The 288358-nt window shown below is 38.2% G+C and overlaps 5 protein-coding genes across 8 annotated transcripts; 4 read left to right on the forward strand and 1 right to left on the reverse strand.

Moving 5' to 3' along the window:
• Nucleotides 1–28584: 28584 nt before the first annotated feature.
• Nucleotides 28585–81935, forward strand: KIF2A (kinesin family member 2A). 2 transcript variants are annotated; one of them, XM_082782661.1, is made up of 20 exons: nt 28585–28838; nt 50262–50356; nt 51658–51777; nt 52195–52249; nt 53719–53784; nt 54418–54518; nt 56785–56880; nt 57529–57583; nt 61517–61679; nt 64990–65080; nt 65220–65283; nt 65692–65783; nt 66029–66171; nt 66913–67117; nt 69826–69936; nt 71458–71525; nt 74278–74428; nt 76003–76104; nt 78283–78418; nt 80110–81935. In XM_082782661.1, the coding sequence occupies exons 1-20, from the start codon at nt 28775–28777 to the stop codon at nt 80193–80195; spliced, it is 2064 nt and encodes a 687-aa protein (XP_082638787.1). In that variant the 5' UTR covers nt 28585–28774; the 3' UTR covers nt 80196–81935. The 2 variants fall into 2 exon arrangements, with proteins under 2 accessions (XP_082638787.1, XP_082638786.1); XM_082782660.1 differs by having other exon boundaries at nt 28588–28838; nt 53719–53841.
• Nucleotides 81936–83834: 1899 nt separating this feature from the next.
• On the reverse strand, nt 83835–91035 carry DIMT1 (DIM1 rRNA methyltransferase and ribosome maturation factor). The gene is made up of 12 exons (XM_082782450.1): nt 90906–91035; nt 90702–90775; nt 90329–90415; nt 89891–89952; nt 89689–89782; nt 89555–89604; nt 88584–88707; nt 88387–88479; nt 85977–86041; nt 85632–85695; nt 85037–85143; nt 83835–84319 (listed from the first exon to the last, which is right to left on the reverse strand). Exons 1-12 carry the CDS (start codon nt 90964–90966, stop codon nt 84277–84279), a joined length of 924 nt encoding a protein of 307 aa, XP_082638576.1. The 5' UTR covers nt 90967–91035; the 3' UTR covers nt 83835–84276.
• Nucleotides 91036–92190: 1155 nt separating this feature from the next.
• On the forward strand, nt 92191–190306 carry IPO11 (importin 11). 3 transcript variants are annotated; one of them, XM_082782870.1, is made up of 32 exons: nt 92191–92262; nt 92690–92767; nt 100669–100751; nt 101030–101173; nt 104584–104684; nt 111048–111120; nt 114549–114752; nt 120799–120931; nt 121229–121287; nt 122151–122199; nt 125261–125331; nt 127024–127216; nt 128014–128166; nt 128398–128441; nt 129263–129353; nt 130797–130844; nt 131391–131496; nt 133399–133525; nt 135272–135305; nt 135479–135519; nt 136722–136838; nt 139584–139697; nt 142568–142683; nt 144219–144295; nt 151753–151832; nt 152532–152612; nt 157657–157752; nt 159124–159237; nt 160033–160154; nt 177186–177281; nt 178320–178404; nt 185364–190306. In XM_082782870.1, exons 4-32 carry the CDS (start codon nt 101036–101038, stop codon nt 185526–185528), a joined length of 2928 nt encoding a protein of 975 aa, XP_082638996.1. In that variant the 5' UTR covers nt 92191–92262; nt 92690–92767; nt 100669–100751; nt 101030–101035; the 3' UTR covers nt 185529–190306. The 3 variants fall into 3 exon arrangements, with proteins under 3 accessions (XP_082638996.1, XP_082638995.1, XP_082638997.1); XM_082782869.1 differs by having other exon boundaries at nt 92252–92370; XM_082782871.1 differs by having other exon boundaries at nt 92252–92370; nt 92690–92752.
• LRRC70 (leucine rich repeat containing 70) lies at nt 167495–170874 on the forward strand. Its single transcript, XM_082782783.1, has 2 exons — nt 167495–167825; nt 168293–170874. The coding sequence occupies exon 2, from the start codon at nt 168304–168306 to the stop codon at nt 170224–170226; it is 1923 nt and encodes a 640-aa protein (XP_082638909.1). The 5' UTR covers nt 167495–167825; nt 168293–168303; the 3' UTR covers nt 170227–170874.
• A 9409-nt stretch (nt 190307–199715) lies between the features above and the next one.
• LOC309889788 (large ribosomal subunit protein eL33-like) lies at nt 199716–233190 on the forward strand (the record flags this gene model as incomplete). The annotated part of the gene is given in 4 exon segments (XM_082782816.1): nt 199716–199721; nt 232824–232886; nt 232888–232911; nt 232915–233190. Coding segments are annotated over 4 exon segments (369 nt in total).
• Nucleotides 233191–288358: the final 55168 nt, after the last annotated feature.

Raw genomic sequence — 288358 nt, forward strand, 5'->3', positions numbered from 1 at the left:
TGCTGCGCCTGTTTTCCAAATTGAGTATTATAGCACGTTATTTTCCGTATGTGCTCTCTGTCATGTTGTTTATCCTCTCTGGGCCCTGGTTTCAGACCATTATGGTACTGTGTGTTGTATCAGTGGCTTATGAGATGATGAAATATCTGGCCATGACTCTAACCTGGTATTTGTACTCAGTAACATCTTCGATTCTATACTTTGGAAACTGTATTTTGGAAACTATTAGCAATTGTATCTGTTGCCTTTTTTCATTAGGGAGTCAATCTGTGGAGGGGAAAGGGGAAGATAATTTTTCTTACTTGATCACTCTCCCTTTCTCCTTCACCACCCCTGTACCCTCCTTGATCACTCCTAGCTTTAAAAACGCCTTCCCCCGAAGGCCCCGAGGCCCCTCAGCGCGTCCCGCCGGGCCTCAGCGCCCCACGCGGCCCCACCGCGTCCTCCCCTAATTTTATATTAAAGTGTATGGCTTGGATAAATCATATTCTAGGAGGTGCTTTTATTTGACTTTTTGTCTCATACAGAATGAAAATATCTTGGAAACATCCAAAGTTCCCACAAAATACAGAAATTCCAGGGTCAGGCTCTCTGGTCCCGGAGTTGCTGCAGTCTCTACTCACCATGAGATCGGAGTAGAGAGTCCCTGTTACAGAATCAGTCTTGGAGTCTAGTGGACTGAATGCTTAAATATAAACAATCATAGAATCACAGAATCAAGGAATGGCTCAGATTGGAAGGAACCTTAAAGATAATCTAACTCCAAACCCCTGCCATGGGCAGGGACACCTACCACCACACCAGGATGGCCAAGGCCCCATCCAGCCTGGTCTTGAGCACTTCCAGGGATGGGGTATCCACAGCTTCTCTGGGCAGCCTGTGCCAGTGCCTCACCAGTCTCAGAGTGAAGAATTTCCTCCTAATGTCTAACCTGATCTCCCCTCTTTTAGTTTAAGACCATTCCCCCTTGTCCTATCATTATCTGTCTGAGTAAAGTGTCACTCTCATTCTTTTTCATAAGACCTCTTTAAGTATTGAAAGGTTGCAGTGAGGTCACCCCAGAGCCTTCTCTTCGCAAGGCAGAACAGCCCCAGCTCTCTCAGCCTTTCTTCATAGGTGAAGTGCTCCAGCCCTCTGATCATCTCTGTGGCCCTCCTCTGGACCCACTCTAACAGCTCCATGTCCTTGTGCTGGGGGCCCCAGGCCAGGACGCAGCACTCCAGGTGGGGCTTCACAAGGGCAGAGCAGAGGGGCACAATCCCCTCCCTCCACCTGCTGGCCTTCACCTCTATTGATGCAGCCCAGGATGCAGTTGGACTTCTGGGCTGCAAGTACACACTGCTGGCTCATGGAGAGCTTTTTGGCCACCAGAATCCCCAAGTCTTTCTCTGCATGGCTGCTCCCAATGAGTTCTTCTCCCAGTCTGTGCTCATGTTTTGAGATTACCCCAACCCAGGTGCAGCACCTTGTACTTGGACTTGTTGAACCTCATTAGGTTCACATGGGCCCACTTCTCCAGCCTGTCCAGGTCCATTTGGATGGCATCCCTTCCTTAAATACTTGTTCTAAATCCCTTTCTGTTCTCTCTCTAATGAGTATGAGCAATAGGTGCTCTAGCTTGCCCTTTACAGACTTACAGGTGTGGTTTTTTGTTTGTTTGTTTGTTTGTTTGTTTGTTTGTTTTTGATGTTGAATAATGAACATGTCCTAGGAATGTCTGCTTCTTTGTACTTTAGTTGAGCAAATTTCCACTAAATCAGTTCAGTTGACAACTGCAGAAGGATAAGCCTAATTTTGCGACACTCAGATCAAACTTTTTGTTTTAATCACCAGCTCTTACGAATTAATACATTTTAAAGTGTTTCTCTGCTGGAGAGATCATAATTTGTTTACTTTAAAATGCTTGCTTGTATCAAAACACAAATTAACCCAGAATTTTTAACACAGCAGCAGTTACCCTTACAAGTCCCATCAAAATATATTAAAAAGCAAGGCACAAGTACAACAGCAATGCTAACTGTATTAACAGTTCAGTGACATAATATTTCCTTGTGAGAAGGAATACAAATCTAGTGATAGAGCTGTTTATTCCTTTAAAGTAGGATTGTTCAAAACCTGTCAGCCTGAATGCATCTTTGCAAACAGACACTAATGCAGGAATGGTGGTCTCCTTCTCAAGCTATTTTTACGGTAGTGTTGATGAGTTTAAGCCAACCAAGCTACCTACACATGGACCCAAGAAGAGCAGAAAGTCTTAGGTTCTAGATTTTGGCATTTTTAAACCCTCCAGATCAGTGATTTCCAGACTCTCCCAAGCTATGGAACAAGGGCAACATTCAAAACTTCTCAGAGAGCTTGAAGATAGTCACAGGGACCTGCTGAATCTGAAAACCAAACTTTTTAGCATGATTACAAGGGCCAGTTGTAGACAATTTTATATGATCTCCTGCCTGTCACCCAACAGCCATCATTCTGAACTCTGTTGTAAAAAAACCTGTGTTTTGTCAAGCTAGCCAAGACAACATCTGTCTCCATAAGGGTTCACAAATTAACAAAGCATGACGTTAAGCAATACAAAGGCATTCTCATGGATGTATGAAAGGGTCATATATGCTGGCTGAGGCTGAACTCTTTATAAGCTGAGGTAATATTTTCTGAAAAATGATCTTACTCCTGTTATCCATACACATCTGAGACTCAATTCAGTGAGATGTAACAGAATATTTAATTCATTTAAAAATGAGTTTAATAATTAAAAAAAATATGGATCTATATTTGCCCCAGTAAGTGCCTCAGAAGAATGATGGGCAGGTTTAAAAGCAGCAAGGGGAAACTGAGCTTGCAGGATTTCCCTGTTAGTCATGCGTCTGTTCCAATGAATCCCATGATGATTCCAGGTGTTTGGCTGAGTTGTTTGCCTGGCCATGTGGATGCCTACCACATGTCAAGCGACCTGATATTGTTTATTTAAAGAATCCTGTCTGCAGAGACATGGCTGCATCTCCTCATGCCCTGCTGTTACAGACAGCTCTTTATTGCCCATGACTCATGACATGATGGGCTAATTACTCTAACACAGCCAGTGCATTGTGCAGTCTCATCTCAACACTCCTTTGTTCCATGCTGGCTGACAGGGCTGTTGGCCCATCTCTTGGGTGGTCAGCATCACAAACAAATACCTTGCCTTTTGCCACAAACTCTGCAGCTGAATTGCTAAATGTAAGTGTTGAAATCCTGGTTCGCTACAAGTCAATAGGGGTTTTGTTACTGACTTCAGTGGGGTCAGGTGTCTGTGCACTGCTTGATTTTTGATCCCTGTTAGGCAATAGTAGATTAATAAATGTTGCTATTCGCCAGCTGTCATTTTCTGGAAATATCAGTATTTGTATTTACGACTGTTATCTTAAAATTAATTTTTCTATTTTGGAGTTTTCAGAGCATTTGAGAGCATAGGAATGGATTTCTACCAGCAGCAGAACATCTGCAGGGCTCAGAAAAGGAAACACAACTGGATAGAAAAGGAACAGACTTAATTTATTAACAGGTAATATGCTTTATCTTTCTCTACCTGGTGGCCTGTAACAGGTGCCCTGCAGTCACAGACAGTCCCTGCAGTGAGTTATGCTTTCAGTAGAGCTGCAAAAATAGCTTCTCCACTGCTTCTGGGGCCTTCTATTCCAGTGACAGTAGTGATAATCTTCAATATGGGCAGACAAGCAGAGCACTAAAGAGCATTTTTAGGCTTCTGCTCTGGTTTAACCCAGCAGGCAGCTTAGCACCACACAGCTGCTCACTCACTCTTCTCTTCTCCCTGGTGGGATGCAGGAAAGAAATTGGGGAAAAAAAAAAAAAAAGGAAAAAAAAAAAAAAAAAACGAAAAAAAAAGAGAGAGAGAGAGAGAGAGCGCAAAAACTCATGGGTTGAATTAAAGACAGTTTAATAGGACAGAAAATTAAAGGATAATAATAATCATCATCATCATCATCATATACAAAACAAGTGATATACAATGCTGACTGATGCCCATCAGCAGCCGAGTCTTGCTGTCCCTCACCCCCTACCCCAGTTTATTTTTCATCATGACACTATGTGGTATGGGACATCCCTTTGGCCATCCTGGACCAGCTGTCCTGGCTGTGTCCCCTCCCAGCTCCTGGTGCACCCCCAGCCGCCTCACTGGCAGGGCAGCACGAGGAGCTGAAACATCCTGGGCTCTGTGCTAGCACTGCTCTGCAAGAGCTGAAGCATCGGTGTGTTATCACCACTATTCTCATCCTAAATCCAAAGCATGGCACCATATCAGCTACTAGGAAGAAAATTAACTCTATCCCAGACAAAACCAGGACAGTTCCTTTTTAATAAATTATTATATGTCCATATTAAAAGCAAGATGTTACTTTCAAATCAAATGCATGCTTTTTGTATAAAGCTGCTGCCTCCTCATCTCCAGCCCCACACTGATTAGGAGATGTGCTAGACCACATATGTGTTTGTCCAGCCTCTTCTCAAAGGAGCTCTCCCAGTGTCCAGGGACAGCCTGTTTCAACATTTCACTGCAGTGCCAGACGGCATTTCCTGATGAATTAAGAAAATTATGGGTAAGTGTAAACCAGCTTGTTCATCTCTTGTTTTTCTCCTTACTTATCTTAGAAAATAAGTAAAGGGAAAATAATTACTCTTGGTCCTTCACTATCACCTGAGCAGAGTCTTTTGCAAAGGATTCAGATGACACCCACACATCATACAAATGTAGGACAGTCAAAAATATTGCTCATTTTAGCTTCACATCTTTTTTACCTTGTTTTAAATGGGGGTAGCTCTCTGCCAAAGCTTTTGTGAATACTATAAAAAATAGACTTATTAGAGACAGGGAAATAAAATATTCAACATTTTTTTCTCTTTACTAACAAATCGCAACAAGAATGAAAAAGTGAGCATTTCACTGAATTAAATTCTCAAAACTTAGACAGAAATAAACCTCCCTGAGAATATCTCAGAAAACTTCAAAAAGATTCTACTTGGGATGTCAAAAACTTTGTCATAACCTCCTAGGGAGTCACAGGGCACATTTTGATTTTGTGCTTCTGAAGAATACCTGTTTAAGTATTAATCAAGGGAATAAATCCCTCTCAAGGGCATAGGCAATCTGTGAATTAGTGTGACGCAGCTCACCAGGAGGGCTGGGGTCTGACGTCAGTAGAGAGGAGTAAAAGGAGACTGGTGTCAGCTGCCACCTCCTGAAGGCTTACTTCTTACAGCTTAGCTTACTCACCTGGCTTTTCTCCACTGATGATTGTTCAGGGAGACCGCATGGTATCTCCTGCACAGCTGATGAACTCCATTGGTGACCAGTAGTGGTGAGGTATGTCCCTGCTCTCACATCTTTCTTCTCTAGGAAGTAGGTAGGAGTGCTACTGGACAATGCTGTCCTGCTGTTTCATACAGCTGTTTCAGAACCTTGCAAGGGGCCATGGCCAGATAGGTAGAGCTGTCCTGCCCAGACCTCCCTGGTCCGAAGACTGATTCAGATAAGGAAGAAATTTAAAATGACTGCAGTGAGTGTTGAATCACAGGCAGGTGTAATTAAACCCTAGAAATTTGTATATTCTTTCTCTACAAAACCATCAATGAATAATACAATTCAATTTCTCTTATACAGCACTTTTTATATGGAATTTCTTTATGTGTTTTCCCAATATGCAAAATGTCTATTCTATTCTGTAGTTCAAAGCCACCTTCATCCACAATATTTGAATACCTTCCAGAACATGACTGAGTAATATCTGTCATTTGTATTTCCTCCTATTTCAGAAAGAGAATTAGGTGACTAATTAAGTGCTTTTATTGACGTACTTTTTGTTAGTGTTGTATGTAGTGTTTAATGTTGTCACTCTTGAGTATAGGTGAAAGTTAATATATAAGTACACAAGGGAAGGAAGGGTGCAGAAGGCAGACCTTGCTCTTGCCATTGAATATGGTAAGGATGTGGTGGTTTTACTTGGGTGGGCAGCAGAGTTCCACCATGGCTGCTCTCTCACTCCCCCTCCTCACAGCGGAAGGGGGAGAAAATACGATACAAAGGGCTCAAGGGTTGAGATAAGGACAGGGAGATCACTCAACTATTATCATCATGGGCAAAACAGACTATGAGTAGGGAAATAGTAAGATTTATTGCCTATAACTAACAAGCTAGAGAAGTGAGAAGCAAAGGAAAGAAACAAAAAATGCCTTCCCCATATCCACCCTCTTCCACCTCTTCCCCCCAGGTGGTGCAGGGGAACAGGGGAATGGGGACTGTGGTCAGTCTATACACTCTCACAGAGGCACAAACACCAGTGCTTATTGGATTGGCTCTGATCAGCAGCAGGGCCCTTATGTAACATGGGGCTGCTTCTAGATTCTTCTCACAGAAGCCAGCCCTATGCCCCCCTGCTACCAAAACCTTGCCACATAAACCCGCTACAAAGGACTGTGATGGTCCTATGTCCTGAGGAATTCATTTCAGCGTCAGATAGGACCAGAATAACTCTCTCTTCCACAGAGGTCATCTTCAGCTCAATGGTAAATGAGCATGCTAGAAACTGAGTTACTAACATAACCAGGTATTTAAACAGCCTACAAAACATACTGGAAACAGTACATTAAAGTCTTTAAGCACTGTGATGGTGACCTAGAATATATCAACTAGCTAAGCAATTGCCAGATCTAGGAAACTCAGAAAAGATGGATTAGGGAAAGACATTTCATCTAGATTTGTTTTAAATCTAGAGAATTAAAATGCTTCATTTTATAAGAATCTCTTGAAACATGCATGAGGACGAATGCACAGGCATTTTGCTATTTTTGTATTACAAAATGTATGTGACAACATAAATCCTGTACTTCAAGGCTCAAAATCCTTCAATGCCTGCAGTGTTGTAGAAGCACCTCTCCTCTGAAGATCTCACAGAAGCCTCTACATGATGCCCACTGTGAGGTGGTTACAAATGTGAAATAGTGCTGGTCTGTAAATTATGAACTAGCTCAGGCTGAGTGCAAGGGATGGATCATGTAAAGGTAATCTGGGCATCAGCCTTTCTTAATGGTTGGTTTATAGAATAACCTAGCAGCCCTACACTATTCCTGTCAATACAAGGAATATAGCAACAAAATGGAAAGGAATTAATCAAACCTTTTTCTACATAGGCTTAAATGGCCAAGGGGTGAACTCTGTTTAATCCTCTTTCTACTACAAAAGCAATTAAAAAAAAATAAAACAAACAAAACTTTAACAAAAAAGTTAAAATAGTCGATCAGCTACTGTTTTAGAATCCTTTAACATTTGTGATAAAATTGTAGGGTTTTTTTGGCATTTAACAAAAAAGACATTGCTACCTTCTATCCCCTCTTCAGAAATCAAGTCTTTATTCTATTCTAATCAAGCAGAGCTTTCAGAACCATTCTATTCTGATATGCAGCAAAAAAGACTCTGACTGTGCTTGTGGTAATGAACAAGGTTTTCTGCTTCATGGATGTCTCCTTCTAATGGAGGACCTAAGCACTAAGAAACAACTCACCTAGTAATGATTTTGGAGTTTTTCGGTATTAATCACTAATCTTTATATATTTTACTTTGAACTTCATTAGACAAAAAAAAAAAAAAAAAAAAAAAAAAAAAAGGACAGCACATCAGAAAAAGAGAATAAAAGGCATAAGCAAATAATCAGCTTTATTAAAAATAAAAAGAGAACTGAGGCAAGCTGGAAATGAAACTGTGTGCTGGACCATGTTATTTAAAAAGTCCTAGGAGAGCAAAAACTGTTAATTTGGCAGCAAATCTCAGTGAATCTGAATAGTAAATAAGCTTTAGATAACGCTAATTATGAAGATGCTTCAAATGGTACTGCTGCAGCTGCCAAAACACCTTCTATAGCTCTATTCTGTAACAACATTTTTATCAAGCATTTGAACTGAATAACATCTTTTCAACAGGCTGACTTCAACATTCATATGGCTATATTTAAACAGATTTTGTTAAGCTTCTTTCTCACAGAAAGTCAAGAATACTACTGACTTCTGAGTGGAAAAAATGGAATATATAAAATGGAGATCTTATTATTAAAAGATACTTGATCAACAAAGACCCACTGAGATATGAGGTGTATTTTTATATTTCTTGGCCTGAGGAATATCTGGCAGGTTAAAATATTCTAAGTACACATAAAACGGAAAGGTCATTCCAAAAATCTGTCTGGGCAACCAAAGGTCTTTCTATACTTCATCCATCCAGAAGTTAAATCACCTCTTTAAACAGATGTTTAGCAGAAAAGCAATGCTTGCAAACCTCTACTTACAATTTAATGCCCATTCTCAACATAGTGTACTAATATTTGTGGTTTCTTCTAGTGTTCTTTTTCTTACCAGGAACCAGGTAATTCAGAAATCACATGTATTAGGAAACATAGAAGGGAGTTTCAAGTTGTTCCTGTCTCAGTAGGATTTCAGCAGCTGGAGAGAGGTCCCACTTCCTCTGTGCATAAGTTTTGAAGCTTTTAATTATTCTTAAATAATAAAATAACTGTTCCAAATTTTAAAGTGACAGAGTAGCACTTAAAATATATATATTTAGCAAAAGGTATATATTACTGACACTTATCTGTCACTTTAATTATTTTACTAAGCGGTTGCTTGCATCAAAACATATTGGGCAAACTCAGAGGGTTCTACCATATTCTACATGGACTTTTGTCATGGTGTAAAATGAACGCTATCACCCCAAAGGCCCCTGAACAATGGCAGCAAGTCCACAAGAGTCTTTCTCCAGCCACTTCTTGGATATACCAAAGTCTGTGGACTGTCATTCTGTAACCCTTAATTAGCTTTGGCAAAGGTAAATATTACATTTTTTCATGCCCTGTGATTGTGTTTTGTCTAACATTAGGTCTGTTGTAACACAGAAAAAAAAAAAATCAAAATGATCAGGTACAGTGACCTTTTTATTAGGATGATACTTGGTTTAGGTATTTTTTTCATTTACTATGGAGCTGCTTTGTCCACTAAGCTGTAGTCTATGGAAATTTGGGGGGGGGGGGGGGGGGGGGGGGGAATTATATGATGGAGAAGCTCTCAAAGTGTTTTTCTTCCTCTTTTAAAGGATTCTTGTTCATTTTTCTCTGCATTCCAGGGAGTAACTGGAATGGATTGAGCTCTGCCCAGGGGTCGATGAAGAGCTAAGAGGTTATCAGTAAGGATTAAAGCCCTGTCTTCCCCAGCTGACACTGTTGTGGGTGCTTGCTATGGGCCACCTGCTCAGGAAGAGGAAGCAGATGAAACCTTCCACAGCCAGCCAGAAGCAGCCTCACAATCACAAGCCCTGTTTCTTATGGGGGACTTCAAACACTGGGTTATGTGCTGGAGAGACCACACAACTAGGATAAGCAGTACAGAAGGATCCTGCAGAGCATTGGTGATAGATTTTTGATACAGGTTGTCAAGGAGCCAACAAGGAGAGGTGTGCTGCTCAACCCTGTATTAAAAAAAATAAATAAATAAAAAAGAAAAAAAGAAAAAAAAGAAAAAAATTAAAAAAAAAAAAGAAAGAAAAAGATGGAGATGTGAAGGCTGGAGACAGCCTTGGCTGCAGTGACCATGAGATGGTGGAGTTCAGGATCTTGCAAGGAAGAAGCAGGGCTTCTTTGCTTCAGGCTCCACTGTGAAGACCAGCCCTCAAGAATCGCAGACCCCAGAGACCACAGAGGAAGTCTGGAGAAAGGAGGACTTTCCTTTGGTCGAAGAGGATCAAATCAGAGATCTCTTAAGCAAAATCAGCACCCACAAATCCATGCACCTCAATGGGAGGCAACCACGAGTGCTCAGGGAGCTGGTGGATGTGAAGTTCATGAAGTTCAGCAAGGGCAAGTGCTGGGTTCTGCACCTAGGGAGGAACAACCCCAAGCACCAGCACAGGCTGGGGGCTGACCTGCTGGAGAGCAGCTCTGCAGAGAGGGACCTGGGAGTCCTGGTGGACAGCAGGCTGACCATGAGCCAGCACTGTGACCTTAGGTCCAAGAAGGCCAATGGTATCCTGGGCTGCATTCAGAAAAGTGTTGCCAGCAGGTCAAGGGAGGTGATCCTCCCCCTCTACTCAGCCCTGGTGCAGCCACACCTGGAGTGCTGTGTCCAGCTCTGGGCTGCCCAGCACAAGAGGGACATGGAGCTACTGGAGTGAGTCCAAAGAAGGACCATGAAGATGGCGAGGGAACTGGAGCACCTTTCATACGAAGAGAGGCTGAGAGAACTGGGCCTGTTCAGCTTGAAGAAGAGAAGACAAAGGGGGGATCTCATTAGTGTGTATAAATATCTGAAGGCAAAGTGTCAAGAGGATGGGGACGGACACTTTTCAGTTGTGCCCAGCATCAGGATGAGAGGCGATGGGCACAAACTGAAGCGCAGGAGGTTCTGGCTGAATATGAGAAAATATTTATTTACTGTGAGGGTGACAGAGCACTGGCACAGGTTGCCCAGGGAGCCTGTGGAGTCTCCTTCTCTGGAGATATGCAAAACCTACCTGGATGCCATCCTGCACAATGTGCTCTAAGTGATCCTGCTCAGCAAGGGGTTTGGACTAGATGATCTCCAGAGGTCCCTTCCAACCTCAACCGTTCTGTGTGATTCTATGTCTGTGTGAATATACTTAAATAAAACATAATTTATGGAATGTAAATTTGTGGTATATTTTGGAGCTAGTAATTTAACTGAAAGGTTTTATTTAAGTATTATAAGGCAGTTAACCAGTGACAGCAAGCAGAAAATGGAATTTTCCAAGCTCCACTTTGAAGATTTTTCTCCCGATATTATACAAAACAAATTAGGTTCTTTCTAATAGAAACATAAATAGACTCTCGAATGTAGCAACCTCATTGTGTTGTGCTTTCAGGGAGCTTGTCAGCAGCTGTCTGATCAACTCTGATCTTGCTTCGCACTGTAAACTTCAAAGATGTTTTTTGTGGCTTGCAATAAAAATAAGTGTCAGACTCCAGCATTGACTGTTTCTGGTTGATGTCTTCTGGGAACAACATACTGCAGAAACACTGCCTGTGGAAGCACTTGGTAAGACCCAAACAGTTTTGTTTCATGCTGTTCCAACAATTCCTATTTGTCCCTCTTGTTAGTTTTATCATTTAGTATTTTAAATACGTAATTTTCTCTCCAAACATGTATAGTGGCTTGAATGCCAAATTTGAAAAGTTTAACATTAGACATACCAACATCAGTCCACATTTGTTTTTAAATACTATAGCCCATATCTTCAACAGATCCCAACGTTGCAATGACTCTACTTCTTCTGTGTCATATTGTGTACTCATTTACACGGGTGATGTTCATCTGCCACCATTACAGAGTAGGGTTGGGGCTGATGAGAAAAGAACGCTTCCCACAGCAAAACACCAACTTTAGATTTTTTGAAAGCTGCACAGCTTTCTCAAGTTTTTCTTTGGCAAATAATAATTTTACTCCTATTCTTGATTTAAGCAGCAATCCCAATCCTCACAGCTGGCATTTGAGTCAACTCCCAGAGACATCAATTAGAAACCTACTTTAGCTAGAGTCATATCTTGGTTGAAAGCTCTCTCTGCAAATAATTGACTGGGATGTGACTTGCCCTCTCTGCAGACACCATGAAGACATGAGTGTCCATTATCTATGTACAGAACCTTTAGAACAATACATAATTAAATATCATTAGGTTGTTCATAAGTAATAGAAAAGTTGTCAGCATCACAGAACATCAAAAGCTTTTTAAGAACATTAACAGCATGTGTATAATGGTATATGTGCTCCAAAGATGTGCTCCAAACATGTTAAAGGGCGGTAAAAAGGAATTTAAGAAATTATTATTATTTTTTTATGTGCACTTATGTGCAATTCATTTATTGTTGCAGTATGATTGTCCCATGGAATATATATTCATGTTCTATGTTAACCAAATGAGATATTATATATTATGTATTTTTATGCTAATTTGTTGTAAAAATAATGACTGGTGAGTTGTTACAGTGACATAAAATATGAGCACATTTCACACACAGTATGAGTTTGCCAAGGTCACTTGTATTCTTGTAAAGCATTTTAAAATAAAGATCCATATGTAAATGGTATTCATTTTAGGTACTAGTGAGCACAAAGATATTTAAAATAGACAGAATTCCCGTGTAATGTGGAAAGTTTAGTCAGTGCTGGTTTCACCGGATTAAAAATCAATACATCTTTTTGGTGCTGTGACCAATTTAGATAAAGTGATCCAGATACTAGTTATGGATACTCAAGATACTCAAAATGGAGATTGACTGAGCAATCCTATGAGCAGTTGTTTTTGTTGGGCCAAGTTCTGGAAAGACCGATATGGCAACAAATGATTTCCAGGCACAAAATAGCCTTGCACATGCATACCATGTCTCTGAGGATGTAAACAAAACAAAGCCTGTGCAACTAAAATGATGAGGTGAAATGCAGAGAGAGGAAAGGAATCTTTCCCTATGCCATTCTTGGTATTTTCTCCCATGGTTTTTAATATTTTTGATGTTTGGGGTTCTGAAGTAGTGCTGAAACAAGCGTAATTACACTGTATGAAGCTACTGCAGTTACATTCATTGTTTCTTCTTATTAAAAAGAAAACTTTAATCTCAGAACATGTACAGAATGTTCAAAAAAAAATCTAGGCCATAAGAATATTCAGGATAAATTTAAGCTACAAGGCAATGACAGTTTCTTCTTAATCTATGAAAGACGATTTCTTTTCATGTATCCAAAATGATCTGTACTGTTCAGTTTTAAAATTCAAAAGCTTTTTCTTCTCAAAAAGGAGTAAAACTCCCAAATTCTTTTCCAGAATATTAACTAGTAAGTGGACTATCTTAAGGTGGTCTCAGTCATCTCTTGGGAGATACTGTCTTTCTCAGCTATACTGCTTCCAGATATGTTTGCCAAATGAAAAGGGAGTTGGTACCCACTCTCAGAATTTTATCAAAACTTATCACAATAGGGTAAATATTATTATCTTGGTCAAGACAGTTTATTGCAATTTAAGCATTTAAAAATCTTAAAATATACAAAAATATTATTTGAATATGCTGGATTTGTATTTCTTTGAACTGTTCTTAGAAATGCATTCTATAATCTTTTCTTGTATATCTCTTATACATTTATGCCTCTTTCTTTTAAGTCATCTTCGCTAAACAAAATTATTCTTGCCATAGATTGAATAATGACCCTAATTCATCCATAGTCCTAGAATCTATTTTTATTTCTTTTCTACTCATTGCCATCTTCCAGTCATGTCTGTTAATGACAACAGAAATGGTGTGCAACACAGATAAATTGTCCTCAATGACTGTAACTACAGATTATACTATTCAGCAGTAAAATCTAAAAACTTATTTTCAGTATAGAAATGATACTTAAGAAATGCTGATTATGAATATAATATTGTTTCTAACTGGGTATGTGTTATTTTTTGTGTTATTTCCTGTTATTTTTATATTAAGGAATGAGTTTTCCTTTTCTAATTTAGACTTATTCAGACATTTATTTTTTTTCCATTAATAGTGCTTAGACTTAGCCTTGCAAGCACTATCAAATTCTTTAAAAGACAGAATTAGTACACTTCAAGGATTAAGTTTGAATTTAAATATTATATTTAGCACTTCACATAAAGGCAACCCAGTTCCAAAAATATTATCAGTAAAATTCCATATATGGTCACAAAATATCACTTTATTTGAAGGATTCCTTGTATCATGAGCATTCTCAGATCTAATTCAGATCTAATTCTACACAACCCGGAAGGAAATCTAGAAACCCATTTTCCACTTAAAGCACTGAGGAAATTTGAGAAATATGTAATTATATAGGAAACCTGCCCTTAAAAAGCTTCTGAATTCTGATTGATCCTGCAGACTGGTCATCTCTATCTTACTGTAAACTCCATTTGAACATAGTTTCTGACTGTCTTTCAAGGACTTAAATCTCAAATGATAGTGATAACTGACTGATCACTGTCAACACTGTGTATCACTAATTTACTTGGTGTTTAAACAAGAAGACACCCATTTTTCTTGAGGTCTCTTCCAACCTAGAAATTCTGTGATTCTGTGATTTTGAAAATGCATCTTTGATGCTGGCCTGGCTGAAGCTAATAAAAACAATTTTCATTTTGAGCAGCTAGGTTTGAGTTTGAAAAATTCTCAGACAACAGAAAATAGAAATCATTGCTAATGACTTTAAAACTAAAGATACTGAAGAACATTACAAAACTGGAATTTTAGGAAAGTATGTTACATTTACAATGGATTTTGAGAAACACTACTTCCAGAGCCTGCTGAGGAGCTTGTCTGGAAAGTAGCTGGAACTGCATCATGTAATATAAGGAAACATGAAATATTTGTAGAAGATAAAGAGGGTAAAATGAATATGCAAACAATTTCTCCTGCTGGGTCTCACAGAAAAGGATTGGGATGACTTCTTGACGGAGCACCATCAGGATGCTTGGGAACGAGGGAGAACCTGCCACACTTCACAGTGCAGATGACTTGTAATCTGAAAGAAGTGGAGTCAAGATCCACATCTCTGTTTACTTTCATCAGTGAGAAACATATCATTAATCTCTATATTTTCCAGTTTTATTACTGGTGTATGATAGATCTGTTGTTCTTCTGTCCAATGCCAACGGTTTTTTAAGGGCGGATAAATGTTTGTCCTGTACTTTGGATACTCATAGTCCTATAAAAATGCTAAGCACAACTATCAATATAAAACCTGAGGAGTAGCATGTCTTATTTTTATTTTTTTTTCTTTAACTACATAACTTCAGGAAATGAGCTTATAGGGAAAATCGTACATCCAATGGCAGTCATAATAAAAATAAAATAAAATAAAATAAAATAAAATAAAATAAAATAAAATAAAATAAAATAAAATAAAATAAAATAAAATAAAATAAAATAAAATAAAATAAAATAAAATAAAAAGTTGACAGCCCTGAAGTTATTAATTTATTTTTGAGACTGTTTCAACAGAAAACAGAGAGAAAGATCTGAGGAGAAAGAACTCCTTTAAAACTGTTTCAGAACATATCATTGGAAAGGATACAGTTCTTTTTAGTAATAAACCGCGACTGAGTAGTGGGAAATATAATACCATTTTGATAAGCACCTTCTTCTTCCATGGAAACAAAAATCAAGCTCATGATTTTTTATTCTTCACATGACAAGAGTTTCTTTTCTTATCTTCCCTGTAGCCTTCTTGTGTACTTCACAATTTCCTCATTGATTTTTATAAATCTGTTTCTGAGACAGTTGAACAGGTAAGTTCCTGTTCCCCTCATGCCTCCTGTTGTGTTAGTAACTGAGATATGGGCTAAAGGAGAGTCTTGTAGAGAAGGACCAGAAAGCTTTTTTCAATTCATTTTTTTTTCTATATTTTTTCTTGTTGTTGAAATCTAAATTTTCTAGAGAAAAGTGCTGTCATTTGTGTATGCATTCCTGCTGATGCACTGTAGCAACAGTGAGAATAACGAAGGCCACACAGATAAAGCTCAAATGAGGATCAAGCTGAAGGTTTATATCCACAGAGACTGAGAAACAATGTCAGAAAATGCAATTTGTCTGACAGAAATACTTTTTTTCTGATAAATCTTTGAAATGTTGATAGAATTTCACCTAGAGGGAAGCTTCCCATCTTAATTAAGTGATATAATACTGGCAATGCTCAGTATGAACTGCTGAGCTTTGAAAGCAGAACCTCTCAATAAAGAAAAAACAGAAAATGTGTAAAAGCTCTTAGGTAATGAATCACAGCCTTGAATTAACAGAGGTACTATGTTCATCAGCAGGGGTTGGTGAGATTCCTTAGTAAAACACAAGGCTATGATGTGTGAATATTTACCTCAGTAAACAGTGCTGCACTGTGTTATTTATATTGCTGATTGCAACCAGAGCAGGTTATATCGACAGTAGGATGACTGCAGTCTTGAACATACAACTTTGTATGCAACAATTCCACTCACAATGATATGTATACCAACTGGTCATTGAAATTCTATGGACTCTCAATACCAGGTACAAACTTGTGCAGCATAAGGAGGATGTGAAATGCTCATCTTCTGCCAGTACTTGTATTTCCTTCTCAATCACTGTATGTAGGTTGGAGGCCTACTCATACCTCAGTTTTCCTGGGGTACAAGAAACAAACATGGGCCATAGAGTCAAAATTGGTAATTGGTTTCATTTTCCAGGTGCCAGTTTATATCTGAAAGGCAAATTTAACCCCATCAGAAAGAAGGCAGCAGAGATGACACTAGGGTTAGTGGAGTTGTGTTGCTTGGATCTGCGGAGGTCCACTGACTTTCCAATTGGGGTCCATAACTCTGTACGGTGCTGAAGTCCTCACATCAGTTAAGATCACCAGTTTAAGGGTCATTAGTCTAAGTAAAAATCAGCTTCTAGAGGATGTCTTAGTTTTGTTTATACAGGCCTAGTGGACACTCTGCTTCCCTGATGCACCAATGGTTTCTGTTTAGATAAATTTATCTACCAACCAGTTTCCCATACCCGGTGGTGCTGAGTCATCCCTTTGGTACAACTTGCTTCAACCTGCCATTTTTTCACTCATTTTAAATAAGCTTTTCTCATAATGCTGCATTATCTACTATGATCACAGGCTTCTGGCGTGGCAGGTATCTTGCAGTGACACAAGTTTTCTTTACAAACTAGTCTGATACAAGCAGTTTGTGCTCATATCTGCAATGACAGATCAATAAAATGAATTATTATTACAAATAATAAACAAACAGAATTGTGTGAATACACTGGAACTCCACTTTCAAAAAAAAAAAAAAAAAAAAAAAAAAAAAAAAAGCAATACACTGATCATGGATCTACTATGGATCTGCTAACTGGCATCATCATCCAGGGGTGTTCTGTTTGCCCCTTGTTTTGTGGACACTGGGACATAGTGGAAAGACTGCTTAACTAAAATCCCCTCTTCCCCAGGAAGCTGAGTTCCCATAGTTGCCTTTGTTATTAGATTGTGAAGAATTAGTTACTTCAAAGATATTTTTTTCACTTTTTTTTTCTTCTTGGTAGGCTTTTTTTTTTTTTTAATAGTTAATCACATCTACAAACAAAAGGCTACAGCCATATAACATAACACGTGGAAACTAAACATTCTCTAACATATGTGACAACTTCTTGGGTTGCAACTGGGGTGAGGGGGGGGGAAGGGAGCGGGGGAGACAGGGGAAGCCCATCTATCTCCATTTCCTCATTTCTCAGTATATTAGTTTTTGTTCAGCAATTCTTTCTTCTCTGTGGATAAGCAATGTGCAAAAACACTTTAACTTTTTGTGTAACCCTTTTTTACTTGGGAGTTAATATAAAGAATTTGTAAATTATGAATGGAAGAAAGTTGCAGCATCGAATTTTGTTTTCTTCATAACTGAGATCTGTTATTTTGCTATTTGTTTCGTATCAATGGCTATTGTCCTGTGACCAACAGAAAGGAGCTAATGGGAAAGCTTCTCACTTAGCTGTACAAGTACTGCACATCATGGAATTGCTTGCTTTTGTCGGGTTTTGTCTGCTGTTTCTTGTTTTCTTAGCTGAGATTATAACCTCAGAATTAGAAATGAAATATGATAGTAACTGTAACAACCTCAGTAATTACTAACTAACTTCATTTTAATGCCCCTGAAGGGCACTTCAGTGGTTTTGTACATAATTATTTTGAAAAAAAAAAAAAGGCCTCCACCTCTTCTGCTAACATATTGAAAGGCAGGGATTCTTTCCTCAGATGTCTTAGTACAGGCACGCCCAAGTTATCAGGTAAATCATAAGGGTGTTGGTTGAATACACAATATGAAATGTATTGCTAAGATAAGAACGGCCATGAAGTTCAAATGTAGTCTGTTAACCTAGGTGGGGGAAAGGCTTTAGACTGGAGGAAAAGGATTTGACATGAGTGTAATAGAAACATAAGGCTGCAAGGATGTGAAAGAGGTCATCTAGTCTACCCACCTGCTCATAGGCAAGGTATATACCATCTCTAAGAGGTATTTAATCTGTTCTTGAATCACCTTCACCAGAGAATTATGGCAAACTCCTGTATAATCTGATTCAGTGCTTAACTATGCTTAAAGCATGCTTAGATACTAAGGTGTTGTTGTTTTGTTTTATTTATTTTTTTTTTCCTAAACCATATCCTAATCCTAGAAATCATTTCCAGGCACATGAAGGAAAACAAAATCACCAGAAGTAGTCAGCATGAATTCACCAAGGGGAATTCATGTCTGACCAACGTGATAAGCATCTATAACAAAATGACAAGCCTGAGGGATGAGGGGGAGGGGCACTGAATGTTGTCTTTGTGGATGTCAGAAAGGCCTTTGACATGGTGCCCTGTAAGATCCTCATAGAGAAGCAGCTGAAGCATGGACCGGATGTGTAGACAGTGAGATGGATCAAAAGCTGGCTGAATGGCTGGACACAGAAGGTAATGGTTAGTTGTGCAAGTCTAGTTAGAAGCCAGTAACGAGCGGAGTACCCTGGGGGCCAATACTGGGTCCAGTCCCATTTAATTTCTTCATTAGTGATCTGGACAATGGAATAGAGTGCATTCTCTGCTAGTTTGCAGATCACACAAAACTGGGAGGAGTGGCTGACTAACCAGAGGCCTGTGAAGCCATTTGGAGGGACCTTGACAGGCTGGAGAGAGAAACTGGCAAAAATTGCGTGAAGTTCAACAAGAAGAGCAGAGTCCTGCACCTGGGGAGGAACAACCCCAGCACCAGGACAGGCTGGAGGCCACCCAGCTGGAAAGCAGCTCTGCAGGAAGGGACCTGGGGGTTCTGGTAGATGCCAAGCTGAACAGGAGTCAGCAAGGTGCCCTTGCTGCTAGGAAGGCTGATGACATTCTTGGCTGCATTAGGCAAACTATCACCAGCAGGTCAAGAGAAGTGATCCATCCCACTCAGCATCAGTGAGGCCACACCTGGAGTATTGTGTCAAGTTCTGGGCCCCCTAGCAAAAGGCAGACATGGACATAGTGGAAAGAGTCAGTAAAGGGCCACCAAGATGATGCAGGGACTGAAGCATCTCTCCCATGAGGAGGGCCTGAGAGAGCTGGGACTGCTCAGCCCGGAGAGCAGGGGGATCAGGGGTTCTCACCAAGGTCTATAAATGCATGAATGGAGGGTGTGAACAGGACAGAACCAGGCTCTTTTCAGTGGTGCGCAGTGCCAGGACAAGAGGCGATGTGCACAAACTGGAACACAGGAGGTTCCCTCTGAACATCAAGAAGTACTTCTTAACTATATGGGTGATGGAGCACTGGCACAGGTTTCCCAGAGAGGTTGTGGAGTCTCCTTCTCTGGATATCTAAAAAGTGCACCTGGATATAGCTCTGATCAACCTGTTCTCAGCGTCCTTGCTTGAGGAGTGGGGGTGGATCAGATGAGCTCCACAGGTCCCTTCCAACCTCAGCCATTCTGTGATTCTGTGATTACTTACCCAGATCTTTGTGGACACAGCAATTGGTTGCCATCACCTCAGCGCCTTCACATACAGGAAGAGGCTATCCAGTCTTTCTGAATGAAAGAAGAGTCCAGCTTTTCCAGCCTCTTCTCAGAAACCATCAGGTGATGGTTTCAAATAACTGATTATATCATGTGCCCTTCCTATGAACCCTCTTTCATTTGCTTTGATCTTTTCTTAATTCCTGCTGTCTACAACTGGAAGTGAGGCCTCAATACTGCTGTGAAAAGCAAAACAGATACCTTTCTGGTTTTTCCCATGTTATGAATTCATCTGACCTGCACAGAGCTGCTTTTGAAAGAGCATGACACTGGGTTGTATTCATCTTGCTCACAGGATAAACCAGGGGAATTTTCAAAGAATTAGTATTGCATTATGGAGTAGAACATTTGAATATTCAGTTTCTGATTTGTGAGTCTAATATTGTTGTTATCATGTTTAATCTTGTTGATGTATTAATTCTTGGAAATTGTGATTTTTTTCCACATGCCCAGTATAGCAACTGGCTGCTTGTGTTGGATGCTCTTTTCAGCTGCTGTGAGAAGCAGTATGGGGCAAAGTTCCTTAGGTTCAGACAAAGTTTCTCTTTGAGGTTAAATTCTGGAGGTAATCACAATAGTGTCTACAGTTCTCTGCCTCTTTGGACTGCTCCTTCTTTTCAAACATCAGGATACAAAGAAAGAAAGAATGTAACTTTTGAAAAGAATCAGGCTTGAAAAAGAATATACATGTATCTTTTGGATGGGCTATGGAAGGCACTCCATAGGTTATTGTTATGAGCAAGTCCGAAGGGGCTAAAATTAAATTCATGCATCTTTCACAATTTGCCTGAATTTTCCTCAATGCTGTATTAATAAATAAATAAATAAAATTGAAATTTATTTCTACCTTTTCCAGAAGGAATAAGAAAAGTAAGAAATAACCTTCCTTATGGAAGTCTCTGGATAACTAGAAATGTATATGAATTCATTTATTTAAGCTGAAGGAAGAGAACAGCCTTAAAACACTGTCTATCCACATTCAGAACTACACATAAAAAGCATTTACCTCTTCAATATATTTTCCCTATACACGTACTACTTAGTTCAAGCACAAAATAATATGTGTATATATATATTTAAATATATTCTATTAGCTGAATCAAAAATATTTCAGTCACATTTCTTTCTGCATGCACTTGGTCTGGTCAGCTTGGAAACATCTGAATGCCTTTGTCTAGGTGAAATAACTTTGCACCAGACTCACAGTGTATCGAGGTGTGTTGATATTTCCAAAGGATTCCTATCCTTTGACATCAGTATCTGAGCATAACCACATCATGCCTTTTGTTGAGGCAAAGCATTTTCCTCAGACCGCCCCTACCCACAGCCCAGGATGCTGCCATTGTGATGCCAGTTCTAGCAAGACCCAGACCTGCTGTCTCTTCTTCTGGGTGGAGAAGAACTTGCCAAAGCATTGACTCCTGCTGGAGCCCTTCTATGCTGTAGTTAAATCTCACCGTAATATATTTTGATCCTGACTGGTGTCCTTTGCCTTGGAATCCATTCCACTGGAGTTTATTTCTCAGGAATTGGTGATATTTCTGTTAATCCATGCCACCTATTACAAAGAGCCAGGGTGAGTTGGGCTGCATCAGAAGCATGACCAGCAGGGCGATTCTCCCCCTCTACTCTGCTCTTGTGAGATCCCACTGGATTACTGCATTCAACTCTGGGATCCCCAGCACAAGAAGGACATGGAGCTCTCAGAGTGAGTCCAGAGGAGGGCCATGAGGATGATCAAGAGGCTAGAGCACCTCTCCTACAAAGACAGGCTGAGAGAGCTGGGGTTGTTCAACATGGAGAAGAGAAGCCCCAGGGAGACCTTCTAGAGGCCTTCCAGTAACTAAAGGGGGCCTATAGGAAAGCTGGGGAGGGACTCTGTCAGGGAGTGAAGGGAAAGAACAAGGGGGAATGGCTTTAAGAAAAAAGAGGGTAGATTAAATATTAGGAAAAAATTCTTTTCTCAGAGTGTGGTGAGGCAGTTGCACAGGTTGTCCAGAGAAGCTGTGGATGCCCCATCCCTGAAAGTGCTCAAGGCCAGGCTGGATGGGGCTTTGGGCAACCTGGGCTGGTGGGAGGTGTCCCTGCCCATGGCAGGGGATTGGAACTGGGTGATCTTTAAGGTCTCTTCCAATCCAAATCATTCTGTGATTCTACGAATCTCTGATTCATTAAATGTAAAGGAATCCTCAATTTCAGTATCATCTCACCTGTAACTGTATTGGGGTTAATATCTACTTTGTCAGGGAAGATACTGCAGTAATTTTTTCAAGTCCTAGTATTTTCATCTCATTGCTTTGTCAAAGTAAGAAGTAGTAAGACAGTTGCCTGAAAAACTGTTGGTTTATTCTGTCTTCTAAGTTTCATCATTTCTGAAACCTAGGGGGAAAAAAAGTCTGCAAATACTTCTTTAATTAATATATAGAAAAATTATATATGGGTTGGCTAGCAACAGAAGACAGGACATTAGTAACTTTTAGCTTTTGTAATTATTACCTTAAGTAATTACAAGGTCAGGGATTTTTTATTTTATTTTATTTTATTTTATTTTATTTTATTTTATTTTATTTTATTTTATTTATTTTTTTATTATTTTTTACTTCAAGGACAAAACTGTAGGTTTACTATGATCATAACACATAAGATTTCTCTAAAGATAAGTAGCTTTTGTTATGATATTTTGAACACATCTTTATTATGATAAATGCAAGCAACTTAAATTGTCAAGAGCAGTATTGAACCAATAATCTGCATATATTATTCCCATCTTGTCTAAGGTGAAGTGATAGCATATGCAGTCAAATTTGCAAGGATATAAAAACTAATAAATCATTTAAACTTCTTTTTTTATATATATATTTCTTTGACATTATTGAAGTTAAAAACATGCATGCATACATTTGCAAGCAAACTTCTTAAATTTTCCAAGAAAAGCAAGAGTAAACATATATTTTAATTCAATTATCAGATGATTTCATTTTAAGAAAATAATTTTGTAGTGATGATTTTTTTTACAATCTTCTTTTGTTGTAGAAGATTTTATTCAAGCTTGTTATATGGCATAATACAAGTCTGCTTGACTCAAAATATGCCTGACTGCACCAAATTCTCTGTTGCAGAAGGATAGGGATAAAGAGTGCTGTTCTAATGACTTTGATTAAAAAAAAAAAAAGTCTATTTTTAATTTGTAAAATTATGCATCATTATAATTAGAAAGCATGCCTCTCTGTGCTTGATTTCCACAGCCAAGGTGCTAGCAGAAGGATCTGTAATGTCAGAGGTCTGTACAAGTGTTTAGAAGAAAGCTTAGGATGGCTGTTTTATCGTACTTATTTCATATGTTTACTATCTTCCAGGATATGTGGAATCAAACCCACTGACCTCCTGCAAACTGTCTGCCTTTAAAATATCCTTTTAGTTTGAATTTAGGTCCAGATTGCCTCATGATTGAGAATAAAACAAAACAAAACAAAACTACTTCAAATAGCACTCCTTTTTTTTTTTTTTTTTTTGGTCTCCCTTCTGCAAGTTGTGGAACAGGCATGCTCTACACTGATTTTCTCGTTCTCTGTGTGCATCACCATGCCCAGCACTTGTTTGGGTGTTGCCCAAGAATTACACAAGTACTTCTATTTAATTACACAAATGTTACACTACATTTATGGAAGGGCATTAGAAGGGAATAAAATCATAAACAAGCATGTAAACAATTTACATGAAATAAAATTCTACAATAAAAACGTGCTTAAATATGTTGTGCTAGAACAAAAATACCTTAGGTGCCTGCTATTGTTAATGCTGTGTGCTAATGATGCAGAAATATATAAAAAACTCCAGGATAACTTTAAAGAGCAAGTAAAAAAGCCACCCTGTTTTTATGAGGTCTAAATGACTTGCTGCAGAAGCCTTACTAGTGAGGCAAAGATGGGATCTAATCATTAGATTAAGCTACAAGGCAGATGCTTTCATGCTAAAACTATTTTCACCAGTAATACAACACAGGATATTTCCTCCTTTTTCATTCAGCTGAATAAGTCCAACTGGAACACTGTTTTACTAAAGACCCTTTGAGATTTCCCTTAACGTTTTCGTGGAGTGAAAAGATAGGAGGAAAGAAAAGAAGAGCAGGATGAAGAGCAAATATCCATAGCATAGTTGTTCTGGTCTTATCTGTTGGCAGCAGGAGGCTTGGACGGATATACGGTTCATCTGCTTTTGCTCATGATTTTTCTGAAGTAGTTTGTTGTCTTTCAGGAATTCTGCCTGTGTTTCATACAACCAATAGAAAAGCATAATGAAATATGACCACAGTACTTAACTGCCTTGGGCCAGACACTCAGCAACAGCATTTGGAAGGAGTAAGAGAAAACATCACATGAGCCTCTTGTCTGTAGGTTCGTGCCCTGCTCTTTGGGACTACAAGCCAGGCAACAGTGACCATTAACACTGCCTACTGCAATAAGTGTGTCCAGTTTTGTAATTTTTCAGCACTTCTATCAATTTGTGACATTTGAACCAGCAATTTTTTTTCCAGATTGCCATTTTCAGATTAGTTACATGTTACGATTAATTCATCCAATGTCCACAAACAGTTATGAACATAGACAAGAGCAAAAGATCTTGTCATTGCAGTTGCAGATATAGAGCAGGAATGAAGGTTGTGGTAAGAGAGGGAAGAGTGCTTTTCCCAGATGTACGTTGTTTCTCTTACATCTTCTGCTTTGAGGAGTCAGCATGCATTCACACACTTCTTCACTTTTTGGTTCTTTATCTAGTATCCAGCAATGCTCTACCTTTCTGCATGTAGATGTTTCTTATGAATGCAGCTCATACTGGAATAATAAAGCCATAAGTGAGGTTTCAATTTTATCTTTGTATGTGCATTTGTTTTAGGGGCACATTTGTGTAACAATTTCTTTTCTCTATATTTTTGGCTGACCTTCCAAACTCATCAAAGTGTACCAAAGCATCTGTATGCAGAGTGATGTTTTTGATAACATTGGAGGTTCATGAGCCCCTCATTTTCTTAGCGTCTTTGGTCTGATCACGTACCCATATACCAGCCTTATGGATGCTGCTAGAAGGATTCTTCTGAGACTAGTCCTACAAGTATCTTAGGAAGCCACATGGAAATAAACTAGTAAAAGGAGAATATAATCATGAAAACATGTAAGCAGACCTCTGCATACCCATTCATGCAAACGAGTGGCTTTTGGAAAATCCTTCAATTTGTCCTTAGAGAGCATATTGAAATGCAACTAGAAAAGGCAAATAAGAAGGTATCAAAGTGGTAAGGGATAACACTGGTGACCAAAAGAGAAAATACAAGCTTTCGCTTGAATTTGTTCTGTTAGCAAAATAGTGCTGAAGAACACCTTCTGATGTTGGCATGAATATCTCTATCCCATCAACAGCTCTTTTTAAGTTGTGCAACTGATATATGGCAAGTGTGTTTGAGTTTTGTTACAACAATTTCAGCACCTGTATTCTGTATTACACACATACTACTGTAATGCTCAGCCATATTTGTTCAAACCAGAAGGGCGAACCATCTATGTTGTTTCTAATATATAATTAGTTAAGTATAATCCCAAAATAATTGTTATTTAAATGAGTCATCGGTTTCATTTCTGAAGATAACCAGCAGAATCTTACAGTAGGCATTTAATGCAGTGGAATTTAGAGTGGATTTGTGGAAGACATAAGTTTAGTTGTGAAGATTTTGAGTGACATATTTAGAACATTTGAACTCTCAGGTAAGGTAGCTATACAAAGTTCGACTACTGCAACAATTTATCATTTAAATGTAGTTATATGAAAACCAGATTTTTATACTCCATAAAGCAGTGGCAAATACATTAAAATATTTCTTCCCTACAAGTAAGGTGGTTCTCCTCTTTTTATCATTTTCCGATAGCATTGTATAGTGCTATTACTCAAAAAGTGCTGTGGCCAGCAGAGGGTAGTTTTCAATAACAATGCAATACAGATGAAAAGATGCATAAAAGGAAAAAGAAGAACGATAAATAAATAAATAAATAAATGCAGGAAGGGAACTGTGAGACAGCTCATCTGTTACTGCTTTCACAAAGGTACCAAACTGGACAAAAAGGGTGTCAGCCTAACAGGGCAACTGGATTTTCAGACAGCTTCAGGCACCGCTTGCGCATTTACTGATTCTCAAGTAGAAAAAAATAATCTATTATTAATGTTGTACTTTCTTTATGTACTGAAACAGGAAACAGGTTATCATGATGACCAGAGAAGTTACAGTGCTACAGTGGCTTGTTTTTAACTTTGTTTCCATGTATATTAATATGTAGCTGATTTTTTCACATGCTTCTTTTACCTAACTGTTGACTGCCCTGCATACATGTTTAATACCTGTTGAAGTTATGCAACTAGAAGTCATAATTTCCAAGTAGAGTATGAAAAAGGAAACATTTCATGTATATATGATTACAAACTTGTGATATCATTAATTGTAATAATTCACTAATAGTGTGAAATAGTTCAAATATTTACTAATCAATCACTTTTAAGGCATCAAAGAGGGAGACTGGTATTCATAACTTGATTTGGACATCAAAATGCAATAAAGAATTTTAATTACTGCTGTTGTAATCGTGAAATACAGGCAGACGCTAGTGTCTGCTGAAAACTCAAGCATTCCTGCTACCAGATGAAACATACCTGGTAAATGATCATTTTCCATTACTTTTGGTGTCTTTCTAATCCAAAAGCAGTCAAAGTTTTGAACTGAAGGCCAAAGCTTCAGTAATTGTGTTATTTGTATGTGTTGTCCAAGAACACCAGGTACCGAGGCATCTTCTATTTAATACTGGATTGAGTATGTGTTTTTAATTGAATGTGTAAAAAGAGATATATATTTAGAATATTATGTAAGAAAAATGGTACTCAGGAGCACAGTTTTGGATGTAAACTTGATTTAAAACAAATCAAAACAATTAGAGATCTTTATTTGCATTAGAAAACTTTCTTTAATGCTTTGCCATTATTTAAAAATACTCAGACGTATTTATGACTACTGTTGTTCCTTCTCCAGATGAACACAAGCATTTTCTCATCACTGCTGACTTGCTCTATGAAAGCCTCCATGTGTGTTTTATGGCAATAGCAAATGTCTCAGTTGTCACAGAGTGTACAACAAAATAATAATTTAGGGCCTTTAAAGTGTCAGCTTTAAATTTTTATTTAAAGTTTGAAATATTCTAAAACAATTTTCTGGACTAAGGCCAAAGCACATCACAGATTTCAGGATCAACTCTAGATTTGATATGTACTTAAGTTTTTTCATGTAAGACTGCAATTTTATAAATACTTATGATTGTGTATATGTTTCTAAGACTGAATTTGTTTTTCTTAGTGAGATGGCCTGTATGCAAAATTAACCTTCCATTTATGCAGAGACAGGACTTAAATAATTGTCCAGAAAACTATAGTTACATATCAAAGCTTTCAGTTTAACCTTTATGAAAGACAGAGCAAATAGTATGAAAAATTACTTGTTATTTCTTATTCAAACATTTCAAATGAGGTGCTTTCCAATTACTCTGCACCTAATATAAGAATCTGAATATTTTTGTCTTTACTTTACAGAAAAATATCAGAAAAGGTTCAATTATATTGATCATAAATTTAACAGCCATACAGAGACAAAGCAAGTGGCTATCCAAATCTGACAAGGGTACTTATGCAAGACAAAGTTGGAATTTAAGTCTGTGTAGTAGAAATTGTGCAAAAAGAACATTACAAAATGTCAGTGCACATCACTGAAGTGCCATGGCTTGCAGTGAGCAGAAAAAAAATAATTTTTAATTCAACATTAACTTCTGCCTAATTTTTACATAACTAAAACATTTGTTGCATTTTGGTTTTATTTCAAAAATACCTATGGGTTAAAAAGAGCATGCATATCATTAACTCTATTATAATTAGAACAGGCCTTCTTAAAGGCATCATATTACTTGCATCAGATCTTTTTCAAAGTGATATTTCTTTGTGTTTGTCAATAGCCTCAATTAAACGGATAGTGACCAAACTAGAAAAGCAATGTAGTTTTGTCGGACCTTTCTTGCTGCCTTTAGTATCATACTTCCAGCACAAGTGCAATAAGGAATGAAGAACGTGATTCAGATTTGGACCTAAATTTCTCATGTGAACAATGAAGCTGGGCAAGGCAAGGATAAGAGTACGACATGGTTTTTAAGACTAAAACCAAACAAACAACAACAAAAACCACAGTGTCAAACTTTCACTCATCATTTATTTTTTTTTCCCTAGCAGTTCACCGAGAGGGTGGTTTGCATCATTCAGGGCCAACATAAATAGCAACCAAGTTGTGCAAGACAGTTGTTGCTGTTTAACTTTTTTTTTTTTTTTTTTTTTTTTTTGCCAGTTCCTCTTCTGTGTAGGTGTGTTATTTATGTACAAGCGTACAGAAAGCCTGCAGGAACCGGGAGCCACGAGCTGCGGACTCCGACTCCCTCTGGTCTCAGCAGGGATCAGGCGGAGGAGAGGGGGCGGTGGGCTGTGGGGGCTGCACCCCTTGCTGAGCCTCGCTGAGGCATTACCGGCTGCGGGCGGATTTTGGGGGGGGGATTATTTCTAATCGCCGGGCTCTGCCGTGCCACGGCGACGGGGCTGCGAGCTCAGCGGGGCTGCCCAAGGTGACAGGAGGAGAGCCCTGAAGGGAAGGGCGGCTTCAGCGTCGCACGGGGCTCGGCACCGCCCTCGGGGGGGACACCGAGGAGCCGGCGCCCCCTTCCCCTGAGGCGAGGAGGAGGAGGAGGAGGAGGAGGAGGAGGAGCAGACCGTGACGCGAAGCGGCGCAGGCGCAGCGCCCGTTGTATCCGGCCGGCGCCTTTTCTCTCTTCCTTCTCCTGCCTCTCTCCCTCCCTCCCCCTCTCCCTCCCTCTCCCCGTCCCTCCTCCTCCTTCCCCCCCGTCCCTCCCGCTCCCTCCATCCCCTCCCACAGCCGCCGCCGCGGTCGGTGCCGCCGCCGCCTGTGCGCGCCCTGCCCTGTGCCCGCCCGCCCCCCACCACCACCACCACCACCACCTCCACCACCACCACCACCACCACCACCCTCCTCCTCCTCCTCCTCGTCGTCGTCGTCGTCTCTCCCCGCGGCTGCCCCATGAGGCGATGGCAGCGGCCAACTTCGGCAAGATCCAGATAGGGATCTACGTGGAGATCAAGCGCAGCGATGGTCAGCGGCGGGCAGGGGAAGAAGGGGAGGGGAAGGGGCCGAGCCGAGCCGAGCCGCGCCGCGGGGACCGTGCGGGTGCCGCCGCCTGAGGCGCGGCGCGGGGCCCATTGTGTGCGCGGGGCCGGGGAGGGGCCGGGCCGGGCCGCGCTGCGGTTGCCAGGGGGAGCGCGGGCGGAGGGGCGGGGGCGCGGGGCCGGTGGGGACGGGGCGGCTGCGGCAGCGCCGGGAGGGGAGGGGAGGGGAGGGAAGGGAGAGGATGGGGGGGGAAGGCCCCGGCCTTCCTCAGGGCTCCGCAACCTGCTGAGCCAGGGTGGGGTTCTGCGGGCGCCTTCTGGAAGGGCTTCTGTGCCCCCCCCCCCTACTCCTCCTCCTCCCCTTCATCATCTCGCCGTACAATGACCGAACGCTGCTCGGGGGAGCGGGAGCTGGAGGTCAAAGGCTGGAGGCGGCGTGGTGTGGTCGTGAGGCAGGAAATGAGCAGCGAGGCTTTCTGCAGCCCGGCTGCCGCACGGCCCATCGTGCAGCGCTACCCTGCAATAAAAATCAGATGCTCGGTGTGCGCTGGACGCCGTGCTCAGCCCTTACCCCTCAATTTGTGCCTAATGGCTTGAGTGTCACGTGAAGGATCTGATAGGTCTGGCGCTTATTTGCATAGCTCCTGCAGATCTGTCTGAGGTTTCAGAAAACCTCACCAGAGCGACTCGAAAAACTGTTTTCCTGAGGCCTGCACCCATTTCTAATACACGTTACTGCCTGTTTTGGATGTTCTTTGGACAATAAGACGTGACAATGCTTTGGTGTTTTTTTTTTTTTTTCCACTCTGCAGGGTTCTGCTCACTTCTGAAGTTAGAATTGAGGGCAGTAACTCTTCAACATAACAATACTTACTCTCATTGCTGTTAACAATTCACATATTTTGCTGTATCACATATGTGAAGTAGCGCGTTAAATATCTTACACATCAGCAATATACCAGGGGTTGTCTTCCCAGCAGTCATGCAGACGGTAGGGGCTTGAGCATTTACGTTGCCGTGGTCCTCATGTGAGCATCCACACGGCAGTGTTGTACCAGGGTTGGTGGGTCCTGGTTATTGCGGTGTTTTCTTGTTTTCCATCAGGGCTGCTGGATCACCAGATATGCAGAAGGGAGCATTTTGAGACAAATACCAAAGGCCAGCCCGCACTACATTGTATGTAGATTGCTTTGCCTTTCAGAAGGTAGGCTACCAACGTGGGCTGTGGTTGCACAAGCAATCAAGGTTGATCTGGCTGCTTCTAACAAGATGCCTTTGCCAGTTGCGTTGTTCTTAGGAGCTCCATCTCGCATCCATTGTGGCCACTATTTTTATTCTGACGATTTAATTCACGATTTTATTCTGACGATTTAATTGCATGGAATTTGCAGACTTTTGGATATGGTAGTTTTCTGCAGGATTAGGGAGTTCAGATGATTCTCAGAGGGTCTGTGACCCCAAAAGGATCTGTGTGTAGGAAATATGTGGCTGGGAGAAAGTAGAGGTGTGAAGTATGACCTTCTCTGTCAGGAAGAGTGCACCACCTGCGTGTGCCCAACTTGGAACCTGTATCCCGGGTAGAACCAGGGCCATCTATCATACCAGCTACCTGAGGTAGAAAGCTTAGATGGTTTTAACCATCTAAGAAGCTTCTAGAGAAGGTGGTGCGTTGATTGGTCTGTTGTTCCGCACTTGTCTTGTTTTTAGGAATTCCTTTTTTAAAACTAAATTTATGCTTTGAGAGGTGAGTACAATAATTCTTTAAAATCTCCTTATTTATGTGTTCATTTGCTGAATAAAATAAAGTCCTGTTTTGTTAATGGGGTCATTTGAACAAGTATGCATTTTTTTCCCATCTGTCCACCAGTTATGCTAAAGGCTTTTTTGAATACAAAGCTTTATTAATTCCAGATAACTCTATTTTTCTTTAAATAAAAAGTAGAATGAAGAGAATAGCTTTTTTTTTTTTTTTCAATAAAACATTGCTGTTAAAAGTCATCCATCTTCGCTACAAAAAAATTTCAAAGACATGTAAAACACAAGAAGTGTGAGAATGAGACCAGAACGTTCTGGAAAGAAATGTTACATATTCTGTCATTTTGAAAAGTTCTAATTAGGCTTAAGTGTTTAAGTGAGAGATTTCTTACAGGACTGTATAGAATATAGATGTTCTACAAATGAAAAGCATTATTAGAGCTCATGGCCAACAACGTATGAAAACCAGCATTTGGATAAAACCCAACATTTTCTAGGATTGACGATGCATTGACGATGCAGAGCTGCTTGCTGTGTATCTGTTTTTTCTCAGTGGGTAAACATTGGTATAAATGTTGTCTAGAGTAACAGATAATATTTCCAATTATAATTACATGGGATAACTCATTATGTTCATGTAAGAGCGTATCAAGTGGTCACCTCATTTGGATTTTAATAATCATTTCTGATACTGAAATTTACTATTTATCTAAGTACAGTTTATTTATGTTACTTGAAATAAGCCTTGGTAATTTGTCTTGGAAACAGGGAAGAACTCGTTTGTTTTAGATTGTGAATTTCTAACAATGGACTGTGTTTCTAGTCATGAAAAATGTGCCTTATCACACAGAAGAGTGAGCCAGAACGTAGCTGCGAGATCAGCTGTGAGGGTGGTTCCTCCTGTCCAGAAGATGCGCCGTTCCCAGGTCTAGACATGGGTATTTGTCTGGTGATGAATTCTCCTTACCCAAATAATAATAGCCCACTGCTTTGCAAGTGAACTTATCCCCACATCTTGTGTGTTATCCAATTAATGATGACAAAGACCTGTATAATTACTTGGAGAAAAAATGTCTTTTTTTTTTCTTTTTTTCCCCATAAATTCAGTCTTTTGCTGAAATAGGATAAATCTGTCTTATGCCCTGCAGACCTCCGGTAGGCTAATTGGTATTTCCCCTTTACTTTTCCAGTCCAGTTGTGTTCTGCCCATTTCCTCCTCAGGCTGTTCCTATCCTCTCCATCTTGGCAAATCTGAAATACTACCTAGAAGAACAGAGAAATTAATTACATATTTGCTCATTTGGAGAGGAGTGGAATACAGTGGTGGTGTCGCTGTCGGAAGTAAAGCGGCAGATGAGGAGAAAGGACCTTCTGGTAATTGGGGAAAGTGAAGATTTGACAAAAACTCCAGGAAAAGAAAAAGGGTGACTTCTTTTCATTTTTACAGATTTGATGGTTAATCACATGAAAAAGAAAGATTGTGAGCTTTTGTTCATTTTTATTTATTTATTTATTTTCATGATAGAATAACAGTAGAAGTGTTTGAAGTAGCCAGTGTTTGAAGGAGAAAACTTAAAACTTAAAAAAGGAAAATAAACTTGGAACTGTTTTCACATGGAGTTTATTACCACAGGACGTGGATGCTGGAAGCCCAGCAGAATTTTAGGGAGGGTGTTGGTATGGGTGATAGGAATATCCAGCTTTGTAACAAAGCTTAAACAAAATACACCACCCATTGTAAAAGGTAGTTTCTGTTCTACCCGAGCCTGTAGTTTAAATAACCTGTAACTGATGGGAGGCAGGAGAAAATCTTGCCTGTGGCTGTGTTATTTTGTAATTGCCTACTTAGGAATTTTTTTTTTTCAACTTGTCTCTGAAGCAGCTGAAACTGGTCATGGTCAAAGATAATCCATCTAGTTCAAAACCCTGCTAGAGCTTCTCTCTCCTTATGCATGCCAAAACATCATGGTAACCATCAAATACAAAGGAGACTATATTTTTGTAACGATAAGGGCTATGATTTTTGTTTTATTTTGTTTCTTCAAAGCCCAACTTGCATGAAACTGATGTTTGTTAGTGTTGAGTGTCTACACCATCCTCTGTGTTTTGGGTGATCCCCTATGACGATCTTGACATTTATGTGCAGCTCCCAATAGCAGTAATGATTTTATAGCAAGATAGAAGGTATAATGATGCTATAAAAATTCAGTTCAGGTTTGGGTAGTCACCCTATTTAACAAGCTCTTGAGGGTAGATTTAAATGGTAATGTGCTTTACTCTTTCCTTTGGTGACATATATCTGTTCTTTCCCTGTGACTAAGACTTTTTTGTTACCCTATTTAAATCATTTGACTCAATTACCTAATCCCTATGTAAGCCACACTTGACACAATGTGTCTTTGTCCTTCCCTAGTGGCCAGATCACAAACGGGACTTCAAGTCCGGCATTGTTGGTGGAGCTAATGTGTCCAGCATTTAGACTTACTTATCCAGTGCAGGTGTTCATCTTGTTGCATCCAATTTCTGGGGATTGTTCCTGCAGAAATGTTGACTAGGAAGACGTGTTAAGTTTGCTGTGTCCTTTTTAAAATCACTTTTTAAGCATTCTGTTCTTGATACTCAGTAAGTAGATTTTCAGTGTAACTTGCAGATTTTCAGATATTTATGTCGGCCTTCTATATTTTGCATAAATAGCTCTTGAATGACAAGAGTTGAAATGCTAATCTTCAGAGAGTCTTCTCATCTTTTTGTTCTGTGTTCAGTACAGAATCACATACTGGTAATAATGTCTTTTAGAGCTGTGTATAGCCATTGGATCATACAGCTTGTGTTACGTGGTCGGTGTTTTTTTTCATTTTTCTTTTTTTTTTTTTCCCTCCATCTCATTGTGTTGTGGGGAAATACACCCTTCATTTCTTTTTGGTAGGTAAACTTATTGCTCTTTCTACCCACTCCTTTTATGTGGTTTGTTGCCGGCATCCAGTTTTACTCCTGTTTTCTTCTTATGGATTTACGAACTGAAGACTTTATCATGCTGCTTCTTGACAGCATGGCATCAAGCCTGGCTTCACCCCTTGTCGAGGTGGGAAAAGATGACGAATTGATGGAAAGAGGTCATGTCTGAGTGAAAAGCAGTGCCACTGAAAAGGTATCTCTATTTGCTCCAGAGCATGAATTAGCCTTTTGAGTTCTTTGCATATATGTACTTACTCAAAGGCTGTAAAAGTTGAGAGAACAGTATGGAGTATTTATCAGATGAGCTCATTTCCTAGAGCACAAAATCCGTGGTATTTTGAATGGATCGACCTGTGGAATTGTGATTTTTTTTGTGCTTGGGAAATAAGTAACAGAACGGAGCGAATTCTCTTCGTTTCTGTATTCTCATTTAAGTTCTACCTTTTAAATCACTTACTGCTTACATCATAGAGTGTGATCTTTCTTTTTTGACTTTTCTCCCATCTTACTATTTATTGGTTTTTCTTGTCATCCTCACTATATTGAGATCAGGAAGAGAATATGTGATCAACCCATTGCAAATGCTAAAATGCAGTGTTAGCTATGAATGTACACAACAGAGGAAAAAAGAATGCAGTTGCATATGGTAAGTTAGCTCTTCAGAGTTAAGTTTAATTTCCAGTGTAATGTAAGACTGAGGTATGAAAGTCCACAGCAAGGACACCCAAGCCATCTGAAATTTGTACAGTAATGGGAATGTGCAGTAAACAAAATGAATGGGCAGTCAGGATGGGTTTGCAATTTAAAAATAAATAGTTTTTAAGAAGACATTTACTTTTAATAGTTAATTTCTTGTAATGTCTCTGTAGCATAGTTAGAGTAGTCTGGATGCATAAATGCTTTCAGTATGTATTTTCAGATCTAGGGTGAAAAGTTTTGATGGAGCTGTAATATGCTTTTGTTATTATCTCTTTTTTATTTCAAAAGCATGAACAAGCTTTCAGGTATATGACCGATTCTTTTTGCTGGCGTGAAAGCTTATCTTTGTTTTCCAGTTTTACCACTTGTCTCTTCTTAAGTATATGCTTTTTTGCATTTCTTGTTAGTATTTTGGAGGGAAAAATTATAGTAAGAAAAAAAAATGCCTGCTATTGTATATTCTAAACCTTTAGTTTTTATTGTGACTTCATATTTGGGATTTTATTTAAATTATTTTCAGTTCTGAACTGAACATAGAGACTAAAATGTATTTTTCTAGCAGTATTGTTTGGACTATTTTTTTTTCTGTTATTTTTGGTAGAGATTTTTATACTTAAGACTTTTAGACACTTAGCACAATTAAGTTAGTTTTAGTAATTTTGACTACTGGTGTGATTCCATATCTGTTTAAGATGGTTAAATCTGGGCTGCTTTTGTCTGCCCACTGCATCAGTGTTAATTTTCAGTTGAAAGTGTTGCAGGGAGGGAGGCTGGGAAACTAAAACTATGGTAATCCAGATGTAGGTTGTCATAAACTGCTATGAGTTACATCCATGAGACTGTTCTTACTCTGTGTTCAAATGCATTCCATTTCGTTTTCTGTCCTTGTTACTTTCCTTAAAATATTCATGGTTGTTATACTCTTGTTTCAGTACTATTTTTTATTTTCATTCAAAGAATTAAAAAGCCAAGAGCTCTCTATAATGTTCCCAATATAGAGATAGACAGATGGTTGACATGATTTTCCTACAACTTTGACCCCTGTAATGGACGCTTTGAATACTGTAGTATCTGTTTAGCTATGAAACAGTAATGACTGTGTCTGATATCCTGGAAATGCATTTTGTTCCTATCCCCAGAAGTATCATGATAAACAGGACAATTGTTGGCTTAGAAAATCCATAAATTGTTGCTTTGGTAGAAGTGGGTGAAGAACATTTATCTCGGTGAATAATTTTCTGAAGTAGAACCACTGTTGGAGGCAGAATGTGGGGCTAGATGTTCCTGTATTTTGCCACTGTTCTCTGTGCCTTGTTAATCTCTTGCGGAGGGAAAAAGCAGCCGTAGATAGGGAGGGTATTAGGACAATCGTATTACCATTTCTCTGGTGAAGAGTGTTCTGTAGAGTTAATTTTGATGTCTTTGAATTTAGTTATTGCTGAATATTTAAAACTAGATTTTACATCTGTTAGACAAAAAGTGGTAACGCTTTGTGAAAAAATTGCATGAGAATTACCTTCCCTGGGAAAAGGAATTATATTTTCAGACTTATGCTTAGTTTTTATTTTTGAATGTCTGTGGTGACCTGAATCATTTACACAAATAGAGAATACCTAGAAGACTGTTGGTAACTCTACTATTACAGTCTAAATTCAGTTCTTCTTTTATGTTGCTAGGAACCCAAGATAATTTTAGAATTGCTTAGTGTAAACGAGTCAGTAGAGGTTCTTGGAAATAACTGTATAACTATGCTTTTAACGAGAACTTCAAATGGCCTTTTACAACAGGTGAGTATCAGCTAGATTTAGTAATTAAGCTACTTTGTAAGGTGTTTTTTCTTTTTTTTTTCCTGGTTTTCTTTATTAGAGCAGGCTCTCGTTCAGCAACGGAGTCTGGTCTTACATTTGACTCTTGAAAGCGAAGAATGAGGGATTTTGCTACCTAAAGGCTTGAATGTGACAATGGAACTTTTTGTTCTTTATTCAAATAGCACTGCTTTCAGTGTAGCTTATTGTTTTTACATAGTAGCAGTTCTGGCTGCGTGTGGCATAAGCAGCATTAAGGTTTCCCATACTCATAGAGGGAAAAATCTGCTTGTTCCTTGCCACTGCTGCATTATCTGCAACACTGATAATTCCAGGACTTTGTAAAATGCAATTGTGCAATATCAGGTAGAAATAAAATGAGTAAGGTAACTTGCTTATAACAATGAATCTTTGGCTTTGGTGGCATTGTTGACAACAGTGGGTGGTCATGCTTTCCCCCATAGAAGAATGCTATTTCGCGTTCAAGTTATCATTAATTCAATTGAAGCTTTGTAGTCAGGTGCAAGTTTGAGTTTACCATGGCTCTCATTTGACACTGAAAGCTCTACATAATCCCATGTATGAGTATTTTAAGCATATTTTTTTCCTGTTGGGCTAGTAAGTGAAGAATTGTCTTCAAATTGCCCACCAGATATGTATATAAGTGGAGGGGAGTAGAGAGAGAGATCTGTGTAAAGGTTTCTCCTTAGAAACAAAGTCCACAGTATATCTGTACTCTATTTATGACTCTAGAAAGAAGGCAGTAGAAGTGAATTCACTTTGAAAAGCACAAGCACGCTTAGATTTTGCAATTCTCCAATTTACTGATTAAATTCTGGGTTATATTTACATGTTTTGTTTGTAGTTTTGCTTTAGTATTTATGAATTGAACTTTCCAGTTTATCTTGACAGTTTAATAGAATAGAAACTCAAGTGGTGATCAGTGGGGTGAATATAAGTCACCATCTGAAAATTTTTAAGTTACATCGAGCTTTTATCAAACCACAGAGAAGAATTAAAATGTTATTCCAAGTTTACTTAATGGTTTGATCTTGAACTTCTGGAACCTTGTTAAGATAAGGCTAAAATACAGTCTTTAAACATGTATAAAATGAAAAATGCCTTTTAACGAAGATCAACATTTGACAACTCTGTAGTAAGTTATGATAAATATTCTTTCTGAATGTAGTACTGTAAAATAAGGGGAGAAAAAAATATTGACAGGTATGTCAGAAAAGGCAGATGGTACCAGTTGAAATCATCTGTATAAGGTGCTACTAGAAGACTTCTGTGTGATGCAAGAATCTATTGTTTCTGGGCAGCTACTGTTAGCTTCAGAGAAAGCAGAGAACGTCCTGAGAAAGAGGTCTCTGCTATTTATTTAAGCAACAAACAAAATGAGGAAGGGGGAAGGGAGGGAGAACACTGGCCAAGTCATCTCAGTATTTTGGCAGAGGGTATCCACCACGCTATTTGAGTCCACCACAATCTTAAATCCTGTTGTAGTAAAGTGAAAAAAAATCTACAACCTCTAAACCACAGTGCTGTTTGAAAGAGAGACATGGTATGTAGGAGTAAAGGTAGATTCAGTCACAACCGTATTGAAATTAGTACTGAACACAGAGGACTTCTAAAAATAGAGGATCTGTAAAAATATACAATGAAAGATTCTGGACAGGTATTTTCATGAGCAATTTTAAAAGATTTTAAGGAAGCTGCCTGCAAAATTGTTTTAAAGGACTTAAAGGAACTGCTGAATAAATGTGCAAGAAGATGTCAGATTATGTTCTGTCTTCCAAAATTAAAAAAAAAATATATAGACATAAGAAGATGTTGAACTATTCTTACAACTTGTTTACAAGTGTGAGAAACACTCCACAGCCAATAACTGAAGCTCAGGCGAGGATCTCAGTGAAGCAGTAATTTATTTGTGATTGCAATGGCGGGCTTGACTTGACTTGACACTGTGATTTTCACCTAATTGTCTTAAGAAGTCTGGTTGTCTGCATTTTACATGGTCGCCTACTAAGTTTTCTTATCACTGTAAGCGTATCTCAATACCACCTTCCTTTTCTCTAAACAACGTAACTCTACAAAAACAACATTTCTACTCCCACACAAGTTGTCAAGTGGCAGAAAAGATGTGAATGTCATTACCATTAATTGAATGAAAACCTTCACTTACGCAGCCATAGTAAAAGAAAAATATGATACAGGACAGGAAATACTGTAATGTCATAAGCTAATGTCTTGTTCTCTTTTGAATGAAATTTACAACTCTAATTACTTAATTTTCCTCAAATCTGAGAATTTAAGGGAGCTCAAGTAGGCCAGTGGGAGTTGGAAAACCTTGTGTGCATACTGAAAATGGGTCTTTTTTTGTTGCTTCGGGGTGGACTTTTTCTACAGATTGGAATGGAGATTTCATTGTGATTGTGGAACAAAACGAATAGGATTGCTTTATGAAAAGCAAAGGAAAACTTGTTTTTCTTTCTATTCAAGACTTCTACTGAAATTGGAGAGAGTGGATTTTTTTTTTTTTTTTTTTTTTTTTAAAGTTTGTGAAGTATTTCTGTCTTTTTGGGGTTCATTCATCACCTTAAAGTATGCGAACCACTGCTGTAACCTGCCCCAGTGGATCACACCGATAGCTCGTCTAGCCTACTGCAGTAGGAGAGGCAATTCAGGGAAAGCAGACCCGCCTTGCCACCTGTAGTCTGATTGATGCCTTTGTCTTTCCCCAGTATCCAGAATTACATTTGAGATGCTAGGAGTGCAACTCCGCATAGTCCTGCTAAATATCCATTTATAGACCTATGGTTTGTGAATTTATTGAATACCTTTCTGAAGCAGATTACCCTGTCTGCCTCATGAATCTCTTGTGAAAGCAAGATCTGGAAATTCACTGTTTGCTACATAGCCAAATGCATTATTACTTTTATCTGCCTGAAACTTGAAGAGTGTGCTCCTAGTTCTAGCCTTGCAGGATTTGTGTGAATAGCGATTTCTACTCATTTTGTCCTTTCTGACCATGAAGCTCAAACAAATCCACTTGTGGCCTTTTCCTTGTAGGCGAGCATTCTCAGGTGCATTGATCTTTGCTTGTTTCATTCTCTTCATCCTTTTAGTTGTCCTTCTCTAATTCCTCTACATCATTTTTGAGGTGTGATGGCAAGTGCAAACAGTAGATAAGATGTGGGTACAGCAAGGTTTTATTTAGTGTTTCACAGTGACACTTTGTTTTATTCTTTAGCTTCCTGATGACGGTCAATCTTTTATTGACTTTTTTTTTCTTTTTTTCTGGAGCTGCATTTTGAATCAATGATTTTACAGAACGGTGAATGATATCTTAAGGGATCTCTTATCTGAGTTGTAACTTCTAGCTGCAGTCTCAGCATTGTGTATCCATAAATTAGGTTATTTTTCTCTGAGTGCTTTTTCTTTCTTTTGTCTGTGTCAAAGCTCATCTGCCACCTTTTTGTGCACTCTCTTTTTTTCCTCATAATTATCATGGCATCTAACTACTCTAAAACCTGTTTTGCCAAAGGATGAGACCCCGAGCTTGGTGTACTTTGGCATGTAACTGAACATCAGGCTGGAAGATGACATGTAAGTTTCTGGCTAATGTTTTGAATAGCCTGTCACATTAAAACAAACAGACAAAACAAAACCAAGCCTACAACACATGGCTTCACTTTCCAGTCCCCTCCTTCGTTCTCACTTGTTTACATGTAATCTTCTTGGTGAGAGGATTAAAGTCTTTCACAGCTCTGAGTGTCCTGGTTGTGTATGTATTGAGAATTTATCTTGCACTTTATTTTAGTCTAGGATTTTGGTACCATGACCATTGTCATTGCACACATACTAGTTTACTTCCAGGCTCCCATTGGAAGGGAACCAGATGACCCACCTCCTGTCGGAAACCTGAACTTTCTTGGCTGGTTGCTGAGAAGAGACCTGAACTGCATCATTTTGCCTATCACTGCCTGGGCAGCCCTTCTGTAGGTATTTCAGTAGGTATTGCACTTGCATATTCTCTTGCACATCCCAGGACAGCCAGCATACGCTCATGTTCATGCTCTAAAGGCATCATAGTGGGAGGCTACAATGCAGTTTTCTGTTTCTGTATAGGTCAAAGTGAGTTAGCATAAAAAATTAAGGTCTGTTGCTTGGACCGCTGGGATATGCCTATACAAGCATTTCAGTTCAGATCCTGAACTAACTTTGAATATACATCTTCTGATCATCCCTTACGTCCTTGTACTATGATTTAGTTCACTTTGAAACTAGCCTTGGAGCGTGCTACATTCCTTTTGGATGCACCCTTTCTGGAACGCTCCTTCCAGTTAAACGTACACAGTGCTCTCCAACACATGGTGTTTGGTCTGTGGCACTACTTCCCCCAGTCCCTTTGGAACATACGGTGTGAATGTGGGATCCTCAGCACCACCTGCTTTGCTTTGCGGATCTGCTCCTGTTGCCATACACCGCTTGTTAATGTAGGCACAGCCGAGGGACCCGCGCAGAACACCAACTGCTGCAGGTGTGGGTAGTCTGTCTTGAAACACGCTGTCCTGGGGTGTCACGGACACAAGCCAGCCCATACTGATTCGCAGAATGGCTGAGGTTGGAAGGGGCCTCTGGAGGAGACAGGGACACCTAGAGCAGGTTGTCCAGGACCATGTCTAGCTAGATTTTGAAGATCTCCGAGGAGGGAGATTGCACAGCCTCTCTAAAAAAGAATTTTGGGTGATGGAGGAATCAGCCATTACATTAACATCAGTTTCAGGAGTCGTTTTAGCTCACCTTGCTTGATTTGGAACTAAAACGGGGGGTAAATACAAATTTAACCGAATCAGTCTTGTAACTTGGAGTGCCTCAACAGAAAGTAGTAGCAAGCAATGGAGGACAGATGCTGATAGGCTTCTGGTCTCTTGTGTCCCAGACAAGTGTCCTAGAAGTGACCGGGATGGATGCAGAGGCTTTGCATAGCGTTGCTAGTATTGAAGGTTGTTACATTATTGAAGGTAATCCATACGCTTCTCTGAATTTCAGTAAAATGCTTTTGTAAAGCAAGATAAACGATTCAGGTTTAATACAAGAATTGTCATATGTTTAAGAAAGGTGGTGGTGGCGTACCTACTAATTTCTGCTAACTCTTTCTGTGGTCTGTGTTGGGACTGGCTGGCTGTTAGTGGTTCCTGGCCTTAACACAAAGAGTAACATTGTTCTTGGGAAACTTAATTGCTATGCTAGAGTGGGAGTATCAACTCTGTGGAGATTTATATCATGCAGAACGAGTATGAGCTATGGAATAAACTGGGGTAAAACATAATAACACAAAATAAAAATGCTTTTGCTACAAATTGGGAGTTCATAAACTGTAAATGACAGGAGAAAAATCTTGGTATTCTAGTTAATCACCAAACAATTGTGGACCACCAGTGTGAATTGGCAAGGGGAAAAGTGAGTGCAATTTCATTATTACTGTAATTTGGCAGTGAGTGTTGCAGTCTGAGTTGTATGTTGAATATCACACTTCATCCTGGTTGGCAGCGTTGAAGAAGGGCTGAGTGTTTGGGCTGAGACAGATACAGATAGGTTCACCATTCCTGTACAGGTGTCCTTGTACAAGCTATAAAAGAAAGTACAGAGTACTAAGTGGCTGTGAACACGTGTAATCTAGAAAATGTTTGTATATGTTGACAGTGAGGTGCTAGTGCCACTTGCCACCAGGATGAACAGCAGAGGTGCTCAGCCTAGTAACATGAAGGGGAAATAAATTCAGCTTATTAAAGCATTTTATTTTTTTTTGTGTTGTTGTTGTTTTTTTTATTTATTTTATTTTATTTTTTATTTAATAGGACTTACAGTAGTATGCTTTAGATGATTGGACAGATGCTTCCTTCCAAATGTCTTTCTCTGTGGTTGTTGCATGTGGAGGATTTGGTGTCTTTTAAAAATGATAGGATGACTGGCGTGGTGCAGCTGAGGTAACTGGCTGATAAATATCTAGATATCAGTGCATCTGTTACCCATTGTGATATGATACTTCCTGCACTGAGCTGCTTGATGAACAAGTCTTCTATCTCATTCTGACGCTGACACCTATGGAAGCAATACAGAGCTGTAGCTTCTGAATGCTGCAGTGGTGAGTTCTTCCTCATTCTTTTTGTGAAGCCAGAGGGGTGACTGCCATTGATTTCATGGGCAGTTGTAGCTTCTGAAAGCGAATAAAGTCAAGGCTGCTACCAGAGGAGCTAGGTAATGTGAAGTGATGTGCATTGAATACAGTTACAAGAGTGTTAGCTCCACATCCCCAAAGAAACTGGATTGGTGAAGAGAAGTGAAAAGCAGTGTTCCTCTAACTGGGGAAGCCACAAGAAGCTTGCTTTGAATGTAAGGGGAAATATTACACAATGGCTTGGAAAATGAAAGGTCAGCAGCAAAAAAAATAAAATAAAATTAAATTAAAAGGCAATTAATGTAGTTTAAAAAGACTAGAGATTTAACAAGTTTTAGAGAAACACAAAACTGAGACAGCAGCAGGGGGATGCAGCTCTAGAAAATGTCTTTAGAGGAGGTGCACCCATTTAGGCAGTTCACAAATTCAGCTAGACTAAGCAAGTAAAGTTACAATATAGTGGTTGGGGTGGAAGGGGTCACTGATGTTAAATGCAAGGGGGACCAAAAAGTTGCTCATGTCCTGTTTGCTGTTTGAGAGACGTGAAATACGCTCTTTGTATTTTGAAGCTAAGTGCTACACACACTTCACTGGCATGTGAGCTTTGGTTGTTTTTGTTTTCCTCTTTCCCTCATTTGTTAGTGGATTGTCAGTAAGATTTGTGAACTTTGTTTTTCAAAAAAAAAAAAAAAAAAAAAAAAAGAAACTTTGTTTTTCTTTTTCTAAAGCATTGTGTTTGATTTGATTTTTTTTTTTTCTTTCCATACAAATCAGATACATATCTTGGATGGGGATTTTCTTCTGAGTTCTGTAGCTTTCTGGGTGGGGCTGAGAGCAGACTAGGTTGGATTTTAATTCAAAACTGGAATATACAGACAGATACAGGAAACATGGTTTGGTTTATGTTAGTTTTTGTTCTCAAAATCCTGTTATGTTGTAGAGGCTTACAGAGGTCAAAACGTGCAGTTATGACAAGCTTGTTTTTTGAAGGACTCAGGTATTGTGATAAAAAAATAAAACAAATTGGTAGCTAGGGATCATTCACCAAAAATAATATTGAAATATATTTGTAATGAAAAATTATGTGGCTTCTTTTAGTGCTTAAAGTCTTGCTTTAGAGACAAGGTAGATACTGCATACGATAGTGACAGTGTGCTAACATAACTGAAGTAACAGCCAAGATAACAAGGAAGTGTAGCATGGCAAAAAATAAAGCATTTGTATGATGAAATTAAACAAAACTAAAACATAGGTCGTGATAGAAACAAAGAGAATAAAAGTAGATTGTGATAGCTGAAAAGGCTCAGACATTTCATTATACCAGGGCTGCTTGTATGTGGATAAATGAGACTTTGAAACAAAATAAAATCAAGCATGCTTAGTGATGTGGAGAAAGAAACATCTGTCAATTACTGCCGGTTTTTCCCTGGGGAATTAACAGAAGAACTGTCCATCCAGTGCAGGGAGAGAAGTTGTAAGCGCTGATGAAGTGAATGGGAACATAGTCACAGTTAACATCGCTGTGGACATCTACACTGGGATTGTCTTCTTCCTTGGGATTTTTCCTTGGATGTTTGCTATAGATGTTGTTTGGTGGATAAAGCATTAGTTTTTTTTTTGCTCTTGGAGCTCTGTAAGAGCACCAAGATTCTTCCATCAAAACCCTGTGTATTGCAGCCCATAGCATGGGTAAAATGTTTCGGACCACTTTCATTCTGGTATGCACTGCTTCCTGATTCACAACTTCATGTCTAAACGTACATAAACATTTTTTTTAATATAAAACTTATCATTTGTATTCTTTCCAAAAGAATATCAATTGGCAGAGGGTGAAGGTGAAATATGTCTCTGTTCTATGCCTATGTCCAGGTGTCTGTAGGTGAGGTAACATTATGTGTTGAATCTCCATGTGTGAGGTTTTAACTATTAGGTCTCGAAGGTTTCTAAGACTTCACAAAACCTTTGCATAAGAAGTACAAACGCAATGTCATTTTAGGCCATTTTAGTACACCCTAATTATTTGGAAGGGTGGGGAAGGCTGTGGTCTTTCACCAGCCTTATTTCTTGAGTCACTTGAGAGAATGGAGTGGTTTGGGTCACATGTCAGCCAACGCTTTAGCCAAGGCTGTAATTCCAGAAACACAAACTCATATTTACATCTGGTAACTTAAATTTCTGAAAAGTAACAGAAATATGAAAAGGCTATGGATTTAGTATTGAAATCAGTCACTACTTCAGAGTTGTAGGATTTTCAAGTTTTGCAGGTAGAAAACATTGATTTTTCTCATAGGTAAAGATGTAAGTACCTCTTGGGATTTTCTACCAGCTGGCACTGCTAACTAGGGTGAGGATAGATTAACATGTTTGATTTACCCTGCTTATTTGCTTTTGCTGCTTCTTCCTAAATGTTTTTTCTGCATCAGTAGTTCTTACATTACAGGCGTTTTATCTGCTTTTTCTGCAGAAATTTGTGCTCATTTGCTTTATTTCTTCTGTTTTTAAAATTTTCATAAGATGACTAGGAGTTGTAAGAGTTGATGTTGTTCACTTGTATTAATAAAGGGGAGCATATTATAACATAAGTGTATTTCAGGTGGCTTCACGTACATTTGCATTGTCGTTTACTTGCAGCATTGTTTTCTGCATGCTCTAGTTTGTAGAAGATAAACTCTGCACTATCTGACAGAATTCATTCACAGAAATAATGCCACGTTCAAATAACTCTTTAATCAGCTTTTAGTTCTAAAGCAATGTAACTACTTCACATAAAAACAAAAACAACAACAAAAAATGTTTTTCCTGTGATGTAAATTCTAATAATGTAAGGAGAGGAACTGTAAATGTGAAGAGTCAGTGCATCACCTTTATGGCTGGACTTCCTTCTTTTGTTTTTGAAATGTGTGTGAAGATAGTCATTTTGTAATCACTTGCTCTTTTTAGTTTCATGCACATCCGTGTTTACGTGAACACGTTTACATTTCAGATTTTCATATAAGCTCCAGAAAACACACCAGAAATGAAGGATGTTGCCTTCAGCCACTGCAGATTGATTTGGCTCTTATGCTTTTAGCATTTGCAGCTTGGTCTTGCTTTATATGCTAGACGAGGTTTATGCCAGCCTAATTGGTTGCTGGCATTCCTGAGTTTCACAGCTGCTGTATTCAGCTGTGTACTAGAAAAATATAATGGAATACTGTTTGCGAGAGCAAGAGGCAATTGTAAAGATGTAAATGTGCTTTCTGGCAGTTCAACAACATGTAAACTTTTAATAACATATTAAGAATTTTGAGGAACAAATTGCATGGGTACGTTGCCAGTTTAAACATAGTATGTATGTTTTCTATTTAAGCTGAGAATATTTGGAGGTTGGACATAAAGTTTGTTAATGTTTTTTTAATTTTTTTTTTTTTTTAATTCAATCCTGACTTTCTTGGCCAGGGAGCAGATGAAGTCTGGCATAGAGATGGAAGACTTATTGTGATTCTTTTGTTATGGCATGCTGGCTTACTGTGTTTGTGAGAGGATTCAGTATTTTCTATTCATTCACCAGCCTGCTTTGATCTCCTTTCACTTGTTATGACAAAGTTTAAACCTTTTTTTAATTATTATTTATTCTGTGGCAAAAACAGTAGAACAAAGGAACAGGTAGTGTGACTTAGGATGGCTTGGTGACTCATATAGTGTCATGAGTTTCAGATGTGAACAGCGGTTTTCTTCAAAATTTATAGAATTTGGTGACATGTTAACAGTTATTATAACGTTCTATAGATTATTTTTCTCTGAAGTTACATTTTTAATATATAAGTTTTCCTTTGATTCCACATTGACAGCCGGGCCAGGCCTTAAGACTGTAGCAGAAAATTTTATCACCGTACGCTTGATGAGTCTGCCAGTTCCTGTAGTGCCGAAGAGGTTTTTTTGTGTCCTTGCAGTCCCAGCATGTTGTTTGTAGCAATGGATGAAGTGGCACCGCTACAGGAAAAAAAGTGGGCTGTATTCCTAGTTTGCTAACAAATCAGAGAACTAATTAAAACAGTTCCACAATGGAGGAACTTTTTCTTGCACAAAATTAAGTCACTGTAGGTTATTAGCAGCGGAAGAAGTAATGGAGAGGTGTACTGAGCACCACACACAAAGAAAATTTGCACAAAAATGTTTATCCAAAGAAGTGAAGTGCAGGAATGCCCTGCTGAGTGAGCCAGCTTCATAATCACCAGCAGAATTAGGGCATAGTCCCAAGGGCAGGACATGCTTGTGCAACATTGTTTGGGTGCAGAGGAAAAGAGGAAGGTCTGCACGTGGTGAGAAGGGTATGGCTGTGTTTTCTACCCCTGCATCTCCTTCATTTTTCCAAATCCAGGTTGATGCCCACGGAGAAAGATGACAACTATGCTCTTCATGCATGTCGGGTGTGAGTGAGCGCAGTGGTAACATTAGCAGTGTTCGTCACCTTTTTCTTGCCCTCTGTGAGCAGCTCAGCATCAACACTGTTGCTGTGGGTACCAAAAGTGAGGATCCAGACCTCGCCTTCAGTGGTGTGTGGGAGCAATGGAAAATGCAAGAGAGTGCTGCTGAAGAAGCACTAATGGCAGCATATACAGAGGAAAAAATACGGCTCAGAGAAATAAAAACTAGCAAATGCTAGAGGAAAGGAACTAAAGAAAGGGGAAAGTTTCTTGTTTGTTTGTGTTTAAATAAGTAAAATACTACTCAACTTTTTTTAGTAGATAATTGAATCTTATGATTATGCTTGGAGCAAGGACGAGTGCAGAGTTTAGAAATGGTTTTGTAATGTAATGTCCATTGCGAGGTAAGTGCTGCAGATGTGAAAGCACCACTGCCTGGGGCGCCAGCTGCTACATGAGTCCCTGCATTTGCTTTGATTTTGGCTGAGTTTTAGTTAGTTTGCCCCTCTGAATGCTACATTAGACTGCAAAGATTTGCTGGTACCTTCCTGGACACTTGTTCCCTGCCTTTTGTCTTAGATTTAACTCGGTGTGAAAGATTAGGCAGCCTGTACGGTAAAAGAATTGCTAAAAATACCCATCTATTACTTGTGCTGTTAGGTGAGAAAAATTGGATACGAGTTAAGCTTTATCTTCCTTTCTCTCTCTCAGCAGGCCCTAAGAGGCTTGGAGTATATAAAAACATTAACTTTGGAAAACTACCAAATTGTGACTGAAGTGGTTAAAAGAGAAGTTTGAAACAATGGGTGGAGGAGAAACTGGGTGGATTCTCTGAGTTGTAGGAAAGGAGAAACAAATCACAGAATCATAGAATCATCACAGTTGGAAAAGACCTTGAAAATCATCAAATCCAATGATCAACTTGTCCTATTGAGTCCCGCTGCTAAAGCACACCCCTTACTGCCTTGTCTACATGTCTCTGAAATAAAGTAAGGCTCACCCGAAAGGCAGGCCCGTGGGTGGGCATAGCTGGATGGGGAAGGAAGCAGAGGGCTCAGTGGGCCCACTTGTCTCTGTGCCCAGGTGTCTCAGAGAGCTCCATGGAGTGCCGTTGTGATAACTGAAAGGGTTCCATTTGTGCTTGGATGGCTGACGCCTGCATCACTAAAAGAGCCACAGCGGCCAGTGCTCCAGCTCAGCTGAAGCCCAGGTGGAAGGAGGTACGTGGCTGTCGGGGAAAGTATTAGCTCGTGGGGAGAGGTTGATGAAATGTCTGACTTTATATGAAATGATTGTGATCAACACTGGTACCTGCTTTCAGAAGTCAGAGGTAGTTTTGTTGGTGTGTTGGAACATAAAATAACGAAAAAGCCACAGAATGGTTGAGGTTGGAAGGGTCCTCTGGAGGTCTTGTTGTCCCACTCTCCTGCTCAAGCAGGCTGACCCAGAACAGGTGTCCCAGGACCGTACTGAGATGGCTTTGGAGTATCTGCAAACACGGAGACTGTGCAGCTGCTTGGCAGTGCAGTTCTGCTTGTCGTTCCAGGGGGTGGTTCTTGTGGAGAGCTGCTGAGGGATGAGCCTGGCTATGGGAAGGAGAGGAACTTCCTCTGGGCCAGTGCTGCTGCTGGGCCAGATGAAATTTGGGTATGGAGGCAGCGGGGGGGAGCCTGCAAGGCCAGGGCTCTCCTGGCAGAAGGAGCAGCAGGCCTTGAGGACCCTCGGCCTGCCTGTTGGTGGATGGGTTTGGAGGCTGCCGCCCTGGTGCTTGTCAGGCCCCTGCTGTTCAGTGGCCACTCCTGTCAGGGAGCTGGATGCGCAGAGTCCAACCTAACACTGCCAAGTCAACCACAAAGCCATGTCACGAAGTGCCACATCCTACATATCTCAAGTGCTTCCAGGGATGGTGACTCCCTGGGCGATGCCACTGTTCTCCAAACCTGTACAACTGCAAGGGGTTGTTGTGCCCCTAGTGTTGTACCCAGCATTTGGCCCTGTTGAATGCCATACAGCTTTACACGGCCCATCGATCTGGCCTATCGAGATCCCTCTGCAGGTCCTTCCTAGCCTCAACCAGATCAACAGTCCTGCCCAAGCTGGTGTCATGGGCAAACTCAGTGAGGGTGCACTTGACCCTCTTATCAAGAAGGCTGATCAACAGTATTGTCCCCAGTCCTGACCCCAGAGGAACACAACTTATGTCTGGTCACCAATCAGATTTAACTCCATTCACAACAACTTTTTGTGGCCGGCGTTCTAGACACTTTTTACCCAGTAAACAGCACATCTGTTCATCGGACATCAATAGTCAGTGTCTCTAAAAGATGCAATGTGGAGGAGACCTATGAAATGACATACAGAGAAGGATCAAGGCATTTTCATAGTTAAACTGTTGACCAATGGAATCAATTTATGCATGAACTGTCTGTTCCAGTATGGTCAGGTTATGTTTTGGGAGCAGTACGTGGTTCTTGGTTATGTGGAGGTTGGCTCGTGGATGGATACAAACATGAGGTCAATTAAAACAGTATTCTGGTGTGACAGGCAGGCAGGATGGTGGAAGAGGAGTTGCATATGAGTTGGTTCTGTGGGAGAAGGTTTCTGCCGTGTATATATATACTTGGGGAGTAACTTTTTGTATGATAAGGTTCTTACTGTATCATCTATGTTTGCCGCTCATACACAACAGAGTTAGGGATTGCTTGTTTGTGCTATGGCTCATTAAAGAGTATCTGAAGAGCAATTACATTGGACTTGTATTGCTTAGAAAGCTGAGTTCTTGGTGTACTTAGGGCAAAGCATGGGTGTGAAATCAATGTGACACATGGATCTTGATCCTTTTGTGTCAGTGCATGGCTGCTCTGCTCTTCCAACCACTCCTTGCTACCATACATAGGAAATATGATAAAGTGTGATAGGGGATATAAAGAAAAGTGCAATATATTATTTAAAAGGAAAATCTGTATTCCTACTAGAAGTTTACTGGTTTTATTTGTCTTTATAGGGGCTTATTGGCTTGAGATCTTTCACGTGAAAAATCATAGCATGGCACTGTAGCAGTTGTTTATAAAATGAGGATTTGTATTGTTCTTACAGACAGCTTAATTTTAGCTGAAATACAAACTGATTGAATGTCCATAAGGAATGGATATCAGAATACTATGTCAGGGTGCTTTACTTCAGTCTTGGGACACTTAATGTTGTATCAGCCTAGAAAGAATACAAAAAAGCCTGTGTGGAGCATACCACATATACCACAGTAAACTTTCCCACCCATGGGGTGGGAAACATTTCCATTATATTGAAATGTTACTGAAACTTTTTACAGGAAAAAGATTTTAAGTGGTGTGGCCTTCACATGGTATTTTGCTTACTTACCACTGTTTTATATTTCTTGAATTTTTTCACTGGGTCCCAGTAGAACCTCTGCTAGTGGTTCACATCTAAGCCAGTTTATAGAATGTGGCCAAGAACCTTCTTTTATTTATTTTCCTTTCTTTTTTAACCATCTTCTTCCTGCCGTCCTCTGCACACATGTATTCAAATAGCTTCTGAGATTTTTTTTTTCACCTGTTAATAAATGATTGTTTGTGTTTCCTTTCCAGGACGAATTCATCAAGCTATGGTGACATCCCTAAATGAAGATAATGAAAGCGTAACTGTTGAATGGATTGAAAATGGAGACACTAAAGGCAAAGAGGTAAACTTAACTATTTTAGAACCTTTCTCTTTTTAAATAATGTATAGACTACATGAGTGTTACTTAGAAATTTGCACTGTATAAATGAAAAGAAGATATAAATATTAATTTACTTAATGATTCTTTGGTTACAGACTGTTTCGAATGGGAGCTGTTGTGAAAATCTTGTTATCTGTTGTGTCAGATTTCGCTTCCTGAGCTCTGTGTCATAGCTTTTAAATAGTGCTTTTCATCTGTTGATTTTGAACTGGATTACAAAGGCTGAGCTTTCTATCCCCTCTTTACAAGTAGAAAAATCAAATTTTTGAGAGGGAGAAAGACTTGCAACTCAGGCAGGAAACCGGTGGGAGAGCTAGATTAGAAATTCTTTTGTGCCTGTCTTAATGAGGAATTGGACTCTAGTTTGTTTATTTACCTTTTTTTTTTTGGCATTAATTTTCTAGGCTTGCTTGCTTTAACTATCTTTCTGTGTGTCTCAGTTATGTTTTGCTATCCCTTTTTACTCAGATTTTTGGACCAAGCTAGCCTATTCAAGCTGAGATTTTGAGAAACATCTCAGCATTACACCTAACGAGTTATATTAAAACATAGGAAAAAGAAAAAAAAATATGAACATGTCCTGGTGATCTCATCCATGGAGCTCAACCCTCTAGACATAAAGAATCCATACACTAATGATATCTTTGAAAGGTCCAGCCAAGGGAGGTGGCAGTTTAGAAACCAAACTATTTAAGATCTTTAAGAAGCCAAGTTTCAATAGATCTGAACCTTCCTAGTTTTTAGATCTCATCGCCTCCTCAGATAATGGCATTTTGAAAGAGAACTTAGAAGAAAAAAACAGGGTAATATATTTAATATAGATTCAATTTTGTTTTTACTTTTTTGCTCACTGTAATTTGTCTGTTCCTTTTGCACTGTCTGGTAAATTTCAGATAACTGAGATCTCCTTTTTATGTTATGGAATGTCTTTCATTATCTGCAGTAATTTTTTTATTTTTATTTTTTTTGCATTAATACTAGCTATTTCTGTTTTGATTTAATCACTCTACAGAATTACCAATATCTGTTGGTCATTTGTAATTCATCTATTTTCTGAAGGGTGTGTGTTTCAAGTAAGACAATAACAAATGCTTAAGATGTTTTAGTGAACACAGAATGAGATAGCTCAGGTTACAGAATTAAATAGTTGTCTGGTAAAAACAATAAATTTATTTATTGTTTATTCTCAAGTGTAACAACAGAAATTGAGAGGTTGAATTTGTTCTTAGACTCACAAATTTGCTTTATATTCTTTTAAACAGATTGACTTGGAGAGCATATTTTCACTTAATCCAGATCTTGCACCTGATGAAGATATTGAACCTAGCCCAGAGACACCACCACCACCTACTCCATCAGCCAAAGTAAACAAAATTGTGAAGGTTGGTAACACCTGTGCAGTATGTTCATAATAAACTTACAGAACTTCTATACATATTGTCATGCTTGAATTTTTAATTCTTACTTTTGTCTGTGGAACTACTTGTTGAATACGTTCCTTTTATTCCTGTGGTGAATGGGGGGGTTTCTGAAAATTTTCTAAGAAAAGGTTTGGCAGGGAGGTAGATGACTAGACTAATGTTTATATAGCTAGGTATAGCTCAAGTAAAAACATAGAAAAGGAGGTAGTTTTGAATCAGTACGTATAGTTCAAGTAGTCTTCGCCCTAGGCTCTTCGGGGTGGGATTTTGTAATTACCACCTCTCTGTGTTACTGATGTTATGTCAGAGGAAGTGGTGAGGCTGTAATTTATGTTTTCAATAGACAGGTGATCAAATAACAGATTTCTTTCTTCGTAGAGTCGACGAACTGTGGCACCTATTAAGAATGATACTCCTACCAGAGATAATAGAGGTAATTGTTACATCTGACCATTTCAAGGAAGGAAAAAATATGGAAACATTTTGACTTCCTGCTCATCTAAAATTCTTTAATAGTTCGGCTTTTCTAATTCAGTATGTATACATGTGACATGTAGAAGACATGGCACATCATTCCTAGAATTACTTGTATGTGTATTTAGGAATGGGTATGTATGAATAATATTTATGTGCAAGTTTAAGCAGTATAACACCAGGAAAGTTAAGCTGAATGAACTGAAGGTGCAACAATTTGAAGTTAATTAATTATGCTATTATAAATCATTATAAATTATGTGTGGACTTTTACAAATTAAAACATCCTCAATTTACTTCAGCCTAATGGAGTGTTTCGATATATTATATGTATTGCACATAAAATTCTTACACTTTCAATTTTTTGGCTTAGTTTTCTAACAGTCTGTGTGTAAACATTAATTCTAAGAATTCTAAGAACACTTTAAACCTACAAGTTATTTCTTTACAGTTAATAGTGAAAAATCTATAAAAACCATAAAAATGACACTGAATAGTAGGTGAAATGAAGTAAGTATTAGATGACTGCAGATGTAATGCATCTGTAATATGGAAAGGAATAGTTACTGCTTGTTGTTTTAACTTTCTAACCTGTGTTGAACATAACTAACTTTGGAATGTCATCTCTATGTTATTAATCAAAGCTGTTACCTTCACTTTCATGCTTTTCTGGCAGAGCTTATTAGTAGAACTTGCAAGAAACTGGCCAGCTGAAGCAGAGGTGCTTGAAGCAACTCTTTGAATAACAACTTATGATATTCAGCTCTGCCAGAGAGGCTTGCATGCTTACTACATTCACTGGGAACAGATATCTGCATCTTTAGAAATTGGCATCTCTATCACATATGGAATAAGTGCATAAATGTAGGCAGACATGTTGATTGCATCCATATCACTTTCAATGTGGTCTCAAAAAGGTTTGTTTCTTCCACTTGTAGTTTGAGCTGCACTTGGCTGCATTTCATTTGTTTCCCTCTAGTCCTCCCAGATATTGTTTGATGGGGTGGAACTATTTTTTAATTTGTAGAGAATGTGAAACAGCAGGGCCATTTTCTTGCTTGGTTTTTGGTATAATCACAATATAAATAAAATTACAGCATTGAAGGACTGTGTATCTACAAATACATTCTTCATTCTGTGTACATAATAAGCTATACTAATTGTGTAGTAGAGTATTTAAAAGTATGCACAGGCAGCATTAGTACTTCATAATTATCTTGCGTTGATATATAACATTAGGATAAAAAAGGCTGCATACCAAATGTCTTTAATAATAGATTTTCCATACATATGACTATCCTCTGCACTCACTAAATTAATGCGTCTCAAAAGAGGCCTTGTTTTATCTTGTCATACTAAAACATTTCAGAAGTTGGTAGAAATGTTATTCTTTCACATCTAGATCAACTTTGTGCTTTTCTTCTGCAGTGGTTGGTTCTGCACGTGCACGGCCCACTCAGCTTCCTGAGCAGTCTTCCTCCTCGCAACAGAACGGTAGTGTTTCAGATATATCTCCAGTTCAAGCTGCAAAAAAGGAATTTGGACCCCCTTGTATGTAAACAGTGTATCAAGGATTCTTTCATTCTGGGCATTACATGTACATTCTCTTGGATTATGTTGTTGTCCATAAATGACAAGGGATCTATATATGCAGTTGTCTGTAGGCTTCCTTACAAAGTTTCTTCAGAGCCCTGTGGCTAAACAAATGTTCATTTTTGTCATAGTTGTGCTAGTGCTTGGAATTTGATTTTTCTTTATCTATTTTTCAATCATGAATGTGTGATTTTTTATTTTTTTTTTTAATGTGCCTGGACTTGCTTTTAATATGAACCAAGAGATCACATGTACCTGTCCAAATGTATCTATCCAAATGTTTTTTGAGGGTCATTGTCCTTGTATTTTTGGTTGTGTAGTTATTGTCCCATTCCCATATTTTTAATTTATTTATTCAATGAATTTTAGAAATTAAATTTTTATACTTATTTTGTAGTAACCCTGATTTCCTTGAAAAGACAGTTGATATAAATAAATGCATTCTAAATATTGATTAATTAATATAATTGTAGTGTAAATACTAAATCCATGCAACACACTGAAAATATTTTAAATTATATCGTTTTCTCTAAGCACGTAGAAAATCTAATTGTGTAAAAGAGGTTGAAAAATTGCAAGAGAAACGTGAAAAAAGAAGGTTACAACAACAGGAACTTAGAGAAAAAAGAGCGCAGGTTAGTATTTTTAGTTTAGATGGTGCTTTTTTTCATTTTTCAGTAATTTTTATGAACTGTAATAGTGTTGAAATTAAAATGTTTTCATCCTGCATAAAAGTTTGATAAGTCATTTTGTTGCATAGCTGCATTGGTCTCATAGCTATATATACAGTTTTCCCCCTCTTTTTCTTCCTACACAAACAATTGCTTACAATTACTTATCTTTCCATATGTTATTTCAAAATCAAGTGCTGATGATAGCTGTTTTTTAGGGAAAATATGTTGATAAAAATAATCAAGGCTTTGGCTTTTAGATAAGGCTTTTATTCTATGGAAGATATTTCAATATTATGGTAAATTGTTCCTTATGATCTTTGATGCTTTGTAGGAGATGTGTTTAAGGCTCAGATTTGAACAGTGTTTGTTTATTTATTTTTCTTTAAACCTGTCTAGGGATTTATAGTTTAGCTTTGTATTGTGCAGGCAGGTTGGCAGTGAGCTGTTAGAAATTTGTGTGAAAGTTGCTAATCCTGTGAGAAAAATCTCTAAATATTAAATGACTTTCTGTCACAGTAGTGTAAAAGCTTTAGCAAAACTAGTAGTGTAATCTTGTTGGCAGGCTTATGCTTATGGGTTAATCTCTCTAAAGAGATGCTACCAATCTGCTACTGGCATGAGAAGTACCACCACTTAGTAAATAATTCAGACAGTTTAAATTTACTTCATGCTTTAATGATGTTTCTAAGCTGACCTAGAATGACCTATATTGAATTCACATTCTCTAATTTTCATCCACTTAAACAAATGAAAAATACTGCTATGTCTTTATGTGTGAGGAACAATTAATTTTTGGTTTATATCATAAAACTCTTTGACATGGTGCTACACCTAAAATATTCATTTTATCTCACTTTTGTGAATACTGCCTTTGCACCTAAGTCTTAAACTTCTGTATGAGAAAGTTGTGGTTGCCTTGATGACCTCTCTGTATCTGTGCTTTCTGGTGCTTTGCGTGTTCTGTTGTGAAATACAGCACTGTTTGCTAGTGGGCAAAAAATCACTGTCTTCTAGTGGGCAAGACCTTTAAATAGAATTTGAATAACATTAAGCAAATACTTTTTCCATAATAAACAGTACTTCTTGCTGAATTTTAGAAGGAAACATTTCAGGAGTAATACATTTTGTGTGGACTTACTGTAAGCAGTTTTAAGTAGTCAGGGTGGAGAATATAAAAGTATAGTCAACTTCTGATTACCACGTCACAGGTTTATCTGAGATGGGAATCAACTCTGTCACAGACGCACAGACATCTGGTGGTTCAGTTTCAGCTCGTTAACCACAGTGCATTGCTTTCTGGAAGTGCCTGTGCTGCTTCCACAATCTGCTGTGGTCCAGGAGGAGCTTTAGTTTATTTGTGGGGAGCCATGCAAAGCTCAGTAAGGTCTGAGGACCAGAGCTGGCTGTGTATGGCATCAATAGGATTTCGCCAAACTGCAAAAAATGCTATTTTAGGAAAAGATGTTTGAGTAATTCTGTAGCCTGCCCAGCTCTACACCTCTGACTTAGCAAGGCTTAGACAGGTTCCATGCATGAGCTCTCACATGTCCTTTTGCTGCTGTACTTGTGGTTCCAGGTTTAGGGGTAGGAGGGTTTGTGAGCCTGGATGTAGCGTAGCATATTGTGTATCTTTGGGATTGCTTCTCTTTCTGGGGCCTCTTGGAGTGTTGGAAGACAGTTGGACTTGATAACTGTAGAGGTCTTCTCCAACCATAATTCTATTATTCTAAGAGTTTCCAGTGCATTTAAGTCGTTGTAGAAGTTAACTCAGGACCACTGGTAGGATCATCCTCCTTTATCCATCTCATGTAGAGCAGGTGGGATACCTGCACTGTCCTCTGCAGCCTATTTTACACTTTTATAGTTGTCTATCCATTTGTTTGTTGGACAGTGTTATCTCAGATTAAGAGGCGTTGACTGCATGTACTGCCTGTTGTGAAGTTGTTTGGTAGTGTTTCTTTAATGTGCTGATTCTGACAAAAGTGGGAGTCATTTCTCTTCTTTGAGTAGGCTCGTAGTGAGTCCTGAATTAAAAAAGTGTTTTTGACAACCAAAAATATTAAATAAATGTCATATAATGACCATATAATTTCCTTTCTGATCAGTAAATTACCTACATCAGAACATCAGTTAATATGTATTTTTCTTTATGAGTGAATTCAGAACTAATGTAAATCAGCCCATTTCAGGAAAATAATGTAAGAAATTCTGTTGCTTGCTTCTCTAGGATGTTGATGCTACAAACCCAAATTATGAAATTATGTGTATGATAAGAGATTTCAGGGGAAGTTTGGATTACAGACCATTGACAACTGCAGATCCTGTAAGTATCCTAGGCAACGTGGAAATTTTTTTTATCCCTTTGTATTTTTAATATGGGTTTTTAATTTTTTTTTTCCAATGTATGAATATACTTCTGTCTGTAATCATGAAAAATAAGTTGCTTAATATGTATTAGTGTTCTTTATAGCATGGATTTATTTTTTCTGCATTTTCCTGGGATGCTAAGTGATGTGCACACAAAACACTTGGGTTTCTTTGAAAAACCTTGTGGGGTGTAAAGATGAATATTTGATTTTTCAAGGTGGTGAGGGTCTTGGATTTTCAGAGAAGTGAGGGGAATTCTTAAATGACTTTATCAGATGTCTGTGGAAATGTGAGACCCTAACAATTTCCATTAATAAGATATCCACCCTGTTACAGCTGGGTTTGCTTGCTGTGTTATAAGTTGTATCTAATACTTTACAGAACCCAGTCACTATCTACACAGTTTTTTTATCCTTAATGTATGGCTGACTTTCAGTTTTTTGGTTATTGTGCAGATTCAATGGGCTTTTGCTCATTGAGATGACTCAATGTATTGGAAATTTCTCTTACTTTATATGATTGGTTAATTAATTCAAAAACAGAGGTAACATATCCTATAACTGGAACTGAAATATCGTTTACTGAAAGATTTTTTCCTTTGCAGATTGATGAGCACAGGATATGTGTTTGTGTACGAAAACGACCACTCAATAAAAAAGGTACGACCATGTAATATTTTGCAGAATGCTCTTTCTGAAAAGCTGCCTCCGACAGTCATATTATTCATACTGAAGAGATCTAGAAATACTGATCAAAGGTGAAACTCCACTAGTATTAGCCAATGTATGTGAGGGACCCAAACAATTTATAGATTTATCATAACCTGGATAAAGTCAGGGAGAAAAGTAGTTTAAACTGTCACAATTTTGTGGATTGGGAGTAGAGGCACAGAGACTGCAAATTTCTTCCAAGGTAATCTAGGGTGTATTTAGTTGTTTTAAACATCAATTCTGCTATAATTTCTTGAGTAATCTTACAGTGGTAGAATCACCATTTTTTTAAACTATCCTTTAAGTAATCTCCTGATCAGTGAGCTACCCAATGAAAGCTTTTATACACATTTTTTATACATGTATTTTTTTTATATTTTCAAGTGGACCTGAATAAGATGTTTAGAACAATTCAGGTGGTACCTACATGTTGGTGTCCTATGACACTTCAGGCACCCAGGAGTATCTAAGGCATCCTCATAGGGCTTGTGGGTTACAGACAAATGGGAGACTCATCTGTAATTGCATCTAAGGATTGGGCAAGATACCCTGGGGCATATTAAGTGACACTAACCACCTGTTTTTAGCTGCTAGAATCATTCCCTAGTGACATCTTTGTATATAAGAGTATTATATATACAAACTTACTGCCTGCTCCTTAGGCTGGAGACAATATTCCCCAAATTGTTTAGGTTTTCAACTCCAGTAAATGCCAGTCTTCTCATGATGTTCTCCACTGTCAGTGGGAAAGTGAGAACTACAAATGTTTCTGGACTGGAACCCATCTGAATTCAGCACCATTTTAAGCTGATTTTTATCTTAAAGGACATTTATTTCTTTCCCTTTTTGTATATATGTGGTTTAGCTGAAAGACTCAAAGAGTATCACACTGGCTATGAAACTACATGAGATGTATTTAGTGTTTTTGTACTGTCAGAGCTATACATTAAGGATTATCTGAAGCAAGCATTTCCAGAGGGATATGGGAGAACTGTACAGGAAAGAGAAAGTGTATTGATGTCAGAATATAATTATTTTTTTCCTTCCACAAACGAGCTGCTTTTTGGAAGGAAAGCTCACACTGGAAGGAAAGTACACATTGGAGCTGCTGCTGCTACATTTTTTTTCACTTTTAAATTAAAATATATACATATAATAATCTAAAAGGAATGCAAAACCTCAAGAGCTGGTTAATTTAAATTATTTTTCACAATCTGTAAAATAAGGATATTAAACGCACAAATCTGTTAGAAGTTCAATTTCTGATTTAGCCTTGAAGGTTATCTGTAATAAAATTTTACTTGGAAATCTGATACATTTTGGGAGAAACATTGCCTTCTAACTGCACAGAAGGTGGACAAAGTGAAATTATAGTAAATGAAATCAAGTTGTCTTAAGGCTAATTTATGGGATTCAAAAGTAGTACTTCAAACTCAGTAAGTTGCAGACCTTAGGTATTAGTGGTTAGAAACTGCTGAGGAACTATTTCTGAAGAGTTTGTTGGAATCACAAAATCAGAGAATGTCCGAGGCTGGAAGGAGCCTCTGAAGATCATCTAGCCCAACCCACCCACCAAGCAGGATCACCTAGAGCACTTTTTGCAGCATGGCATCCAGGCAGGTTTTAAGTATCTCCAGAGAAGGAGACTCCACAGCCTCTCTGGGCAACCTGTGCTTGTGCTCTGTCACCCTCAGTAAAGTGCCCCCTCATATTCAGCCAGAAACTTGTGCACTCCAGTTTGTACCTTTGTACCCATTGCCTCTTGTCCTGTTGCTGAGCACAACTGAGAAGAGACTGGCTCCATCCTCTCGACACACCAGATATTAATAGAGATTGATGAGGTCTTCCCTCAGTCTTCTCTCTTTCCAGCTAAACAGGCCCAATTCTCTCAGCCTGTCCTCGTATAGCAGGTGCTCCAGTCCTCTCATCATCTTCGTAGCCCTCTTCTAGACTCACTCCAGTAGCTCCATGTCTCTCTTGTACTGGGGAGCCCAGAACTGGGCACAGCACACCAGGTGTTGCCTCGAAGATGAGCGTCTAAGTAAAAGTGAAGCTGACACTAAAGCTATTTTGTATTTTTTAAAATAAGCTTCTCTCTTAGATTGGGGAGGAACCACAGAGATAATCCAGTAGTCCTATGATACACTCTTCTGAAAACATGTATTTTATTTCTGAGAATTCATAAGAAGCAGCATTTCTCATGCAACATTTTTAAAATTGAAGAGTATAAAAGAATTGAAAGACTAAAATTGAAAAGCACAAAAGAATATTATTCTGTAAACCCCTGAAGAGAAAAAATAAAAAAAGTTTCCTTTATTATTGCAACAATAATACATCAAAAATATTACCTTTCCCTCTTCATGTTTTGTATTTTGAAGTTCTATAAGGAGCTCAAATTTTTCAATAGAAATCAAGTGTACAAATTCGTGTCAGTCTCTCACACACACATATATATCACCATAGTCTTTGGATATTCCCAGCACTGATCATTTTGTGGATTCACTTTGTAGGAAGTAGGTCTTCAGGTTGATAATTTAAATTTTTATTTCAGTGAGGTATATTTACAGTTGAGAAATAGGTATGGTGGGTTTCGTAAACACTATTGCACGTTTTCATCAGCAAGGAATACGGGTTGTCCTAATAATTACCCGGGAGCAGGTAAATGTCTTATTCCAAACAGTTGTTTAAGAAATAATAGATTTGACTACTTTAACTGAAAAAGATTTTTGTGTAAATAATTAGCCTTCATATATCCCTTTTTACCAGTGTTCTTTATTTCTTCTCTGTGATTACTGCAGAATAATTACATTTTACTTTATTGCAGTGCAGTTGAAATTTTGATTATATTGTGAATTGAATGCATAATTGTGTTGGTGTGTTATGTCATGAAGTGGTAAGCATTGTACAGTTTGATAAGTTTGTTAACTGATGAAAAGATTTCTATCTGATTGTGTAAAGCCACATCTAATTCTTGAATTGCATGCCTTACAAAATTTTACATAGAAATGCAAGCAGGACACATTATTGATCTTGACTGTACACACAAAAGATCTTTATTTTTGTGCATATCATGGATCGCTGGGTTCTCTGTATTTTGCTGACTCATATCTCCTACAACAACTAGCTGTAAATTGTAATGCACTGTAGTAATTATAACCTGGGAACTCACTATTGAAATTGCAACTAGATAGCTTTTGTTCATTCCCTATGATAGAAAGCATCATTAGCATTTTCAGCTTTCTGCTTACAAGATAATTTTTCAAGTGTTTAACTGTAGAGAAATTCTACATTAAAGACCTACACTTTAGGTTCCAGAAGGAATATACAAAAGGAAATCTCTAAGTAGAATGAAAGCAATGTATTCATTTTTGGAAGCTGTGAACATATTACTATAACATTAAGATTTACAGAAAATAAAAACAAAATTTTACAATCAAGAAGATTCTCCTAAGCATGTTGGACAGTACAAGTAGTAGACTGCAGTGTTCTGTTTCTCCAGAAGAGAACTTGTAAAAACTTACAGGGTATGGTAGTAATCTGTAAAAAGAGTTTATAAGACCTGGGCAAAGAACTTAAATCCATAAAAAGTATTATTATTATAGACTATATCACAAGCTATAATTAATGATGTTTCTTTATCTAATCAACTTTGTAACACTTCTTCTAAATTTCTAGCAATTGCTAGGATAGGATGAATAGACTACCAAAATGAAATTTCTAATTTAGCAGATTATTATCTAGGTATCAGAAGCCCTAGTCTACTGCACTGTTGTTTCTTGGAGGAGCTGTGTTATCTGAGATGTTACAGGAATGTAAACAGTGAAAAAAATGTAAAAAATGGTGTGTTGCTATTTAAATATATATATTTCACTTATTTTATAGAAACTTTAATGAAAGACCTTGATGTAATAACAATTCCTAGTAAAGATGTTGTGATGGTACATGAGCCAAAACAAAAGGTGGATTTAACAAGGTACCTAGAAAACCAAACTTTTCGTTTTGATTATGCCTTTGATGACACGGCTCCTAATGAAATGGTTTACAGGTATGTGTAAATGCTTCTTTTTTTTCTTTTGTGAATATTTTTTTATTTTATCTCTCATTTATCTCCCATATCAGTAATAGGGTCATGGATCTGACCCCTGTTCTCTGTTATCAGATATGTATGTTGCTACCTCCATTCTTTTGTCTGTATACTTATATTTTAACTCTGCTCATCCTGAATTTTCATCTGCAATGTCATCGCCATTTCCACGTCTGTTGACCTCAGTCCTGTTCTCAGTCTTTCTCCAAGCCCAGACTTGCCAGACAGTGTGTATTACCTGCCTTCTCAGCCAGTGAATGTTTGAACAACTTCATTGCTACTCCATCCGCCTCAGTGTTATTTTCTTATTAATTAGTATGTGCATGGCACCTGGGGCATGAGTCATTGCTTTTGGTCTTCAGGAAACTTGGAATAAAAGGGCAGCACCAGCCCCAAATACCTTGCTGTTTGAATATAAGATAATTAACTTCTGGAAACAAATCAGAAGAGGGTGGAGAAAAGTACAAAAAAAGAGCATTGCTATGTTTTTCATATTGCTGAGATTCCTGAGCTGTTGGAAGAAGTCTAGGTGATGTCATGCAGACCTACATGGAAGCTAATTTATTTTGTTCAAAATGCTATAGCTTTCTGATTTAAAAAACAAACAAACAAACAAAACAACAGCAGCAAAAACACACACACACGTAGCTCCAAGGTATTTGGATCTCTTTTTTCCTTTATTCTTTCATTTTACTTCCACATCTGGCACAGAATAATATACACAACACTTCAAAAACTTGTTTAGAAGTAGCTATTTGCATTCTACCTGTCACTGAATGGGTTAGATACACTAGCAGGCAAAGTTACGACAATAGGGTAGGTCATAATATTGGTATACAGTCTAAATATTGTGAAGCATTTTGTGAGGAATATTGATATTAGAATAGAATTTGATGATTTAACTTCTCCTTATGCTTTGAGAGTGCATTCTATAACCCTAAGGAGTATATATTAATTTAATATACTAATGGTAGTTTTTAATCCAACAGTTAGGAAGTCAAAGTTGGCATCATATCCTGGTGGATTGTGGATGAAATGCTGTCATTGGATAAGTGAAAATACATAATAAAAGGTTCATTAAAAAGCCTTGAAAATTTGAGTCCTGCACTTGATAAAATTAGGAGAAGAAAGATAGTGAAATGCAAATCTCTTTAGCCTGTTAGTTTAAAAGACTTTCATTAGTGTAAACTGAAGCAAAGGGAAATCTCCCTTGGAGATTTCTCTGTAATGTTTGTCTATCGTTGACTTTTCTTTCGTCACGTGGAAGGGCTGTGGGAGAGCCTTATGAGGTTTGCCTCTTGCAATGGTTTTCCTCCTGCTTAACAACCAGTTCTTTAATCTCCATTTTTCCCGTTAGTCCTCATTTATCTTTGTGGGCATAGTGTTTAATTGTGAAAGGTGTTTTTGGCATACAGTGTTCCCATATTTTAGTGTTCAGTTTCTTCTGGATAGTTTTTATTAGTTACATAATAAATTAATGGTAATATGAGAAAATATTGAAATATGTTTGTACTCAGCCTGAAACAATCTCTGGCCTTTGTAGTAGTACAGGGTTTTTTCTTCTTCCTCAGATGGCACAATATTGATTATTACTTGAAGGATAGTTTGCTTCAAGGTCTTCTGTTATAACTGAATTAAGAGCAAGATAGGTGTCATGGTAGGCTGCCACAGTGGGGAACAAAAAAATGGTATTACTAGTTACTCCAGTTTTCTTCTGTATGATAAAATTAATGTATTTGTATACTGGAAAACATTTTTCAGTTTGTCAGGAAAAAATTTAATATTCCATTTTAGTAGTTTAATTTTGCCTATTTTGTATTTTAAGTATTTTGAGTCCTTGAGCCACAAAACTGAGTTGCAAGTTGTTCTTTTTTCAGTGTTAAAAAACTTTTAACACTAGTTTGAATGGGCATGCATTTTGAATATTTAAAGGAGAAACAAAGTTTATATATCTAAAAGATCAAGATTGCAAAGGAAGGTTCTGGCAGAAGGAAAGTTGGACTGCATTTGTCTTGGTAACATTTGGAGTTGTATAACACTTCATGAAAACGTTTCTAGTTATGATTGTATTTTGTCTTCTTTTAAAATAGATAATATAAATACCACTTTTTTATAAATCAAAATGCATAATTTCAAACTCAACAGAGATAATGGAGTATGCTTTTTAGGAAAATAGGCTTCTTGAAATTTTTATTACAAATTTAAAAGAACAAACAGAGAGATGGAAATATCCTGTTGAGGACAAATGAAGTATATGCTTGGAGGAAATAAAAAAGAAAGACTAAGGCTGATCAGAAGTCATCTGGTGCATTCGTTTTTGTTTTTTTTTAAATGATGATGCTGTTACATTTTGTATAACCCTTGGCTGCTGAATGGGTTGATCTTGCCTGTATACTTTTTGTAAGTAATTTTGTGTTTTTTCCAAAGTGAAATAAAAGGAAACATCTGGAGGAAGTTTAGAAAGAGAGCATTAGAAGAATGCTGCAGAGACTCTTGCTGTAATTATTTAACAGAGATAACCCTCCATTAGGTTACACTTTGCTTTTCAAGATATTTCATGAAATAACAGTGATAAACAGCTAGCATTAGAATATAATAACAGTATTATATAGTAACAGAATGTGTTTTTTAAAAGCAGAAGTTAGTCCTTTAAAATAGAAAAACAATACTTTGGGAAAGTTTTTGACACATCAAGCAATACCTCAGGTATCTATAGATTTTTCTGTTCTGATGAGCTTGGTTATACATCTTCTGAGCCTTTTCTCAGCATATGTATGTTCTCAAGATAGTAAGAATCTCAATGCTATTTTGGCTGTCTGTCTTATAACATTAGTCTTAGAAGCTGATTTAGAAAGAAAAGAAATAATTAAAAAGCATTGTAGAGGGACTTTTCTAAGGGCAAAACTTAAGTATTTATCTATTCTGTTCTCCCGCTCCCATATTTTCTAGTGCTGTCTATTTTTTTTAGGAAGCTGCAGACTCCATGTAGTAAAATGTGCTGTGTTGTGTTATTAACACAAGGATTTTTTTTTCCTCAGCGCTTAAAGGAGGATTATATTGTTGTAGAATAAATGGGAGACACCTTTTAGCTTTTGTTTAATGTTTTAGGATATTTTAATGCCTTAGAGCTGTATTAGCTCTAATTTGGAGATGTTCTTTGGCATCTCAAAGTACAGACCCAGTTCTGTCATTTCTGGCCTTATGTTGTCCCTGTGGTAGTGGCAACTTCAAGTGTTTCATTTTCTTACATGCTATTTTTTTTGCATTCAAGGTTTACAGCTCGACCATTAGTTGAGACCATATTTGAAAGGGGAATGGCCACTTGTTTTGCATATGGGCAAACAGGCAGTGGAAAAACGCATGTAAGTATTTCTTGCACATGTCAGCAATACACTGGTTTTTACATACGATGCACTTGGTTAAATTCTAATAAGTAACAAATACTTAAGTTATGGTTTTGTGACTTTAAGTGTTTTTTTTTGTTGTTGTTTTTTAATGTAGACTATGGGTGGCGACTTTTCAGGAAAGAACCAAGATTGTTCAAAGGGAATATATGCACTTGCAGGTGAGACTTTATTGGTTTGTTGTCTTTTTGCAAATTAGTTGAGGTCAATAAATTTTCTACTTCTTATTGTGCAAATATAAGGTTCTACATATTTTGTGTTACAGTAGGGATTTAGTAATATATAAAGTAGTTCCTAGCTGTGTAGTCTTTACACTGTAGAGGACATACAGATTATTTCCAAAATGTAATAATACTAATGATTAATTGAGTTTACCATTTGGGGTCTTCAGTATCTTCCAATATAATCTGGCAGTTTAAATACAGTGTTTTAGACTTGGTGACTGACCCTATTTGTTATACTAGCAAGTTATGAGAGTTGCTGTATAATAGACAATTATATATTAATGAGTCTTTACTAAATGAAAATACATAACTAGATTTTGTTTTAATTTGGAAATATATTCACAGCTCGAGATGTCTTTTTAATGCTAAAGAAGCCAAACTATAAGAAGTTAGAACTTCAAGTATATGCAACATTTTTTGAAATCTACAGTGGTAAGGTAAGTACCTGATCTCTTGCAGTGAAAAAAACACTTCCTCAAAGAGATTACGAACTTATTATGTAAAAGTGTTTTTTTTTTTTTCTCCTTTTTGTTCTGAAAGCTTTATTTAAAATAATTCTTCACAATTCCCTTCCAATCATATTTTTTTTTGCATGTGATACTTTACATAGTTTGATATGGGATTTGAAACAAGTGTCTTCTAAAATTCCTCTTTAACTGTTCTGTTTCCCTCCTCCCCAAAGGTTTTTGACTTGTTGAACAGGAAGACAAAATTAAGAGTATTAGAAGATGGTAAACAGCAAGTCCAGGTGGTGGGATTACAGGAACGGGAAGTCAAATGTGTTGAAGATGTTCTTAAGCTTATTGAAATAGGCAACAGCTGCAGGTATCTCCCATAGCTTCCACCAGTTTTTCATTGTAAATTAAAGAATCAGAACATCTTGTAATTTCTGTGTCTGCATAGTGGTTGCTTTTTAATATGCACTGGGGTTTTTAATGATGTTGGCTGCAAGTAATCAATCTGCCAGCCTTTCAATTAATATAGTTTAGACTCTGTCTCCTAGAGAGAAATAAGAACTGACTTTTCTACAGGATACGAACTGTGTGCATTTATGTAACCAGATTACTGACTTAAATTCACATTATTTTTAATCTGGAATACTGCCAAATTCTTCAGTTCTAAAAGGCCTTGATATATAGTGACAGAGGTTAAGCATATAACTTTTATTTTTTGTTAAAATCCAGCTTCATTGTTTTTAAAATTAGCCTTTTGCACAGACTGCTGCGTGATCATTTAAAAATGCCATTGGCGTTTTGCATGTAAGCTCTCTGATGATCTGAAATCTTTGAAGATCTCATTATTCTTGCTTTTAAGGTGCAGGTAAAACACTGTAAATCTTCCATTTCTATAATGAAGAGATGGAAACATAGGTATAACTGTACTATATACATCAACTTATTAAGGTTATATCTCCAGTCTCCATTAGTATGTTAGACATGCTGTCAGTATATGTGAGAAGATACAGGACTCTGCCTTGAAAAAACTAACGTTCCTAGCGTAGTATGTTTAACACGTGTGGTCCTTCATGTCTTCATATGTCCTCCCCATCTCTCCTTTTGTTTAAAGGACATCTGGTCAGACATCTGCAAATGCACACTCATCACGAAGCCATGCAGTGTTTCAGATTATTCTCCGAAGGAAAGGGAAATTGCATGGTAAATTTTCGCTGATTGATTTGGCTGGAAATGAAAGAGGAGCGGATACTTCCAGTGCAGACAGACAGACACGGCTGGAAGGTGCTGAAATTAACAAGAGCCTTTTAGCACTCAAGGTAACTGAAATGTTTCCATTGCGTTTGAGTAGGTGGAAGCCTTCTACATTTAATAGCAATGACTATTTAAATGAGTGTTTTTGAAGGCTTTGCTTGTCTACATTGTCTACTGATGTGACAGGTAAAATAATGCATTGATTTTTCCTCTTAAGTGCCTGACAGAACACCTGGTAATTACTGAGTAGAAACATTGCAGAAACATTGTGATATCAACTTTCATTCAGTTTTAAAAACAAAACAAAATAACTTGATTTTTAGACTTTTCTGATATATACCTAAAATGAGAGCAGTTTGGAGGAAAACTGACTGACTTTGATACTAAAGGTCTGAAATAGAATCATAGAATCATTAAGGAAAAGACCTTCAAGATCATCTGGTCCAACCATCACATTGCTACCAATGTCACCCACTAAACCATGTCCATAAGCACCACGTCCAACCTTTCCTTGAACACCCCCAGGTGGTGGACACTCCACCACCTCCCTGGGCAACCTGCTCCAAGGCCTGAGAAGAAATGTCTCCTTACTTCCAACCTAAACCTCCCCTGGTGCAACTTGAGGTCATTCCCTCTAGTCCTATCACTACTTCTCTGCGAGAAGAGGCCAACCCCCAGCACTCCACACCTTCCTTTCAGGTAGCTGTAGAGAGCAATAAGGTCTCCCCTGAGCCTTCTCTTCTGCAGATCAAACAAATCCAGTGCCCTCAGCTGCTCCATCTCAGGATATTATTTTTTTTAATAGATTTTTTAAAAGATAAATAATAAAGTTACCTTTGTGATGTATTTGTTTGCTGAATTGGTTGAATAAAATTGTTTTGTTTTCATTGTATTTAAGTTACTTGCTGATTTTTTTCTGGCTATTGTCTTCAGCGAACATACAGCATAGTTCAGTTTCATGCAACACATCATTTTTAATTACAGTGAAAATTTCGTCTGGTGCTGTATTGGTAGCTGTGATCTAAATTAAATGGAGAAGGGGAAATAAAAATTAGTGGAGGTCTTGCAGAAGTCTTAGAAGCAGTATGATAAGATATAACTGTTTCTCAATATGTTTATTTTCTGTATTTCATGTGCCTCCAAAAACATTGCACATCTTTTTCTGTTTGCATTCAATAACCTTGAAGTTACTGTCAAGCTCAAATTAAACAAGTATGTTATGAAGAGTGGTCTTCAGTGCTAAACCAAGATTTGCTGCTCACATGTGTATGTCAGTCCTGTCTTAGCCCATTCAAATTTTGGCACAGAAAGCTATTTCTGTAATGTTCCTTCATGGAAGTAGTGTTGTTGTTTTGTTACCTGGTTTACCATGCTGTGATGAAAAGAAATATGGTAAAAACTCTATTCAAATTTAAAAGCTGGCAGTGTTCTCCTATAATTCTTTTACTATTAAGAAGACAACACAATTCAATTTTTTCAAGAGTGAGCAAACTAAAAATTGTCACAGTAATTTAAAATATCTTAATTAAACTTGTTGGTTGCTGTACTAGTAACTCAACATGCACATTTGGTATTGTCTACCTACTTCTCTCCTTTTCTAAATATAATAGTAACGTACAAAAAAATTTCAAGGAATGCACTGCCTTGCTCATCTGTAAGTATTGGTCATTGGTGAGCCTTTTAAGTATTTGCATGTGAAATTTACATTCAACAAGCTTCAGTTTTTCTGTCTACCTGAGCTATGTGCATTCTAATAAGTTCAGCTGGCGAGTTTTTAAATAATCACATTAGATAAGTCCACCCTGCCATTGTGTTTTTTCTGTTCTGTATCATGACAATTTTATTCTGAGCCCTTTTGCAGTTCTGTTTTATACTGTTTCATGAGTGCAGTGGTTTCTTGCATTATCATCCCATGGTTTCTAGCCTTGCTTTTGGAAGACCTGTTTCTAGAAAATTTCAAAAGTTTAAATTCAAACTTTTTTATGTAAGAAGTAATTTATTAACTATTGTTTGACCTCTGGGTGGGCAGAAGTGATGTTTAAGTTATAACAATGGCATCTTTGCACTTCTGGACTTTTTTACTGCTATAAATTCTATAGTAATTTCATAATAATAACTTCTGCACAGTATTTTTTTTCTCTGGAATTCTCCAACCAATTGCAAATTTTAGTTTAGCCTCATGCCTTTTTTACGAGTGAAATATTACCCCCGTTTTTTCAAAAGAAGTATTTTGAAACAGGAAACCGGATTATCAAGTGTCTTCTGACATTGACTACATCACCATAGAGCTGTACTCCCTACATTTGTGATCTGTGGAAGCTTTCAGAAAGTTTGATCACTGATACATCTGAGCAGTAAAGAATGTCCAGGATAGAGCCAGAATCAAAGCTATTCTATTAACTGTTAATATTGGCCACACAGCCTCGGTGGAGGCTGTAGATCATTCAGGCTTTTACAGCTGGTAGTCAGAAACAGTTGTTTGTCTGGATATTTAACATCAATACTGAGTTTGTTGTTGTTGCTGGATACAACAGATATAAACATTTCAGGTGAGATTCAGGAAGCTTTTAAAGCTCCTAAGGTAGAAAGTAAACTTAATGAGAGGTAAAAAAAAAAATCTAACAGTTCTTGAATCCAAGCTTTAAAGGTAAATTTTAATGATGTCTTAGAGGACAGCAAGATAACTAGGGCATGCATTATCTGATTTCGAATTGCATTTTAGTATGTAATTTTCTTTAACATTGAATAAATAGAAATCTTTTTGTTCTTTCAGGAGTGCATTAGAGCCTTAGGCCGAAATAAACCTCATACACCATTCAGAGCAAGTAAACTTACTCAGGTGCTAAGAGATTCATTCATAGGAGAAAACTCCCGTACCTGTATGGTAAGTATGTTCGGTTAATTTTATGTGTTTACAACTAAAAAAAAGAAACAAATCTAGGAATATAGGATATCATGTTTAGAGCTGGTCACTTGCTACTGGCAATCTGTTAGGCTTAAGTTAATCAACCTGAGAAAATAAGAAAATAGACCACTTCATTTGGTGGGAATCTTTCAGCAGAGATGTGTCCTTGCTCCCTCCTCTACTTTTTATTGGCCTTTCTTACTACTTGTTCTAATTTTCCAGCTAAGGTCCTAGGTAGAAACACTTCTAGCTTGAAAGGTGTTTTTTTAATTATTATTATTATTGTTTTAATGCTTTGCTGATGAAGCTGATAGAAGTAGAACATGCACCTTTCACAAGAAAAGATTTTGGAAAGATTTTAGGGACTTGTAGGTTTTTGTTCACTAGTGCTCACAGTGCTTCATACAGAGACATGCAATCAAAGGATCTTTTCAAATATACATTTGTTATTTTCATTAGTAACTGACGCATACCAGTGTTAGAGATCTAAACTTAGTGCATGTAGTAGAGGGCTCTTTAAACTCTCTAATCCCCTCCTACTGCATATTTCTCCCAAGGAGGAGAAATTCCTCTCAGGATGAGTACCTGTGCTCTTGTACAGTAATGTCAGTAGTAGGGTGAAACAGAAGGCTGGGATTATCTGATCTTCCTTGGTTTCTGATGCTGTGCTGCCAGCAAAAGTGTTAGTGTGTTGGATCTTAGAGGTGTTTGTCCTGGGTAGTGCCTTTTTGGCTCTTCTAAAAAGAGCAAAGATGTAAAAACTGTACTACTGAGAGAAGCTAGGACAATTAATTGTGCTGATCTTGCCACTCTGGCCTGATCACTGTTGTATTTTTGATGAATTCTGAAAAGAAGGTGATATTTTCAATATATTTTGTGTAAATGGAGAAGGAAAAATTTAAGAGATTACAGATATGTGTGGAAACTTAGCTATCAAGTATTATTTACAGAAATTTCTGCATCAAAAAAAAAATCTCTATTTAGGAAAATAATAGTGATATTAAAGATAAACATTTGTTCAGGTACAATTTTAAGCTGTGACCAAAACAGTTCTCTCCAATCAGTATTCAGTCTGCTTGAATGGAGAACAGCCTTTGAACATGCATGCGTTAAAAAAAAAATCTGATTATTGCATGCAGGATGCATTAAACTTACTTTCTTCTGAATCGCATATTTCCCTATTTCTCTTTCTGGGGAGTCTTATTTTTTCAGTTAGAGTTTTTAGTTCACATGTGATATTACTAAGGCTGATCAGATGAGGGAAATTGATTGAAATTTCCGTGAATTATTAATGTGTCAGGTATGGTTAAAAAAATTGAAGCTGAAGGTTTGACTTGATATCTCTATTCTTGACGTATTATTGTATAAGCACAACTATACACTGTAGGTGGTGTTTGTAGAAGTTGTTAAATGAAACCAGGGATTTAAAACAAAACAAAAGTTCATCTACACTTTCATCTATACAAAGTGATTTATTAACGTGTGTTTTGTTTTCTGCAGATTGCTACAATTTCTCCAGGGATGGCATCATGTGAAAACACTCTAAATACATTGAGATACGCAAATAGGTATGGAAAATATCATTTCTTACAGTTGTACTGGCTGTTGATCACTGAAGTTTGGAATACTGTTGTTCCATGATGTATAATTTTTTTATCTACTTGAATAATTTTAGGGTACTTGCATTTCATAGTAAGACTAAAACCTTACTTAAATAAGATTATTGATCCAGGCTCACATTTAATTTAATTGGTCTTTTTTTTTTTTTTTTTTTCAAGCATTACAATAGAATTGTTAGAAACTGCGTTTAAGCCAAACGTGGATATAGTGTGCAGTGCAAGTACTGTGGAAGATGCCACTATTCTTTTTGCCCCTGCTCTGGAGGCATCGGCTCTTGTGTTAGGTGTAGTTGGTATTCACAATGATTCCCTGGAGTGCAGGCTGAGATTCCTTTCTACAGTATGTATTTTCATCCCCTTGGAATTCCATGCAGTTGCCAGGCTATTTCATATATATATCAGCTATTTTATTCTAATTCTAAACAAGATTCCACAGTTGCTGTGGCCCTTATTCTATACTTCCTAACTATTTCTGAGATAACTGGTAAAGAACTGGTTAATCCAATGGTGACACTATAATCAGTGTAGAGAAATTAGCACCTTCAGAGGCTGAGTCAGCACTGCTGAGACTCTGCTTTCTGAAAATATGAGCCTCTCTTCAATGATTATAAAAGGAGCCTTTCCCAGCTGGAGTTCTCTTTTGTTTCATGTAGATGGGGTGATCTTGTGTGTGCTGCAGTCAGACCTGCTACAGTTTTTCAGCAAGACCCAGAGACAGCAAAGAACAAAGGAGGCAAGCTAGCATCTGGGCCATTAGCAATCCTTTTTTTTTTTTTTTTTTCTTCCCTCCAGAACAGGCTACCACCTAGTGGCCTGGAATCACATTTTCTTGCCTGAAAGAAAGAAAGCCAGAACTGTTTCTCTTGGTTGTCTGGCACCCCTGGCTAATCACTAATGAGCAAAAAGGGTGATGGAAAAGCTCACCACCAAGTCCTCTTGTAATCCAAATTTGTGCCTGGATCAAGGGACTTAGTAGCAAATCTGTCTGGGTTGGATTTGTCTGTGTGATTCCTTCCTTTTGAAAATGATGCATCTAGTCTAGTTACTGCAGTCACAGCGATGAGGGAGTTCCATGTTCATCAAGACTCGTTATATCTTCCTCTCCCATATAGCATACACATTGCTGAAGTGACTTAAGAAAAAATGCAAAAAAATTAAACACCGATTTCTAGTATTTGACATAGTTGCATTGAAACTGTTTCTTTGCCTTTGTGTCAGATTTGTTTGCTGCTGCAGTGTAAATGCTGTTACAGGGTAAATGCCTTTCACCATGAAGTTGTTTCATGTTTATTGTCTACTTTAAGTTGTTTTGTAGCAATGTATCAATTTCATAATACAATTAGTTTTCAGGTACTGAACACAAGTGTATGTGCAGTGTAAGACAGTGGGAAGGATAGAATTTAAAATATTTATATATTTATTTATTTTAAAAGGAGCAGCATAATTGAATATTGAGTGTAGACCAAATTTTATTAACTGCACTAACTGAAATCTGGAATTACTCTTCTGAAAACACTGCTACTGTAGTCTCCTGTAGATTAGCAGCACTGGTTTTGCTCAGTTTTGTTAGTGATCTGCAACTATTTACAGATGGTTTAAGTAAGTTACTCTTCCTCATGTTCTGATTTAAAAATAATTTGTTATATTGTTAGACTATCAAAAAAGAATGCTAAACAAAGAGTTGTCATTTTAACTGTGTTTACAAGGACATTTTCTCTTAATTTGCTGCTGTATTTTGCTGCTGCAGAGTAAAGGAATTTGGAATTAGTCCTTCGGACATTCCCTTCTCACAGGGTAGTGGCAGTCGCTCTGATCTCTCTCCTTCCTATGAGTATGACGACTTTTCTCCTTCAATCACCAGGTCTACTTCATTCTATACATGGAATCTTATTTTTAAGTTTTCTTTTTGGCTACGTAATTTTACAGACCAACCTTTCATTAGTTCCCTTGCCTTGAGTCACACATACTTTTTGTTTTTATTTTGTTCGGCAGGTGATGGTTCTGCATGATCTGCAATCATCTTCCCACTATTTTATTCATCCTCCTTAAACATCCACACTTTGTATCCAGGCTTGCTATTCTCCATCATACATTAAAAAAATAAATAAAAATGGTGATGTCACCTTTGCACATTTAGTGAACCAAATCTGACTACTCTGTTTAAAGGATAATTAAGATATTTTCATTTTCGAAAGCATTTCAATTATAGTATGTATTCATCCTCTGAAATACTTGGTTGCATAACATTTTCTGTAGAGTTTTGGTGGGTTTGCTTATAACAGCTAATTGGGTGCTGCTGATTATTATTTTTTTTAAACACAATTGTTTGAACAGAAAAAGAAAGATGGTCAGGTTTTGGGTGTTGAATGAGCTTCTCTGTCATACATTATTTACTGCTAAGAAGTTGAATATCTTTGCCCTCAGCATTTTAATGAATAGTGAGCTCTCAGTTTAAAAAATGCTTTTTGCTGGAAGATGGATTGTAATTCACAAGTAGCTGAAACTCAATGGTCCGTGGTTTGTTTGTTTGTTTGTTTGTTTGTCATTAACATGTTCTTGGTACAGTAAATCTGTGAAGGTGGCATCATCATCTGTATTAAGTGAATTAAATAGCATATGAACTCATAGAGCTTTATTTTTGGTGGTGGCTACTTTGCACAGGAAGTTACTAATTGGAAAATGAAATATTTTCTGATTGTAGGGTGAAGGAGCTGACAGTTGATCCTAGTGCTGCAGGAGATATCCGTCCCATTATACACCATACTCCCAATCAGATCGATGACTTGGACACGCAGTGGGGAGTGGGGAGCTCTCCTCAGAGAGATGATCTTAAACTGCTTTGTGAGCAAAACGTGAGTAGTTTACAACAATACATGTAGAGAGGAGATGATAAATACAATGGTGGAACAAATCCAGAGTAATGTTATTTTATAGCTCATAAGCAATACAATAAAGTACATACAGCATTCATCTTTACTTTCTTACTTTACAGCTCATTCCTATACAGAATTTACAAGTAAATGTTTTTTTCACGAGTGAGAGAAAACACTTCTATTTATCTTCGTCACTTATTAGGACCTTCAGTGTCTAAGCAGTGTCTGTTCTAGGCTCTTAAGGTTTTTAGTGTACGTTTTTTCCAGTATAGCTTCACCTTATATTAGGCAGTTTGACATATTCTGGGATACTTGTCCATTTTATTTAAAACACTTGTGGGTTTGAGAATTTTTTTCTATGCATTTCAAGTGAGTTTGCCTTTCTCTGCATTTAGGAATATGGGTACCCACATTCCTCTTCCCGAAATCCTGATTTTCATGGTGTGAAACCCCAGTTACCGGTCTGGGGTTGAGCCCCACCATATTCCCAAAATATCAAGTGAACAAGTGAGATGCTGGGGCAGAGAGACTTCTTCCAAAGAATATTTTTCCTTCAGTGATGATTCTCAGCTCTTGTTCTGGTTCCTTGAATGTTCATCAGGGATCAATGCTCAGTTTGTGAAAATGCTTATGAATGATTTAAAGAAAAATCTGTACTCTCATAACTTATATTTCTCAAGATTTTCTTCCTTCTCAAACATGTCTTTGTGATCTTACTTGTATTTTCTCTCATGTTAGTAACTAGCTCTAGAACATGATCTATGTGATTCCTGAAGTTTCCCACTGGACAGACAGATATCCTTTCACATGCTTTTCATTGCTCATGTGGAATTCAATTAAGCTTTACAGTGTATTTTTAGAAAGATGTCAAAGGCATGGTATAGAGAACCATACTGTCTTGCTAAAAAATTATTTACAACATACCTAGTGCTTTCCCCTCTGATTATTAATTATTTATGTCTACCAAAATCCTGTTTACCCGAATTTCTAATTCCATGCTCTGCATTCTTCTAATGTATTATTTAGAGGAATTAACTACACATTTTTTAGATTTTTCACCTTAGGTTTATTTTTTTTCCCCAAGGGATGAACTTGATTTTGATATCTTGAAATGTATTGAATCTGTTCTCTTTTTTGAAAATTGTTGCCTCTATTGTGATATGCTCAACAAAGACTATGACAGAAAACCCAGTTTTCTGTAGGTGTTAAAATCTACTAGAAATTACCATTCTTCACTTGTAACTTTCTCCTTCTACTACTTTCATTCATTCTTCTGATGTGGGATATTCTACACTCCAGTATTCACAAAGATGGCTGGCTGGGAATGTCTAATGAGTATGAATTAAACTTAACTCTGTTAACATTTTGATTTTAATTGCCCTCTCCCCCCATGTCTGGAGAATTTCATGTAGAAACATAAAATCCCTTTTTTTTGTCAGGGTCTGCCTTCCACATATTTCTTTTTTGTGCTCAGTGATGGGATGGAATGTGTTCAGTGTATTCCTTGTAGTCATGGCTCTTTCCAGACTAACAAGCTTACCTGTTGTTTTTAGGAAGAGGAAGTTTCTCCACAGTTGTTTACTTTCCATGAAGCTGTGTCACAAATGGTAGAAATGGAAGAGCAAGTAGTAGAAGACCACAGGGCTGTCTTCCAGGTAAGAATGGATCTACATTTTGTTTTATCCTAATCCAGGAATTTTGTTTTTTCCAATTGAAGCAAATATCCTGCATATGCTTTGTGTATATGATGCAGGGTATCATCTGGTCATTACTCTGCAGTCAGGGATTTCTCAATTGTTTTATTACACTGAATCCATTGTAGCAAACAAATAGGGGCAGATGTTTAGATCCGATAACCACTAATCTTTATCCCCATGATGAAAGAGAAGCATATTTTTCCAGCAACCTAGAAATCTAATAAGATTTTCCTTTTCTTCTCACAAGCATTCTAAATAGGTTGTGTTCATTGTAAGAAAAGTTATTTTGTTGTTAGTACTGAGATAATTTCTGATTCAGTCCTTTTCCAGCATTAGTGACTCTTTTATTTTTTTGTAGTTGCAGGAAGCTCATTCAGATTGATCTTGAAATTTTCATTTCACTGTCTAATGCATGCTAATATTCATATTTAAAAGCTGGAAGTTAATACTAATGTTTCTGTTAGCACCATTTCTGTTGATGGTTTGGTCATCTCTCAAGCTGCTGTAATACTCCCTCCAAGTATCCTTCTGTGATATTCCCATCTGAGCTACTCAGATTCAGAAGAGACCATTATTTTTCTAACTGCATGTTTGCTTCCTTTTTACCGACACACAAAGGTTTTCACTTGCTAATAGTCAGGGTCCTTGGAAGGAATATAGCCAACAAAGTACTGTGCTAGTCAACACCATGGATCCTTTTACATTCACAAAACAAATTATAATAATAAGCATGAATTACTAGTTTTCAGAGAGAAATGCGAGCTGCTTCTGTTTATAACCCAAGAGTCTTTAGGCAGGCTGTCCATTTGGCACATCTGCTGCAGGAGAACAGCAGAACATTAGACCTGTGGGGAATACACTCATCTCCTCAATGTAGGCATTGAACTTAATGGAACACTGATGTATGGTCACATAATACAGTAGGATGCTAAAAAACACATTTTCCAACAGATCTAGAGATTTAGTTATGAAACGTTAGTCCTGAAGTGAAATGTGCAGAAATGTGAAAGTCAAACGCCATATGCCATAGCAGTGTCCTCATGCCTGGGACTTCTCGATAGACAAGGTGCATTAATTTATGATGTTATTGCCTCTGTGTGTCCATCTGGCCTTCTGCTGGAGAATACTGTTCCTCACAGCAGTCACTAGAAGGAAATGTGTTCAAGCCTCAGCTCCCTTAGTTCGCAGCATGGCTTGTTAGCTTATGCTATTGGCGGAGGTGTGCTGCACCAATACAGAAGCTACAAGCTGTACCAGGCGGACGTTGTCTTCCATCAGCTTTCTTCTGGAAGCTATTGATTGTGGGATACAAAATACCCTATCCTGACACAAACATCTAAAATGAACGAATTGCGCTCTAATTGTGTCCATCTTGCTTTGATTCTGTGATGTATGAGCTTCCATTAGGTGTCCTAAAAAATATACATGGGGTTTGGACTGTATTTTTTATATTACTTCAGCTACTGAGCACAGAGGGAAAGACTTAATTTTAGTGTTTCAGGCCCAGCATGCCTAGAACTGTCTGCTGCTTTCTTTTTTAAATTAAAGCATTTCTAATAAGATCAGTTCTAATCATAGCTTTGCACGGTACTGTAAGCTTTCAGCTCCTGCTTGCATTCTTTGCTGCAATACTATTTTTTTTTTTTTAAATTCCCCCTTTTTGGTAATATTTGGAATACAAATGTGCTTAAGAGCTGGTTTAATCAACCTTTACAGTACTCAAACCTATGTGGGGAGTTAGCACAAGCAATAGAGAGCTTAAAATAGCCCTTGTTTTACACAGCTTCTCTCAAAACTGGTTTTGAGTGTGGACAGAGTTGTCTTGTCTCCTTGACTATAGTAATAAGACTGTGATCACTGTCAATGACAAACAGCCCCTATTTAAAACTGAAGACTGACTTCAGAACCATGTAAGGTTATGGTTGCTGATAGTTCTGCTGAAATTAAGAAACTGTGTAGCAAACACACAGCTTTGTTGAACTGTGCATAAGGATTCATTTTAGGATTGAAATTCGGATATTGAGGTGACTGTAGAAGTACGGTCATCCTGTGAAAAGGAGTAGGTCTTTGTTTTGCACCTTGTACTTCTGCCAAAGTATTTAGTTGTTTATTGTTTTTGTTTGTTTTTAATTTTAGGAATCTATTAGATGGCTAGAAGATGAAAAAGCACTTCTTGAGATGACAGAAGAAGTAGACTATGATGTGGATTCTTACGCTACCCAACTTGAAGCAATCCTAGAGCAAAAAATTGATATTTTGACCGAACTTAGAGGTAGGTTGCTTTCAATCACTTTTGTGGGGGTTATTAGCAATGCATAGAGTGTACTTTTATTCTGTGATCTTTTTTTCCTCTTACGCTGTCTTGTGGAAGGAATGTTTATTCTGGGAACAAGTTCACATCTGTGTTGCATTCATCCTAGTTTAAAAGAAAAGGCTCTTGTTTTACCTCCAGGAAATATGCACTTGTTCTTGCAACTTTCCCTTTCTTTTCCATCATTCCAAAATAATAAATGGAGGAAAATGAAAATACAAAGGAAGTGCACAAAAAAAAGTAATGTAATGTAATAATGAAAAAGTACCTGGAAATCCCAGTTCCTGCTCTGATGCAATCTGTAGTGTAGCAGAGTCCGCTTGTTTTTTAATCTGTGTGTTGTTAACGTAGGTTTTTTATACAGCTGCATTTCTGCATTAATTCTGCCAGCTTATTTTTGTTGAAAAACAAAGTGCAATTAATTCTTAGTACCTGTTCTGTTTGTCTTCTAAGTCAGGTTGTCGGCTTAATACCTCATAAAAGGTACTCAGAGCTTAGTACCTGAGTATCTTCATTTTTGCAAACATATTTTTTTGATCCATGTTAGAAAGATAACTCCTTAGAAGATAAAATCTTAGATTTTACTCAATCTCAGTATCTGCTGTAAGTTAGAATGAATCAAATCAGATATGGCCTGCTCAGCAAGTAATTGGCAATTACACATTCCTTTGCTTCATACAAACTAGCTGAGGGCTTCCTCTTCAGGAAGAGACAGCAGCAGTGAGAAAACACAGTTTAGGTGACTCTCTGCTCTTCTAAAGCTTGTTGGATACCTCTTCTGAAACAGTGTTCTGGAGATAAAGGTTGTCTAAAAGATCCTTGTATGTTTACAGGTAGGATGATGTCTATAGAGCTTGCAGGGGAGAGGAACTGTTAAGTCAAAGATTCTTTCTCCCAGTTACTTCTGAGTTCTGCTCGTGGCACACAATGGCCGCTGCATATTTCAGCTGTTTTTCCTGTCCTTTTGGGACTGATTTCTTTACATTGTTATTTTGGTTTCCTTCTTTGAATTCTGGAGCGTGTTACTGGGAAGTGGCTGGGAGAGGAATAGAAATATGAAGGATTGCCATGCTTCCTTTCATAGGTTTCTCCCCCCCTCTCCTGCTAGTTATGATGAAAAGTATAAATGATGTGCTTATCTACTTAGAGTGAAAAACTTCAAAAATGTAATCATAAATGCATTCATAGGAAAATAGAATTTATTCTGGTGGGTGTTAGGATGCTACTGATTATACACTGAGATAATTTTTCTTCTGCTTTTAAAGATGGTTGGGAAGCTGCTGGGAAGGAAAGGGAATTATGCTGTGTGTATCTTCCTGTGCTCTCCAAGTTAGAAGCAGAACTGAAACACAAACAGGTTACATGCAGGGAGTGCAATTGTGCAGCTTCCTGCCTAGAGACTAGGCAGGATAGCATCTAAGAAGGTACCAAATTGCTAAGCTGCTTGTTTTATATGGTGAGCACTGAATTTAAGTTTATCTGAGTCCTCTTGCCATTTGTAGCTTCAGCTGCTTTTCTGCAGGAGTGTTTTTTTTGTTTGTTTGTTACGCACTCAGGCAGGGATGTGGAACTTCAGGGCTCTTCAGGGCTCAGTTTCATGATCTGTGTTGAGAACAGGCACATCAGTACTCATTATTTCTTTTTCCTTAAAGATAAAGTGAAATCCTTCCGGGCAGCTCTACAAGAAGAGGAACAGGCCAGTAAACAGATCAACCCCAAAAGACCACGTGCCCTTTGAAATGGGCCTTTGCTGCTAAAGGAATCCACAAACCTGTACTGCTGTAGCACACATTTGTTACAAAACCCAGTGGCCGTAAGAACTCAACTACTTGAAAGTGTAAAAACATTAGAAATGTCTGTGGAAGTGTCCTGTTTCTTATTCACCTGAGTGACATTTTCGGTTTTGTGTGAAATGCTCCTATGATGTCTACAAAATGCTTCTAGACCAGACAGCACAACCATGCAGGGTTCAGATCTGTGAAGCACTTTGTTTTGAATATTTCTTTTATTCGAATTGTGAATTTTTTTTTTGTTTGGAAGTATTTACCATGTTTTTAATAATGAAGTAAAACTGTGGACATTAAAATGTCACAGTATTTCCTTTAAACTGTTCAGTTTTGTTACAAAGACCAGCTGTGCAGTTTTGTGTTTGCGTGCATGCACACCTCACTAGTGGTTGTACATAACTTCTCTTCTACATACAGCTGTGCTTACCTTTTTCCATTCTGTCATTCTGTGCCTTGATGAAGGCTACTTAACCCTAAACATCCTCTTTTTGAAGCACAGCCTTAATAAACAACATTCCTTATTTGTCAATATAAATTGCTTTTAGTGTGTGTACATTTTTAATGTGTTTTGAGACCTTTTTTTTTTTTTTTTTGTTAGTTCATTCATTTCACAGGATGTGCCATATCATTTGAACAGGAACTGCAAGAGCTGTTGGAGTGGACAAACAGCTGGACATTCCATCCTCCTTGTAAAAAAAATCTGGATTTTAGATTTATTTGAACACCGTAAAGAATGGTTATATAATTCTAACATTTTTCTCTGTAAAAACAAACAAAAAAAAATCAAACAAAAAACAGAAATATAAATTAGTTGATGTATGATAAAGGGTAATGTTTAAGTACTGAGGAGAGTTGTATCTTAGAATAATGCAGATAAGCAGTATGTGGTATGATGTGATAATGCTGTCGGAAAGAAGGTACAATCTGACCTCTGTGTATGATGCATAGGATAACTGTCAAAGTTTGGGGATATAGCTGAATAAATATGTATTGGCCTTTCACATACTGTTAAAATTTGGCTTTTGATGCATGACAGACTTACATGTACATTAACTGTAGTTTGCAGGTAGTTTGAGTAGCTCTGTTGCTTTAATAAAAAAAAAAAAAAAAGTAGCTAATGCCTATTTTTCCCTTTGTATACGGTGCCAGCAGCTGAAAAGTGAGGTGAAATTGCATCATTTGAGGATTTGCACAATACCTCTACCTAGTGCTAATAGAAATCCCTGAAGTACCCGAATTCTCACAAATGGCGCCATGTATATCAGCACTTTTTAACTGGTGGCACTCAAGTTATTTTTGCAAAGTCGGTATCCAGGAAAGATTGACCTCTCATGTAAGAACTTTGTGTCAAATGAAGAGTTGTAGACCTCTCTAGGAGTTCTCCCTGTTTCCAGGAGTTCCTATCAGCAGACTTTCCCTTGGAACTGTTTAAACATTACTTTTGGCATACAGGCCTGTATGTTTGTGCCAGGCCTGAAGGAAAATAAAGGGAAGGCAATGAAAAGAGAGTTAAATGAGCCAAGAATTCCTGTAGTGTTTAATGTTTGTATCTCTCATAGGAAGGTAGGCTATGGGAAGCTATTGTCGCATCATGGTTAAATCAAAAAAATCCTCCTGTGTGTAAACATGAAAACTGAAACAACAATGTAGATTTTACATAATGTGTTTAATAAATTAAGCTATTAAATGAATTACAGATGAGAATTTACTTCTATGAAGGCTCTGTTCTGCTTTGGGAAGGGTTGAGCTTTGTAAACACATGTGAGTTGTTGCACTTTTCAAAAGGTCTCCGATTTCAAAATGAGTATTTACTTCTGGAAAAAAATATTCTGTGCAAATGTGTAGTGTAAGAAGAATTCCCCAGAGCACTGTCCTGACTTTATTTTGCAGCAGGTCTCAAAGAAACATCACACAACTTCCTGAGCATTTGGTTAAGAACATCATTCATTACAGTTAAAAAGAAAAAAAAAAATTAATTAAAAAAAGCAGCCACTTCTGTTAGTGGAGGATAGTACAGGTCATTGTATAATACCAGAGGGTTTCTTTGAAGTTGCTTTAGAGAACTCTTACTTTTACTTTGTAAAGAGCCTCTAAAGACTGGGGCATCGTATGTGGCAAACACTTGCTTCCCTACTACTCCTGCATGCAAGCCAAGAGCCACAGCCAGGCTGTGGTTTATAGCAAGTAGTAAAGACGAGAGGCAGAGAAAAGGCAGACAGATCTCAGCACCTTTTACTAAACCTTGTAAATGATGTGGCCTGTGAGTTACCAGCTGCAGGTTAAAATCATGTCTAGTGGCTGTTAAGAGACTGCCTCTGTGATAGTGTAGAACTAATCTTTACAGCAGACTCTGAGGCTGAAGTGACAATTAAAATAAGCAAGTGAATGCAGCTGGTTGTAGCACTTGAATTCTGTAGGCCATTGTAGGTCAGGCATGACTAGGACTCATGCAAGCACGTTCTGTTTCCTGTGCTGTAAAACAAAAGCTTACAAAAAACACGATGCATATATCCCGTATTTGTTCCTTCTGTGTTGGGCAGCTTAACCATTGCTCACAAATTGGTTCTGTAGGCAGGGAAGCAGCACTGGAATTGTTACAGTATAAAATAATTGAGCACTCCTTCAGGATGCCTGCAAATTCAGGCAGCGTTTCTGAATCACTGACCTTTCAACTTGCATGAAGTGAATACTACACTACTTTTTGTTAATCTGTCTCTTCTGCATTTACTGGCAAGATGCCACACATGAAACAAATGACTTATCACAGAATCATAGAATATCCCAAGTTGGACTCAATGATCCTTGTGGTCCCTTCCAACTCCTGGCTCCACACAAAACCACCCAAAAATCAGACCATGTGTCTGAGAGCATTGTCCAAACACTTCTTGAACTCCACAGCTTGGTGCCATGACCACTTCCCTGTGGAGCCTGTCCCAGTGCCCAACCACCCTCTGATATCCAGTCCTGATACCCAGTCTTATGGTAGTTAATACATAGTTGTGCCATCACTTGCATCATGCTACAGAGTTAATGGTTACTGTTTTCCTGAATTGTAAGAGAGATCAAAGTGGATTTTTCTTTTGGTGGTTGCTATGTAGAGTTAACGTGAACTTCCTTGGGAAAAAACTCTGCCTTGTCCTTAGTAACAAATACATAATCCAAACTATATTAAGACACTTCAGTAAGTCAGGACACATGAATGTATTGCTTTGAGGTTCACTGAAAGCTTTGATCTATCTTAATCCTCCTCTTGGCCTTAAATGACAAAATTTTCTGACAAAAAATAGCTGCCTGACTTCACAGTTGAACACCTGCTATAACCACCTTCTGTCTGTGTTTAAGACCACTGGCCAGTTAGTAATTTTCTGCTGATTCCAACCGGTGTCTGATGGCAGTAAGGAGGTGGTAAAGGAGATGACACTGGTAATTTTAGGTCCCTCAGTGATACTTCCAGCAACTGACACCATGCCCCTAAGATAAATGCTCATTTCTGAAAAACACTTACTGGGATTTCTTGAATGGAAGTAGGTTACTAACAGACTTGGAATGCTAGTAGCTACCAGACAAAAGGAAGAAATGGACATCCCAAATCAAAAGGAATTGTTTAAATATATTTTAAAGGAAACAAAAACCAAGCGGAATGACTACAAATCCATTTTTGTTGCTGCTAAACAGACAAGTTATACTGTAAGTATTACAAGAATATACTGAGATCAAGTTCATGACCAGAGAACGGAGATCTCAGTTACGGCAGCATCAACCTGCATGTCACCGGGTAAATCTAAACATGCTCTGTTGCGTGGAAGTCCAGCATCTCACTTCAGTCCTGAAAGAATTTAACGCTTTTAAAATACAGAGCGGCATCTTCTTGCCTCTTCATTACCTGTGATAAAATTGTAATGTTCTTAATAAGAACCAGTGTGCACTCTGTATTCTGTTGCTTTTGTGAGAAAAGCTTGTCTCATTGCAGTCACTGCCACTTCAGTAAGGCTTAGATAAGAAAATAAAGATCTTTCACTCTTCTGGTAGAATCTATGAGAAATGGATGCCTTCTGAATTGAAGCCATGCAACAGTCTGAAAAAGGGAAATAATTCATGTTATAATTTCCACTCGTTTATACAGCCAATTAAGTCATTTCCAAGTCACGCTGGCTGGCGAAGAATATAAGAAAGTAGCACAAAAGCAGCTATTGTTGTTCAAGTACTATAAAAATTGTTAGAAAGCTTACACTACAAGTTACTATTAAGTTTGCCAATTTAGAGATACATTTCCAGTGCAGTTACTGGTGGTGTGTCATACCAGGTTAGCTGCATCTCTTTGAAAAGTAGTGACCATGTTAATCGTCATGCTACGCTTACGAGGAACAGCTAGTTTTACCTTGAATTAAATTGAATTAGGACAGGATTCTTGTTCCAACATATATTACTCACCAGAAGAGCAGAAAATAGTACTAATTACTAAAATATCTGAATTACGTTAAGGCCTAATCCTCAAGGCAGCCAGACAGGGAAGGACTGTTTAAGTCTCCAGAGAAATTATGATAACCAATCCTGTTATTAGAGCCATTTTTAGCAGAGGCACTGTCTAGTGTCTAGAACACAAATTACAGAAGTAATGATCTTTAGCTAGTTCCATCTGAGTGCTGTAAGCAGCAGCAGTTTATACAGGGTTTATGCAGAGGAAAATGGTTAGTCCTCTTCCTACGTAACCCAATGCTTATCTGTTTGACACAGGGGTATAGAAGCAGGTAGAATTTGAAGAAGCTTAATAGGGTAAAGAGAAAATATTCACCTAATGAAGTCATCTATATCCATTGAACGAGCTCGTTTTTCAGAGAAACCCGTATCTTTTAGAACCGTCTGTATTTTCTCTGCAATTTTGAAGTTTTCAGGTATTTCCTATCAATGGAAAATGGGATACAAATTATTTTTCTATTCATAGCATAGGAACAGGTTAATTTAAATACTCTTTCTTTGCTTTTACAAGAGTTCTTCTTTCAAGTGACAAAAGCTGTAGCTTTTCTTCTATGGATTACTGTATTCTTGCATCTGAGTTTTTATATCTTAGCTCATTCACTATAAATGAATCACCAACAGTATTGCTACACAGATTTGAAGTTTTCTTACTAGATTTTGGGAAAAGGCCATCCTTGAGACGTGTACAGCCAATATACTAACAACATCCCCAGATTTCATTTTTTTTCACTGTAACTTAGTGACCCTTTTAAACTGTTCCTTAAGAAAAACAGTTCCTCCCTTCCCAAAACTCTCTTGGAAAAGCTTTAACATGTCAAGCTTTTTAATTCTGATTTTTTTATTCTTACAAATGTTAGAGTTTAGGTCAGAGTACATATAAATAAAATGTAATATATTAAAAAGGAACTTACTCTATTATGTAAGGAACAATGAATTCGGTAATTATGATCCAACAACTGTTCTACAGCACTTGACCTGAAAGAAATTCAAATCTAGAATGAAAACTGATCTTTAATTTTTTTTTTTTTTTGACTTAACTGGTTGTTCATCTTTAATATAAAAATAAACGAATAACTACACAGAGTTTTCTTCTTAAACAGCTGCCTAAAAGTTTAACTTGAGAAGTTTGCGACCTTAGCATAGATTCCCCATTGTGGTTTATCCCGAATTCTGCTGGCCTGCATATAACACTGCTAGATATTTACACAAAATAATGGACTCTCAAACTTCAAAAAATTCTAATATAAGTTACTTACTTAAAGGCTGCAGAGAGCGTCTTGTTTTTCCTAACAAAGGCTATCCTTACCAGACCATCCCATTCCTGAAATTAAAGCACACAGTACTTACTGAAAGGAACATATGGCTGCTAAAAACAAGAACACTATTGGCAATTTCACAAGAATATCAAATGCAAAAACATCTTTCCAGTAGAGTACTTTCTTAACAATACAAAGAGCACACATTTTTGGACAAAGCAACACAAATGGAAGGAAAAATACTTCACACAATACTACTGAGTACCACGGTCCAGATCTTAAGTGATGAGAATGTAGACACTTCAAGAAAATCTGCTAATGCTAGGCAAGGTTGAAATGGTCTTGAAGACCACAGCATTTTAAAAATTAACTTTGAGTATATTATCCTGCAGCATCTGTCTTCTGAGACTATGCAGAGTAAAGTAAGAGTTCTCAAAAACACTCCTTTGATCACAAGTAACTTAAGTCATCAATTGGAAGAAACTCTGTGCGATAATAATAAGCACTACGAAAAGGATATTATGAGTAGCAACTCTCCAATCGATACAGATTTGGTACCTCGGTCTTGTCAGAAACAGAATCATAGGATTGGATAGAAGGGACCTTAAAGACCACACCCTCAGTAAGTTCGCAGATGACACCAAGTTAGGTGCGTGTGTTGATCTGCTTGAGGGTAGGAAAGCTCTGCAGGAGGATCTGGATAGGCTGCACCGATGGGCTGAGGTCAACTGCATGAAGTTCAACAAGGCCAAGTGCCGGGTCCTGCACCTGGGGCGCAATAACCCCAAGCAGAGCTACAGGCTGGGAGAGGAATGGTTGGAGAGCAGCCAGGCAGAGAAGGACCTGGGAGTGATGGTGGATAGTCGGCTGAATATGAGCCAGCAGTGTGCTCAGGTGGCCAAGAAGGCCAACAGCATCCTGGCTTGTATCAGAAACAGTGTGGCCAGCAGGGCTAGGGAGGTGATCGTCCCCCTGTACTCGGCTCTGGTGAGGCCGCACCTCGAGTACTGTGTTCAGTTTTGGGCCCCTCACTACAAGAAGGACATCGAGGTGCTTGAGCGGGTGCAGAGAAGGGCGACGAAGCTGGTGAGGGGCCTGGAGAACAAGTCCTACGAGGAGCGGCTGAGGGAGCTGGGCTTGTTCAGCCTGGAGAAGAGGAGGCTCAGGGGCGACCTTATCGCTCTCTACGGGTACCTCAAGGGAGGCTGTAGCGAGGTGGGGGTTGGCCTGTTCTCCCACGTGCCTGGTGACAGGACGAGGGGGAATGGGCTTAAGTTGAGCCAGGGGAGTTTTAGGTTAGATGTTAGGAAGAACTTCTTCACTGAAAGGGTTGTGAGGCACTGGAACAGGCTGCCCAGGGAAGTGGTGGAGTCACCATCCCTGGAAGTCTTCAAAAGATGTTTAGATGTAGAGCTTAGGGATATGGTTTAGTGGGGACTGCTAGCGTTAGGTCAGAGGTTGGACTCGATGATCTTGAGGTCTCTTCCAACCTAGAAAATTCTGTGATTCTGTAATTCCAACCCCCTGCCATGGGCAGGGACACCTCCCACCAGACCAGGCTGCCCAAAGCCCCATCCAGCCTGGCCTTGAACATCTCCAGGGACGGGACATCCACAGCTTCTCTGGGCAGCCTGTGCCAGTTCCTCACCACCCTCTGAGTGAAGAATTTTTTCCATCTATCTGATCTAAATCTACCCTCTTCTATATTAAAGCCATTTCCTGTTGTCCTATCACTCCACTCCCTGACAAAGAGTCCCTCTCCAGCTTTCCTGTAGGCGCCCTTTAGGTACTGGAAGGCCTCAATAAAGTATCCCTGGAGCCTTCTCTTCTCCAGGTTAAACAGCCCCAACTCTCTCAGCCTGTTCTCATAGGAGAGGTTCTCCAGCACTCTCAACACCCTCGTGGCCCCTCTCTGGATTTGTTCCAGTAAATCCATGTCCTTCTTGTGCTGAGGGCTCCAAAGCTGAACACAGTGCAGTCTCACAAGAGCGGAACAGAGGGGAAGAATCCCCTCCCTCACCCTGCTGGCCATGCTGCTTTTGATGCAGCCCAGGATACAGTTGGCTTTCTGGGCTGCAAGCTCACATTGCCAGTTCATGTCAAGCTTCTTGTCAACTGACACCCCCAGGTCCTTCTCCTCAAGGCTGCTCTCAATCCATTCTCCACCCAGCCTGTATTGGTGCTTGTATTTTTAAGTATTGCAAGAAAAGTTGCACGCAACTACGTGCAGATAATGCAGTAATACAAGCCTGATCAACGCAAGAGTAGATGTTGTGGTGTTTTGTAAATACCAATGGATACTTAGTTGTTTATGTTGTTTTCACTACTGACTAACAAGTCCAAAGAAGTGAAACAAAATTAAACACTATTACTAGAATATTACATTGTCATTACACTATACAACACTTACCTGAAAGTTGATAGGTGGTGGTGGGTTCTTTGGCTCTATTCTGACAACACTGGATTCCACTTTGGGTGGAGGCCTGAAGTTGTTCTTTCCAACCTGTTAGAAGTTAGGCAGCTGCATGAATAGGCAGCGAATCCTCACGTTCTTAGAGACATTATTCTCTCTTTGATAGCTTTCTTAAGTAAAGCAGAACGACATACCTTCATCAGATGGTCCACTCGAGCTAATAACTGGGTATTAATAGAAAGTCTGCAGTATAGCTTAGTTCCTGGTTTTGCAACCAAACGAAGTGCAAATTCCCTTTGAAACATAAGTATTGCACACCTGAGAGTAACAGAAATGAGAAAATGAATTCTAAGTCTAACCAACTTTTAACTTAAAAGCTAACTGATAGTTAGAAAATATTTTTTCCCCCCTCAGGACTTAAAGGAATGAAATTCTGTGATATGCACACACTCCCTTGATTAGGTCAGACTGAGAAACAAACAAATAATAAAAAAAAAAAATACAACTTGGTAAAACTATCCAAGTTTCATTAAAACTACAATAGAGTTTTGTTCTCTATACTGCTAAATGGATCAGAGAGAGTCCAGTCTCAGAGTTTCATGCATGACAAATAATTTTGAGAAATTTCATAGCAAGCCCGCCAAATACAAGTTCTCTAGCACTGTAAGTTGGCCAGTAACGTCACTAATGTTAATATTTCAGTGTGAGAAATGAAGAACTACTGTCATGGTGAAGAACACACAGAAGTACCTGGGCAGTTACATTTTTAAACCAGACAATAATAAATGTCTTGGCTTCAATTCTACCCTTAGCACGTACTTCCTAACAAAGGAAGACATTTGAAATGTTACCATGCCCTGCTTATCCTTGGAATAACAATTATTTATAATCTGAGTGCAAACAGGTGGCATTCTTCCTTTCATCAGCTTGACTCTCACACCAAAACTAAGTTTATCCTTATGCATTAGTTGATATGTTAACTACTTGACATTAACCAATTATCAATCATTGACAGTTTTCATATTATAGAAAAAAAAATGGTGTGGCTCTGATCCACCAAAATGGTATTTAAAAAAAATGATTTGTGAACATTTGTAAAACTATTTTTTTGCCTCTTCCACCCTGCCCCCAATCTGGTAATCTAGAGCAGTGCTCTTGTGCATACCTGAAAAAAGGTCTATGAAGTAACAACTTGAAAACAAATGGTGAGGATATCTGAGAAAAAAAAATAACATCAGTAGTGTAACTTCCAGGCGCTATCATTAACAAAAAAGTTTCATCATGTTTTTTAGTGCATACCTGGTAAGGTAAATTAGCTACACATGCATCAAAGAACGGTAACTCTGTTTTCAAGACATCTCCAACCTTGATTTCAAGTTTGTTTGCCAGACACCTGGGTGAAAATATACTGTGGTTATCATCAGATAAGCACATTGCCAATGTTTTTGCCAAAGCAGCTCCACTGCTTTAAGTCATCACTACTTCAAAGGCTGATACTTACGTGCCCTGGACTCTCTTCTGAAGTTCACCCACAAGTCTAGGGTCAATTTCACAGGCAATAACCTGAAAATAAAGAAGATACTTAGAACTTAATACACAAACTCCTCCTAGCTGGGATTAAAACTACAACTGTAAAAAAAGGATCAAATAAATATTGCTATGTGATTAAGAAAGTCTTAAATACTTCTCATTATGCTACACACCTTTTTTTCTGCCCCCATAAAACATGCAAAAGTTATCACATAAACTGATAACAGCGATGTAGTTTGACAAAGCCATGCATATTTTACAAACGCAGCTAAAAAAATCATTGCTATACATGCGAATGTTAAGAAAAATACACTTTATTCTATTTTTTTAACCAGGTAGCTGAAAACGCTTCTCTATGCCAAAGGCCAAGCCATAACATACGGGAAGGTGGTGGTAGAGTCACACTTACTTTTTTTACTTTCTCTAGCATTTTTACTGTCAGGTTGCCAGTTCCAGGGCCGACTTCCAGAATGACGTCTGTACGTCGTAAGGCAGCCTAAGAACAGACAAAATAATAAATAAAAAAAAAAAAAGTATTAAGTAAATAAATAAGAAGTGTTTTTCTGGAACTGATTTCTAGCAGCAATTCGATTATGAAATGAAAGGTGTAAGGAGCTCAATAAAAAGCTGAAATCAGCTAATAAAGAAATATGAATGTATTTATTTATTTATTTATTTATTAAGGAAACGTTGTACAAGTTAACTAGGAGCGGCACTTGACCGCGCACAGCCAAGTAAGCGAGTTATCAGCCCCCTGCCGGCTCGGCACCTCCAGCGCCCACCTTCTCGATGATGCTGTTGACGACGAGCGGGTTCTTCAGGATGTGCTGCCCGGCGCCGGTGTTGAAGAGGATCCCTGCGGAGAAGCACAGAGTCACACACACACACAGCCATAACGCCGCTCCTGCCCTGCTCTGCCCTGCCCTGCCCACCCAGGACCCCCCGCTCCGCGGCCTCCCACCCCCCACCCCGGGACCCGGCCTCACCGGGCGCCTTCCCCTCGGGGCGCTCCCTCCGCGGCCGCTTCCCGGCCCGCGCCTTGGGCATGGCGGCGGCGGGCCCGGCCCCGGCCCGGCTGCGAGCACACGTGCGGCCGCCGCGGCGCCCAGCCGGCACTACGCGAACCGTGGAGCACCGCGGCGGGGCGGGGCGGGGCGGGAGGCGGTGCCCCCGGGCAGGCACACGGCTTGTGTGACAAGCACACATCCCTGACGCGCTTGGGATAAATATGCGGGTTTGTCCGAATGGCTGGATCTATTGTGCTGCTCGGTTATTTCCTCTTTTGTATAGGATCCTCACGGGAACACGCTTTCCTCTTTTCTCTTATATATGGGAACGTCCATGTCCGTGCCCCTAGCATCACAGAGAACATCAGCCTGTTTTCCCAGCTAATTACTTGTATTTCTTAGTTAAGTAATATTTAATATATAGTGCTAGGGAAGTCAATGGCGTTGGTTACTTAGACATTGTTTTATTTGTTGTGAGTTAAAAAAACGTACGTACACACACACAGACAAAACAGAATACCCATTCCAGGTAGCTGTGGAATGGGTATTTCAGGCAGGAAAAAACAGTGAGAATAGATAGCAAGGCAAAAGAGAAAAATTGTTAACAGCGGAGAAAAGAAGCATTTTTTAATAAAGGATGTTCTGTGTCAGAGTATTATTCATTATTCAGCATTATGCTGCTATATACAGATAACTAGAACTATTCCTTCTTTCGTGAATCCTTGAGGGGCCTCCCATATTCCAGGACCTACTGTTTAACCTTTTTCACTCTCGAAGACGTGACCAAGAGGTGATTCAGAACAACGCTAGAGCCACGCGATGCTTCAACTCGCACAAACGGGCTACCACCAGTTCATCGCCACAACCCGTGCCTTGCATCTGAACAGCCCCGCGTCGCTGCGCGCCGTGCGGGTGGGTGCTCGCTGCGGCTCCCAGCGGGAGGGCTGCGGCTGTGCACAGCAGCGCCCACCGTGACGGGGCCGTTAGGCAGCCGTTACGCGGCCGTTTAACGGCCGTTACCCCCTCACCCACGCCACGCCCTCACCCCCTCCCCCTCAGCGGCACGCGCATGCGCGCCGTCGAGCGAGCGGGGAGGGAGCACCCCCCTCCGCATGCGTCGCTGGGCGATGACGTCACCCTCGGAGCGCTCCCCCCCTTCCCCCTCCCTTCTCTCTCCCCTCCTCCCCCCTCCCCTCCGGGCTCGTGGCGCCCGCTTCGGAGCGGGCGGGGGTCGCGCGCCAGGCCCGGCCCCGCCCACCCCGGGCCTCGCCCCGCCCACCGCCGGCCTCGCCCCGCCCACCCCCGCGTGCGGCGCCGCCGCCGCCCGCCGCCAAGGGTGAGCCGCGCGCCGGGCCCGCGCTGCACGCGCCGCCGCCGCCGCCATCGTCGCGGGGCTCAACGGCCGCCAACCGCCGCCTGCTGTGAGGGGGCGGCCGCGCCCCGGGTACCGCAGCGGGCCGGGCCGGGGCGGGGGGTGCCGGGGCCCGGCCGGGAGGCGGGGAGGGGGCGAGGCGGCCTCGGCCGCGCTGCTGGGCGCCGCGTGTGCTGCCCGCCGCCCGCCACGCCTCGCCTCGCCTCGCCTCGCCTCGCCTCAGCCGCGGCGGGTGGCTGCGCTCCGCGCTTCTCGGCCCCGCCAGGGGAGGTCCGGCAGCGAGCGGCGGGGGCTGCTGCCGAGAGGCAGAACTTGTGCGCCGTGGGGAAGGGGCGAGTGCCGTCCCGTTATGCGTGCTTTGTTGGTAAATGCGCCCGTTTTCCTCCTGCAGGTTCTCGAGGGACAGCAGGTGACAACTTAGCGGGAGCGGCTCCTTCCCAAAACCGAAGGCAGGGTGGGTGCAGGAGTGGTGAGTTGTGCCTCCTGTTTGTGTTTGCGTCCAAGTTGGCAACACGTGTGAAGCGTAGGAACGAGGCCCTAAACACAGTGCTGATGCAGCTCCAAGCTTCTGCTGCTGCAAACCTTGCCTCAACCATCAACCGTGTCTGTAACGTGCGTGCAGTGCCTTTCGGATTCATGCTTGTAATACGTGGGACCACCTCAGTCCTTACAAATAGCACGTTCCTTATGGGCTTTGACTTATTTTTACTTATTCGACTTATTTGACTTATTTTGACTTCATTTTAACTCTAGTATCTTTCATCACTCTCCACATTTCTTCTTGCATTCCGTCATTTTAATGTTCTGCAGAAGGGCGTTTTGTACCATATATATATACATGGCCTAATAAAGGTTTTTGTTGCCCAAGCTGAACATAGAAAATTTTGAAACTGTATCATCAGACACTAGTTCTAACCATCTTCTGAAATTGTTTTCAATTCAATATTCAGTTCAATTAACTATTTAATAATTAAAGTCTCTGCATGAAGGCAGACTGAACCTTGCATTTCCGTGTCAGTTCTTGAATACTAATTCACTATGAAGTGTTGAGATGTTTTTTTGAAAATCTACTAAAACGAGATGAGCTAGGAAGAATAGGGAATACAACTAGTCTTATGAGTTTGGTCATTGCATAAACTGACTATTAAATGTTAAAAATATTTTTCTGTTGTCTCCATGTATCTTTTTTTTTTCCTTTTTCTCTGTTATTGGTACCAAGCCCTATGACGTGGTTTCCTCTGAGCTATATCCAAGCATATTCCTTGGAATAGTCCCACTGTTAGTTTTTATTCCTGTTATTTCTGTTGGGATTTTTGGATAGTTTCATTTGGCCAGTTTCCACTTACCATAAGAGGCCATTTTTCTTCATCTGCATATTTTATAATGTAATCTGAGATACCTCTGTAAATATTATCAGCCTTGCTTGCAGCTCTCCATTATTCCTGTGTTCCTCCTTTTTCTTTACTACTTCTTCCCTGGTCTCTTCTGCAAGCTGATTTTTCTTAGACCTGGGTTTTAGTTTCAGTGTTGTACTCTTGTAAAAAATATTTACACATGCAAATTGTTACAAATAAGTTCTAGTCTTCTGTTTCTGTCAGTAACAGTGAGGAGAAGAAACACTGTAGCTCCTTCCTATATAAGCGCTGTTATTTCTCTTTATTATGTTTTCAATTGGCAAAGCATAGGCAGTCTTTCTGCCTTTTTTATTTACATAAAAAAACTACTGTTTTTGAAAGTCTTAATAATGACTAACATTAATCTTTGTAGTGATTGTGTTCATTAGTGTAGTTGTTAATGATTCTAGAAATACCCAGAATATTCAGAATACTGGTGGTTTGTTTGTTTGTTTTTACTGCTCAGTAGAATTACTAACATCTGGCATGATTGATACAGGTACTATAATCTTAGGAAAAGAGGCTCATAGGAAAATTCATAGAATGGTGGAGAGACATTGGAATGTTTACCAGCTGTTCCTGAAATTGACCGTATCCTTACAAGCATTGCTAATGCCATGTGAATATTGCTGCAGATGCTAGCTTTTATGTTACTTGTTGTTTTTTTTTGTTTGTTTGTTTTTTTTTTTTTTTTAGAAGGTGTCCCGTTACTGGTTTTTATGGCTTTTCAGAATAGAAACTTTTTTTTTCCATTTTCCTCAAAATAAATGTGCTGAAAAACAGTCAGTCCTAAGTTTCTTGTTGAACTTCCCAAGCTGCAGTTTGTAGCTTTAATCTATCATCTGCCATTGACCAGAAGAGTTTGCCTCTGTCTTCTTTGAAAGTACTCTTCAGGTAGTTGTTTGTTATTTGTAGGTGTCTTTTAAGTCATCACTTAGCTCTGCTTCACTGACTGAACAAGTCCTCAACATCTCTTCATAAGTCAGACCCCAATCATGTTAGTAACTCCGGGCTTTCCAATTTCTGCACTTTTTTTCTTTGAACTGGGGAAAGGGAGAGCAATGATGGCAAAACTGAAGACAGTGTGCTAGAAGCAGTCTCACATATTGCTGCATAGAAGAGAATGATAACACCCTTAGAGCAGTTTACCATGTCCCTCTTAAAGTAGCCCAGAATGTAGTTTGCATTATTTTCAGTGATAACACTATGTATTTTGTGCAATATTTTAACCAATTTCAGAGGATCGTAACTGGATCAGTTCTTACACCTCATCATGGTGGAAAAGAATTTATGGAATTAACTAAAATAACAAGTGTACAGAATTAATTATTGGGATATGAATGAATACTGCGTTGTTTAAAGCTCAAAAAAATGAAGCTTGTAGGCATTTACAAATGAAATCTTTGGTTTGTTCCCTTGCAGATACGTAGTTATTCTTTTTTTTGTTTGTTTTCATAATTGGTGAGTGATTCTAAAATTCAGATGTGTGTCAGTGTCATGGGAAAAGTACCTGTATACCTTGTAGTCTCTATTAAGAGGACTGACTGATAATGGAAAACATGATGGCAGAACATTCAAGATACTAGGACTGTATGTGTGTTTTCTTACAAAGAGAAAGAGTGGAGGGTAGAACAGCAAAAGTGGATCCTGGGTTTTTGCAATGGAAAGGATATGTAGGAGTTAGTGAGTGGGAACAGAAGTGCTGAGCACTGGAAGGTAAGAATGAGAAGACAGCATTGGTTTTCCCAGTGTCTCAAGAACACCGCTGGCTCATTGTGCTGAGGGGTTGCATTTGATGTGTTATATATTTTCTAGGTGTAAGCAAAGTTTTTTATTTCAATGTAAGCCGGGGAATATGCTGCTCTCTCAGGTCTGTGCATGCGCAGTATGGTTGTCGAGAATAGGTTTCCTTCTTGTATGTGGTTAGGCTCACTTCCTTCATACAAGCAGAAACTCTAATATGGCAATAAACCCATGCTTTGATTTGCAATTGTAAGATGTTCAATACCCTCAGCTGAAGGGATTTCTTTTCTTTTTATCCCCATGTGCTTCCTGCTTTATTGTGATAGCAATGGGTATGAACCACAGAAAAGCAGCAGAAAGCAACAAGTGCTGCTGCAGTTGCTCACTGCTTATTTTGAAAACAAGCTCTGAGATTAGATGTAGATGTCAGAAATGCTAAGCTTTACCCAGTGATCAAGCTTGGAAATTCTATCTTCTACTACTCAAAAGTGCAGCCCCTGTCTGTCTTCTAAGAAAGTGGTGTTTGTAATGTAGATAGACTCCACCAATGTTTCTATACATCTGGCATGGCTGTGAAGGTACCCAAAAGATAACAGGTATTTAATACTTGCCTCATGTGTTTCACCTTTAGCATGTCTTGTAGAACTTGTTTAACAATGAATTGGGTACTGGAAGTACTCAGCAGACTGTGGAGAAAATCCTTGTTCCTGTGGTGTAACTCATCTGTGATGTAACCCATGTCCCTTGTTTTTTGCTGTGCAACAGAAAAGACTTTTGCACCTCCTGTTTTAAAAGTGGTCTGACCTGGAACAGCCCTGCTTCAGCTTTTATGTAATTCCAAAGTTGTGGTTTGGTGGGGCTTTTGTCATCCTAATGCAATCCAGCTGTGTTCCACTGTTAATTCAATCTCTGATTTAATGTATTTGTTCTATTTATCTAATGAAAATGTTTGAAATAATATATATATTTTTTAAATAGGTACCTTTATATTATGTACTTAAGCTCGTGGATGGTTGGAGGGAGTATAAATTTTTCTGTCTTGTGTTTTTATGGTATGCAAAGCTTTAACTGTCAGCTAAGCACCAGACCTGGCTGGGTCCTGTCTGCAGGAGCTGATAGCACAAAAGCATCTCTGCACTGACAGCAGTAAAAGTTTGTGTTCTGGGAGGATCCACTAACACCTGAGATAGGAGCTGATGTGCTAATTGGGTTGATCATATTTACAGAGTGCATGCAGGAGATAGGATTTCTCTTGAAAATAAAGTTGTTTTTGGGAAAGGAATATCAGGAGAGACCTTTGAATCAGAATTCAAATTTCCTGTTAAAACCAGAGCCTGTAATGGCTTGATGCCATTGCTGGAAGTGCTGTGTTCTTCCAACCTCCCATAGCCCCTTCGGGTGTCTGCTGAACAGTGTGCTCAGGTGACTTGACACGCTAACCTTGCAAAACACACAAAAAAAATGGAAAAACAACTTTTGGTTCTCTGGATTGAATAGTGAGTTCAGCTGGCTTACCAAAAGTGAGGTTGAGAGATGGTGAAAAGAAGGGAGTGGAAAGACAAAATCAAGAGGAAAGGGAGCTGGGAGGGTGTGGTGGAAAGGGAAGTACATGTCTCCCTTTTGGGGCTGATATTTTAAATTGGCTCTGTTTTAATATATGTTTGTTTGAAGTATTTCTTTATGAAGCAGAAATAATAATAATAAAAATAAAAAGATTGGTATACCCAGGATTTTTTTTCCTTTTAGGAATTGCTTGTAGTTGAAAGTTCACTAGCTTAAAGGAATGCTGAAGTCATCTTGAAGGCATGCTTTTTTTTTTTCCTGTATCTGAATCTGGTAATTGATTTAACTTTTTTAAAATTTAAATGAAAAGTACTTTTCTAGTGTTAAGATTGGTATTAGCAACATGTCCTTTTCTCATAAAAATCAAAGTTTTCCATTTCACTGAAAAGGGGCATCCCTAAACAAGGGTACTCATTCATTCTTAGAGTACTGTTAAGCATCTTAATATAGATCATGGATCTCCTAATAGCTGTCAATGTTTCTTTATTAAAACTGCAGTTGGATGAACACTTCCAGCTGCCACAAACCAGTACTACTGAAGAAGCACCTTCTTGCAGTTCTGCCTGCTCTTTTATGCCCAGCACCCTTAGTTGCCTGGTAGTGTGGTGTGGAAACGACGGGGGAACTTGATGCAAATAAAAATTTATGCATTTTCCCCACCCTCCTCCAGCATCCAGCATTTAAGGGGTGCAGGGGTAAGCACAGGGTGGTACTCTTTACTTTAGTGATCATAACTTTTTCTATAGGCATAACTTATTTGTAATTAGCTTAAGCTGCGAAGCTTAATTTTATCTTCTATTTCGCTTATGACAGCCTCATTAAATGTTGTCTGAGGGATATCGTCTACATGGGGTCAGAAAACAACATTGTAAATTTGTGGAAGAACTGAGGGCTGTTAAATTCAAATGGCCTGCTTCTAGGAAGTCCTTGAACCACAGTCTTCTGGAGGATGGGAGAGTTTTTCAGAAATATTACTGAAAGCTTGTCATATTCCAGTGTTCTCACTTGGGTATCCAGTATGGTCTTTGTCAGAGATAGAATAATGGGTTAAATTATTTTTCGTTCTGACCTGCTAAGGTTGTTCTAGGAGTGAGCCCCATTTTTTTTTTTTTTAAGTGAAAATGCAGACTTCTTGAATAATGAAAAGCATTATCAAAAAAGAAACTTTGCAAATACTTTGATTTTTTTTTTTAACATCTTTAGATCTGTCAGGTAATTATTTTGAAATCAGAAAAAGAAAAACGTCCTTGTAGGTTTTTGTTTGTATTACACTAACTTCAATAAGCAAGTTACCTAATGACAGCTGTTCTTGATGAATTATATGAAGCTTTATTAACAGCACTGTTCCCTGGGGAAAGGACAAAAAAAAAACTCCTTTTATGCATTCAATTCACATGTAGCTGAGAAACAGTTTTGTTTATCAAACATTATGTTAGTTTTTTAGTGAAAAATCAGTTGTTACGTAAAAGTTCATTAATGATTTTTTCCATGTACTTGCAATGGATGTTTACAGCAAGTATCTGGATATATGCCACAGAATTGCTGTTGACACGTGCAGTTTTCCCTGTTCTTCTTTGAAGAACATGGTTCAGCAAAAGGCTTAAAATAAAGTTATTTGGAATTTAAGAAATTATGTAACATTTTGCTTAGGCATGTACACACTGCAAGCCTGTTAACTTTCAGAAATTGTCTTTTTGGCTTTCACCTCACAATTAAAACTAATGTTTAGCAATTTTTTTAGTTGATTAGGTGCTCCAAAATTATACTTTATCAGGTTCTGTTTGCTGGTGTAAGATGAGAATGTATTTCTTTTGGAAAGCAGATAGTTTGACTTTTAAATGGAAATAAATGAAATCACTTAAAATATTAATAATAGTTTTGATCTTGTAGGAATTGAGATATGTTTTTGTCTTTTGTGCAAATTCTACATCTACTTCTTTGGACGTTTTACCCCCATTTACTTATTTTCCTCCATTCTTTTCCCTCACTACCTTTCTTTTAGGTTCTCTGAAATTCTGTTAGCTATGATAGACATACTTTAGCACTGTAGTGTTTATACCAGAAAAATCTGAATGTTATCTTTTACTGCAGCTTTGCTTGTGTGTCTGTTTTAATCAAGTTCTTTGTGCTGTGCGATATAAAGTTCCTATTGTGATCCATGTGAGTTAACCCAGTGTTTTTATGTGCTGTCATTGTCTTGCTGCTTCCTGGTTAATTTTGGCTGTGCAGTGATGCAGGCAGACAGCATAGGGTACTCAAGATACCAAAATACTCCCTGAAAGGGAGAAAAATAAATGATACAGCACCTAAATATGTTGTCTTACTGTCATGCCTACAAGATCATTTACAGGTTTATCATTTCATGATTACTTTTGATGGAAAAATGAACCTAGCAGGACTTTTAGTATAATACCCAAGTCTTACCTTGACTTTGTTTCTTGGTTCTGTGCAAACCAGTCCTGGCTCGATTTTACAGTGTGCATCAGGGTCTTGGTTCCATGGAAATTGATGGCCTTCTAAGAAGCAAGCTTAGAATTTGAATGTGTAAAGTTATGTGAAGGTCTCATAATCTTAGGAAACCTTTAGAGAATCTGTGAGCTGATAAAGGCTTAAATGGTAAGAGTAATTAAGAAGAAACAGGTAAATTGTTTTTGTATGGCAGTAAAAGCAGAGACATAAAAAGATGGATCACATGGCAAGTATAAAACAGAAGATTCCTTGCTTCTTTTCAATTACTGTTGTAAAGAGATGATTTAGTGGTTAGTATTGAAAGTATGCCAAGGTTTGTTCTTCAATCCTAAAACCTTTAAATTTGTCTTTTTATCATTAAGGAAGATTGGAGACATACGTATATTGTAAATTCTTAGATTTTTTTTTCCATTTAATTGTGCAGGAATGTTTCTGGGATAACAAATCTTTAATCTTGTTTTTTGTTTTGGTGTTGGGGTGCTTTCTGTTTTTTCAAAAGAAAATTTTACACCTGCATCAAAATAAGGTTTGATTTCTCTGGCGTTCTTACTAACACTGTAACAATTTGCTGCTTTTTTTTTTTTTTGTTTTGGTGAAATTGGACTTAAACTTTTTTCAATTTTGAACAAAAACAGATTTTCATACCTGTTTGTAGTGGAGAAATAAACTGTGCTTGCTTCTTTATTTGGAAAACTTAAGTATAGAAATACTTTAACATGTTTTTGTGTTACAATAAGGTTACATAGGTTATAAATGGAGGTTTTTGTAGACAGAAAACCAGTTCTGTTAATTGTCAGATTTTGTAGTAGTTTTTGTGTATGTTTCTCTTCAATTTGTTCTAATTCTTCTCCTACAGTCATTCTCTTCTCTGTGCTATTTGGAGGGCAATTTTCTGGTTTGTCTTTATAGATTGTAAGAATGTATTTGTATTGGAAGTTAGGCAATTGGCACTCTCAATTCATCTGATCATAATCTGATGCTAAACAGATAATAAAGAAATACAAATACGTTGAGGAAAATTCAGTTTCTTTGAGAACTCTAATTGAATAGGATTCCACAATTCAGCCTTTTTAAAGTAGATATAAAATGTCTATATGTATTTGAATGATGAAATTTAACTGTTGGAAATGGATCTGTTTTTCTTTTGAGGAAAAACTATTTTGGAAATGAAGTGTTAATACCGCATCTTTTCCCGTTTCAGTTAACCCCATGGTGGTGCTTGCTTGGAGCTGAAGTTTATCGTGACTTGCAATTTTGCTCTGTCTGCTGTGCTTCACAGGAGAGGTAACCAGTTTAAAATCAAAATATTTTCCCTAATTCCTCAAATTTAGTAAATATACTTGTAGTGATAGACTTCAGGTTTGTGGAGGATTTTCTGAAAGCAGAATAGTTTAATCACTTCTATACCTTGATACTGCATGTGAGTGGGTGTGATGTTACCATACACAGTGTAGTCTAGTGAAAAGTTAGTGCCGTTTGTTTAGATAAAACACATGGCAATTACTTGTCTCTATTTGCTGTCTTCTTTTAAGTGGTTTTCTTTCTTTTTTAAATGTTCTCAGATTTTCATGGATCTCAACAGTGCAAGCACTATTGTTTTGCAAGTCTTGACACAAGCTACTAGTCAAGATACTGCAGTACTGAAACCAGCTGAGGAACAACTGAAGCAGTGGGAGACGCAACCAGGTTTTTATTCAGTCTTATTGGTAAGTTACACTGCAACAGTGTTATTACTTACATTGTGAGTAAATTTGAATGTGACTTTTTTTTAGAATGCGGTTGAACAGTGATGTCTAGAGGGAAGCTCTTAGTTGTCATGGCCCAGCTGCTGGTATCTGTACACTATGCCATGCGAAGCATTGCTCTCACTGTCTCAAAGCAGATTCTTTACCCAGTTTTTTACAAAAAGGAGGAAGTCTGTCTTTTAGCATCATGAATGATTGGGCCTTTAGTGCTAAACCTGTTGTTGTCCGCTTGTGAACTGCAGATAACAGAAGACGATTGCCAAAGAAATTGCCTGTACCACCCCAGGGGGTGGTGACAGTTGTATATGGTGAGGAAATATACCTTTTTCTATAATTCATAATACACCCCAGGAGGTGGTGTATTATGATGGTTTTTGTAGAAGAAACATTCCCCATGCTTTTCAGTGTACTGAGTTTAATTCTCATGTTAGATTAGTTTCCTTCTCAGCAGAGAGGGACTTCCAGGGAGATTACCTGACTGGCTGGTAGTAAGGTTCCCAGGAGGATGAAAACTTGTGAAGGTTCCACTGCTGTTGATGAAACAGATGCATTAGCATGTTGCAAGGTGATGGAAACATACTCTAAGGAGACCAAACAGTTTCAGAGAAGATGCTCAGAATTTAAGTGTTGTTCTTGTATTCCTTTGCGTATGTGTTTATATTAACTATACAGTCTTAAAAAAAAAAAACCATGCAGATAAACTGCTTTTTCTACAAACATCTGCCTTCAGTGGACCCAATGACAGAGTTGTATGGTGACGTTCTGTTTTCTGCAGACCCCCTTGTTTGAAAAGTTGAAACAAGTCAGGATTTAGGAAGAGAGATTGAGCTGCCAAAGTCAGTTTTACCTGCTGCTTAGTGTTTCTGTAGTGACATTCTTGAAAGAAAACAGCAGAAATAGCCTCTGACTCAGAATTGTTTTCTGAGCATTACTGCCTTAGAGCTCAGGTGGTGGACATGATGAGCACTCACAGCTGTAATTGAAGTTAGTGGGAGTTTTAGATATAATGGCTAAAAACTGTTGCGGTTTAATCCGGCCAGCAGCTAAACACCACACAGCTGTTCGCTCACCCTTCCCCCTCCCTCTCTGGGATGGGGGAGAGAAATGGAAAGAGAAGCCCGTGAGTTGAGATAAAAACAGTTTAATAAGACAGGAAAATAATAATAACAATAATAATAATGATGATGATGATAATAGTACTACTACTAATAATATGTACAAACAAGTGATGCACAATACAATTGCTCACCACCTGCTGACCGATGCCCAGCCTAACCCCGAGCAGTCCAGCCCCCTCCCCCCGGCTAGCCACCCCTATATATTGTTTAGCATGACGTCAGATGGTATGGAATACCCCTTTGGCTAGTTTGGGTCACCTGTCCTGGGTCTGTCCCCTCCCAGCTCTTGCTGCACCCCCAGCCTGCCCGTTGGCAGGACAGAGTAAGAAGCTGAGATGTCCTTGGCTTAGTATAAGCACTGCTCTGCAACAATTAAAACATCGGGGTGTTATCAGCACTCTTCTCATCCTAAGCCAAAACACAGCATTCCACCAGCTACTAGGAAGAAAATTAATTCTGTTCTAACTGAAACCAGGACAAAAACTGAGGCATTTAATAGAATTAACAGGATTCGATCATTTTAATGTGATGAAGTAGACCTGTTTGGGGACACATGAGCCTTTCGTCAAGTAAAAAAAAACAAAAAAAAAACAAAAAAAAAAAAACAAAAAAAAAAAAAAAAAAAAAACAAAAAAAAACAAACAGTAATCTTCCAAACCAAATGTAAGTGGAGAATCTCTACTTTGTTTAACTTGATTATGGGAATTCAACTGTCTAAAGGAGAAGGTAGCTGGTACCTTCTTAGTGGAGCTGAAAATGAGGTCTTGAGGGGCGAAGCAGGTGGCTGTAAGTGGAGAGTGGGTAAGACAGCTAATCCCTATGGGACAGAGGAGTAATGTAAGTACTTAATGTCAGATATCTCTTACGGGGTGATCAAGACAGAAAACCATAATTCACAGTGAAACATATCTGTGAATCTATAGCCTTTTATACACAGTGGAGATGTTAATATATATTTCTATGCTTTTTTTGAAGGTGCTAATGTACCTCTCTTGAAGAACAAAGATGAAAAGTCAGAATGCTTGTTTGTTTTGAAAAGCAACCTTTGTCCTTTACCAGTTGTATGAGTTTGTGGTGTCTTGTAATTTCTGTTACAGCATTACAGCTACAACCTTTTTGTTATTTTTCTAAAGGTTGCTAGTTTTGAACTGATACCTTTGTTAGCATGTAAGTGTTTGCTTTGTAGTGATTGGGGTTTGTGGCTTTTTTGGTGTGTTGCTTGATGATCTTAGGTTTCTATAGTCCTCAGCTCTTTGAAGAGTGTATTTTTAACTTCATCAAACCTGGCACCCAATTGTAGCAGGATCTTCTGACCTGAAACCTTGTGTTTTAGTAGAGTTCTGAAGCTACCTAATTTAAGTGCACTATAAAATAAGACCACTGAGCTCATGCCTGTTCATTCCCCAAAGAAGAGAGTAATGTCTCACACCCTCAAAATGAAACCATCTAGTGTAGTCGCCCTTTTTTTAAGGGGATGATGGACACAGCTGTAAAACAGTAGGAGAGCTGCTATCCAGGGTAGTACCTGTATTAAGTTTCAGTAACCATCATTTATTTCAGCTTTTCCCAATTGGTTAATTTTACAGTGGCATATAAATATAATACCCGAATGTGTTCGCATGCATTTGTGCGTATATGTATGTATTGTGTGTGTGTGAATATATGTATATATAAGTATATACACAGATACCTATATATCTAGCAGCAGAAGCTAATTTTCAAGAATAAGTGTAGGCAAGTTTGAGAGTTGCTCTCCTACCAGGTCACTGTTTTTCTGTCTACCATAGTGGTAGTGAGGAAGGTTCTTGGCATGGGTCAAGATAATGAAGAAATTTCTTGAAAGATTTTAGAAATCTGCATGATACAGAATACTTTTTTACTGCAGCCAGAATCCATCTGTTTTGTTAAAAAAAAAAAAAAAATAAAATAATAATAATAACTGGTTGATGCTAGTAGTTATTGCTATTATGTTCCCTGCTCAGCCAGACAAAATTAGAATTATTCTTACACTATACAGCGGGCTTAATTTCTTATAAATTCTTAGACCTAGTGCTAAGCATTTCTGTAATCTTTTGAAAATAGTTTTTAACACATTATTTCACTTGCCTGTCAAGTGCTGACTATGCATTTTGCTTATATACAACCGAATATACAGAGGTATGTGTATTTATACATACGCCAGTGCATATGTTTATACAACTTCTATCCTGTGAGTGTCATGCTGAATAACTTTTAACTTATTTTTTTAAACAGAACATCTTCACAAATCATACCCTGGATGTGAATGTCAGATGGTTAGCTGTGCTGTACTTTAAAAACGGAATTGATCGCTATTGGAGACGAGTTGCACCACAGTAAGTTCTAGTTTTCCTGCACTTAACCTACAATAGGTTTTGTTCTTACCCAACTGGAAAACAGTATATTTCTTGGCTGATAGCAGCTTCATTGGAATTTATAGTGAAATTGATAGAACATTTCTATATTAGGGATCATTAATGTATCAGTCTGTTTTCATATTTCTTCTTACAATTTTGTTTATATTTTACTCTCATAAACTGAGTTACAAGTTTTATTTCATAGATGCCAGATTTTGAAGTTATATAAGTTTTATAAAGTTATGACCTAGATTATTAGATGTGACAGGTAGGAGGTTTCTTGGATAGGTTATTTGAGACACATTAATTCAGAATTCTTATTGAACATATAGAATCATAGAATGGTTTAGGTTCCAACTACCTTGCCTTAGGCAGGGACACTTTCCACTAGAACAGGTTGCCCAGAGCCCCATCCAGCCTGGTCTTGAACACTTTCAGGGATGAGGCATCCCCAGCTCCTCTGGGCAACCTGTTCCAGTGCCTCACCACACACTGAGTAAAGAAGTTTTTCCCGATGTCTAATCTAAATCTACCCTTTTTTAGTTTGATCCCATTTCCCCTTGTTCTCTTTTATGTGAGAAAGAGGCAGTAGCTGTCATGATAGAAAGTTCTGGTCCTCTTTTTTCTTGTTCTGATAATGCACGATAAAAAGTTCTCCAAAGAAACTAAAAATCCAGCCAGTATTCTTGAGCATTTACTTAAAAGTTAGGAGCGGCATTATAATCTAACTATAGAGCTATATACTTGTCACTGCTCTCCGTGGGGTTATTTTCTTTTTCCCTTAAAGGTAGATATAATTTTAAAAGGGTTTCAATTTTCTTTATTTTTTTGGGAGCTATGACAGACCTGGAAGTGTTAAGTCTGGCTTTTAGATGCTAATGATATTGATAGGTGGAACATCAGTGTCAGGTTGTGTAGGGTGTAAACAGGAATTTCAGGTCTGGTTTTTATGGAATGTAACTGTAAACTAAGAAGAAAAACTAAAACTCAAAGTATGGCATGGTTTCCATTATGTTGTGTGAGGTAGTTTAGTGTAATTTGCTTTGCACTGTAAGCTTTTTTGAAGATCCACCAAGCTTATGTGGCAGTATGAGGGAAAAGTGGTGAAATTCTTTACCTACAGGACATTTCAAATAATGTGGTATTCTATTATTACATGAAGCACTGGAATTTTTGTATAGGTGGAGTAGTATATGATTGAAAAACATATGCAAGCAGATTCTCTTTTTCGAGAGGAAAATACTGTCTTTGGCATGGTTAAAGTTACAAGATAATGCTGTTTACATTACTGCACCTTACTTAACAAGTATTAGTCAAACCAGTTAAAATACATTGTTCCAATGTGTTACCTTTTTTAAGATAGATATTAGTAGCACTGGCCTAGAAGCCAATGATTAATTTCCTGCAGAAGTAATGACTGCCATCTTTTTGTTTGAGGTAAAAAATGAGTAACAGTCTTTCAATATACTTTTACTGTTGCAAATTTAATTTAAAAAAAAAAAATTAATCATTAGTTACTATTAAAGATCGAATGGAGTAAATCCACGTTAGATTTTCACACTGCCCATTTCTAACTCTATTCTAACTGTCTTTCTCAATTTCTTGTATGGGACATGTTGCCAGTATTTTGTGCTCACACAGATCAGTTTTCTTTTTGTTGAATATGTTGCAATCATTTTGAGAAATACTGTTCTTGGTGGCAATTTCTCAGTCAATTGTTCTTTGCAGTTGTGTTTTGGATACCGTGACTTTCGGAAGTTACATTCAACAGGTTGCTTATTTTTTTTTTTTTTTTGTCCTTGCATAATTCTCATCTTTCAGCTCATCTCTCATAGCAGCAGCTCTCACTTGTCCATACATGGTAGTATGTTCAAGCTTGCTCTGATCTTCCTAGGCTGTTTGGTTGAAAACATTGTACTATTGACACTACTGCAGTTTGCCAAATTTGATGGTGCGTAGATAGAAGAACTGTCAGAACTAAAAGAGTTCTTGTGGATAAATGACCTCTTCATGTAGCTTTAGTAAAACAGCTAAAGAAGGATTCTTTTAAGACTGCTAGTCTTGAATATTTATATACTTGTGGGAAATCTTGAATCTGTAAAAACTTTCACAACAAATTAAATGCCTCTGTTGTACAAGTGTGTTGAAGTTAGTTTTCTCTCAGTCTAGCAGGACTAGTTTTACCCTACTTCTGTGCGTTTGTGGTTTCACAACTGCTACTACTACAAGGCAGGAAAATATGTAATAAGTTGAGATCATGAATTCTTTGGAGAGTACAGTGGTTGAGTGTTTCATTATAATAAAATACATAGTTACAGAAGGGTGAATACAAACTATTTTTTAATAAGAAATCGAATCTTCTGAAATATTTTGCTTTTTGCACACATGCACCACTGCTATCTATCCTACTCATGCTACTCATTCTCTACCTGCCTTAGACTAAAATCAGCATTTTTGGGTGAGTATATTTAGAGATGGGCATTAGAGATGGGCATTCTTTCTCTTGTTCTTCTCAGGCAGTCTCTGCAGGTTGCTACAGGAGGGAGGCTAGTATTGTAATGGCCTGTTTTCAGGCACAATTTGGTCTGTCTTCTGGAAGTGTTACCAGCTTCCTCATCTTACAATTTTTGCACACTTTTGGCTTCTTTAGAAAAGACTTCTTTAATCTGAATGGTATTAAGATATCATTTTCCTGGACACACTTCTGATTTCACAGAGAATTTCTATTTCTGTCTTTTGTGGACTTAATTCTTTGATTTGATTACTTTGGCAGCAACTTGCATAATATTTTTGTTTTAACACTAATAAGTATCTTCAGATTCATATTTCCGGTTTATGAACTAGTTGGAAGAAGATTAAAAACTTTGAAACTGCAAACTGTGGAAGAGTACAACATAGAGTTTAAAATTGTTCTGCCAAAGATCTTAATTTTTTGTTTGTGATTCAGCGCTGAGGAGAAACAATTTTTTGAATAACATGCATGCTTCCTAATTTCTGGTTTGCCTACAACTTCACTATGGAGTTGTGGGTTTTTCTTGCAGTATAATAAAGGAGGATAAAGATACGGTTTTCAACCGTTAAGTTTCAACTAACACTGCAGTGGGTGAATATGTAGCTGGGGCTTCAGTGTCCAGCAGATGTCACTGTTGGATTAGCTATATGGTAAATTCTTCTATCCTCCTGTAGCGGCTAGAGACTACTTGACTCGTATAAATCACATAAAAATGCGCTATACCACTTGAATCCTAATTAGTTTCTTAAATTCTTGTACTTACTATTTGCTGACTTTGCTTGTCAGCATATAAGCTTTTTGTCAGCAACATAAGCTTTTGTATTTGAGGAGTTCATCCTTATGAGTCCTTTTTCTTTTTTTTTTTCTTTCAAATTACTTCTGAAAATAAGGCTTATTATGCAGTTAGTATGTAGAAAGTGTGGGTTAGTATTACAGACTGGCAACTGAGATCAGACAACAGGAAGTGGTAGTGTTGGTGTGTTTAATCTCTGTTTCTAGCTACTAGACTTCATTTGAGATGTGATAATTGAATGCATGCATCTAAATCACAGCGATATGAGGTAAAAAATTCCTAAATAACCTTGACTGAGGTATGCAAGAAACAGATTTCTAGGTATCATCAGTAAATAAAAGAGCATTTCTTTTTCCTTGTTATATAATCAAATACCACCAAGGAATTTTGGAAAGCATTTTTTCCTGTCCAGAAATTAAAAGGAGTTATGTGGCTCATAAGAAGTCTGGAGCAGTAGGGGAGTGATACGATATTTTGTAACCTGAATTCATAAAGAAGCATAAAGATAATTTAAAGCTTTACTTGAGTGAAAATTGACCTTTATGGCTTACAGTTTGTCCTTACTTCTTTTCCTTGCATTTTGTAGAATCGTAGAATCACAGAATGGTTTGGGTTAGAAGGGACCTTAAAGACCATCTAGTTCCAACACCCCTGCCATGGGCAGGGACACCTTTCACCAGATCAGATTGCCCAGGACCCCATCCAGTCTGGCCTTGAGCCCTTTCAGGGATGGGGCACCCACAGATTCTCTGGGCAACTTGTACCAGCGCTTCACTGTGCTCACAGTACAAAGAATTTCTTCCCAATATATGATCTAAATCTACCCTATTCAAGTTTAGAGCTGTTCCTGCTTGCTCTATCACTACACGCCCTTGTAAGAAGTACATCTTCAGCTTTCCTGTAGGTCCCCTTTAGGTACTGGAAGGCTGCTGTAAGGTGTCCCTGGAGCCTTCTCTTCTCCAGGCTGAACACCCCCAACTCCTTCAGCATGTCCTTACAGGACTGGTACTCCAGCCCTTTGATCATTTTTGTGGCCTTCCTCTGGACTTGCTCCAACAGCTCCAAGTCCTCATGTTTGGGGCCCCTGAGTTGAATACAGCACTCCAGATGGGGTCTCTCAAGAGCAGAGCAGAGGGGGAGAATCACCTCCCTTATCCTGCTAGCCACAGTTTTTATGCAGCCCAGAAAGCCAACTTTGTCCTGGGCTGTAAGCATACATTGTTAGCTCATGTTTAGGTTCTCTTTAACCAAAACCCCCAGGTCGTTTCCCTGAGGGCTGCTCTCAATCCATTATCTGTTTAGCCCATGCTTATGATTGCCCTGACAGAATTGTAGGATTTTGCACTTGGCCTTGTTGTTGCGTGATGTTGCTGCAGGCAAGCCTTGAACTGCATGAAGATCATATGGGCCCACCTCTCAAGCCTTAGCATGCTTTTGAGGCGGGTCACCTCCTTTTCAATCAGCTCCTTATTTACCAAGTGCCTTAGCATAGTTTGTGGGAGGATGTGCTTCCTAATGTTGCCTGGCACGGTGGTGAGATTGATGAGCCTGTAGTCCTCCAGGTGCAAGACTTCGTACTCGGTGTTGTTGAACTGCACAAGGTTCACATGGGCCCACTTTTCAAACCTGTCAAGGTTCCTTGGTATGGCATCTGTTTCTGCCATCAGATCAACTGCACCACACAGTGTGGTGCCGTTGTCAAACTTGGTGACGGTGCACTCAATCCCGATCAAGTCAATGTTCCTGACAAAGATGTTAAATAAAACCACTCCCAGTACTGACCCCTGCGGAACACCACTTATCACTTCAGTTGTCTCCACCTGGACAGTGAACTATTCACTACAACTTTTTGAATGCAGCCACCCTTTTTGAATCCAGCACATCAATTCCTTATTGGAGTGGTTCCTCTGCCAAATCCAATTTGGAGACAAGGATGTCGTGTGGGACAGTGTCAAATGCGTTGCACAAGTCCAGGCAGAGCATGTCAGTTGCTCTTCCCCGTCTACCAAAGCTATAACTGCCACGACTTGTTAAACATGATTGAGAGTGGCTTAGAAACTTCATCCACCAGTTCCTTTAGGTCCGTTGGTTACATCTCATCAGGTGCCATGGACTTGTGCTCCTCATTCTCCCTGCCCCTTCCTTTGCCTTCTGCAACTTGGGTGGTGTGCCTAGAGCACTTCCTGGTGCAGATTGAGGCAAAAAAGTCATGGAGTACCTCAGCCTGCTGCATTTCACGTGTAACCAGGTCTCCCATTTCCTTCTTGAGGAAGTTTTCCCTAATCTTCCTTTTATCAGGGATGTACTTGTAGAAGTTCTTGTTGTTCTTGACATCCCTGGCCATATTCAATTCTACCTGGGCTTAAGCTGTCCTAATCTGACCCCTGGCTGCTCAGACAGTGTCTCTGTGTTCCTCTCTCATTACTTGTCCACCCTCTGTAAGCAATGTAATTTTCTTCCTTTAGTAGTTTCTTAGTTCAGTAAGTTGAAGAGGATTATTGCTTTTGTATTTGATTGCCTTATTCTTAGCACCTTTTTGTTGTGATCCACTAGCATATGTGGATCATATATAGGCCAAGTCATGCTTCAGTCATAATTGTCATAGTAATAACTGTATAGTAACTCCTTAATAGCAACCAGTTTATGTAGCTCTTTTCCTTAATATAGCTGTGTACCCTACTGTATATGTGAACTTTGTCTTTTGCCTCTTGGGTTTGCAGAGATCACAATAAAACCTGATTTCAAAGGGCTTCATAAAAACGTGGTTGTTTCACTGTTCCCTCTCTTTTCAAATACCTTGAGATAGTGAATATGCAGTGAATACAGTGAATATGCTCTTGATAGTCTATCAAGCTGAAATACATGAGTTTCAAGAACATGGTGTGTAAAACTAATTTTTAGCATTTGTGCAACTGAATTTGACTGAAAAAAGATCAGCTTCTGTGTCCATTAATAATGACAAAATAATTCTAAATATGAATTAGTAGTTGGGTTTTATTGAAAATGAAATGATATTCTAATAATTGTATCCTGACAGTGCTCTTTCTGAAGAGGAAAAAACTACGTTGCGTGCTGGACTTATTGCCAACTTTAATGAGCCAGTGAACCAGGTTAGTGATGAATGGGTAATTATTACTGTCCTAGCAAATGCTTGTATTGGTGTATAATTTGGTTTCTTTATTTACAGAGTGTACAAGAATAATAAGGAAGTTGACAAGTTGCAATTTATGTGTTGCCTATCAGAATGTTTTTCTATGTATCATAATTCAGTGTGGTCTCTTTTGTTTTTTTTTGTTTGTTTGGTTTGTTTGTTTGTTTTTGTTGCAGTGACAGCTCATGTTGCCCCTTAATGTTTATGCAGCTGCTTGGTGAAATGATTCAGGGAATGGGTGTAGCTCAAAAATAACCCTCTCCCTGCTCCTTTGTGACTTACTTTTTTCAGATGTATCTGTTCTCTCAGTTTGATCTGACTCCTATTATAGCCATACACGGAAGTGTGGTGGCGTTGGTGTAGCAGGAATGAGCTGTTGAAAAAGCTGCTGCATAAACCTGCCTAAGCAGTATTGCTGTCACGTGTCCAATCACAACATTAATTTATTTAAATAAGCATGGTAAAGATTCAGTATGATGTTGTCTTGCCTTACATAATTTAAAGTGACTAATATTAAGCTACTGTTTTGATTAGAATAAGGGTTTATTGTTAAATTGAGTGTAGAGCTAATGCTAAGGGTTCAAAATATGCATAGATGAATCAGTCTTCCTTCTGCTACAGTATTCTTGCTCATAGATTGAGATTCCGAAATGAAGTTATTAGATAATATTTTAAGTTAGGTCTCAAAGAACTTGGAAGACAAAACATAGATGTGATTTGCAAAAGGTAAAACTTAAACAGAAAAGGTACAGGAAACAAGCTTTCATTCTGCAGATAGAAGTTAAAAACTGAACTATTGAATTCCTTCATGGGATTACTGCTATTCATAGGATTACAGCAATATATCAGAGTAATTTATGCTTCGTAGAACTCATTTGTGCAGTGATAAGTTTGAGTAGAATTTAGTTTTTATTTCAAATATTTTTTTTAAATGCCAGTAGGCATAGGAATTGATAAATTTTTCATATAAGTACGATTTTAATGTAAAAGTATGACCAAATATTACTTGTTTCTCTTTCAACCAGAAGAAACTATGAAGTGTTTCATGCTGGACCATAATGTGTGCATCATTTATGGTATTACTAGGTAGTGCAGAGTTTAGCATATACTTCATTTTAAAGTGACTATTTTAAACCTTTTGAACTGCCATTTATTATTATTTATAAGAATGTGAATTTATGTATTTATCTGTGTCTGTATGACACTGTCAGGGTTCAGTCTTTTAAGATGTGGAGGGGTTTATTTTATGCCAGCACTGTGTTCCTAAGTGTTTGCCCAGGCAGTTGTTGTGATATTGGAAGTGTATTTATAGACTTTATTGATGCTTATTCAAAGCATGCAGTGTGATTCATGAACCACAGATAAGCCACGCAGAATTTCGTGTTATGTATTCTGCACATTGTTTGCTAATATGTTTTGATGTTAAGGTTCTTGGGGCACGCATAGTTGGCAGTTGCAGAAAGGTATTTCAGTCCATTTCCCTTACTTTCCTATCATCCAAACTGTGCTATAGGTGTCTTTGTGTTTCCTTTCAGAGGCAATGTTCATTTAGTCCCTTCTCTGAGAAGCCTGAAATTTGGTATCTTGTGTTCTTCGAGAGTACCATTTTTTTTAGTCACAGATACTTCATAACAGTTCCTTGTGCTTTCTGCATCATTAAGGGTAGGAAAAATATAACTGTTTTATGTATAAAAATGAAAACAAAAACAAAAAAAAAAGTACCTCAGCATATAGGAATTAGACATGGAATTGTGATGACTTCCTCTGACTTCAGGGGAGGGGAGGAAGAAAAATAGAACGTATGTTGGGAGCATAATTTCCATGCCCTCTGATTATATTAACATATGGAGGGCACAGTGAAATAAAATGCTCCTTGAAGTGTGATGTCAGATTTTTTTTCTACTTAAATAGCCAATACCTCAAGACAAAAGTACTTTTAGCATCCCTGATGCTAAGTGTTAGCATCAGGTTCCTTGTGTCATATCTGGAAAAGAGTTTATTTGCTCCCTCCTGCCAATCAACATCACTTGATCTAAGAGTAAATAAATCTCCTACATTTTCTTTGCAAACTTTGACATCAGCTTTCTGAAGAAAGCTCCCTTAGCAAGCAGGCAGCAATGAATATTGTAGAGATTTTTGTGGGGGTGTTCAGACTTCATGTTTAACACCTAAGGAAGCAGTAAAGGGCATGGTTATTACCTCTTATGCCCTTAAGTTGCTGAAATTATGTTTGATAACATCAGAAGGTAACTTCTAGTGCAGTGGTTGTTGTAAGGGTGGGAACAATGGCTTCATTAGGGTTATCTGATGAATGGCCTTTTCAGTGTGAAAAAGAAAACAGACACAGCCTGATAGATGAGGGGCTGACAGGCAATGCCACACACCAAAAGTCTGCAGCCACTGACTGGTGGGCAATTAAGGAACTCCAGGCATGGCTCTGAAGAGAGTCAACCTGGACTTAGTAAGGGATTAGAACTGGGAAAGAACAACATCATGAGGTTTAGGGTATTTGGGATGAGGGTATGTGAAACTATGCAAAGCTTATTAAGAAATGTTTAGAGGGAGAAGTAAAGTGAGGAATAGGCAGGAAAGTGTATAGGAGGGGCCAGCCCTGTAAACCACAGCTGGTCAATACCCTTGTCTGAACAAGTGCTGTGCTTGATCACTACAGTCTGTCCTATTTTCAGGTTAAATCCCTTCTTGGATATCTTTTGGTGTAATCTTACTCTCTTACATGTGTGCACTGCAAGGGATAGGTACCAGTTAATAGTGAAACTGGTGTGTTTGGTGCCAGCAACTGAAGTTGGAGGGTGAAGTTGTCCCTGGCCTGTGCTATGAGGATCTGGAGCAGGAGAGAGCTATTTGGTTGGGACTGTTGGTTGTAGACTAGGTGCCAGTAGATGGAGGGAAAGAAAGACTCTGTCTAAAAGTTAAAAATCACATACAGGGATAGCAGAAATAAGGGTGATTGGTATTCAGAATTCTATTTTTTTTTTTTTTTTTTTGCAGGAAGTGCTAGAAAAGATGATTAACTAAAAAGTGCTTCCCAAGTATCTGATTCTTCATTAACATGATTTCTAGAACAAATGACTTGAGTGATCTTTATGTAAAATTTAAACAGTTTAGTGAGCTTTAGTGAGCTCAACTTTTTATGTAATATTTAATCTGATCATAAAATTGAAGATTGAAGTACAGTTTTTTTCCACTCTGTTTGTGTTCTGCAAACTTTAAAATAGCTTAAGGGGGAAGAAAACCGCAAACTCTGTCAATCTGTACTACCTTATTTTTAATCCAGGTTTTATTTGACTTAAATTCTGCGGTGTCTGTTTTCTAAATGATTTTGACATTGTGGTACCTGTATTTATTTATTTTTTTCTTTTTTTGCAGATAGCAACTCAGATCTCTGTGCTAATAGCTAAAGTTGCCAGGGTGGACTGCCCGAGGCAATGGCCAGAACTGATACCCACTCTTCTAGAATCTGTGAAAGTCCAAGATGATCTTCGGCAACATAGAGCATTACTTACCTTTTATCATGTTACAAAGACCCTGGCATCCAAACGGCTTGCTGCAGATAGGAAGCTTTTCTATGATGTAAGTAATGTGGTGCAGTATTGTATAGTATAGGCAAACAGCTTGTCTTATATGATTGCTGCTTCCCTGTGTTTAGTGGGTGCTGAATTAATGGCAGGTATGTTGACTTTTATGTCTGCCTTTTGAAGCAGAAAAACTCTTACTTTGGTGGTTATATGTACAATATGAAATATTTTAAAGTCAATTCCTCTGTGAAATGTTTTTGAGATTTTTATTAACTTTGTGTGTGACAAATATTTTTATAATGTGACTCATGTTTATGACTTGGATGGTTTTTTATAACAACTTGTGTTAAGAAGCAGAGTATGATCTGCAGCACAATCTGTGCAAATCAGCCTTTTGTTGTCAGGCCGTAAAGCAGATGTTATATATAACGTGCAGTGTTTCTGGAAGATTGCTCTGGATTCAAAACTCAACAGTTTAAACAGTGCCGAATTTTAGATTTCCATACCTCAATATTTTTTCCTTTATTATTAGTGGAAGTGTGTTCATGATGACAGGGCTTTTATTAGATCAACTTCTTTTTCCATTTTCATTCCGTGAATGAAAATGCGAAGTCTAGTCTCATCCAGTTCGTAATCTCCATTGTAACAGTCCACTGATTAGAACACAGATTTGTCTTCAGCTGAATCTCCAGTCCAGTTCGGAGTTAGGCAATGATACAGTACAGATAACTGATCTTTTCCAGGAATGTTGCGTTTCAAATTTCAAAATTTTAGTTTGTTTCTTGATTTAAAAAAAAAAAAAAAAAAGCTTATCACACAAGTATTGAAGAATGCTTCTGAAGGTTTATTTATCTATGTGGAAATAACTTGCCTTGTTGTGAGATCATCAAGGTGAAATGAAGTCAGCAGGAGCTTGAGGGACTGAAGGCTGATTCCTGTAATAGGACAGAACTGAGATTATACGTTTCTGTGAGGGGTTTGTGTGTGTCTTCCTCCCTCAGACATACATGTATATAGATACAGATGAATATAATCCCTATATAGGAAATACTTATATTTAATTTTTGTAATCTGTTAGACCATTATACATGACCTGAGTACTTGTACAATACAGGTTTTGGTAGATTCAGTTTTTTATTTGAAAGTAATGAAGAAAGAGCAAGATAATTACTTGTTTTCTAGCACTCTCCTAAAAGAAGCAGCTGTGAATGTTGCTGATGCATATGGAGATAGGGAAAAAACAAACAAAAAACAACAACAAAAAAAAAAAAAAACAAAAAAAAAAAACAAAAAAAAAACCTGAACTTCAAAGCTTCATCTACATAAATAGTCAAATCTCAGTACAGAGGCAGAACAGAATAAATAAGTCATAAGGTGTAGTATTGTTAAAGTTGTCTTGTCCAAAGGTACCTGTGCAGTTTTTCAGCCATTTCACAAGATTCAAAAAGAGCTCAGATACCTTCAATCATATTTCACTTGTTTCCAACAAACTCATTAAGTTTGTGTGACCTTCTTTCTTGTGGAATACCATTTTTCCAGCACGGCACTTTCTTTATGTATTATTTTGTTGTTGGAGAAAGAAAACTTCAGGTGTGAAGAAAAGGCATATAACATTTTTTTAAAAATTTATGGGGAGGGCATTTCATATCCAAAATACAATTGAAATTTCCTAACCTTTAGGCACAGTTTAAGTCTTTACATTTAAACATTTGTTGTTTTTTTAATTTTTTGATAAGTTCAATACCTAGAGTTCTTCTATCATCTGATTTGAAATTAACAAATATTAGTGCGTTCAGTTTCACTGTGAAGAAAAATAAACAGCTCTGAACTCTGTATGTGCAGAGTTTTTTTAATGTTATGTGGAAAAAGGAGATCTTTTGAGCATCTGGCACTATGGTATTCATACTTTATGATTTTAACAGCAGCAAAACTGGTCAACTTTGCAGTTTGCTTCTTCTGTCTCCTGGTAAAGGGAATTTTTCTGTCTCCTGGTAAGGGAAACTACAGGCCTGTCAGTTTGACCTCAGTACCAGGGAAGCTCATGGAGCAGATCCTCTTGACAGTCATCACGCAGCACTTGCAGGGCAAACAGGCGATCAGGCCCAGTCAGCATGGCTTTATGAAAGGCAGGTCCTGCTTGACGAACCTGATCTCCTTCTATGACAAAGTGACGCGCTGGGTGGACGAGGGAAAGGCTGTGGATGTGGTCTACCTTGACTTCAGCAAGGTTTTTGACACCGTCTCCCACAGCATTCTCCTCAAGAAACTGGCTGCTCTTGGCTTGGACTGGCGCACGCTTCGTTGGGTTAGAAACTGGGTGGATAGCTGGGCCCAAAGAGTCGTGGTAAATGGAGCCAAGTCCAGTTGGAGGCCAGTCACTAGTGGAGTCCCCCAGGGCTCGGTGCTGGGGCCGGTCCTCTTTAATATCTTCATCGATGATCTGGATGAGGGGATCGAGTGCACCCTCAGTAAGTTTGCAGATGACACCAAGCTATGCGCATGTGTCGATCTGCTTGAGGGTAGGAAAGCTCTGCAGGAGGATCTGGATAGGCTGGACCGATGGGCTGAGGTCAACTGCATGAAGTTCAACAAGGCCAAGTGCCGGGTCCTGCACCTGGGGCGCAATAACCCCAAGCAGAGCTACAGGCTGGGAGAGGAATGGTTGGAGAGCTGCCAGGCAGAGAAGGACCTGGGAGTGATGGTGGATAGTCGGCTGAATATGAGCCAGCAGTGTGCTCAGGTGGCCAAGAAGGCCAACGGCATCCTGGCTTGTATCAGGAACAGTGTGACCAGCAGGGCTAGGGAGGTGATCGTCCCCCTGTACTCGGCTCTGGTGAGGCCGCACCTCGAGTACTGTGTTCAGTTTTGGGCCCCTCACTACAAGAAGGACATGGAGGTGCTTGAGCGGGTGCAGAGAAGGGCGAAGAAGCTGGTGAGGGGCCTGGAGAACAAGTCCTAGGAGGAGCGGCTGAGGGAGCTGGGCTTGTTCAGCCTGGAGAAGAGGAGGCTCAGGGGCGACCTTATTGCTCTCTACAGGTACCTTAAAGGAGGCTGTAGCGAGGTGGGGGTTGGCCTGTTCTCCCACGTGCCTGGTGACAGGACGAGGGGGAATGGGCTAAAGTTGAGCCAGGGGAGTTTTAGGTTAGATGTTAGGAAGAACTTCTTTACTGAAAGGGTTGTGAGGCATTGGAACAGGCTGCCCAGGGAAGTGGTGGAGTCACCATCCCTGGAAGTCTTCAAAAGACGTTTAGATGTAGAGCTTAGGGATATGGTTTATTGGGGACTGCTAGCGTTAGGTCAGAGGTTGGACTTGATGATCTTGAGGTCTCTTCCAACCTAGAAATTCTGTGATTCTGTGATTCTCTGAATTCACATTAAGTGGCAGGTGATTTCTCTTGGACAGGTTATTATTTCTCATAATAAGAGCCATGCTAAATATTTTTACAGCATTTGAGTGTCCGCACTTCAGAACTTTTGTATCTTTTGAAACAAGAGGACAAGGTTACTTACCCTAATTCTTTGTATTACTTTTGTGTATTGATCATCTGAACAAGGTACATAGCTATATTGGAAAAGATATCGTGAATAGCTGCAAATCCGTGAAAACATCAATTACATTATTTTTTCCAATTTCTTATGTTTTTTGGGCCTTCTCCAAACTGGCCTTGAACACCTCCAGGGATGGGGCATCCAGAGCTTCTCTGGGCAACTTGTGCTACTGCCTCACCTCCTGCTGAGTGAGAAGAATTTTCTCCTAACATCTATAGTCGAAATCTCTCCTCTTTAAGTTTAAAAACGTTCCTTCTTGTCCTAGCATTATTTGCCTGAGGAAAAAGTTACTCTCCATCCTTTTTATAAGCTCCCTTTAAGTAATGAAAAGCTGCAATGAGGTCTCCCTTGGAGCCTTCTCTTCTTCAGGCTGAACAGCCCTACCTCTCTCAACCTGTCTTCACAGGAGGTGCTCCAGGCCTCTGATCATCATTGTGGCCCTCCTCTGGACTCGGACTCACTTTAACAGCTCCACATCCTTGTGCTGGGGACCTCAGACCCAGATGTAGGACTCCAAGTGGGGCCTCACAAAAACAGAGCAGAGGAGCACAATCCCCTCCTTCCACCTGCTGGCCACTCCTCTGTTGATGCAGCCCAGGATGTGGTTGGCTGTCTGTGCTGCAAATGCACGTTGCCAGCTCGTGTTGAGCCTTTTGGACCCCCAGGTCCTTCTCTGCAGGGCTGCTCTCACTATGTGTCTGTACTTCTGTCTGGAATTGCCCCAGCCCAGGGACAATGTTGCTGTCATCAGTGCACCTTGCACTTGGACTTGTTGAACCTCATTAGGATCACATGGTCCCACTTCTCCAGCCTGTCCAGGTTCCTTTGGATGGTATCTCTTCCTTCTGTTTTATCAATTTCACCACTCAGCTTGCTGAGAGTGCACTCGATCCCACTGTCATTATGATGTTGATAAAGATAGTAAACAGCACTAGTCCCAAAACAGGCCCTTGAGGGTCACCACTCATCACCAGCCTCCACCTGGACATAGAGCTATTGACCACCACTCTCTGGCTGTGCCCATCAAGCTGATTCCTTATCCACTGAATGGTCCACCTTTCAAATCCATCTCTCTCCAAGTTGTAGATCAGGATTTCATGCGGGACCATGTCAAAGACCTTACAGAAGTCCAGGTAGATATTGGTTGATCTTCCCGTGTCAACTAATGCAGTCATATTGTTATAGAAGGCCACCAGATCTGCTTTTCACTTACAGTGGGAGGCACATTGCTCCCCCAACCCCTGCCCAGTGTTTCAGGGACTCAAGAGATGTGGGAAGCCTGACTGGCAGTGAAGTCTGAGGTAAAGAAGTTGCTGGGTACCTCATCCTTCTCCATGTCTATTGTCATCAGTCCTCCTCTCTCGTTTATCAGAGGGGGCATGCTGTCCTTGGCCTTCCTTTTCTGGCCAATGTATGTATAGAATCCCTTCTTGTTATTCTTTGCATCCCTTGCCAAGCTCAGTTCCATCCATGCCTTGGCTTTCTTGATCCCATCCCAGCACACCCAGACAGCATCCCTATGCTCTCCCCAGGCCACGTGTCCCTGTTTCCACTGCCTGTGCATTTCCTTCTTGTGCCTCAGTCTGACCAGCAGGTCCTTGCTCAGCCACCCTGGTTTCCTGCTGTTCCTTCTTGCTTTCTTATGCATTTACGATGATCTTGCATATTTATTCTTCAGCTTATATCTCTTACTACTACCACAATCACACTTTGTCTGCTTTATCGACTAAGGGAATTTAAATTAGCCTAGCCCCATGATGAGGTCTTTAGGTAATGCAAATTACCTAAAGTAAAAGTAAAGTAATGCAAATTACAATTGCCATTTGAATGACTTCAGATGTTAAAAGTATGTGGTGGGTCTTCCTATTGGATGGTATACATTTGTGGTTCTCTTTCTCCCCGTTATTGTTAATAAAGCAATTGCTATTTTGAAAACCATCAAGCATTCTATATTTTAAATGATTTGAGGTGAATCCAGGGTTTGCAGATATCATGGTTATAAGTTTCAGTGTAAGCATTGTTCAATACTATTTTGCTTAGCTATATGCATGTAACTACTACGTGTTTTCACAGTGTAATTTGATTCAGATGTTACCTGTAGTGTAAGACAAGTAGTTTAAATCTTGTGAGAAAGAAGGCAATAAGAACAGCTGGAATTTTTTTGAAGCTTCCTACTCTGTTGTAGACCTGTGGCTAGAGTTAGTGAAGATCAGGTAAGAAAGGAGGCCTAGATAGTTAGTTTTAAAGCGATAGTGGTAGGACAAGTAGTCAGGGATGCAAATGAGTCAGTCACAGCATACTCAAATTAAGACGAGAAATGTTTCTGGAAAACAGCGTTAGGTCAGTACAACTTGGTACACCAAAGTGTACCAATGAGTGAAACATTCAAACACCAAAGTGTTTGAATGAGTGAAACACTGTTGCTTAGAAGAAGATGGATTATACTTCTTATACAAGAAGATGGATTAAGTAATAGTCTCAACTGCCATTTAAAATTTATGAATATATTGTAATACATTCAGGAAATAAAATATGCTGTTGATCTTTTGCAGCTTGCATCTGGTATTTATAGCTTTGCGTGTTCCTTGTGGAATCATCATACAGATACATTCCTACAACAAGCTTGTAGAGGGGATGAAGCTGCTGCTACAAATTCCTTAGAAAGAACCTTGTTATCATTGAAAGGTAATAATACAGAATAATTATTTAATAATGAGTATTTAATAGTAATATAATAATAATTTAATAATGAAATAAGTTTCTTCACACCTGATGATTAACAGTTAAAGAGTAAACAGAATACCCGTAATGTACAGAATTCTAAATTATTTCAGGAATCACGTTAGGTATGATAGAGGTATCCAAAGGCCCGAAATTTATGTATTTTTTTAATTTGGAAATTGGAAGAAATGCACAGCAACTAATCACGTTCTGAAATCTGAACATGAGAAATATCTACACAACTAACTTCTTTTTTCCTAGTGCTTCGTAAACTAACAGTCCATGGGTTTGTAGAACCTCATCGAAGTGCAGAGGTGATGGTAAGTAATATACATCTGTTTCTAATTGTAAAATCTCTTGTCATTATTTCAGGTGTTACAGCAATGTTTAAAGATGGCTGAAAGACACATTTTTGTTTTGTAAAGGAAATTAAAGTAATACTCTATCAAAGTTGCCCTCCTGTAAGTTAAGGATCATCAGACCCTAGATAGATCCTAGATACTGTGACATCAATGGCAAGATGTCTTTGGGGAAAGAAAAAACAAAAAACAAAAAACAAAAAACCTTAAAAAGTGTCCCATCCAGTTTGTGTCATGTGATAATAGCATCTCTCTCTCTACTGATAGATTTCAAGTGTACTCTTCCCCCCATCATTTGAAAAGATGTTTTTAATTTAATGATGAATGTAATGGTGTATATATCCATGATAGATTTTCTCTGATTATGAGATGAAAGCCTGTGGTATGCAGCCCATCTAGGGCAAAAACAAAAATAAGAAAATGAAATCCAAACCTCTCCTTCACCTCAAAACACTTCAATTTGCTGAAAAAGTTGGGTACCTAATAGCTACATCCTAAACTGTGAAGTAGAGAACAGTTATACCTGCCATATTACATGCTGAGTTCAAGAGGAAAGATTGTAAAGCAGGAGTCTGTATTTACAGACTCCTCTTTCTATTGGAGGTATTATGCTATTTGTGTGGTGCTAACAAAGATCATCTGCTAGCTAGCTAATTACTTGTTTCATGATGAAATTGCTTGTCCATTAAAATTAATTACTTAATTGAAAGTGATCCTGGGATGTCTGAGCCATTAACGTGTATGTTTGGCTCAACTCTCTTTTCATAACACAGTGCAAAATGAGCTTAATCTATAGACACATATACTGTTATTACATTTTTCAGGGTTTTCTACATGCAGTGTTTGAACGGCTAAAACAGTTTCTGGAGTGTAGTAAGTATCTTAATCTTTCCTTGTGTTGTTTAAATATTAGAAATTGGATGAAAGAGTAATACAGTTCTATCAAAATATTTTTTTATAAATGCAGAGTTGTTATTTTAAATGGTGCTGAAACTGCACAGGAAAGACTTAAATAACTTTTTTTTGCTTTTGTATTGAAAGACTAAAACCCCACCAAAATCATACCCAGTGTTACAATGTCTATTTTGGGGAGAAGAAAATCTTAACCCATGGAGTGACAAAGTATGCATACTCAAATATGTAGATATTACAGAAACACACATCTTGAATATTCTTTTTGTTTTTCATATTTCCTTGAGTCTACTATATATTTTGGTAACTGTCAAGTGGGAAATAATTACCACATTCGGCTATATGTACTTTATGCCTGGCAGAATAGTACTCTTAGGCAGACAACCACAACCATGGGTTAACACAGTCAACAGAAGTATAAGCATAATTGGCAAGTGTTACTGCTTTTGCAGGGAAGTTACCTAAAGCAGGTAAAAAAAAAAAAAAAAAAAAGAGAAGCTCACTGGTATTGCATCTGAACTGACTGCTTTTCTGCTCACTTGCAGTAGGCCTGCAAAGCCATTCATTCATTTAATTCACCCATAGTGCAAACCATTCTTTAATTTGAAGCTTGTCAGGCCACTCTCTCAGGATTCAACAGTTTTTTTTTTCCAATGTTTGATGTCTGAACTGAATAGAAATACTTTTTTGATACTAATGAAAGTAGTTGGCTCCAGAACTTGTACTTAGGTGAGAAGCGCTGATCTGGACTCTGAACCTTGTTTATATGAAAGCTTACAGAAACTTCCATTCTGCACAATGCCAAAACATTTTTTTAATTTTTTTTTTGTCTTCTAAAATATGATCTTCTATAATACAAGCTTCTCTGCATGCAACTGTTTGCCCTGTCTGCTGTGCTGTAATCACGCACTTTCTGCCCCTTCTTTCATTGTTGGCTATATAATCTCCTGGCATAAACTGAATGACTTTTAAGGCGATCCCATCTTGATGCTTTATGGTTGTCATAGGATTTAGATGTCCTAAGATAAGAAATGAGCTGAGGCTTACTACACTTTGGTTTCTATAGAATCACAGAATGGTTTGGGTTGGAAGGGACCTTAAAGATCATCGAATTCCACCCTCCTATCATGGGCAGGGACACCTCTCACCAGACCAGGTTGCCCAAAGCCCCATCCAGCCTGGCATTGAGCACTTCGAAGGATGGGGCATCCACAGCTTGTCTGGGCAACCTTTCTCAGTGCCTCATCACCCTCTGAATAAAGAATTTCTTCCTAATATCAAATCTAAACCTACCACCTTAAAGCCATTCCTCGTTGTCCTATCACTCCAGTCACTCCAAGACAGAGGTTCCTCCCCAACTCTCCCGTAGGCCCCCTCCAGTTACTGGAAGTCTGCTGTAAGGTCTCCCTGGAGCCTTCTCTTCTTCAAGCTGAACAACCCTAACTCTCTCAGCCTGTCCTCACAGGAGAGGTGCTCCAGTTCATTCTCATGGTCCTCCTCTGGACTTGCTTCAAGAGCTCCATGCCTTTGTGCTAGGGGCTCCAGAGTGCTTTTGGGAGGGGTCTCATGAGAGCAGAGCAGAAGGCCAGAATCACCTCTCTTACCCTGCTGTCCCTGCTTCTTTTGACGCAGCCCAGGATATGGTTGGCTTTCTGGGCTGCAAGTGCAGATTGCCAGCTTATGTCAAGCTTCTTGTCCACCAAACCCCCCCAGGTCCTTCTCAGGGCTGTTCTCAATCCGTTGTCCACCCAGCCTGTATTTGTACTTAGGATTGCCCTGGCCCAAACGCAGGACCTTGCACTTGACCATGTTGAATTCCATGAGGCTTGTACAGGCCCACCTCTCAGGCCTGCCCAGGTACCTCTGAATGGTATCCCTTCCCTCCAGCATGTGGACCCCACCCCTCATCTTGGTGTCATCTGCAAACTTGGTGAGGGTGCACTCAATTCCACTGTCCATGTCACTGGCAAAGATGTTAGTGCCAGTCCCAATACTGACCCCTGAGCAACACCACTCATTACTGATCTCTACCTGGACAGTGAGCCATTGACCGCAACTCTTTGAGTGCAACCATCTAAGACTTATCCACCGAGTGGTCCATCTGTCAAATCCATGTCTCTCCAATTTAGGGACAAGAATATTGTGTGGGACAGTGCTAAATGCTTTGCACAAGACCAGGTAGATGATGTCAGTTGCTGTTCCCCTATCTACCACAGCTGTAACTCCATCATAGAAGACCGGATTTCTCAGGGATGATGTGCCCTTAGTGAAGTCATGGTGGCTGTCACCAGTCACCTCCTTATTTTCCATGTGCCTTAGTGCAGTTTGCAGGAGGATGTGCTTCTTGATGTTGCCTGGCACAGAGGTGAGACTGACTGGCCTGTAGTCCTTACCAGTAAGCTGTTTTTCAAAAGCACACACCACTAACTATAATGAAACTAGAATTTACTTCTGTTATATCATCTTCTTTGCTTGTATGCTGTCAGTATGGCTGTCTTTTGTTTTTTCTATTTTCTTATAAAAGCTTTCTTTGTTTTCTAAATTCAGATTGTTCTTTTTTAAATCCAGACTCTTTTCCAGTGTCCATAATCTTTTTTTTTATGATGGGTTTTCTAGTAAGGCACATACATAGATATGTAATAAGGATATACCATAGAATTCTTATAAGGACATTTTAAGCTTTTCAGTCTGCTCTTGCTAGCATTTTGCTTGCATTATTTTGACTGTCTTTTATGATTGAGTGGTGTGTAATGATGTCCCAACTGTTTTACTCAGATCAGTTATAGTGACTTTCACTGCAGCTGAGAGAAATGGTTAAAGATTATTTTTTTGCAATACTCATTACCTTCAATTTATGACTTTGAATTTACTCTGCCATAGAACATTTTTTTCTGGCTGCTATAACCCCTGAACTGCAGATAAAAACAAGTTGTTCACCAGTATTAACTTTTTAAGATGTAGCTATCCAGAAAGAAAAGGGGAGTCTGAAAAAATGATAGTTGTTAAATATCTGATTTACCAGGTAGAAGTATAAGAGCAGAAAACGTATGCAGAGATCGTCTAGAAAAGACTATAATTCTGTTCACTAAAGTGGTAAGTATATTCTCCATACAGTTACTGAATAGATTTGAGCAGTGCAGTCCCCAGTCCCCAATATGTATGTTCCTTAAAACCAGTAGGTTTCAGATTTTGACAAGAAGAAGGTACTGCAGCTTGGAACTTCTTTGCTATACAATAGCCTTTATTTTATTTTATTTTATTTTTCAGAAATGTATTTGTATGTTCATGCTGACATAAATCACAGGAGCAAAGAATCCATTTCCTTAGTGCAAATAGAATGGCATTCTATAAGTAAATTATTAACTAGTCTTTTGTTTAAAAAATAAAAATAAAAAATCATGGTCTTTATTAGAAATAATGAGGTTTTTCATCCAGTTAAGTACTTCTATAAGTACTTAGATTGCTATTTCTAAGGCGCTGTTAGTTCTATTGAATCTCTGGCTAGTTCTGGTTTACTGAAAGAAAATTAACAAAAATAACCCTTCTCTTTCTCAGTTTTACAGTCTATGACTTCTGTATAATATAGTACATTTTGAGTTTTTAGCTAATTCTGTGCAACCATTAATTGTGTTACCAGAAGGTGATTTTAGCATTGACATTTGCTTTGCCTTTAATAGGTATAAAACCTAATGACTTCCCATTGTTTGCAAATTATGTTTTGGGACAATAGTTCTAATTTAAATGTTTAGCATAATTATAATAGGTGGGAGGCACACATAGCCGTTAGTAAAATTGAACTGAAGGTACTCAACTCAACATTCTTAGTCTTTATCATAGTACATCTTCTTTTGAACTAATAAGTCTTCTTTTAACTAATAAGCAGAGTATGGGGGCACATCTTTTTTCATCTTTTTTTTTTTTCCCCCTCAGAGACCTGGAGAGAAAGCACACGTTATTCATAGATAATCTACCACCTCTAGAAATTAAGATGTAAGAATTTAGCTTTAGGCATTTTTGCAAGTAGTAGAGATTAGGAAGTTGTAAGCACATTCTAGACCACAAGTTAGAAGAACTAAGGTCAAGAAGTAAGTGCTTGTTCTGCAGTGTTGGGTGCATGGGGGGAAAAAAGAATTTAAACTTCCTACACTTGCACCTCCTATCCTTATGTCCCATGTGTTTAATTATGAGAATGTCAGTAGTATCTGGTATGCCTAATGAACAGATAGTAAGTATCTGTAGTGACCAATTTAAATATTTTTCCTTATGTTCTGTGTACATTGGAATTGCTTTTTGTGATTCGGTATAGGATGTCTGGAAATTGGCAATAATTTCCTGTATGTTTATGGTCCAGTGAAAATACAGAGGGTTGCCTCTCCTTAGTAGTTACCCATTTGGAGGCTGGAATTTTTTTAAACAACATGAACCTTAAATGCTGCTCTAGAAGTACCTGTGGATATCAATGTGCTAAAATGTTGACAGCTTTAATTGAAGTGGATGTGTTTTACATACTGTGTTGCTATCAAGTTGGTCAAGTTGAAAACAGGTATTGTTCCTTAAACTTTTAACAAAGGATAATTTTGAATGTGAATCAAGAATTTAGTGGAGAAACTAGTGCTTCATTAAGTTTTGATACCGATCTTTTCCTAATTTCCTCCTTTCAATTTTATTTTCTATAATTCTGTATAAATAGAAAGCTTTTCTGTAATTTTTTATGAAAGTATTTAATGCAAGACTTGCACAAAAATTAATTTGATTCTTTTGCTCTTCTCCTTGCTTAATTTCTAGCTTTTGGACTTCCTGGATCAACATCCTTTTTCATTTACGTCTTTAATTCAGAGATCATTGGAATTTGCTGTAAGCTATGTTTTCACAGAGGCTGGTGAAGGAGTTGTATTTGAGCGCTTCATTGTACAGTGTATGAATCTCATCAAGATGATTGTAAAAAATTATGCTTATAAGCCATCAAAATATATTGAAGGTACTGCTGCTATTTACTAAATATATTTTTATATTTTGTGAAAAAAAATTAGCAAGTTGTAAGTGAACTCCTTTGAGTCATACTTTTGAAGCACTTAATGCATCAATACTTAGTAATATGCTTCTGTCTCTATACAGGTAATTCTTGTGTTGGTGGTTAAAGTGTTGATATATATGGACATAGATTTGCCAAACATATACAGTGTTTGTTTTGGCTGTATAGCATGAAGTATTTGTTTTTATTGCTGCTTTCTATAACCAGTGTTAATTCCTTAAAACAAAAACAAACAAAAAATGTTATCCTAGTTGTTTTTAACATTATATTTGGATAAACTTTTTGAATAGATATAAACGAAACCTTCTTTGAATTCTGTGTTTTTTAATTACATTCTTCAGTAATGTGGTGTGTGTGTGTGTGTGTATATAAAGCAGTAAAGCAGTGTTTTTCACTTTAGTAGCTGTAAAACTTGATAAATATTTTGTGAAGCTGTACTGACTGAAAGGCTGTCTTATTGTAGTGTTTGAGAACTCCCATAAAATTAAATTACAGAATCACAGAATGGTTTGGGTAGGAAAGGACCTTAAAGATTACCAAGTTCCAACTCCACTGCCATGGGCAGGGACACCTCCCACCAGACCAGGCTGCCCAAAGCCTCATCCAGCCTGGCTTTGAACACTTCCAGGGATGGGGCATCCACAGCTTCTCTGGACAACCTGTGCCAGTGCCTCACCACACTTATACTGAAGGATTTCCTCACTATTTAATTGTAATCTGGATTTTTATGCGTTTCATTTCAGATAGCAGTCCTGAAACTCTTGAAGCACATAAAATAAAGACGGCATTTTTCACATATCCAACACTAATGGAGATATGTAGGAGATTAGTCACTCACTATTTTCTGCTGACAGAGGAAGAATTAACAATGTGGGAAGAGGACCCAGAAGGCTTCAGTAAGAAACTTGTATAGTTGGCCACAATTTATTTAGATATGGGTATAATATATGTACCTCCTACAATATTGGTTGTTTACTTTTTGCAGTCTTGCTAAATTGCCTCCAGAGGGAGTGTTTTCCGTAATGTGAGAGCTTTCTCAGTTGTCCATGACACTCACATTTAAATACTAAACTTTGTTTGAACCATAGCTGAAATAATGCTTTCTCCTTTTCTTTGTGAAATAATAGCTGTAGAAGAGACAGGAGGAGATTCTTGGAAGTACAGTCTCAGAGTAAGTATTTCACTTTGAAATAAAACATTCTACATCTCCACGTGTGCTTCTTGATAGTCTTATAACCAGGAGAGATGATAGGTGGTAAAAAGATAAGTTCATGTTTCTCAAAAAAATCTTTAGTTAAAGAAATTTAATTCAAATTAATGTAAATGAACTCCATTTGTTTATCAATGGTTAAACTTTCTGAAATGTATTGGAAACTATGCGCTTCATATTCTAGAAGGGAGGAAAAGGAGTTTGCTTCAGCATTTTGTGTTGTATAGGATCTGGTGGTTATTGAAGAGAAATTGTCTCTTTTTTAAACTGATAACTGATGTTATCACTAATGACTTTATTAGTATACATGATGAATGAAGTTTCAGATGCATCTGTACCTTTCAGATCAGATCAAAAATGTTCTTTTGGAGTGAATCTCCCAATTATCCATGCTGTGCTTTGCTTTGCAAGATCTCAAAGCATATTTGCTGGGTTACTTTCAGATTAAAATAACTTTGCATATCTAGTGCAAGTATAGCATTCAGTCCAAATGACTGAACTAATGCAAAGGGAAACTGAGTGTGGTCGTTAGCTTCTCAGTTTTTGTGTTACTTCACAGATGCAGTCTTGTACCACAGAGCTCGCTAATATTGTTTCATATTATATGCTGTATAAAATGAAATGATATTTCATATAAAACTAATTTATCTACAGAAGATTACATTTCAAATTGTGGCTTTCACTGTAAGGTATTCAGTACTTAAAAAATTCAGCATAAAATACATTTTAATTGCCATTTTCTTGACTCTGAAACGTTTGTGTTTTTTTTTTTAATTTTTCAGCCATGTACAGAAGTTCTTTTTATTGATATTTTCCATGAGTACAATCAGACTCTGACCCCTGTGCTTTTAGAAATGGTTCACAGTCTGCAAGGTAAGCTGTTTGAAACATACAGAAACTGTAAAATGTAGTGTTCTTTGTTTTTTATAAACTGCTTTATCAACTTTTGTCAAATACTAAACAATTTAACCTTGTGATAGCTAATGCTACATAGCACATTCATTCTGTATTCTGTATTTGAAAGAATTTGTTAATACATTAAAATTTTTAAACTTGCTATAAAAAAATACAATGTGTACGTAGGAAGAGGAAATCCTAAGGATTCCTTCCTTTTCAGTGTGACTTTTAGATGACTGACAAAGATTGAAGCATTTCTGCTTCTGTGAAGTTTCAGGCTTTCTTGAGAATGGTGAAGTTTAATGAAGTCTGTGAATTATTTTTTACCAGGAACTTTCTGTTCAAATGTTGCAAGACAGTTTATGTTGATTTTTCCATGTCTATGCAAGAATCGGGGGGAAAAAAACATTTAAATAGAAAGCTCAAGGTATGCTGTTGTTTTGGAGGGTCTAGAGGACTTTCCAGCTCTGTACAATCTACTTTTAAAATCTTAATCTTTTTCTATATGAAACAGAAGCCTTTGCAGGCTGAGAAGTTACTTTTTTTTTTTTTTTTTGCTCCCAAACTTAAGTTAAGCATCCATAGAAGATAACAAGTAATAACTGGCCCTTTTTCTCTAGTATTTTGGCTTAGGTTTTGTTTCTCCAGGTTGCATCTTATGTAATGTTTTGTATTTGACATATATATTTGATATATTCTACTATAATGTTTTGTATTTGAACTTACCAGAATGACTCAGTACATCCTATTAAATAGAAACAAGGCTCAGAAAATGAATGTTTATTTCTGACTTCACATCCAGAACCTCTTCATATACACAAGTTTCTGGATGGTTTGCTGTGGTTTGATACTGGGAACTGCAGATCCCTTATAGAAGTGTTATTTTGTTTTCCGAGAATTATGAAAGATACTATTTTTATGTTATCAGATACTCATACTTTTTTTCCCTGAAGACCCTTAGTACCCATTTCTGGGTATTTTCAGTTTGAGACTTACAGTTAAAGTACAAGATGGTATTAAGAATTCATTATTTTCAAGACTTGGGAAAATTTTTACTTAGGCATTCTAAGCACACATGCATAAACATATAAAGTATATCAGAACTAAGTCTGGGTAGTAATTGTTTGCAGTGTCTACCTCATGGTAGACACGGTCTTCAATCTGCTCATTAAAATACAAATTCTGACTTGCATATTGCCATGAAAGGTAATTCTAATCTGAGGAAGCAAGTCAAGAATAGGTTGTGAAAGCATATTCACTGAAAAAGGTGTAAAATGTGAAACACTGACTTGTAAGTAAAAATAACAACGTAGTCCTAATTTAGAGTATAGTTAGTTGAAGCATAAGCTCTTTAAGAAAGCATCTTGCTTGCAGTCTTTATTTTAGTTATGCTTTTTTCTTTAACTTTTTGTCTTGTAGGAACTACCAACATGGAAGATACCAGTGCTATACTGATTAAAGATGCTGGTAAATTAAATTTTACTTTACCTTTGAAGGAACAGAGCTGCTATTGTGTATGTGCTTGACTTCTTAAATGTTATATGAAGCATATGCAAGATGTATTTTTTAAGACATTTGGAAAGTAGGATCTGAGTCCTATTTTTCCTTGAGCTTGATGTCAGTGTTAACTTTTAGAGAGACTCGTGTAAATATATGATACTTTTTCAGCTTTTTAACAAGCAATTAGACAATGTCCTTTACCTTCCTATTTTTTCCTCTCTGCAAGTAAATGAACTGCAATGCTGTCATGACTATATTTTATAAATAGGGATATTTTTTGGCAAAAGAACTGTTTGAGGCCTCTACTGAAACAACTCTTGATATTAGAATGAGATCTTCATTGTTCTTATTGCTTTTAACTATTTTCAGGAGTGTTTAAGTTATATGCATTGCTTTTGTTTGTTGCACTTACACTAGCAAAAGTGTTTTTAGTCTTAAATTTGACTGAGTATTTAGAATTAAAAATAAAACATTAAACAAAACAATAAGCATGACTTTATTGTTTTTTCCCAGTGTATAATGCAGTTGGACTGGCTGCTTATGAGCTGTTTGATAGTGTGGATTTTGATCAGTGGTTTAAAAACCAACTACTAGCAGAACTACAGGTTTCTCATAACAGGTAAACACCTTGGTTTGGTATGTATTTCTTATTTAAACATGAATTATTGTTATAAGTCTGGTAAGATAGAAGATCTGATTGCAAAATTACAAAATGCTTGTTATTTATAACACATCCACCAAATGAACAGAGGCATGAAATACGAATATATAAACACTCACACATGTAATGTTCATGAAACTGATATTTTGTTGATGTTTGTTAGTGTGGTGGCTATTTTCCACTCTCTGTAAAGATATTATCACTCTGTCCTCTTGAAGCTCTTTGACTTCACTAAACTTTCTCAGCACAGCCATATTTTCTTATTTAAAGAAAATTTCTTAGGCCTCCAGACTTCCCAGAACCCCTTAGGCAGCAAAGTCCTCCTGAAACCTGTGGAAGTGATTTCTGTGAAGCTGTAGTTTAGCCAACGTGGTGATTTGTTCTTCTGTACTAGTACAAGCCCCCTGTAGCACTTTTCAGTTAATTTGGCCAGCAATAAAATATGGAAGTAGGGGCAAATTTGAATTACGTTTACAAAGTGTGAATGATTACAGTCTGGTTCTATGTGAAAAGTCTTACATAGTTTGTCTGCCAAGGGTTTTTCATCCCACCAAAGTCCTCTTCGCTTGGATGGCCTTCATCTGAGTACCTGTCTTTAGTGTCTAAGGTACTGTCTAAGTCTTTGGTGTTTAAGGTATTTTGAAAGATATTTTTTGGTACCTCGGAATAGAGATGGACGACTCCGACTAGGAAGACAATTTTCCTCCCATTTCCTCAGGCTGTCACCCTTCCCTTGGGGGAAGAATGCTAAATGCTTTTCTACTGCTATCCTCATTAGGTGAATTCCAAATCACCCTTTGACTCAGAAGATGTCTTACTGTGCTTTTCAAAGTCATTGGTAGTGACCCTAATGTCCTTTGAAAAAATTAGCTATTTTTTCTTCTGTATTTGAAATTCAAATAACGGTTGAGTCTGGTGAAATAAAATATGAACTAATTTGTATGCTAATGCCCTGAAGAGCTGCTTTAAGTTGTAAATGACTTTACATAACGAGCTGCTAGTTGACTTTTTTATTTGTAAATGGCAGTTATAAACATTTTCTCTACAAATACAGTTAAATTTCATGTACAGTGGAAGGTCCTGCTAAACTTAAATACTTGCCATTACAATATACTTCTCTTCTAATTATTTACTTTAACTGTGTCCGCTGATGTTTTTTTTTTATTTTCCTCATTAGTCTTTTTTTAATATCACAAATCTGTCCTGCTATCTGCCAGCGGCCAAGTACTGTAATGGTTATGCTAAATGTCAGAAAAATGGGAAAAAATGAGAGATCCTGTATATATGATTGTTCCTTTGCTGTAATGCTGCCCCAGCACCAGTCTCTAAATAAAGCTGATGTCATATTGGCAGCATATTCTGTTTTTGGCATATTTATGGTGGTATATTTATGCAATCTACACATATATCATTAGTAAAAATTGACAAAACTTTTCCACAGGTGATACAGTTGTATTTATAGTAGGAAAAACCATTTGATTGGCATTTGTGATATCCTGGGATGAAATTGCTGTGGGGGCAGGAGCTTACAGTAGTTATTGCTGTGTTATGCACAAAATAAACAGTGTTTGTGACAACTTCAAGATTCATTTAGGAAAAGTGGTGGTTTTTTGTGTGTGTGTTTTCAGACATGAATTTGTTTCCCAAGCCTTCTGGTGAAGAATTTTGATTTGATAAAAAAAAAAAAATTACTACATTAAAGTTACAGAAAGTTGGTCTTGACAAAATAATTTTTTAATAGTTGTTTTGCAGAATATTGTGTTCGTATTGATTGTTAGATTTATTTTTCATCAAAGTATTTTAGAACAGCAAACATAATGAATGAATATAATATTTTTTCCCATCTTTTTTTTTTTTAAGGTATAAACCAATACGTCGACGAGTAATCTGGCTGATTGGACAGTGGATTTCAGTTAAATTCAAATCAGACTTGAGGCCTATGTTGTATGAGGCAATTCGTAACTTGCTTCAAGACCAAGACCTAGTGGTAAATATAAGAAATGTTTTGGGTTACACATTCTCTATAAACATAAGTGAAACATGCATACTGTACCGTATATAAACTTTGGAAACTCCATAACATCACACTTCAAAGTCTGTTGTGTCATGCAGAAAATAATCTGTTTGGAAGTTTGGGGGGAGTCTGTGGAAATGCTGGAAAACAAGTTTGCAGGCATGAAACCAACTTAAGATGTCCACTAGGTGATAAATCTGGGAAAATGAATGGCAAGAGCATCCGTTTTTGTAACAAAGTTGTGAGGCATCTTGAGATAGATTATTTATTAACTCAGGAACACTTTGTGTAGATAAACTATATCACAGAATATCCTTGTTTTATGTGGTATACAATATTACTTAAGCATCAACATAGCTATTGTCTGCTGGCAGATTATGGTAAATGTCATTGGTTGCTAAGCTGCTGTTTGAGCACAACTCTGGTTCAAGCAACAATTTCAGTTTACCAGCAGGTGAAGTTAAGTTGAGAACCTGTATTAGTGTTTTTTTTTGTTTTGAACAGACCTAGCATCTACCCAACAAACAAAACAAAAGAAAAAAAAATATGAAGAAAACTGCCAAAACCTAGATAGTTTGTTAGTTAAATATTACTAGCTGGCAATCTAACAGTTATTTCTGTGACAGCTTCTCCAGACAGCTTTAGCAAAAGCAGGATGAATTTTCCTGCCAATGCTATGACTTCTTAGTTAGTGCTTTCCCGATATCTACCAGGGAAGAACATGCTAGCTTTTGAGATTGATTTATTTGCTTTTTGGGTGACAGCAAGACATGAGATAATATCAAATTAAACTCCTTTGCTGTTACAACATTTTCTATCACAGGCTTATGATGGAAAGATCTTGCTTAATTCTTTTTTGACTTCTGTGAAGGTTTTGCTTGAGTTGTTTTTCCAGGTAGTATCTCCAGGCAATGCCAAACAAACTGCAAACGATACTAAAAGCAAACTAAAACGTGGCTTGACTAACTAACCAAATTTCTTGTATCAGAAGTAGTGTGGCCAGCAGGACTAGGGAAGTGATTGCTTCCCTTAACTTGGCCTCTGGTGAGGCTGCACCTCAAATAAATACTGTGTTCAGTTTTGGGCACTTGACTATAAAAAGGACATAAAGGTGCTGGAGTGTGCCCAAAGAAGAGCAACAAAACTGGTGAAGGATCTAGAGATTAAGTCCTATGGGGAGCAGCTCAGAGAGATGGGATTATTTAGTCTGGAGAAAAGGAGGATCTGGAGACCTTATTGCTCTCTTCAACTACCTCAAAGGAGGTTGGAGCAAGGTGGGGGGTCAGTGTCTTCTCCCTGGCAGCAAGCGATAGGACAAGAGGAAATGGCCTCAAGTTGTTCCAGAAGAAGTTTAGCTTGGATATTTGGAAAAATTTCTCCACTGAAAGGGTTGTGAGGCATTGGAAAAGGCTGCCCCATGGAAGTAGTTGCCTCACAATCCATGGAGGTATTCAAAAGACAGATAAAAGTGGTGCTTAGAGATATGGTCAGCAGACTTGGCAGTACTAGGTTAATGGTTGGATGTGATGATCTTGGAGGCCTTTTCCAACCTAAAGGATTCTATGTTTTTATGATTCTGTAACCAAATTTCTTAGAGGGTGACAGAACACAAAGAACAATTCAATTACTAAAATAACTGGTTTGATGTTTTTAGATACTATGTTGATAATCAGGATAATGTTTAATGGACATAAGTGTTATGCATATTTTGTCTTTCAGGTTCGTATTGAAACTGCTACAACACTGAAGTTAAATATCCTTTTAGTAACATAGAAACTTGATTAATTCTAAATTAGATGTTACTGGAAAATAAGCAGCTTTAAACTTACTACTAAAATTTTCACATTATAATTGTTATGTATTCATAAAATAATAGCTTGCTGTAGTCTTGTGCAATGTGCATTATTTTCCTTAATGGCTTTTTACCTGTTGATGACTTTGAATTCAGAACTGACCAGTTCTTACCGGTAAGAGCATCTATATGGATGTATTCTCGTGAGCTGGAATATCCATAGAGAAAAGCAGGAAAAAACATGTCCTATTTCATTTTAAACCAAGTTATTTAGTAATCAGTGTGCCTGCGTCTGCATTTATTTTTAGTTTTCATAGGGCAAAATGTGAAGATTCATGTTGCTGCCCTTAAGGTTGCTGATGTGCAGTATTCAGACAGACAATTTAAAACCTGGCTATTACAATTTCTTTTTGTGGTGTTTAGTACTTTATATACAACGTGTTACCAGATGCTAAGATTTTTCATGCTCAGACAGTATGTATGCTGTTGTTAGTGAGTAGTTTCCTTCTTGCCTGTTTCAAACAGTACTTCCAAACATTCTGTTGCACATCAGTACTAAACATAGACATGTGGTTAAAATAGTGCATTAAAAACATGGATTTGTTCTCCTATTTTGGTGTTTCTTAATGTGGTCATCATTGCTGGCATTGAATAAACAAAATGCTACTTATAAATGCAGCAAAAAATTATGTTGATATTTAAATGTAGCAGGTGTTTGTCCTCATTAGGTTGAGACCTCTGTGTTAACTGTAACTTTGGGGGGGGAGGAGGAGGGAATGAAATGCAGAGTGTATCTATACTCTAAACATTGGTTAAGATGTCTTTTTAAGTTCAAAATCTAATTTTTACCTTCTGATCCAAGAGCTGGAAGACCATACTTTTGCTCTAACCCTAGCAAAGTGTTCCGTCTGGAGCGAAGGTTTTCAGCTTCATAGAATTTTGTTTGTGAAATCATGTTCATACTATCTGAAACACGAAAATGATCTGTGTTCAGATTGATTACATACTTGAACTGTTACGTAAGAGCGTATCTGAATTATGGTGGTTAGTCTGTGGATATCTAATGTGCGTTTTTCCAAATGAAAGAGTAACATTTTGCACACTTCTATGAAACTTGAAAGTCACTTAATCTTTCAGTGTTGTAAGTGTACTGAAAAACTAACAATTCATATTACTGATTGGAAAGGGTTCTTCATCAAGAGGGTGGTTGAGCACTGTTTGGACAACGCTCTCAAAATTAGGGTTTGATTTTTGGGTGGTACAGTGTCAGGAGTTGGAGTCAATGAATGTTGTGGGTTTCTTTCGACTCAGGGTGTTCTATGTTTCTTGGATATTTTTTTCGATGGTCTAATACCTAGTTCTTTTTTTTTCTTTTAGTATCTGGAATCCATGTTTACACTGCTCTTTCAACTACTTCAGGAAGTAACAGAATGTGACACAAAAATGCATGTTCTTCATGTTCTGTCATGTGTGAATGAGAGAGTCAATGTACAGGTATTTTTTCTTCTAGAATTCAGACAGTGTTAGCTTTATATTAACACCACAGAACTTACTGTTTTGGGCTTTTGCAAAAATAGTAGAAAAATAGCATTGGTTAGTCGACTGGTTGTTGTTAGAGTAGGTGCCTGTATTATTTCCTTTATTTGGTCATCTACTTTTTAGTTTTCATTTATCTCTTTGTGTAATATTGTTCTTGTTCCATGTTCTGGTTTAACACGTCCGGCAGCTAGATACCACACAGCCGTTTGCTCACCCTTCCCCCTCCCTGTCTGGGATGGGGAAGAGAAATGGGAAAGTGAAGCCTGTGAGTTGAGATGGAGACTGTTTATTAAGACAGGAAAATAATAATAAAAATAATAATAACAATAATGATGATAATAGTATTACTAATAATGTGTACAAAGCAAGTGATGCACAATGCAATTGCTCACCACCCGCTGACCGATGCCAGCCTAACCCCAAGCAGTCTGGCCCTCCCACCCCAGCTAGCCACCCCTATATATTGTTCAGCATGACCCCATATGGTATGGAATACCCCTTTGGCCAGTTTGGTTCAGCTGCTCTAGGTCTGTCCCCTCCCAGCTCTTGCTGTACCCCCAGCCTGCTTGTTGGCAGGACAGAGTGGGAAGCTGAAATGTCCTTGGCTTGGTGTAAGCACTGCTCTGCAACAATTAAAACATTGGGGTGTTATCAGCATTCTTCTCATCCTAAGCCAAGACATAGCACCCTACCAGCTACTAGGAAGAAAATTAACTCTGTTCTAACTGAAACCAGGATATTCCATTACTATAACTTTTTAAATTACTATTTATTTGTGGGATTCACTCACTTTTTGGAGTACAGAATGCATTTCTCTGCTTATTTTAATGCATTTCTTGCAGTTTTCATTTTTTCCATTTTGTATCTAGTTATATCATCTTACATCTGACCTATAACTTTATTAAACCTTATATATTAGACATTTCTGGGGACAAAATGCTTTATATTCCCAAGGAATTCTCATTGGCATGGGTAAGGGTTAGGATTGCCTGTACAGCACTAGTTAACACAAACTTGGAATTTAACATGCAGTTACCAACTTCCTGCTAAAGTATATAGTTTGGTTTAAACTTAAAAGATGATATTTTTTGCAGAAGTAAAAATGAATCGTTGACTGCTTTTGTCTCTCTTCTGGTTTGCTGTATTACTCTATTAAGGGCAGAGACAGTGCATGCTTTGTAGTTTCTCCACCTTCTACAAGTAATTCTGTGTGAGAGCCAAATGTAGCTCTCTTAATTTTCCCTCGTAGGAACAGTCAATGTGATAGCAGATTTATCTGCATTTGTATTTATATCAGCCATGGAAGCAGCAGGAAAAGCGACTTCAGTAAGAGTCTTTGAGTCTGTTAAGGTTAATTCATTATTAAGTACTGTAGTAAAAAAGTAGACTAAAGTTTTAGCCATGTAGAGCATCATAGAGAAAATTAGGTTAGGACAACCATCTGGAGGTACAATGCAAGCTCACACAGCATGTCAGAGTTTATTCAGGACCCTCTCCAGCTGAATTTTGAACATCTCTGACAATGGCAATTCTGCAGTCTTTGTTTTGAACTGAATGCTTGGTGTTTTATAATAACTGTGGATAAAAACTAGCATCTGGCTATTGACTGTTGTTTCTGGGAGAAAGCAGTTGCTGTGTGGTTTTATTTGTGCTTTCTTTTTAGTAGGGGAGAAGCTTTTCAGATGACACTCTGTGTGTCATCTGAAGGGTTCATATAGGTTTTAGAATTATGTTTAGTGTCCTGTCATGGGCTCTTTCATTCTTGTCATTATCACAGGGTAGATGTAACCCTGTAGTGATTCTGTCTTTCTCCCCAGAGCTGACAACATTGTTAGTTTGAACTAGAATTCAGTGGGAAGTGACGATTTTCTTATTTCCATTTAAAATTTTATACTATTCCTTCTCAAAAAAAAATCTAAGTTTTGATGTACATTGGAACATTTATATCTGAGTTTACTTCATTTTTCTTGCTTTTTGTACTTTTCACCATTTTGGAAAACTTCTTAAACTTAAAATAATCTTTAGGGATTTATAAATGCTTAATTCTCAAATCTTAAGCACAGAAAACAAAACTCTAGCTTGTTAATAGTCCTGCTGTTACAGATGTCAAGAGAACAGGCATACACTTAAAATGTGCAATAGGTAACTTCTTGGTTATTTTGCTTGCAATTGAGTTTGTGTTTTTTTTTTTTTTTTTTTTTGCTGAAGTCCTGTGTGTTTTTTTTTTGTTTTGTTTTCCCAGAAATATGATGATGATAGATGTAACAGCTTCAGATTAGTGTCCTGCTCTGGAAACTTAGTATGTTTGAAAACTTCATATAAAATAGCATTCAGGAACTACACTGTCTCTAAGGATCCTTTTTCCTGGCACTGCTTCTGGCTTCTGGCCTTCTTAATTCAGCAATTGTGTTGTAGTGAAGACGCATATGATGCAGATATTGAAATGTCTTCAGTTATTAAGTTACCATTCATGTTCTATTTAATACTTAAGCTTTATTGTCACCACAAATGTTACCATGTTAGATGTGAAATGTTAGCAGGTTGTTTTCAAACCCCTGTTCGGTCAGAAATCACTTCAGTCACAGAGTAAGGAATATGCTGTTTAAGGGAAACCTCTTAAATCTGTCAGAAATCATGTTTGGGGTAAATTAATGGCATTTTTTCACATATTAAGAAACACATTTGTGTTTTGAACTTCAGATACGACCATATGTAGGATGTTTGGTTCAGTATTTACCACTCCTTTGGAAACAGAGCGAGGAGCACAATATGCTTCGGTGTGCCATTCTGACCACTCTAATCCATCTTGTTCAGGTAAGATGTCAAAAGTACAGAAATGTTGCTGGTGTTTCCTTCACTTTTCTCTTATCAATCATGTCTGCACGCTCTCAATGTGTACGTGTGTTTGGGGGGGGGTATAATTTTTTACATATTTATATAGATAAATTTGGATATACTTTACATATTTTGGCTTTAAAGACTATTTTTAAATGCTATTCAGTCTTATAAAAACATAGTGCTATGAATGGAGATAACCACAGCTATTCGTTTATATTTATAATATTTAAGTATTCAACTGTTTTGTTTCCAGAGGGTTGTTCAGGAAAAGCAGTTCTTTAAGCACATAAGCTTGTGTTCTGGAACATTTTAGTTTGGTTTTGTTATCTTGGAATTGAACCTCTTTTGGTGTCTGTAAAACATCTTGTTCTGGCTTCCTTTCTATCCCAGAAGACATTCAGAATGTCAGTCTCTTCTGACAATGTATATGCTTCAGACTTCAGCAGTGCAGGTGCACCTGTTTCCCCAATGTGTTTCATTCAGCTCTCAAGGATGCGAAATTCCTATTTTGGTTGCAGGCTTCGTGACGAAAGTGAGCCATTTCTAAATCATCGGCTGAGAAGTAGGCCATCATAACTAGCTTCAGAGCAGTGCCTGGTTTTTTAATTTGGCTTTTAATTCAGGTTATCATTAAATGTTTATCGTTTAATCCTAACTCTTTGGTTTAATGTCTTTCAAGGATTTTTTTGGCATTAACTAATTATGGGTCATCTTTAGCATTCTGACCCTTCTGTTACCATTTTTACTGTTGTCTTTTTACTATATAATCCATGATACCTGTAATGTGCTCTTACAATAATTTCTGCAACATTATGTAGCACGTGAGAAAAATACTTTTTCTCAGCTTTTATGATGTTCTCTTCTGCTTTGTTCATGTGTTATATGGAGCAGAGATAATAGCAGCTTTGAGTTGCCTGCTTCGTTATATAATTAATTTGCTTCACATATACTTGTGTTTGAATTTCAAATTTTGATTTTCTTTTGAGAACTCATCCATGCTTATAAGTCTTTTTGAGTATACTTGAGTATTTTGTCTCTCTCAATGTTTGCTTTAAAATGGTATTGTCAAAGCTATTAATTTCTTTAAGTATGGTCTGTCACCTTACCTTTATTAATGACAGCAGCTTCTAAGTAAAATAACATAAATGTAGTAATACTGAGAATAAAGGTAAATACAATGATTCTTAGACCATTTTGTTGTAGGTTTTTGTAGACGTTTTTGTAGTTCTGCATGTTGTAGGAAACTTTTCCTGGCCCATAATATATTGATGGTGTTTATCAATGTTAGGTTTCATTTGCACATAGTTCGTTTAGTTAATTTTATATAGTTCCCTTGACAAAGATAGATCTAGGTATAACTAAAAGACAATGATAAGATCTAGGTATAAATAAATCCTTAAATCTGAAATAACAAGAAATATCCCTGGTCTTGGCAGGAAAAAAAATAATGCAGTAAGTTAATTAAAAAAAAGAATAAAGTGATCTATAACCACATACTGCCTGCAGAATTAATGCTATTAAACACTTCCCTAATATGCATTGTATCCCACAAACCAACCTTCTCTAGTCCATACTGTATCTCCAACTAACTAACTAAATAAATGTAGAATTAGCAAAGATTGTGAAGGGCTTCTAGGATGTAGGGCAGCTTCCATACAGGAAAAGATTAAATATGCAGGCAGTCTTGAACCTGGGGAGAGGCATGACTACAGGGGTATTATTGAAGGTCTATGAAAACATTTAACACTGGAATAAAAGTGTAAAAGGAGCTGTTATACGTTACAACTAAAATAAAAGTTATCGTTCTTTTAAAAGGCAGGTTAGTTCATTAAAAAAAATAATAATAATAATTCCATAATGCATAAATTGTGGAATTTCTTACAGGCCACCATGGAGGCCAAAACAAAATAAACTCAAAAGAGTTTAGACACATTTATGGAAGGCTCTTTGTTGTTGTTGTTGTTGTTGTTTCTCTTTTAATCAAAATTTATTTAAAAACAGGAATAATAAATTATTCTACAAAACAAAGTGTTAATTGAAAAATATCAGTTTTAAACTCAAGTTTACAAATGTTAGTAATCATATAAAAGTTGCATTCAATTAGCCTTAATTCTCTCTTGTAGTAATATTGCAAAATGGCCAGTAGTTTCCATTTTAAGAATTCCAATCTTTGTAAAATTTAATTTATGTGTAGCTTCAACAATTTTTATCTTGAGCGTATTTTTAATTGTTTTTTTATTGGCTGATGAAGGAAAGATGTATTTTATATCCTTGGGAAGGAAGACATCTTTGTATATGACTCATGGATTACTTAAAAAAACAAAAAACAAAAAAAAAAAAAAAAAAAAAAAACTTTATCGTTAGTCTGTGAATCTTTGTTTAGGAACAAAATCAAACCCTTCTGCTCTTAGAATGTGTCAAAAGGTTTAGGATATGGTAATGTCCAACTAGTAATTCGTTTCTGATCTTTAGCATAATTTATTCAGCATGTAATCATTTAGTATTTGTTAAAGCTGTGATTTTTTCAATAAATGGAATGGCTAGTAAATGTTATTTAGGAATGTGTATTGTTCCTGCAGACCATTGGTAGCTGCTCATTCTCCAAGTATTGAGAAACTTATATAAACTTTTGTTGAGAGAAAGCTTGAGTATCAAACTAAGCAGCTTCATGTTGTATGAAATGGAAGCAGGTTCAGTGTTTGGTTTCTCAAATGCATGTTTACAGTATATAAACTTCTATTTATATAGTATTACAGATCTTTTTCAGTTCTATCCATGAAATGCTTGAGTTAATTTTTTGAAGCATTTTACTTTTTTTTTTTTTTTTTTTTTACTTACTCCTACAGGGCCTGGGAGCAGACAGCAAAAATCTCTATCCTTTTCTACTTCCGGTTATTCAGCTAAGTACAGATGTTTCCCAGCCTCCGCATGTCTATCTTCTGGAAGACGGTTTGGAGTTGTGGTAAGAAAATTATTTATCAAATTCTAATACTTAATTCTTCTTTTTGTCTCTTTGGAAGGAAAAAAAAAGGGATATAACAAAAGCTTTTTAGATATCTTACCTTGACATCTATACTAGACGTTTTTGAAGAAGTAATGTTAAAGTGTTGATAACAGAAACACAGTTGAAAGTGACTACTTGAGTAGGAACTCCTTTTTGAGACAGTTCGTAGAAACATATGGTTTTGTTTAGATAATAAACTGCAAGACAAAGTCTAGAATCTCTTCAGTGTGTATGCTGAACTAACAATTTGACATGCTTGACTTGAGCACAATAACCCACTGATTCTCAGAGCTGGTTGCTGGAAGAGATATGGTGTGTTTTAAAAGAATAAAATTGAGAAGTTATCTTTCAAGTGTCATGCTATCTCATGCTATCTGGTGAGTGAACATAAAATAAGAAGTGGCACTGATCTATTTTTAACTGCCTTCTATAAAGGGAGAAAACAACCTTAACCTGAAACAAATTCAACATATTTTTTTTCTATGGGATAGGAATATATTAAAATTGTCTTAAAAGAGTGAGAGATTAATTAGATCTAAATTGCAGGTAAGTGTCTGTAGTTCAAATGCCTAACCTGAAAATGATCTGTTTTATGTTACAAAGATTTATAATGCAATTGGTAGGGAGGAGCAACTTTAAATTGCAAGATCTTCACAAAATTTAAGACAGGGTTTCAGATCAGCACTTTCATATTTTATCTTACCAACCAAAACCATTCTGTGATTTATCAATGCTGATCTTAAGGTGGTTGTTCTGATGCCTATGCTGAAGAATGTATATGGTATTTTAAGTTGTTCTAGAGCATCAGAGATACCTGAATGGAGCTGGCAGAAATGTCCAGGACTATAAAAACTATTTGAGCTGGTTTCTACCATAGCTCTTGAAGCACTGCACACCTGGTCTTTATACCATCAATATTCCCACTTCTGAGTTCAGCCCAGGATCCCCAAGTCGGATGCTTAAACTTCCTCACTGCTCCATTTTTGAGGTTTTGTTAGTTTGTTTTTCTTTTTTTTTTTTTTTTTTAAACCAACCACGCTCCCACCTGTAAAAGAAAAACCACCAGTAGCATATCTTTGTTTTACTACCTTAGCAAAACTGATGACTCTACTAATGTGTATTTTCTTTTCTCAGAAAGAGCAGTCAGGCATTAGAATGGGTTGCCCAGGGAAATGCTGGAGTCAACACCCCTGGGAGTGTTTAAGGAAAGGGTGGATGTGGTGCTTAGGGACATTGTTTAGTAGGTGATATTGGTAGTAGGGCAATGGTTAGACTGGATGATCTTGGAGGTCTTTTCTAACCCTAATGATTCTTTGATCCTTTATATTGTAAAGGACTGATACTGGACTTGAAATATGCTTCAAGCAATTGTTATGTGGTTTTCATGGGTCATGTACACATTTACTTCAGGTTGCAATGCTTTATATCTGTCAAAACAATTAGTCAATGTTACCCATAAATCATTTGAATTATTTCATCTAATCTATTCTTAGGTTAGTGACGTTGGAGAATAGTCCTTGTCTTACACCTGAGCTCCTGAGAATATTTCAGAACATGTCTGCCCTTCTTGGTGAGCCTTTTACTAATAAAACTTCAGTTTGCTTTTTTTCAACTTCCTGTATTGTTACTGAAAATCTAACACCAAATTTGCTGAGTTTTACTGGTGTGGGTTATATATTTGCCTGTTCTGCGTACAGCCATAATGATGATTTCCAGTTTCAAGAATTTAATTTTCCATTATTAGCTTTTCCATTATTTAGTCAATAATTACATAGGAGGTTTTCAAACTCTCTAAATGTTTAAAAGTGTATTGGACAAGCAACACTGAAATTAAAGGCAGTAGTTTTGCCTGAGTTGTTGCCAAATATAAACTTAATAATGAGAATTAAGGTTCAGATTTTTTTTTCTTTGCAAATAAATGCGGTATAAAAATTTTGCATTTCAATTTCATTATATAAATATTTTTGATTAATGAAATCTTTAGTTGTGCTTTTTTAGGCTGTGGAACTCATGTAGCAAATATATATATTTTTTAAAGGAATGTTTTTATAAGATTACAGAAGCTGGCTTTCTTCTTATAGAGTGATTTTTGGCTCTTAATGTTTTATTCTGACTGAAGGTCAGTAGAAGGTTGCAACACAGTGGGTAGGCAGAAGATAATTCCTTCTGTTACAGTGTTGCTTCAAGTACACTAGGTCTCTAATGACAACTGTGCTCAGGAAAGCTGTATTTTGTACTGGTTTTAGTATTTATCTCCAGATACACCTTTTAGTTTCTGTAGCTGCCCAATACTTACTTTCTCTTCACTCATCTACAAACATTCCCTTTCTCCTCCTTGTTCTTTGTTAGTAGTAGGTAGTCTGCTCTGGGAAACTAACAATATACAAGTGGCCATGATTTTTATGGGTGTATCACACTACCATTCTACTTGTGTTAAGTTCAGAAATGGGCTGTGTTTGTGCTTTCCTTACATTTTCTGTTTCTCTTTTCTGCCTAGTTTTTGAGCAATAAGTTCCATGGAAGTGATAGGGATGAATGGAAACCGTGGCACACACTTCAGACAAAATGTAGATGTATTATGAAATCAGAATCAGATAGTGGCTGGCTTTCTGGGCTGCAAGAAGACATTGCTGGCTCGTGTTGAGTTCCTCATCAACCAGAACCCCCAAATCTTTCTCCTCAGGACTGCTGTCAATCCATTCTCTGTCCAGGTATATTTGTACCTGGAATTTCCCTGACTCATGTGCGAGACCTTGCACTTATGGTGTTGACCTACTTCTCAAGTTTGTCAAGGTCTCTCTGAATGGCATGTGTTTCCTCCAACATGTTGACTGCAGAGCTCGGTGCTGTTGGCAAGCTTGGTGAGGGTGTGCTCAGTCCCACTGTCAATGTTGCTGACAAAGATGTTAAACAGAGCCAGTCCCAATACTGACCCCTGAGGAACACCACTTGTCAGTTGTCTCTATTTGGACACTGAGCCATTCACTGCAACTCTTTGAATGCAGCCACTCAGCCAAATCCAATCCTGTCTCCAATTTAGAGAGAAGGTGGTTGTGTGGGACAGTCTCAAGTGCTTTGCACAAGTCCAGGCAGAGGATGTCAGTTGCTCTTCCCTACCTACCGAAGCTATAACCCCATTGTAGAAGGCCAGCAAATTTGTCAGGCATATGTGCCCTTAGTGAGGCCATGGTGGCTGTCACCAGTCACCACCATATTTTCCATGTGCCTTAGCGCAGTTTGCAGGAGGATGTGCTCCATGATGTTGCCTGGCACAGAGGTGAGACTGACTGGCCTCTAGTTCCCCAGTTGTCTTTTTTTCCCATTAAAAAAAATAGATGTTATGTTTCCCCTCTTCCAACCAGTGGAAACTTCACCAGGCTGCTGTGACTTCTCAAACATGATTGAGTGGCTTAGAAACTTCATTCACCAATTTCTTAGGCTTCTTGGGTGTATCTCATTAGGTCCTGTGCAATTGTGTACTTTCAGGTTCCTTACACGGTCTTAGACCTGATCCTTTCCTACAGTAGTCAGTCCTTTATTCCCCCAGTCCTTGCCTTTACCTTCTGTGACTTGGGTGGTGTGCCTAGAGCACTTCCTGGTGAAGACTGAGGCAAAAAAGTCATGGAGTACCTCAGCCTTCTCAATTTCATGTGTAACCAGGACTCCCATTTTCTTCTTGAGAGCACCTGTGTTTTCCCTAATCTTCCTTTTATCAGGGATGTACTTGTAGAAGTTCTTGTTGTTGCCCTTGACATATGTTGCCCTGGCTATATTCAATTCTACCTGGGCTTTAGCTGTCCTGACTTGACCCCTGGCTGCTCAGACAGTGTCTCTGTATTTGTCCCAGGTTACCCATCCTTGCTTCTACCATCTGTAGGTTTTCTTCTTGTGTTTGAGTTTGACCAGGAGCTCCTTCATCCATGCAGGCCTCATGGTGATTTTGCCTCACATCCCCTGTGTTGGGATGCATCGTTCTTGAGCTTGGAGGTGATTGCTGCAGACAAGGCTGCCTTTGAGCTTCACATTCCCCACAAGCCCCTCGTTCATGAGGCCCTAGAGAACGAGGTCTATCTTCTAAGCTTGTAACAACTTGTTTTATTTTTTAATGAATCCTGGAGAAGAGCGAGACACTCCTTTGGAAAAAAGTACATTCCTCAAAGGAACATTTCTTATTTTTATTAAAGAAAGTTAGTGTATGATACTGACAGCATAAATACTACATATAAGCTAGGCAAGTTTTACTTAAGGTGAGGCTTCAGACATGCTTCTGTCAATTTTTCCTACATCAGAGATGGAGTTGAGTGGTGAAAATACAATTGCACTTGCAATATGTAATCATAAACTGATTTCCTTGTATAGCCTTGTGGAACTCGTTTACTTCTTGATCATTTTTCTGACAAAGTTTTGTTTTCTGACTGCCTTTTCAGTCAAAAAAAACTATGATTTCTATAATCCAAATTAGTTTATGTTTTCCAGAAAGCAGAAACCATTCTGATGCATATTTTGCGTGCAATTCAGTTTTTTGTTATATCTGGCTGGACTGCTTCCACATATCATAAACATGGCAATGCAATATTGAAATAGTGCTTGAATTTAAAGTTAGTGCTAAATTTATTTTCAAGTTATGTCGTTACAAAAACTGCAATATTTCTAGTATGCCTTAGGCACCTGCTTTTTCGATACATTGTACTTGTAAAAGGGATCCTCCACTTAAATCCAGTGCAACAACAACGTTTAAGCTGCAGCCACCTGAAGAAGAAAATATGTTAATCAGAAATGACTGTCCAAGTTAGTTAAATTACTGCTCAGTCTTAATTCTATAGTAGTTTCTCCAGTAGACAGTGGCAGTAATGATATGAAACTTCCAACATTTAAGAAAAACACTCCTTTACCCATCCTTCCCACCATGGTGATATAACTGGCAAGTTTGTTTATTTTCAGTTGGACAGATGCAGAAACCCATTTGACTTTTGAGATCCTCAAATTCTTAATCTCAAGATCCTGATGTCTTATGTGCCCTAACTTTCTGAGGTAAAATACATGAGAAAAGTGCACTTGAGTCTGGTTCTCATTCAGTCTTAAGTTTCCAAAGTGGAAGCTGTAAAGCAAATCTGGTGAAAGGGGGGTCATAAGTAGATGATTGCTTTGCATATGTCTTTCAGAGCTGGCAGGGACCTATCTTCAAGGCACTCCACAAAATTATTTTGTTGGAAATACAGTATAAGGAATATGAACCTTCTGACCTTCAGTTTCTGAATTTATTCTTACTGAATGGAATTACTCTAATACACAAGTAATATAATTGTGTTTCTGCTGTGATTAACTAACTACTCTGTCAGCGACTGTGTTCTTCTGAAAAAGTGTGCTATTAGAGGTCAAGATGGTTGAACTAGAAGAGCTGGAAGGAAAAGAAGAGGAAAGTTCTTAGATAAGGTTTTTTGGACATCAGAGAGAGGCAGCATACTCTGTCCTGCTGAGAATGAGAAAGTGGTTGTGGGAGAAGCCTTTATGCTAGAGAAGAGAAGTTCCGTATGCATTTTGTTTTCTTATTTCATCTTCTTCACTTCCAGATAATGATTTTTAAGACTTGTTATTAATGTTACCTCTCATAGAGGTACTGTATTCATGTATGCATAGGTGACAAACTACTATAGGAATTGAACTGTGTATGTAATAGTGCAGCTTTGATAACTCACCCAAAGGCACCGTGGAAAATAGTGTTGATGACCATTTGTATGTAAGCATACGATTAAGGAGGTATAGAAAACAGGCTGACAGTCGTAGATTGTATATTGTTGAGTTTGTTGGCTTTTCACAGTGTTGTAGCTTTTGCTTTGAACTAACTTCTTTCATGGATGAGGTCCTGTGCTTACATGGTTGTGACTGTATACCATATTCTTTAGCGAAGTGGTATAAAATTGAATGAAATACATTGTGAACAAATTGTCAGGTAGTTTTTGAAGTGCACTATGAATATCACTTAACTGGAACATGTTGCTGTGCTGTGTTTTCTGTTGATGAATTCATATCTAGATGATTGCAAAAGAATGTCACCTGTTGCACAATTCTTATGAAGTGCTCTTATGATGCTTACCGAGATTTGTCTGATTACTTCCTGGCCCATCGGTAGCACCTGGCAAGCCTGAACTTTGAAGATACCCCTACTACTTCCTCTTATGCTTTCTCTGCTGGAGATAATCTTTACTGATAACAGTACCTTCAGGGTCCTTTGACTTCAATTCCAAACTTAAATTTACAGCATAAAGAAGCAATTGTTCACCTTTGCTTCTCCTAGATCTTTTGGGAGAATTTTTATGACACATATATTCATGTGCCTGTTGGCAAGCTGTTCCAGTGCTGGATACATAAAAATTAGTTTGGGATTTAGTTAGATTTTTTGTTGAGTGTTTTATACATTCCTACTGCTTTTTTCATCGTTTGAGCATCTCTTTTTCATGGCCATGTCACAGGCTTGTGGCATATATCAACATAGATATATGTCAAACATCTCTTTTACAGTCAACTTCAAGGGGAAAAAATTTAAAAAAAAAGTTTGTTTTTTAACTAGTTCCAATGTAATATATAGCTTTTCATTTTCAGATAAATCTGAAAGAGCTTTTCATATGTTGGAACTGGATGTGAGTGGTACAAATCAATTAGATTTGCTTCTTAAAGTAATCAGTGCTGTCGTTAAATCTTAAAGATATAGGAATAGAATGTTATATTTGATAAGAGTAATTTCACTTGTATAGCTGACCTTCTTTCAAACAGCATAGTACTATCACTGATGTATAATAATAATTCACAGCATAATTGTAATATTTAATTTTCATTTCTGCACTGTTAATATTTAAATTCTGAGGAAATATAATTGCCCTACAGAGGGGTTGCAGCAGATTCTCTTAGTGCAGCAGACTGAATAATGTGGAATGGAGGAATATATTCTCTGTGGATGAATGTAATTTTGCAGCAAGACTGCTTAAAATTACAGCTGAATCTGATACAATTTCAGGCTGGGGTATATCAGAGTCAAAACATACCTGCTTTAAGAAGCATCAGGTTTAACATTAAAAATGCTTTTAGAAGACACTGATCTTTATGCACATATGACCAATTAAATTTTGTAGTTTGTCTTAACTGTTTTTTTCTTCTGGCAAGAAATAATTTTGCTTGTAATTTTGCTAGTTGATTTTTATTATCTTTCTATCAGCTATCAAAAGCTCAGTAGTATTTCATGTTTAGGTGACCATTTATTTATTTGTCTACTGCACCAGTGTCTGAAACTTAATGTATGGTTGTATTCAATAAAAAAAAAAAAATTTGCAGGCTTCTAAGAAGAATGTAAGAACTTCAGGGAAAAAAAACAAGTGCAGTATTAGTAGTATCATAGAATAGTTTTCAGTTGGAAGGAAGGTTGATAATGACCTGGTTCCAGCTCCCCTGCCACTGGTGGGGGACTGCCTACTGCACCTGCCCCCCCCCCCCCCACACACACACTGGATGGGATTGTTCAAAGCCCCAGCCAACCTGGTCTTGAACACTTCGAGGGATGTGGCATCCACAGCTTCTCTGGGCAACCTCTTCCAGTGCCTCACCATCCTCATAATAAAGACTTTCTTCCAAATGTCTAATCTAAATTTTCCGTCCTTTAGTTTAAAACCATTACTCCTTGTCCTGTTGCTACACTCCCTCACACGAGTCCATCTACAACGTTCTTGCAGGCCCTCTTTGAGTACTGGAAGTACATCCCCAACATTCTTTGAGTACTGGAAGGTCCCCCCAGAGACTTCTGTTCTCTAGGCTGAACAGCCCTAAATTTCTTAGCCTTTTTTTTTGTAGGAGAAGTGCTCTAGCCATCTGATCATCTTTATGGCCCTTCTCTGGACTCACTCCAACAGGTCCATGTTTTTCTTATGCTGGGGTCCCCACAGCTTAACACAGTACTCCAAGTAGGGTTTCATGAGTGGAATAGAGGGGGACTACAAAATATGGTAATAAAGTTAATATATCAGAATCTTTTGATGAGGTTATTGGATGGATGACTTGAAAGTCCATCTCTTTTCAAGTAATGATATTTAAATATCTAAAATGAGTGATAATAAGGCATGACCTGTACAATCACTGAGATATCTAAGTAATCATGCATTCAAAGCTCTTCAAGGGCTATGTCATATAACAGAAACTTTAATGATCTTTATAATGAGAAGGGAAAGAAGGAACTGTTCAAACTCTCTAGAAGTTTTCAGATACTGCAATAGAAAACCGGCCATAGTTTCTGTCTTGGAAAATTATCCGTAGAAGTTTTTCCTTTATAAGCATCACTAGGTGTAAGCCCCACTTTCGTAGAGACTGCATGCATTTAAGCCATGGAACGCATACCAGATTTTAGCCAGCTCTTGGAGTTTGTTTAATCTGATAAGGATTATTTTTAGTCTGTGTATCAGATGCTCCATGAGAATGTGCCTTTTTACCTCTTTCTTCAAATTGTATCTGTACGCCATCTATTAGATCTGTGTGCTTTACTTAACTAAAGTAGTCATGGTATGGCCTATAGCTCAGCTTGTTTCAGTCTAGAAGCTCAATACCATTTGACATGGCTCATAGGTCAGACAAGCAGACTTTATTTTGCTCCTTTGATGCAACAGTTACTGAATCAAACAGGAAAGAGATGATGTATCAGAAAGTGCAGGACCCTCATATGTTTCGTCTGTTTGTTCTGTCTTCAGTAGCTTCTTTGTGTATTGTTACATCCAAAACTACTTTTTTTTTTTCTTGATTAGAATTAGCTTTTGGGTTTATAGGATTTCTTGTGCTTCCATATGAGAACACGTTAGCTGAACCCAGTAACCTAGCAGGGAAATAGAATTTGAATGGTACTGAATCTAACTACTTTTTTTTTTTTTCCTATTTGTAGGCCTTTGGCACTTTATTGCTGTATGATGAAAACCAGTTTTAAAAGTGGATTGTTTTGGTTGTATTTCAATTTGGCTATGAGTTTCTGAATTGCATGTTTATTTTTTTTTCCAGAGCTGAGTTCAGAAAACCTCAAAAATTGCTTTAAGATCATCAATGCTTATATTTTCTTATCATCGACTGAATTTTTGCAGGTACATTACCATGGTATAATACCTCATATTCCTTATTAAGCACCTTAATTCCCTACTGGCAAGTTATTATTCTTTTTTTTAACAAATGCTGGGAAACATTGGGCACATTAACGTTTATACTTTTGCTCATTTGTGTGTATATAGGAATGTTAAAATCCTAGAATCATAGAATTATGTTGTTTATGGCACGTGGTGAACACTCAATAAAATCAGATTTCTGAAAGATTGAGAATTAATGTTGATCAGTTTAGTAGTTTCCTACCTGAAAAGGTCCTGTGCAGGGCAGTAATCATTACTCTATTGTTTCTCCTGCCAGATTAAAATTATGATAAGTTCTATCAAAAAATGAAAGTTCTATCAAGAAATGAACTAGTGATACAATGCCATGATTTAAAATCTTCTCTGTTAAAAATATCACTAATTGTTTTGAAATATATATGTAAACATATAAAGCTCAGTGCAAGGTGAAATATAGGAGGTTCCACTTAAATATGAGACGAAACTTTCTCATGGTGAGGGTGACAGAGCACTGGAACAGGGTGCCCAGGGGGGCTGTGGAGTCTCCTCCTCCAGGGATATTCAAAACCTTCCTGTGTGATGCAATCTAGGTGTTCCTGCTCTGGCAGGGAAATTGGACTGGTTATCTTCAGAGGTCCCTTCCAGTCGCTGACATTCTGTGCTTCTGTTACTTAATTTCAGATGTATGCTGTTGACTTGTGTCGATCATTTTGTGAACTCTTAAAGGACATCACTACTGAAGGTCAAGTTCAAGCTTTAAAGGTAGAGTACAATGAAAATAATGTTAATATTCAGCTCCAGACATCAGTATTCTTACTTTCTAGTTCTGTCAAGTTTAAATAACATTTTCAAGTGTGAATATAGAACTTGGAGAAAAAAAACAGCTGATTTCACACATCTTATTACAGGAGTCAGAGATGTTTGAAACTACATATTTGAAGTGTATGTATTGGGAGCATGTATACATGCACACATGTATTTTCAAAAAAGTATATTTATATATGTATTTTACCAAGAGAAGGCTAGTATTGTCCCATATAGTCACTGTAAAAGATGATTCTATAATAATTAGCTGATGCACTTGCTGTTCCTGTACCATCTCTGCAATGCTTTAAGTCATGTGATTTCAAGATGTTTTTAAGTAAATTTAGGTAAAGTTTGAGTGCTCTTCTTACAGATTGATTTAGATTAAGAGTCTGAGATCTTCTCCACTTAGATTATTACAGAAAGAAGGTTAGTGTGGGCTTGCACCCTCATGAAAGCAGTTCATTTTGCAGCAAGGTAGCAGCACATTTAAAATGCCAGATGACCAATCACTGTATGGCAAAGATGATGCTATTCTTAGAAAACCATGAGGACACTGAGTTGCAAAACAAAGATTATTTTGAGTCAAGGTAACTCGATGTAATCCGTGAATATTGGTCACCCAGGGTAGGTGAAGAGAATTTATCAAAGCTTTTCAATTCTAGCTGACTTATAAAATGGAGAAGACAACATAAAAGATACCCACACTTGTAATTACAAATAAGAAGGCAAAACTAAGATGGTTAATAAGTTTTAAAACTTGTCCTATTTGTGTTTTCAGCTTGATTCAGAATTCAAAAAAATATATTTTCCATTATTTGGTTCAAAATGCAACATAAAGAAATGATTCAACTGTAAAAATTTTCAAAATCATTCAGCGCACATCAATAATGTAGATTCATTTTGAGTGTTTCTAATCATTATATGAAAAGAGATAACTACCTAATTGCCATATCTAACAATCCAAATCTGAGATTCATCTGTACCCTGTGAATCGTAATTGATCCCTTTGGTCATACAGTAATTTTACTTCTCAGTATTCAATACCAGTAAGAATAATAATCAAGAGTTCAAGTTTTGTAACTGGCAAGGTAAGGCTGAAGTGATGAGGCTACATATATACATTCATTATAAAAAGTCTTTGTGATTTTATTATTAAATAAGCACAAAGCATCACATTTTTTTTTTCCCTGCATTTCTGTACAAATAGTAGAATTTAATAGCTCTTGGACCTGTATTTACTACATACTGAATGTATATACTCTTTATCATGTACATATTCTATATCACATTGCTTTGTATAGCACACTTGTGTTTGTACTGTGACATCATGTTCAGCCTATCTTTGCGTTTGTCGTAAGTTGCTTAGTAGTAGCAACAGCTGCTTAGATGGAATTACTAGATGTTTTTTAAATTATTAAAAAAAAAAAAAAACACAAACTATTTCCACACAAACTTGAAATGGTATTATGCAAGAGATCTTGCAAAATTTGTAAGCATTTGAAATATTGTATCTGACCTTTCAAATATTCCTTTTGAGGAGTTTCAGGAGGAAATAAAGTTACAATAAGAACTTTAGTAGTAATACAGGATCATATACTATACAGAATAGTAACTGTAGTTTTACTACTTATATTTTCAGTGGCAGTACTTACTAGGAACTTCGTGTTGCTTATGAAGTCCAGTTCATTATAAACACAACAGAGGCAAAAATTAAAATCTCACCTACCTCTTTGGGTTGCACAACTACTTGCAGAAAGAATCTGTGGACAGGGAAACAACAGGAGGAGTTAATAGCCCTCCTCCATTTATAATTCCTGCTGCAGGGAGCATAAGGACTCTAGCTCTGTAGTTTAAAATGTTAATACCTATCCATTGATGGTATTATTTAGAGTCTGTTATTGGGCAAATACATGATATAGCAGCTTTTAATCTGAACCTTAAAATGAAATAACACTAGTAATATGGCATACTTATACACTTGGCTGCAGTGTGACCTTGCAGTAGCCACGGTTTGTCCACTGTAATTCGAATACCTTCCTAGTATGCCTATCTGATCACAAAGGAATAACTGAAATATCAGTGTAAATATTTGTATTTTAAAAAAGAAAGTTTTCTCAGGCATCACCATACTGATGTGTTGAACAAGAAAAAAAAGATCAATACTGGCAACAAATGTGGGAGTGTTCTGAAATACTGTGTTACATACAGGTTTGGTTTGTTTGAAAATAGGCCTTAGAGCAGTAAATAAAAGCATAAGGTTGAAGAACCTTAATTTGGTTAAGGCTTAAGACAAGTAGTAATAAGACAATTTATTACAAGATTGCTGAGGCTTGATGCAACTTGATTTTCAAATTATCTGAGATTAAACAATGTGTTTTTTCTGCCGTTTTTATCCAAAGATAAGTGATGCTATAAACAAATCCGTAGAAATAAGGCACACACACAAACACACACGAAAAAGGAAATAAAGGGGATAGACCTAGTGAACAAAAAGTAATTCTGTTATTACTCCAATACTAAGAGTAGCATATAAAACAAAAAGGAGAGATCTAAAGCAATCAAAACTGGCTTAAATGGGTTTTCTGTGTGTGTGTATGATGACTGTATTAACGCATGTCTTAAGACAGTTGAAATGATTGCTAAATTATTCTGTCAGTAGCAGTGGTTAGTGTCTAAGGAGAATGAGAGGATTATGGAGCATGAGAACTTAGATCATCTGTCTTACAATAACTCATAACTGTCAAATGTGTTAGGTAAATAAAAACCTTTTTCTCTTCTGGAGGAGGTTGTATCAAATGTTAATCCTCTTGTCAAAGAAGTTCTGACTTTTGTGGTCACTTGAAAATTCTTCTGAGATATGGGACTTCAAAAACTCAGATTCTTAATATTTTAACTACTGCTGCATTTAGATTCAGGAGCAATAAAGTTATTGCTTACAAAAATTTACTTCAGGTAGTTTTAGTCTATAAAGTAAGCCTGCAATAAAGAAAACTCTTCCCCTTTGTTTGTGATAAAAGTCCTATTCTACAAGTTTTTGAACATCACTTTATTAAGAAAAACAAACTTGTCTGGTAGTGTTGGCAAATAATGAGTTTTTCTTGGGAGTTTGAATGTTGCCAAGAGAGACTTCTTGGTAACATTCTATCAGTTTAAAACCTCTGTTCTGTTAGCTCAAAAATAGGTTTACAAATAATTAGAAGATACTTCTGTTGCTCTTGGTGGTCTGCACATCAATATTATTGGTGAACATACTACACTGTATTTTAATGATGACAATCTCTATATATCTCCTCGATCCTTTCATAAGATTACCAGTTTGAGTCTTGGATGGACTTCTACTTCTCTAGGCTGGTAAATGTGTACCTCACTCTCATGAGCAAAGTGTCTTAAGTCACTTACATGTATAGATGAGAAAGGAAAGGCATTTATGACTCTTTTTCCCTCAGGTGGACTTTGTTCTCCTTGTTGTCAGGTTAACAAATTGGTTCCAGAGTTTAAACAAGAACTAAACAACTGTATTATTTCAGAGGAGTGCAACAGACTCTTTCATCTACAGGAAGGAGCCTCTTTGTTGAGATTTCAGCAGCACACTTTTTTGGCTGCTAGCCTCAAAGTATCCACAGAGTTTAATAACCAGCTTGTTGAAATCAGTCTCAGTGCTGTTAATTAATGGTAAAGTCTTTATCTAGTAAAATACATTTATTAACAACCCTTCTGTGCTGGACCTTTTACTTGGGTCCACATGCAACTGAAAAACAGGTTGTATGCACTACACATAGCAAATTCCCAATACTTGCAACAGAATTAGCAATCTGAATCATCCCCAATATCATTTGGTATGCAAATTAGAGCCCCATAATACATGTTTTACCTTAGTGGTACATAGTACTTTTTTTCTTTGCAGGAAAAAGATTTTCCTTCTTAGCAAGTAATGTCTGAGTCTTTTCAATTATGTGCTACTCTTGCTGTTTCATCCTACCATTATTTCTACACATAACTCAACACCAGTGTTTTTTAAGGACCTGCAGGGTTAGTGTTACAACTGCTTTTCAACTCTAGTGGAAGCAAGGAAAGATTACATACGGTTTATTGCTGCCTGTAGCAATTTCTTCTCTTAAATTTGAAAACTGAAGTCTGGTCAAGTCTTGTATGTAACCAAGCTGTTATAATATACTTTTATACATGTAGCATACATTTATGTATCTTTCTCACAGGAATCTTTCCAATCTTATTTAACATCCATCTCTTTCTTATTTTCTACTCCATAATCCAAAATTGACCAAGTAAATCTACTAAATAACCTGGACAAGATTTTATGGGAAAGCTGGCGACCTCTTTTATCAAACTTGCCACTTTGTGGCTTCAATCAAACTTGCCGATGTGTGACATCAAAATTCACTATAAATAAGCAATATTAACATAATCTCTTTGGGGGGAGGATCTATTGTATAGGAAATGCAAGATTATAATTTCTCAAACCATTTTTCTCTTTTGTGCTTTTTTCTTTAAAAGCCTTAATTTAAATACTTTATCATATCCAGTTGCAAACTTTATGAAGTAATCCTGCATGCATTAGCAAGTTTTGACTCTGAGCTTAATCTCCAAGAGCAAGCATCTATTTAAATGAAGCTGTTGGCCATCCACTAAAAGGGAGGAGCTGAAACACAATTCTTGCTTAATTTCTCAAATCATTAAATTTACTGTTACATATCTCATGAAATAAAAAGCCATAACTCTTTAGTGCAAGTATTTAATCATTTTATTTATTAAAGAGAAATTCCTTTAAAGTGGCTTGGCTTCTCATGTCAGTTGGCCATGTGAGAATGAAAGCAGGTCAGGTTTGCAGAGCACTTAACTAGAACGTACTTTCAACAGTCCTGGGTTTTGTTAATGGTAAATATCGTACCAGAGTTTTATTTATAGATAGGTATATGTAGTTTTAAAGATTCAATTATGGTTTTTAAATGTATTTATTGTCTAATTTTATTTTGTTCTTAAGGTTGTGGAAAATGTCCTGAAAGTAAATCCTGTTTTGGGTCCTCAAATGTTTCAGCCCCTTCTGCCATCAGTATTCAAGGGGATTATAGATGGGGAGGTAAGAGTTTTTCTTTTTGTCCTCTCTACTTTTCCTTTTGAACAGGAAAGTACCTTCAATTGTCTGGCCCAGTTTTCTTGTGTTGGTATTTCTCTCTTTTTCTCTAGTTTTAAGTCCATCTGATAACTCTTTGACAGCTATTTTCATAAGTATTTTCAGCTATTTTCATTAAGTATGTAGTAAAAATGGTAGCACAAGAGTTAAATCTATTCATCACTTATTTTGTCATCTAATGTTCATTATAATAAAATACCACAAGTTTTATTATTCTGTTCCTTCACCTTTAACACTGAAAATTTGCTATGACTGCACTGGTAGCACTTAAATGCTTTGTAGGTATTAGGGCTTTTTGGTGTGTCTTTTTTGTGATATACTACTCATTTTTCAGTGTACGTGCATCAGAGAAAAGCAAGCTGGAATGTAGGGAGAAGAGTGACTTGACCTCTTTTTTTTTTTTTTTCTAATTGACATAACTAATATGAAGAGCTGAAGAATGTGAGAATGATTTATGTAAGGTGGAAGCAAGTTTCATATTTTGTTTACTTAAATGTCTTTGTTTTCTCTGCGCCTTCAACAAATTTGTATGTTGGACAGAAAAGAGTAAAATCAAATATGCTTTAACCAAGTACTGATAGGAGGAGGAAAAGGTATTTTTACTGGCAGAACTGGTGGGTGAAGTTCTCTCTGCTTGTGACCTCTTTGATCAAAACATCTCCTTTTTTATCAATATTTGACTTGTACTGTGATTAAGTTAAATAACACATGTCCAAGATTAGACTAAGTAATATTGCTTAATAGTTTTATTTTTGCAGTACAAAAAAAAAAAAGGACTTTGAACAGGTATTAATGTGTTAACATTTTCAGGTAAATGTTGGAGTTCTGTTTTTCAAGTAGGCAGTTCTGCAAGATACATTATTAGATGTTGGATTTATCTGTAGCTTCTTTTAAAATGAAAATAAAAGATAAGTAACAACTTCAGAAATACTAGCTGTGTTTATTGTTACTAAAACTTAAAACGCTATTTTGTAACCATAATCAATATTAAGAATAACTTTTTATAACAATGAAGTATATTGCTTATTTTCAAGCTGCTGACTTTTAAATATATATGGTGAAATTGTTTTGCTTGTTGTCATGGCTGTTTGAGAGTAACAGACCATGGATTGCCATGTTTCTCATTTTGTAATTGTCAGTATACTCTTTGGTAACAATTGCTCAATATTGTGTTCTAGGAACATTTAAAATTATAATTTAATAAAATATATAAAGGATGCATGTAAATGTTTTCTGTGCATTTCTGTGCTGTATGTTAAGTATTTTTAACACTCGATTGAACTAAATATGCTTTGTTTTGGTTTACTTTTGTTTCAGAGATACCCAATGTTGATGTCTACTTATCTGGGTGTCATGGGTAGAGTTCTACTACAAAATACAAGTTTTTTTTCATTACTTTTGAACCAGATGGCATGTGAATTGGGTCAGGAGGTAAGGATGTTTGTCTTGGTATTTCAACAGGGTTTCATGTGGAAATCTCGCATTCTTCTGACGTGAAAAAAAATATTTCCCTGTGTTTTCAGTGCTTCTTCCTCCCCAGTACAAGCATGTTCCCTTTCTCCTGCTTTGTTCCTTCTCCTGAGCTCCTTCACCAAGTTTTGTGTGTTCCCTCAATTTTTTTAAAACATCTCAAGAAATTTTATACAATCTCTAGATTTTCTTCTTGCTGTATTCTGTTATGATCTTTATAAGCCTTCTTAGTTTGCATGATGCTTCAGGGTGAGAGTTGCTTTCCTTGTTGCACCTTGATGGTTTTGTACCAGGGACAATGGTTTTAATTGTTCACCATTGATTCACCAGCACATTGAGCTGGTTCAATGTGCTCAGTTTTCAATTATGAGGTTATTGAGGCAGGTTCCTTTGCTACAAGTGTTTTGCTATGTCTTGAAGAGGAATTTAATAATTTTCTTCAGGTTTAAACAGAAAAAGACAAGTCTCTGCCACCAGTGAATTTTTTTTTTTTAAGAGTAAATTCACATGGCTTACATGTGCTAAGATTCTCATACGAAAACTGAGTAATTCAGTGTTCTGAATCTGCGCTCTCTGTCTGTGAACTAAATACATTTGTAATTTCAAGGTTACAATGGTAACCGTGGTTCAAGGCCTGGAAGCATGATCAATTAATGATTTTAAAGGGGGGTGGGGGATGTGGAGAGGCATGGAAAAATAAAAATACACCACTTGCTTCAACTTCTGTCACATTTATGTAACTGTTTCCCATTGCAGTTGGACCAAATTCTTGGTAACATGATTGAAATGTGGGTTGATCGCATGGATAACATCACTCAGCCAGAGAGAAGAAAGCTGTCTGCTTTGGCATTGCTTTCACTTCTACCATCGTTGAACGGGTGAGAGAATTCAAGATGCATTAAAATAGTTCTTCAGAGCCCCTTTAGACAGTTTGTAAGACCTTTCACAATATTGCAAATTAATATTCGAATATTAGTAGTTTTATTGCATCTTTATTTAGGGCTAAAGAAGCTTAAAAAGATAAAATTTTGATGCTACATTATATTAATCTTTTCATTGGATTTGTAGTGATACAGCAATAAGTTTTTTTTAGCTTCTTTGAAAATGTCATTCAGCAAAAGTGAGGAAACTACAGTATTTTTTGACCATAATTTATAGTGTACATTCTCATGTTAGTATCGGATTAGCTGCTGCTCTCATATGTGGTTCTTTGAGTTGGCTCATTAATCTTTTGATGTCCCTTCTAGGGAATAATGTTTGTTCAGTCTTGTTTCAGGTTGAGGATAGTTCTTAACATCCATCCTGTTTTTCTACTTAATGACATTCAGTGGAAGAGTAACTGTGGAAAAACTGTGGAACAGATTTTTCCCTGTATGGCTATCAGCTTGTAGTATTGCCCTTTCTCTGACCATGGCAATTGGTGGATAAAAGCATAAAAAAGAGTTCTTAATGAAAATTCTGAATAGAGTTACTCTTTTAAATGGTCACTACAGGGATTGATTTGTAATATGTGTTTAGATGAGAGCTCAGGTCATATGTACCCTCAGAGTATTCTTGTTTGCTTTGAAAGTCGGGAATGCAGTATTACATGAGTTAATGTTTGGTCTCGTAGATTTCTTGAAAAATCTGAAGTATTTTCCAATGATAATTTAGATGTTGCTTACAAATCCTAAAGCTATGTTAATGTTTGTAAAGCTGTAGAGTACGTAGCTAGTACCTAAAAATCAAGGAACTCTTATACATATAACTTCAAGGTTTCATTTCTTTTAGTGTGCACAGAAGCTTTCATTTTTTTCCCCAGATCGTCAGGACAGATATTTAGTCAAAGGTGAACCAAGCAGCTGCTTTGAGAAAGCTTTTGTTCTTTTCAGCAAACATAAGTGTTAAAACTTACTAGTGTATTTGAAACATCCTTAGATGTGTTAGCTAAAACTGAAGTTGCTGAAGAACATGCCTGTCTTCCTGTGAAGTTTCTTGTAAAGAGAGGAAGGAAAAAACTTGCTTTAGATAACCTTGTTATTTTGAACTACCTTCAGCTGTTCCAAATTTCCTGCTGCAAGAGCAAATTATTTTTGGCAGTCCTCAATGCAAAAAAACTTCTGCTAATGACAGTTTTAGTTTTCAGATATTCAAATTACTTAAGAACACCTGTCCCCCCCCCCAAAAAAAAAATAAAAAAAAGAAAGCTTATCTTCAGTGGGCATATACTTATAAAGGCTACAAAAATTTTACTGTACAACTATTAGACTGCCAAAGCCAAACATACCTTCAGACTGAATATGTGAAATCGATTCTGTCAAGCACTTGTTCCTTCTGCCTAACAGTGTGAGTCACTGTTTTTGGCATTTCATAGACATTTTATTACATATGCTTGCTGCATCTCACATCTGAAACTCCTGTTTAAGAAATGTTCTTTTGCAAGTCAATTTGCAGAGTTCAGCAAAAATATATTAAACTACTGTATTTAAACAGGGTACTTTAATTCTTACAAACAACCTTCTCAAGAAAAGCTATGTAATTTTGCCTTTTGAATTACCTCTCCAAACAGATTACTGATTAGACATTTCTTTGGATTTCCTAAGCCAGTTCAAGATTTCTCAGCTGCTAAGGCTGAACAGGATTTTTGTCTCCTGAGGATGGCAGTGAGGCAGACTTGCTCAGGAAAACCATGTATACGTTTCTGCTTGTTGCCGAGCAGGTTTCTACCCTCAGCTCACTTCCATAAAGGGTACTGCTAGTAGGTTTCAGGATTCCGCTATAGAGAAAATAGATATCTGTACTGCATCTAGCATTAATAAAGGATTTTAGAGTGGATATGATGGAAATTGTTACAGTGCAGTTGTAGGTCACAGTGGTTCTCAGGCCAATTTGTTGGCCTAAGCAAGTTATGAACTGTCACTTTATAACCCCAACTATAGCTGTCTTGTAAGCAATATCATTATATGGAATGACAGATCTTTAGTAGCAACAGTACCACTGCATTTTATCATCTATGCATATGGGCCTTCAATCCAGCATCCTGTTTATCTTCTACTCACAGCTGCACATTGTGTTAAGTCTTTAGAAGTTCATATTAAAAATATATATATATTAAAAAGAACAATAACTGTTTCTTTCCTGAGTAGTGTTGCAGCACCTTTTCACTTTGCAGTAATTTCCGGGTTTTACTCATTTGTTTTTTTTGTGTAAACTAAATGTTACTTAATTATCTGCATTTGCTGTCTTGAATCTGGGCACTCAAATTGTTAGTGTTCATTGAGTGACTGATACATGTATCCATATTGTTTTCCACATTTTATACTTGTACTGTCTTGTCACTCATATGTCCACATTCACTTTTTGCCTTTATTAAAAGCTCTTGGTACTTCATAAAAATTGAACCTTTTTTCACTAAATACAAGCTGTTTTTTAAAGGATTTTTGTCTTTAAGCTGATGTGAATAAGAGTAGGGTCTAGCAACAAGATTTAGGCAATAGGGATACATTTGCAGAATAGTCTTGTTTCCGTGTACAACACATGGGGGGGGAAATGCACATAGACACACAACAGATAGAAAATTGAGGTGTGCTTTTTGTTTATTTTGTTTGAACACAAAAAGAATTAAAAGTTTGGAGGAAGAGAATCATGAGCAGGGTGCGAGACATGAAAGACGACAGCAGCCTGGAGTCCTGAGGATGAGTACATTCACAGATGTCATAAGTTCTTGGTCAGGTTTAGTCAAATTCTTGGTCAAGTTTAGTTTCTTGTAGAGCAGATATAATTCAGTTTGATTAAATGTCCCCTTGGTCCCTACAACAGTGCCTAGTGATAATGGTCAGGAGCAGCAGCATAAGTTTTCTTCAGGCCATTGTGGAAATGGAGGTGGGCCCCCACCACTGTCATAGGTGCTAAATCAGCAGTCTTTGCATTTCCCAAGACCGAAGTGGCTAAAATTGTACATCTCTCCCTTCTCATACCTATATAGCTCTGGAAATAATCAGTTTGCTAACTGTGCTTTTGTACTTTTTTATAGTATCAGTATCAGAATGTTTTGAAATGTCCTTTTTTTTGGGAATTTATAATTAGCAGAGTAGTGTTGTTTTTTAAATTCTTCCGGTTATTATCTCTCTATCTTGATAGAACACAACCATTACTGAAAAATGCTAAAAAATGAAAGGAGTATTTTACTTTCTAATAGGAAATAAAAGCATCAATTTGGCAAAATACAGTGGCAGTGATCGATTTAGCTTTATGTACTGCCTAACTGTAAGCATAGTTAACATTTGACACCATGTTGAAAGCTAAGCATTCCTCTTTTGCTGGGAAGTGTGATTATTGCTGTGCCTTTCATTCTTTAAAGTGGGGTTACGAACATTGTTTTTACTGAAAGTCAGTAAATTCTACATCTGGGATGTAATCTAGTTTTGACGGTCACACAGTCTTGGAAAGTTTCTTTCAAGACTCCTCGATATCTGTTAGATAATGCTGCTTTGGTATTTGTTACTTGTCCAGCAATGGTATGTTTCTGTGCTCAGATTCTGATATACTAGTGTATGGGATTTGCAAGATTTCTTTGGCCTGAACTGAGTATTGCTGGTTTTTTTATCACATCATTTTGTCTGGGAGCACACTTCGTTTTACACAGGTGTCTGTTGAAAAGAGGTTGTTGTAGATTGTGCTGTCCTATGTAATGCTGCCAGCTTAGACTCTATGGTTTGCTGATACTGAGCAGGAGGCTTGTGAACATCTGGCATTCATAGTCCAGGTTGGATTTTTAAGAGGTCCCAGATCTAATCAGTCTCTGCTTTCACTGGAAAAAAAAAAAAAAAAAAAAAAAGGAGTCTTAGAGTATATAGCTCTTATACTCTATAGCTCAGAGTAAAATAGCTCTTGGATTTGTTCTTGTTTCATGAAGCTTCTAAGGCCATGCAGGTTTTTGCTCACCTCTGATACTTGTCCTTTCACTGTTTTCTGTGAAAGTGGTTGTAGTTTTTTTAGATATTAAATAAAAGTCAATGCAAACTTCAACATAGAATTTGCAATGTGATATCCATGAAGAGCTATCTATATAAAATAGAAACATGCTGTACATAAATTATCCAAATCTGAATAGTGACATCTGTAACCTCTTATTAATATTGATTCCTGATGAGCGTTTTCAAGTGGAGAGCAATTGTTGTGATTACTCTGTCAATTTAAACAGTAGTCTGGTACTACAGTTGAATTTCTTTTTTCAAAATTCTCATGATGCTGTGTAGGGAAAGATGTGTTAATTTCATATAACTGATGTTCATATTCGTATCAGTTTGGGAAGGTTACTAGAAAAAAAAATGGTAACAGAACTAATGGTAGGAAGTTAAGTCCAAATATTAAAGACTTAAATAATATTAAGGCAATTAATTAAAAGTTAGAATAAGTAGGTAGTAATTTCCTAATGGGCTTCTTTGTTCCACTTCTTACTGTTCATGAGGGTTTTTTAAGAGCTCACCTGTAAAGTGTATTTTGTCCGTTTTTAATTTCTTTCTGCTGTAAATTCTTAAAGTCAATGCCTTCCAAAAATGGTCAACTAATTGTGGTGCTTGTGAAATACGCTCACTTTTGCTAGACATAACAGTGTAGAGTGGTACAGCTCCAAAACAGCAGAGATTTTACTTTGCTAAGTATGAAATATAAAGCATTTGAACCTATCCAGTCTTTTTTCTTTTTAGATTATGGCACTTGAATAGTATTTCCAGTTTCCAGTGTTCACTCTTTCTCTTTGATTCAAATGTATTTGTCTGGAAAAACTATTGCAAAGAAGAGACTAAGAGCAGAAAAGGTTCTTCAGGTTGCTCTACTTGTATTTAATCTTTGTGTAAATGAATGTCTGCATTTTTTCATTGTGTATCAAATCTGGTATGTCAGCCAGTGTGATTTCTGCCAATTATAATTGGCATTCAGTGAGTTCAAGCACTTATAGTGTGCAATTATGAATCTTCATTAGGTTATTACAGAAGTTTTTCTTTGTCATTTTTTAAAGTTACTTCATTAGAAATTTAATTTTTCTCTTAAGAAGATGTCTATATGTAATATTAGGAAATAACAAGAAAGAGCCTAATAATGTCATATTCTCCTTCAGGGTAGTTATATCTTCCTTCATAAAATCAGAATTTGTTACATAACTAATTTTATCATCTCAATAAAGACACCAAAGCCATTGCCCTTCCTTCCCCACTTCCTTTTTTATTTTAGTGAAAGGTGTGTTCACCTACATAATTAGTATTTGACATCAAAGCACTGACTAGAGGATGCAGATTGGACTTACTGTTTAAACTTCTCTTGTTCAAAAACTCCATTAATTTTTCACCACATCTGAGTTTTTATTATGGGCTGGTCAGGAACATTTCCTATTAGGCCTATAAGGGTTGTTTGCAAAGAGTACTGAGTAATGACAAGGGGTTATGTCACTTAATGCAACTGAGCTACTGAAAAATAAAATAAACTGTAGTCATAAGGAATTGACTGCAGCTAGTATCTTGTTTTTGTTTGACCTATGTAAATACAGGATTTCAGGAATCTTTCCTAAAACTCTTCTAAATCTATTCCACCCTAAAATAAAATCTTTTAATTATATAGAAGACAGCAAAAGTTGTTAATGGTTTGTGGGAGGTGCACTCTGTTCCTGCACTTGACATAAGTCTTGTTCAGGCTTCTGAGCCATGGTAGGCCTCGATGGGATCCTTCCTTGCAATTTGGAGTTTCAGAACATGGTAAGGAATCTGAGTTTGACTATGAGTCAGTCACTTTTTCTTATAAATACATAGCAGCTAGAGAAAAGCTAATTTGAGCTCTCTAGGGATCGTGGCTGGCTTAATCTATGTGGTGAGGTTCAGCTGTGGTTCAGGACTGATGTTATGTCACTCCTCCATTGCCAGTGGACCGCAGGCATAATGGGTGAGTACGAACAGGCACTCCCTGATCGTGTCTCCAACCGTGCTGTTCAGGCTCTGGTCAGTACCAGAGCCATACATTCTGCAAGGTACCAGGTTGGCAGTGTTGGTTGAAAATACTAAAACTGCCTTATCTATACCATAGCCACGATGATAGTACTGTTAGTCACACAGTCCTTTAAATAGCAGTCCTGAGTAAAGGGCCCCTTGAGCTCTCCAGGGTCTGCAGAAGGCTGCACTCTCGATCTGCCCCCTGAGATGTGTGTGTCTTTATTCTGCTTCTTTGGCTCACGTGCTTCCTTTGTTTCAGTTTGGATTTTTATAGACAAAGATATTTTGGATGACATTTTGTCTCTTAAGTGAACTCATGCTTCTGACGTGAGATATTTGTGGCTGAAGCTACTTGATTCTCCTGTAATGTCTTTGTGTTTGTTTCTTGTGTTTACTTGTGTTTGGCCATTGATGGGCTTTCTCTTCTTCATTTTGCTAAGCAAGGTGTCTCATGTTAGTATAAACTGATTTTATAGTTAATCTATTTCTACATTTAATCTCTGACTTTACATCTCTTATTATTTCATCCTCTTCCCCTTTGAATAAGTCACTGTATTTTACAAGTGTTTAGTCCCTGTGACAGATAAACCGGGGATGTAATGTCCGGTACTTAAGTGAGGGGACTATTTATAGTTCATATTTGCAAAGTCTTTATTTGCACAAGGGACACTGAAGGAAACTAAAGTCATGTACGTAGGATGTGGCTTTTAGAAATACATAGACCTGTGCAGATAAGTGCTTAAAAAAAAAAAAGTGTCCTAACATGAAACTTAACTAAGTGCCTGGATCCAGACTGAAATACAGTGTAATAATATTATTATTGCAATATACATGAATATGTAAATTATATATGTAATGTAAATGTAATTCACAGCTGTTTAGTACTGTGTTGTGAAGTTCTCATCTCCAAGATTTCCTAGGCTTCCCTGGGCTTTCTGGAGGGGTTTGCCTGGCTGGTATGCCCCAGGTACCGTGCCAGGGGTTCAGGCCTTGCCTTCCAGACCTCACTGTTCTACATTTCACAGGACTTTGCTTACCTGAGGAGCAATTTTTCTCTATAGGCAGAGATAGTACAATATAAATGTTGTTTGTTTGTTTAATAGAATGTTTTGTTTTCTGGCTGGGATTTACAGATAAGGCAATAGTACAGTTGCAAATAGGTATGCTTTATAGTAATAGCTATAACTATCTTCGACAAAACTCTTTAAAGCTCGTCTGCTTAAAATCGTTAGTTTTATTAAAAAAAAAAAAAAAAAAAAAAAAAATAAGGCAACAGTTACAAACTAGGATAGTTCTTGGTTTTCTAGAAACAAACAGTTGAGATTTCCTTTCCAACAATGCTTCTGAAGCACAGATAAAATGACTTCCTGTCTGACAGTTTCCTGTATCCATGGCAACCTCAATTTAACCACTTCTTTCTTAGTTTCCTGAGTGAGCAGTTACAAATCCAGGGGAAAAACGTGAGAGTTGTAGCACAGGACAATAGTGTTTTTACTAACGTTTCGCAGATGAGTATAGTCAGTCAACTGGTAACAGCCTAACAAACTGCAAAACAAGTAAATAACGGAAATAATGAACTTCAGATTTGGGGTAAGGAATTGTTTTTGCTTATTTTGAATGTAACATGACTTTATTAAAGGAAAATTCAAGTTAAAAATGACCTACAAATGAAAGGAACAGTGTTTTAGTTGGCACTTTTACTTGATTGCTATTGAAAAAGTTCCTGGTCATTTTTAACTGTTAAAAATAAATAATAAGCAGTAACTTGAATCTACTGGAATCCATCATTTTGGCAGTTTTTATGCTGCAACTGGTTACATATTTTCCAGCTATTTTGACAGCATATTTGTTTCACTGTTCATTTACTTTGCAATTTGTGTCTATGTAATTCAAAAACATTATACTTAAAAGATTTATTTTGAAAAAGATTATTTGGCATCACAAGGAGAGTATATGAAATAACCATCTTGAAAGTAATGCCTGTATTTTTTTAAAAATATACAAGTAGAAACCATAATTTCAAATGAATAATATTCATATTTTTTTATCTCTACTAGCGAAGTCAGAGATGAGTGAGAAGGACAAAGACAGGGATATGTGTGGACTACAAAGTTTTCCACCCTGCACAGGAGCATTACCGTATCTCCTTAATGGTTTTCTTTTGCTGCTCCTCCAGAAGGAGGTACTTGGCTGTCCAGCTGTTTGCCAGCTCTGCACAGGAAGGCAAGTTACCTGTCGTAACTTGGGTCTTTCAAGCATCCCCCGGAACTTCCCCAAAACTGTAATTCTTGTATACCTCAGTGGGAATAATATATCGCATGTCATTCCAAATGAATTAACAGGTCTTCAGAAGCTTTCTGCACTTTACATGGATAATTCCAGTATTTCATATGTACACCCAAAAGCTTTTGTGGAACTCCCTAATCTGTGCTACCTGCATCTAGATAACAATAGTATTAAACGCCTGGATCCAGGAATCTTTGAAGGTCTTTCCAATCTTCGTTATTTATACCTTCAGAATAATCAAATAGCTTTTATTTCCAGAGGATTATTTAGTGATCTCCTTTCTGCTAGATATTTAACTCTTCAAAGAAACCGCCTCAGTGTCCTTGGAAGTGGAACTTTCATGGGAATGATAAGTCTTCAAACGCTTAATCTAGCCAATAATAAGATTTCACGGATATCAGATTCAGCATTTTATCATCTTGAAAACCTTGTATATTTGTTCCTTGAAGGTAACAATTTAACACTTGTGCCATCAAATGCCATTGGAAGGCTCAAAAACCTTGAAAGACTTTCTTTGTCTCACAATCCTATTCGGTCAATACATCGTTTTGCATTTAAAGGACTTAACAAGCTTAGGTATTTGTCTTTAAAAAGTGTAAAGCTAAAAGAGATTTCTGTAAATGGTTTTTTTGGATTAAATAATCTTAGTCAGTTAATCTTAAGTTATAATGACTTAGAAAATATAAATTCCAGCACTTTTACTTTATTGAACAATTTAATATATCTGCAGTTAGACAGAAATAAAATAACCAGTATTGGTGATGGTACCTTTGAAAAAATGGGACAGTCACTTAAAATACTCAGTTTAGCATTTAATAATATTACAGAGTTGCAGCCTGAAGTGCTCAAGCCCCTAGTGTCTTTAACTCACCTACAGGTGAACTACAACCCTTGGAACTGTAGCTGCAAAATGCTTGGGTTGCTGAACTGGCTAGCTTCATCTCCTATTTCTGTTAAAATTCACTGTCAAAATCCCCTCAGTATGCGTGGCAGACCTTTGCGTTACATTAGGTGGACTCAGTTTGCAAACTGCAGTAGCCCCACTGCCAGCCCAGAAGCAGCCTGGAATCTAGGATCTACAGAAATCCATCACAGCCCTACCACTTTGCTGATGGCATGGCATAAGGTACACAGACAGAACACATTGGAACAGTTTGTTAATGTGGATACAAAATATGTTACTTTCTGGGAAGGAACTACAGCTACATCTGCTAACCCTTTGCCTTATGAAGAAAATGCTGCTGAAACTCCATCACAGGCAACTACATTATCAGTATTACCAGTAAAAATACCAGCACGGATTATACCTGTTAACAGAACTGTAGAAGGAAAAGGTTTATTTCCAACAGATGCTGCTCCTGTATCATTAGAAACATCTGTACTTTGTACACAACAGGTTGAAAAGCTGAATCAGGCTTTTGACATTTTGCTAGCCTTCTTCATTCTGGCTTGTGCTGTTATCCTGTTCCTAACCTATAAAATTATTTGGTTTAGACAGAAACTAAAGGTGCTGGAAAACTCAGGGGAAAAGAGAATAGAATATTATGGTTTTTATCAGCCTGGCAGATACAACATAACCAACCCAGTGCAGTCTCTCACTGAGAATTCAGTGGGACATACAGAACTGGACCAAATTAGGTTGCTTAAGAGAACAGCATCAGAAAGTCAGGCACAGGTCATATTGTTTGAACATTCATCATTGTAATTAACCTCATTTGATTTTTTTGTGTGATCTGAAATTCCAATAAGTCAATAACTCAATTTTCTAAAAAAAAAAAAAAAAAAAAAAAAAAAAATAATAATAATAATAAAATAATAATCTTTCACTAATGAAAATCGTCTAGTTGATAGAATTGTAGCAAATGGTGTAATTTCAGTTCTGCATCATCATTTGCTTGCTGAATGTTGTTTTTTTTTAGATGTCATTTAGTTCTGACATGGATAGGTGTATTGTCATCTTTCCTTGTTGTAAGATTATTTCTATGATTCAAATATGTATGCAGTAAAAAGTATATTGATTTATTTTGCAGTATTTACTGGTATTAAGTTTCTGTAGAAATTGCATAGATAACTTGAAGTTAAGCATAAGTTTTTAGCAGGATCATGGAGGCAAGAAATGCAGGGGAGTGGGAAGAGAACAATGCTTACTGTATTTATTCTGAAGCATAGTTTCTGTTCTGCCTCCATTAATCATCACAGAGAAAAAAGTGAGCATATTTACAGCTAACGTGTTGAAACTCTTAATGAAAAAAATGTAAATGATACAAAATTTGTTCATATCTGACATTCTAACATACAAATGTACATTCAATCTGTGTAATGAATATATTAAAAAGTGATTTTTTTTGTGTGCATCTGTATCATTTTATGGTTATAACTTAGCTAATAGGGAAGCTAAATTTCTAGTGGATTGAAAACTTGAACAAGTTTATGATGTCTAGGGTAATGGAGTTGGTTAATTTTTGTCTATAAATGATTCTCATCTCTATAGTAAAATTTCAGAGTGTCTGGCTCAACAAGGGGTATAAACAGAATAAATCTATACTTCATGTATATGATTATAGCTGGATTGCTGAAGATAGTTATTTTTGTGATGTATATTTAGAAATGTAAGTTCTTCAAAGTATGTTTTCTTAGTGACCTTATTTTATGATTACGCTTTAAATGATGGATATTATGTTTGTTTTGCATTTATTTTAACACTTATTTAGGATATTAATGTTCTATTTACATTACTGTTAGGTTACATCTAGTGTGTTGTAGTTGTGTTTTCAACCTGAATTTGTGATTTTTTTTTCTTGTTTCTCCAGTAATTCAAGTTTTATTCAGGAAGGAGTCTAAAAAACAGTCTCAAAATGATCCAATCCAGTAAAATTTTCAGCTGTGTACCTGTTTTTGTAAATACTGTTTGTCTTCAGGTATGCACCTTAGAGACTTAAGTCACTCGATTTATCAACAGCACAATTTAAAGGGAGATCGTTTTGCACAGTGAAAAATGGGGAGCAATATTTTAATAGTCAAGATGTTGATTCAACTTCATACTTGCATAGAAGTATCTCGCTGTTCCAAGGTCCAGCCTGGAGACCAGGACTTCTCCAGATGCATAGGACTGCTGCAGGGTTTCTTGATCCAGACAGCCTTCCTTCTGCCAGTGTAGCTGATGTGCATGGTCACGTTGTTCCACTCCCTGTCATCCTGTTTGTACATCTCCAGTGCATTTCCAGGAATGACAGATACTTTCTGCTGCCAATACAAATATAGACCTTGACTGTACTTGTATGGGTGTGACAGCGGAAGTCTTCACTGTGTGCTTCTATTGTTGTTTGCTACATGTTTTAATTCAATGTAATACAATCTCAGTTTCATTGAGATTAATTTCTGTTGTATCACATATTTTATTCTAATCTACTGCATAACACATATACTTTCAGTTTATGGAGCACTTAATTCAGCTACTTGAGCAAAAGCTTAAACTATTTTTGGTTGCATCAGTAGAAACTGCTTTATTTAGACTCTTCTAGTCAGATATTAATTAAATGTAACATGCAAATATCTTTTAAGAAAGGAAAACACTGACAACTCTTAAATTATTTATGCTTAATTATTTTTATGGCTAAGTAATTTTCCTCTTTAGTCCCTTTTTGTTACTTTCTGCCTTCCCTATGTAATTCCTTGTGATAAATGTTAATTTTGTTGCTTTTTCTTTTTTTGGTGACTGTGTGTGATTCCACAGTGCTAGGTTTTGTAGTTTTAAGTGCTGTATTTCTAAATTTTCAATTTTATATGGACATCTTCAGTAATAATGGACTTTATTAGCACCCAGGTGATAATTACAGTCAAAACTAGTTAATGTGTCCATATAAGAGGACTTTTTTTTGAGAGAATGGATGAAAGTTGAGCAAAACGAGCCCAATACTCAAATCTGTGAGGGGTGGGTCTTCAGTTTTTAGGCTCTGTATTCCCTGGCTGCTCTCTGCAGAAGACTGGTTTCCTCTGAATGCGTCTCCTTTCCACCTGTAGGTGGAAAGCTCCTGTAGGAATTATTTTTCAGGCATGAGTCTCACAATCTACAGGGGTGGAGTGTAAAAGGATCTTTTAAGAGCTGTCTGGAAGGAGTATTGGGGCAGTTGAAACCATCTTCTGGAGAAGAGTCATCCTCTAGTATCTGTCTTGCTAACAATTTTGTGTTTCACTGTAGCAAAGAATTGAGAGAGACATTGTGCATCTGCCCGGAAGTACCCTTGGCAGTTAGCAGCTTTTAAGGTTAGGTGTTCCTACTAGGAAATAGATGCATTCATGTACACGTGTGATTTGTATGGCTTAATTATTTAAATCATTAGGGAACACATTGAGTGTTCCCTAATGGGAAGGCACTCCTTAGTGCCTTCCCTCATGAAGCAAAATGGTCCATAAGTTTCCACTTAATCACAGTCCCTTACTAGGTTCCAATTTGTAAAGTTCATTGTCACATTTACAGTCAGCCATAGGATTACCCTGGAAATATCATTTTAGATGTGTCATTACCATTTTAGGAGCTTCATAGCAAAGTGCAAATTCTAGGGGAGAAAAAAGGATTCATTTACATTGCTCATAGCATGTGTCTAATCTCCATTTGTCCCTTCCTACCCTTTCTACCTCTTCCCCTGTCTAATGAAATAAGAATAAAGAATTAGTCTTTCTCAAGTGCACACCACTAAAGGTATGATATGAAGCTTCTCCGTTTCTTTTTAGATGTTTGCTGCTTCATCCTGGCAAACAGAAAAGCAGAAAAAATGTCTGGAGGAGAAGGGTGTGTTTTCCAATGAGAATTTTTCCTCCCTGGTAGACTGAGGAAGATGTATAGCAGACACAAGGACCATTTTATATACTTATATAGCAGTTGCACCACTAAGAATTTATTATGATCTGTGTTTTGTTAAGCTGATGGTAAAACTTTTTTTTTACAATAGCTATGTAAATGAAATTCAAAATTCTGAATGTTTGTATAAAACATTCAGATAATGAGATACTAAAAATACTAAAAACAAAACAAAAACAAAAACAAAACAAAAAAAAACAGCTGAATGAGCTGGAAATGTCAAACAGAATGAGAAAGGTATATTACTACTTTATCACAATATATGTGGTCTGTTTTTTTCCTTTGCAAAAAGTTCAATATTTTTATCTGACAGAATATGCAAACTTTTGAATGTGAACAATCTCAAATCTTTCATTTAAGCTACCCTAAATGTTTGTGATGTTTTTTCACTAGAGACAAAGTGATTTTTTTAGATGGTGTAAGAGATCCTTTTTGTAATAATAATAATAATGAATGTGTCAATTGCATCTTTGGAACTGGATACTAGACTGATTAGCTTCTACATGGTTGTCAGTTAGAATCTTATAAACCTGGTTCTGGGCCTGTCTCTTGATAACTCGTGCTGCTTACCAAGCTAGCTGTTGTCCCCATAATTTAGAAAACCTTAGGGTAGATATAAACCATACCATTATGCTGTTCTTTGTTCTGCTGCTGAACTGGATTGGATGCAGTTGAAGGGGCCGACTGCTTAATTACTGCCTTCCTCCTGAGCTGAGACTATTATGAGCAGTATCGACAGTTCAGTTTTAATCTAAAATACAGTGTCCTTTTCTTTTCTGAATCCACTCATACAACTTCCCAACGTGTTTCTTGACACAACCTGTAGACATTTTAAAAGATACTTCATTGGTTTACAAGGCTATTTCCTCCTTGTCTATGAAAATGAGGCCTAATATCTCATTTGTATTGTCATTGAACTTTAATCCAGGTTTGATTTTTTTTAAATCACAGTAAACATAGGCCCTTTATTTTTCCCTCATATGTGTTTTACGTTATAAAAACAGTATTATTTAATGATCATATACTTGATAAACATTGCAGTGAGTCTCTGGTAGGAAGAAACTTTGTCCCATTTCAAGGGAAAAAGGAGAAGGGGGGGAAAGAGAAGGTACTAGTTTCACTGAAAGCTGAAGGTATCAGTAATGCTATTTTGAAAGATCTTCTGTATTCTGTAGTATTGCTGTCCTCAGAAAAAGAAAACGTATAGTTAAATTTCTTGTATTCACTGCAGAAAGAAGTAAAATAACATTCCTAATTTATTCCATAAATTAAATATACCTTTTCCAAGTAAAGGAAACATTGATACCTCTGTGTTTTGTAGCTAGCTATCAAGAACCATATTTTGGGTCTTCAACCACTGTCCTCAAGTTTCTTCCAGAAATGTCACAGATTGTTGGAAATAGAAGTAACTCGAAGTGGCTATTCTGTATGCTTCTCATATCAATCTGCAAGCCTGGGGGCTTGTAACTAGTGAACAGTTAATGAATACTATGTTTGCAGTAAGTTTTACATCTTTGTTACCCCACCACCCAAGTAGATTGACCATAATTAGCCCTTGCAGCAGATGAAGAGGCTGTGCCTTTGTAGGGTCAAACACCTTTCTCCCTTCCCTCATCCCCAGTTAAAATTACAATTATAAAATATCTCTGGCAATTAGGCATTCTTCATGAAGCTTGAAAGGAGCAAATACAGCTACTGTGTAGCTGATAGCAACCTGTACTGTTAATTAAAATAGTGTATGCTTACAGAGCATAGCTTGCTCCTCCAGGGTGCAAACTGTTCTTGGTTGAATTCCCCAGGTTCCTGTTGAAATAAATGTGAGGACAGCTGTTTCCTTTCTCACAGTGGAAAATACCAAGCTAATGGGGGATTTTCCTAGATAAGTGTTTTCTACAAAGTATGAGGCAAAAGAGCTTTAATGGGAGGTGTACTTTGTTGGAATCTCTAACTCAAATGAAGAAATCCCTTATCTCTGAGGCCTTATTCCGCAGGCTGCTAAATAGCCCATGCTTGTTTTCTCAGAGGTCTGCAGGCTGTTTGCTTTCTTCTTTGAATGAGGTAGTGAATCTGTTTGTAAGGGAGAAAGCATCTTTCAAAATCTAAACGAGTTATAAGAAATCAGTCTGAAAGAAAATTGAGTCAGTTTTCATCCCTGAGAATGCTGGAGTTCTAGGTTTCTTCATGCAAAATTCAGTTCAATTCCTAGTATTCGACTGTAGCCAGGCAAAAAGAAATAATCCTGTGAAATCAAAATGGTCCTGAGCTGAATCATAATCTTATCAAAGCAAATAGAAAAGACAGGTTTTGTATGCTTAATATTCTAACTTTGTACCTATTTTTTTCCAATCTATTGCTCTGTAGTCTGTTTTATATTTATAACTTTGTATGTCTGAAAATGAATTTATCAAATAGAAGTAATGTAAAAGTAGCTGTATTTTTATCCAGTCTTTCAGTTTTGATCATATTGTAAATATGAAAATGGAGTGAAAGGATATTAAAAGAGTTGACTAAACAGTTTTAAGTAACACATTTAGAATATAAAGGATGAAACTACCATGAACACATTTAGTGTTCAGTATCATTAAACATATATGAAACCTGTTTGCTTCTGTATAATAGGCACCAGCTGCATCTTTTGGGGAAAACTAAGTCTGAAATTCCAAAATGGGGCTAATACAATGCTTCAGCCAAGAGCAGTGAACCAGGAAAGCTGATGTTTACCATCACCAGTTAGACTGCTTCTTTGCTGATTATAGCTGGAAACTTTGCAGTCTTTCAGAGAAGAACATTTCTTCACTTGCAATGTGCCTTAACCCTTTTGTAATTCACAGAGCAGGAGTTCAGGCACTGATAGTCAAGCCCAAAATAGCAGGGAAATCAGCAGAAATTTCAGCAATCACAGCTGCTTTCTTTTTAACTGGAAGTTGGTGGCAACTATTTTCCCAGTGAGTCTGGGAGATTGTGGTTCTGTGCTTTTCTTATGCTACAGGCACTCTTTCTCAAGGCAGAAATAAGTGTCTAAAAGTAGTGTCTTTGTGGGTATATGGGGAATCCAGCTTGGCCTTTAGCTGCAGAAAGGAAGGTCCTTTTTTTTTTTTTTTTTTAAAGTCCCTGACAGTATCTGACAGCCCTTTTCAGTTGTCTTAAATAACGTGGTATTTCGAGTGACAAGAGATGCCTGTGTTTAAGCAGAGATGAATCCTGTCCCCACCTTTCTAGTTAAGAAAATTGGCTGCTGTGGGTGGAAACAGTGGAAGTTGAAAGAAATATTCATAAAGCTGAAGAGAGAAGACAGCAGGGGAGTGTACTGGCTTTACACGCTGCTCTTTGCTCAAGAGTTTGCAGTGTATGTTTTTCATCAACTCATGATGGGAGAAAATGTGCAAATGTGTTAGGAAGATAAACCACTAATATGACTCCCTGCTCATTTCTGGAGTTCTATGCAATTATTTGCAATTATTTTTAATTTTAGTTTTCAACAACAGCATGCAACACTTCATTCTATTTTTTTTTAAAGTCAGTGTTACTTGCATCTTTCGGTGACTTTAGGTCATTTATGTAATCAAAATAAAAATCGAATTAGCTGCTTAATAGCATGCTCAGCTAAGCAGTAAGTAATGAAATCACTGCTCACTAACTGTGCTTTACAGTTATTGAGCAAATTTCCTGTTTAATTCCTTTAGCTTAGTCACTTTCCTGTTCTTTTTCAGTGTTATCCAAGATAAATTTTGTTCTTTTTCAGTGTTATCCAAGATAAATTTTGTTCTTTTTCAGTGTTATCCAAGATAAATTTTGTTCTTTTCCAGTGTTATCCAAGATAAATTTTGTGGTATCATCCACGTTACATTGGAAGGGCTGTATGATGTTATGACTGAAGATCCTGAAACAGGAACATACAAAGAGTAAGTGGAAAATCTAATTTTTGCGTTGTGTTTTTTCACAGAAAAGCATGAATGTAATGAGAAATGTCTGCTGATTTTGTTAATGCTACAGTTTTGTGTATGTGCCACTTTTATTTTCATACTGGCAGAATGCAGAGTGTTTGTATAGCGCTCACCTGGAAAGATTGGGAAATTCTAGTTAGGGACAGTAGATTTGATATGTTACATGTTTTAAACCCACTTGATCTGTTTTCTGTATGCAGAAACATATTTTTAAGCAAGAACTCGAGGCAAAATAGACTTTCTTTTCCTGAGGCTTGTTCTCTTTAAATATAATTTCTGAATTGATCTGCCAAGACAAAAATGGCTAGTCTTGATGAAATCCACTGCAAAATGAAAGTACCTGTTCACTTAGGTAGATTAAGACCAAGTTTACTATCTATAAATCAATTTTGAAGCATATGTATTAAACGTTAGCGTAGAAGACTAGTTGCCTAACACTACTGGAAATTATTAAAAAAAAAAAAAAAAAAAATGCAGTCTAACAGAAGAGATGTCCATCAGCAGTAAATTTGATGCCATGGAAACTTCTAAATGGAAACTTCTAAATGCAAGCTTTTTTTTTTAAAGAGAAATAGTCATAATAATAACCTACTGTTAAATGCAGTACTGATATAAAAATAAGTACATACATGCTGCCATCTATGCACTAGAAAATGGCCAAGTTTGGTTGTCTCTCCCAAACTTGAATAGGTTTTAAATTGGTGGCTAATTTTCCAACTGTTTCAACAAACATCAGTTACGACTTTAGACAAATTTTTCAGAAGTTACCATCTTGGCAGAGGAGAGAAGCGTGTTTCCACTGAAGGAAAGTCAAGTGAAATTTGGCAGCAGCCATCTGACTAAGCATTAATACTTGTTATCTCCACAAGCATGTATTACCTTGTTAATAGGTATTGACTTTCAAACTTCCTCCTACCTGTCCTGTGTTTTTAAAACTGCTTTAAAATAAATTTTAATTGCAATGTGTACTCAAACTATTTTTATTCCCATTCTTAGCTGCATGTTGATGTCTCATTTTGAAGAGCCCAAAGTTACAGAAGATGAGGAACCTCCCACAGAACAAGACAAAAGGAAAAAAATGGTAAGTTTTAGATCTGTTAATCAATTATAGAACTGATTATGTAATTCACTTGTATTAGACTAAATTACTTGGATTTGGTTCAGCTGTTTTTCTTAGAGAATTCATCTCTTGAATCAAAAAAAAAGAAAAAGCTCTGATGATGAGCTTTGCAGCCACAACATTTATGCTTCTACATTCCTTTTGAGAATTAGAAAATGTTGCCAAAGTAAACATCATCTGCTCACAAAATCTGGACATTGTAAAATTGAGATGCTTTAAAAATGGTTTATTGAAAAATGCAAGAAGATGAACCTTACTGATATGTCACAGCAGGCCAAGTTCACTGCAGAATTATAGTATTCACTCCTAGGAATTGTGATGTTTCTTTAGGTACATATCTAATCTAGATAGATAATATGTATATCTATGCAGGTATCTACATAGATAAATCTGATAAGGATTTCATACATTGAAATAAAATATATACACATATCTTGAGATATATACATAGGTATTTCTATTGAGATAGCTCAAGATACAAGGCTCTATATATTCATATCTGTATGTATAGACTTATACAAATACATATACGCTGGATTTAGTAATCAGATTTTAAAAACATCAAGTGAATTTTTAAATACAGTCCTTCCATTTTATTAGCATTCTTCAAATATACCCACATTCTATTTCTCTCTAGCTAAAGTTTTAATAAATCTCTAGTCAAAATTCTATTAAGTTTGTAGTTACAGATTGACATTAATAGTATTGTATGCATTTAGAAATTTTAACTTTGTAGATTTAATATGGATTACCATTGTTGGGGTTGTACAAGAGAAGTAAAAAGGGCAAAGGGCTCATTATTTTATGACCAGTATCATTCTAACCTCCTGAATGATTCAGTGCAGCAGTAGTGTTGATGAACGTAGTCAAAACTATACTATAATCATACAAAGTTCATTGGACATTTGGTAATAGTTTTTGTTTGTGTTTAAAGAGAAATGTTTGTGCTTGGCTAGTGAAGAGCCAGAACTTGTAAGGACATGACAAGTCAGGTGTTAATTTACATGGGAAATATTTTTTAAAGGAAGTGCTTGTGATCTTTCCTCTACTGTTTAACGTTCAACCTGAACACAGTCAGCCTTTGTGTCTTTGGAAGTTTTACATTGAAGACATTATACACAGACATTGCAGCTTCCTCTGTTTCTTATTTCATAATATAGATATATCTATTTCTACTGTTACCATGTTTTGTAGGTTCCTAAGTATTATGAAAATCCTTTGTTTTTCTCATTTCAAGCCTCTGTTGTAAGAATATCTTTCTTTGTTTCACTCTTCATTCTTGTACTTAAATGATTATTCCTGATACACTTCAGACTTGAGCCTTCTCTACTGTCATTTTTTTCAGCTAATGTGTTTGCTATATTCTTACTCTGTTCTCTGCAATTTCTCACAGCTGTTAAAGCAAGCAAACTCTAGCTGTTAGGATTGTCTGCTAGAAATTCATTCTGAATTGCAGCTGAAATTACTCTCTATAAATTTTTCTGGATGGTGCACAAGTTGAGACTTCTCACAAATGTTTATTTCAAATTGTCCTGCTTTCAACAGCACAAATGATGCAGATGATTTGGTTGGTTTACTAGTAGTAGGAGTGTGCCAATCCTGGTTATTATGTGATACTGGGCTTTTAAAGTGCAACTAGCATTTGATTTGCAAAACTGGATTAAAAACAAAATATCACCAGGGACCATACCAATCCACCTGCACTGGAAGCTTTTTCCTTTATGTAATAGCATCAGCACACACATTTGTTGTGATGCGATAACAAATACCTCTGGTGAAACAAAGATGTGAACAGACATTAGTAGAAGTCTGTGAAAACCTTTCACATTGTCCATCTCCATTTTATAATCTGAGATCTTTGTTAAATGTAAAGGACATAACACAACTAAAATAATTTTTCCAGTCTTTCACAGTCTGAAGATACTAACCATCTTGGTAAATATTTCATGTCCACCACTCTTGCTTTTTTCAGTATCAGCGTTCATCTTTAAACTGAAGAGATCCTTTCAAATTCTGGAAACCTTGTCAAGAAAAATTTAACTCAGGACCAAAAAACTGTTAGAGTCTTATTAGATTTTTATTACCCATTCTTGTATTCTAAATTGACTTTGCTTGTAGTGATTAGATCACTGATTGAATACTGGATGATGTATAATAATGTGTTGGAAATTGTATGATTTTTGATGGTGTTGTCTAAAGTTGTTGAGGAGAGAGATCCACCTGACAAAAGACTGGTTTCAAAAAAACTGATAATTCTGCAGAAAGTCTGATTGTGGCAAGTGGATTTTGGAGGTATGGGGTATGTTTTTTCTCCAGATCTGTGTACTGCTTTTCCCATTCAAACTGCTTTTTTCAATCAGTGAGGTGGAAAACTTGCTTTTTGAGTCCAGCCTTAAAGTAGGCACCTGTGTCCAGATTCAAGATCAATTTATAAAGTAGCTATATTAAAACGCTAGTCAAACTGGGTTTTTACTCAGCATCTTAAAGCAGATTTCAGTAACATATGTTTCCTTGCCAGAATTCTGCTGCTTTTGTTTAGCTTGCTGTTCAGGTGAAGAAACTGTTGGAATTTTCTAGATTTTTTTTTTATTATTATTATTTGCAAGCAGGTACTTCTTGGTCTTCTCTGTATCACAAGTGTTTCAATCAAAAAAAGTCCAGCCACACAGCTAGGAGCACAACATACAACATTAATTCAAAGATTGTCCCTGACCTCGAGTTTAGAGAAAATAGCCAGTGTTAATATCAATATAGCTGTTTGAGCCGGACTCATGTTAGATGCTCGGTGCTTATCAAGCCAGAGACTTAGTTTTCAAGAGGACAATTGTTCCTTGAAAAATCAGGTAGAATTGGCTGAAAACATCTGAAAGGTTATCTTTTAAACCAGGTACTATTATAATTTTGTCATAACAAAAGTAATTTATAGACTTGATTATTGACTTCCACTGTTAATGTTGAAGGACCTTTGTTTTAAAATACATATGCATAGGAGTGTACCCGAATACCTTGGTGAAATTCTGTTATGCTCAGGGGAGACTTCTACCTGAAGCAGCATTTTCTGTGGTGTCACAAAACGAAATATCAGAGCTCAAGTGTTTAGTGTTCTGCCAAACTGATTATTTTGCTTTATTATTCAGCTGAGATTGCAGCCGATTGTTTAATATTATCTATAAACTAGTTAACTATAAACTATAAACTAAGGGGTTTCATTTTTGTTAGTTCTGAGTACAAGTTCCAAAAGTGTAAAGTAGTAGGAAAGCAAATTTAATTTACTCAAAATATTTTTTGATGTGATGATCTGAATGAAATCAAATTAGTGTATTTAACTCCTTGAATTTAAGTCAAAAGACTAAGTCCCATATGGCTTAGAAACATTAGCTGGTAGTTATGACAGCAAGCATTAATCATACTACAAAAGTCCCTACTGGCTTACAGTGTTGCTGCATTGAACAGATGGTGGGAGATATTTATGCCTATTGCAATAACCTAAACAAATTTTGATACAATTACTTCTCAGTAGTATTGCAGAGATTATTCAAAAGATTTTTGGAATTGCTGTCTGCCACCTGACAAGTGCTAGTGTGTTAGCACCTCAAAGAGATACTAGAGAGGACCAGTATAATTAAGAGATGATAGCAAGAGTTCAGATTTGAAGTTCCAATGAGCTTTGCAAAACTATGCAAGGATTCAAACCTTGTATTTCAAAAGAAACAGGACTTCTGTCTGGAAATTGAAAAACACCATTTGTGTTCCAGAATAGCATTATATGCATAATTGTATTCCAAAGCTTGTGAGAATTAGGAAAAAAAATGGTCTTAAACTGGGGCTTATTAGTGAACATTGGTTATAAATATTAGAAGCTTTTTTTTCCAATTGACTTGGAAGTCTGTTTCTTCTTTGTTTTCACCTTCTTTTTCTGTAGACATCAGGGAATATACTCTGTAAATATGAAATTGTTATGTGGAAGAATTTTTTTTTTAGAAGAATAGAACAATTAAAGCTGATATTTTCAGGAAATTGTTCTGTCTTCACACATAATGAGTACTTCAGCAGAGATTTTTGGTAGGGTCACGTAAGTTACTTAGTTAACTACATCTGTGGATTATTAATTGGTTTGTGAGTAAAATGGTCGTTAACAAACAACTTTTTAGAGTTGTTTCCCAAGGCAACTGTGTAGTACATGCCATTAATGTAGTTGCTGCTCTGAGGGTCACAACTATGAGAAGACTTGTCTATTGCAGTTTCAATGCCTGTTTTTTTCTGTGTAATATTTCCTACAGTAATTTTATGCTTAACCGTTTTGAGCTATGAAACTAACTAGAAATGTGTTATGTGCTCCAAATTACAATCATTCATTAACAAAAGCAAATAGTTAGGAAACTGCTTTCTTTGCTTGGCAAAATGTCTTTTTTTTTTTTTTTAAAAAAAAAAACTATAGATTTTGCTAATACTGCTACTGAAGAATATAACCTCTTGTGGCAGTTCAACACCAATGAGCTCCACCATGCTGCTCTCCCATTCTCCCTCAAAAGAGCAAGCGAAGAAAATATGAAACAAAGGTCACGTGTTGAGATAAGGACAACCCATCACTCACCAATGCTGAGCATCACAGGCAAAACAGACTCAGTTTAGGGAAGATAAATGTGAATTTATTGCCTGTTACTAAGAGATCAGAGCAGCAAGAACTAAAAGCAAATCTAAGACAACTTACCCCAACTACCCTCTCCTAAATCCTATCTCCAAGCAGTACAGGGGAACAGGGAATGGGGGCTGTGGTCAGTCCCTGATGCTTCATCTCTACTGCTCCTTCACGGTCCCTCTCTGCCCCTGCTCCCCGTGCTATAACAATAATGTTATAAAAAAATGTTATTAAGTGCTATTGTTATAAAATGCTAGGAATAAGTAGTAAAAAGATTGTATTTCACCTTTGAAATGTAAAATAGATGAATAGTATAAAATGGTGGAGGATCAAAGGCTATGAAGACAGAGGTAGGAATATATAGGGAATGATAAGATTTACAACTTGGAAGTTGATGTGACCATAATTAAAAAGAAGGGCTAGCACTTTATCATGATAATTACAATGTTTTGGGGTGTTCTACTCTTTCTTTGCTTTTATTTTTTTAAACAACCACTAATAGGCAAACATAAGTATTTATATTGTGATAAGTCCCATGTTTATATGGCTGTTTCTCTCAGTATGTCCCTATGTTTTGGCTGTAGTATTGTTTAATAGATAAGTAAACCCTAATGTATTCCACCCCCTTTTAAAATTCAAATATTCCTTTCTTTCTATCATACCAAAACAGAAGAGATTCTTATTTATTCTATTTATCTCAAAGCATACATTACGGTATGCAAGAATTATTTCTGAATTTGCGATAAGATTTTTTCTTTAAATAAGGTTTTTTAGATGCATCCATTAATGTTACAAAAAAGACACAACTCACAGGTTGAGAGTGACCTATGATGACTACTGCTCTGGAAAAATAAAAACTCTGTATTAGGCAGTAGATATCTGTACTCTTACTGGTGAAATGATGCATCTGTGTTCAACCTCATTTGTTAGGCCAGGAAGCATATTTAATAAGGCATATTTTTGATACTGCATTCCCATTGATACAAATCCCCATGTGATGCTAATTGTATCCCATAGCTTGTAGTCAGAGAAGAATTAAATGCCATAATTCCTTGTTCTGATTTAACCCAACCAAGGAATTTGATCAATAAATGTACATTACTGGAAATATCCTTTTGCCTGTAGCAAAAATCCCGTGTAATTTTCACTTAAGATTTTTACATAGTGGCTGCTAAGATAATGCTGTAATAATGCAACAGACTAGGGCAATAAACTGTGAAATAAAAAAAGTAAAATAAGGAAAGAAAAAGGAATAAAAAAAAGTACAGTTATGTGCATTTAGTATGCCCTGTTTCTTTGGAAATAGCATAGCAGGGTATACAGACTCAGAAGGTTCTTTTTCAGAGAAAAAGACTGAAACCTAGCATTATATGTTGTTTCCTGACCTTCCAGCGTAAATAGTAGTGCTGTTTGGTTTTGATTCTAAGATAGCAGAAGCTCATGCATCTGCAGTGGTTTTGTTATTATATCAATATCCTAATACTTTTTGATGCTGCAAGCTCTAGGTGTCCTCACCTCCCCATCAACCACCCTATCTGTATCCGTAGCCAGCCAACCACTCTCTTCTGATTTCAAAATCGGTCTTCTATCAATGTAGCCCTTATATTTACTTCTTCTGCAGTTATTGTTTAAAATAGACAAATATTCTGTTGCTCCCTGCCTAAAAGAAATTTGCATAATTCAGATGGACAGATTGTTACATAAGTACTGCTACTGAAGAAGTGTCTACTCTTCATGCATATGAACAATTTATTTTAGCTATTGACCTAACACCTAAATATTGACCTAATTGTAATTATGATTTTTATTTCCAGATCTTGTTTGTCATATAAATCTAGTGCTGCACTAGTTAAACTAGTTTGTTTCCTTACTGATAAAATATAACTGATCATAGTTGATACACTATCTAAAGTGCTTATCATAATAACACATCTGATGTGTTTCTTAGAAGTTATGGAGAATTCATTCAGCAGAATGAATTTCAGCAGAATGTATTCACCCGGATTTCAACAAAGCAGCTTTGAAATTGTTGTATCTTATAGAAGGGTGAAACTTTACAACAGGCTGTGTTCATGGTTTGAGACTATTGTTCAAATGGTGTTAGGCTGACGTTTGCTTTTGATAGTAATTAACTTGATCTCTGTTTTATGGTTTTTCCTTTTGTTTCTCAATTAATTACAAAGAATTCTAGATTTCTTTCCTGGGCTCAGATTATTATAGAGATGAGTACTTGCAGTATTTTAAGTGCGTTCTTATATTTTTTTCCTCTTGTTTTCCACAGCTTGCACTGAAGGACCCTGTACACACTGTGTCATTGCAGCAATTCGTCTATGAGAAGCTAAAGGCACAGCAGGAATTGCTGGGAGAACAAGGTTTCCATGCACTTATGGAAACTGTGGATACAGAAGTAGTTGCACAGCTACAAGAATTTTTACAAGGCTTCTAAATAAGTGAAAACAAGATTTTGTATGTCCAATTTTCCTTTCAAAAGATACAAAAGAAAAAAAAACTCTAACCTCCTCTTGTATGGAAGAACCTCCTGAAAGCTGAAAATAATGTGTTCACAAAGAAAAAGCAGATTTTTTTTTTTTTTCTCACAGTATGGCTGAAAGAATAAATGTAAATTGGGTCCTGGCTAGAGTTTAAAAGTGTTTCATGACTGTGAGTGATTTTTCTATGCATGACGAATGATGGATTGTGTAAGGAAGTATGTTTAATTTTTTCTGTTTCCTCTGCTGTTAATAGTAACAGGAAGTGTTTTTGATTCCATTCTGAGGAGCAGAATCTGATTTTGGAGCTGCTTTTATACAGTGGTAATACCTTGATTTTTCAGCCTTATACTTCTTAATTGCCTGTGACAGCATTTTTCTGCAGCTGTAGGGAACTGTTTCAACAGGAAACAGTTTTTGATTGAAGTTTGTTAAACATTGTATGCGCACATAAGCCTATATATGCCTAAGATTCCAGGCTGAAGAAGTTGAATACTTCTTTTCCTTACAAAAAAAGAATAAATCCTACCATATGTGAGTTCTCTCACAAGCTGATAGGGTTCACGTGTACTGTTGCTATTTAAGTTACCAGTCTTAGTAGAAGTGCGTCCTATGATATATTCAGGATTGAGTAGCGTCCTCTTTGTAAGATTAAGGACATCCAAAATCTATCGAGGACATTTGATTTTTAGAGCAGATCCCTTAAGACGTAGTGAGGATATTAAACCTAGAAAAATTGTAGAGAAATCTTGAAGGGAGTTGGTGATTCAAAGGCAGTGTTTTTCCCCTTTGTCATTACTGCTTATTTATTCCTCAGCAGAATAAAGTGCTGAAGGGAGGAGGGACGAGGAGAAACCTGTTTTTGTATAGTTGGCCTATGGTGACAGGACAGACTTCTTAGGTGTAATGTCAAAATGGACAGTATAAATTCTCTGTATGTGGCTGTACACAGCATGTGACTGGGGAGTCCTTTGTTCCCTGTGAGTTGTAAAAGAGTGCTGCAATTTATGGTGCTTCCAGAGAGGAAAACAGAAAAGTGTCAATTAAATTTCAGGATGATGCCTCAAAACATGTTATGTGCTATTACAGGTCATACTGTTTTCTTTACTGTTACTGACTGTTTCACAAAGCTATGTCATAAACTGAGAGAGAGGTAAGAAGGAACTTGATAATATATATCATGAGGCATACCTACTAATCCAGCAGTGTGGTTCAGTATCAGTAGTTGCTTGGTTTTTTTTACTGTATACCTATAATTTTCTCTTTGTCCTGTTACCATTTCTTGACTCCACATTCAGCCATACAAGTAGACCTGTAAAACTGTGAGTAGAAGCATTCCTTCAGGAGTGAAACATAACTTTAGCTTGAATTGTCTTAAGGAAAAAGAAACTTAGATTGTAACACTTAACCTGTATTTGTCAAGGGGTTACAGAATGCCAATGTATATCTGTCCAAAGATGGAGGTTTTCATTTTTCTTTATTTCTGTTACAAAATTTTTCTTACTTTCTCTTGAGTTCCTTCTGTCTCCCTTTTAGCTGTTGTAACACAGTGAAGCTCTCCAGAGTTTAGTGAATAATTAATTTCAATCAACTCTGGACTGTACTTGGACTTAAAGTTGCTGTTAACCACTGTCTCAGTTCTTTTCTTTTTCACCAAAGTCATATCACTGAGATACTTTTTAATTGTTACTGAAAAGTTTGAGCCTGGTGTCAAATTCAAACAATTATCTACAAACTTGAGACTCAAATGAAACTCAAAGCTATCTTTATTAGTTACCTGGCAGCTGCAGGAATGACAGGGCAAAACATCTCCTTTCTATGTACCTTTGTCTTTCACAACTGGTTTTGGGGTGTGGAGAAGACTCTTGCATTTTTAGCTTTTGCTTTTAAGTTCTAGTCTTCCATCTTCAAGGCTGAAGTTTGTTTGCTTGACTAAAGGATAATTAAGCTACTAGGATGGACTTCTTTTTTTCCTCAGAGTTGAGTAACTATTTAAAGATAGAGATACTTATACTTTTGATAATCCTACCAGATAACCATACTGTTGTAGTTTAAACTTGGCAGGCATCTATTACCACACAGCTGTTCATCACTGTCACTAGATGAGATGGGGGAGAGAATCCTAAAGGTGAAAACACAAGAATTCTTGAATTGAGACATTTTATTAGGTAAAGCAAAAGCTACACACACAAGTAAAGCAAAATGGAATCCATTCACTACTTCCCATCAGCAGGCAGGTATTCAGCCACATCCAGGAAAGCAGGGCTTGTCATGCATAATGGTTTCTTGGGAAGAACACCATCACTCCAAGTGTTCTCACCTTCCTCCTTCGTTACCCTACAGACGTGCTGTTATTTCATTAAAATTGCATTTGTTGTGTGGGTGTGATCAGCCCTGCTAGTTTTTTTTCGCTGCATAGCATCACTGCAAGGCCAGCAGAGCAACCACAGGTCGGGAAACAGTACTTCTGTATATCTTAAAGCACTTTTTGGTAAAATCCCATGTGCAACTCCACATGGGGCTCTGATCTCAGGTGGAGGGAGGTCCTGCCACCCCTTCTCCAGACATGGATAGAAGAAAGATGGTCTCTGCATTAGGACCCTACACAGCATCTGCATGCAGTTGGGGATTGTCAGCACAGCTGTGTGCAGATGAGCCAGACCTGCTTTGTTCTCAGATGTTCAAGCCTTGCACTGCTCCATGTGGTGAAGCATTAGCAGAAGTTTATTTTAGTGCACTGTAACTAATATTGGCACAGGCTGTAAGGAGTGATGGACATACTTTTGGCTGATAATGGCATCATAACATTGTGATTAACTTTGAGTAATACCTCTGAATTAGCATATTAATTCATTTTCATATGCGTTAGGGAACAAGTTGAATTTTTCACTAAATGTTTAGCTTTTCATCTTGAACTATTTTACTGCAAGACTTGGACTACAAATTAATGTAATTGTCATCACTGTAACTGCTTATCTGACAACTACTATCAGCACAATACAAAACAAGTGTCTGCCAGCACTCAGTTCCATTCCAATACTGAAAAAGTGGAGAAATTTCAGCTTAAAAATAGAAGAAAAACATGTTCTGAGACAATGGGAGAACTTGTATTGCCTGTTAAGGCAATGCCAGGTTCAAATCAGGCAATATTATATGTGGTATAGCAGGGAAAAAAATCTTCTAAGATGCTAACAAACTATTTCCACTCTCCCTCCCAAAATAGGATTAAATTTCCACTAAAAGGTTGTGAATTCAGGACTGCTGCAAGCTTTAGACCCTTTGTGTTGAAATTTCTGACTGCAGCTACTTGGATAAGAAAGAAAGCTGAATACAATAAAACTACCTGAAACAGAAGCCTTGAAGTAATTTCTGAAACTGTCGTGAATGAGGAAGGATCGTTGATCCAGATGCCATTTTAGCTTTATTTTTGAAATGTTTTTGAAATGGGGAGGGGGGAAGGGAGGATGGAATACAGTATTATTAAACTTCTGAGGCTTACACAGTTTATCACTTTACCTTTCAGAAGAGGCAATGTAATGGCTTTACATGTCAAGGTTTTGGTAGTGGTGGGCTGCAGAGGCAACTTCTGTGAGAAGAGTCCAGCAGCTGCTCCGTGACAGATCAGAGCCAGCTCCAAAAGGGACCTGCTGCTGGCAGAGCTGAGCCCATAAGTCATGCTGTTTGTGACTCTGGAAGAGCACTGGCACAGGCTGCCCAGGTCACGGATCCGAGGTGCTGGAGTTCAAAAAGCTTTTGGACAATGCTGTCAGACATCTGGTCTGATATTTCGGTGGTTCTGCATGTAGCCAGGAGTTGGACTCCATGATCCTCGTGGGTCCCTTCCAACTTGGGATATTCTATGATTCTGTAAACAAGGGGGGATGGTTTTAAACTAAAAGAGAGGTTATTTAGATTTAGTGTTAGGAAGAAAAGCTTCATGCAGAGGGTGGTGAGGCCCTGACACAGGCTGCCCAGAGAAGCTGTGGATGCCCCATCCCTGGAGGTGCTCAGTGCCAGGCTGGATGGGGCTTTGGGCAGCCTGGTCTGGTGGGAAGTGTCCCTGCCCATGGCAGGGGGATTGGAACTGGGTGATCTTTAAGGTCCCTTCCAATCCGAGCCATTCTGACTGGCAGGATGCACCATTTGAGGAAGGGCTGGGTGGTGATCTAGGAAGTCATCTGGAAGAATTTGCATAAGGAAACTTGGCTACTGCATTGTTGTTTAGAGACAATACAGGGGGGAAGAAGGCCAGTGGAAGTACTGTTTTGTTGCAATTACTCTTCAGGCTGTATTATTCATGCTACAAAGGAAAGAATGATACAGTGCAGAGATTTTTGTTCTTCCTGTTGTGAAGTTTTTTTTGTTTGTTTGTTTTTCTCACAAGGTTTGGACCACAATTTTTCTTTTAAAATGGACCACCTCATAGTGTGGTCTCCTTTGCAAAGCTACTCATGATAATCTTTGTTTTCTTGTTGTTCCCCAAAGGCATCTTCTCTAAGCACACCAAGAATGCTGACTGAAGTCTTTAAGTGGAGACACAGCTCCTAACTGAAAATCATAACAGATGGGTTCATTTCTTTAATGGTTCAACAATGATAAAACCACTTTTGTAAACTGTATTATCACAGACATGCTATTAGATTTATAGCTACTAACATCCAGTAATTTTTACATTTTTTTCATTTTTATATAGTTCCAAACTCTTGTGATGCCCTTAAATTAAGAGTTCTTGGTGTTTTTTGAACTGCTGAACATGCCACATCTTCCCTTAGAAAATGCAGCATCTTTGTAATTGAGGTGCACATTTTGAAGGCTTTCCAAACTCATTTACTTGTCTTGTTCAAGTGCTGCTGTTGCAAAAAATAAAAGATTAATTACTAATTTTTAGATGTTCACAATTGCCATCTTGCAGCTAGCTGTGATTAACCATGATGACTAATCATCAGATAGTCAAATTTGACTGATTCTGTAGAAACTTTTCAAAAGGTATGATAGCTGGTTCATATTGGATTTTGCTGATTCTGGGGTGAAAATGGAATTGAGTTAACCCCCTATAAAATTTGATTGTGGAGTGAACAGAAGTGTTTAAAATTGATATATACTCCATAGTCCACACTGCTTAGGCACAATTTTTTAGGATAAATGCATATTACTGCACTGATTGTTGCTTATACTATTACATACTACTTAGAAAAATATAGATCATGAAAGAATTTCTTCTCGGGTTTACACAAAATGGGTGGTTGGTTACATCAGTTTCCAAAGAGGGTTCTAAAGAGAAGTATAAAGGAGTAAAACTAAAATTGCTGCAAACAAGACAATTCTGCCACCAATGTGCAAATGTAACTAAAGTATGGCTCTTAAAAGAGATTACAGAAAATAAAATCACACTCTACATCAAAGTATGTTTCATGCTTGAAGTCAACAGTGGCTGTTGGCAGGTGGCAAATGTGTCCCCTGGGCTGGAGCTGTAGAAGTAATTGGCTTTTTCATTTACTTTCTAAAGAAGGGTAAAATGGTGTCTTGGTTAAAAAAATATTCTATGTGACCGAAGGTTTAATACAGTACTTCATTTTCAGGTTTCGTAGCCAGCTTTTAATAAAATACAACAGCTTTTGAAATAGCTCTGTCACTTCTAAACATGTCAAAAACCTAGAACATTTAAAATAAATATTCTTAGGTGAAATAATTTCCTGAACTTGCTACAGTTTCTTACTATCTGAAACTAGTTTTCACTTTCTGCATTTTATTAAGCTCCAGAAAGCTTATTCAATTCTGTTATGGGATTTAGTACTACTATAAATCATTGGAGGTAGGGGCACACTGTTTTAAACAACAGCAAAATAAAAGATCAGTTATATTTGTGATTGTGGGTTATTATCACTTCCTACAGTGGTTTTTAACTGTATCCTACAAGAACAATCATTGAAACAGCGTTTTAAAATACACAGAACGCAGTCTATGACATGACTGAATTGAAAGCTATTTATTCTCAGTATTTCCATCAGCAACATCTTTGGTGTTACTCAGGGAGAATAACAGAATGCCTGTGCATTGTTCAGTGTTTGTGTTTTAAGCTATGAATATGTTGTTTTCAGGAAAACCAACTAAATCAACCATACAACATAGACAATTATTATCTAATAACTTACCAACTTGAGAAAACTGGAACTGCTAATAGGTCAATGCACAAAGTCTAAATCTGTAGAGCAATAACAGCAGTTATTTTGCTGCAAGGCAGTGTTTCAGAAGTACAACACAAGTAATTTCTGAAGTTGTTCTGGAAGTATTTTAAACCAAACAGTCCTTCTTTCAGTTGGAGGTTTATTCTTATTTATTTATTTTTGTTGGTTTTGATTTCTTTCTTTTTGTTTAAACAAAATTGACAAATGTATCTTCCAGATATTTTCCGCAGTTTTTCCAGCATGCTGAGGAAAACTAGAAACTCTTATGCAACAGGAATGTGGGATTTTGTACATACATACCGAATTTGAGTTTTCAAGGGAAACATTAGGGAACCCAAAATACCACTTTCACTATGATGGTTCAGGCAGGAATGCATACAGGAATAAGCTGTTCATCCACTACAGTTTGTTATTAAAATTTTTAGTTGTTATTAGTGTATTTTAGTTTCATACAGCTGGTGAAATGCTCTGCTGTGTATTTTCCCCTTTTTTGTACTAACAGAACTTGCTCTGTCTTTTATTATATCTGTAGCAAATGCCTGGTGGTTAACTAGCACTTGTGTTTTTCATTATTTTATTTTAAATATGCAACTTCTTCAATATATAGCACTAAATATGAACTCCTTGAATATATAGCACTAAACACTCAGGTCAAAGCTAAGGAGATTTATTAATCCAATAGCTATAGGTTTAGGAAGCAGTAAGAATCCTGTGTTGTCTTAGCTATTGTCAAGGCTTCTTATATACTTTATTCAGCAATATTGTAAAGCAGAATATATCAATACTCCCTAGATCCCAGGAGCCCTCTTCTGGCTTTCTTCTGCTGGCCATGCACTTATTGAAGCATTTTGATGTATTGTCTCACTTCTGAAATCAGCCTGAAACCCTGCAAACAATTGTTCTGCTGTACCTAAATTAACACGTTCCTTTGAGCCTCTTTCTTGAACATGGCATGAGCTGAACTTTCACAAAGCCATGTCACAAAGACTGGTAAGGAGCGTGGGTGGCTGCATGGTCACAGGTGGAATTCTAACATCTCAATAATTAGAGGTAGAAAGCAGAAGGTGAATAAGCAATTTTCAATCTGGTAAAAGGTTTTCAGAAAGATGACATGTTCTGGATTAGATTAGATTCTTATCAAACTTTTGATGGTTAGGAAGTGTTGATGAATGGTGAATTGGCAAAAATTGGCAGCAAATTGGGAACTGCCAGGAAGGTAACTGAGCAGGGTGGTCTAGCAATGCAAAGGCAGATAAAGCTTCAGGGCTAGCAAAGGCTAATCAGCCTTGCAAGAGATATCCTGAGTCAGCTTTCATGTGTGAACTGGAAACCTAGATGGTCAAATTACCAAGGAGGGGGAGAGAGAGAATTTAAACAAAATCACACAGTTATGCAGAAAATGAGATGTCACACAGTTGTTTTGGTTGAAGGGACCTCTTGTGACCACCAAGTACACTTTTCCTTCTCAAGCAGTGTCAGCTACAGCAGGTTGCCCAGGACTGTGTCCAGTTGTGTTTTGACTATGTCCACTCATGGAGACTCCACAACCTCTCTGGGCAACCTGTATGACCACCCTTACAGTAATAAATAAATAAATAAATAAATCGTGTTCAGATGGAGCTTCATGGGTTTCAGTTTGTGCCCCTTGCCTCTCATCCTGTCAGTGGGCACCACTGAGAAGAGTCTGGATACCTCTTCATTCCCTCCTAGCAGGTACTTTTACATGCTGGTAAGAGATTCCCAATCTTTGGGTATCTTATTGTGAAGAGTTTTTGAAGGAAAAATACAGTCAAGGAAAGGCTGCAAATGTTTTCCCTCTAAGGAAGTCAAAACGAGTGGATGAAGACCTTGATTTTAAGAGTAGTTGGTATGAAAAAGAAAAAAGTATGCACTTAGATTAGGACAGAAAACTTAAGAGGTTTAGGGTACCAGGACCAGACCCATACTAAAAAGAGCATAAGGATTACCACACACTGGAGGGATGTTACCAAAAGTCTGTAATGAGGAAGTAAAAATATCTTAGCCTTGTTGAAGATAATCTTTCAGGAACAAGACCAGAAAGAGGAAAGATCCTCTTCAGAAAAGATCCAGTGATGATTTATGCTCTATTGTAAAGGGATGACTTTTGATTTTTTTGAAAGGAAGAGTGGGATTTGGAGAAGACTTTCTGCCTTGAGGTCTACATCTGGTGAATGCAGCAAATTGATTTTGGAAGGAGTGATCACTTGATGTTGAATTTGCTCACAAAATCTCAGTTGAGGTTGCAGAGTGAAAGATGGGATCATTTTGTCCTGTTTTTGTAGGTTAGGTTCCAGAGAGATAGGTAAACCTCAAATGTACTGCTTTTGTTTTAAGGCTCAGCCCATGGGTTCAAGTCACTGAACATTTCATATGCAACCAGCCATATGCACACTTGCATCAGAACCAACACAAAGCCAACAGTGTTGGCACAGACCACTTGTAAAATGGTACAGAAGATATTAACCATAATTAGAGATGGAGATACTGACATTGCTTTTCATGATAGCATGACCACCCTCACGAATCTCACTCTCTGGAATTCAAGGCCCTTGTTTTAATATGTAGGAATGTGAGTCCAGCACCAAAGACAATCTGAAATATTTAATGTATTATTTCCTGCAGGCAATTGAGCAGCATAGTCTGGTTTAATTTGCACTTTGTGCGAAATCTGTTTGTAAACACTGAAGTAATGATATGACAGCTTTAGAAGTTTACTGCTGTTATTCTGTTCTGTCAATTTCTTATTACTTCAATACAACATTAAAATTTAGCAGAATGCGTAAACCTAGCAGACCATATCGGAGGCTGCTGTATCTTTACATTTTATTTTGAGCCTCTTTTATCATTTATTGTAAAGGATTCTAGGATGTTGCTTCTGATTGAACACTAATATACTGTCATTTCCCTTTTCACCACATTTAAAAAGAAAGAAATGTGTGATTTTTTTTTTTGTTTGTTTTTCAAACAGGCCATTTGTTTTTATCAGGCCATTATTAATATTATCCATTACTTCTACAGATATCTAGAATAAATAAATATATATAGATATAGATAGCCAAATCTGCAACTAAATAAAGATCAGTGGCATTAGTGAATCTTCGTGGTCCTAGATCTGGAGAGAATTTTGTAGGCTAGTATTTAGAAATTGAGGTGGAGAGGAGGCTTTAAGAAATGTCCCATATTTCCTTCTATTTGCTGTTGGGGATGACTGCAGGTGCAACTTTTCATTTACTATACTTTTAAACTAGTTCTTTCTGGTCTGGAGATTGGGAGAGCAGCATGGACCTCACAGTGTCACTCCTGCAGGTTAATTCTGTCTGAATTGCACTTTTACAGCCTGAAACTCTCAGCATATTGGACATAACCGGGTCATGTTCTTTGTGTAGTGAAAGTGCACAGCTCAGAATGGGACAGTTTCAACTGCCTGCTTGCAGGGAGCAGGTGCAGTAGAGATGCCCTTAGGAGTAGATTAAGAGAAATGAAGAGAAATGAACTGGCCTAGGGAGGGGGAGGACAGAAAAAGTGAGCTATGGGGGAAAGAGTGGGAAATAACAATGAAAAAGGAAGATGATGAGAGCTGACACAAGCACAGAGATAAGAAATGAACGATGCTGAAGAATAAAAATGATGAATATAAAAGGATGGAAAACAGGAAAACCAACAGTATTAGAGTTAAAACGTTCTGTGCAGTGCAGACTGTGTGTGTGTGTGTGTCTGTGTGTGTGTGTGTGGTCACCTGTGCTTCTATGGCTGTTACCAGAACCAGTGTATTTTCCAGGGCTCACCCAGGAAAACGAGCCTTTGCAACTTGTGCTTGAGCACATTCAGAAGTTTGCCAGAGCTACTTCAGTTTTGGAGAAATTAATCTCTGCTTAAAAAGCCCCACTCATACAGTAACAATAGAAATCACAGCACGTAAAGCTACTACTTTGTTATGCTGCTTATGTACTATCTCTGCCTGTTTTAAGCAGGAACAATGTACAAATTTATTTGCTTAGACCACCAAAAACTCACACCAAAGATGCACAGGACCATGGGGCTTCAGAGCTTGACTGCAGCATATTAGCGATAAGTCACCAAGTGACAATAACACAATTGATTCGGGTCATTTTCATGTGCCTCAGATATGAACATAAGGGATCACCAGTGGAACACCCATCTTCAAAACATGGGTTTAACTGGAAGAAAAAAAAAAAAAAAAAAGTAGGATATTTGCCTCCCCCTTCAGGCAGAGGTGCTTTTTTTTTTTGGGGGGGGGGGGGGGGAAGGAGGGTGCAGGCAGAGCTGGTACTCAGGAAGGCATAAAGGGAATAAATTTGTTGGACTGGCTTAAATGAGCAGCCTTTATCAAAGCTCTTCTTTCAGCTCTAGAGCTGCATATAGGCAATGCCATTTACCCCAGGTATTACTAATCCATTATATTACACATTCCATTGCAGCACCAATGTGGTGCTTCTATAGTAACAGAGGCTGCTAGCAGGGTGAAGTTCTGCTACTTAAACACCACAAGAACCTGAGAAACAGCAGTGTAGAAACCCATACCTATTCTCCTCTAATACTTTGTTTCATAAAAGAGTAATTTTTTCATCTGTGAGAAAAGTCATGACAAATTGTCACATGAAGATTTCATAGGTAGGAGTTTGGACTAGTTCTATTTTTTATGAGTAACAAAATAACAAAACAAAACAAGCTTTTCCTGAAACTAACTTTTCTCTTAAAACGGACAAGTAGGATGATGAATCCTGTAAAAAGGATTTTTGACTTCTTCTTTTTTATTTTTATTTTTTGACTCCCGAAGGTTAAGTATATTATCAGAGAGTGCCCAAAAGAGAGCTGTGGGGATGGTGAAGGCCATAGAGGTCGAGATGTCTGAGGAGCAGCTAGGGTCCCTTGGTTTGCTCAGCCCCGAGCAGAGCAGGCTGAGGGAGCTGCAGGCCTCATGGCGGCCTGCAGCTCCCTCATGAGGGGAGCGGAGGGGCAGGCGCTGAGCTCTGCTCTCTGGGGACAGCGACAGGACCCGAGGGAACGGCATGGAGCTGGGACAGGGGAGGGTCAGGCTGGGGGTTAGGGAAAGGGTCTGCACCCAGAGGGTGGCCAGGCACTGGGACAGGCTCCACAGGGCAGTGGGCACAGCACCGAGCCTGACAGAGTTCCAGAAGCATTTGGACAATGCACTCAGACATCTGGTTTGATTTTGGAGTGGTGCTGTGTGGAGCCAGGAGTTGGACTCAGTGATCCTTGTGTGTCCCTTCCAACTTTGGGTATTCTATGATTTTATGATATTAGTTGCTATAACTAAAAAGAATGAAAGAATGTATAAAACATTTCTTAAAGTTTCTGCAAGTTTTTTTTTTTTTTTTTTTTTTAAGCAATTCAATAACTTCAGGAATTGATAACTCTGGACTAAAAACAACAACCCAAACTATGATCACTCAATTTCAAACAAATTGCAAGGCACTGAATTTTAAAGTGAAAACACGTCTCTGTGTTATTCAGAGTCATGGGTGTCAGCAATTCACTTACTGGCATGTTTGTAAATGTCAGGTGAATGTCAGTCTTCTGAGCATTAATGAGGCAAAAAGTAGGATGTGAACAAGGCTTCTGATAATGCTGGAGGTGTCTTTGAGGTAAATATGAGCTATGACTGGTAGGAGTAACATAGTTGTTCCTCTAGGGAAATATTTTCTGTCAAAAAAAAAAAAAAAGCATCAGGCAGTGTGAACTAAGATTTTCTTCATCTGCACGTGTTTTTGACAATTGTGCTTAAAAACAATAACATTAAAATAGAAACTAGTGTCCCATGGGTTATGGTGTGCATTTTGTGACTGTAATATTCAGGGAAGATCTGTTTTGTACAGTCTGGTTGATAAAGCCTAGACAAATGATGAATGTCTGTTAAGTCTATCACTGGTGGCAGGGCTGATGGCTTGGAATCACATACATAGCAGGATTTTCATCTTCAGTGAACAAATGTTGACCTTCAGACATAGAGACTGGTTTTCTTTATAGGCTTTTAGTGAGAATATGATAGTATTAGAGAAGATTATGTAAAGATGAAAAAGCCTAATAAGTGCTCATTCAAATATAAAGATCATGCAGTGTTTTGTTTTAAAGACTGGGGTTTGAGGGTGAGTGTGTGAACATCAAGAGATGGAAGTTGTCATCATCTCTTTGGCCAGTTATTTTAATATAATTCTTAAACATGGATAAACAGAAGTGTTTTTTTAAGGTTTACAAGTTCTATTCTCCTATTGCTATAAAATCTGTAGAAAGGACAATTTTTGTCAAAAGCCAACCCTCTAAAAATAATAAATTTTAAAATAATTAGTTATCAATCCTCATGAAAGTCCTTTTCTTCATTTGCAGTGTCTAGTGAATGGCACAGGTTATATCATGCTTTGAGGTTAATTTAGTTAGCCAGTGAAGTTATTTGAAAAGTCTAGAATATATTCATTTTAATTACAGGACTTCAGGCATTGTGAATTTTCACAAGGCAATATAAGGTTTAATGGAACCAGAATCAGCTTTTCTGTTGCTGTTGGACTTACTGTTCACACTCAGCAAAAATGGGAATGGCCTGATAAAACAGTAAGAAGCAGTGATAAAATAAGCACTAGTGCACAAACGTGTTTTTATGCCAGTGTATGGTTTCTGAAGAGTGAGTTAAAATAGGTGAAGGGAAGTACAAGTGTGCTTCTTTGGTTCAGCTAATGTGGGATAGGAAAAGGCAGAAATACACTTTGTGACTGAGTCAAGCTGGAAAGAAAAAGTATTGTTAGAGCAAATTCCAGTCAGATTTCAGGTCCCATTTTGCAAGCCAGCTAGTTCTGTTGAGTTTTAGATAGACATCCAAACTTTGGGATTTTTGTCTGGTTCCATTTCCTAAATCTTATAAATCTCACTAACTAAAACCTTGTGCTTTGTTTTGCAATATGAAAACTGAGTGATCATCTGTTTTTTGTTTTGTTTGGGGGTGGGAATGGGGGTGGTTTGTTTCTTTATTTTATTTTATTATTTGATTTATTTTCACAGACACTTATCTAGGATTTTGAACCAAAACTTTCAGGTAAAGCCAAAAAGGATGCCTTTTCAAACAGGCAAGAAATGTTGATGCATATATATGTATATAACTTTATTGATTTTAAAAATAATATTGCGTAACTCAAAAGTATAAAAAAGTTGTTACAATATTCAAAATGTTCTCCACTGTCTGGGTTTACATGATGTAAGAACATATGCAAGGAATTTTAGAAACAGAAGTCATATGGACCAGAGTTGAATCCTCTAATGCTTCACTGTATTTATTTGGGCTTGGTTCAGTTATATTCTGTAAAACCTATTCTGCTCTGCAGCTGGCAATGAATTGGTATGTGCAAGACTGCCAAACTAAATCTAGATGTTGCACAAATTAGTACTGCAGATGGTGTGCCTCCTTGTGAATACTTTGGTTTCTTTACATTGAAGAGGGGACTGTGCATGGGGGGATGGAGGTAGGAAGTGTGTGGGTGGAAATGCTGTTGTCTGGGAGGCAGAGACTGTACGAAAAGAACCAAGATGACCTTGCTGTATTCATTGTGCCTCCATATTGTCAGCCTGGTTTAGCTGAAATCTCTTTTTGTTACTCAGTGATCTTATTTTCTTCAAAAGGCTTTGCTCCTTCAGTGGTGCTGGTACAAGGAAAGGGATGGCAAGGTGAGGGGACAGACGCCAGCTGGCATCTTGTTGCTCCCGTGCTTTCAGTGGTCCTTCTAAACCTGAATCTTCATGGCTTAAGGTGCAGTCCTGAAGCTGGTGGGCATAACTATCATCCCCTCCATCCACATGCTGCATCGCAGTCAAGCCAGCAGTGAAGGCTTACCAATATGACGCCCAGGAGAACCCTAGTGGCAGTCAACTCACAGCTTTGGAGGAGCGTGACTTTGGCCCCGGGGTAACAGCATGCAGGTAAGGGAATTTCTTCTGATGCTGAAACTACATCTGGAGGCAGTTTTTGCCCTTAGCTTTACACAAACTTGCTCAGCTCTAGTAAGCTGATCTTTTTTTGTTGTTGTTGTGGTCCACCACTTGGCCTTGTTAGCTGGCCTTGATCTAGCTAGATCTGGCCTCTTACCCTTCAGCATTAGACTAGTGAGTATTAAGGGAAATTTGTGACCTTATTCTGTTCCCATTTTCTCCTGACAGAAGGCAAGAGCACAGAAAAATTCAAGTTCACTCAGAAGAACACTGTTTTTTCTTTTACTTCAGCTCAGAAGTGTAAACTGCAGCAATCATTCTTGTCCTGGTTTCAGTTAGCACAGAATTAATTTTCTTCCTAGTAGCTGGTGGAATGCTGTGTTTTGGCTTAGAATGAGAAGAGTGCTGATAACACCCCGATGCTTTAATTGTTGCAGAGCAGTGCTTATACTAAGCCAAGGACATCTCAGCCTTTGCTCTGTCCTGCCAACGGGCAGGCTGGGGGGTGCAGTAAGAGCTGGGAGGGGACAGACCCAGGACAGGTGACCCAAACTAGCCAAAGGGGTATTCCATACCATCTGACGTCATGCTAAACAATATATAGGGGTGGCTAGCCGGGGGGAGGGGGCCGGACTGCTCGGGGTTAGGCTGGGCATCGGTCAGCGGGTGGTGAGCAATTGCATTGTGCATCACTTGTTTGTACATACTATTATTACTTTCGTATTATCACCATTGTATCATCATTATTATTATTGTTATTATTATTTTTGTTATTTTTTTTCCTGTCTTATTAAACTGTCTTTATCTCAGCTCACGGGCTTCACTTTCCATTTCTCTCCCCCGTCCCAGAGAGGGAGGGGGGAGGGTGAGCGAACGGCTGCGTGGTGTTTAGCTGCCGGTCGGGTTAAACCACGACAGTCTTTTTGGCGCCCAACGTGGGGCCCGAAAGGTTGAGATAACGGCAGATCTGATCAGAGTGTGTTAAACTAAAATTGGTGGAAGGATTAGACCTGCTTAATAGTCACTTGTCATGATGCTGATTGCTTTAATCACAACTCTGCTGCGCCTGTTTTCCAAATTGAGTATTATAGTACATTATTTTCCGTATTTGCTCTCTGTAGTGTTGTTTCTCCTCTCCGGGCCCTGGTTTCAGACCATTATGGTACTAAGTGTTATAGCAATGGCTTATGAGACGATAAGATATCTGGTCATGACTCTAACTTGGTATTTATACTCAGTAACATCGTGGACTCTGTACTTTGGAAACAGCATCTTGGGAACTATTAGCAATTATACCTATTGTTTTTCTCCATTAGAGAGTCAATCTGTGGAGGGGAAAGGGGAGGATATTTTTCCTTACTTGCTTACTCTCCCTTTCTCCTTCACCACCCCTGTATCCTCCTGGGTCACTCTGCCTTCCTCCTTCACCACCCTCTTATCCCCTGAGCTTGTCACAATAGCTCTCCAAGATATTGAATATTTCTGGAATACTCAGAATACCATAGTCTTGTTGTTCTGCCTCATGAATGCACTTCAGATTCTGCTTAAAGTTAAACAACTACTTATGAAGCTCATCCGGAGATCTGCCCGGAGGCAGTATAGTTGTGGGTGGCAGGGAGTATGGGTGGATATGGGCAGGCATCTAGAGCAGTTGGCACCCCCAGTGTGTTGGAAATTCACCCCTGAACAATGGCAAAATCCTCAAAAACTGGCAGAATGCTTGAAAAAAAGGTGTAATGATTCTGGCAGTTCCAAAGTAACACAAATCATTGTAACGTGCTGGGGCCTGGCTCATGCCTATCGAGCTGCCATTGATACTGCTGTCAACTTAGTGACAGACCCTGCGGCCACTCCAAACCCTGTGACAGATCCAACGGCCACTGTGACCCCTACGGTGGATTCTGCAGCCGCTCCAGTCCCAGCTCCTGCAGCCGCTCCAGTCCCAGCTCCTGCAGCCGCTCCAGTCCCAGCTCCTGCAGCCGCTCCAGTCCCAGCTCCTGCAGCTGCTCCAGTCCCAGTTCCTGCAGTCGCTCCAGTTCCAGCTCCGGCCGCTACTCCAGTCCCAGTTCCTGCAACTGCTCCAGTCCCAGCTCCTGAAGCTGCTCCAGCTCCAGCTCCTGTAGCCGCTACAGCTCCGGTTCCTGCAACTGCTCCAGCTCCTGTAGCCGCTCCAGCTCCTGTGGCCGTGTCAGAGAAACGAGCTGTAGCAGTGCAAGTTGACCCTGCAGAGGGCATTCCAACCCCTGTGGCAGACCCTGTAACAAAGTCAGAGAAACGAGCAGTAGCAGTGCAAGCTGCCCCTGTAGAGAAGGTGAAAATATGGTATAGAAATTCAAGTCGTTTAGAACGCAGAGAGTCTTCTGCCAATCCAGGTAAGGCTTCTGCCAAAACTAAGTATAGAGATGACGAAGATGATGACGACGCTGGGCCGTCAAGGATTCAGGAGGAGGAAGATGAGGATGCCGAAAGAGCAACAGTAACTACCCGAAGCCTAAACGAGCGCGAGCTACGAGATGTGCGAAAAGATTTTGGTCGCTGTATAGGTGAGCAGCTTGTCACCTGGCTGCTCCGGTGCTGGGACTCTGGAGCCAATTGTGTGGAATTAGACGGCAGGGAAGCCAAGCGGCTGGGATCCCTTGCTCGAGACGCCGGCATTGACAAAGCAATTGCAGATGGAGCACGACCCACCAGCCTCTGGAGGCGTCTCCTCTCAGCTGTGAGGGAAAGGTATCCCTTCAAGGAAGATATTTTATGTCTACCAGGCAAGTGGACCACTATGGAGAAGGGAATCCAGTACCTGAGGGAATTAGCCGTACGGGAAGTGATTTATGAGGATCCAGACCTCAAACAAACATCCACAGATCCAGATGAAGTCAAGTGTACACGACCCATGTGGCGGAAGTTTGTACGGAGTGCACCATCATCATATGCCAGCTCATTGGCAATAATGGCCTGGAAAGAGGATGAGGAACCCACAGTGGGTGAAGCGGCTAAACAACTCCGGCAGTACGAAGAAAGTCTCTCCTCTTCCTTACAGGCCTGCGTCTCAGCTGTGGAGAAACTTTCTGAAAAGGTTCACCAACTTGAAGAGAATCTATTGTCCTCCCCACCTGAACCAACCAGTGCCCACCGACCAAAGGAGAACACTTGGGAGAAACTTTCTGAAAAGGTTCACCAACTTGAAGAGAGATTATTCTCCTTCGCACCTGTACAAAGCAGTGTCTCAGCTGTCAGGGGTAGGCGTTCACCCACACAAGGAAGACGATATGGTGGGTACTCACCCCGTGCCACCCTGTGGTTTTACTTACGAGACCATGGAGAGGACATGAGAAAGTGGGATGGAAAATCTACCGCGACCCTAGAGGCACGGGTACGTGAGTTGCAAAAGAAAACAATCAGGAAAAAGGGATTCTCCGAAAAGTTTGCTGCTCCAACTTCCAGCAGACAGTCCTTCAAACACAGAAACGAGGAAGATTCTGACCAGGATTAGGGGGGCCCTGCCTCCAGCCAGGGGGAGGAAAGGGACAATCGAGTTTATTGGACTGTGTGGATTCGATGGCCTGGCACATCACGCGCACAGAAGTATAAGGCTTTAGTAGACACCGGTGCACAATGTACTATAATGCCATCGAGCTATAAAGGACCAGAGCCCATCTATATTTGTGGAGTGACAGGGGGATCTCAGCAGTTGACTGTATTGGAGGCTGAAGTGAGTCTGACTGGGAATGAGTGGGAAAAGCACCGCATTGTGACTGGTCCGGATGCTCCATGTATCCTTGGCATAGACTATCTTAGAAGAGGATACTGCAAGGACCCAAAAGGGTTCCGGTGGGCTTTTGGTATTGCTGCCTTAGAGACAGAGGGCATTAAACAATTATCTACCTTGCCTGGTCTCTCAGAGGACCCCTCTGTTGTGGGGTTGCTGAGGGTCGAAGAACAGCAAGTGCCAATTGCTACCACAACTGTGCACCGGCGGCAATATCGCACCAACCGAGACTCCCTGATTCCCATCCATAAGCTAATTCGTCAATTGGAGAGCCAAGGAGTGATCAGCAAGACTCATTCACCTTTCAATAGTCCCATATGGCCAGTGCGAAAGTCTAATGGCGAGTGGAGACTAACAGTGGACTATCGCGGCCTGAACGAAGTCACGCCACCACTGAGTGCTGCAGTGCCGGACATGCTGGAACTTCAGTATGAACTTGAATCGAAGGCAGCCAAGTGGTACGCCACAATGGATATCGCTAATGCATTTTTCTCCATCCCTCTAGCAGCAGAGTGCAGGCCACAATTTGCCTTCACTTGGAGGGGAGTCCAATATACTTGGAATAGGCTGCCCCAGGGGTGGAAACACAGCCCTACCATTTGCCATGGGCTGATCCAGTCTGCACTAGAGCAGGGGGAAGCTCCTGAACACCTGCAGTACATCGATGACATTATTGTGTGGGGTGACACAGCAGAGGAAGTTTTCGAGAAAGGGAAGAAAATAGTCCAAATCCTTCTGAAAGCCGGTTTTGCCATAAAACAAAATAAAGTCAAAGGACCTGCACGGGAGATCCAGTTTTTAGGAATAAAATGGCAAGATGGACGTCGTCAAATCCCAATGGATGTGATCAACAAAATAACAGCTATGTCTCCACCAACTAACAAAAAAGAAACACAGACTTTCCTAGGTGTTGTGGGGTTTTGGAGAATGCACATCCCAAATTACAGTCTGATTGTAAACCCACTCTACCAAGTAACTCGTAAGAAGAATGAGTTTGAATGGGGCCCTGAACAACGACAAGCCTTTGAACAAATCAAGCAGGAAATAGTCCATGCAGTAGCCCTTGGGCCAGTTCGAACAGGACCAGATGTAAAGAATGTGCTCTACACTGCAGCCGGGGAGAACGGCCCCACCTGGAGCCTCTGGCAGAAAGAACCTGGGGAAACTCGAGGTCGGCCTCTGGGGTTTTGGAGTCGGGGATACAGAGGATCTGAGGCCCGCTATACTCCAACTGAAAAGGAGATATTGGCAGCATATGAAGGAGTTCGATCTGCTTCGGAGGTGGTCGGTACTGAAGCGCAGCTCCTCCTAGCACCCCGATTACCGGTACTAGGCTGGATGTTCAAGGGAAGGGTCCCCTCTACGCATCATGCAACTGATGCTACATGGAGCAAGTGGGTTGCACTGATTACTCAGCGGGCTCGAATAGGAAACCCCAGTCGCCCAGGAATATTGGAAGTGATCATGGACTGGCCAGAAGGCAAATACTTTGGGATATCATCAGAGGAGGAGGTGGGTCGTGCTGAAGAAGCCCCACTGTACAACCAGTTGCCAGAGAATGAAAAGAAATATGCCCTGTTCACTGATGGGTCCTGTCGTATTGTGGGGAAGCATCGGAGATGGAAGGCTGCTGTATGGAGTCCTACGCGACGAGTTGCAGAAGCTGCTGAGGGAGAAGGTGAATCGAGTCAGTTTGCAGAAGTGAAAGCCATTCAGCTGGCTTTAGACATTGCTGAACGAGAAAAATGGCCAGTTCTCTATCTCTACACCGATTCATGGATGGTAGCAAATGCCCTGTGGGGATGGTTACAGCAATGGAAGCAAAACAACTGGCAGCGTAGGGGCAAACCTATCTGGGCTGCTGCATTGTGGCAAGATATTGCTGCTCGGGTAGAGAACCTGGCTGTGAAAGTACGCCACGTAGATGCTCATGTGCCCAAGAATCGGGCTACTGAAGAACATCAAAACAACCAGCAGGTGGATCAGGCTGCTAAGATTGAAGTAGCTCAGGTGGACCTGGATTGGCAGCATAAAGGTGAATTATTTATAGCCCGATGGGCCCATGACACCTCAGGCCATCAAGGTAGAGATGCAACATACAGATGGGCTCGTGATCGAGGGGTGGACTTGACCATGGACGCTATAGCACAGGTTATTCATGACTGTGAAACATGTGCTGCAATCAAGCAAGCCAAACGGTCAAAGCCTCTTTGGTATGGAGGACGATGGCTGAAATATAAATATGGAGAGGCCTGGCAGATTGATTACATCACACTCCCTCAAACTCGCAATGGCAAGCGCCACGTACTTACAATGGTGGAAGCAACCACCGGATGGCTGGAAACATATCCTGTGCCTCATGCTACCGCCCGGAACACCATCCTGGGCCTTGAAAAGCAAGTCCTATGGCGACATGGCACCCCAGAAAGAATAGAATCAGACAATGGGACTCACTTCCGAAACAACCTTATAGACACTTGGGCCAAAGAACATGGTATTGAATGGGTGTATCACATCCCCTATCATGCACCAGCCTCCGGGAAAGTTGAACGATACAATGGCCTGTTAAAGACTACCTTGAAAGCAATGGGCGCTGGGACGTTCAAAAACTGGGATACGCATTTGGCAAAGGCCACCTGGTTAGTCAATACTAGGGGATCTACCAACCGAGCTGGACCTGCCCAATCAAACCTGTTACGTACTGTAGATGGGGATAAAGTTCCTGTAGTGCATGTAAAAAATATGCTGGGTAAAACAGTCTGGGCTACTCCTGCCTCAGGAAAAGGCAAACCTATTCGTGGAATTGTTTTCGCTCAGGGACCTGGATATACTTGGTGGGTGATGCAAAAGAACGGAGAGGTCCGGTGTGTACCTCAAGGAGATTTAATACTGGGTGAGAATAGCCCATGAACTGAATTGCACCATGTTAAATAGTATATTATACTGTATGTTATCACTACCATGATTACTATAGGTGACTAATTAGAATGTATGGAAAAGAGTGTAACCTGAGCATGACATAAATGGTATGGAATAAGGGGTGGATAGATGTCCTGGTTTCAGTTAGCACAGAATTAATTTTCTTCCTAGTAGCTGGTGGAATGCTGTGTTTTGGCTTAGAATGAGAAGAGTGCTGATAACACCCCGATGCTTTAATTGTTGCAGAGCAGTGCTTATACTAAGCCAAGGACATCTCAGCCTTTGCTCTGTCCTGCCAACGGGCAGGCTGGGGGGTGCAGTAAGAGCTGGGAGGGGACAGACCCAGGACAGGTGACCCAAACTAGCCAAAGGGGTATTCCATACCATCTGACGTCATGCTAAACAATATATAGGGGTGGCTAGCCGGGGGGAGGGGGCCGGACTGCTCGGGGTTAGGCTGGGCATCGGTCAGCGGGTGGTGAGCAATTGCATTGTGCATCACTTGTTTGTACATACTATTATTACTTTCGTATTATCACCATTGTATCATCATTATTATTATTGTTATTATTATTTTTGTTATTTTTTTTCCTGTCTTATTAAACTGTCTTTATCTCAGCTCACGGGCTTCACTTTCCATTTCTCTCCCCCGTCCCAGAGAGGGAGGGGGGAGGGTGAGCGAACGGCTGCGTGGTGTTTAGCTGCCGGTCGGGTTAAACCACGACAAATGATGAAAAGGTTATGGGATGATCATTTGTCATTTCCTTTTTTTTTTTTTTTGTGATAAACTGAGATTATGACAGTAAGAGTTGATGGTTCTCTTCAGATAAAGATAAGAATAGGTTTTACCATTCCAAGCTGTTTCTCTTCAGTGCATTTCTGACCCTAAAGGTGAAGGAAGAAGCCGCAACAATAAAAACAGATTTGTGCAAAGTGCTGGAAAGGATATTGAGGTTTCAGGGGATGAATGAATAGGGTGTTATACCTCTAATCTCTCTTATTCTGAGTTCTGGCTGCTGTTCTGCTAGCAGCCTCCAGATCAGATGTTTGCTTCAGAGGTCCAGCATTTCTTGACCCTTCATTGCTCACAGACTAACATGTTCTTTATCCTTGTCCTGGTTTAGGATGAGTAACAGTAGCTTAAATTGCTGACTACAGGCACTGAAGATAGGGTCCACATTAGTGGTGGTTCTGGACTGTGCTTGGAAAATCAATATAATTGGAAGGTGTGTCAGCAGTGACAATTGCTTGCTATCCAGCTATAAGGATCAAATCATAACTTTGCATACCCAGTTTTCAGAAACACTGATGAATTTGCTGTTTACTTTGTAATTACCAATTTTCAGTTGTTAGAACCATTCTAAGTTAATTTTACATTTTGTTGAGCATAATTTGATCATGTTAATATCTAACTTTATGCAAATGCTAACTGGAATCAATTTATACATTGATAGTCTTTTACTGACAATATATACGTTTACATTGTCACATGCAAGTACACACAGATCTTAGTTCTTTTTTTGTTTGTTTGTTTTTGTACTTTTAGCCAATGTTGCTTTTATCATGCATATTAAACTTTACAGAATGTGTGGCTAACATTTAACAATTTTCCTGGCAAAGTGAGGTAGAGGTGTTAGATTCTTTGGTTAGTTTTCGTTCCCCAGTGTCCTAAAATATCTCTGCTGAACAGTTTAGAATCCTGACATTCAAATGATTTTTTTTTCCTTAATCAGTAGATCTAAGAAAAGGTTTACAGCAAGCTTCAGAAACAGAACACTGAAGTAAAAAAATAAATAAATAAATCAAATGTGTGTGATCAGTTTTCAGTTTTGTTTACTTTTTAAGTCAACGGTCACTCCTACTTTAGCTGAGTATTCTGCTTTCCATTCATATGTTGACACGCAGTGATCCAGCCTTCACTGTGGGGTACCTTTTATGTAACTGTTAGTCAAGGATGAAGTCACTGAGAAAGAATCGCTGTTGTATTAAATAGCTCATCTGCAGCACGTTCTCTGAAGAGCACAGCAACAGAGAAGTGCAGCTTCATCCAGATGAGGGAGCAAAAGCCTGGCTTGCTGTGGTGGTTTTAGTGCACTAGGCAGCTGAACTCTACCACAGCTGCTCTCTCACTCCCCCTTCTCAGGAGAGGAGGGGAAGGAGGAAAGGAAGGAAGGAAGAAAGGAAGGAAGGAAGGAAGCTCATGGGTTGAGATAAGGCTAGTTTAATTAAAGGGAATATAATTATTAAAGTACATTTATTGTTAAGGAAAAGATTAAATAATTTAACTAAAGGGAAAAGGAAGAGGGGAGAAAAAGAAAAAAGAAAAAGAGAGAAAAAAAAAAAAAGTCATGTAGAAGCACAGAGAGAGGAAAGAAATTACTCTCTACTTCCCACCAAAAAGCGATGTTTGGCCAAGCCCCTGAAGCCTAAATGCGCATAGCCATTGTTCAGGAGGACAGATGTTTTCACAATCAGAGCCCTCCCGTCCCCTCTCCTTACCCTTTTCCACATTTTATTGCTGAGTGTGACAACATATGGTGTGGAATATCCCTTTGATTGGTTTGGGTGAGCTGCTCTGGTGATATTCCTTCCTCACCTGTGGCCCACCCACAGCCTGCTGGCTCTTGGGGGTTAGAGGGAGTGCTGATGCTGTGCCAGTATTGCTCAGCAAGAGACAAAAAGTTGGTGTGATACCAGGGCTGTTCTAGCTACAGGTACAGAGCACAGCACTGCATGGGCTGCTGCAAGGAAAGGTAATTCCATCCCAGCCAGACCCAGCAGACTTGCACCCTTCCAGGTGCATCCTTAGAGCGGTGGTAGCACCACTACTGCTGCAGCTGCCTTCTTCACCAAGCACAGCAGAGCAGGTCCTGGGCACCTTGCACTTGTTCTGCTGCAACAGGAAAAACATGATGGGAGGGTGTCTCAAGTAAACATTACCCAAGAGACTGCCTATGCTCACTGCAGAGCTTCTATGTTCCTGTTGGCTGCTCTGGAGCTGCTCGTGGAGAAGGGGCAGATGTGTTCTCCATGCAGATACAAAGGTCTCATACCGATTTTGCATCTGCAGGGAATTATTACATGTTGATGAACAGTTTAGAAAGTTTTATGTATATATTTCTAGTTGTGCAATCAATTTTACTATTCTGGGAAACTTTTGTAATATAAGAAAACGGATAATTTACCTGGGAGTTAGTTTGTACTGTATATCAAAGGAGGTAATTTGTTCCTGACAATTCTCAGCATTACTTCAGAAAATGGTACTTAAATGTTCTTTACCATTTACCAAAACTATTGATTCTTAATATTACTGTCATAATTCTAGGATTTTATTAGCAATGCTTCTTTATTTTTCAGTTACAGTGAGAGAGTCTTCTCCAAAGAAGGGCTACAAAGCTGGTGAAGGGCCTGGAACACAAGTCCTATGGAGAGTGGCTGAGGTTGCTGGGGTCTCCTCTGGAGAGGAGGAGGCTCAGGGGAAACCTTATTGCTCTCTGCAGCTACCTGAAAGGAAGGTGTAGGGAGCTGGGGGTTAGCCTTTTCTCACAGGTAACTAGTGATAGAACACGAGGGAATGGCCTCAAGTTGCACCAATGGAGGCTCAAGTTGGAAATGAGGAGACATTTCTGCTCAGAAAGAGCAGTCAGGCATTGGGACGGGTTGCCCAGGGAGGTGGTGGAGTCACCATCCCTGGGGGTGTTTAAGGCAAGGTTGGATGTGGTGCTTAGGGACATGGTTTAGTGGGTGATACTGCTGGTATGGTGATGGTTGGACCAGATGATCTTGGAGGTCTCCTCCACTCTTAGTGATTCCATGATTCTATGAATCTCCAAGGATTGATATATCAGTACATCTTTCCTGCTCTGAGACAGGACCCAGTTCAGATTTTGCTCTGTTGGGAAAGAGAAATAGAAAAAGGGAGGAGATGTTGGTCAGGAACTTGGGTATCTGGGGTCAACCAGCTGCCTTGAGGGAGAAGGCAGTGCGAGAAGGAAGGAGACAGAGTCCGTAGCTGGAGAAGGTGGTACTACCTCCACCCTAGCTGCTGCTGTTCTCCAAGTCCCATGTCAGCCCTTTAGGGCTACAAACTATACATGTAATAATTTAAAGTGCTTTTCATTCAGGCCAGGGTTAATGGAGTGTGCAAAAGCAAGTTCTTAATTAGCTACTCTGTAAGCTTTTTACACTTTACCCTCATGTCTATCTCAAATGAACAATATATTCCGCACTGTGCACTTAAATCCTCAGTATTACCAGAAGATGAATGAATTTGCATCTCCTGTGTTTTTCTTTGAAATTTTCTTTTTAAAGGCTGTGATGACTGTAAATTGAGCAAACTTAGCTGAGAAAGGGAGAAAAAATAGATATCTAATATGATACAGCCAGGAGTTATTCAGCTGCAAAGCATTAAACCCATTTCCAACACCATTCTTTACATAGATACATAGAAAAAGCTTTGCAGATACAGGAATTGGAGAATTCTTAATGCTGTTAACTTCTTAGATTTTGAGCTGCTTATTTTATCATCTGTTGCAAATTGCACCTTCTGTGACTCCTCTTAAGGAAAGCCAGCTGTTTTCTATTCTTCAGATGATGCCAGACATACCAGCTCCCTTTCTTCCTATTTATATATAGCCTTTTCAAACTTACATATAGAAATAAGTTTTAGAGAAAGCAGTGTTGGGATTTGTATAGCACAAGTAGCTTACACCAATGAAGATCAAAATCTAAAAGATAATACTTCCAAATAGTAAAGATCATAAACTGTGCCACTCTTCTTTTGGCCTGACAGTCTTCTCATTTTCCAAGTGCCAGGTTTTATCCTCCAAATTTCTTTTACTGCCACTAAGAGGACTGCAGATTTACTGTTTCTCTTATAATCCTGATTGCTTATACAGACCTCTTTGGGAATTCTATTGCATTTAATTCTGAGTGCTATATTGTACTGTATTTTGGACAAATTATTTGTAGAACAAAAGTCTTCATGAGGGCTCAGATCTCAATAAGAGTCTTCATGAAGGCTCAGATCTCAATAGTAGATTTCTAATAATATGGTAATAATTGTTTCACATTTTCTTTTTTATGCATGCTCTAACCTACCTGTTTCCCACCATTACAATTCCTTATTTCTGTTCAGTGCTGATACCTAACAGATAGAACTCATAATGCTACACGGAAGAAGCCTTGTGAAATAAAACGTATGTATCTCATATGGGATTCTGGTGTGCATTAAAAGGAGCGTGGCCAGTAGGTCAATGGAGGTGATCCTTCCCCTCTGCTCTACCCTGGTCAGGCCTCACCTGGAGTACTGTGTCCAGTTCTGGGCTTCCCGGTACAAGAAGGACAGGGGTCTCCTGGAAAGAGTCCAGCAGAGGGCCACAAAGATTATATGGGGCCTGGAGCATCTTCCCTATGAAGAAAGGCTGAGAGACCTGGGTCTGTTCAGCCTGGAGAAGAGAAGACTGAGAGGGGATCTCCTCAGTGTATATAAATACCTGAGGGGTGGGGGACAGAAGGATGTAGCCAACTTCTTCTCAGTGGTTTGTGGGGATAAGACAAGGGGCAATGGCTGCAAGTTAGAGCATAGGAAGTTCTGCACTGACATGCGAAAGAACTTCTTCATGGTGAGGGTGACGGAGCACTGGGACAGGCTGCCCAGGAACCTGCTTTGGCAGGGGGGTTGGACCCGATGATTTTTTTTTTTTTTTTTTTTTTTTTTTTGCCATATGCCATTCTGGGTATTTATTTGTGTGCTATGGAGTATGTCAGGTGAGCCTGACATGTATCCACTGGTTAAGTGTTCTTAGCACCCCCATCAAGTTCTAAATCTCTGATATGCCTAGGCACCTACCTCTTATTATCTTCCTTTGTAATTGACCACTTATTGATTGTAGATAATAGAAGCGGTGCTAAGAAGTGCTGGGCTAGGAGATGCCAGAGCTTGACATCTCCTTACATACAACCAACATAGGTTCTGCTCAGCTTTTTTGCTTGTTTCCATGAGATGGAGAATTGCTTTGTACAGCTGCTGCCACAGCCATGACTGGCAACCAGCATAGCAGTGTTAATGAGGCACGGCAGCTGAAGTCCTTGGCATTGGATAAGCTGCCCATGGTTATCAAGATGTTTCTTGCAGTTGTGATTGTGCTTATAATAATTATGGAAAACTTTTGCACATTCACTTGTCTTGAGTTATTCTGCACAGGTGTCTTCATTGCATGTTCCTGTAATACAAACTGAACAGACTCCTAGTTTTTTTGCTTCAAAACTGTGCAGTGTGGAAACTGGTTAGAAATGTCAGTGCTTCATATTTCATTTGAAGTTCTCACTGATCATACTGGACCTTCATTACATACCAAATTTTTGAAATGCAGCACTTGTCTTCCAGGACTCAGCCTCTGGTTTAGGTAGATTTATTATCAGTTGTTGAGACTTCTCTTTTCAAAGAAATTAAATTATTGGTAGGTAAATTAGTTTTCATTGCTTCTGCCATTGATTTATTAATAGTAAGACCCATTGTTTTGGCAGAGCTCATAAGACCATCTGTCTTTCTGTGCTTATCTTCAACTAATGTTTTTCTGTTATAAGAAATCAGATTTGGTCAAGTGAGACAGCTCTGCCAAACATTCACTGTTTGTGTGCTTGCTTATTTATCTGTTGACCGGCTATCAATGTAATCAATGGCCATGTCAAGCTATGTGGAAAAGCAAAACATCAAGGCCAAATTACTACATACAACTTAGGTACAAGCATCATTATGAACCTGTAGGTACAGCATTTCGAATCTGAATGCTGTCTTACACTGGCAAGAAATGCCTAAATTGGAATTTAATGACAAAACAGCCGCCTTCTGGTTCTATCTCCAGGAAGGAGCTAGTACACACAGAATTAAGCATGTCGTAAGCCCTGTTGGCCTAAGAAATGGGTTGCATTGGAGGAACCTGAACAGTGAATCAGCACAGATCACTTACAATTTCTTTGTGTTTTTATGTATGCATATAAATTGCACCTGAATGATATGTATGCAACATTTCCCCCATCTTCACACATTTGTAAGCCTTCAGCAAAAAGCTGTTTTTCTCAGAAATTTAAACACTCCTAGTAATCATGCCACCAGTTATCATCACGGCTCAGGATAATAAGCAAGGAGGCAGATAAGCTGGCAAAACAAGGTAAGTAAATGATCCATATTTTGTATCTCCACCTCCAGAGCCCTGAGCAAAATGAAAGAGAAATTAGATAAATTTATGTATGCATGTAAAACTCTGTGTGAGGTGGTTGTGAACGGTGTGTTCTGTGCTTCAGTTTTATATGGCAGCAGAGGTACTTGAAATGAAAGCAGCTTCTAAAAATAAATGTCATTGAGACCTTGAAATAAAAATTAAATCACAGGGGTGTCAGTCACTTTGCTTATATGGAAACTGGTGGATTTCATAGTCTTGTATTAAAATAAAGCCAGTTTGCACAACCTGAACACAGCTTATTCCAAAACATTAATGTCATATAATCATAGAATCATAGAATCACTGAGGTTGAAATCAAACCCATATCTTTAACTGTTGAAGGGTTTTGTTTGTTTTTGTTTTGTTTTGTCAGGTTCTCAGGTTAAGCACGTCAGTCTGTCAGTCTCTCTGGCACCCTGGCACCTGGAAAACAGTATTTTTCCTAGACAGTTTTCTGACTTCTTGAAAGTTGTGAAAACAGGTGTCTTAACTCTAGCAGTGCTGTTTTTTTTGTTGTTGTTGTTGTTGTTGTTTGTTTGTTTGTTTGTTTTCAGTATGCTTCTTGGATGTAATAAAGCCATTATACTAGTTACAGAGAAAATTAATTTGATAATAAAAAAGTAGTAAATCTTCCTTATAGTTTCATGTTTATCCTTCAATCAGATTAAAATGCCAAGTGTAGAGGTCTGTCCCTATCAGGCAGTCATTGAAGAGCTGGCTGACACTCCAAAGAGTTAGAAAGGAAATATTTATTCCTAAACAATTTGTTTTTGTTATAGATGTATATTTCTAGTATTATTTTTTTAATAGTCTTTAAAGAGTGCATACCTGCACGTTAGATGTAAGACATTATGAAACCCATTAAAAATCCTAACTTTCCGACATATGTTGACTGAACCTATCATTAAAAATCTGTAGAATGACTAACCAAAAATTCAAAGTGGGAGCTGCAATTACGGTACCTACGTTGAAGGAGAATTAACTATGTAAATCATTCAAAAAACAGCAGTTTTGAGGGGATTGGCCACTTCTTCAATGTGAGTCAAAGGAGAAAACTATTCTGCCTCTGTGTACACACTAGTAGAAAGTTAAGAATCTGAATGGAAAATAATATAAAGGAAAAGTAGTTTGCAATTAACCTTTCAGAATTCCAAACAACTGATGATATAAAATTCTTAAAAGCTGAAATTTCCTGACTTTTCATATCTAGATGAACATGGAGAGGAGGAAGGGAGCTTAAGGAATATTAACTTATCTGAAAAAAAGACTTTTGTGCAGTTTTTAAGCCAGGTGTTTTAAGGCACTAGCACATCAGGATTAATTTTTCAACTAAGACCTTAGCTCATAGCACAGGTATATATTCCTGCCTATATTTCATATATTTCTGAACCTTTGCTGAGGAGCAGCAAAGCTTTACGCTTTAACATGCTCTACAACTTTTTAGCTTGGCTGCTTACAAATTTGTTGTGCGTATTTGTTCTTTACATATAAACTACTACATTTTGGTATTTGTCTTTGTTCCACTGCTGTCATTTTAAATGCTGGACCTGCTTTTATAATGTTCAGGAGACATGTTTTTTTTAGTTCTGAAAAAAATATATTTTTGTATGAAAAGCTGAATGTATTTCTGAGATCACTTCCTTAAAACATTCTTTCTTACCAGAAGTGTGTTATTTCAGTAATTTTACACCAAATAGTTATCCTTATTGTGTTCTTTCATCTGGTAATATTTTTAACCTTAAGACTCTTATTGCTGCAGAACAGCACAATAAACAGACATGTTCCTACAGGCTTGTATTTTCAAAATATGTAATAAAGGTTCATTTGAGTTTAAGATGAGCAGAAAACATAAGATGTCAGAAGTTGCTGGTGTTTTTATGAAAATCCTCTATTTACTTGTAAGAAATGCTTTCAACTTTTCTTTTTGCCTACTCTATAACTTTATATTACTGTCTGGATTTTATTGAAATGACAATGGTAGATATACCATCACACTGTAGATATAGATATGATGTAGATATACATCACAAGTTGCACACTTTGCACCTTGCTTTTTCAGCAACAGAAGGGTGAGTGGCAGGCAGAAAGAAGGATGGTTACACAGGTGTAGCTGGTCAAGGAAGAACCAAGGCAGCCTTTAGAATGAGAAACCTTGAATCTGAACTCTCTCACTGGAAAAAAAAAAAAAAATAAAAAAATAAATAAATAAAAAATGAGACATTTAACAAAGGGAAAGAAGATGGAAAAGAAAATTAAGTAACAGAGTTCTTATTAAAATTCTTACTGCAGATTTCATAAAATCTATTTGATTTTTTAAGAAAAAGAAAAGAAAAGAAAAGAAAAGAAAAGAAAAGAAAAGAAAAGAAAAGAAAAGAAAAGAAAAGAAAAGAAAAGAAAAGAAAAGAAAAGAAAAATGAGATCTAAGAAAAATGAGATCTGAGCTGTGAACAGGAATAAGTCTTCTGACACCATGACACCAAAGGGTTGTTTTCTAAATTTTAGCAGAGATATTTAAGACTTTGTAAGATTTTAAATATCCAACTTTTAGAACCAGAACAGCAAAAAGCAGGCAGGTTTTCAGCTGGAAAGTTGTTGTATCATTGGAAAAATCCAGATGTGTCATTTTATGTATGAGACAAGAAGTGGCATTTTCTCAAAAGCACTTTTTCTGACTTTGCATTACTGGCACTACTAGCCCTCAGCATTCTCACCTGCTGCTCCCTCCTTTTCTGCACCATAAAACTTACTTTCCTACTCCCAACTTTCTCAGTTACGAAAACTTGTATAAAATTTATAAAGAATTATATGTTCTTTATGTAAGAATTACATAAAACTTACAAAGAATTATAAAGAATTTATAACTTTGTTGAAATGATAAGGTTAAAGGGGGATTAATAGCTACTGGGTCTTTGATGTAGGGCTTCTATCCTCCAGTGTGGGGGCTGAGAACCTTGGGAGGATTCCGGTTGCTTATTCCTAAGATTAAAGATAGATTGCTTGAAGTACCATGTTATCCTTTTTTCTTTAGTGCTAAACCTTGTGGACTCAAAGGTTACCATCACAGAGAGGAATGCAGATTTGACACCTGATTTCCATTTACTGTTGCCTCATAGACCTCTTGTTCAAAAACGTTTTTCACATTCCCATGGGAGGAATGCATCACAGAAATTTGCATTCGTATACTGGTCACTAAATGATTTATTTCCACTTGCCCACTCATTGCCAGTATCAAGCTCTTCATTCCCATCATAGCAATGGGGCAAACTGGTTTTACTATATGGCTATACTGTATGTCCAGGAAGAAAGATGAAGTTGGTTGAATTTATACTCAAAATGAAATAAGAATTACCCAGCTGTACAAGTTATACACACCTCTGAAAGTCTGGTCTCAGTAGATGCTCTTCCGAAAGAGTACACATCTACACAGATCTTTCACATAGTAATCAGAGGCTGATGGCAGTTGAGATTGTGCACAAAGAGAAAGATTTATTGCTTCTGGTTTTGTGTTTTGCCAGAAATGTAAATGCCTTTTCCACAGAGATATATCTCTATATATCTGACCTCTCTGAATTTAAAGGAAGAATTGAAAAAGTGGGAAAACTTTCCTACAGAACTGAGCTACTGAGCTATACAATTCAATTTATTAAAAAAAAAAAAAAAAAAAAAAAAAAAGTTTCCTGCAGAATGGCACACTAAGTAACTTAAGCATTCAAGATTAATGAATTATGTCAATGTTATGACATTCAGTTAAAGCTGAAATGCTTTCATCATGGTTTAATCTCCAGATTATAAATCCTCTAAATCAGAGAATAGTTGTTCACACATAAATATGTCCCATCTGAGTTCCCATTTTTCCAGTTCTTTCCAGTCACTCATGATATTACTTTCATTCGTGCTCTCGTCATTTCTATCAGAAGGAAATAAAATTTTCTGAGCTGTTGTGCTCTTTGTCATCAGACTATCAGACTGTGATACACACAATACTTCACCGTGATGCCATTTAATTTTCAGAGTTTGGGATCTTTTTTCATGATTTTTAGCAGTAACATTTTCTGTCTTACTCTACTTTTTTATTTTTATATATATATATATATTTTTTTTTAATAACAAACAGTTAGTAGAACCAAATGAATACTTGTTAGGAGGACATTATTTCTTCTTCCCTCCATCCCTCCCGTCCTTCCTTCCTTCGGAATACTGTCTCTGTTCAGAAACAATTCCTCTTCGTTTATGAGACCTTATTTGCAGAAATAAGCTGACAGTTTTCAGCTAGATGCCTCAAAGAATGGAACATCATTGATAAAGAAGTAGTAAATGTTTTAAAGATGTTAAGCTCTCCAGAAGCTTAATCAATATTAAGCCAGTGAGTGCTTATAACTGACAATAAGTGTGCCTTATTTAAATTCCTAAATAGCGTGTTTTAAAGGGGAATCTATCTGCTAATAAGTAGTAAAGCTTAGTCTGATGATCTGTGACCACAACATTTGTCAAATATCAACTTTATTGCTTGCATCTACTTTCAGAGGAACGTTATAAGATGACTAGAGCAAGTAAGTCTCTCAGTGTAAGCATAAATTCATGCAATATTATGAAGTATCTATGTAGCTTAGTAGTTCTTTTTTAAAGATGTTTATAGAAATCTATGGTTTGTGTTACTGCTTGTGGTCTGCAAGTGTGGACACACAACACAGCAATTTACATCACAACATCTGACTCTTGGCCTCTAATAGTGCCACCAAGTCTTTTTGTAGTAAGGGGGAGTTTTCCTTCCGATGTCATGATAAAGACATTTGCCCATGTCCAGAAGAACATTATACAGTGTCTGTATAGTATTCACATCACATTTCAGTCTTGCAGAATGGATATATCAGTAACACTGTAACAATGATGCTCTGAACTTTCTTGCTGGTGAACTTCACAATATCTTCTATCTTGGGCTGAGTAAATTTAGCTTAGTTTGCCTGTAGGTGTCAGTGGAAAGCCAAACCAAATTGTAATATCTAAACCTGCCTGAAAACTAGCTAGATGGCTTCATGGAAGATAATGTGATATATTGATATTAGCAGTGTGGAATAATTCCTGGTTTCAGTTAGAACAGAATTAATTTTCTTCCTGGTAGCTGGTGGAATGCTGTGTTTTGGCTTAGGATGAGAAGAGTGCTGATAACACCCCGATGTTTTAGTTGTTGCAGAGCAGTGCTTATACCAAGCCAAGGACACCTCAGCCTTTTGCTCTGTCCTGCCAACAGGCAGGCTGGGGGTGCAGTAAGAGCTGGGAGGGGACAGACCCAGGACAGGTGACCCAAACTAGCCAAAGGGGTATTCCATACCATCTGACGTCATGCTAAACAATATATAGGGGTGGCTAGCTGGGGGGAGGGGGCCGGACTGCTCGGGGTTAAGCTGGGCATCAGTCAGCGGGTGGTGAGCAATTGCATTGTGCATCACTTGTTTGTACATATTATTAGTAGTAGTACTATTATCATCATTGTATTATTATTATTATTATTATTATTATTTTCCTGTCTTATTAAACTGTCTTTATCTCAACTCAAAGGCTTCACTTTCCATTTCTCTTCCCCGTCCCAGGGAGGGGGGAGGGTGAGCGAACGGCTGCGTGGTGTTTAGCTGCCGGCCGGGTTAAACCACGACAGTGACTTGGAAATTAAACTGATATTCACATTTTAAAGAAAAGGTACAGCATTGAACAAGGTTCCAGGGTGGAGTGTAGCTGCACTACACAGAAGTTTCCTAGGCCTCCAACCTTAGATGCTAATCACACTGGGAGAACTTGGTGTGCTGACTCTAAGAGGAACAGAGTGTGGAGCAGAGTGGAGACAGCTAGGCTCTGTAATAAGATGGAAACTCAATTGTTATTGTGCACACTGAGACTGATAGGCTGCACATTTGCTACCCTGAGCCAACAGCCTGCCATGTTTTTGATAAAATGCTGACCTTTTGGAGAACTTTGTTCACTATAACTGCACCAATTATAATCAAGATATGCATGACTAGAGTTACTCGAGCTCCAACTAAAGGATAGAAAATAATATAAATTGGCTAAAGAGAGAGGGGATATTAGGGAAGATAGCATCACAAAGGATACCTTCTGACTTCTGGGATCGGTCAATGGGCTGAGCCTCTCTTCCCCCCCATTGGGACACCTTTGGGTAAGATTAAAACACTTGGTTATACCAAGTGCCTCCCTGGGAAACTTAGAAATCTCTACAGAGTTGTTTTATATCTTTCAATGTTTTTATAGCCAGGCTGAGTTACTCATACTTTTGGTATTAGTATATGACTTGCAGACAGTGAATTTATCACCAGCAATCCAAATAACCTGTGCACCTGTTGCTTTAATAAGTTGCACTACTCATTAAGTCTAGGTGTGATAGTTCTCACTGAATGCAACCAAACTCTTTAAGTGTGGCCATGGTAGTTCATGGAATGTGACTAGACTGAGAGTGTATTATGTTATTTGTGAATCCGTAATAATACCCTGAATGTGACCAGACTTATAACAGCTAATTGGGCATCACACACATTTACTACTTTAACCTTTAACACAACAGGCAGAAAAGATATGCTCTGGATATTAATCTAATTTCTTAGATACAGGCATAAGAGTGTTCTTGAAGGCTCTAATATTTATGTGCCTTAAAATCAGTGAAACATTTGTCTTTATCTAAGACAACCAGATATCAGTGGAATGCCATTCCATCCAGAGGCAATGAACTATGTAAAACCTTAAATCCAGAAATAATTGGACAGAGTCAGGGTTATTTTAATCCTTCAGATTAAAATACTTTTTTTTTTTTTTTTTTTTTTTTTTTTTTTTTTTTTATGGAGCAGAAGATATATTCCTTTAAGAAGAAAATGTCAGATAAACATTAGATAAATATTAGAAAAATATTATTCATTTTCATTTCCACGAGGATCTTAAGGATTAGATCCTCATGTATTTTTTAAAATTAGAATTGCTGGTTTCTTTGTATAAGCTGTGTCAGCATGGTGAATCTTTTAATGATTGCTTCAGAGCAGATTGATAGTAAAAGAGCATTTCATTCTTTTCCTTGATATCAAGTGTTTGCACGAGAATCAATTCATAGATTTTACGGATACTACGATATAGTATTACAGGTATGCAAGGTTTCAGTTCTTTCACTAACTCACTCAAATACTGCAGAGCGTATAACCCAAACTGCTCTTCTCCCATTTATTTAACTCAAATAGGTGTTGTTGAGAGATGAACATTGTTCATTCCAAAGTGTACCAAATAACATTTAAAAATGTAGTTTGAGCACATCACCTGCAGTATAGGTGTTACTATATTCTGTGTGAAGTGTAGCCCACTAAAGGTCCACAGCAACCTTTGGGACAACATACAGTGAATAGTACTGCCACACTGGTGTGCACTGTGCTGCTCAGCATTTCCAATGTGTCTGAGTCTTTCTGATCATCCTTTTACATATAAAAAATGGATAATGAATAAAAATATGCAGTTAGATAGCTGCCCTTTCTGGCGGCTTTCACTGCTTTGGAATCATGTTTCTTTCCTATAGCTTATCTATTAATTTTTTTTTTTTCAGCTGCATGTTCTTCAAACTTCTTGAATAAAATGTATTGGCATACATTTCTAATGTGCATACCACTGCTCAGAGCACGTTCATGGTTTAAGTTAGATACAGATATAGGCAAGATAAATTCAGTAAGACTTTTTTCTTGTTCATATCCCCCCATGCTGGTATGAAGAAATCTTTACTCCTGTGCAAGTGAAACAAATCAACATGACATGCAGAGATGGTTTAGAATGCTAAATATGAATTATGGTGAGGGCAACTCAGTACTCCATCAGTATTTATGATTCATTGCATTAAACACATCACAACTGCAGTTCTGGGCTCCATCATGCTATGTGCAATACAGATACATCACAAAAGAAACAACAACAACAACAACAAACAAACAAACTGAAAACTTTTCTTTCGTGTAGAACAGAGATGAATTTTTAAATATATAATATTTGATTTTTTTTTTTTTTTTTTATGGACTGATAAAAAAATCAGATTGAATCCACTCTGTGTAGACATGGTCAGTAATAATATGGGAAACAAACAAATAATTTAAAAGGCTATCACATTTAAATTTTGCTCTTTGAAATTATTTCCAAATAAAACTACTTTTTTTTTTTTTTTTTTTTTTAAGAAAATGGGGCAGACATACTAGGAATCATCAATTCTTCAAATCTCTAAAACAGAGCCAAAATTTCTGTGAGTAATTTTTGGCAATATATGTTTCCTGGTTATGTAGAAGTACAGGCTAAGTATGTGAACTACCTTGAATGAGGCATGTAGGCAGTAATACTTAAATCTGACAGTGACAGTGAGTTGTTGGACATTGTCTTTTGACATTGCTGGCCCATAGTGAAAATACTTCAGCTAAGGGAAACATCTGACAAATATGGTGTGACTGAGGATGGCAAAATCCCCCTCTGGGGATGTTCAGAAGCATCCCTCAAAAGGGATGCAGCTTGCTTCCAAATAGTTATCCACTTAAACTGAGGCCAGTGAGATTTTTCTTTCCAAATGGCATTACTGGGGAGTAATTACTTTATTTTCCATGATGGGATACAAGATTCCATATTGGTCTCACTGATGTCCCACCTCCATTCACATACTAAAGTAATGGACCTTTTTCATAGTAGTGATATGAAAAATAATACTTTGTTGCTTGTTTTTGATGATCCTGGAAATTTTTTATACTATTTCCTGTACAACCCTTTGACATGAGCTTTATGCCCTTGTGTTACAATACTGTAAAATATTTTAAAATACATTTTTATTAAGGCCCAAATCTCAGCATTCATGATTAGTTAGTGCAAAGTTGACAGTGTAATAATATTTCAGAGGTTAAGAAAACCTCAAGTAATTTGCCTTAGTGAGTGAATACTTATTTTTTGTATCTTATTTGTAAACTAGGCATCTCTAAGTTATAGAGCAATTTTGGATCTAAAGGTACTGAGATACCACTTCGTACCTCCAGTAATTTATTGAATAGTTCTGTTATTGCCCAGTTGACTTTAGGTGATTAAAATGATCAAGAACAGTGTTTGTAATGAGGATGGCTGCTAAATGTCAGTACACACTATATGATACTGTATAAAATATTAAAGATAATTCTGGAGTATGACAGTAACTCTACATCTGGAAATTATAGTGGCTACTGTTAATGAGAATAGTATTTCCAGCTAAAATCAAAGCTTTTTTTAAACGAATATGTTTCTTCATTATTGCATAATCATTTTTCTTTAGAAAGGGTCCTCCATATCCAATTAATCAATAAACATCAATGCATTTACCTTTTTACTTCTGCACCATAAAAGCTGTGAGCAGGAAACAGATAAGTCTATGGAAATGTACCAATTCTGTGTTGAACTCTCTTTGTTCTTCAAGATAATACATAAAACTGATAGAATAAGATGCAATTATTCTGGACTTTTATTTATTTACTTACTCATCTTTGCTTCATGTTCTGTCCTCGTCCATATTAAGGATAATCTGCAAATAAACTAGAAATTGAGGTGACATCGCATTCTGATCCTTTTTGATTTGCAGAGGAAAAATAAATGTTCTTGTTAATAAAAGTTTTAGGTTATCATCTGCTTGCTCTAAAATTAAGATTCTGCCTGGCTAGAAGGTACAGATACTTGAAGAATGCTTGAAGTTATTACAACAATAAAACAAAACTTGAATTTTTTATAGGCTAGGGTAAAGGATCTAGCAGTTCTTTCACAGATGAAACTATTTAATACTCATATCTAACAAATACCGTGAAGAAAGAAAGATTCAAGTGCACATACACACACACAAAGGAGCACCACCTGGGGGATTCCATTATTGTGTAAAAGTTCCCCCCAAACCTAACTGACAGGGGCAGGAATCATTCTGGGGAAGCTTCTCAGATTGAGTGCCTTATTGCAGTCAGTGGACCCAGGTGCAAGTCAGTGCAATAAGATATGTAGGTATAACCAAAAAATTCCTTGCCGAGATCATTTTTACACCTAAATGTTTTCTTACAGAGAGAAGGGCTCCATGACAACCAACTTCCAGTTCAGAAGGAAAGAAAGAACAATAAAACTAGTTTATTGGTATATACCTTTTATTTGCAGTACATGCTCTTCAGAAAACACGTCACTAAAACATATTGCTGTTATGCAGTCATGGTGTGTAATTATTCTGAGCATTTTCAGAGTTGGTTCTGGTTCCAGTTTCATGAACAAAGCTTTTAAGTGAGGGCAGATTTATCCCTATTCCAAACTGAGGGCTTGATCTCAAGTGCAGATGATGTTTGAGATGACTCATTGACTTCAAATATATTAATGTGTTTAAATATAATTGTAATGTGTTTATGTGGCAAGGTTTTGGTAGCAGGAGGCTGTAGGGGTGGCTTCTGTGAGAAGAATCCAGAAGTTGACCCAAGTTAGATACGGGTCCCGCTGCTGGCCAGAGCTTGAACCAAAAAGCTATGCTGTGAGAACGGATTTAAGAAAGGGAAAACAACTATAGCAACAAAAACCTGCTCGGCAACAGCTGCTGGGAGAGAAAGGAGTGAGAAACAGCTTTGCAGACACCAAGGTCAGTGAAGGAGGAGGGCGGGAGGTGCTGTAAGTGCCAAAATTCTCTTGTGGAGTGGGCTTCTGGAGAGGCCCCTGGTGGAACTGATTCAAAGATCGAAGCCGAAATTCCTTTAAGTGGTATATTCTTTATTGCAGCGCTGGATGCACGGGGGATCTCTCCACCTATCGTGCATACTCAAAGCAGAAAGCAGTCTTGAATTTATACAATCAATCTATCAATATTCTACAAGCACCTATACATATGCATTACCTATCCCCGCCTTCCCTCGCTTCTTATGCTAATTAGCCTTTTGGCACCTTGCGCCTGCGTAGAGCCTTCCAAGAATTGTGGGCAGGGGTCTTTGGGACGTGGGCAGGGGTCTTTGGGAGGAAGACCCCGAGTCTTCCTCACAGTGTACTTTTCACCTTTGGTCAGGAATCTGCTGAATTGGCATGTTTCTTAATTGCGAGAGCTGGTTGTTGCCAATTCTTCCCTTTGTTGTACCTTTATAATGAATTCCAATGTCCAGTTTTGAGATTTATAGTCCTTACGTTTGTTTCTCTGTCCGTCTGCCGCTTCCTTATCATGAGTTTCAGTGTCTTGTTTCGAGATATACAGTCCATGTCTGGGGATTGTCCTTGCCTCCCCAATGCCTCCCCAGTACCTCCTTATTCAATCCCCCCTTTTCTTTTCCCATGCAAATTCTTTTGCATCAGATACTTTCATTATTTACAGTAACACAACAAAGCAGGCATCTAAACAACATGCACACAAATATTCCTAATACTACTAATGCGATTAGAGCAATGAACACTTGTTTCAACCATTGAAAATTGGGCAACCAGGAGGTTAACTTATTCCATATTTCACTAAAACTCCACGAAAGATCATCTTTACTGATCTCATGTAGGACCCTTGTCTGCTTCCATATTTCTTCCAGGGCGGTAGAGATCCTTCCACTCTGATCTATATACATACAACAACTTGTGTTTATTACTGTACAGACTCCCCCTTGAGCGGCCAGTAACAAGTCTAGGGCCATCCAATTTTGTAATACTACCTGTGATAAACTAGATATCTCTTCTTGTTGAGCCTTTACAGCATCCAGAGTCTTGTTTTCTAACTTCTCTGTAATTGCAGAAATATTAACTATCGCTTTTTCCAATTCACTCACTCCTAACCATGGGATAAACCATCGAACAAAACTATGAAAAGCGGTGTGTCTCTCTATCAATGGATTGTTAATTTTTCGTCTGATTCTCTGGATATGATTTCTCAAGTAGGCTCGAGGCACTACATCGTGTACTGTCATATTGGGGACTACCGCTCCAAGAGTGCAAGTTCCCTTCCAATTCTCAGGCAAGACCTTACGGGCTGTATCATTGCATAGCCAATACCACCCTTTTCCTTCTGGAACCGTCCAGCTGGTTGAATTTGCCCAGCCGCTAGTCGTACTAATATCAATTGTTCAATTACAAGATGTCTGATTTCCCACATAAGTAGTATCCGTATTTATACAATGCTGTTTTCCTATACCCTTAGGCGGGTTACACCTTTGTACACATACATAATAGGATTCTAACGGCATGAAGCTACTCACTTCTAGTTCCAAAACTTCTTAATATTTTCAACCCCAAGATGTGTTTTCCCACAAATTAGTCCAAGATAAGTTTGCAGGCAACGGAATCCCGATTAACGATACACCCTTATTCCCATGCTGTGGCAGATGGGTGCATACCCAACAGTTCGTCTTATTAGTTACTTGAGAAATTGTTTGTATTAAGGTCAGGTGTAAGTTCTCATCCCAAGTTGCCCACCCCGAATCCGAGAACCGCACCCCTGCAATCATTAGGATCTGGAAAACCGTAATTTTGTTGGTCCAATTGGAGTGGTGGTCTATATCCTCGCCGGGACCTTCTTCACCCTTGAATTGTGGATCCAAGCTGCTTGCTTCTTAATCTTAATGGCGGTGTGTGTTGTCAGTAACACTTGGTATGGTCCCATCCACTTTCCTTCCATTTTTCCTGTAGGGGTTGTCCTGAAAAAGTCTTTATATATATATAATTCCCGAGCTTAAAGGGGTGGATTGGTTGATCCAACCCTCTAGCCCTGGTCCCTAAAACAAATTTATGTACTTTATTTAATTGTTTCTGAAGTTCAGTTATATAAGCATATAAATATTCTGATCCTAACTGCGTTAGGTCCTCTCCACTAAATAGAAATTGCTATGGCCTTCCATATAAGATTTTGAAGGGACTCAAATTCCCTTTTATTCTAGGTTTAACTCTAATTCCAAGTAATGCTAAAGGGAGGGATTGAGGCCATGACAAATTAGCTTCTTATCCAATTTTAGCTATTTATTGTTTAATTAAATGGTTCATTTTTCTACCTGTCCACTTGCCTGTGGTCTATAAGGAGTATGCAGTTGCCAATCTATCTTTAGAATCTTACTTATCTGTTGTACCACTTGTGCACAAAAATGTGAAACTCTATCAGAAGACATTGCTACTAGAATCCCAAAGCATGGTATTATTTCATTTAACAAGACTTTAACCACTTCTCTTGCTTTGTTTGTTCGACAGGGAAAGGCTTCAGGCCTTCCTGAAAACGTGTCAGTCAGAACCAGTAATAATGATATCCCCCTTTTCTAGGGAGTTCTGAAAAATCAATTTGCCACTGTTGCCCTGAATAATTTCCTTTACTGATTATTCCAAACTTTATTCTATTCTTGGTATTGGGGTTATTGTATAAACAAATGCTACATTGTTGAGTTACTTGTTTTATCATATCGTCCCACTAATGTCTGACGCAGGCTCTTATGCAGTGTGCCAGCTCCCCAGTACGTTTTATTGTGTTCTGTAAGAACTATGGGCCATGTCAAACTAGAGGGTATTACTATGTGGTTATCTTTTAAATATACTCATCCATCTGGTTTCATTTTACCTTTCAAATCTTCAATTAATTTTAAGTCTTCTTTTGTATAATTTGGATATAGTTTGGATTTTACCGTCTGGTATCAAAGACAATGCCTTCACCTCAGTTATTTCAGCTGCCTGCTTAGCCTCTGCCAATCGATTTCCAATTTCAAAATCGGTGTTCCCCTTTTGGTGTCCCTGACAATGCATGATAGTTACCTTTTCTGGTTGTTTTACAGCATCTAACAATTTTAAAATTTCTTCAGCATGTTTTATCTGTTTTCCCTGAGCAGTCAGTAATCCACGTTCCTTCCAAATTGCTCCATGAGCATGTACCACGCCGAATGCATATTTAGAATCTGTCCAAATATTTACCCTTTTTCCAGCTGCCAGTTCCAATGCTCTCGTGAGTGCGACTATCTCCGCCTTTTGAGCTGATGTTCCAGGGGGTAAAGGCTTAGACTCAATTACCTGCTGAGTAGTTGTTATAGCATATCCAGCTTTACGTTGTCTTTGCATAACAAAACTGCTCCCATCCGTGAACCAAGTTTCTTCCGCATCTTCCATGGGCTCCTCCTTAAGGTCTGGTCAGCTGGAATACACAGTCTCTATAGTTTCTAAACAATCGTGAATCACAGGTTGTGCTGCAGCATCACTAAGAAAAGAGGCTAGATTCACAATATTAGTTATCACAATTTCCACGTTGTCCTGTTCTACCAATATTGCTTGATATTTCAAAATCATCAATTCTTGTTTAAGTTGTTTAAAGACTTTTTGTGCTTCTCCAGTCCAGACTAACTTTGACTGGTTAATCTTTATCAATTCACATAGAGGCTTTACCAATAGTCCATAATTATAAATCCAAAGGCGACACCAACCTGTCATTCCTAAAAAGGTTTGTAGCTCCTTTACCATTTGAGGTTCTGGAGTCTGGCAAATGACTTCCTTATGTTCAGTTCCTAGTTCTCGTTGTCCTTCCGAAATTTCAAATCCCAGATAGGTCACACTTTGTTGAGCCAGCTGGACTTTCTGTCAAGAGACTTGATATCCATTTAAACCCAGAAAATTAAGACGACTTATAGTCCATTGAATACAACTCCCTTTAGTCTCAGTAGCTATTAAGAGATCATCTACATATTGTAACAAAGCACCTTCAGTGTCCGGAGGCATCCATGTTTCAAGTTCCCTTGCTAATTGGTTTCCAAAAATAGTGGGGCTATTCTTGAATCCTTGAGGTAGTAATGTCCACGTAAGCTGCGTCTTTCTGCCTGAATCGGGATTTTCCCATTCAAAGGCGAATAGGTTTTGGCTTTCTGTGGCTAAGCCTAGGCAGAAGAAGGCATCTTTTAAATCCAGTACGGTAAACCAGACTTGACTATTCTTTAATTTAGTCAGCAAAGTATAAGGGTTTGCCACTACTGGATGTATTTCCTCAGTGATTTTATTTATGGCCCTCAAATCCTGAACTAGGCTATAGCTTTTTCATCTGCCTTTTTAATTGGCAATATGGGTGTATTGTATTCTGATTCGCATTCAATCAATAATCCATACTGTAAAAATTTATTAATTATCTCTTTAATTCCTTTCCTATCTTCTATCCTCAAAGGATATTACTTAACCTTAACGGGTTTCTCTCCTGGCTTTAATTTAATAATTATTAAGGTCACATTTTTAGCTCTTTCAGGGGTTTCAGTAGCCTAAACTCCTGGACATACTTGATCTGTGATCTCTAAAGGTATTTCACTTTTAGGGTCAGTTTGTATTAGTGCCAAGCTTAACACATTTATTAGTTGTTTTTCTCCTATTCTTAATTCCATTTTCCCTTTTTCAAAGACAATTTCTGCTCCTACTTGCTCTAATAAATCTCTACCTAAGAGTACCCATGAGGAGTTAGGCATATATAAAAATCTGTGTATGCCCCATTGTTTCCCTAACTTGTACTTCAAAGGATCACAAAAATAAGCCTTTTCGGTTACACCTTGTCCTGGTTTCAGTTAGAACAGAGTTAATTTTCTTCCTAGTAGCTGGTAGAATTCTGTGTTTTGGCTTAGGATGAGAAGAGTGCTGATAACACCCCGATGTGTTAATTGTTAAAGAGCAGTGCTTATACCAAGCCAAGGACATCTCAGCTTCTTGCTCTGTCCTGCCAACAGGCAGGCTGGGGGTGCAGTAAGAGCTGGGAGGGGACAGACCCAGGACAGGTGACCCAAACCAGCCAGAGGGGTATTCCATACCATCTGACGTCATGCTAAACAATACATAGGGGTGGCTAGCCGGGGGGAGGGGGCCGGACTGCTCGGGGTTAGGCTGGGCATCGGTCAGCGGGTGGTGAGCAATTGCATTGTGCATCACTTGTTTGTACACGTTATTAGTAGTGGTACTATTATCATCATTGTATTATTATTATTATTATTATTATTATTATTATTATTATTATTATTATTATTATTATTATTGTTATTATTATTATTATTATTATTATTATTATTATTATTATTATTATTATTATTATTATTATTATTTTGTCTTATTAAACTGTCTTTATCTCAACTCACGGGCTTCACTTTCCATTTCTCTCCCCCGTCCCAGAGAGGGAGGGGGAGGGTGAGCACACGGCTGTGTGGTGTTTAGCTGCCGGCCGGGTTAAACCACGACACACCTTTTACCCTAACATAATAATTCTGTGAAGGCATTAATGCTTGATTTAGAACTGAATACGTTGCCCCATATCAATAAGAAATTTCACTTCCATTCCTCCCCTAGCTTCATTATAACCAGTGGAGGATCCGCTAGGGTAGATTCCCCAGGTCCCCATTATTCCTGTTGAAATCAGGGGTCAATTACCCTAGGAAAAGGCTAGTCAATTTGTCCTCCGAAGCCAGGTCCAAACCGTTTTGTTTTATTTATTTATTTATTTATTTTCATTACATTTCAGAGTTGGTCTAAAAATTCCATAGGGGTTTCTTTTAGACCTTGTTGGAAGCATATTCTCAATTCCCAATTCATCCAGGTTTTAGTATTTACTTAACCGTTCATAATTTTCAGGATGATTTGGGTCTTAGCGGGGGTCGGTCAGGGGAATGCAATTGTCCACAGTTCCCTGAGCGGTCCCATCGGCAATCTGAGCTCGCACATGAACTCAGGTTGTTTTAAGAGTTAACTGGTTTTCTGTTTCTGTGACAACTCTCTCAGACCCATCATGGTCCCTTTGCCCCAAAGGGCTAACACCCATGATTTTAAGATCTCTGCCTCGGGCAGAGGCAGAACTATTAACATTCCTACATCCTCTTTCCCTGCTCATTCAACTTCAAACACCTTTAACACTTTCAACAACCCTTTTAACACTTCCTTTATCTTTCTCCAGCCTGTACTTCTCTAATGCCATCATCAAAGGCTCAGTCAGGGGCCAACTTAATTCCCTACCTTTTCCCACCAAGATGCTGAAACATCAGTATACAACATTTCATCCTGTTCTGCTTCTCAAAAAACAACATTAACTGTAGCAAAATATTATAGTTTAAAGTTCCATTTAGGGGCCACTTTTCTCCACATTCCAGCTTATAAAGCGGCCACCACTGATTACGATATTTTATCAATGTTTTCCTGTTCACACTTCCACCGGCAGATCCTCCGATACCCTTCCAGTGACTTAAAACACATCCTAACACACTTTTCTTTAAAATTTCACTGCTTGTTTGCCCCCCCATTTTCCAGTTTACACTTTCAGAATACACATGTTACTTGCAAAAGCGTATCACAAAACGTATCACTCACAAAAATACGGGCACGCATTATCTTTCAGTAGCGATGTCACAAAGCTACTATTACCAGCAATATTGCTAAAATCACAATAACAATAGTCAGAGTCAAATTCCACATGCGATAAGTCAGAAAACCGAACTGTGTAACACCGTAACGATATCTCTCTTATAACAATGCCACGAACCTACTATTACCACCAGAAAAATAGCCAGAATCACAGTAACAATAACCAAAGTTAAATACCATACTCCATGAGTCAGAAAACCAAAATAGACAACACAATTCCAGATGGACCTTAAAGCGAGCTCTTTCCTTAAGGTCCCCAAATATACTTATGGTGCTTACCACAAAGTATATACCAAACACTGCCTCGCAGAAGATCACCTTCTGACTTACAGACAGTTCCAGATACAGATGGACCCCAAGGTCCCCAGATATACTTGTGGCACTAACCACAAAGTATATACCAAATACTGTCCTGCAGAAGTCACCTTCCGACTTACTGGACAGTCCCAGATGACCGGTCTACCAGAAAACCAAACCAGAATAAAGAATATACTCACTTACAATGATGGGGTCCTTGTCTGCCTCCGCAGTGATCCGGTGAGTCGAGGAGTCCCTCCGGGAAATCCCGGGGGTACCCTAGGGAGTCCTGTTCCCAGCGGGTCCTGCGGTCCGGCAGAGAGGTCGTCCCATCTGGGGTGCCAGATTGATTCAAAGATCGAAGCCGAAATTCCTTTAAGTGGTATATTCTTTATTGCAGCGCTGGATGCACGGGGGATCTCTCCACCTATCGTGCATACTCAAAACAAAAAGCAGTCTTGAATTTATACAATCAATCTATCAATATTCTACAAGCACCTATACATATGCATTACCTATCCCCGCCTTCCCTCGCTTCTTATGCTAATTAGCCTTTTGGCACCTTGTGCCTGCGTAGAGCCTTCCAAGAATTGTGGGCAGGGGTCTTTGGGACGTGGGCAGGGGTCTTTGGGAGGAAGACCCCGAGTCTTCCTCACAGTGTACTTTTCACCTTTGGTCAGGAATCTGCTGAATTGGCATGTTTCTTAATTGCGAGAGCTGGTTGTTGCCAATTCTTCCCTTTGTTGTACCTTTATAATGAATTCCAATGTCCAGTTTTGAGATTTATAGTCCTTACGTTTGTTTCTCTGTCCGTCTGCCGCTTCCTTATCATGAGTTTCAGTGTCTTGTTTCGAGATATACAGTCCATGTCTGGGGATTGTCCTTGCCTCCCCAATGCCTCCCCAGTACCTCCTTATTCAGAACAAGCTGTCCCCCTGCAGCCCATGGGTCCCACATGGAGCAGATCTCCACGCTGCAGCCCCCCCATGGGTGGAGGAGCCCCCGGTGGAGCAGGTGGATGTGGCCTGGAGGAGGCTGCGGCCCATGGAGAGCCCCCGCAGGAGCAGGCCCCGGGCCGGAGCTGCAGCCCGTGGAGAGGAGCCCACGCAGGAGCAGGGGGTCTGGGGGGAGCTGCCGCCCAGCCGTGGCGGGGACCCGTGCTGGAGCAGTTTGCTCCTGGGGGATGGATGGACCCCGTGGGACGGAGCCGTGTGGGAGCAGAGCTTGAAGAGCTGCTGCCTGTGGGCAGCCCCCGCAGGCTCATTTTGGGAAGGACGGCATCCATGGGAGGGACCCCACGTGGAGCAGGGGCAGAGTGACCATGAAGGAGCGGCAGTGGAGAAGTGCTACAGACTGACCGCAGCCCCCATTCTCCTGTGGTGCTCAGGGATAGGAGATGGAAGAGGATGGATGGGGAGAAAGTGTTTTTAGTTTCTTTCTTTTGTTTCTCACTTCTCTAACTTGCTAGTAATAGGCAATACATTTTACTAATATCCTCACACCCTTTTCATCTTGGTGCACTGCCATAAGGGCCTGCTGGTATCAGGGCTGTGGGAGGACACCAGAAGCAGGAGGTTGTGGTCCACAGCCATTTTTTTCTGGCTATAAACATGGCCTCTGAAACCAGTGGAAGCACAATGACCTTCTGAAATTTGAAGGTGTCTGTGCTTGCCAGGTGATAGAGTTCCACTTAGGTAAGAGGTGTGCCTATGTATACAAAGTGAAAAACAACACTGTAACCCCTGGTGGCAAGCCCAACAGGACACCAGTGATCTGGGGGAAGCTAACCCGTGCCCATGGGAATAGCCTTATGGTTAATGCCAAGTTCCATTCCAATCTCCCTGCCAAGGCCACTGGTCACAGTATCCAAGTGATGCTGTATCCATCTAGGATCTAAATTTTATTGGAAATAAAATGCAGAGTTTGTTTAAAAACAAACAAATAAAAACAAAATAAAATAAACAAAACAAAAAAGCTGTGACAAGAGGTTCAGGCTGGATATTAGAAAAAGGAGGTTCTTCACCGAGAGAGTGGGTTGCTGTGCACTGAAACAACAGTCCCCAGGGATGTAGTCATGGCACCAAGCCTGTCAGAGTTTAAGAAACATTTGGACTGTGCACTTAGTCACATGGTCTGAATTTTGGGTAGACCTGTGTGGTGCCAGCAGTTGGAGTCGAAGATCCTTGTGGGTCCCTTCCAACTTGGGATATTCTATGACTCTGTGAGTCTGTTTCGCCCATCGTGATTACTGTTGAGCAATCTCCCTGTCCTTATTTCCTTTTTTTCTGCCCTTTCCCTTTGAAGAGGGGGAGTGAGAGGGCAGAGGGCAGTTGTATTGGATCTCAGCTGCCCACCTGAACAAAACCACCACAACAATACATAGAAATGATTATGCCAGAATAAACACAAGCCAAAAGCACACATGGAAAGAAGCCTCCAGGCAAGTTCTTTATCAAAAGGTGACTACACATAGAAGAATTTTTAGAATTATTTGATGTGAGGATACATCTCACTGAGAAAAATGAGAATGTCAATGTCCTTCATACAAAGATAATGAGAAGATTATCTATATGGAGCATTGTTTGGCTGTATTATAAAACACTTTATCTATCTTGAAAAATGATTGTTGACATTTCATTGTCTTATGATCTATGCACTGAATACAGATCTCTTGAAGTCTCTTCATGGGCTAGTACACTTAATGAAGGTCATACATATATGGTAGTTGACTGGATTAAATAGGATTATCTTAATAAAGGGGCATAAAAAGAACAGAAATTATTTGAAGTTGGAATTTGTGCATGTGCTTTTCCTACCAGGATGTATTTTAGGTAAGTAATTTGCCAACACTGAAGTACACCACAGGAAAGTATCAAAAATAAAACATAAAAAAAACCCACCCAACAACTTAAACAAAAATAAAATAAAAAAAATAAGTAAACCACACAACACTTCAGTATTTCTTCATCCTGGAAATCTTTGAATCCTCAAAGACCTGAACCTCATCAAATTCATCCATTTTTTGTGCAAAGTAGTAGTGTGATTTTTCCTCCCTTGAGAGTTCCTCTTCACCTTTTAATGTCAAGGCTGTATAGCCCAATGATGGTTACATTTGTATCACTAAGCCTTATTTTGTCTTGATAAAGGCATAGAGGCCCAGGAGCACAGATGTTAGCTTTTCACTTATTTATTTATTTATTTATTTATTTATTTATTTATTTATTTTTATAATGGAGAACTATGGAACCAATCAAGTAAATTCCATAAAAACAGAAATAAGTACTTACAGTAATGGAAAACATGGACTTGATACCATAACCATCCTTGTTCAACATTTTTAAAGAAATTTTTCAATTGTGCTGAACATCTGCAACTACTGTTAACTCAAAGTTTAGCAATCCACTCTTATGGATGCCATGTTCATCATGCTAAGTGTGTCCTCATTTGCATGCAAAGAAGTTACTTAATGTTTTTCTTGTTTTCTGGCTTTCAGGCCCTTGTAGTCCAGCAGTGTCATGGAGCTGATGACTTGCTGAGGGTCTGATGAGAGTTATGTCCTGAGGTGTATGAGGTTTTTTGAGCTCTCTGCCCTCTGACACTGCTCAATCAACAAAACTTGGCTCCTCTGTGATCTTGCAGATTGTTCTTGGCCAAGGCAGCCAGCCTGCAAGACAACATAGCTACTACTCATTTGTATTGAGCTGAGGTAGATTGGGCTGCCATTGTCGCCCCATGAAAAAAAAAAAATAACATCCAGTTGTGCTAGCTGAGCCAGCAACTTTGACTTCCAAGATCTGTAAAACCATTCCTCTTGAAAGTAGTTGAAGAATAAAAATTCATGATAGTATTAAATTATTACTCAGTTTCCTGTAATGTGTTGCAAATTATGCGTAATTATATCCCTATAAGATTCAATTGAAAAGGAGATTTAATCTTATTTGACTGCTGTGAGGGAACAGGTACAAGCCAAGATAAGTGAGGGGACTTTAAGAAATCTGCCTTGTAGTTCATCTTCCAGCTTTCCAATTTTATTTATATTTGATTTAATCTAATTTTTTTAATTGGAAATTGAATGGTAAACCAGACACACTCTCTGCAGAGCATAATGAGATAACAACCCATGGAAGTATTGCTCTTTCATAAGGTTGCTGTGTTCTTGGCCTTTGTGAAACACATTCTGAAAACATGCATGTCATTTTATGCAATAACTGCATAAGTAGCATGTATTGTTATATCTGAGACATGAATTGATGTGGTGGGATGGGGTTCTGCTAACTGTAGCTTGCCTACAGGCCCGATGGAAACTGTATAGAGCTAATAATTGCTGTGGGGTACTGCCTCAATTCAGGTATTGATTCTTGGGGGAAAAAATAAAAAGAAAAAGACATTTAAAAAAAATATATTTTCCCAATGAGTCCATTTTCACTGATGTGACGGATGAAATTTCTTTAACTCCATTTTGCATTTGGGTGCCTGAAAAAATGTTTGGATACAATGAGGGTGCAAGCTGTCTGTTGAGGCAGCCAAGCAGGCTGTCTCAGAGATACAGAGCAGATAGTGCTAGCCAAAGAGCTTCTGAGAACAGCACACAGCTGAAGTGGTCAGCAAGGGGGATGGTTTGCACTCTCAAAAGCATTTAATTAGTGACAAGATTGAATTTTATATGTGTCTTTGCCAGGACACTGTATCATAGAATCACAATGGTTTGGGTTGGAAGGGACCCTAAATATCATCTAATTCCACCCCCCTCACCATGGGCAGGGACACCTCCCATTAGACCAGGTTGCCCAAAGCCCCATCCAGCCCAGCCTTGAACACTTCTAAGGATGGGGCATCCACAGTTTCTTTAGGTAAACTGTTTCAGTGCCTAACTGCCCTCACAGTAAGGAATTTATTCCAAGTATCTAATTTAAATCTACCCTTTTTTAGTTTAAAGCCATTCCCCCTTGTCCTTTCACTCCACTCCCTGACAAAGAGTCCCTCCCCAGTTTTCCTGTAGGCCCCCTTTAGGTACTGAAAGGCCTCAGTAAGGTCTCCCCAGAGCCTTCTCTTCTCCATGCTGAACAACCCCAACTGTCTCAGCCTATCTTCATAGCATAGGTGCTTCAGCCTTCTGATCATCTTCATGTCCCTCCTCTGGACTCACTGTAATATATCCATGTATTTTTATGCTGGGACCCTAGATTTGAATGCTGTATGGGGTATCATGAGAGCAGAGCAGAGAGTAGAATCACCTTCCTTGACATGCTGGCCACGTTTCTTTTGAGGCAGCCCAGCATATGGTTGGCTTTTTACAAGCACACATTGCTGGCTCATGTTGAGCTTCTCATCAGCCAAGATTCCCAGGTCCTTCTCCTCAAGACTGCTCTCTATCCACTCTCTGCCCAGCCTGTGTTTGTGTTTAGGATTGCCCTGGCCCAGCTGCAGGACCTTGCACTTGGCCTTGTTGAACCTCATGAGGTTCACACAGGCCCACCTCTCAGGCCTGCCCAGGTCCCTCTGGATGGCATCCCTGCCCTCCAGCGTGTCGAACACACCACACAGCTACACAGCTTGGTGTCATTGACAAACTTGCTGAGGGTGCACTTGATCCCACTGCCCATGTCGCTGACAAAGATGTTAAATAGTGGTCACAATACTGACCCCTGAGGAACGCCACTAGTTACTGATGTCCACCTGGACATTGAGCTGTTGACCGCAACTCTTTGAGTGCAACCATCCAACCAATTCCTTACCCACCAAGTGGTCCATCTGTCAAATCTATGTATCTCCAATTTACAAGGATAAAACGGGGGACAGTGTCAAATCTGCACAAGTCCAGATAGATGGTGTCAGTTGCTCTTCCCCTATCCACCAATGCTGTAACTTCATTGTAAAAGGTCACCAGATTTCTAAGGCATGATGTGCCTTTAGTGAAGTCATGTTTGCTGTCACCTATCACCTCCTTGTTTTCCTTATTCACCACCTTATTTGCCTTAACAATGTTTCCAAGAGGATATGCTCCATGATCTTGTCAGGCACAGGGGTGAGACTGACTGGCCTGTAGTTCCCCAGGTCTTTCTTTTTATCCCCCCCTTTTTGAAAATGTGGTTTATGTTTCCTCTCTTCCCATCAGTGGGAACTGCACCAGACTGACACAGCTTCTCAAATATGATGGACAGTAGCTTAACAACTTCATCTGCCAGTTCTCTCAGGACCCATGGATGCATATTATTATGTCCCATGAACTTCTGTAGGTTTATGTTCCTTAGCTGGTTTTGAACCTGATCTTCTCCTACAGTAGGTGGTTCATCATTCTTCCAGTCTCTGCCTGTGCCTTCTGGAGACCGGGCTATGTTACTAGAACTTTTTCTAGTGAAGACTGAGGCAAAAAAGATGAAGGTCCAGCAAGCATGGCTTTGTTTTCAACATTTTTCAAAAATGCCCAAATATAAACAAATGATTCATGCATACCTGATATACTTTACTCTTCACCAAGTTTGGGTATATTCTACTGGTTTATTATAAACAGTTCTGTAGGGCAGGGGTTCCTCTATACCTACTAACTCTAAATGCACCTGTATAATATAAGCTGTTTGATTTTATAAGACAAAGCCAGGTAAATTATACATTGTACACAGTATTGCCTCTGGACTTCATGTTGAATTTCAGCCTAGATTCTCACAACTGAGTTTTAAATTTCTAGAAATGCTCATGGAATATTACCAGTAAAACACTGTGGGTGTTGCTATACTTACCTAGATGGTAAGATTGTTATTTTCCTGTATAAGCTATTATAATCCTGAAATAGTCATGTTAAATCCCTCAGCTGTCAGCACCGGTCCTGATTTATGAAAAGAAATCTTTGGATAATGGCTAATGCCTTCAAAGAGCACACAGGGTGAACAGTAAGGAGCCTGCGTTACAAAGCACAGACAGTCTTGCAGCAAGTAAGATGGGAGGTTCTGCTGTCCTCTAAACTGTCTTTGCGGAACATGATAACTTACTGCTCATTTCATACCAGATAAAAATGAATAAGTATGCAGTGCTCATGATGAAACTTTATTTATAAATACAATACAGCACAGGAGAAGGCTGCACAGTTTCTGCTTCGCTGTCCTGTCAGTATGGCTCATTTATTTTCAAGGTATTAAAAGAATAACTTCCAAGGGCACATTGCAAAGCCTGTTTTTGCAAAGAGAAAGTTGTAGACAGAGGACAGCTGAATCTGCTGAGTTTGGGAAACTGTCTGTTATAATGTCTGTTCTAGATTTGTTAGTTTTTAAAGGGATTCAAAGTGTAAGACCTATTAGTAAATTGTGGGTTATGACTATGCTGGCCTCCTTATTCTCCTAAAAAGCCAATGGATGCTAATGGTTCTCAAGCCTACCCTAAAACAAAACAATCCTGTAACCCATCATGACTGCTTTCAGTTTAAGTTTTGTTTTAAAGTTTTAATATTTCACATTATATTTTACCATTATCATATATTATAATATTTATCATATTCTTATTCTAGTAATGCAGATGACTGGGAAAAGCTACTCACGCAAAAGCACACCCTATATCTGGACAACAATTTACATTGAAGTATTATCTAGCAGTGGAATACAACAGGACTCTTAACTTCTGCATTTTCTAATTCACCATTTTGAAGGGATGCCTTGAAGTAATTCAGGCCAAGTCCAGAAATTTTGTGCGATTTTGTGCGTAGAAATTTTTCTATGATTAATCTTTTAAGAGTTTCTTGCTGTTACTCTGAAATGTTGAGAAGGATGAGAAGGAATCATTTCATATCAGCAAATTTTCCAGATCCTTTATCTCAACAGCAGTATCTGCCTTGGGTTTCTCTCATACAGCAATTTCCACTGAATTGAGACACTGTGATTTGATCCAGCCAGGTCTCAGCTAATGTACATCAGAGAAAACAACTAACTCATTTCTGTGTTCAGCATAAATGTGGTCAAGGACTAAAAGATTAGAATGAAGTTTTGAGAATAGGCTTTTGAGAGCCTCTGGAAATTAAGTCTAGTATTTTACTTGTGTTCTACATTTTAATGCAGAAATTATAATCATTAATTAATAAAAAGTTAAAATCTATTTAAGGAAATAAGTGAATGGGTGATAGATGAGTGAAATGTCTTCTTAGAGCATCACTTCTCTGTATACACTGTTTTGTTTACAAAACCTTGTCCTATATAGTATATGAGAATTATTCTCTCTATATTTTTTTTCTTTCTATTTTTTTTCTTTTCTTTTTTCTTATTGATTTATTTCTCAAATGTTGGTGTAAATGTACCATGCTAGGAAGGAAGTTTTGCTTCTGTTTCTTCTTATTTCTGCTTTGTATTCCTCTGGGAGTGCACACTTGAAATAGGATGGCTGGGAGAAAGACTGGGCACACTTGTCAGTGGGTCTCATTGCTTAAGGAGCTATGCCTTTAATTCCTAGTAGGGGTGCTAATGGGAGAGAAATTCATGAAGGAGTGATCCTTAGAGGCAGTTGTCAACAGTCTTGGGCTACTTCTGCTTGTGCCACAGTAGCATATATAGAGATAAGCTCCCAATGCTCAGCCTGTTCCCTAAGTCACCAAAGGGTGCCCTGTGAAACTTTGCTCTCGCTGGCTGACATCTGAAGTCCTGGAGCACAGGTGAATGTTGTAACATTAATGGAAAGCATTTTACATGCATGGATTTCCTCATTAAGGAGGAAATGGATATGGGAATTTTCTAACAGATGCTAATGTTGTCTCATTAATTTTGTTCAGTCTCAAATAATTGTCACTATTTGCTATGTGTTGGTGATCAGGAAAAGTGTTCTAGTGGCAGTCCTGAGGAGGGCAACTGACATTATTTTAAGTGTATATCTGTGTTTAGTTTATAAACCCTGATGAAAATCAGATAATTAAATGATCAAACATTTTCAAATAAAAATACTCTCTTGGAAATAGGGCAGATGCACTTGTCATGGTTGATCAGTGAAATCAGAGCACCAGTGTCTCCTTTTGCCAGTAAAACCAGAGCCAAACCATTATGACAACCTCAGTGATGGTAAAAATGGATTGCCTGGTCTCTCTTTTTGACAACAAAATCATGGTAAATTTTGAAAGAAAGCCCTTGAGTATCTAAGCACCAAAATAATTCATAAACAATCCCTGTTCTGATGTACCAAAAAAAAAAGCTATTACACCCTTCCCTTCCCTTCCCTTCCCTTCCCTTCCCTTCCCTTCCCTTCCCTTCCCTTCCCTTCCCTTCCCTTCCCTTCCCTTCCCTTCCCTTCCCTTCCCTTCCCTTCCCTTCCCTTCCCTTCCCTTCCCTTCCCTTCCCTTCCCTTCCCTTCCCTTCCCTTCCCTTCCCTTCCCTTCCCTTCCCTTCCCTTCCCTTCCCTTCCCTTCCCTTCCCTTCCCTTCCCTTCCCTTCCCTTCCCTTCCCTTCCCTTCCCTTCCCTTCCCTTCCCTTCCCTTCCCTTTCTTTTACAAAAATGGCAAAAGAACAAATTAGTGATACAGATACACATTACTAGGCTTCCCAAAACAGATGTTATTCAAATAATGTGTGATATAAGTTTCTATGAAACATACTGACCTGTATTTCAAAACTAAATAATGCAGAACATTTATTATGATTCTCTGTTGATCCACGAAGTTACAGAATGCTGTAGAAATCACTTAGTTTGCTTACAAATGATGTGAAAGGCTCCAACACTCTTTTAGTATGTAATTAATTTATGGAAATTCTGCACAGTAGAATGTGGAATTATACACAGTGTCTGATACCTTCTGGTTATTTCTTTACTTTTTTGTTGTTGTTGTTGTTATTTTTTTCCTTTTTTTTTTTTTTTTTTTTCTTTTTTCAATTGGAAGTTTATAAAATTGAAATCCTCTTGGTCATCTCTTGCCAGAAGGCCGTGCAACCATTCAGTGAGACCTGGGCAGGCTGGAGAGATGGGCAGGAAGAAACCAAATGAGGTTTAATAGGAGCAAGCGTAGAGTCCTGCACCTGGGAAGGAACAACCCAAAGTATCAGTACAGGTTGGGGGGTGACCTGCTGGAGAGGAGCTCTGAGGAGAAGGACCTGGGGGTCCTGGTGGATGACAGGTTGACCATGAGCCAGCACTGTGCCCTGGTGGCCAAGAGGGCCAGTGGGATCCTGGCATGCATTAAAAAGAGCGTGGCCAGCAGGTCAAGGGAGGTGATCCTCCCCCTCTACTCTGCCCTGGTCAGGCCTCACCTGGAGTACTGTGTCCAGTTCTGGGCTCCCCAGTACAAAAAAGACAGGGGTCTCCTGGAAAGAGTCCAGCGGAGGGCCACAAAGATGATATGGGGCCTGGAGCATTCTCCCTATGAAGAAAGGCCAAGAGACCTGGGTCTGTTCAGACTGCAGAAAAGAAAACAGAGGGCATCTCACCAATGTGTATAAATACTTTAAGTTTGTGAGACAGGGATTTGGCCAACCTCTTTTCAGTGGTTTGCAGGGACAGGACAAGGGGTAATGGCCACAAAATTGAGCCCAGGAAGTTCCACACCAACATGCGAAAGAACTTCACAGTGAGGGTGACAGAGCACTGGGACAGGCTGCCCAGGAAGGTTATGGAGTCTCCTTCTCTGGATATATTCAAGGCCCATCTGGACGTCTACCTGGGCAGCCTGCTCTGAGGAACCTGCTTTGGCAGGGGGGTTGGACCCGATGATCTCTCGAGGTCCCTTCTAACCCCTACAATTCTGTGATTCTGTCATCTCCTCCTCCTGATTATTAATGTCATATAGGAGGATTTCAGGAAAGGATTGTTGTTGCAAGCCCAATAGCAGTAGGAATAGGCATATGAAGAACCAAATTGATCCTTGTCCTCTATGTAAAATTAACAATGGTGATGAAACATCAGATACATTTAGATTATATTCTCTGTTTACCTTGCAGCAGAGACTTTAGCATGCAATTTCAACAAGGGAGTGAGAACTGGAGCTTGAGTGTTATTCCTGGTGGAGAACATTTCCAGCAATATTAGCTGAAGATACTTGGATTTTTGTTACTTTCTGTTGCAATAAAATGTCTAATCTCTTAACTGACATTACCCTCCCCCCCCCCCCCCCCCCCTCCCCCCCGCCCATTCTCATAGATTATAAAGGTAGAAAGGCAGAAAGGCTTGTGTTCACATGGTTTGATCTTTGATACAGGATCTGGGCCTTGTCTAATCTCCTATTGAAGCTGGAGTAATTTCCTTGTAACAAAAATGAATGAAGGATTTTGTCATTAACTGATTCCACTGCAACCTTTGGTAGGTTTCTGTAATCACCACCAGCTGAAATGAAGCAAACTGCTTTTGTTTGTTGTGAATATAGTGTGATTTACCCTGGGCTTTGTTATCTTTGTTGTGTCAGCAGAGTGCAGCTGTTGCAATGTTTCACTGAGCAAAAACGGGGCCTGATGTTCATTGGATTTCACCAATAGCAGTGAAAATGACATTTAAAACATTTTGATGGCATCAGAATGGCCCTCTGGAGGTTCAAGAGATTAACTGTGCAGTGTTCACAGTAGGGTGAATCATGGAGAAATCAATCAGCCGTATCCAATTCCAGATGTCATCCTTGTGTTTGTCTTCAGGGATGGTGTCACAACATCCCATGGTGGAGATGGAAAGGCCCAGTTCCCACCTGAGTGGAGGGAACACTTGGACAAAACACTTGGACCTCCAAAACCACGGATCCAAAGGAAAAAAAATGTATTTGGAAACTGATACCACTGCTCCTAGTATAGGGAAGACTCCAGCAAGTCTTTCAGGGTTTTGAGTGTTGCTGATGTATAGGGTTCCTGCTATCACTGAATGTGGAGACAATATATTGATCAAGTCTTCTAAAACTGTCAGCTTCAGCCAGACGCTTGTCATGCAAAATGATGACTGTTCCCAGGGCATTTCATAATAGATGAACAATAAAAACAGGGTATGTAGCTGAGAATAGTCAGCCAATAGGGGGAAAGAAAACACAGTTGTAATCTCTATTAGAGACCTTGTTTAAGTATCCAGAAAAAATATAAATAAATAAATAAATAATTGTATATACATCTATATATCTATGTTTTATATCTATGGATAGTACTAGGTCCAGCTGAGATGTAAGAAATCAAACGTCTTTTAAATAAACATCAAATCAAAGATCCCAGTGGATTTTTGCTCTCTGCACAGCCTTTATCAAACCTAAAAAAAACTGAAGTAGACTGATCCTCTGCCCTGCCTAAATGTCGTATTGTGTTTGTTTGTTTGCTTTCTTTTTTTATTTTGTTTTGTTTTGTTTTGTTTTGTTGGTTTTTGTTGTTGTTATTTGTTTATCTTTCCTCCTTTACTCTTCATACTTTTCATGTTGGTATTTTTCTATTCAGTCCTTGAATTACTTACTACTGACTTAACTTCTTTGTTTTTACATTTCTTGTCTTGCCTAGATTTAGCTTTATTATAGTCTGTCACAGCTCAACAATTGTTCTTTCAATAATGCTAAACCAGGGATCCTCAGCTATGATAATGTGATCTGGGCCCTTGGTCATATTAGCTGAAATCCAGACAGGGGATTACAGCTGCATGCCAGTCAAGTTACTGGTTGCATGAGTTTTTTTTAGGATCCCCTCAGAAAATGCAAGCATTCCAGAAAACTAAGGAAAAATGATATGCCAGTTTCCTTGTATGTTATATGAACAATTATTTATATGAAGTAATGCATTAAAAAATTCTGCCTCTTAATATGAATTGTGCACACATCTATCAACTAAGAAAATTTAATTAACATTTTAGAAAAACAGACAAACGTTGATATGTGATTTCACTGCAGTTTTACTCTCAGCTTTTGATCGGTGCATTAGGGGTCTCATAACTCCACTGTCAAGGGGAAATATGGCATTAGTAATGAGGAAAAACTCTTTTGACAGTTAAAATTTTAAATTTCACAACACTAAATCTGACACTGGAATCAGAAAGGTAGGGTTTAAAACAAAATAATTTAATACAAGGTTAACTTTTAGGATAACCTTTCTATCAAGGTAGATCAATAAAGGCCCTGTGGTCATGAATACAAAGGACTTTTTATATAGTTGGCTGAGTCCATCTCAGAGATATCTTGGTATTGTGCCACTACACATTCTTTTAATCCAGTGGCATCTTGTGTGATAAAGCTTGGGCTGTGCAATCAAAGAATTGCCTTTGGTTGTCTCTGTGCCTTGCTCACAAGACAAATTAATGTATAGATGGATGCACCCAGTACCAGGACTATGTCAATGCTCATGGACAAGATATAAGAGGGCAAATAACACAATGATGGTCTTCAGTGAAAGCTGATTTTAATAGATTAAGGTCCACAAGAGAACAGATACGCAAATTTTGTAAAGTGAAAGGGATTTCTGTGGTTACTAAAATGTTGTGGTTTCTTCATAGCATGTGTGTTGGTTTTTCTCAGCTCAGCAGCTGAACTCCATCACAACCACCATTAAAGGCAAATGGGGAGAAAATACGATGAAATGGGATAAAAAGGCTGAGATAAGGATGGGGAGATCACTCAACAATTACCATCATGGGCAAAACAGACTCAGCATAGGGAGATTCATGTCATTTATTATCCAGTACTTACATGATAGAGCAGTGAGAAACTAAAAATTCAAACTAAAAACACCTTCTCTCTATCTACCCTCTTCTCCCTCCTCCCAGTAAGCAGTGCAGAGGAACAGGGAATGGGGGCTGTGGTCAGTCCCTGATGCTTCATCTCTGCCGCTCCCTCTCTGCCCCTGCTCCCCATGGGGTCCCTCCCATGGATGCCGTCCTTCCCAAAATGAGCCTGCGGGGGCTGCCCACAGGCAGCAGCTCTTCAAGCACTGCTCCCACACGGCTCTGTCCCACGGGGTCCATCCATCCCCCAGGAGCAAACTGCTCCAGCATGGGTCCCCCACGGGTGGGGGCAGCTCCCCCCAGACCCCCTGCTCCTGCGTGGGCTCCTCTCCACGGGCTGCAGCTCCAGCCCGGGGCCTGCTCCTGCGGGGGCTCTCCATGGGCCGCAGCCTCCTCCAGGCCACATCCACCTGCTCCACCGGGGGCTCCTCCACCCATGGGGGGGCTGCAGCGTGGAGACCTGCTCCATGTGGGACCCATGGGCTGCAGGGGGACAGCCTGCTCCACCAGGGGCCCCTCCACAGGCCACAGGGGTACTGCTGCTGCCTGCCTGGAGCACCTCCTGCCCTCCTCCTGCACTGACCTGAGGGGCTGCAGGGCTGCTTCTCACTCCTCTGTCCCAGCTGCTGTAGCAAAACAGTGTTTTTCCCTTTCTTAAATCTGCTCTCCCAGAGGCACAAACAACATCACTTAGTGGCTGGCTCTGGCCAGCAGCAGGTCCCTTTTGGAGCCAGCTGGAGCTGGCTCTGCTCTGACATGGGGCAGCTGCTGGGCTCTGCTCACAGAGGCCTCCCCTGCAACCCCCCTGCTACCAAAAAGTTTTCAATGGAAAATCCAATACATGCAGTTCCAAAATATACCATCTTCTGAAATGCATAAAGCAAGAAAGAAGACTAGTAATTATTTAGAATAGGAAGTCTGAGTTTTAAGTTCATGGAAATGTTCCTGAAAGAAGGCAGGTACTAGATTGATCACAACTAGAGGAAATGGTGTATTTGGTATCTTAAAATTTATATGCTTTGTTATGTGCTATATTGCATGGTATTAATGAATGACACTTGAAAAATTTCAGCTTTAGAGAAGAATTCTCCTGTTTGATAATTACAGTATCATGAATAACTTCAATATAACTACTTTTTTGTTGTTGTTTGTTTGCTTTTAAGATGGCTTTGTAAGAAATGGACATTACCTGAATTTTGAAATTTCCAGGAAGATCTATGTCATTTAAATGTAGGCTGTATGTGGGGGATTTTAATGTCTAGAGTTTCATGGGCATTAAATTTTTAATATAATTTTCAAGATTTCTTATTTTGAACTGTTTCCTTTTCTAAATCAACATTTATCCTTGTATTATGTTTCAGTTACTTTTCTTATCACATTTTGTATTTGCAGGTGATTTTCTCCTCGTGATCCTCACTTCACTGAAAAAGTGTTATGTTTTGACTCTTTTATCATATCCCTATTGAGATTTTGGGAAGAAAAAAAAAAGGGGGAAAAAAAAAAAAAAGGAAAAAAAAAAAAAGACAGTCCCTGAGGCTTTTATCAGCTAATCTATGGTAAAATTTCTGAACATTACAGATTATATTTTATAGATTATATTATATCTATATTATATATTATATTATACTATATCTATAAAATCTATCTATAGATTTTTACTGATGAAGAAAATTGTGCATCAGTTTTCCAGATGTTGTTATCTTTAGTGTAGTGAAACTGTATCTAATTTGCACATCAGACCCAAGGCCATAGAGCTTCTGATGTTCTCAGTAATGGGGGGAATTCTTATAACTTAGAATGTTGCTTTTTAAAAATTATAGATTACATTTTTGATTCCAGTCACTTCTTGGTATAGACTGTAGACCATGTCTTTGCTAGACCAAACACTGCTTGGGTTAATCAGGGAAGAGACTTCCTGTCTCTGGACCAAAAGTTCTGTTTTTAACCGGTCATGGGATTATGTGGAATACAGAGTAAGTATGGCTACAGCAGGTAGTTGTGCAATCAGGATAAAATAAAATAAAATAAAATAAAATAAAATAAAATAAAATAAAATAAAATAAAATAAAATAAAATAAAAAAATAAATCTGTTCCATCCAAGCACGATTTTAACTGGTTTGGTTTACACATATCATAGCCCCTAATTTTCTCAATGACAACAGGTTTAATCAACAGGGATGCTCAGATGTTTTAACACACTTATTGCTCATGTTATTTAGGCTAAAACAAGACTAGCTTTAAATTAAAAATAAATTTATTCAGCAAGGCAAATAAAATTGCTTCAAGGAAGATGTGTAAATTTAGCCTTCCTAAAAACAAAACAAAACAAAACAAAAACAACAACAACACTTGCTGCTCCCCTAGTAAAGGAAGCATCTGCATGAGAGTAGCTCTCTCCTCACTGACTCGTATTTCTGTGGAGGAGTGCAATGATGTAAGAGGTGTCATATATCCATTTAAATGCTCTATGTTCTTGAAGAAAAAACAAATGTAGAAAATTGACCTATGCCTGCCCTGCTAGCCATCAGTACTGTGCTTTTCTAGAACTGATAAATGGTTTTGGACCATTTATCTGAGAGTCTATAGAGAGTCTCCCAGGACTCTCTACCATACTTAAGTTCAAGATAGCTTAGCTGCTTTAACTTGTTTATGAGTTTTATATTCTTATTAGAATTAGAACAAAGCAGAACAGTGAAAGAAAGGAGCTGTCAGACTCAAATCAAGTCATTTTGTTACCTGCAAGCAGCATAATTTTCTAAATTCAGCTCCAGCTAAATTTCAGTTTCACAAATATTAAAGATGCTAATTACAGCTAATACAATGTAATTCATTTCCCATGCACAGAAAAATTGCAGTTGTACTTCTTTGAGCAATACTGTTAATACAGACTGAAAATTTGATAAAATATCCAAAGCAGTGTCGTGGTTCCGCTCGAGTGGGCAGCCGAGCTCCACCACAGCCACTCTCTCACTCCCCCTCCTCAAAGAGGAATGGGGAGAAGTATGTGAAAAAGGCTCAAAGGTTGAGATAAGGACAAGAAAATCACACAGTAATTATTGTAACGGGCAAAACAGACTTGGCATAAGGAGATAGTAAGATTTATTGCCTATTACTAACAAGCTAGAGAAGTGAGAAACAAAGGAAAGAAACCAAAAGCACCTTCCCCCCCATCCACCATCTTCCACCTCCTCCCCCCAAGCGGCGCAGGGGAACGGGGGACTGGGGGTTATGGTCAGTCTACAGCACTTCTTCTCTGCCGCTCCTTCTCGGTCACTCTCGTCCCCTGTGCTGTGGGGTCCCTCCCACGGGATGCAGTCCTTGATGAACTGATCCGGCGTGGGCTTCCCACAGGCAGCAGCTCTTCCAGAACTGCTCCAGATATGGGTCCGTACCACGGGGTCCATCCCTCAGGAGAAAACTGCTCCAACCTGGCTCCCCCGCGGGCAGCAGCTCCTGCCAGGTCACCTGCTCCTGCGTGGGCTCCTCTCCACGGGCTACAGGTCCAGCCCGGAATCTGCTCTAGCAGGGGTCTTCCACAGGCGGCAGCCTCCGTCGGTGCAGGGCCACCTGCTCCACCGTGGTCTCCTCCACAGGCTGCAGCGTGGAACCCTGCTCCACTGTGGTACTCCATGGGCTGCAGGGGGACAGCCTGCTTCACCATGGTCCTCACCACAGGCCGCAGGGGACTTCTGCTCCGGCGCCTGGAGCACCTCTCCCCCTCCTTCTACACTGACCTTGGCACCTGCAAGGCTGTTCCTCACTCCTCTCACTCTCCCAGCTGCTGTGTGGCACAGCGTTTTTTTCCCTGTCTTAAATATGCTCTCACAGAGGCGCAAAACAACATCGCTTATTGGCTCAGCTCTGGAAAATAATGGGACCCTTACCAAACATGAGGCAGCTTCTAGATCCTTCTCACAGAAACCACCCCTATGGCCCCCTGCTACCAAAACCTTGCCACATAAACCCACTACATTCCACCCCTCGCCTCTGTAAAAAGCATATTTAAGATTACTCACAATATACTCTTACTTTACAATTATCACAACCTTCACGAACTTCACTTACATCAAAAAGAAAAAGAATTCACCACACCAAAATAAACATAAAATCATCACAGCACCGACAAGGTGGACATTTTACACCACACCACCCCTCGTCCCTTCACCACACTAACATCTCACAGCTACTGCTTTCTTAAATTCTTCACAACTTGTACATTCCTAACAATCATCCTGTCCATATTTTGCCCATTACTTCTATCAACTATCATCCTTATCTCAAATTCCTCGAGCCCCACGTTGGGCACCAAAAAGGACTGTGATGGTTTTACTCAGGTGGGCAGCCGAGCTCCACCACAACAGCTCTATCACTCCCCCTCTCCTCAGAGAGGAAGAGGGAGAAAATACAACACAGAGAACTTGAGGTTTGAGATGAGAAAGGTTTAATTAAAGGGAAAGGGAATGGGGATGAAAAAAAAAGAAACAAAAGAAACAATAAGTCTGCACGGAAGCACAGAGAGAGGGAAAAAAAAATTATTCTCTACTTCCCATCAACGAGCGATGTTTGGCCATGTCCTGGGAAGCAGGGCCTCAAAACGCATAGTGGTTGTTCAGGAGGAACAGCCCCGTCCCCCATGAGAGCCTCCCCTTTTATTGCTGAGTGTGACATCAGGTATTATGGAATATCCCTTTGGTTGGTTTAGGTCAGCTGCCCCGGCAATGTCCCCTCCCCATCACTTGCCCACCCCCAGCTTGCTGGCTCTTGGGGGCTTGGAAGGAGTCCTGATGCTGTGCCAGCACTACGCAGCAATAGACACAACACTGGAGTGATATCAGTGCTGTTCCAGCTACAAGTGCAGAGCACAGCACTGTGTGGGCTGCTGCAGGGAGAAGGTGACTCCAGCTCAGACAGACCCAACACAAGCAGACACAGCACTTATGCCCCAGGGGAGTAAAAAGCTGTACTTTGTTGAAGGTTAGAGATCATTTATTGTAAGCATAGTGTTATAAAATCAGTGAGACATTGCTATTTTCTAACAATTGGTGATTTAAAGAACAAAAAATTGGTTATTTTCCATGAGGGTCAGGTTAGAGAAGAACCATGCACCATTTTATATTAAAAAGTAAAAATAGTACAAATATAAAGTTGGCTTGCCAGGGAGAGTTGTAATGTGGAGGTTCATTTGGATTTTAAAATGGTAGCTCTCAAACAATAACAATGTATGCAGGCTGCTCAATTAAACAGAGTTGAAACAGTATAGGTTTCATCAATAGGGTACTCCTCTTCACTCTGCTTAATTTCTGTGGCTGCAGTATAGTACACAGCAAGACCACTGAGAATGAAACCAAATTAGCTTCTGCATGGTCTTAGGATATAATTGCAGCAGGACTTGTTGCTTTCATAGTAAATTGTAATAGGTAAAATAAAAGATTGTCAGATATCTTCATTAGAAAAGCTCTGTAGTTTCATTTTCTGATGAGAACCAAAAGAACCATTGGAGAATAAGCATATTTAAAACAATGAATAAAAAACAAGGAAAAGAAATTATGCTAAAAGTAAGCATTGTAACTGTTTCTTATTTGTTCGATTACTGCTTAATAATGGTAACTCTAATCTGCAGCCTTGTACATATTAATAATGCTTTATGCGTCCATTGCCCTGTGCTAATTTACAAGGGAATACTTACAGAATGAACTAATGAAGGAAATGCTAAATTAATTAAGAACTTGTTCTTACAACACAAGTCAACAAAATCGATTGCAAATGGATCTCTGAAGTGCTACTTCACTAAATAATTCCACTATAAAAAAGCGCTGTGTATGCAAAACACATGAATTTTTATTTTTTATTTTTTTCCTTGACATATGTTCAGCAGTGATTAACATGAATCCTATTGCTCTCCCTTATCAAGCTTGATGTTGTTCCTTCAGCTGTATTTCTGAGGAAACTGGAAAGAAACAGGTATGGCCTATTGAGTACCTGCCGCATACAGCAGCTCTTGCTTTTACATCAGTTTGATGCTGTACAGCAATGTGTCTGACTACATGTCAGCTGCCTTAGGACGTTGACAGTGACTATCCAGGGGGTCTGCAAATGGCACTGTAGACTGACACGTGCCAGAGTACACTGCACCACCTGTCAATCTGATTTTAAAAGGAATTAGGAGAGTGACTCAGCCTCATAATTAACAATTTCCCTTGCATGAATCTGCTCCTTTTTCATCTGATTTGCCAGCTCTGAGATTTATGAACACTACCGCACATAGCAGCTGCTGAAATAAGCTGCGAGACACAGAGCAGTTCGGAGAGGCTGTGCAAGGGTACATTGGGAAACACAAGAGGAAATTGAAATAGCAGAGCTTTGGAATTGGTCGATGGGTCTGGCTGATATCTCCCATTCTGGAGGTAACCACAGAGTGTGTCTTTGCAGTGGGGAAAAAATGGCAAGCAACTTGGAGAGAGTAATCATAATGGCACACGCATTTTCTTGCTGTGTTTTAATACTCTTTGCTAATGGCTATGTTGGTGACTTTTAGGCCATTCAGTGACATTTGAAAGGCAAAAAAATAACCAAAGAAAATCCCCACCTTCTGTTGTAACTGAGAAAATGTCCAACTGGGGAACATGCAACCCCCCTCTCTGATGGACATATCTCTCGTTGTGCTTTGTGCGGTGTGGATCAGAGTTTTCTTAATGCATCAGTTCACTGCTAGGAAGGAACTGTGACTTCCAGGAAGGAGATCTTCCCTTAGCATCAAGGTCTGGTTTCCCAAGTGACAAGCAAGAACAGCAACACCAGGCCCCACCACACAGAGCTCAGCTCCCAACCGCTGCAGATGCACTTTCTCTCAGAAAATAGGATAAAGTTTGTGATATCTCTCCCCAAAGGATAAGAATTCATATCCTGGGTGATATGAATTATTTTGGGGCTTATACCTGTGTTTTTTTTTTTTTTGTTTTGTTTTGTTTTTTCTTGGTAATCCACTGTGAAAGGTTCTGTGATGAGACAACGAAATATTTTTTGAGAGAAAACAAGATAAGGTGAGTGGTATGCACATGGTGTATGAGAGGCTCAGGGGAAGAAGCTGCTAGTGGAGGAAAGAGTGGGGTGTGCCTCATGTTCTGCGGTGAGGCAGGAGGGATTTCTCCTTTTGTACCTCTGTCCTGCTGAACTGGTCCTCTTTGTCTGTGTTCTCACTTGCTCCTGATGTTAAGTCCCTCTTCTGTGAAAGATATTGCAAAGAAGCAGCCTAGTAAATACCTGCTTTGTAGCAAGATACTTCCTTTATGTGGTTTTATGCAGGATGTTGTTTCTTTTTTTCAATTATATTCCAGTATCATTAGTTTAATTTGAAGCCTTTTCACAATTTTTTCTTCCATTAAAGGATTGAAGCTAATTAGAATGAAGTCATGCACAAGAAAATTTCCACCTTGATTTATGAAAAAAAAAAACAACATTCCGGGAAATCTATTTTTGTCACTCATTTGGAATGGACAGGATTATTTTACAGCTTTGCATATGAAATATATCCCTTTACTTTATAAATGTATTGGCAAAAAGTGATTAGACACATGGGTGAGAAGATGTAACTGAGCCAGTTATTTAACCATTTATTTTTAGAAAAAATTTCTGATATAAGGAAAAGCACAACTTTTCTTATATAAAATTGAAAAGGAGGTTTACAGGCAAGTGTAGCTGAACTGTCAGTCTGAAAATTTATCTTACGATTACACAATTGTAATGTTGAAAGAGGAAAAAGTAATGTTTCTCTCAGGGTATTTTTCATTTCTTTCTCTACAGCAAATCTTATGCTGGCTGACTCAAAGTCAGCCACAATGCAGAATGCAGTGTTTCATGCTATCTTCAAGCATGTACGTATGACCAGGTTACATAATATTATTGTGACACTAATGACAAGTTTACACATGCCTGAAGTTATTTCAGTTTGGCTTAAAAAGCAGACTGGAGTCACCCAGATAAGTATCTCTCAGAAGATCACGTTTTTCCTTGTGTCATCAATGTGAAATAAAAACAAACAAACAAGAACAACAAGAATAGAATGGTCCACCTAACATAAAAATCTTAAAAATGAAAAATATATATTACAGAGAGAAGTTCATATGACTGCATCTTAGGAAGAAATTAGTTTTAGAATGAAATTCTTCAGTCAGAGGGTGGTGAGGCCCTGGCACAGGCTGCCCAGAGAACCAGGATGCTCCGTCCCTGGAGACGTTCAAGGCCAGGCTGGATGGGGCTTTGGGCAGCCTGGTCTGGTGGGAGGTGTCCCTGCCCATGGCAGGGCGGTTGGAACAAGATGATCTTTAAGGTTCCTTCCAACCCAAACCATTCTGTGATTCTATGATACAGTGATCTGGCAAAGACGCATAAAAAATTCAATCTTGTCATTAATTAAATGGAGACATATAGGGCCAAAAATAGAATTTTAAACTTGGCCTAGGATATCAGCAAGTCATGTAGCTAAGTAAGCATGAATTTCACTTGTTATGAGAATAGTAAGGTGAAAAAGTAGATTTGTGATATCAGGCTTAATAGAGGGAAACTATGATAATGAAAGCAGAGTCTTGCATTTTTAGTCGAGAGGTGAAATGGAAAGAATCCTCCAATTAATTCAAGGTGTCCAGTTTCATGTGCTGTCTTACAGATCATTCTGTTAAATCCTGTCACTTAAGGAAAATTCCCACTGTTTCTTATACAGGTCATGGTTATTATTTCCACTGTCTAAAGCTCTCCTGAAAGTAAGCTGCAAAAATAAACCTTCCTTATTTTCAGCTTTCTAATTTGGTGAAATAGATTCCAGCTCACAGAAGTCATGAATTTAAGTGATACAGATAAGAAAGTATATCTGGAATAGTGTCTATTCCAATATCATCTCTGACATCTCATTAGTGCTTTCTTACTTTCGACATAGGATTGAGTTAAAAAAAAAAGAAACAAAAATAAAAACCTGTAGATGCATTTTCTGAGCTACCTAGTTCTGATATGTAATCTTACAGTACATTAAACTTTATCCATTGTCCCTTCGTCTTCTCTGGAACTCCTTATTATCACCATTTTCTGGGAAGAAGTAATATATATATATACATATGTATATTTATTTATTTATTTATTTATTTATTTATTTATTTATTTATTCATTCACTAGAATGCCTTTACCTTGCATTCTTTACAAGGAGATAATAAAATGCTGAAGCAATACAGATATTTCACAATAGTCTTAGGTTATTCATAAAGTAACAGGGCTTTTGATTTGGTTGAGAATATTATTTTGTTCAAGCTGTAGCTTTTTTATGAATTTTCTGGAAAATTCACTGAAACCTTTTAAGCAAAATTATATTCAAATATAAGAAAAAGTACTGCATTTTTGTAGATCATATAAAATGTACAAAGTGTAAGTAACTATTATGGAAGAAACTTAAGCTTTAAAAAGCCTTATTTCATGCTATGTCTGCTGCTGGCATGCAATGATTACATGCTCTGATTTATTTTTGTAAAAGTTTCCCAAGAGCTGCTGCTACCCAGTGATGATATATTTTCTCCTCTAGATGAATGTGCCTCTTTTATTTGCTTTTTTACCCCTAAGTTTTATAGGAATTTTAACTTTAAAGGAAAAAAAAATAGAAAAAAGGAAAAAAAATATGATAGGAAAAGGAAAAAAAATGATGTTCATAAAACAATATTATTTAACAATTATGCCATGAAGCAATGATGCAAAAATATAGAAAAATATGAAAATAGAAATCCATTGAAGACATTTTGAATTTAATTTCCAACTAGATAATTGAGATTTAAAATGTTAATACAGTACTTTGAAAGTTCTAAACAAATAGTTTTCAAATCAGTGCAAACAAATATATTTTATCAGAACTGTTGTGCATTTGTTTTCCATTTCAGTCAAAATATTTTTAATTTAAAATGCTAACAGCAAAATAAAATTTAAACAGGAACATTTTGAATTGACATGCTTTCCTAAACATTTGATGTAAAAAGATTTGTGGGAACTTGCCCTGTGCAGCCTAGCTGTTCTGCAGTACTGCATCTGCCCAAGAGCTGAAGACATAAAACATCAAGGGTAGCAATTTTGCATCTTTTATAACAGCTTGTGTAATCAGATTCTTGATGTATTAAGAAAAATTATAAAGGCATTTAATTACTGTTTCACTTTACTTGGTTTTAGCTTTTCAAGCTGTTAGTAATATAATATTCAAAACTGATAAATCATTTTCCTCTCTTCGACTGCTTATGCCAGTCAGTTAGCACTACTGTCTGGAAGTGCTGGACAGTTATTGCATCCCACTTCTGTCGTATTTGTCATGGCCTAGGGAGCTTGTATGTCCCATGGTTTTTCTGCACTGCCTGACAACTCTTTGGCTCTGTTTTGCAAGGCTGCTTCTTGCCATGAGAAAGCAAACCCTATACCCTATATAATTAATTTTCTCCTTTGATTTCCTCTCCATTTTGTTCAATAAATGAAACTGCTACTCCAAGACGTATCAGTGAAAAATTAATATAGATTTGGGTTCTGATATTGCCAGACAGAGCTGTCATTTATTCAGAAGTGGTAGGGAAGAACTGGCTGCTTCTTTAATTTGGTCTGTTCTCTTCCTCATATTATGCATGTGGAAGGTACAGGAGATAATTTGAACGATGGATTCAGTAGAAATAGGATGGAAAATAGTGTAGATAACAGTATGGATGATATTTTGTCATATATGGATGATACTTTGCAGCTCTCTCTGCAAAGGTACCCGGCAAATACTCAGGCATGCGTGGTACCTGAGCTCTGCTGCAGCATGAATCACCCCTTCTTCTCATTCATTACATGACATTTACCAGCCTTGACTTACTCTTAACAGTGGGTTAATGGTTCGTGTCCCTCATAGAACCTTTTTGCATATCCAATGTGTCTTCAGGCTGTTTTCTTCTGACTCCCTGATGTCTTCCCTAGTACATTTTTCATAATCTTAAAATGGGCTTACTCCTTGTTTCCTGGGAATCTTAAGGATGCCTTCAAAAATGTAAACCTGAACTTTTTGTCAGGTTCTTAGTTTCTGATAATATTTATTTGCAGACTGAACTGTTGGGAGAAGAGTATTCAACATAACTTTCAAAAAGTGCTACACTGAGCAGTGAAGTTCAAAATGGGTCTACTGGAGAGGTGCCTGAAGGTGTCATGTATGCCTTGTCACTGGACACCTTCAGCTGCACACACAGGAACAGGTAAGGGGTAAGGGAGGTCACTCCTGCTCACTTTGGAGGTTGTGCTGCATCCCTTGTTTGTCTCAAATTGGCCCTTTCAGCCACCCTGCCTCTGTTTCTTGAGGTTATCAGGGATTGTGAATAAGATTTCTCTGAAACATTCCCTGCACCCTGATTCCTCAATATCTTACTGCACATCACTTAACACAATCTGTTAGGTGTAAGCAGAATTGTTGGTGATCTGTACTTCACGGTCTGAAAACCTGCCTCTTTGCATGTGGTTGTGAATCATGACATAGTCATGGGGCTCTATTCTGCAAAGAAACTGAGTTTTAGGGCACACCTGGATATTTGCAGTCCTTGAAGCACATGGAGCAGAGAGAAGGGCCAGGATAAGCTAGCCTAGCAAACCTGTTGAGGAGTGTGACTTGCTCATGTCAGTATCCACGTGCTACACCATAATGCTAAATAAATAAACAAATAACTTTCAAATAATTAGAAAGGACTTAAATCTTTGCCAAACTTACAACTTAGAGACTAGAATGGGTTGGATGAATGCAAGGTAGAAGTATGTTTTTTTTTTTTTTTTTTTTTTTTTTTTTTAAACATTGTTCTTGTTATTAGCTGGGATTGAGCTGCTACTGGGAGGAATTTGGTTGCAATGGTCCCTGTTGTTGATAAAGCATAGTTTTCAAAACAGCTTTCAGTTTTGTTCTTTATCTTCTTTCCAATTATTCTAATTTACAGAACCTATAACATCCGACTAAAATTGTTAAAATATTGTCTACATATCCAGTCCTCTGTTCTTTCTCCAATGACACCAAAATGAAATCCTGGGGAAGTGCAGGAACAGTACAGACATATGTGATGCTTTCCCCTAACTTTTCCCAACATTGGACATTTTGTGTGTGTGTGTGTGTGTGTGTTTTCAGAGGATCTCCTTTGCCTATTTTGTTCATGTAGGATGCAACTGATGGTAACTCTCTCTTATGATATTATTCAGGCACTCCCTGAAGCAACCTAATATTCCTGTATCCACAGCATCCTCTAGCAGGGGGCTCCACACATCTGTGTATGAACTGCTTTGTGAGCAGTCTCCTTTTGCTGGTTATGAACCTGTCTCCAGTCACCTTCTTTTGATGACCAGTGCTCCTTTGCATTAGCAGAGGGAACAGCTAGTCTTTATCCAGTCCCTTTATGACGATTATGATCTAGTAAGCCTCTGTCATTTCACTGAAGAATACTCATTTTTCCAAACTGAATTCAGTCTGCTCAACCATTCCTTTCATGAAAGCTCTTTGTTGTTCAGAGAGGTCCACCTATGGAAAAGTATTATAAGTGGTTACCTCGATCTGGAATTTTGCATTATTAGGGGATGTTTCTATATCTTCCTTTGGATTAATGCGATTAATGCTACTATATATGTGTGTATATTTTTATATATATATATATACACACTAATATCACTTCAGTAAAAACAGGAATTTAATAAATTAATCAGTCCACTTTAAAAACATTTTAGTGTCAGTGACTATTATGCACAACAAAGGACTGTACAGCACAGCATCCTTCTGTGTGCATATTAAATGTCAGATCCTGGGAGGTGGCTGTTTAGTGGAACCTGTTGCTGTCTAGGTTCAATGAGAAGAGTAGAATCTGCTTTGTTTGGTAGTAAGAACCAACAGGAGTCTTTCAAAACAGTAGGTGCACACATACAGATCTGCAAATTCTGTAGTTTTCATACTTTCCAGTAAGAAAAAGTCAGGGAAGCGTATTGTCAGCCATTCATGTGTACATACTCTTGATTTTCCTGTGTAACTACAGGTAGAAGACCAACATATGGTAAATATACACTACTCAAAAGTCAGCAGCATTGAGGCCACACTAAAAAAAGCTATTATTTCCTATTCTGTGTTGCAGCTTGGCAGACTGGAGTGTAGGAATGTTTTCATATTTTTTCAAGTGATAGATTATCCATTATAAAATATAGAAGAAAATAATTTCTGTCCAGTTTCTAATGTGAAACTACAGAACAAGAAATGGCAATGTAAAATATTGATGAAGTGCAGTTTATACTATTTCTCATGCTTTGTGGTAAGGACAAAAAAGTTGCTTCTGCTTCTTTGGCCTCTCACCTGTGTTCGTTCAGGATGGAAAGATTTTCCTTTCATCTTCTACAAGGCTTAGGACATCTATTAGCAAATAGTAAGTTAATTTCCCAATAAACCCCTTTTCTTCTCTCTTTCTGCAGCTACTTTGCCTGTGTTTCACCTACTCTGGATAGCCTACACTTTTTCTTATTTTTTCCTTAAGTGTTATTATTTTCTTTTTTTCCCTGTGGCAGACATTCTTTATTTGTTCTGATTTTGCTAATTCTGTAATGTTTTCATCTGGTTTCTATTTATGGTGTTAATTCTGTATTTTTTTCAAATTTATGAGCACTTTTTCTTCGTCTTCCTCTTTCAAGACCTTTCACACACTGACAGACCCATAAGATCTCTGATAATTAATGGCAGCTCATCATTCATTTTCATTACATTACTATGCAAGTCTTCTGAGAACAGACAGGGAAGCCATAAAGTTGCTCACCCTATAAACTTTGCAATGTGTCTGTTGATTGATATATCCCTTTGTTGTTAATGATCCCTGAGGATATAATACGAACATTGACCTAAAATAACCTAACAAGAAATAGGGAGGAAGAGTTTATTTTCTATTAACCAAGTCAGAAAGACCTCATAACTAACAGACTGAGGTGATTGGGATAATAGTTTTGGAAACTTGTCCTGTCTCTTGGTAAAAGCAGAATTCCTAGTCTAGGCTTAATCGAGCGTTGGAGCAATCAACTAATGGTAGCTCTAGAAGATTACCTTCCAAATGGATGTGCCTTGCATGATACACTGGATGGTACAGATGTGTAATTGGTATATGGTCTGATGCATCTGTGTTGAAATAACTGTTTAGTGACAAGGTGGGTGACCAGTGTTATTTCTGATTCATGTATAGAGCAGATAATTTTGCAATATGTTAATATGTTTTAGTTTATAACATCACAGCAAGCACGGTTTTCAATTTTAAAATAGCCGGTGGAAAAATACTACCGAGCTACGCCCAGATATTGTCATTCTGTTGAAAATACTGATGTAACTGCATCTTTGTTATAGAGCATGTGCCAGACTCTGTCTCAGTAAAATGAGTAATGGTTGTCATTCGTATATACCATGAAGGATCAATCTCCATGTAAACCTTGGACTTTCTGCCTATAACAGCTTGATTTTGCCTGATCTTTATTTCAAACAAAATCATTTTAAAAACTTATTTTTATTTTTATTTTTTTTTCCTTTAGGGAAAACATAGCCAACATAGCAGGGCAAGATGCATCCATGAATTCTGGATTAGAATAGGAACCTCAGGAAGCGCTGAGTCCATGGAGAAACTGAGTTTGACAGTTATTGTAGACCGTGATAAATCATCAGTGCTGTGGGACAGAACAGATTAAAATTTAATATTGTCTCTTTTGTAAATGGCTATATCTTTGGGAACATAAGGATATAAGATAAATGAAGGACTTGAAAGGGCATTGTGAGTGGATTGCTTGCATATTTTGGCACACTGTGTACCACTGCAGTACGGTGGATGTCTGCAAATAGGCAGGTTAAGTGGTACATCGCTCTGTAGGGACATTGGTTAAGCTCTATTCTCATCTCTAATCACAACTTTTCAGAACAAAGGTGTGGTTTATTTAAGAATAATATCAGTACCCTGTCTGCATTTAATTATAAGGAAAACAATTAAAAATTCTATATAAGGGAAAATGTTTTTGGAATTTGGATGGAATCATATAATGATTTGAGTTGGAAGGAACCTTAAAGATCATCTATTTCCAACCCTCATATAATGGGCTGGGACATCTTCTGTTATACCAGGTTGCTCAAAGCCCCTTCCAATCTAGGGCATACACAGCTTCTCTGGGCAACCTTTTTCAGTGCCTCACCACCCTCGCAGTAAAGAATTTCTTCCAAATATCAAATCTAAATCTACCCTCTTTTAGTTTAAAGCCATTCCCTCTTGTCCTATCACTGAACTCCCTGACAATGAGTCCCTCCCCAGCTTTCCTGTAGGCTCCCTTTAGGTACTGGAAAGTCGCTGTGAAGTTTCTCCAGAGTCTTCTCTTCTCCAGGCTGAAAAGCCGTAAGTCGCACACCCTGTCTTTGTAGGAGAGGTGCTCCAGCCCCTTGATCTTCTTTGTGGACTTCCTCTGAATTCAGTCCAACATCTCCATGTCTTTCTTGTGCTGGGGGCCCCAGAACCAAGTGCAGCACTCCAGGTGGGGTCTCACAAGAGCAGAATAGAGGGAGATAATCACCTCCCATCATCTGCTAGTCATGGTTCTGTTGATGCAGCCCAAGATACAGTTGGCTTTTTAGGCTGCAAAAGCACATTGGCTATTCAAGTTCAATTTTAAACCCACCAACACTCCTCAGGGCTGCTCTCAATCCTTTCTCCTCTCAATGTATATTTTTACTTGGCATTACCCTAACCCAGATGCAGGAGTTGGTCTTGTTGAACCTCATGAGGTTTGCACAGGCCCACCTCTCAGGCCTGCCCAGGTCCCTCTGGATGGCATCCCTTCCTTCCAACATGTCATTAGCAAACTTGCTGAGGGTGCATTCAATCTCACAGTCCATGCCACAGACAAAGATGTTAAATAGTGCTGATTCCAATATGGACCCCTAAGGAACACCACTTGTTACTGATGTCCTCTTGAACATTGAGCTCTTGACCAGAATATTTTGAGGGTGACCATTTGAACTGCCTTGACTGTGTTATTGTTCTATTAGAAATAATCTCTACTATATAAAGATCTTTAACATCTCATGGAGATATGCACATTAAAATCCTCCTTAAACATGTCCTTTACAGCAAGGAAAGCTGGAAACCATGTTTGTGGTGCCCCTGCACCCATGTTGTACCTGTAATATTATCAAAAATATGTGTCTTAAAGATGTCATTTTTCTGGCAAAAAGAGACAATCACTTCAGTGTAAACAATGTTGGCTCCTACTCAGTTTCTCCTCTCAGAAAATGGTCTCCAACTCAACCAAGTGTTGCAGTGTATTAGATAAGAATCCAAATAATCCATATGACTTTATACAAGGTCCAAGTGAATTATTGAATGTGAGTATATCTACTGCTGTGTTCTTGACCTGTTGAGCCAGTGCTTTCCTCTGCCCTAGCCTGTGTAGTAGCTCTGCTTAGGTAGTGCTCAGAGTTTAATAAATCATAGACATATTTCTTCACCCCATTTGGGAGTGGGGTGGGGTGGGCGTGCATTTGGGGGTAAGAGGGCGGTGGCTTGTTGTGGAGGTTTTATCTTCTGCAGAAACATGGCATGCCTGTACTGAAGTGCATTATACATAGACGTGTATTGAATGCAGATCAATCTATTAAGGTAGTGCAAAATACTTAAAAGGTCAGGACTTAAAATAATGTTTGCACAAGCACGTTAAAGAGCATGTTGTGAGCCGCAGAGATATTCAACTGCCAGCTTGAGAAAGGAACAGAAAATGAGTATGCAGTGTGGTTAAACTGTTATTTTTTGTTTGTTTGTTTGTTTTGTGTTTTTTTTTTTTTCTCTTTCTAGAAGTAATCTCTTAATCTTTGTTTTATTTTAGTTTTACTCAATTAATTAATTAATTTTATTTTGAAAGTTTCTTATTTTTGTACTTAATCTAGCATTCTTGCAGCAAGGCTGCAATAAGGGCATGGGAAAAGCAGGGCTGATAGGAGAGGGAATAGCTTTTGTTGTTTACCGCTACTATTGTGAAAAATCAACTAAACTGTTTTCCATACAGTGCCCGTCAGTCCTATAACAAATAGCAAATTTCAAATTGCTCTGATGAGCAGGTGCACACAGAGTTTTTTTATAGATTAAATATTCTAAAATTTCATCTATTTGTCTTTGAAAATCCATCTACTCTATTCGTTCTTTACAAACAAAGACATTATTTTATTTAGGTCTTGAGCAAACCAATGTTTGGTGCCAGCAAGCACTCTTTCATATAATTAAACTTTACAGAACTGTCCCATAATAAAAAACACTTGAAAAATGGGAGAATTAAAAATATTTATGAATCATATATGAAGAGAGAGAGATGATAAACCTCGATTTCCAGTATAGGTGAATGATATATATAATTTATGGGTTTAACAATAATAACAGTTGTCATGTTATATCTTAAGAGTGAAGACTGGCATTTTTAGGTCTGATGAAACAACAGTATTTTAAAGAAGGGTTTAAAAGAAGAGAGGATAGAAGATGACAGATGGGGTTTCTAAAACAGTGAATTGCTTGGAGGAAAGTTTGGAAAGGTAAACGAGGGAAGGAAATGTAAATTGGTTGGCAAGGTTTATTGAATAGCCTTCTACATGTATAATAATATTATTGCAGATGGCATGTACAGGCTGGTTAGCTAAAGCCCACTAAGAGCTCAACATTATCTTTAGTTTAGCTCGTATAAAAGCTTACATTTATGATATGAAAAACATGTAAGAAATACACCTCATTAGCTTATGGAATACTGGAAGGCTTGTCTTCACACAAAGGTCATCAAATTCATAGGGTGCTTTCTTTCCTAAAATGGCACTGTTACTTTAAGTTTGGATTGTTAATACATTCAAAGGAAATGTGATTAAAACACTGTAACTTAATATTTCTCTTTTAAGATCAGAAAGGTATGGAATTATCTAAATTAGGAATTAAGCTTTGCAACAGGTTAGCATTAACCAGCTATTCAGTAGCTGTGCATAAATATTTGAAGAGTAATTCTTCTCTTTGAAGAAGTAAGATTTTCCCCTGGTTAATCCAGGATATAAATATTTTAAAATACCTACTCCACTGAATACTTAAGGGTTGAAATTTATTAAATGAGAATGCTTTAATTCTCTGTTGTGATTTAACCTGTCAGGCACCTAAGCACCACACAGCCCTTGGTGCAATATTGGTACAAATGCACCTTTGTCCTAGCAGTTGGTACCTCTGTTCTTTGACCCTCAGCAACCTCACAACAGAAGAGTTCTCTGAGAGACCGGACAAGATAGACAACTGTTTGACCTTCTTATTTCTTAAGTCAGGTATGACAAAAACCCACCAGTACTCTTTTGGATCCTTGAAGTACACTGTCCTGAGGGTACTGCCAAGGATGTATGGAGCCTCCAGGCCAGTCACAATGGGGTGCTTTTGCCACTCATCCCCAGTTAGGCTCACTTTGGCCCCCAGTACTGTTAGTTGTTGGGATCCTTCTGTCATTCCAGAAATACAGATGGGTTGTGCCCCTTGATAGCTTGATGGCATTAGGGTAAACTGTGCACTAGGTCCACTAGAGCCTTATACTCATGCTCTTCTGATGTACCAGGCTATCAAGTCTACACAGTCCAATAAGACCAGTTGTATCTTTCCTCCACATGTCTGGAGGTAAGGCCCCTCTAGTCCTGGTCATTGCATTTGTTACTCACTTCTTGTAAATTTGAATCAAATGTCCCTTTGTTATGGTCAGAAGTAAGATCAGTCCATCTACTGTCCATGGGAAACTGGAACAGCCATTTCCATTGTCTTTCCTTGCAACTCATGTACCTGTGCCTAAAGAGTTGAGGTACATTTTCCATTCTACTTCCTCTTGTCCTCACTGTGGTCATGCAGATAAAAAAACACAGGATGGCCCATGGTGCATGCCCGCTATATCCTCCTTCCTGAGCAGAGAAACACTTCTAATAGCTGATATACTGGTCTGTATGGGTGGGGAAGAAAACTTATTCTGTGTTTGAGCTGCTGAATCAGCTTCTCTACAGCTGAGACACAGGCCTATAGGGAAGAAGGGAGACTTTCTTTGTATTTCTGGAGTTGGCCAGCCAATTCATCCAGCATTTTTCCCTCTCCATTTATCCAGGTCATTATTGTCAATGAGTTGGCATACTAAGACAGTGCACTCTGTATAAACTTCTGCCACATTTGCCACACAGTGTTGCATGCAGTTCACTTTATCTGGATCTTTAGATATCTGTTCATTGTCTAGGTCACCATAAATCACCTCCAGTATGGCTAATTCTCTCAGGTACTGGGTGTTCTCAACATGGTTGTCCATTTTCTTGGGTGACATAGAGCACGTTCCTTGAAGGGATATTTTTCCTTCATGCCTGACAGGAAGCTAAAGGCTTGTACCTGTTTTCCAATCTCTTTCTCAATGCTCCCTTCCCTAGAGATGGATCCCAGCTGCCTGGCTTCTCTGCCTTCTAATTCCATGCTACTGTCCCTGTTGTCCCAACATTGGAGCAGCCAGGTGACAATGGGCACACCTGGATGACAGCTAAAATCTTTTCAAGTACCTCACTGCTCGCTCAGGGGTGGGGATCAGGTGGTTGACTGCTGCATTTATGAGATCTGCCTATTCCTCCTCCTATTCCCATGACAGCCCTACTTCAGAGTAGCTTGCCTTGATTTCTTCTTCCTCCTTCCTATTCTAAGTAGGAATCTATTTCCTTGCTAAACAAGATGACTTTTGCATCCCTTGTTTCTTCCTATGTATAGGTGTGACTGATACCTGCGTGGGTTGGTTCTCTGGTTCAGCTTCAGGGCCTTTTGCTGGGGTTTGAATAACTGGAGGGCCTGTCGTGGGAGTCTGCAGATGAACTGCAGATGAGCTGCAGATGAGCTGCAGAAATTGTCACCAGAGCTGGATCAGATTCAGAGGCATTTTCTTCCTCTTAAAAGTGCTGATTAAAATAAGAAAACGTGCTAAATAATATTTGATGTGCACAGACCCCAGCACAGCACAGTGGGCTATAAACCTCTGTCATTGCCAGGATCAGAGCTTGCATTTAAAAAATAAAAATAAAAAAAATCTATCAGCTTTTTAGCATTCTGCATTTGTTCAGGTGTAAATTCCAAAACCATCAAAGATGACAATCATGATAGATACCTGCTTACATCCTCCCACACATGTTGTGACCCACAACCAACTTTCCTCAGGGCAGATCTCTGGTTGGTATTTTAAAATAGCTGTATAACCACAGACAAAAATGTAAAAAGGTGTAGAAGACAAAAAATAATAGGATCATGCTAGTTTGAACTCCTCAAGAGTATTCAGAATTTTCAAAAACTACTTTAACTTGCATGGAGTAAAGGGTGTAATTTTTAATAGTCTCTATAGTGAGGTCCAGGTGGTTGGACCAGATGATCTTGGCCGTCTTTTCCAACCTTAATGATTCTATGATCCCTTTGGCCAGTCTGGCTGTGTCCCCTCCCAGCTTCTTGTGCAACCTCAGCAGGGCAGCAGGAGAAGTTGAAAAGTCCTTGACTCAGTGTAAGCACTGCTCTGCAACAACTAAAGATGTGTTATTGACATATTTTTTCTCCTAAATCAAAAACATGGTAACATACTCTGAATACACTCTGAATACACTCTGAAGATAATTAACTCTATCTCAGCTGAAAGCATGCATTCTCTTAGGCTGGCATTAAAAAACTAGGCAAGCAAGTGAGAAACTAACAAAACAACAATAACATGTTTTGTGATGAATACTGAGGACATTTGTTTATACAGTCTAACAGTTCTGTGTGGAGATTCTTAAATTAAATAACATTAGGCACTTGTGTGATTTCACAAAATTAGAGAACCCTGTGCAATGCATATAATAATTATTGTATTACAAAAATGTCCAGATAGGATGAGAATGAGTTATTTATAAATGTAAAAGTACAGTAAAACACACTGTCTTCAGTCTTTTTTCCATAGCCCTCTGCACACTATATTGTTTAACATGTTATTAATGGTATTATTTAACATCTTTGTCAGTGACATGGACTGTGAGACTGAGTGCACTCTCAGCAAGTTTGCTGATGGCACCAGGCTGAGTGGTACAGTCAAAATGCTGGAGGGAAGGGATGCCATCCAGAGGGACCTGGACAGGCCCAAGAGGTGGGCCTGTGAGAACCTCATGAGGTTCAACAAGGCCAAGTGCAAGGTCCTGCAGCTGGGCTGGAGCTATCCTAAGCACAAATACAGGCTAGGAGGAGAATGGATTGAGAGCAGCCCTGAGGAGAAGGACCGAGAAGTGCTGGTGGATGTAAAATTGAACTTGAGCAGTAATATGCATTTGCAGCCCAGAAAGCCAACTGTATCCTGGGGTGCATCAACAGAACTATGACCAGCAGATGAAGGGAGGTGATTCTCCCCCTCTACTCTGCTCTTGTGAATCCCCCACCTGGAGTGCTGTGCTTAACTCTGGAGCCCCCAGCACAAGAAGGATATGGAGCTCTTGAAGCAAATCCAGAGGAGGGCCCTGAGGATGATCACACGGCTGGAGCACCTCTCCTGCAAAGACAGGCTGAGAGAGCTGGGGTTGTGGAGAAGAGAAGGGGCACCGTCTCCAAGGACACCTTACAGTGGCCTTCCATTCCTTAAAGGGGGCCTACAGGAAAGCTAGGGAGGGACTCTTGGTCAGGGAGTGGAGCAATAGGACAAGGGAGAATGTCTTTAAACTGAAAGAGGGTGGCTTTATATTTAATATTTGAAAGGAATTATTTACTGTGAGGGTGGTAAGGCACCGGAACAAGCTGCCCAGAGAAGCTGTGGATGCCCCATTCCTGGAGGTGCTCAAGGCCAGGCTGGATGGGGCTTTGGGCAACCTGGTCTGGTGGGAGGTGCCCCATGGCGAGGGTTGGAACTGGGTGATCTCTAAGGTCCCTTCTAACCCAAACCATTCTGTAATTCTGTGATTAACGTTGTACAAGCACCAACATGACAGTACAAATATCATATCTACTCTGCACTTTCTGAGAGAACATTCAGTGTTATTTTACAGTATCTCTAGAGAAGTGGAGCTGTGATGTTTATGACTTGATTTAACACTATCTCAACCAAGTACAGCAGTACTGTTGGCTTTGCTCTGAGAATAATGTAAGCTGCAGACTCAGATTGTCAGACAGCACATAAAACAGAGAAAAAATTACTTTTATGGTTATGTTTTAAAAGAACAGAAGGATACAAATCATCTTTTCACAGAATGGTGTGCAGGTATAATGTCCAAGGTGGCTTGGAGGTATCCTGTAGCCAAGATAAACAGCTCTTCCACCACAGCTGCAGATTTGCTGAGGTCCACCATTGCCTGCTGGCCAGAATGCCCTTACCACACTGTGATGGTTTTACTCTGCTGGGCAGACAAACTCCACCACAATCACTCACTTCCCCTTGTCAAAAGAAGAGGGGGAGAATATATGCTGGAAACAAACAAACAAAAAATACTCACAAGTTCAGATAAGGACAATTTAATTAAAGGGAAAAGAAAGGAAAAAAAAAAAAAGCAAAAAATACATGGAAGCAAAGTGGAAATTAAAAAAAAATAAATTGTTCCCTACTTCCTGTCAATGTGCAATATTCAACCACATCCCAGGAATCAGGGCCTCAATACATTTAGTGTTTGTTTGGAAGGACAAATGTCCTCACAACGAGAGTCCCTCCTTTCCTACCCCTTCCACACCTTTTATTGCTGAGTGTGCCATCACACACTGTGGAATATTCCTTTGGTTGGTTTAGTCAGCTGCCCTGGTGATGTTGCCTCCCCACCTCTTGCCCACCCCCTGTCTGCTGGCTCTTGGGGGGAATTGGAGGGAGTCTTGGTGCTGTGCCAGCACTGCTCAAAAATAAATGCAGCACATTACCGCTGCTGTCCTAGCTACAGGTGCAGAGCACAGTACTGCATGGGCTGCTGCAGAGAAAGTTAACTCCATCCCAGCCAGATCCAGTATAACACACCATTCGCTTTATAGTGGACTGGGCACTTAATGTGCAATTAAGATGTGTATTGTGCTGCAGCTTTGAGCTTTGTGAATAACTGAGATGAGGAGAGAAACTGTTGTTGGTCATATTTTATGATCTTGCTGCTTCATGGTACACTTTTGGGTCCTGTCACATGTCACCCACAGTTTTACACAAATGAAGTGGTCTCTTTCAGTGACTGCAAGCCTGTTAATCTACTTGATCCCACACATCTCATCATTTTCTCATCTGAAAACCTATGACTCCGTTGGTCACCTTGTAGGTATTATGCTCTTTGATTTAGCTCATTAGTGAAATTACACATCATTAAAACTTAGACCTGTGTATGGAACAGCAGGGAATATGTCTCCTATGTTCTCTCTTATGTTGAAATAGCTGATGAGAATATCTAATCTTCATGAGGCAATGTGTTGTAATAGTTGAAATAGATAACCAGGTTTCTGCTTCCCATTTTGCTATTGACTTATTTGATCACATTGGTAAGCTGTCTGAACACTCAACAGATCTCTAAAGGTGAGGTGATGTGGACCCAACCTGTTTTGTGCTTTGTTATGTGCTTTGCTATTTGAAGATATTTTCCAAGTCTATTAAGTACACACTAGACTTCTGTATAAAATAATTTCCTGCATGTTTTCCACAATGGAAAATAGGGTTATTTTGCTAAAGTCTATTAAACAAAACAAAACATAACAAAATAAAACAAACAAACAAACAAACAAAAAAAATGGTGAGTAAGAGGGCTGTGCAGATCTTGAAATTGGGATCCATATAGAGAAGTGCTAGTGAGAGACTGCACCCCTAGTAAATGTGTCTCAGACCTTTTTTGTATACCACACTGTAGAAAGTACACGTGGCTTCGTGCTAAAGAACTCTGGAGTTTCTCAACAGTCTTCATACCCCACAGTAGAAAAATGTCAGAGATTCACATATAACTGCAATGTCAAGAGGTGTTGCATTTTGTGAACATTTCTTCACGGTAATGTTTTTTCCCTTTTCTTTTCATAGATGTCTTCCTAATAAAATTGTACAATGTACTGAGATTAGAATGCAAATCTTCCCTAAAAACATATTTCTTCACCATCATAGTTCTAATGCTTTGTTTATTTTTTCTTCTCTTTATTCTGGGTGAGTGAGACGTGGGGGTTAGGAAGCAGACCCGTAATAAAACAGCAATGGGTCAGTGCAGAGGCAAATATTGTAGTATGGTAACAGGACTGTAACTGCAACCTAAAACAAGTACGTAATCCTTCTCCCTAAAAGGTAGCACTGCTATTGCTGGAAGACATTGTGATATTTAAATAAATAAATAAATAAATAAATAAATAATAATAATAATAATACATAAAGAAGTTTTGTGGATTGAATGGGAAAATGTGTTCCTGTAGTTGTGATCTGTGAAGTCTGAACATGTATTAAGGTCACAGAACCAAAGAAAAATTGCCTGAAATAACTAACAAGTAAGCAAAACCCACAGTAGCAATCTGCAGTTTACTTATCTCTTTCCTTTTTTGCTGCGTTGAAGTGAGTCTTTATTTTCAGCTTATTGAGAAACTTTTGTGGATTCCAGTCATTTGGACACAGATGCTCAGCCTGAATATGCAATATGTTTCAAAAGTATTTGTTAACTATTTAGCTTCACTTGTAGCTTCTGTAACTCTGTTGTAGAACTCTGCTGATAGAAGTGGTCATTTGTAAGTTGTTCATTCACTATGGAACATTTCTAAAACTTGTCAACTTTTCTTCACAAAGGGGGCATGAAGTGAAGGCTAACTAGAAGTGAGTGAATATTACTCCAGCCAGAAAACTGTGAGTGAAGGCTGGCTGATACATGCAACAGAGGCATTCTTCAGAAAAATTACAAAATTTCTCTAGCCCCACCTGTCACAGAAGATAAACATTCAGACGTTTTTCTGAAGATTTACAAGTAAACAGAAGGTATTTGAACCTGATATACTGAAGATTAGATGTGTTGTGTTTCACTTTTCTCTTTTTATTGAGGGAAAGCTTTCTCTGGGATGTGTGATATAGGTGTTACAAATCTGAGTGGGCTGAATGACACTGGTGATTTTGTGGTTATTTTCCAGCATTTTCCCAAGTTACTGAGCAGCTGTACCAAGACTGCTGTCTGCAGTAGGAGTGGCAACACCTGCTCAGCCAGCAAGTGCTATAAAGATATTCTTATACGCTTACTACATGGACCTAAGTTAATGAATCTTTGTAGATGTTGAGCTGCTGTTTTATCATCTTGCTGTCTGCCTTTTGACCTTGCCACAATTCTTCATTGTTAGAATGTAGGCATGTAGTCATTTTCTGGCACTTCTCCAGCAGTCTGTGTTCAGTTTCTGAACCCTTGTTTCACTAAGGTTGCTTTATTCAGTGTTTGCATGAGATGATTGGAAAAACGTCATCCAGATTGACAAAATGGGACAGTGGGGTGCTAAAATAATACTGGTATTTTTGAGATGTAGAAGGAGCCATAGAAAAGTTCAAGTTTGCTTTAAATACCTAGTTCCACTAGGTATTGCACATTCATTTCTCTTTTATTCCACTATTTGAGTAACTTACAAATAGATTAACCACTTCGCTTTTCTCATGTAAATTATATTACATACAGTGTAAAAATCTGTAAGCAGGCTACACAGATTTATGACAAGTCTCTGCTATTGGCACAACCCATTTTACTTCACAATGAGTAATGCAACTCATAGGCTAATAAGAATTTATTTGAAAGCTTCAGGATCAATCCCTAAGGGATCTAATTCCTGCCTCATTGAAAGGCAGAGGTATAAAAAAATTTAGCAAGACAGTATTAACTCTCCTGCATTTTAAACTAATCTTGTTATATACAAAGTACATTTTTCATACATCATGTGTATTTTGTCCCTTCTGAATGGAAGCAAGATGCAAGATGCAGAATATTCTTCAAATATTCTATTTGAAGTGTCTTTTTTTTTTTTTTTTTTTTTTTTTTTAGAGCTGTTGTTGCCACAGATATATTCTTGAAGTGTTTCTGTTATGGTTTTTCTGCTGTCTTGTAATTTATGCACAAGTATTCTGGCTTGAAATTGGCAATGAAAGTGTTCTCAGTTATCTAATAACCAGAAGTACTGTCCTAATGTGTGTGTCTGCTGATGTACATCATTTATGAAAAGCAGAATCTGACTGTATAGCCTGTTTAAAATTTCCAAAGCCTTTCACTGTCCTGTTGTCAGCTTTGGCTGTTTCAATGTAACCTTCTTGTTCCCCTCTTGATGATTTTTTTATTCCTTTGTTTAAATTGCAGATTAAAAATATATTTTTTTTTTCTTATACAGATTTTAGCAAATCAGGCAGACTGTAGTCACAGGCCTTTAAGTCTAATCAAATATCTATATTTTGAAAGACTCTAGATTGCTATGTGTCCTTCTGTGCTGTGGGGTCATTCTGATTGACATTTTATTTTGGTTTGGTTTAATTTTATTCTACAAGACCAGCAAAAGCTCTCATTATCTCCCACACTTAGACTGGAAGAGGAGAGAATGCCTGGCACCATCTCAGCCAAGGAAGACTGACTTGGCTGTATAGTTAAAGACTCTGAGGAAGATGGGACTATTCAGGGAAATATATTTACTAGTGCATTTTCTCTTCTTTCTCATGTTTAAGAGAATAGTCTGCATTAGTCTTCATGCAATGCATGCTTTACACATTGCTCATACTGTTTATGACATATTAGGTGTATCTCTGAGTCATTCACACAAAGGCTGCGTGCCCACCAAGTGCTGCATTCACAGAATCACAGAATCATAGAATGACCAAGGTTGGAAGGGTCCTCTGAAGATCATCTAGGGGACCCCTGGGGGAAACCACTAGTTACAGACCCCCCGCCGCTAGACTCCTCACCACTAAGCACAACTCTCTGAGCTCTGCCATCCAGCCAATTACCAATTCACCTCACTGTCCACTAATCGAGGCCACACTTTCTGAGCTTGTCTATGAGAATGTTATGGGAGACTGTCGAAAGCCTGGCTGAAGTCAAGGTAGACTATATCCACTGCTCTCCCCTCTTCTCATCTCATCAAAGGTGTATAGAAGATTGGCTAAGCATGATCTCCCCTTGGTGAATCCATGCTGAATATTCCCGATCATCTTCTTATCCTCCATGTGCTTGGAGATGATCTCCAGGATGAGCTGCTCTGTGACCTTTCCAAGGATGGAGGTGAGGCTGACTGGCCTGTATTTTCCTGGGTCCTCCTTCTTTACCTTCTTGAAGATGGTTTTGGCTTTCTTCCAGTCCTCAGGCACCTCTCCTGTTCTCCACGACCTTTAAAAGATGATGGAGGGTGGTCTATATAACATTGGCCTGCTCCCTCAGCACCCATAGGTGGATTCCATTGGGACCCACGGATTTGTGGGTGTTAAGTTTGCATATTCACTCTGTGTGTCACCACTGTGGTGTAAAGCTTCGCTGCAATGATGGCATAAATAGAGTTCCAGATTGCCACTTAGCAGAGGTCAGAAATAGTGACAATCCTGAGAAGCATCTTTGTCATGTGGAGTGTGCTTTGATCATAGTGTCGAGGCTCCACAATGGCAGGAATGATCTGAATTATCTGGTATTTTTCATCTGGAAAAATAAATAAATAAAAATAAAAAAATATATATTTATATATTTACACTATCTTATATATTATATATGGTATATTAAATATCATGTATGAAATATTATATATTATATTTTATATATTTACATTCATATTTTTATATATAAATTTTTATATTTATTGTTATTTTATATGTAAAATATATGAATAAATAATATATATAATAATATTATATGTGTCATATAATATTATATTATATATGTCATTATATATGTGTCATATAATATAATATGATATGATATGATATTATTATATTATATAATATTATATGTATCATATTATATATATATATTATGTTATATATTTTTATCTATCTATCTATCTATCTATATGTCAAAGAGTCAATCCTGGTGCTGCTATGAAAGACAGTATTTAAAAGAATGACCATCTAAATTTGTTCCTTTATTAAGATGAAACTCAGATTATAACCAGGAAGAAATTAAAAATTATGACACAGGAATATGCTGTCCTGAAAGGGTAAATTCTTTTCATCACTCTTCCTTTGATAGTACACTCTTCTTATCCACACTGAAGAATCATCACCAAGAATGACATATTCATAAAGTGTAATGATGTATGTGTAAGATTTTCTGTAGGCTTAAAAGCTGGTCCTAGGAGGATCCTGACAGTCAGATATAGAATCTCCTATGGAATTAATTTTCCACAGGTGAGAACAACTTAAACATCCCCTTGGAATGTGTTTTTGATTGTATCATTGGAATACTCTGCAATGTGAGGGGCAGAAATGGCTGCTAGTTTGATAAAGCTGAATGGCATATTAGGTTTCTTAAGATACACCAGACAAATGTAAATAAATGGTATTGAGGACTTGCCTTGGTCTTGTAAAGGTTTGTTAGGTCTATTTTTCCAGGCAAGTACATATTCTGAAGCTGTTGTTTCTGATGCTTGAAGCAGCTTCACTAAAGTCTTCTAAAAAGAAGTAATGATTTATCATAAATAAGGATGATCAAAATATGTGGTGATGATGGTCTGTCATCACACAGAAATTATCTTCCTGCAAATGAAAAACAATGTGTAGGAGATATTCTTATTTTTTCCTCATGTGACAATGCTGTTCTTCTGGCATGTGAACCTAGTGAGAGGCCGGTTCCTTCAAACAGGTCTCTGTCTTCTTCCTGAAGTGTCTAAAGAAAGGCAAATAGAGTACTGGACCTCGATGTGCATTCCTAGAGATACAGTCCACCTTCAGATGGAGGGTTGTTTCAGGCAGTGGCACTGCAGCAGCCAGTCTGTGAATCTGGATCTGTAAGTCTGAGGAGCATTATCACTCATGAGGTGTCACTGTTGAGGGATTTTTTGAAACAGCAAAAATGCCATGGCTTGCTGTAGCTGAGCAAACCAAGCTACCAGGGCAGCTATGAGAAGTTCCCATGACAGTGTTCCCACATTGCCCAATTGAGGAATTCAGAAAAATATTGTTACCAGTAGCTGGCTTCAAGGACAAGGTCTATGTGACTGCTAATCACAAGGGGGTTGTTTTCTTGCAGGTGGGGTTGTTTTCTTGTAGTTGTTTGTTTGAGTGCTTTTGACCAATAATCTTGTGTGAAACACTGTCTGCCCCTATTAAGTTCACTATAAAAGTTAGGCTTTTTGGGCAATAAAATGGAGCATGATCTGACTCTACTGGTGTCTGTTGTGCTTTCGGCTGTGCTTCCTGCAACAGTGTCACAAGGTTTAGATTACCGAGGAAATCAAATGATCTAAAGTCACTGCTGAATTTATTCTCTGCTGGTCCTTTTTCAGCCAATCATTTGGATCTAACATCAACATTCTGGATGTTCTTGAATGAGCAAGATGTCCACCGCAATCTCAACAAAATTGATAAACCCTCTGTACTTTGACAGCCTGAATGGTAGGATGATGTATGAACTGGTTATCATATTGGTTTTGTTGTTGTTTTGTTTGTTTGTTTATTTTTGTTTGGTCTGTTTTTTGTTGTTGTTTTTGTCTTATTTTTTTCTTCTATTTTTTATTTTTGTCTGCTTTTGTTGCTGTTTTTCTAATTCCAGAACTTAAAGAAATCAAGAGAATAGCAATAAAACAGGGTCAGGAATAATGGACAGTTTTCATCAAACCTTTAATTTTCAAAAGAAAGGCTTTAAAATTCCTTATATATAAGATATATTGCCCTCCTTTTGATTTTTCATCAAAAAGTGTGCATTCCTTTGTACAGCAACCAAAATGTTGCTTTATAGCCTTCTGTGTTCAAGAGAATATCTACCTGCTGCTAAAGCAAATTGCACTTGTGCTTACATGGGGGATGTGTGAAAGGATGAAAGTGAATGTTAAACTCCTACTAGGAGACCAACATAACTGTTGAGAATATAAATAATTAGATATATATATTTATATATATATATTCCAGTTTATACAGTAGGAAGTGCAGAGTCCTGCACATGGGGAGGAATGACCTCAGGCACCAGGACATGCTGGAGGCCACCCAGCCGGAAAGCAGCTCTGCAGAAAGGGACCTGGAGGTTCTGGGGAACACCAAGCTAAACATGAGCCAGCAAGGTACCCTTGCTCCAAGAAGGCTGATGGGCAAAGTATTGCCAGCAGGTCAAGAAAGGTAATCTTTCCCTTCTATTCAGCCACACCTGGTGTTCTGTGTCCAGTTCTGGGCCCCCTGGTACAAGACAGACATGGTAATGCTGGGAAGAGTCTAACAGAGGGCCACCAAGTTGACAAAGAGACTGGAGCATTTAACTTATGAGGAAAGGCTGAGAGAGCTGGGTCTGCTCAGCCTAGAGAAGGACAGGCTCAGGGGGATCTCATCCATGTGTATAAATGTGTGAAAGGAGGGTAAAAAGAGGGTGGAGCCAGGCTTGTTTCAGTGTTGCCCAGTTTCAGGACAAGAGGAAATGAGCACACACTGGAACAAAGGTTTCTTTGTTTGGCAAAGACGATGGGTGGCTAAGCACTATCTGAGATTGTAAAGATAGGTCATGAAGTCTCCCTCCTTGGAGAACTTCAAAAGTCACCTGGATGTGGTCATGGGTAACCTGCTCTTGGTGTCCCTAGGTCCCTTCCAACCTCAACCATTCTATGATTCTGTAATTTCATTGTATAGTAAGATCATGTATTTCTTCTGCACATCTTCAGTGAATGCCATATTAATGTCTGTGAAGAAGCTCATCAAGAGAGATCTCTCCCAGGACTGACCTTTGGAGAAATTCAGTGGTCTCATCAAGACCAGTGCTCACTTTTCTATAAAATTCCCTCATATTCAGACAGTCCTCAAATATCACTCTCTGTGTTACTTCATATCTCCTACAGTTGAATATAAATGTATATTCTCTCTCTCTCTCTCTCTTCACTGAGATGAACTATATGCCATAGTTAAGTCTTGGGATACATAAATAGAAAATTACAGATTTTAAAAACTGTTAACATAAATAGAGTTGAGAGAAATATTTTAGTGAGTCACATAGGCACAGAGATTTTACACCTAATTACCACACTCTCACTCTGAATTTTTATTTTGCTCTGCATTAGCAATTGGTGAATAACATAGTTTGCATTTTTTTTGGTATACCTAAATATTTCTACATCAATCAAATGATGAAATACAAAATGTATTATAAAATTATTAAAAAAATTATAAATTATAATTAAAATTATAATTAAAAGCAGAACATGAATATTTTTGTAAAGAATAAATTTAGACAAACAGCTTTAATTATTTAGTTAATTGTGAATCTAGTGAACCATTTTTTATTTCTTATTTAATAGTGAAAAATGAAGTATTTATAACTGGCCCCAAAGCTCCTTTGCCAGAGTAGAATCTAGAATACCGTAAATTTCAGACAAAATGTATTTCTATATCACCACATGTACTATGTAAACAACATTGAGATACTTAAAATTAGTTCATCATGGTATATTTTGCTTCGGGAAAACAAACAAACAAACAAACAAATATGCATTTTCATTATGGAAAGTTTAATCAGCTGTTGATCGCTGCAGTGATGTGTTTGATGGCAAGTATGAATTCTGTTGTTCTCACTTGAAAGTCTTCACTGGATTTGATACCAGTAGAGAAATAGAGCATACTGTGACTGTGGGTCTTTCAGAATTTTTTTCTTTTCCTTCTAGGTCATGGGAAGCTCTAAATGGCTTGTACAGAAACTGTCCCAACAGCTTAGCAAACAGTTTATTTGTCAGTATTTGTCCAGTTTCTGCATTAAGTTGCAAAGTTGATCACTGACTCATTTTAATGCTCAATTGTAACTTCTTTTACTCCAGTGAAATTACACAAACTGTTTTTTCCTAAACATCTCTGAATATCAGATCTTAGGAATATGTTCCAATAATAAATATCATGTTACATCATTCAGCAAAATAGGGATACCCGGTGTAGAGTTTATACTGGCTTTCATGAAGCCAGTGTTTTGTATTTCATGTTCCCAAATCAAGCTTTTCCTTGATAACAGCAAGATAAGAATACATTTTTGACATAGTAGCTTAATGATCTTTTCTTGCACATTGAAAAAAATAATAAAAAAAAAACACTGCTACTACCAAGAACAACAAAAAATAAACAAAAACACCACCACCACCACCAATAAAAAATAATAATAAAAAACAACTAATAAGCAACAATAACAAAAATGACCATTATTTTATGGATGATTTATTTATTTAGGAGATATGTAAATGCAGGTATTTGCAGAACAATACATTTTGCAGATTGTTGTTGTTGTTGTTATTATTATTATTCCTCTTATCTTTGCTCTCTTAACAATCTGTTTCTTTAAATCACTACAGAATTAAAATTATTGATTCTACTTGTTATATATCAAGAAAAGGAATGGAAAATGGAGATTGTTAAGTCATGGAACTTAAAGGATTGTTTGTTACCTTTCCTGATTGTATGTATGTATAGGCATACTTGGGTTTAGTATGTAAAACAATGTGCTGTATATTTAGAATGTTTGATGTTTGTGTGTGTGTGTTGGTGGAGCGTAGACTCCCCACACATGCAGTGCTGTTTACTTGCCTTTTATACCTTTTAGAAATATTTGTTTTATAAATATTACAAAATTCAGATTGAGTTGAGACCTCATTTATAACACTTCAGTATGTTATAAATGAGGTCTCAACTCAATCTGAATTTTGTAATATTTATAAAACAAATATTTTCCATTCCTTTTCTTGATTACTAACAAGTCTCCATTTTCCATTCCTTTTGAACAATATGTCTTGCTTTAATTTGTCAGGCAACTCGGTCTTCAGGCCTTATGTATCCCGTTCTTCCCAGATTGAAGAAAAGCATATCCATCTCCTTTTCAAGGCCAATTGGCCTGGGTCAAAAGGCACATTCAGGTCAGGGGGCATAACAGCAAAGGCCTTCAATAGCTGTAGCAGCAGAGGGGCCGATGGCATAGCAGTCGGATCTGTAAAGGAGCCTGCAGCTCCCTCACTGTCTGGCAAGCCACGTGTTTGTGATTGTGGCTCCACATGGCTCTTTAAGGCCTCAGAGATTGCTCGCCAGGTGCCGAGCAATCCCACTGCAACCCTGTCATTTTTAGTTGCAGAGTCCCACACCTTGACCTCAGTTTGGTCCCATATTTCAGGATCATAAACTGTCCGATTGTTAATAAGGAGAATTAGCTATAAGTTTACCAGGACAGTCTTTGTTCCTAAGGACGTATGACTCCCCATAATGCGCAACTGCTTACCAGCAAGAGGCAGTTTTTTCCCCAGTCTGCTTCTCTCAGCTCAAGCTTCTCTCCAGCTCCAGCGCACTTCTGCACTTCCAGTGACTTTCTGTATGAGCTTCTCTGAGCGGTTTGCTGAGTCTGGCCAAACCTATCTTCATGAGGCAATCAATGTGCCTGTTCCCGTCCTGGTCTCCATTCTGCCAGCCTGTTCCTCTTCACTTATTTTTCCTGCTTCTTTACTGATGTAACTTCATCATGTTGCCTTTTTTTATCTTGAGGGCAGGCTCCCCTCTTATACCCTTCTCTCCACAGCAGTTCTTTTCAAAACAACTTTTCATTGGTCAAACAACTTTGAATGTAATAACAACAGCAAACACCCAGAAACATCCATTCCTTAATGGCTGGAGAACCAGAGAAGCAGCTGGAGAACAAGAAACCAGAGACTGCATGGAGTCTCCTGAATCACTGTTCTTTTTTCCCTCTAAACTCTTTTATATTCCTGATTGCCTCGTCATTAAGAGTCTAATGTTATCTCAACCACGGGGCTTTCCAATCCCCATGGCCACATTCCCAAATCTCCCCCTTCTTTACTAATATCAACCATTTTCTTGACATGAATTATGACTCCATATATAACAGAAGTAATTCCAGACTGATCAAGATTCACCATGATATTGATTTCATTTTCTGTCTGTTGACTAAACTTTTGTTGAAGCAATGTGCAAATAAACTACTCTGCAGGATGCTCAAGCCTGAAACGAGCTGGTAAATGCCATCTTCATTACAATGAACTAGACAGGAAAGTAGTCTGATCATTTTGAAAGGGTGTTAATTTTCTGTTCTGATGGAAATGTATCAACAGACTGGCTCTTTCTTTCTTGTCACCCATTTCTTTCTCAGTTGTGGCTTTCAGCTAGAAGATTTCTCCCTAATTTCAATTCTTTATTAAAAAGCGCAAAAAAATGCTGAAGACCCTAAGTAATTAGCCTGCACATGTGAGGAATCCCAGTTTTATAGTGTTCCCTTGTGAAATGTAAATCTGTTTGCAAAATCAGAATCTAAAAGGATTTTTCTGATGGTATGGTTATACAGCATCCAATCATTTCTCTGAATAGGAATAATCTTTTGAAAAAACACTGCTTTTTTATAGTTCTTCCTCTTAGCTTATTTATGGATGTTAACATTGTTCCATATCACTATTAAATTGTCCATTCCCTCTAAGTTTAAGGTGCTGCATGGTTACTTGGTTACTTGGTAACCCATTGTCTTAAATCAGCTAAGTATTATTATTATTTTGGCCCTTTTTTATCCAATTGCTAGTAGGTCGGTGTGTGAGAGGATTGGGCAGTTAATATTGATAGCTAGATAGGCAGATCTATTTGAGTTCAGTGTAGTTAGGGTAAGATAAGCAATAATAAACACATCTTGCCAATCTTTCAGTCAGCTCTTCAGGGTGACGGCTTATGTGATTCTGTTATACAGCCATGAGATTTCTTTAGGGGAAGGCACTCTTTCATTCTGCTGTCCCCATTATGTGAAAGACAAATCATTTAGAGTAGAAAACAACCTTTACAAGTCTGCTTATTATTATTATTTTTTTTTTCCAATTGTGAAAATGGCGTTCACCAGTGCCTATTTGCAAGCAGCTCATCGAAGTGAAGAACTAGTTTCTCTGTCTAAGATACACCTCATTCACTCTTGTTTAAAACAACCCATAATAGAAAGGTAAGATCAGGCACAGATGCCAGACTGATTTGCTGTGAAAGAAGCATGAAGCAGAAATAGAGTAACTCATTTTTGTTGTATCAGTATTCGTGCTGCAGGGCTGAGTGCAGTAAAAGGTTACTTATTATTAAACTGAATAAATGCAGAAGTCACACACTCAATATGTTTATGTGACAGAAAAATTCCATTTGTATTTCAAATAAAAAATACTTGCATACATGGAGGATCATTTAAGATAAATAGATTTAATATTTATGCAAATACATTTCAAATGCTGCTGGTGATACATGATAAATAACTTCAATACAAAAAAAGCTTCATGTTTTGTAACCACTCTGAAAAGGCAAAAGAATCCTTTCACATTTTTTTCCCTTGTTGGATTAGAGAATGATAAATATGCTAACCCTGAACACCACTAATAAACCAAGAGAAGACACTGTTAAACATATTTGCTGAAAGGCATCTTTTGGGGAAGATTTTGCACTCTAGCCAAATCTCCTGCCCCTCCCCTCATTTTTCTTGCACTCCAGTTTTTGCCTCAGTTCATGCTTATGGCTCTGAGAAGCAGCTATATTCATGTCTCCTAGGTATTGAGGTTCCTGTTCTTTTTCCATTCCGTGTCCTGTTTCCTTGTTCCTTTATTTATTTATTTATTTATTTATTTATTTATTTATTTATTTATTTATTTATTTATTTATTTCCTGGCTATAGTTTCCAAAGGCCAGAAGGTAAGCACAAGAACCAGCTGAACAATCAGCTGTGGGGTAAATGGAAAGGGAGAATTTTCTTAAGATAGAATAGGTTTGGGGAGATAAGAAGACAAGACATCTATAAAAGACCAAGGCAAAGGGTCAACAAAACGGACAGTAGCACTGAAGGGGGAGCAAGTAGAACGTGATGAATTGTTTAACTGCTACCATCTCGTCAAATGGGGAAAGTGATCACAAATCCTTAGGTGAATCCTAAAGATGTTACAACAATGAGTGCTACCCAGAACAAAAAGATGGGCCCTACGAGGAATTTCTGTCCTTTTTAATTGTGTCAGTTTGGCAAAATGACAGAAATCCAGTTAGTACCTATATGTTGTTTCTCTGTTCCTCCTCTTATACCACAATTAGACTTGAGATGCAAATGAAAAGAACGGTAATGAAAAATCACACATTTCTTGTGACCATAAAAAAGAACCAATGATAAAATCTGAAAGGATGGAGGAAGAAGAGAAGTTCAAGACAGTGAAAAGGAGGGGGAAGTAACACTCTCGGGATTGGGATATTTACACACTGATGGAAAACCAGAAGCACATACTACCTTCCTCACTTTTCATTCCTTTATTCATGGCAGAGAAACAACATATTCAGATAAACTAGCATGTTTTATGTTTTTTTTTTTTTTTTCTTCCTTTAGAAGAAAATGAATATATGTTTCTTCTGTAACAGTGAGTCACATATGCTATTACTACAGTTAAAGTGATACCACCTTATGTTCTGGCAACAGAGGTACCAGAATAATAAAACTATATCTATTTTTATACAGAAAGAGAAACACAACTCACTTTTAGTGCATCTTTATATTAAGGTACTTAGTGACTCTAGCTTTCTAAATATTTTAGATTTTGAAAAAGTCTTGCAGTGAACCAATGAAGTCACATTTCCATGAAATTTTTTTGCTTCTCTTGCCTGAAATCCATATCTAGTCTTTTTTTTTTTTTCTTTTTTTTTTCTTTTTTTTTTTCTTTTTTTTTTTTTTTTTTTTTCCCCAGCCCTTTAGTACCATAAAAAGAGTAGAGACATGTGGCAAACCACTGTGTTTAGCAGAGGTGTTTTGGTTTGCTAAAGCTGTTTGTCATTGACGAGGATCATAATGTGGTAATATTTGAGGTAGGAGATTTTGTACCTATGAAAAGCATTGTGAGTCACACTCCTCATCATGAAAGAAAAATAAAAAAATAGCTCATGGATATCTGACTGACAGTGAATATTTCTATTCTCCAGCTGCTAAAGCTAGGCATAATTTTCTTGGTATTTGCTGATTCTACTGGTCAGCCTTTTCTTCAATAGAAACACTGTGAATAGTAAGACAGTCTAGTTGAGGATCTCTTCCTCCTCTGCTTATTTAGGTTTTATGTGCTCTTTGCAATAAATGCCTATAGTATCTACTATAGTTTCATTATAGTGTTGAAACGGTGCTCTCATTTCAAAATGAATTTATGTTAAAAATAAAAATATCTATAGGTGCCTTTTAATTTAATGAGTGTGTTCACCTTGCCATGTGGTATAAATATTTTATAAATTGGTACCTTTCTTCTAAACTTCCTGTTATGCAGTGCAAGGGGAGAAACTCTCAGAAAGTGTCTTGTGAACAGAGTAGTAGAATTGCTAACTGGAAACCTGTTCTTTGTCCCCACAGTCTGAGGAAAATGAATTGGCTTCTCCATTTAGCATGGAAGTGTGACCTTACTCCAATCCAAGCAGAACACTGCCTTGTAAAATTGTTGGCTTCACCACTCTGTTGTAATGGATTTTAACTACCAATGTGTTACAGTTTAGTTATAGACCCTACCCATTCTTTTGGAAACAGGTTTTATATGCCAATATGGACACCCACCTTTTGCAGTCATTATCTCAATAACATGACAAAACAAACAAACAAACAATTAATCCTTAACAAAGAAATAATTCTACTTGCAGAAATATTCTGGAGCTGTTTTTTTTTTTCTTTTGAGGAAGCATCCAGCAACCTGCATGATCTGTGACAGACAGATTGATCAGGAATAGGCAAGCTCATCACTCAGAGATGTAACCTAGTAGAAATATATTTTCCCTTTTGGATTACACTACGATGTATTTTTACCCTTTGGGTTTTTGTGTGCTCTGCATCTGTATTTCTAAAAGTTCTTTGAATCCTTGGTTGGCTCTTCAGAAAAGTTATAAGAATAATTTGCCTGCAAGGACCTACCCAAAGTAAAAGAGCAATGGATTAGAAAGCATTAAAAGCTACATCTAGAGATCTGTTTTCTACTCAGTTCCAAAAAGGTAAACATTTCCACTTGAGATACTACAAATTTTTTCCTGAGTTAAGATTAAGCAGAGACTGAGTGAAATCCTTCTTATATTACAATCATAAAGTAATAGAACAATTATCTGGGGTAATCAACAAGACAATAATTATATATAGATATTTTGTTGAAGGTTTCTTTTCTCTGAAGTTAACAGCAATGCAGTCCAACAGAAACCATGGTATCGCAAGAACACAGACCACTTGCATGTTGAAAAGCACAAGTATTAGATAGAAGTGAGGACATTGCTCTGCTCTGCATACAAACTGTTACCTACCACTGTATTTGAGTCTCATTTGAGTGTGTCTGCAATAGTAATTTTTTGGTCATCAGTACATTTATCCAAAATCAAATGCATGAAGAACACAACAAAAAGCAACTATTATACAAGAGGTGAAATTCTGCAATCTTCATCTGTGCTTTAACTTGTGAGGTTCCCACAGAAACTACAAAACATTTTCAGAGTAAGCTATCTGGTGAGAGTTCATGCCTCTGAACAGCAACAATCACCCATACAAATTTTCATCTGTATTTAGATTTAATGTAATCATTCAGAGCAATATTGAGCAAAGACCAAAAGAGATTTCTCAAGCATTTATGTTTCAAATAAAGCAAAAAACAACACAGTAAGTGCTTTCACCGTGCTCTTCTTTTGTGCTTCTCCTGAGAAATATACAAATGGAAAAGTGATGTTTTTTAGCTCTATGTGCCTGCATTGATGTAATACTTATATTTGAAATACATTTAATTGCCTGGGAAATATTTATAGAAGCAACAGTAATTTTCAGGTCATATATAAAAAAAATAAAATCATAGCATTTTGGAAAGAGACAGTAGCATGTGATGTTTAGAAGAACTAACAAGCCATGGTGTAACTGAATCCTCTAAGATCCTGTCACATTCAAAGGAAAAGCACTTAGAAAATTGGAAAAATACATTTTTTCTAATATTGATGGATCTATGATGTGCAGTGAAGCGTGAAGAGTCCAAAGTACGCTGAAAAGGAGAAAACCTGATGACAGTGTGCCAGAGTTGCTAATGTCTTTTGATGTGGAGCGCAGTGAGTTCAGGTAGGGTGTAAGGTGATGACAGATGCAGCAGGTGGATGTGATCAGGAGGTGCAGCTAAAGGTAATGTGAAATGGGCAAAAGTAATGGGAAGAGGGAAAAATAATCAGCTGTAATAAACATGAGGGTCCATTGGATGTCTCCATTGTTCTGTTTCAATGAAGCAGTCATGCTGTCTTGCAGCATCACCTCAATAACTCCGGGACAAGTTTTTTTAGGCTGTTTGGAGTTCTGCAGCAAATAGGTTATTTTATGGGATAACAGTCATAAGCAATGATGAGGGTGTAAAAGGTGGGGAAAAGAGAAAAGGTTTCATAATGGGTATGTAGGAGCTAGGCACAGGTTTTGTTGCATCTTATTTTATAGATAAGTACTCTATTTTTAATGGAATGTAAATGGATTAGAGCTTAAAATTAGGTGTCTGATTTATTACAAAAAATATAAAATGTAATCCTTTTGAAAAAGTTTCATCTAAATTGCAAATGACTTCATGTCTCTAGGGATCTGGAGCAGCAGCTCTTCTTTTTCTTTCATTTATATTTTTAAAGAAAAGCTTGATGATGATGATGATGACGATGATGATGATGATTATTATTATTATTATTTGTGGAGACAAAAGAAAATGAACAAAACAATTCTGACCCTGAGTAGTTAACTTGTTCTCATTACAGAGAGGAAACTGGTTTTGTACCTAATGTGCAGGCAGGAGTTTAACAAGTGATGCAGATGATGCGTTTGGAGCCTGAAATCCTGTCTGGCCTGGGTTAGCAACATTGTGGTAGGTAGAAATCTTTGTGCAATGCAGAGTTACAGAAGCAACAGCAGGAGGAACAATTAAAAGCTGGTGGGAGGTAATTTATTTGAAGCAACCAACATTGCCACTTCTGTAGCAGAAAAACATATAAGAAATATTTTTCAGCACTTCTATTAATCTCACTTTTATGGAAATATTTTCAAACTGCTTTGGGGGATTTGAGTACCCAAATCATATTGAAACTAGAGAGGAAGTGGCAGTTTTACAGTCTGTCTGAAAATCTCTTTAACAGCCCTCTTTAACAGGTGCCAAAGTCCCAGTAGAAAGGATTACTAAGAACAAGCTTGTTTTTTTTTTTTTTGAGAATAATGGAGAAAGAAGAGAGTTTGTAGGAGCCACTGCTCTAAATAGTTAATCAACAACTGCTTTTCCTGTTTGGCTGCAGTTTCTTCTCTAAAAAATGTCAACTCTGAAATAAGTGGGAGTCCTTGTTCAGTAACTCCCATCAATAGTTGCAAAATAAGAAGAGGATTTATAACACTGTGTTCAGCATTTCAATCCAATGCTGTATGGATAACCACTGACAGTGCCAACCTCAAATAACATGGTTAGTTTATATTGTGGCTTTCTGTAACTTCTGGAAAGCACTTCATGTTCTTCTGAAATCTCCAATATTTTGAATATAAAAACGTCCCTGTACAGGCTGGACGCTTAATTATTAGTGATTGTAACAAGTTTAAAACAAAGAAATAAACCTTCCCCACCCCTCCCAACAAAAACAAACAGAATCAAAAACACATACATTGTAAACATACCATTTTTTTATTTATTATTATTATTATTATTTTTTAAGGTGGCCATATTCTTGAAGCCATCCACTACATGGTTTTGACAGAGGAACATAAGGTAGAATATCTTTCACCTGTGAGTCACTCACTGCTGCTTCAAAAACATATAAAGAAGATGTAGGACTGATGTATTTCCAGTGATTCTACCATTGTGAAATTCTGGACAGACAGGCAAGTGTAAGCAATTTTGTACATTCAAAAATAAGTCAAATATATTTGGAATCTGTATTGGAAGGGTATGTTTATCCTTTCTTTTCTGTACACTTCTAATTTGTTCTGGTAGAAACCAGACAAAGGTAAAGCATTGTCCCTTTTGCAATAACCTCTGTTGATAGGCTTTTTGTAGGATGGAGCAAGTGGAGGTTTTCAGAGGAACTGAAAAAAGAATTAAGAATTAATCTCAATTTAACAACTAAGAAGGTGTATAGCTAGGCATTACAGATATTTCTGACTTTAGGTGACAAGTACCCTTTTGATACCACCACCTCAGTCAGCCAAATAGGATTTGATATATTTTCTTTTCACCTTCTATCCCTAAGATTTTTGATCATGTAAACCAAACAGCTCTAAGCTCAACCAGATTGCAGCCACTTAAACATTTTGAACATTTAATGTACATTTTATAGAGTTTAATTCCCTGTACTTAAAACAGTGAATGCTGACAGACTGTAGGAAAAACTTTGTAAGAAGGTTTTAAGACCACTGAATATATAGTTATGTGTTCGCCTCTGTAAGTTTTTTACCAACTACTAGACAAATTACAATGAAAGCTTTGGAAAAATAGAAACTGTTCTTATTGAAATCTTGAGGACAAGTAGAGGTAAAATGCCATCCACTTTTTCTGTCTTATGTGGATATGTATCTTTGGAAACAGGACAGAATGGTTTGCACATCCTTATGAACTTAGTCATTTGTCTTTTGTCTATAAAGTACTATACAGTTCCTGTAACAGGAATGAATGACTTATAAAAATAATATACATTTCAAAGGTTGTATGGAGTAGAGCCAGTCACCTTAACAAGCAGGGAAAGAAAGAAAATCATCTAATATTGAAACAACACTGCTGATTCAAGGCTGTATAAAGAGGAGATGAATAGGAAATTTGCACATAGACTCTATTTAAGAAGGTGGATGAACAAATTTATACTTTGTGTTGCAAATCACTTTTAATATAGTAAAGAAATAGAAGATTTCATAAATGTATGTGAACCCATCTGCCAAAATGTCATTGTAATATGGAGCACTAAGTGAATAGTACCGAGAGAGAAGATGAAAGAGAAATATTACCATAATCTATTGCCCAAAGAATAATTTTAAATTCTCCCCTTGAAAGCCACCAGAACTCAGGCTGCTTCTCATAGTGATCCAAAGAGTATGTTGTCCCTGTTTCCAAGCTGCCATCAAATCTTAATGCTCTTATCCCAAATACGTAACTATAGAAAAAATATTATATATATATAATATATATATACACATATATATATTAGTATTATATATATTATATATATATATACTTTTTTTTTTTTTTTTTTTTTTTTTTTTTTTCCTTATTTACAGTTCATATAATCAATCACTTTGCTGTGTGAAACTTCACTGATGGCAGACCAAGGCAAGGACTGTGTATTTGCTTCCAAACACAAATCTCACCCTGCTGACTGACTGATGGTTGCCATGGGTACAGCGATGCAGTGTCTCCTTTCCATTCCAAAGCAAAGAGCTTAAAACCAGTTTTCTGGTTAGAGTACAAAGAGTAAAGTGTACATAGAGTACAAAGTAAAGAGAACAAAAACTCAGTTGAATAGTTGGATATTAGTAGCTGTGTTAGGTAGCTAGGGTTGTATTTTGCTAGATTGTTTTGTTTTGTTTTGTTTTTGGTGATGATGGTGGGGTAGACAGCAATTAATTTTTATAGGAGTTAGTCACCCAGTTTGAAAATCAGAACTGTGATCAGTCACTACCTGGCCTGTGGTTTTACAGCAGTAAGAAATGACACCACCAGAGGTGGCAGTGTATTTTTGCCTTAAGCTCTGGTTCATTAGCCCATGGAAGATATCATATTATTTTCAGACTGTATAGTTTACAGGCACCCATCCCTCATCCTGCTCAAAGATCAAGGAGAACAAAGCTTCTCCACAGCAATCCATTTTACACACTTATATCTAAATCCACACTTACATATCTCCAATATATACCTCAAGGCTTCTGAGCTATTTAGACTAACTTAATAACGGGTGGGCACATGCTGCCCATAGTGGAACCTGTAAGGGTATTTGGTTGTGTAAATTTTGGGCAGAAATATGATCTCTCTGGAGTACAGGATCTCTCTGTTTGGACGGGTTTTACCAGAATAAGAAGATACACATTTCTTTCTCTTGCTCTCCCTTTTTCCTGAAGTTTCTGTGTGTTTTCTTGTTTTCATATTAATTCTCCTTCCGGCTACAGTCACTGATGCAGGTTTTTCATTAATGTCCATTGAAGGATATTCCATGAGCAGGAACAGGGTGTTTTTTTTGCCTCTTTTCCCTCTTTTTACCAGCACTAGATCTCTTTTACCCAGGCCCAGGATTAGCCAGCTGCTCCTGATCCACCAGTAAAGACATTTATAAACTGATGGTTCA

The sequence above is a fragment of the Aythya marila genome (assembly GCF_965140915.1).
Source record: "Aythya marila genome assembly, chromosome: Z".
NCBI lineage: Eukaryota > Metazoa > Chordata > Aves > Anseriformes > Anatidae > Aythya > Aythya marila.

Excerpts from the sequence above, each read along its gene's own strand:
- KIF2A (XM_082782660.1), top strand. The coding sequence starts at position 28,775 with ATGGCAGCGGCCAACTTCGGCAAGATCCAGATAGGGATCTACGTGGAG. Across the intron at positions 69,937-71,457 it reads AAAACTCCCGTACCTGTATG|ATTGCTACAATTTCTCCAGG; the intron begins GTAAGTATGTTC and ends TGTTTTCTGCAG. Across the intron at positions 76,105-78,282 it reads ACCACAGGGCTGTCTTCCAG|GAATCTATTAGATGGCTAGA; the intron begins GTAAGAATGGAT and ends TTTTAATTTTAG.
- DIMT1 (XM_082782450.1), bottom strand. The coding sequence starts at position 90,966 with ATGCCCAAGGCGCGGGCCGGGAAGCGGCCGCGGAGGGAGCGCCCCGAG. Across the intron at positions 90,416-90,701 it reads TCAACAGCATCATCGAGAAG|GCTGCCTTACGACGTACAGA; the intron begins GTGGGCGCTGGA and ends GTCTGTTCTTAG. Across the intron at positions 89,953-90,328 it reads TGCTAGAGAAAGTAAAAAAA|GTTATTGCCTGTGAAATTGA; the intron begins GTAAGTGTGACT and ends CTTTATTTTCAG.
- IPO11 (XM_082782870.1), top strand. The coding sequence starts at position 101,036 with ATGGATCTCAACAGTGCAAGCACTATTGTTTTGCAAGTCTTGACACAA. Across the intron at positions 139,698-142,567 it reads CTCTAATCCATCTTGTTCAG|GGCCTGGGAGCAGACAGCAA; the intron begins GTAAGATGTCAA and ends TTACTCCTACAG. Across the intron at positions 178,405-185,363 it reads AAGACAAAAGGAAAAAAATG|CTTGCACTGAAGGACCCTGT; the intron begins GTAAGTTTTAGA and ends TGTTTTCCACAG.
- LRRC70 (XM_082782783.1), top strand. The coding sequence starts at position 168,304 with ATGAGTGAGAAGGACAAAGACAGGGATATGTGTGGACTACAAAGTTTT.